The sequence below is a fragment of the Thermobia domestica genome, chromosome 6 (genome assembly GCF_964235325.1).
Source record: "Thermobia domestica chromosome 6, izTheDome1.hap1.1, whole genome shotgun sequence".
In the NCBI taxonomy this organism is placed as follows: Eukaryota; Metazoa; Arthropoda; class Insecta; order Zygentoma; family Lepismatidae; genus Thermobia; species Thermobia domestica.
This window is the reverse complement of record NC_137459.1, coordinates 16,153,558-16,424,725: the sequence shown is the minus strand read 5'-3', so window position 1 is coordinate 16,424,725 and position 271,168 is coordinate 16,153,558. Positions and strand designations below refer to the sequence as shown.

At 36.4% G+C, this 271,168-nt stretch overlaps 2 protein-coding genes across 11 annotated transcripts; one reads left to right on the top strand and one right to left on the bottom strand.

Moving 5' to 3' along the window:
- Window positions 1-51,196: 51,196 nt before the first annotated feature.
- On the bottom strand, window positions 51,197-54,296 carry LOC145687637 (uncharacterized protein F54H12.2-like). The gene is made up of 2 exons (XM_081761101.1): window positions 52,019-54,296; window positions 51,197-51,342 (listed from the first exon to the last, which is right to left on the bottom strand). Exon 1 carries the CDS (start codon window positions 53,329-53,331, stop codon window positions 52,021-52,023), a length of 1,311 nt encoding a protein of 436 aa, XP_081617227.1. The 5' UTR covers window positions 53,332-54,296; the 3' UTR covers window positions 51,197-51,342; window positions 52,019-52,020.
- A 26,341-nt stretch (window positions 54,297-80,637) lies between these two features.
- Window positions 80,638-208,366, top strand: LOC145687851 (mesoderm induction early response protein 1). 10 transcript variants are annotated; one of them, XM_081761324.1, is made up of 11 exons: window positions 80,638-80,775; window positions 104,698-104,767; window positions 146,376-146,481; window positions 156,813-156,946; window positions 173,641-173,890; window positions 181,532-181,614; window positions 185,614-185,838; window positions 186,357-186,533; window positions 188,850-188,977; window positions 189,439-189,519; window positions 197,883-208,366. In XM_081761324.1, the coding sequence occupies exons 4-11, from the start codon at window positions 156,848-156,850 to the stop codon at window positions 198,346-198,348; spliced, it is 1,509 nt and encodes a 502-aa protein (XP_081617450.1). In that variant the 5' UTR covers window positions 80,638-80,775; window positions 104,698-104,767; window positions 146,376-146,481; window positions 156,813-156,847; the 3' UTR covers window positions 198,349-208,366. The 10 variants fall into 10 exon arrangements, with proteins under 10 accessions (XP_081617450.1, XP_081617448.1, XP_081617451.1 ...); XM_081761322.1 differs by having other exon boundaries at window positions 146,376-146,485; XM_081761323.1 differs by lacking the exon at window positions 80,638-80,775 and adding an exon at window positions 80,980-81,128 and having other exon boundaries at window positions 146,376-146,485.
- Window positions 208,367-271,168: the final 62,802 nt, after the last annotated feature.

The window sequence follows — 271,168 nt, the reverse complement described above, 5'->3', positions numbered from 1 at the left end:
ACATTATGGTGACTATAACAATTCATTACTAAAATCTAAAGATATCGGTGCAAGCAAAAAAGCAAACCAGGGCAAAGCAAGAGGAGACGTTATAGAAGATTAAGGATCCGATGAAGAGAAAGAGAACAAGAAAAGACAATGAAGACACGAATGATGAATCACTGGTATGCAAAGTTCCAAGAAGTGCAAAAGATGGCTCTTCTGTGCGTTAGTATTACTCTATGAACTAAATTTCTACAGTCCGGTAACAATGCAACAGTTCAAAATGTCCATCATTGTATATGGCGTACAAATTTATTTTGATTCTTTCACACACCCGAGTATTTTGTCAAAGCACTTTCAACTATCAAGAATCTATTATTACGGTCTTCCCTTGACCAAGACTTGCTAGCGGATTTCGTTCTCTTTTATTTTGAAAGATAATTTAACCTTGAATTTGATAAAGGGCATTTCCAGGTGCTCCGGACTGACAGTTCGGAACACATTTTGCACTTCCAATGAATGTCTTCTCTGAAATAAAAGCTCCAGGATGCTGTAAGTTTGTTTAGCTATCAGGCATTTTAAGACCCTCATTTTGACTAGGATATAATTTCTAAAATGACAGTACTTAAATAGAAATTAATTATTGAAGTTACTGTTCCGGACTGACAGTTTTGCCTTAGTATCAATCTGAAACAACTTATTATTTTAATTCTCTGAAAGTACTGATAATCATACAATGTCCCATATCACAAATTATAGTAGACAAGTGTAGTATCACACTATATTTTTTGTATGAAGGTAGTTTATAATAACAGATATTAAATTTATAAGCCATGTTCCGTACTGACTCTTATGAAAATCAATTTCTATCCTCTGGACTGACTCTTATGAAATAAAATTAGCATACTGGGAACACGAGTGTAATGAGCAATAGTATTGTGCACAAACTTAGGGGAAAGTGGTCGAATTCTGCGCACTTAAGGGAAAATCGTTATTTCTCCGTTGTTTTTGTAAGTATAACGACATAAATTTGCACAGCCATTGTTTGCTATGTAGTAGACAAGATAAAGACGAAGTTTAATAAAAGCTCACACCAGTACTCGACAATAGGCAAAAATCCTGAACTATACATTTGCGCAGAATTACCCAACTAGGTGGGTAATACTGCGCGTAATATGGGATAATTCTGCGTGAAGCGAATATATATGTTTAAAGCAAGAAAACATTTTCATAACAAATAACATACTTAGATATATATCTAGATTGAGTCAGTATTTCCTCCAGGCATATTTTTGGGGTGCATTGCCCTCCCGGGTCTCTGAGAGTGCCCCCCCCCCCTGGAGGAGACCAATATAACACATCTATAATGTAATAATAAATAGAATAGTGCAAGCAGTGACCCCCAGAATACTAAGTGTCACCCCGGAACGTTGTTTCTGAAAGAAACACTGGAAGGAGTGAGTTCAGATAAAGAACGACAAGGGGGGCTACAAATTTTACTATGCGCTTTATTGTCTACTTGTTTTATAACAAAAAAAAATACATATTTTTGAGTGCATTGAAACAATAAGCGTATGACGATAAGGGATTTCAAAAACAGAGAGCATTGTTTTCAGTGGTGCGTAGAAAGGAATGTCGAACGGTTGAATCCTATGAGATGTATGGGGAGGTATTGATAATATTATGGTATTACTTTCTCAACAATAGATGTGAATTAGGAGTGAAATATGGCTAGCATGGTTGTCAAGTATTAGAAGTACTGGACCAGTCGTAGATGGGCGCAAAACATTTCTGAAGTTATTAATCCATTGCATCAACAATCTTCATTAATCCATCCATTGTTACTGCAGAAATAGATTGCACTTATTGGACATCTTTTTTTAATTGTGACACGCGACGCCGTGGCAATATAAACATGGGCGGACGAAGATTCCGCATGCACTACAGACACACACAACAGTGACTGTCTTTCCACGCTCGTACGAAATAGAAGTTCCTACCTGTTTCTGACCTTTAGGTGCTAAAATTCTCACATGTTTTTATATGTTCGAAATACCCGTTTCGTCCACATTGAAAATTCTACTTAGGGGAAAATTGTGCTTTTTCATTACTGTTTCCAAGTTATTGAAGAATAGTGTCACGGCTTCTTCATTGAATCTCTTTATTCTATTAAAACTTACTCCCTCCGGTTTCATTAGGCTTATTCGTGGATTTCTTTAAAGAAACAGTTTTAACTAGTCCATACTAGCAACTTCGGTATTTCCATCAAAATTATGGGCAATTCGATTTGCTTCAGAAATTCGTATGCCAAATGCCAATGGTCTGTAGGTGTGATACCAAAAAATAAATTTGCACGATAATCACATAGTCCACCAATTCGCGTTCTTGTTCTCGCGAGAACAGTGATTTCCTTCCTAGAATAGCACCGTATTTCCAGTATTCATGCGTAGACGAATAGCATATCCTACTGTTCCGTACAATCTTCCAACATCTCGAGTCCCACACCCACTTTTAACAGCACTGACAACTTCTCTTAGTTGTTCCTCTGCATAACTACCTCTCGTAGTTGATCTTTCTATTCTTTTCGGCATCTGTAATGAGTGACGATATTTTGAGGATCTATTACGTACGCTTGTCATTAACATAAACATTCTTGAGGTACAATTCTGCGCACTGCGCAGAATATCCCATCGATTTTGCGCAGAATTACCCCACTCCGCCATTTAACAAAAAACACGAAAATACGACATATTAAATATTGATTAGCACTACGAATTGCCATGATTATGATGTCCATTGTACAATATAAATGGAACATAAAAGTAACTACCAAGAAATATATAAGGGGCCGCGGTGGCTCAGTGGTAGAGCGTTCACCTCTGGTGCTTGGGGTCCTGGGTTCGGTCCCAGCCCACGCCAAGTAAGCTTTGTGGTGGACAAACACCGTGTGCGTGGGTTTTCTCGGGGTTCTCCCGTTTCCTCCCACTTTCTTCCTTCCACCATTTCCTTCATTACTCATCATCACCGTCTCCTTTAGCCTAACCGGCATAACCGTGGGACGTAAAACTCAAAATTTCATTTCATTTTTTTCAAGAAATATATAAAGTATAGAACGTACCTCTTAATTTGTTTCACGAAAATTTAACATCAACAAGAAAGAAATATTTCAATGGCCACTTATAGCCTAAACATTTGACATAATGGCTTCTCTCCTTTAATGTTAGTTGCTAGTAATGGTTCCTTCGTGGCAGCAGCAACCAACTTATCGCAAAGAATCTCCAAGTTCAAGAAACACGTGTGCGCAGAATTATCCGCCGCGCAGAATTCGACTACCTTCCCCTACATATATCAGCATTTAAAACATGTGTGCATAAGCTAATAAGCTTTTAAGCTTACAAAACTGTCCAGAAAATCCTTTTAAAAAAAGAAACAAAAGAGACTTACACTGAAGGACGATATTAACTACAAATGTGTAATATTGTAATTCTTTTTTCTTCTGGGGTACGTGGTGTCTCAGTGGTAGAGCGTTCACCTCCGGTGCTTTGGGTCCCTGGTTCGATCCCAGCTCGCGCCGTGTGGACTTTGTGGTGGACAAACACCGTGCTCGTGGGTTCCCTCGGGGTTCTCCCGTTTCCTCCCACTTTCTTCATTCCACAATTTCACTCATTTCTTATCAGTCTCCTTTAGCCTAACCGGCATAACCTTGGTACGTTAAACTTAAAGATTTCATTTTTTCTTTTATACTTCTGTACAGTTTCTGATTATTCCATTTTAAAAGGGTCAGGACCAGTTAATTGTAATACACCAAAAAACGCAAACTGCCGAGCTACAGTTTTAACTCTATCTTTTTTCGACCAACTCTGTCCTATCTACTCCAAGAATTTAATTATAACAACACTGTCATGTTTGCTGGAATGGAGAGTTTTGCCGATGTAGAACTTCTGATCGTAAAACACTGCGTAATTAAGATGTTCTTGAAGGGGTACTTACTGAAATGTTACTGAAGTGTATTGTGGCAGCATGTGGCGTAAAAACTTGTGCCTCATCCACTTTTCTGATGCATAATACCTGGCGTATTCACTCTGGCAATATCCTATTATCTTGAAGGAGTGGTTCTCACGCATTCTTGAAAAGTTCAAGATCCTCTTTCTCAGCTTCAACTTCATCCACTGGCACTTCAAGAACATTGATATGTTTCACCCTGTTTTCAACTTGTTTCACGAAATCATATGCACTTCTAATAGAGTTTTCACTTAACATGGCTTTCTGCAATCCCTTTACATTACCTCCTATACCATCTACAGTTCGTTTCTCGTGGGAGGTTGCAAAAAAGTTCCATTCCACGACATCAAATGTTTTAGCCATTCTCATTATATCTGCTAACACGAACTTCTGCTGAAACTGGCTAGATACGCTGCCAGAGAAGATTTTCAAAGTTGATGCCACTCTTTCACGGAATACAACCTGATTTTCAAGAGCAGAATTCTTTTCGTAAGGTAAACACGCACTGCATATTTTTTTGTATTCCAAAGAATCCGAAACAAAAGCAAAATTCATTTGCTGTCGCTGACCATCATTCAGGAACCACGACACAGCCGTAAAGATTGACACTTGTTCGTTAACCCAATGAGCTGACTGGATTTCATTCTGCTCTTTACAGGGGAAATTTTCAGCAAAATCCGTCTGTAAAACAATGGTTCCACGAGGAATGTCTGCTTTGTTGTTAGCAAAATATGTTGTTTTTTGACGTTTTATGAAAGTATGGCTAAAAAAATCGGTGTCAGTTCATCCAGCAGATCTTGAATTGTAAAATGTTTGTATAATTGAGGAGTTGAATGCAATAAGGGCATAAGTCTGAAACATGCAGTTGGAGAAAAAAGATGGTGAAAATTTAAGTAGTTTTTTTTTCTTACATAAAACAATGTAATATGAGGCATTATATTCTGATATTGAATTGGAATGTTACCAGGAGGCTAACAAGCATGGCAAAAACCACAAATTCGTTTGATGCAAAAAGGGCGTAAACTCGCTTCATGGATGAATTCAGGGGGTAACCCGGGCAGAATCTCCCTCCGGAGAAACTCAGTTTCAATCATAAAATGTAGACGTTACTTCACCCAAACCCCCCCCCCCCAGGGATTTCACATTCCCCCCGAGTGAATGTCTGAATTCAACACTGAGGAGGGAAAAGATGCATCCTGCTATCTGTAGAACATGAACTATGTTAAGAACAGCCAATCGCGTTCAACTTCTCATTAATAGGTCACTGAAACTTCAGCACTATAGCTGGGGACTTTCTCTTTCGCATTTCAAAGAAACGTTTCAACGACTCTGCAAACAAAGATTTTCACGTCTCGCAACTATGAAAACAAAAGTCTACATAAATCAAATGAAATAAAATGAAATATACACCAACTAAATAAATAAATAGTCATTCCTCCCTCAACCACTTCATCAACTAAATAAATGAATAACCCCTCATCCCATCCCTTTAAGCGGTTAGCATACTTACATTTCACACAAAAGGCCCAAGTTCAATTCCCACGTTAATCAATAGGTTCACGTCTCACATAGCCTCGCTTCTAAACTTAAAATTCAACTCAACTAATCTCCACGTCTTTTTTCACTCAATTACAAAACAATACGTCTTCTATTAAAAATACTACACAGTGGCACGGCGCGGGAGGGGCATATACTCAAAATATGTTGTTCTTTCACAATTTTTCAAATGTAATTCCTTCATATTTCTGCAACCGACTAATATTATTCTTATGTAATTACGTACTAATTAATTGTTCATTAATAGGTAAAAAAAGCTTCTAGGAGCTACAAATCATGTTTCAATCAATTTAAAATATATTTTAACGTATCACAATCATTTATATTAGGGAAAAAGCTTATGGGGACTAGAAATCATGTTTCATTCAATCTAAAACATATTTTTAGTTATAATTTCAATTAAACAAACGTGTAGGATCATGTTTTCAACAGAAGTAGGTCAATATTCACTTCTATATCCTTCTCAATCCGTTTTGTCATCCCAAAATAAATTTAACATGTCATAGTAACCTGTAGGGGCGGAGGGGTGACCCACAAACAAAATAATAATGTCATTTCCTTTCACATCCGTTGTATAACCTCAAAAATAAGTTTATAATCTGCTTACGTGGGACCACCTTCTACTCCAGTACTACTAAGCCATTCTTGGATATTGGTATTTGTAATTGTAATAATAGCAATAGGAATTCTACTACTAATTGGTCAAATGAAATGAATTTTGGTATATAGTTAGGCCTTAATTCAAACTTGGATGTTCTCATATTGTTTTCATTATAATAATATCCTAAGGTATAGTGGGGCTCCGAATTTTTGCGGGGAAAAAAACATTGAGTACCTTACAAGCCGTCCAACTTACGGAGTTGAAATTCAGTATATTATCTCTTTATTGAAAATGAACAGAACGGCTACTAGCATTTTTTAAACTTCTCCTTTATGGGGAAGGCGGCACTTTCTATATATGGTAAATTGATATTGGGTTAGTTTGTAAAAATATTCCACAACAAACGATGTTAGTTGAGACACAAACAATACAGCGCTTCGCATCATAAATCCATATATGCTTACCATTAGGGGCGGATCCAAGACGCACTTCTGTGGGGGTGGTGGGTTGTAGTACTGCTACTTAGAGCTACTTTTAAGAGCTCCGAACTCTGGGTTTTATTTATATACAAAATAAGATAGTTTCCTCTTCTGAGGGGCTATCGCCCCCTGGATCCGCCCCTGATTACCATGCGCTTTCTACTATAATAATTGCTGAAGTTTGTTTATTATATGGAGCGCTTAAAGCACAGGGCAACCAACCCATAAAGCTGTGAGAAAAATAGACACAAAATTTGTAATATAAGCTTCGGTATGTTGGTCTACTAACCTTGAATTGGGAGTTTAAAAAATTCATCCATTTTTCCACTGAAAAGTATCGATAATTCAACAAAGAAATAATTAGACCATGATAATTTAATTGAAATTCTTCGTAATTTTACCCATGACAAACACTTTACTATTTTATATCGTAAAGGTTAGATTATTCGTCATTGTAACAGCGGTGCTTGAACGATTGACGGTAGAAATGCAAACTCCATTTAGTTAGAGTTTCACAACCTGATTGTATTACAAGTGTAAACTCTTTAGTCGGTAAAGAGGCGATGACGATGTGCTTTGGTGGGTCAGTGGTTCATGGTGGATGGTTTGTTCATAGTGGGTGGTGGGCCATAGTGGGTCACGGTGGGTCAAGGGTCAGACTGGGTCACGGTGGGTGGTCGGTCGTGGGTCACGGTGGGTGTTTGGTCAGTGGGTTGTGGGTCAAGGTCAAATAGACACTATATTGCCACTTTCAGAAAATCCGTATATATTTTGGAAAAGTTCCAAACGATATGTAATGGTTTCCTTTTAAGTTAAGGTATTACGAGCATAGATGTTCATTTTACTTCGACCTCACTCACCCTCGCCCTCGCAGTAGCAGTTGGCCCTCACCCTCGTTCACCCTCGCCCTCGCGAATGGAATTGTCCATCGCCCTCGCGCGCCCTCACCCTCGCTGTCGAAACTTGTCCTCGCCCTCGCGCACCCTCGCCCTCGCCGTCGAAGCTTGTCCTCGCCCTCGCGCACCCTCTCCCTCGCCGTCGAAGCTTGTCCTCGCCCTCGCGCACCCTCTCCCTCGCTGCCGAAACTTGTCCATCGCCCTCGCGCGCCCTCACCCTCGCTGTCGAAACTTGTCCTCGCCCTCGCGCACCCTCGCCCTCGCTGTCGAAGCTTCTCCTCGCCCTCGCACACCCTCGCCCTTTTCGTCGAAGCTTTTCCTCGCCCTCGCGCACCCTCGCCCTCGCGATAGGAGTTGTCCATTATCCTCGCTCACCCTCACCTTCGTGCTCAAAACTTTTCCTCGCCCTCGCGCACCCTCGCCCTCATATCATTGAGGGCGAGGGTAATTGAGGGTGAGGAGACCTCGAGAGGGCCTCCTTCGTGAAGATCAGAGCATCAATTATTCAACCTATTTGTTGAATTATTTCCTTATCGTCAGTGGCGGATCCAGGGGGGGGGGCGATCGCTCCCCCCCAGAAGAGGAAACTTCTTTATTTTATATATACAAATAAAACGCATCCCAGAGTTTGGAGCTCTTAAAAGTAGCTCTAAGTAGCAGTATTACAACCCATCATCCCCACCAGAAATCCGTCCTGGATCCGCCTTTGCTTAACATACGTCCTAAAGAAAGGAAACTAAACATATCATCGTATAACTTACTGTGGAACACCTAAAATGGAACAACTGTTACAATGGAGATCTCGGTCGATAGTGACGTTTACATCATTTATCAACAGTATCCAATGCCTTTACTTCAAAATGTTCCTTGAACTACGATGCAAGCATAAGTATGCAGCCACACAAGGGCGGCTCTCATAAGGGTGAGGGTGAAATCAAGGTTTGATGAGTGGCGGTAGAGTGACTGCTGCGGACTATCTGTCAGAATTTGACAGTCAACACGTTGGCCATCCCTGATGTATGTAGCGTAACTGAGGAATTTGAACAAATTCAAAGGGAAAGATCTAAAGAGCTTAATTTTGAAACTTCGTCAGCAAACAAATAAAATACTTCAGAACACTATTGTTGAATTATCACTCGGAAATATATACCCACTCTAACCTATAACATGAATGACTTCATTGATTTGAATGTGAATCTAAGTTAATTGGTATTTTAAAATATAAACTAAAATGTGTCAACGTGCTTGTAAGGTTAATTTCGATGCTCAAATATTGTTAATATTCACCACTAATAGAGATACATTTGTCCTACCTTAACAATGTTAAAATTTTGATTTTTTTTTCAATAATTGCCATAAATATGAAACTTTGTCTTAAGAAACTACCCTAGGGGCCAATTTGTGCACTTTATCACTTTGGTCTTGGTTCATTTTTGGCAGCTATCATTGTTGGAAAGTTTATTTTCAGTAATTCCCACAATTATGAAATGATATCTTTCAAACGTTGTCTCAAGGATTCCTTACACTACAAATACGTAAAGGCAAATGAAAAATGAAATCTTTAGTTTAAGATCCCACGATTATGCAAGCTAAATGCTAAAGGAGACAGAAGTGAATGATGAAAGAAATAGTTGAATGAGAATGTGGTAGGAAACTGGAGAATCCCCAGAAAACCCACGAACACGATGTCCTCCACCACGAATTTACTTGGACGGGAATCGTACATGCGACCCTTCAAACAAAGGTAATTTCTCTATCGCTGAGCCACCGTTCCTCCCTAAATGGCACGCTCAGAGCTTAGCGCCTCCAGGGGCCTTGGAAAGATTATCGAGCCTAAAATGATTTAGCACTGACTTTTATAAATCCACCAATTCAACAATTAATAATGTCGTGCAAACTTTAATACGTGCAAACTTTAAGATTGTAGTAATGAAAGAGAAGATGAAATCTTTAGTTTACCGCCCCAGAGTTATGTAACTGCTAAAGGAGGTGGATGAAATTGCAAGTGAAAGATGATGAAAGAAATGGTGAAACGGGAAAGTAAGAGAACAAACCTTTATTTTCTTTAGCACAAATAATTAAATGTGTAGATTAATTGATTTCCAGAAATTTTGATTATAATTAGCAATTAAAAACTGAAAGGGTGATCACAAACTTTTCTTGCCCAGGACCTCGCAACAATTTGTTACACACTGCCATACATTATTAAAACAGGAGTAGAGTGACTGAATTATTTTGCTCTGTGGTTGAAAAGTAATAATGCAAAACAGACAATTATTGACTTGAAGAGATAGGATAGTTTAAAAATTCTGACTGGGGAATAAAATCTTCATTTTTACGTCCTACGATTATCGCAGTCCTGTAGCCAACCTGGAACGAAAGAGATTCAGCCCACTGAAGATTCTTTGCGAATATCATTTCAATGTGAATTTCGAACAAAGATCTAAGCTTATCTTCATGCTTACGTTACGTCAAACAACTAACATATAAGGTGGAAATTATTCAACTTTTTTCATAAGATGTAATCCAGCTGACTAATTAAAATTTTATAAGCTTTATGTGTTATATGTTGATTGATTAAATGTTGCACCTGATAATATGTAGTCGTTACTGCTTGTTACATAGTATTAGCGTGTGTAATGGTTGTATGGGGGAGAGGAGTATTTAAACGCTAATATTCTAAAGTGAAATATTTACATAAAAATTAGGATAATTAAACATTTTCAATAACTCCCTCTTAGACTTCGACTCTGGTTATAGGTCGATTACCGGTGATTACTGAAAGTTAATGATATTGAAATATACAAAGGAAGTTAGTATAGTGTCTAGCAAGCATGTCTGCTTTGCAGCAAAAGTCTCAGGTTCGATTCCCTTGAGTGAAGTTTGAACGCATTATGGTGGTTCGGATCCTACCATAAACTATAGATTCACGTACCATTTAGCATCGGCATCGGTGATGAATTATAAAGGGACATTAACTCTAATACGTCAAAATACAGACAGATCGACTGATTCCCAGATATTAATAAGTAAAACTTATATTTTCCAAAACAGCAAATTACGTTAGTAGAGTGCTATTTTTTTCTAAATATAGATCATGAACGGTTTGAAATTGTTTATTCTGTTGTGTGAGAACGTTTCTCTATAGTTAGAATTGAGGACATCCTCGAAAGTTCCCCTTCGGGAGAATGAACACTAAGAATCATGAAATTATAGGTGTAAACCTGAATGCAGTTTTACCCACTTATCCCAATAGTAATCTATGTAAATGTAAGGTCATTTGACAGGTCCAAATGTAAGGTCACTTGACCAAAGGCTTAGATAATGTCCCCACAACCTCCACGATGCGGGGCCACCAACTCCAGGGATGTAAAATATATAGAAAATGTTTAGAAAGTAGAGGCGAATAACTAGGGGCTGCAGCGGGCAGGGGCTGTGTTGCAATAATAGACTATCAAAAACTTCCTGCTCAAGTCCTAAAATTTCACACGGCGTACACCATAGTCTTAAAATTTTCACAGAGTATACGCTAGTCTTAAAAATTTCACAGGTTATATATGCTAGTTTTGAATATAGTACTACACGCCTTGAAGCAGAAAGTATGCGCAAATGACTAAGATTGAGCAATACACCTTCGTATACTCTCGACTACACCCCTGAATATATGCTTTTATTTTCTTAGTTTGCTTACATACGTGTGACGAAAATCTCGGAGGAATGCGACCACCCAAGCCCCTCGTTACGACGCCCATGATTAGATGAACCATAGCCGAATACTTCAGGTAGTTTTGCTTCTTTATTTCTAAGTTTTCCTATGCTTTGCTGACTAAATATCAGTTGTCAGGGAGCTTTAAAACTTGCGATATAGAACCAAATCATTCTATTTTAATATCCTATTTAGCAAATAATAATAATAATAATAATAATAATAATAATAATAATAATAATAATAATAATAATAATAATAATAATAATAATAAAAACGTCGATAATGAAGGGTAACAGATCACAGAAAGAAGCCTACTGGACGCCCAAAATAGTCTCCCTTTTCAAGACTGTGCGCTGCATATTCTTACACTATATTAAAAACGCTTTCAGAGATACCAATCTTAAAAAAAAATAAATAAAATAAAATAAAATAAAAATAAAATAAAATAAAATAAATCTTTAGTTTAACATCCAACGGTTATGCCTTCGATGGCTAAAGGAGACTGATGGAATTGCAAGTGAATGATGATGAAAGAATAGGTGGAATGGGAAAACGGTAGGAAACGGAAAAATCCCGAGAAAACCCAAGTATACGCTATCGTCCTCCAAGAACTCACTTGGCCTGGGATCGAACGAGTGACCCCTGAAACCAGAGATTGGCTGTAGCACTGAGCCAACGTGCTCCCGTCCAATAATACCAATCGTGTTAATCGTTTAATTGCAATAAATATTTTCGTTTTTAGTTTTCAGTATTGACTTAATAGTTTTGCAACTGGGTACTTGCAAGCGGATAGGATTTCAATTAAAAACAGTTTGTGGGCTGGTCTAGATAGTTGCGATCTACACTTAACGTAATTATCTTAGAATGAGATTTTATTTACAAAATTGACAATTCAATTAAACCATTAACAATAGTGATTTATAAGATAATCCTAATTTAACATCAATTAAAATTATTGATCAACTAATAACTGACTTCGATGAAGTGGATTACACTAAGTGTTATCAATTTACGGTGTCTACATTTAATTCATTTAAAAAGTTCGTTATTGAATTCTTCGCCCTCGCGCCTTCGCTTTTCCTCGCCCTCGCGCACCCTCACCCCCGCCATCGAAGCTTGTCCTCGCCCTCGCGGATCCTCACCCTCGCTGCCGAAACTGGTCCTCGCCCTCGCGCCCCCTCGCCCTCTTCGTCGAAGTTTTTCCTCGCCCTCGCGCACCCTCACCCTCGCCATCGAAGCTTGTCCTCGCCCTCGCGGATCCTCACCCTCACTGCCGAAACTTGTCCTCGCCCTCGCGCACCCTCGCCCTCTTCGTCGAAGCTTTTCCTCGCCCTCGCGCACCCTCACCCTCGCCATCGAAGCTTGTCCTCGCCCTCGCGCACCCTCGCCCTCTCGCACCCTCACCCTCTTCGTCGAAGCTTTTCCTCGCCCTCGCGCACCCTCACCTTCGCCATCGAAGCTTGTCCTCGCCCTCGCGGCCAAAACTTGTCCTCGCCCTCGCGGCCAAAACTTGTCCTCGCCCTCGCGCACACTCACCCTCGCCATCGAAGCTTGTCCTCGCCCTCGCGCACCCTCGCCCTCGCGGCCAAATCTTGTCCTCGCCCTCGCGCTCCCTCGCCCTCGCGTCACTGTGGGCGAGGGAACTTGAGGGTGAGGATGCCCTCGAGAGGGCCACCCTCGCGAGGGTGAACATCTCTGATTACGAGACTGCTGTTTCGCTTTTGAATGGAATTACGATCCCCATGTTATATATATATATATATATATATATATATATATATATATATATATATATATATATATATATATATATATATATTGTGAAAACACGTTAATGAGCAATAGAAAATAGAAATACTTTTCGGTTCGGACTGGTTTACAGAATGAAAATGAAATCTTTACGTTTAATGTCCAACGATTATGCCTGTTAGGTTGAGGAAGAATGATTAAAAAGTGAATTATGATGGACGAATTGGTGGAATAAGAAAGAGGGATTGTCCCGAGAAAACCCACGAACACTATGTTGTCCCTCTGAAGCTTACTTGCCTTGGGAACGAACCAGGCACCCCACCCATCAGATAGTTCAGTAGGCGGGGTCTCAGTTTCAATTTCCGGTGTGAGAGCCTTTGAAATATTACGTCCTCGATGTATCCGTGTTCGTGTCCCTGTCGTTGAAGGTTACTGGAAATACCTGTAAAACGAGAATAACCGAATATAATAGAGATAACTTACGGAGATACTTTCGGTCTTTTTTAAAATTTGAACTTGAATTCTCTGGACTATAGCATTTTATCATGACCGAAATCAGTGTTTCATCGTTAATAAAATATTGGAACCGCAAACGTACATAGACGAGTGTTTCTTGACTCTTACTTAGAAGAGCGGTCTTAGGGTATTGGCTTGAGCATTCATTTCGTGAGTTAGGGGTCTGCGGTTCGAATCCCTCCGAGAGTAGTCAGAAAAAAGTTATAATTTAGAATGTAGATATTTCTGATGTATAATAACATGAAAAATAGTAATTTATCTCGTTCTTAAAATTTAGAATTGAAACGACTTCCTACACAAGGGAAAGACTAATAACATGACGTCACAGTCTACAATCTAGATTTCTACTGTCTGAAAACTTCGCGTGTTTCGGAAACAATTCATGAATCCAAACGGGTGATCCTTCAGGCCTAGTATGTCATAAATTTGTCTTAAACGTCATTGTGGAATTGTTATTAAGTTCTTCCACTCTTACTAGAAATAATAATAATATTTTCGTTCGCCATTTCCTACACGTTCCGTATATTCGCTCAACAAAAATTGGTAAATAGGAACTATTCTTTTTTATATTTGCTTGTACATTTTGTTAAAATATCAATGTAACGCATACATAATCCAATGTCTTTTACCCAAAGAAAGGGTGTTACTATGTATCGTGATGAAGACAAATCCTACTTAGTTTCTCTTAAGGCATCCGAAGGTTCGATTTTCATATTGTCCATTAGCTGACACCTTCTTTTCCCCCCTCTTTTCTTTTCAAAGTATCTCTTGTAAGGTAATTCATCCTTATAGAGGATCCAAAAAAAAATATTTTTCTTAACTTCAATATTCTTATTTGCATTGGAATAGGACGTAATATTGTGGTCTCAAATATACAGTAATAATAATAATAATAATAATAATAATAATAATAATAATAATAATAATAATAATAATAATAATAATAATAATAATAATAATAATGATAATAAAAATAATATAGAAGACAAATTCTGTATGAGGACATATTATATTAAAATCTGTAAAATCGCCCGTAGCGTTAGGCTGAATTTACAAAATAGCCGGGATTGGAGAGAAGTGTCAGGAACATCAAGACATACCCTCTGCATACGTCCCTACAACTAGCTAAATGTTAAAACGGAAAGTTTCGAGGAAAATTTCATGTAGAAAGTAGGGATATAGAACTCACAAGGAGCCGTAAGAAAATTTGAATTTAAGTAATGATTATGCCGGCTAAGCTACAGGAGACGTCGAATGATGAGAATAAAAGAAATTTTAGAATAAAGAAAGTGGGAGGAAGAGGAATCCGGAGAAAACCTACAAACAGGGTGTTTGTTCAGCACAATGTCCACAGGCAGGAGCTGAGTGGAACAGGGCGAACCATTAAATTTATAACATTTCAGTAATAATAATAATAATAATAATAATAATAATAATAATAATAATAATAATAATAAGAAGAAGAAGAAGAAGAAGAAGAAGAAGAAGAAGAAGAAATAATGGTGTTAAAATTTTAAAGTTACCCTAATATTTGGCAAAACTTACTTAAACGTAGGGATTTCGGAGAAGGGGTTCCGTAGCTTCAAGACACACCTGTGCAACTACCCACATTTTAAACAAAGGCTTTCCACTAAAGTTTCATGTAGAAAGTATTCTACTGTATGTTTTAAGGAAAATAACTGTAATAAATATAAAAATATCATTCAACATTAAGCCATATAATAAACTAATTTTTAGGATATGCAGAGGTAATTATAAAAACTTTGCTACAAAAATACCTACACAGACCATAATTCAATGAGCTCTGAAATACAAAGTAACAAAATGCCTATAACATTCAGTCTACAGAGCAATTGTTATTTAAAGAATGGACATACACTATTTCGAGAATCGAGACAAGACGAGAAATGTTTACGATACTTTTCGTCTCGTCTCGATTCTCATCTCCAAAGCGAGACGATAATTCGAGTTATTCTTGTCCCGTCTCGAATGTAGTCTTAATTCTCATTTTTGTTTGTTTTAGAAAAGAGATGAAAAATTCCTCTTCGCGTGGGCAACATTAAACAATACCAAAATATTCTTGCCAAATGTCACGTTTCTGCTTGTAGTGGTATGACCTGAGCAATAATTAGCTCCTAGCGTTTAATCTTCTACGAGATAATTATAATTATTATTACTATTATTATTATTCATGAAGATTTGTTAGTTCAAGTATTGCAACATCCGAGTATACAAATATCTGAATATAATAAAACGCGTGTCATCATCGATCAAAAAAACTAAAGTAAAAAAATGCCCGACGCGGATTCGAACCACGAACCTCCAGATTACTGATCCACCGCCTTGACCACTGAACCACGTTCACTACACGGTAAATGATTCGTCTTTAGTCTCGTTACTTCAGGTTTCTTTGCCTCCGCTTGCAAAGTTGTATGTTATATTTCTTCGTTTTAGAACCTCTTTCGTGTTTCTTTGATATAAGTTTATAATGTTCGGCAAAGTTTATATTAATAACTTTGAGTTGTTCTTAAACCTTTGGTTCACAAGTTCGTTTCTTCTCCACACGAAACCACAGGTACGACTGATTTAATTCTCATACTTTGCATTTGTTTCAAAGCAGTCGCCATTACCTGATCAATTATTTATATCCGCCACGATACATTGTAACTAAGTTACAAGAGGTTTACGTCCTATCCGAACGGCGCATCCATCGAGTCAACTTTTGGAATATCCCATTAAGTTAGTTTTCAACGAAGCTAAAGGAAAACGTGAACGAGTACATAGAGTTCTCCGTAGCAGAATGGACAAAGTCATGGTTCGATAACTAAAAGGTTCGTGGTTTGAAACCCGTCTCGGTAGCTTCAGATTTTTTAAATTCTTAATTCCTGCCTTCGTAATCATCTGATGTTCTAAAAAGAATTCTCCACCTTAGTTCGACAACTGCCTAATGTGATCCTCCTTCTCTTCTTCTGTTTCACAAAATCACAATTTTCGTCATAATACGAGTGCTGTCCGATCATTGTTCCCCAATTCTAAATCTGTGTATATAAATCATTCCTCTCTGTCTCCATACTTGAATCTTGCTTTTTCAATCTTGTCTTGATAATCTCTTGTATCCGCGTTGTGCTTAACCAAAAGCTTAAAGAGTTTTGGGAGCTTTTCTTCAACTACCTGATTTTTGCAAGCATTTCTTCAGATAAATATCGACAACAATCAATAATCGCAGAAAGAACTTCTCTTAGGTGTTGAACATTTTCATTATGTATTTGACACATGGAGCTGTCCACATGGCGTCCCGATATCCACTGTACTCTTGCTATTTGAGAACTTAGGTGAAAACTAGATGACTTACGAAGCTCTATATCTCTCAAGGCGTTACCTAAGCTCCATCCTTGGTACCCTTTTCCCGAAGACCAGACAGTGTGTTGATTTGGTAACGCAAGCAAAACGCAATGCAAGCAATAGGCAGAATCGTTTGCTTGGTGTACACTAACCATGTCCTTTCTTTTTCTGTACCATCAGGAAGTTTATATCTTCTCCACTTTGTGCAGAATTTTCTATTGTTGGAAACTCATATGTTGGATCAAATGCAGAAGTTTCAAATCTGAGGCTGTATTCTATATCTTTGGATATTAACTTTATGAAACTCAAAGTAGAAGGATCACAAATACTATCTATAATGTTTTTTTTTTTTTTTGTTTTTTTTTACATAAATCTTCATTACCCATTGGAAGTTCAGTTACTGTTGGTGTAAGGCAGACTTCACTGTTTACACTTTGGGGCATGTTGGTAGGAAATAAAGTAGGTTCACTACCGGAAATATTTACATCTGAGGACCTAGTATCACATTCGCCTGTGTCCAACAAGACTGAAAGCACAGCGATATCAGAAGTTTGCTCAATAGACGATGAAGCACTGTAATTCCATGTAGCACATGAAGTTTCTCCAGAAGTTGATTGGCAAGATGTTTATGATGGCACAACAATTTCAGAATATTGATCAGTAGACGATGAAGCAGTGTCAACCAAGGTGAAAGACCTTGAAGTCCCGGCAAAAGTTGGCTCACAAGATGAGCAAGCTGTGGAATCTTCTTTATGACTGGCAGCCTCGTCAATCCTAAAAATAAAAAATTGAGAAGAAAGTCATCATTAAAGATTCTATTCAATATATATAATAAAAGTGTGGTATGTCCTTGCGTGCCACAAAGGCTCCGAAACCAACACCCGGAGCCCCATGGGAATTATTTGGTATTCTAGCCCTGTATCTCCCATCCATGAAGAAGGTTTCGGTTTGGACCACCAAGGGTCCTAGAGGGAGAAAACGCCCTAGCAACGGTGTTACTGTGCTAAAAAATGGGTTAAATTTTAACGACAATGCGTGCATTTCTTTATTTTCAATTTCAATGTTATTTTCTTTCTACACAAATCATTATTGATCGAATATTTCAGAATGTTCTGGAATTATCAACAATCTTGGAAAATGTTACAGACTGTTATAGAAGTTTGCCAAAGGTTTCAGAATGTTCTAGAATTTTCAGGATGCTCTAGAACCTTCTAGAATGATCCAGGGTGTTCTAGAATGTTCCAGAATGTTCGAAATTGTTGTAGAATGTACCAGCATGTTATATTATTTTCCATAAGGTCGAAAATGTTCTAGAATGTGCACCACTAGGAAGGTACACATTAAGAATACGGGGTTATTTTTATTAAAGTTTACAGGTATCATTATCATTATGCTCAGGTTCTTCTCAACCTATTTAATGTTTTGAAACGAAAATGGTGCGGTTATGCCTAGATGATGGGAGCCAGATAACAAAATCTACCTTAACCTAACTTAAAAGAATCCGAGCTACTATTAGTATTTGACTTACTACTAGCACTACTTACTACTACTACCAATTACCACTACTACTGTTTATACTACTACTAGTACTACTACTATTTGTTCTACTATTACTACTGCTACCACTATTACTACCAACTACTACTATTACTATTTGTACTATTACTACTACTACTATTTCTACTAACGGGTGCCTCCCATATCTAACACAATTATCTCTGTGGCGCTCCTGATGTTTACCTGTTCCATGTTGAGTATCGCAATGCGCCAACACAAGAAGAGTATATATAGAGTAGCGACACTACTTCCACAAAGAAACGTGTTTCAGAGTTACGGTAAGAATTACTTATTCAAAAGCATAATTAAATAAAATTATAGATACTGAGAAATAACTTTTCTGGGAAATAAGCACATTGACAGAAAGTTAAATACATGTCAGTTTCATCTTCAAATTACTTAATGCTCTTTGGCACCAGTGTGCTCAAATAGCATCAAAGAAAGTTAACAGGGAACAATGGGCCGAAGTCTGAACCATTACTTTTATTTATAAGTTTGTTTTGAAGAAGATATAATGTCTACAGACATCGTTGAAAATACAATGATGGTTTCAGAATTATCACAAAGTACCTAAAATGCCTGTTCTTCGCATAAGGAAAATACGTTTATAGGAAATGAAATTGGAAATTAAATATATGCCAGGGAAACTTTTAAAATATAAGATCGGATCAAGGAAAAGTGAAATTGCCAGGCAGTTAATTGTATGCCAGTAATATGTTTAAAACGTAAACAAGTGAAAGTAAATTGCGAAAGGAAAAAGGTAAATTCGTGGACCAACACGTTTCATAGATTTAAAAAAAAAATCCATGGATATGTATGTGAAACGTACAGAGAAGCATGCCAGCGTTTAGGATTACTAGAAAATGATAACCATTGGGAGTTGGCTCTTCGAGAAGCAGCATTAACAGCAACCGCAGAACAAGTAGGAGATCTATTTGCGATAATACTGACAACATGTAGTTCTTCGATTCCAAAAAGATTATGGGAAAAATTCAAAGAAAGTATGAGCATTGATGTACTGCACCAAATGCGACAAGCTCATCCTCATTTAAACAGCGAGTTCAATGAAGATATATATTTATTTGCTTTACCTTTACTTCATCCTTATTCTTACTTATTCTATCTATCTCCGCGTCACTATCGTCTTCCTCTACCTGTTCTCTAATCTTTTTGACTAAATCTTTAATTGTTAGTTTTCCCGTTTCTCTCTTGACTCGTTTATCTACTTTACATTTCTTTCTTTCTATCTTTTGTAAATCTTCCACAAATTTATCTAATGTCGAATATGCTACCGTCCCTACTTTATCCATATGGTAACGCTGTAGTCCACTTACTATTACTCCAACTTTCTTTTTGTCCGACATCTTGGGATCTAACCTCTCACACATTACTAACATATCGTAAACATAATTTATAATCGGTTCATCTTCCTGATGCAACCGTTCCCGAATTCTCTCTTCTATATCTAAGGTTACATTTGTTCGCGTAAACTCTTCAATTATACTTTCTTGTAATTCTTTGTACGTTATTTCATTTATATTCTTCCCTTTTAAAAACAACTTTATCCACTGTCTCCCTACACCTTTAAACACGCTCGGGAGTAATTCTTTCCGTTTGTTTTCCTCTACATCAGCCATTTGACACGTGTCGTCAAATTCATCGAAGAAGGACACTATATCACCATCGGTCTTTAAATCAAACTTCGGAAGCTTATTCACGTCAGCATAAAACGTTACATTTGACGCCATGTTTACCTTACTAGAATAAACTGTACTATTATTACTTAAAGGTTCTGAATTTCTTAACTTACTACTATATGCGTCTTTTTTATTTACTCGCGTTTCATCTAACTGAATAATCGACGGAAAATCCTCCGAAAATGACTTTACCACTGGACTAGTCGGAAAATTAAATACAAGTCCTTTCTGTACTTCAATCTTAGGGCTTGCTGGCTCTACTTCGGTATCCCGATTATTAACTCTTACTTGTTTTCGCCTTTCTGGTGTCCCCAAACTAAACAAATTGTCAAATTCAACTCGTACACCTTTACTTGCTTTCTGTGCTCTCGTTCGCGCTTCACTCATTTAGTTATTTATTTCCACGTTTACACAATTCATTAACCTAAGGTAAGGGCGGGCGGTGAGGGTTAAGCTATTATCATCAATTATTTTCATTTCCTTTAAAACTTAAATCTAACGTACTTGTCCTCATACTTTTACTTAAACTACTTTCCAATTGAACATTAATTACCACTTAATTCTAAATAAACCCATGATCAACATGCACGGCAGTGCATGGCAGCCAAGTTCCGCGGAGAAAATGAAAACTGGCCTGCACTGCCGTAAGCATATTATACACGAACAAGAGTTTTGGGTAAAATCGCCGATTTCGAGGCTTTGTAAAAACGATTCTATTAAGGGTAGAAACATGAAATTTAGAATTTAAGGAGATATCCGAGAGATGTACTCATATGCCAAATCTCACATTCCCACCTTCAACCATGTTCGAGTACTGGACCCCCAAAATATGCACTTTTCAGGCTCACTGACTCACTGACTCACTCATCAAATTGATTAGATACTTCCCAATGAGATAGAGACACGAAACTTTGCATAAAAGTACCCTAAAATATCTTGAATATGGAAAAAGTCTGAAATCTGAGGAATGTGCTATGGGAAATTTTTTATGGGCAAAAAACTATCCTTAGCCAGGTAAAAAATCGTTTCACTCACTCACTCATCAAATTGATTAGATACTTCCCAATGAGACAGAGACGTGAAACTGAGCACAAAGGTACCTTATAATGACTTAAGTATGCAAAAAGTCCGAAATTTGAGGAATGTCCTATGGGAAAGTTTTATATGCAAAAAACTGTCCTTAGCCAGGAAAATAATCGTTTCACTCACTCACTCATCAAATTGATTAGGTACTTCCCAATAAGATAGAAACTTGAAACTTTGCATAAAGGTACCCTATAACAACTTAAGTACGGAAAAAGTCCGAAATCTGAGGAACGTGCTATGGGAAATTTTTTATGGGCAAAAAACTGCCCTTAGTCAGGAAAAAAATCGTTTCACTCACTCACTCATCAAATTGATTAGGTACTTCCCAATAAGATAGAAACTTGAAACTTTGCATAAAGGTACCCTATAACAACTTAAGTACGGAAAAAGTCCGAAATCTGAGGAACGTGCTATGGGAAATTTTTTATGGGCAAAAAACTGCCCTTAGTCAGGAAAAAAATCGTTTCACTCACTCACTCATCAAATTGATTAGGTACTTCCCAATGAGATAGAAACTTGAAACTGAGCACAAAGGTACCTTATAATGACTTAAGTATGCAAAAAGTCCGAAATTTAAGGAATGTCCTATGGGAAAGTTTTTATAGGCAAAAAACTGTCCTTAGCCAGGAAAATAATCGTTTCACTCACTCACTCATCAAATTGATTAGGTACTTCCCAATAAGATAGAAACTTGAAACTTTGCATAAAGGTACCCTATAACAACTTGAGTACGGAAAAAGTCCGAAATCTGATGAACGTGCTATGGGTAATTTTTTATGGGCAAAAAACTGCCCTTAGTCAGGAAAAAAATCGTTTCACTCACTCACTCATCAAATTGATTAGGTACTTCCCAATGAGATAGAAACTTGAAACTTTGCACAAAGGCACACTAAAATAACTTGAGTATGGGAAAAGTCCGAAATTTGAGGAATGTGCTATGAGAAATTTTTTATGGGCAAAAAACTATCCTTAGCTAGGAAAAAAATCGATTTACTCACTCACTCATCAAATTGATTAGATACTTCCCAATGAGACAGAGACGTGAAACTGAGCACAAAGGTACCTTATAATGACTTGAGTATGGAAAAAGTTCGAAATTTGAGGAATGTCCTAAGGAAAAGTTTTTATAGGCAAAAAAATGTCCTTAGCCAAGCAAGAAATTGATTCACTCACTCACTCATTAAATTGATTAGGTACTTCCCAATGAGATAGAAAAGTGAAACTTTGCATAAAGGTACCCTATAACGACTTGAGTATGGAAAAAGTCCGAAATCTGAGTAATGTGCTATGGGAAATTTTTTATGGGCAAAAAACTGTCCTTAGCCAGGAAAAAAATCGTTTCAGTCACTCACTCATCAAATTGATTAGGTACTTCCCAATGAGACAGAGACGTGAAACTGAGCACAAAGGTACCTTATAACTTGAGTGTGGAAAAAGTCCGAAATTTGAGGAATGTTCTACGGAAAAGTTTTTATAGGCAAAAAAATGTCATTAGCCAAGCAAGAAATCGATTCAATCACTCACGCCTCAAAATGATTAGGTACTTCCCAATGGAATAGACACGTGAAGCTTTGCATAAAATTACCCTATTACGACTTGAGTATGGAAAAAGTCCGAAATTTGAGTAATGTGCTACGGGAAATTTTTTATGGGCAAAAAACTGTCCTTATCCAAGCAAGAAATTGATTCACTCACTTACTCATCAAATTGATTAGGTACTTCCCAATGAGACAGAGACGTGAAACTCTGCACAAAGGTACCTTATAATGACTTGAGTACGGAAAAGTCCGAAATTTGAAAAATGTTCTATGGGAAAGTTTTTATAGGCAAAAAACTGCCCTTAGCCATGCAAGAAATCGTTTCACTCACTCACTCATCAAATTGATTAGGTACTTCCCAATGAGATAAAAACGTGAAACTTTGCATAAATGTACCCTATAATAACTTGAGTATGCAAAAAGTCCGAAATCTGAGGAATGTGCTATGGGAAATTTTTATGGGTGATAACTGTCCTTAGTCAAGCAGAAATCGGTTTATTCACTCGCTCATTCCATTGATTTTGCACTTCCGAATGAGATAAGACGTGAAACTCTGCATAAAGATATCTTATAATGACCTGAGTATGGAAAAAGTCCGAAATGGGACCGATGTGCTATGGAAAATTTTTTATAGTCGAAAAATTGTCCGTAGTCATTAGGTACTTCCCAATGAGATGAAGATGTGAATGTCTACACGAAGGTAGCTTATAATGGCTTGAATATGAAAAATATCCGAAATTTAAGGAATGTGCTATGGAATTTTCTATGGGAGAAAAACTGTCCTTACTCAGAGATCGGTTCATTTACTCACTCATCATTGATTAGGTGCTTCCAAATGAGATAGAGAATTGAAACTCTGCATAATGGTACCCACCTTACGTAATGACTTGTGTAAGTAAAGGTTCCAAATTTAAGGACTGTACTACGGAATTTTTATGGGCGAGAAACTGTCCATAGCCATTAGGTACTTCTTAATGAGATAAAGATGCGAAACTCTCCATAAAGGTACACTGTAACGGCTTGAAAATGAAATTTGAGGAATTTGCTATGAAAAATTTTTCATTGGCAAAAAAACAGTCCTTACAATCAGAAATCTGGAACGATTCCGCTATTGAACACATCATGTGCATAGTAATAATGTTGACAATCATCTGAGTGGTCGAGTTGGTGCCCTCCTCGCTGGTCTATTGGGTACCACGTGCGCCTTTGGTGTATGGGGTCCTGAGTTCGATTCCCGGTGGAAGAGCCTTTGGAATCTTAACTCTCCTCGATGTTTCTGTGTTCGTGTCCCTGTCGTTCTAGGTTAATAGAAAAACGAGCTAAGGTCACTGAGAAAAATCCGTTATCCGGACAGCGGTATAGTGTACAAACATACGGGATCCTTATGTTTACTACATAAATCAATACTTAATATACGTTATTCATATGGTACATACGTACTGCCCTCTTTCCCGCTTAGATGTTAGACAATGTCGCTGCAGGATGTCTGACATCTAACAGTCTTCCGTACATTACGTACGTCAGCTATGTTACATACGGCCATCTGTATGTGAGATCCTGGCCGCTTACATACAGGCTTTTCGTTCGTGCGGAAAGTACGTTTATTCGGAACACTTATACGGAAAGTATGTTTAAAATACACTTTTTCAGTTACACGTTTAGTGTACGTTAAGTCCAAAAACTACAGGATTTACACATGTAACCAACGTTTTTACGTACGCTATATACAGTTTCTTCTCAGTGTGCGAGTAAAATAAGTGAAAGCTAGTAATAAGTAGTTAAGCAAGTTAATGAGTCACGTTCTGTGAATCAGTTAATTTTAAAAACGTGGGCTAAGACACGTATATACTGCCGTAAATTTCGTGGTTGGAAACCCAGAAAAGAAAAGCCAATATTTTGTCTTTTTTCGGTGAAGAATCATGTCAAATTTAATCATTGTAGCCCTACAGGAAGTGCCCTATAATTTTGGGGTGTAAAAGGTGTCCCATATAAATACGTACCATGGGAAAGATTTTTCAGTTCCCCATAAAACCACTCTAAAGTTGGAATTGTTAGTTTTACTGATTTACTTAGGTAATACTAATGAAAACGTACAAGCATACCGAATTTCAATTTTTTATTCCAATTCCAAGTTCCTAAAACATGAGATTATATGTCAAAAAAGACCCATTTAAATAACATGGGAAAATTCTTCATCCAGACCATTTAAATAACATGGGAAAATTCTTCATCATTTCAACTTTCCACGTCAACCGGAAGCACCCCTTTAATTTATGTCAGTTCATGTAGTTTTATATACAGTTAGGATATGTTGGTGGCAAATATTATTAAGTTTACAAGTTATTTGAAAGGTGTATATCATTGGAAGGAAAACCCGAGGCAGTATGAACTCCGTAATTTCGCAATGTGGAAGGGTAGAGAACAACTAAGTATATTGAAACACCAGCCATGTCTAGTGATGTAGCAGCGAGGATTCAGCATCAAGGGTTTTGGGCCCTGTTGATACTCTTCGTATTTAGGTAATGAAAAATGAGATATTAGCGATCGTGATTTTGTAGTTCGGGTAAATGATATAGAATCTCGTTTGGACATAACTCTCTGACAGATGTTTAATAGAATAAATCCTCCCTGCTGTTCTAGTGGCTAGCATGTGCGCCTTTCTTGTACAGGGTCTTGGGTTCGATTCCCGGTGGGAGAGCCCTTGGGAACTAATGTTGCATGTGACACATTATGACTCCTTTAAAAATGTACAATTTTAAATTTAAATCCAGCAATATGCCACAATTGAGAATCCCAATATATGATATTGACATAGTGAACTACAAAAAGAAGTGAAATATGAACAAAAACACCAGAGGTGCAAAAAGTGCAGCCAAGTTCGGCAGCCTCAAAAAGTGTTGAGATGAGGATGGATGAGCCAAGTTCCTTGGCCACTGCATCTGAAACAAACACTGGAACTTGGCGCGAGGTGTCAAGGAAAATTATTTTAAGGAACCTTAGGGATAGTGGTGGTGGGTTTAGGACCACCACCAACTTAGAAATATCAACTATGCTACGGCGCTAAGGCACATATACATTATACTGCAGTAAGATTTGATGGTTCGAAACCCAGACAAGGAAACCTTATATTCCTCCACGAAGTGTTAAGGTAAATGAAGTTAACGAGCCTTAAGGATGGTGTTTGCGAGCGTGGTGAATTTGGGTGAATCACTAGCCTTAGGGCTGAAATGTCCCGGCCGTAAAACTAGGAACAGACATCTTAATGTATTCGAATATGTTAGACACCTCGCGCCAAGTTCCAGTGTTTGTTTCAGATGCAGTGGCCAAGGAACTTGGCTCATCCATCCTCATCTCAACACTTTTTGAGGCTGCCGAACTTGGCTGCACTTTTTGCACCTCTGGTGTTTTTGTTCATATCGAACTTAAAATACCTCCATCATGCTAATGATGGTTAACATAAAATGGTTCTTGGGATCTTTATAAGGCGTAAGCCTCACAGCATGTCTCCACCATGATAACCTCCTTGCCTCGTGCCTTAAATCGGGGATGAGTGTGTTATGACGCAAGGAAGTCCCTTCCATTCATTATCCGTAATGAACGGGATTTTCTACCTTATTTTGATTATTACGTTGTGAGAGGATAATTAAACACTCCAACTATTCTATGAACTCTGTGTATTTTCATTATTTGAAAGATGTGTAATGTAATGTGTGTGTATAAGTGGATATGACATAAGCTTTCAGATCACAGTACCAACATGTCTGACAATCTAGTCACAGGCAACCAGTTGAGGAACACATACCTGTTGATGTCTTGGGTCGCTGGTTCTGTTGATCGAGCTGTCCACCCTCTGGAGTCTTCCCTGGAATTTATAATGGAATGTCCTCTCCACTACTGCCTTAGTTGTAAGCCGATAACCATCGGTTAGCGTTACTTCTCCTTGGTTTAATGATTTACACAAGGAGGATAATAGACCATGATAATTCAGCTTATTCAATCAACTACAGAACATCTAGCGTCGAAGCTAGAATACTACTTCTCTCGAACTACTCGCCGACTTTCTTCGATTGGTCTCCAACTGATCTTGATCCATCTTGGATTTGGGTTTTTATCATGATCTTCCAGACGATGGAATCTGCTGTCTCGTGTCTGGAACGTTGATTGTTGTCCCAACTGTTAGCCAAACCCTTCTTTCTCCATTGTCACGCTATGATTGAAATTCTCAGACAGTCAGTTTCTGCAAATCTGACTATTATGTCATATCCGAAATTGTGTCTCTGTTAACAATGTCATGATACAAATATCTTTCTTCATTTAAGAATTACATGTTCTTTTCTTACTCTATTATTTACATCATTCTGCCGACTCGCGTGTCGACAGTGTTACATCAATAACAATAACAAACCAACGTGCAACGAATTGTTTTTGTTTACATAATTTCTTTGTACTATCTACCGATGAAACGTAATTTTATTCTGTTTTCTTTTTAATCTGATTTTACATACAATAAACTTAAATAAATCTATTATAATTCTATGTTCCTTGACAATATATAATCAAGCACTTATTCTTTTGGAATATAAATGCCTAGCATTAAGCAATCTAACTTTAGTTGCACTTGGAATGGAAGCGCCAAATAGAGATGGATTCGATGCATTAAATTTCGAAATATTGAAAAAGAAAGGTTATAATGTTCACGAATTATTGCAATACATCGCTCAAAACAAATCATTGGTAAATGACATTCAAAACCAAGCTTATGAGTTTATTATGGATCATGTGAACAGGGGAATGGGGGAGTAATCTATTTGGATGCACCAGGAGGTACAGGAAAGGCATTTTTGATAAGTTTAATATTAGATAAAATACGCGCCAAAAAAGAAATTGCGCTTGCATTGGCATCATCTGGAATTGCAGCAAGATTAATTGAAGGAGGACGCGCTGCGTATTCAGCTTTGAAGCTGCTATTAACTGCTGCATAACAAGAATTTCCCATTTTTAATGCATCAAGAGAATCTGGACGAGGTAAACTTTTGAAACAGGCTAAAGTACTCATTTGGGATGAATGTACAACGGCACATAAAAAAATAATTCGTAGCATTACACAGAACACTACAAGATCTGCGAGGTAATTTAGAATTAATAGGAGGTGCATTAGTTATGGTTTCTGGAGATTTTCGGCAAATGCTTCCAGTGATTCCAAAATCAACTCCAGCAGAAAAATAAATGCATGTTTGAATCAATCATTTCTCTGGCCACCAGTAGTATTCATAAAACCAGTTTGGGGCCACTTCCTCAAACCAGGCTTTTTTATATATGAAATCCTCCAGCATAGAATCTAATTATACACATCGAAAATTACATCTTCCCCACATTGAATCCATACAGGATACATTTTCAATCTACTTTTATGATATATAACCATAAAAGAATTTTACACCTAAACTTACATCTAAAACTACAACTCTTCTAACTTATAATGACCGCATGGTAGGGTATTGATCCCATTAACGTGGGTCCCGTTTTCCAGAACCCGTATTTGTTTGTATGAGATTGAATATGCTTTTATGACATTTAAAATCATAAAAACTTACATCTAAAATATTACAATGGAATCCTACACAAAATATATTTATTGTATCTTAATCTCCAGTTTATAAGCTTTCATTTGACACTTGAACCGTGAAAATCCGTTAATAATTAGCTTTAAAAACTCAATGAGAAGGAATACATACAACTCCGGAACAGGTGATCTGTCACTGATTCATTTGAACGATTCCAGTACCAGCACAGGACCGTCCAATCCGATTCTCTTTTCTTCTCCTCACATCAACATACATATATACACATTAGCCTCTCTTCCTTCAACACAACTTTTAACTAGCAATGGTGAGATGGCGCTGTACAATGACGTAGTCTCCTCGAAGGAGAATACATCATACATGACGTCATTGAATCCGTGACGTAGTCTCCTTCGGGGAGAAAACGTAATACATGACGTCATTGAATCTCTTGGTTCTCTTACCAACATACAATCCTTTAGAGAGAGCATGAGTATAGAAGCGGTAAATTCAAAATATATAACAATAAGATTATCTATATCTTGATTCCTCTTGAATATTTTGGCAATCTGATTGCATTTTTGGATAGCCCATATATGTGTTGCGGGTTGCATACTTACAGGGGCAAATGCTGCGGGATTGCATAACATCTGAAATTTCAGGGGCAAAAACGAAAAATGCTTATACCATCCTTATTTATTAACCGATTTTCAAAACTCAAACGACAATCAATAGAGACGTAAAAGTACTATTTTATTCATGTATAATGGTTGCCTAACTGTAAGGATATGATTTTAATTTTTAATAACTTCACTAATTATTGTTAGTTTTGAAAAATAAAAAATACTATCATAATCACAATAAAATTCTAAGACTTTTTTAAAGAATAACATTTTCCCGAAAATTCAAAAATAAACCCGTAAAAAATTCCCGAATTTCGAATTTGCTATAACTTCATCAAATACTAACCGATTTTCAAAATTCAAACCACAATCAATAGGCAAATAAATTTAATATCTATCGAATGTTTTGTAGGTTGCATAACTCTAAGGATATAATTACAAAAAACTCAAATAAATCTCTTATTTATACATATATCTTTAAAACTTAAATGACATTATGTTCTGTATATCCAAAGGTCTTAGTTTTTATAGTCTTGATACTATAAAAACACTTATACACTTAAAACATACTTAAAATTACAAGTTCGGATATTGATAATGGAATCTTCTGCTAACCTCGTTCTCAATAGGAAACAATGACTTCTTAAACTCTGTCCACTGATCATAATTCAAGCTGAATAGACAGCCGTTAATATCAAAAACAACTTGAACTTCGTTCTGCACATTTTTCACAATTACATTGAAATTATTAGTAAGTATAAATTTCTTTTGAGGATCCATTCTATCCACTCCATTTTTTACTTCTGACGACATATTTTTGTTCATTTTTATTATTCTTTGGATTCGCAAAACCGATCATCATTTGAAATTCACATACAGAACTCAACAGTTGGATAATTATCTTTTAAACCAGTGTATTTGATTTTTATTCCATCTTTAACGATCTCATCAAGCATTTTATCTGTTAAGTGTTTTGTAAATCTAGGTGGAAGAAATACCTTAAACTCTTCACATTCAACTAAAATGCTCTTTCCAAACTTAGTTTTAATCTTTTCCATTTTCACAATCTTATATTCTGTATTTAATTCTAATTCTCTTAATCCAATAACCTGTTTTTGTTCAAGACTTCCAAGTTTATTTAAAAACTCAATATGACTCGACATCGTATTTATTATATAGAAAATCAATGAACACTTTTCAATTTTTATTTTCACCAAAAATATTTAATCATTTTTGTCAATTTCGTTTAATGGAAAAACTTCCATAAAACAATACACAAAAAATATTTAATCATTTGAAGACTGCAAACGCCATCCAAGATCATGTAGACGAAGAAGATAAGGAAAAATTTTCAGAAGTTAGGAGCGACAATTCACCGCCCCGCGTTAATCCACAACCACATACAATCTTCATTAACGAGTCTGGGCTGTACTCTTTGGTTCTACGTTCAAAACTACCCAAATCCAAAGAGTTAAGAAATGGATCAACCGAAGTACATCAATTGACAAACAACGTTCTCAAACTAGTAACCGGCTCTCAGTTCAGTCTAAAAACTATCGACATCCTAACGAGATTCTCCTTTCCAATCAATCGAACCAGCATAGTCCCTGGGAACCAAAGACGAGTTCAATTGTTTGCCTTCATTGAAAAGATGCTTCTACTTAGACTTCAATACTATTACCATCATACTCAACCATGTTCTGAAGCTTAAAACTCCTCTCCCCAAACTAATAAAGTAGAAGAGACCAGGCTCGAATCATAAAGAGGCAACTCTAACAGAATCAAACTTTTGTACCTCATTATAAGTTTACACAAGACTACCGACAATTTTGTCCTTTCATTTGCGCGCCCCCCAACGTGCTTAGGCTAGCCTCTCAGCGAACACACAAAAGTGAATCGCTTAAGCCTAAACAACCATAAGACAACCAGTTACCATGAGCATGTTTAAATTTCAAGACCAAGAGCTTCTAACTGTGACCGATGTTAGCGGAGCAATATGGTTCAAAGGTAAGGACGTTGGAAAAATTTTAGAGTATGAAAAGACAAGAGACGCAATTCAAAACAACGTCAAAGAAAAATATCAAAAACAATTTAAGGATCTAGAGGTGGGGGCCAGCGTGAGCGGCCCCCTTTCAAACATGCAACCTCATACAATTTTCATTAACGAGCCTGGTCTCTTTGGTCTTACGTTATCTTTAAGGACTTGACCGCAAACGCCATTCAAGATCATGTAGATGAAGAAGATAAAATTTTTTTTCTGAAGTTAGGGGGTATCGAATTAATACCCCGCGTTAATCCACAACCACATACAATCTTCATCATTTTTTATCAATTTCGTTTTATGGAAAAGCTTCCATAAAACAATAGAAACATGCATTTAACTATCTAAAACTCTTCTACTACTTTCTCATTCTTAGGGTCATATGTAAAGTTCTTTTGTCCAATTAAAATCGCATAACATATAGTATTAGCAGCCACAGCTTCTGCAAAGTCTACTACAATCTTTATGTTTGTTCTCTCATTTGCCGATACATTCTTCCTCTTACTACAATTAATCACATACATTGGTCTGTTATCTATAAACTCTTTAGGGTCATAGTACATTTTGGTATTGCCACATGTTATTCTCTTAAATGCAGTATAATCTTCATACATCTTAAAATAATCCCTGTTAGCAATATCTAAGTTTCTTGATTCTTTTGGAAATACCTCATTCCTTCCATTCTTAAGATAGATATTCTTTACCTTACAATGATCAAACTTACTTGCAACTGCTGTTTGTTTGCCGCTTCTATCAGTTTGGAACATTACAACTACGAAATCAGGCATATCAAATTGTCTAGAATTAAATTGAGTAGTAACATCAAACTCCAAGAAAGAACCTACAACAGTCTTCTGAACACATTGATAAGTATGGAATGAAAACATGATTTTAGGCTCCTTAAGAATATTCAACTTTAACTTGTTTTCATAATTAGATTCGTATTCAACAATAGCCATTCTTATCTCCATACTTTCTATTGTTATTTTTCCATCATGAGGAGCTGCTGCACCTGCTCCTGATCCAGTCCATTTGTACAAGACATCGTTATTGTTGTTAGCTTTTGTAAAAGTTATTCTCAATCCACCTTTCCACATAACCTCTTTATAATCACTTTAAAAGCCTGGAATTAATCTTAATGGGTACAAAACGCTAAAGTCCTTTCTTAGACCAAGTTTATCATCTGTTTCAAATCCTGCTTGTTTTAGATATTCAACTTCTGGTTTGGAAATCTTTAATGTTCCAATACCTGTAGATGTTATTCCTGGTAGTTCAATCTTATCTATAACAACTCCATGCTTTCTAACCTCAATTTGAGAAAAGAAGAATGGTAAGAAGTTATCTACAAGTTTTATAGTATCATTTGCACCAAATGTTCCTCCAACTGATGCACCAACAACTTCAAAAGTCATATGACAATCTGCTTTGTGTGGATGTATGAAGCCATCCCCCACATCGAAATCAAACTCAATATCTTTGTTAGCTTCATTCAAATTATTAAATGTTCTTGTGTTAGCTTTAAAACTCTGTAGCTCGTAACTCTCAACACTATCCATTTATTATAAAGAAAATCTTGAAACAACGCTTTTATGGGATATACCCATAAAAGAATCATACATAATAACATTTAAAAACTTATAACCCCCATCCTAACTTAACCTTAGCATTCATAGCAGTACCAACTCCAAAAGCAGCTAATCGTTCACCAATTGACGCATCACTACTAAATGCTCTTTTCCATGCTTTAGTTTCTAGTTCCTTATCTGCAATATGTCTTGACTCTGTATCTTTATTGTCTCTGTAGTATATATCGTGTTCTTTACAAGCCTCATCTAATGGGTGAATACCTTCATCACCTCTCTCTAATCTTTCTTGAAGCTTCGTAAAAGGCCCGCAAAATCTAAAGCCTGGTATATGTAACTCTGGCATCAGCTTCATGTTTAAAATCTTATTCATTAGTCCTTTTCCAAGCTTCTCATCATTCCAGAATCGTGGTGGTAATGTATTTAAGATCTTAATCAAATAACCTATACCTTTTGGATCATTAGGAATAAATTGTGAAAGCTTATTATTAATCATACTCATTATACCTACTTTCTCATTATAAAAGTTATTATTACCAGCCTTTTCTTCTCCATCTATAACTATTAACCGATCAATTAACTTTCTCACATCATCCATACATATATATTCTTTAGGTATCTCTGTATATTGTTTAATTCCTTCACCAGTCCTTTTAGGTGTCGTGTACTTTTTAAGAGTTGGAGGTAAAGATGGTTTAATATAATTATCCCAAATAGGCTTGATAATATTAATGTACTTAGAACCTCTACTAGATGCTACTTTTTTATCTCGATTATATTTTTGAAAGGCAGCATCTGATTCTATTATTATTTCCTTTTACTGTTCAAAATCGTCATCATCATAATCTTCAATGGTTTTATTAGTATTCATCGTTAACAATTCCCTAGATCTTCTGTTCCTTTATAAGTTTTACCATTAATTATCAAATCATCGTCATTCATTTTAACTTCAGAATTTCCTACCTTATTTATTATTTTTCCATCTTCTTCTACAGTTCTTATTCCAAACACACTATCATTTCTTTTACTATTATATTTCGTCGCAATCTTACCAAATGATTGGGTTGTTGTTAAAAGCTCTACTCCTTCCACTTTGTCTTTAATTTGTTTTCTCATTTGTTTTATTTCTCCCGTTATAGGTGTATCACTACTACTTGGAGAACTATCATAAGTTATCTTTTTAGGTTTCTAGTAGACTAGGATCTATTGAAGCCGTCTTATGTACAACTGGAACAAGTTCAGTTATTAGATTTTTATTTTATTCTGCTACTTCTTTGATCTCACTTCCCAAGTTTTGAATAGCATCAATTACAGGTTGTTCTTGTGTCTTAAATTTATCATATATACCTGCTCTTTCTTTCTTCCAAGATTTGAAGCCCTTTATCAAGAACTCCTTTAACTTGATATTCTTATTAATTTCTTTCTCATCCATTTATTATATACAAAACGAACAAACGTCAATAAACGTCAATAAACGTGAAAAACGTCAATAAACGTCAAACGTTATAACGAACAAACGTGAAAAAACATCAAACGTTTAAGAAGTGTTTTATCTTGTTCCTATACTTACCATTGTTTACCTTCCTTGTCATATCAATTACTATAAAACCATAATCTTCTTGCCAACATTTTGAACATATCTCTTTAAATTTATCATAAAACATATCTCCTCCAACAAACTCATTATACACATGTTTAAGATTAGTATCATCTTGTCTGAATATGCATAGGAAGTTAACGTTATCTCTTATAAGCTGTTTAGGTACTTTCGAATATGTTTGTGCAAGATAGAAACAGTCTAAATGTCTATGCCTACCTCTCGTAAAGTAATTTCTAACAGTATCTTGATTCTCTAAAATGTAATCGTCAAACACAACAACAGAGTATTCTTCACATTCATCAATAGGTACAATAGAATCATTACCGCTTAAGAACGTTGCTATTTGCTTCTTAAACTTTAGTTCTGCCTTTTCAAATCGATCTTTTAACTGCTCATACTTTGGCTGATTCATGCTTTTAGAATATATATAGAAGTAATTATTGTTTAACCAACCTGGCTGTAATAAAAAGTTAAATAGCAAAAACGTCTTACCACACCCAGATGGACCCACTATAAGGCATCGAATATCATCAGGTATAAGTTCTCCATTTCTTTTCTTAACTGTTGTTTCTTTTATCATCTCTTTTACATCCCAATTAATAGTTTTCTTACTCATTTATTATAGAGAAAATCGTCTCTTTTATGATTTTATATCTTTAAGTTGTTCTCTGATCTTAAGCAACGTATCTTTTATATATTCGTTATCCATTTCACCATTTAATGTTATTATCATCTCTAACTGTTCTTTAAATGAGTTAATACAAGTGATAATGGTTTTATATTCATCTTTTCTTTTGCTTATGTTTAACTTAGAAGACAAACCTGTTATTATAGCACTTCCAGTTGCAAGAGATGTTGTTAATATTGAGTAAATTGTTACAGGTATAAAAATATTAATAAATCCAGTTGTTGCAGAAAGTATAACCGACAACGTGATCAAAGTGTAGTATGCATATTTAACAATTCGTAGTTTTCTCTTTTTCTTCTTTAAACTGTATTCTAACTTTTGAATGACATCTTCTATTAACTTGATTACTTTCTCGCTTGGAATATCTCTAGGTAAATCAAACTCATTCATTTATTATATAATAAATGGCTAAGGTATTTAAGTTAACGACTGATACTTCTGTTTTAAAGAAGAAACTCCATTACGAATTAGACAACAGTAACAACTATTTAAGTATAGGACTAGTTGGGTTTTACAGTACGTATCTAACTCCAAACATAACAACAGGAAAAAACAGTTTCTCGTATGGTAATAAACAAGTCTTTATATCAGAAGGGCAATACAATTTGAAATCACTTAATTAGTATTTAAAATCTCAGTCAATCAACATAACATTATCAGAAGATCATTTAAAAAACAGAGTGAAAATAGAAACTGATAGTAATGATGTTACAATTGGGGGTATAGGTACTGTCCTTGGGTTTAATGTTCTTGAAGTTTTAGAAAAAAACAAAACACGTATTGGAAGTAAGTTGCCAAAGTGTCACCCATTCGATACTATAAATGTTCACTGTAATATAGCAGATGGTATGTTTGTTAAAGATACAGAATACACACATAGAGAAACAGGGATTATAGCATCATTCAAAACAGATGCTGAGTTTAAACATAGTATTATATATGAGCCTACTTATCCATTATTTTTCCCTATATCCAAAGACAAGGTTGACAATTTTGAGATAAGGATAACAGATGAGAATGATTCCTTAATTGATTTTGGTGGAGCTACAACAACTGTACTTTTACAAACTAAGATTTTCTCTTAAATAAATAGGAAGATGTGTTCTATTAAAGGTTGTATGTTTAGTGTTCCTTACAACGAACTAAAGGATTTAAATATTGATCATGTATTAACAAAGAAACAACTTAGTGATAAATCTAAGAAAATTAAAGAAGGTAAAGGAATGGATTTAACTTTATCTACTGCACAAATGAAAAAGATTAAGAAAGAGCATTTGGGTTGTTTTATTTTTACAATTCCAGCCATTCTAGCAGCTTTAGGAGCAGTTGGCTCATTAGCAGGTGGTGCGGCAGCGATTACTAAAACTGTACTGGATGCTAGAAGAATAAACAAGAACTTGAAGAATAAAAAAGACACAATATGGCTATGAAAGAAAAGCAGGGGGCAGGTAAACCAAAGAAGTCAAAAAACTAAAACCATTGACCAACTTCGATATGGAGAGGTTGGCTAAAGAATTAAAGATAAAACGATTTAGAGGTGTATTTATGAGTGATGAACTTCCACAAAAACCTTATGTAAATGACTGTGGTATAGTTAACCTTGATAATCAGAAAACATTGGTACTCATTGGATATGCTATTGGAAAGATAACAACATAAAGTACGTGTTCGATTCTTATGGTGGTGTTCCTCCTAAACAACTGGCACAATATCTTGGTACTGAAAATTTATTTTACAATGACGAACGAATACAAGATTTTAATTCAGTTATATGTGGTCACCTTTGTGTTAAGGTTTTAAATCTTCTAAATCAAGGGTATTCTTTTAGTGATGTTATGTATATGATTAAAAATGATTAAGTTTAAGTACTTTTATGGCTTATATCCATAAAAGTTTTGTTTTAAGATAAATATGGAAGCTATACACAGTAGATTTTTAGATTATTTTGAGAAGCATGAGGATGAAGTAGATGCACTAGTTAGATTTAATTTTTATCAATATTTTCAAAATATTAATAAAATAAACTTAAAAGATAGAAACAACGTATATGATGTTATTGATTTTTGGAGATTGTTAATACCTAAATTTTTGTACACGGAAGAAGAGTTGGAAAAGTTACGTCCAATAATTACCTTAAAGGAGTTGTTGTCAAATTATAGCTCTAGACCATTAAAATGCAGTAATTGTGGTGGTAAGTCATTAACAAAAGGTAGGAGTACACATATTTGCGATAATTGTTTTGTAGCGAATGGTTTTGTTTACAGTACTAATGAAGGAATGAGAGCTGCTTGCGTAAGAAAACCATGGTATGATACTATAAAAAGATTTAAGTTACTATGGGACCTAACGTAATCATATATCCTCAAATGTTATAATTATGAATTGATTGAGAAAATGTTTAACGTAATGATATTCCGTAAAAAAGAAGTGTGTGTTGCATAGACATTGTTTACACCACACACACCTTATTACGGCAATAACTGTGCACGAATTACAAAATGCTGCACAATCTTTGAAAGGAAATTTTCAAACACAGGTCGTTTTTTTTTTCAAATAACCGCTTTTATATCATGCATACCCAAATAGGATTAGCAAATCTAGGAGAAGAAAACTGATTATGAATCAGTGATGGGATCTTAATTATATTATTACGTAGATGTAAATTTATGCTATAGTTGTAGAGAAGGACTGTCAGAAAAATGTCTCAAGAAGTTTTTCCAGGCCTAAAGAAGAACACATCAAGAAGCTGAATCCTATCACTTGTTCCTGCAGGAATGGTTTCTATTATGAGTTACTGTTTTGTTCTTAAAATAGGTTCAAAGTTGATGAATTGTGACCATTCCACGAAGCTAATAACAAAGTGGGCTTTTCATTAGACGCTTGAAGAAAAATGTCTTGAAACCATGATCTCACAAGACTTGATGTTAATTTTTTCGAATTTGATGCTTTCGTAAGGATATTTACAAATTTAAAGAAGCTGATTTGGACTATAAGATCAAATGTTCCATTGTTTTCCTACAAAACAATTTACACCGATAATAACAAAACACTATTTGCAGAAATTAAAGGCTGTATGGTGTAGCTACGAGACATAGAATTTACTGACTGTGCGACACTTTCTACTGTTTGTGTCCCTATAAATACTAGACTACGTCCCGTCTGAATTTCCAAATTAAACCGTATTGATCAGAGTTATAAATAATTTCTTTTCCAAGAACATGTGTTGCTTCACGTTCGCGACAAATGCATTGGGTCTGGCTTCTAAATAATTTGACAATAGATTTACTTTAATCAAGCGTCCTGTTAAAATAAGTACAGAAAGGGGTTTCAAATCAGTCTGCACCTTCTCGCAATAGCCCCTACCAATTATAATTATCTTGGCTAACTGCAGAGCATTTCAAACCAGAGGACTATTTGTAATTGTAGTCATCGTATTGGATCCGCCAATTTGAATTTTGTAATTTTAACGTCTGGTTCTGATTCATCTGTCCTAAAACCCCCTTGGCAGTAAGCTGGTCGTATTATTTAATCTTCTAATTTAATGATTATTTTCTGTTTATGCTTGGAGGCCACCCCTAAGATTCAAAGGGTGGTTTTTACCCTTAAATCCGCACCATTGCCGAAATAAAAAATACCTGTCAATTATTTTTTAATATTCTACAAGTATGCAAAGTTCATACAAATCATTAAATTATATTTCCGTAAGTCTCCTTGTTAGTGCTGTTCAAATGGAACAAATAATTGGCTGACAAAGGCAGAACAAAAAAATATGCCGATGTTGCGGAGAGACTGAGCAACGTTTGTGAAAATTACAAACCTGATGTAATTTCATCCTTAAAAGGAATTGCGTACAATTTTAGATTCTGAGTTGAGTGATTCTATGTATCTTTATTTTTTCAACAAAATTGCTTTGAGGTATTATTCAGTTTGTATATATTATTACTGTATCTCAGGAACTTTGTGTAATATGTTTATTTCTATTCAAAAATTACGCTGAATACTTTGCAGTAAATTTGATTCTTGAATTAGATTTGATTATTATTCTATAAAACTTGCATATGGACACCTCTGAATCGAAATTATTGTTACGAATGGATTGGTGTTGTATTATCATCCTGTCTCAATAACAATGAGACTCAATAACAATGTTCATCAGCTTAAACTATTCCAGAGTAGCTACACTGTGACACTTCATGACTGTTCATTACAACCATATGATTAATGCAATCAAATATTAGTCTATACACTGAAACGTCCTTTACAGCTAAGCGTCCTTACACCGATACGCCCGAACACCGTAACGTCCGTACGCCGAAACATCCGTACACCGAAACATCCTAGACCCCATGAAGTTAGCAGGCCAATAGTAACTATTAAAATTGAGACGTTATTTTCGTAGCACTAACGATGGAGTTTGCGGCACTAACAATGTGTGAAGTCGAAGTTCTGGCCTGCCATAGGTGGTCTGCTAAATTCATGGACATTATGATCATCGGATTACAGAAATAAATTCGATTAAAATTTGTATTTTACGCAAGTTTATTTCTTCATACGTAACAGAATAAAGCAATTTGTGAGACACAAAACAACTCACACCAGAGATTGATTGAGACATTACTATTCATATTACACAATTTTATTTTACAGAAAAAATAAATGAAGTGTACGATGGTTTAACTTATAACTTATTTTCTTTCCACATACCTAATATTGCTGTACAATTGCTTGTAAATACAACGCTGCCATCTAGCAAGCTTTTGATGAAATTAAGAGAAAACAGTCTAGTTGGTTCGGTCTTAACTAGTGAATTTCTAGTAATTCTAGGGTGATAGAGAAAAAGACCAATGTCAGATTCTGTATGAGCGACCTCAAAAACATGCAATCCACCCGAAATTTTAAAAACAAGAATATCTATGCAAACCAGTGTTATTTGAACTGAGCACTTAAAGAAATACTGTAGTCAACATAAAATTACAGAAAGAGAGCAAAAAGTATGAATACTTTCTGAAAATCCACTAGGGGTCGCTGTAATACAGAAATAATTAGTGCTTGATTTACTACCTATTCAAATGTAGGGTATTTTATTACTAAATTTGAAACAACGGTTATCAAATGGACTGCTCATGTGTTAATACCTTTTTACACTGGAGAAACATCCATTTATTCACTTTCGTTGATATACTTGCAAAGTTTCACAGGGATATCATTACTGCTTTGGATACTAATTGCAAGTTCAATTACAAACGTCAGGTAAGTAAGTAGACCGTAGTCGTAGTTTTTTTTTATTTACTTTTCAGGCCGCCTCGTTTCAATGGTGGTTCTTTTTGGAAGGGAGCTTAAGCTTTCCCTCATAAAGCAATGTAAAAATGATAGAATAAAATATCACTAACTGATTTAGCACTCGTGCAAACAAGCAAAGAACGTATTCCAAATCAATACATATAATAAAAGTGTGGTATGTCCTTGCGTGCCACAAAGGCTCCGAAACCAACACCCGGAGCCCCATGGGAGTTATTTGGTATTGTAGCCCTGTATCTCCCATCCATGAAGAAGGTTTCGGTTTGGACCACCAAGGGTCCTAGAGGGAGAAAACGCCCTAGCAACGGTGTTACTGTGCTTTAAAAAATGGGTTAAATTTTAACGACAATGCGTGCATTTCTTTATTTTCAATTTCAATGTTATTTTCTTTCTACACAAATCATTATTGATCGAATATTTCAGAATGTTCTGGAATTATCAACAATCTTGGAAAATGTTACAGACTGTTATAGAAGTTTTCCGAAAGGTTCGAGAATGTTCTAGAATCTTCAGGATGCTCTAGAACCTTCTAGAATGATCCAGGGTGTTCTAGAAAGTTCCAGAATGTTCGAAATTGTTGTAGAATGTACCAGAATGTTATATTATTTTCCATAAGGTCGAAAATGTTCTAGAATGTGCACCACTAGGAAGGTACACATTAAGAATACGGGGTTATTTTTATTAAAGTTTACAGGTATCATTATCATTATGCTCAGGTTCTTCTCAACCTATTTAATGTTTTGAAACGAAAATGGTGCGGTTATGCCTAGATGATGGGAGCCAGATAACAAAATCTACCTTAACCTAACTTAAAAGAATCCGAGCTACTATTAGTATTTGACTTACTACTAGCACTACTTACTACTACTACCAATTACCACTACTACTTTTATACTACTACTAGTACTACTACTATTTGTTCTACTATTACTACTGCTACCACTATTACTACCAACTACTACTATTACTATTTGTACTATTACTACTACTACTATTTCTACTAACGGGTGCCTCCCATATCTAAACACAATTATCTCTGTGGCGCTCCTGATGTTTACCTGTTCCAGGTTGAGCATTGCCATGAGCCAACACAGAAGAATATATAGAGTAGCAACACTATTTCCACAAAGAAACGTGTTTCAGAGTTACGGTAAGAATTACTTATTCAGAAGCATAATTAAATAAAATTATAGATACTGAGAAATAACTTTTCTGGGAAATAAGCACATTGACAGAAAGTTAAATACATGTCAGTTTCATCTTCAAATTACTTAATGCTCTTTGGCACCAGTGTGCTCAAATAGCACCAAAGAAAGTTAACAGGCAACGATGGACCGGAGTCTGAGCCATTACTTTTATTTACAAGTTTGTGTAAAAGAAGAAGATATAATGTCTACAGACATCGTTGAAAATACAATGATGGTTTCAGAATTATCACAAAGTACTTAAAATGCCCTTTCTTCGCATAAGGAAAATACGTTTATAGGAAATGAATTACTCTCTAGAAATAGGAAATTAAATACATGCCAGGGAAACTTTTAAAATTTAAGATCGGATCAAGGAAAAGTGAAATTGCCATGCAGTTAATTGTATGCCAGTGATATGTTTAAAACGTAACAAGTGAAAGTAAATTGCGAAAGGAAAAAGGTAAATTCGTGGACCAACATGTTTCATAGATTTAAAATCCATGGATATGTATGTGAAACGTACAGAGAAGCATGCCAGCGTTTAGGATTACTAGAAAATGATAACCATTGGGAATTGGCTCTTCGAGAAGCAGCATTAACAGCAACCGCAGAACAAGTAGGAGATCTATTTGCAGTAATACTAACAACATGTAGTCCTTCGATTCCAAAAAGATTATGGGAAAAATTCAAAGAAAGTATGAGCGTTGATGTACTGCACCAAATGCGACAAGCTCATCCTCATTTAAACAGCGAGTTCAATGAAGATATATATATAATCAAGCACTTATTCTTTTGGAATATAACTGCTTAGCATTAAGCAATCTAACTTTTGTTGCACTTGGAATGGAAGCGCCAAATAGAGATGGATTCGATGCATTAAATTTCGAAATATTGAAAAAGAAAGGTTATAATGTTCACGAATTATTGCAATACATCGCTCAAAACAAATCATTGGTAAATGACATTCAAAACCAAGCTTATGAGTTTATTATGGATCATGTGAACAGGGGAATGGGGGAGTAATCTATTTGGATGCACCAGGAGGTACAGGAAAGGCATTTTTGATAAGTTTAATATTAGATAAAATACGCGCCAAAAAAGAAATTGCGCTTGCATTGGCATCATCTGGAATTGCAGCAAGATTAATTCAAGGAGGACGCGCTGCGTATTCAGCTTTGAAGCTGCTATTAACTGCTGCATAACAAGAATTTCCGATTTTTAATGTATCAAGAGAATCTGGACGAGGTAAACTTTTGAAACAGGCTAAAGTATGACCTAACTCGTTATACACAGGTCAACAGTCATAATTATACCTATATTAAGTTACTATTAGCTTTCCTTGTTTTTATTGTGGCATACACTTGTGGAAATAAATACACACTTTTCTAATTATGCGTATCACACTTTATATGATGGTTTCTAAATTATCGTTTATTTACAAAACGTTGCTATTTCAACGTAAAGCATAAACTCATCACAAATCATCAGATTAGAATCAATTTTTATTATCTTTCTCTTTTCGTATTTTTTTCTTTTTCTTCAAACTAGTTAGTGCATAGTTTAAAATCATACATTGCCCAGAAATATAAGAAAAGATATCGAAATACAAAATGTCGTTACATCATGTCGTCCGAACTTTGGGACTTTCTTTTATTGGGTTTACAATTAAAAGGAAACGATCCTGTACCATTAAGTAATACATATATTAATCACTCGAGTTTTCGAATACACCTCGTATATATGAAAATTGCAATTCATATACAGTCTGTTACAAAATAACTGCACCACCTGCTAAAATGTTAAGGTTTTAATTTCCCTTAGAAAATCGTTAATTAATTTCATCTCTAAAGGGGCTCAACATATCATACAATTGATCGCCATTGCATTTTGATACGTTTTTTTTATTGCTACTCATAGATTTTGTGTGATCTTTGCTCAACAGGTGGCAGTGCATTTACTGTGCAAATGGCTGCTTCATGTGTGCACAAGTGAATGGTGATCCGCTGAGCGTTGTTGATGAAAATTTGTTCCGTACGTAACCTTTTGTGCTTGTGTGTTATTGTTTATGATACTGTATGCATATGATATTTGTGATTGATCCTCTATAGTTAGTGTGATTACGTACTAGAAATGGGTAAAACACTGAACGACACATTCTCTCGTAAACAAGGGAAGATACTGGCGTTGTACTATCGTGGCATTTCGCAATGTCAAATTGCAAAACAACTTTAACTGTATCATACAACGGTTGGTAGAGTTACTAAAAATCAAACAATGTATAATAAGTCCTCTTTGAGAGACAAATGTGGCCGAAAGCGAAAAACAAGACCAGGGATAGACAGAAAAATTGAGGCCCTAGCTCTGAGAAGCACAGCATCATCTTCACGACAAATTGCTGAAACTGTGTCCGATGATACTGGTATTAGTGTAAGCAACGTAACAGTTGTTAGACGGCTAAACGAACAAGGAATTCGGAAGAAAACACCTAGAAAGAAGTCGATACTTAACGCAAATTACGTAAAAGAAAGGAAAAACTTTCTTACCATATACGAAGCGTAGGGTGTTGAAGAATGGGAACAGGTGATTTTCTTCGTTGAAAAAGTTTAGGGTGCATGGGAATGACAGTGGCGTCCGACTATGGATGAGAAGCGGGGAAGAACTTAATAGCGACTGTATATCGCTGACAGAGAAGTTTGGTGAGAGTGTAATGATGTGGGGCTGTTTCACGTCGAAAGATGTCGGAAGACTAGATATTTTGCAACAGATCTGTTAATGCGCAGTATTGCATGGACATTTTAAAACGCAAACTTCCAGTAACAGCAAGGAATCATTTCTGAGGCAAAAACTTATATTACTTCACATTTCAAGATGATAATGCGCCATGTTACACAACTGCTGTTGTTAAGAAGTGGTTTCCAGGCATGCATATCCAAAGGTTGTGGTGGCCACCTATCTCTCCAGACATGAATCCTGTTAAATATTTATGGCATATCATGTCTCGCAAGCTTTCAGGGAAGTGCTTCTAAACAAGGAAAGAGATTATTGAAGCTGTTGTGCAAGTTTGGTTCCATGAGTTAAACGAATCCTTGTGCCAGTCTCTCGCACACAGCATGCCAAGTAGGTTGGCAGCACTGAAAGCGTTACATGGGAAACATACAAAGTACTGAATGGGGTATATACACAGTGAAGGGTTTTATACACTTAACAATACTGTTCAAGAAAACTCGCATCCATTTCTTGTTCATTAATGAGATGTTAACATGTGTTCATACAAAGTGCATGAAAACAAATAACTTCATACTTTTTGTAATAATGGCTATTTGTAGCTTATTATTATATAATATGTTGTATTTGAATCTTTTGTCTCTACATATGTAGTAGATAAAACACCAAACGATGTATAGAAATAATTTGAAACAATTGCAATTAATATCTGCCATAATATATATAACAATTCGCAATACCGTATCGATTTTTCTTAGGTGGTGCAGTTATTTTGTAACAGACTGTATATATATATATATATATATATATATATATATATATATCCAATTCCCCTCCCCAAGTTCTCCCGTGAAAGTGAAATGATAAAAATAATCTCATTCCCGAACCTCATCTATGTTAAAAAATTGATCCAGATTGATGGTTTGGTTCAAGAGTTACCAAGTTTTATTTATTTGTTTGAACTCCTCCCTCCCCTCAGAACGAAGCTATATCGTCAAAGGAAATAGATAAATACCATCTTAGGCCCGAACATAATCTATGTTGAAAATTTGATCGAGATCGGTCGGGTTGTTCAAGAGTGATGCAGTCACAAAGACAGTCACTTTCATTATCATTTTTTAAAAACATATAACTCCCTCTCTCCGGCCCCTACGTTAAACCGTAAAATGGAAATGATATAAGTCGTTCCACATCCGAACCTTATCTATGTTGAAAGTTTGATAGAGATCGGTCTGGTGGTTCAAGAGTTATTATGTTTTATTCATTTTTATATATGAACCCTCCTCACCTTCTCTTTCCCCTAAGATTTAACGTTAAAATGAAATGATAAGAAGCTTCCCAGGCCCGAATCTTATCAATGTTTAAAATTTGATCGAGATCGGTCGAGAGATTAGGAGCCACAAACCTAGTTACTTTCAATTTTATAATATAGGTTATTATTATTATTATTATTATTATTATTATTATTATTATTATTATTATTATTATTATTATTATTATTATTATTAACGTACTTTTCAACTTGCGTGCTGAAATTACTGCATAATATGTTTTTACTTCTGTAATTTTTCCTGGATTGTATGTTATTTCCTTTATAAGTGGACACTAATTTCTCTCCAGGTCGTCGAATAAATTAATTTCGTTATACACTTTGGTGTAAATAACCTTACAGGTAGAAGCCGGTTCGTTCCAAAGATCAGGATGAAAGTATGTAATATTTGGCATATAATTTAAGGTGTCATGATAGGGCAAGGGTAACGTAGTGGTTTGCCTTATGAATAATACACCTATATAACATAGGTTCAAATCCTGTTCACGCCAAATTTGATTTTTATACAAAGTGATTGTGAAGAATCAAATTCTCATACTGGGTAACCAATACATAACAATGTGGAAGCAAACACCTCTATCATGATAGAGACGATTTACGAATGTTGGTTGGGCAAGGGCAAGGGAATTATCAGGACATTCCAGACACATCATTGATCTGCAGTGTACACTTTACGTGTTATCGTTCTCAGAAAGAAACGCTACACCATTTGTTAAATAAAGTTTAGGTAAAGCATTCGGTGGTGTAGTGTTAAAGTGCTAGACGTCCAAATGGAAAATCTAGGTTCGATTCCCCATCAGGTAGCATGATTTTTTAGCATAAAATAATGGCTGCAAACAGAGATTCATCTTCTGTTGGAGAACTTACAGGGCATCACTGATTATAATCCGAGTAAACAGTGTGTGCGTTCTATATCATACACTGTAATCATAAGTATGTTTCATATTTATATTCGTTCCCCCTCTCTTTCTTTCTTGGCGTTTCCCTATCGTGTCTTTTTATCTTTCACTTCTCCCCCTCTCTCTCTCACATACACACGTACTTCATGTGCATGTGCGTGTTCGAAAGTTAAAACGCAGCAAGAAGATCTTATTAACTGGGAACTTCGGCGTCGTGTTTTTCGTGTTCTGGGGGAAACATCTCCAGCCCTGGTCATCTCTAACAGAAATACTATTTCAACGCAAGAGAATAAGTAAAATCTCTTTTTCATCCTCTGGGTTACTGAGTCTCAGTCGAATTACCGGGTCACTATGGGTTTGGATCCTCGACCCAGTGGTGGTCTGTAACCCAACCAACATCATCCGACTGACACGATGATCCGTTTGAGCTCTAGCGTGATCATTCTGTCTGTGCATATTACGTTATATCCGCGAGAGGAAATCGATGCTGGACGTTCGGAACAGATAAATCGTCGGAAAATACTGGAAAATGGTAACCTCTTTTATTATTTGTAAACAAAATTTTATTTACACTAGTTCGACACAAAATTTGTTTCCATCCTATAATTTAATGTGTTTTATTCACGTTGAAATTTGAAACATGCTACATCTATGAGGAACATAAACTTTTCTTTCCGAACATTTTTAACTTTTCATGACGATACAGTTTCAACTTTTAATATAGGGTATTTCTGATAGAAATTTAGCAGTAAAAATGCACTCATTCAATTTTCTCTTTCTTTCTTTCTTTTTCTTTTCATTTTTTTTAGTTCAGTTTGCGTTAGAAGTGTGAAATATAGGATATGACGTACGCTACCTACTGGGTTTATTGGAATGTATTTTGGATTAGTACGTTCCAATGAACACTACCGAATTTGCAATTGAACCACGCGGAAACAAAGCATGTGTGTTAAACTTTTGACATTATCCTAGATATGTCTCGGAGGTCTACAGTTCTACTGGAAATTGAGTATGCTATGCTTTATGAAAGTGACTTAATGAATGTCTAAAGCATCCTCTATATATTCGAATAGTTCTGAAAGAAAATGTAAAAACGTTATTTCTATATTATTGTTGGATATCGGGAAACGGAACTTTATGATGTTAGGATCATTTTTTTTTTACTACGTTTGGATTCCAATTTGTAGTTTGAAATTAGAATTGTGCTCATGTTGTTAGCTAATTTTAGTATCGGAGAGGACAAAGGAGGAGAGAGAGAGGGGGTCACTTTACCTGACACGATTATGGGGTAAGAAGGTGTATATTGAGTGGCCTAACTACATGATGTTAGCTGTTGCAATTTTTTCATGCGGAGTGTACAAACATAATCATATGGTATGTAGGAGAGGATGTAAAAGAATATCTCACTTAACACGAAAGACACAAACCAAGAAAGTACTCTTCCAAATATTGATAAGATAACCTGGAGAACCAGTTTACACAATTAGAAAACATGTGTTTCTTTCCTCGCGAGTTGTCTGCTTATTCATCTGGGCTACAGACTTATATTGCAAAATCCTATTTTTTTCTATTTCATTCCTTTATTACTCTTTGTTCCCAAATATCAGACTTCTTCATTGCACATTTTCAGCACACGTAGCTTCAACAGTGTGCAACACTGTACCAAATTTCACAGAAGTAAATTCCCACGTTAAGCGGGTTTGCATATCCAGGCTCCTAGCTATGAAAACATTTACGATCACTCCAACCCTAATCATTTCACAGATTCAACCTGTTTTATATAAGTTATTAGGACGTAAAATTGAATGTAGTTTATACGAAAAATACTTTTATGCATTGCAAGACCTGTAACGCCCAAATATTCAGCACAAACTTATAGTGGTGTCGACATAAACAAAAAAAAAAGTGTGGAGCAGGAAACAAACCCCTTTACACAAAAGTCTAAAGAAGCTTAGAGAAGACGTACGAACTGGTCGAGCAGTTTGGGTCAATAATCTATCAATCATAACTTTATGTGATCATATGCCCATAAGAATTTTAATTTTTGAACAATTATTTCGAGTAGTGCGCCGGAAGTAAACCTTCACGCTTTTTTAAAACATGTTACATTTTTCGGTATGCAAATTGCACAATATACTTAAATCACCTATTTTTATTCTTTTAAAAGATGTAATTACATTTGCTCACACCTGTTGTGTTCGGGCGGACACTACTTACTTCACTGCATTCCTTCTCTAAGGTCTTTATTCTTGCAGTTTTTTGAAATAATATAAATCGTGCTTCATGTTATACAAAAAAATCATATTTTTCATATGATTCTATTAATATCATTATTGCTTCTCTTGTCCAGGCAGCATTGTTTTGAAATTACAGCAAGAAATAGTTGAATGTCGTCAGGTGCTATTCTTATCTGATTGGTAGTTATATGGAAGTCCAGAAGAAAATAGAAACTGCTTCTATAGTAGATATGAGGCACTATGGCTGAAATTTGATCCCTCCCGTTCTTAGAATTCGGTATCATTTCCTGGAATTGGTAGGCAAGTTTCGACAAGCCTTTAGTTGCTATGGTCATAGCCTTTTACGGCTACCACAGAAGCCCGTGGGAAAATTTTGGTTTATTTGACCCCCCGTCAACCCCTCCTCCTCTTTAGTTGCTATGTTCATAGCCTTTTACGGTTACCACAGAAGCCCGTGGGAAAATGTTGGTTTGCTGTTGCTATGCTCATAGTCTTGGACGCCTACCAGATGTAAAAACAAGATAAAACATGCCTTTTTCGTGTTCTTGTCGTTTATTGGCTAATAATTTGAATCCCCAAACCCCTCACCCCTCCTGCGAAGAGCGTAAGCGGAACGTATGTGCTTGTGTAGATCATTCTGTTAGCAGCTGTTGCAAAGGAAGAAACGTCAAAAATTTTAAAGATGTCATCGTCAATGAGTTTATTAGATAAACTTAATAAGCCATCAATGGTACCCTTTACAAAAATGCGAGATTTGGAGATTGGAGTACCATTTCGTATTGTAAACTGTGAGATAATTACAACGGTATATGGTAGGAAGGCCTGTGTGACATTTGAAGGAGGTGAAAAAGTGATTTTACCTGGACGTTGTACTGAAAAATTGGAAGCAGATAATGGTGCATTATTAACGTATTTACAAAGTGGAAATGTCTGTTTAATATATAAAGGAATGAAGATTAATGTATCTGGACGTAACATGCACGATCTTGAATTTACTGAACTGGTTTACTCATCGTAAGTGTATGGTGCCATGTACAAACAAGATGAAACATGAATTTTCCTCTTCGCCCCTCCTCTTCATGCATGCGCAGTCATCTGTATACATAGTGTCGTTATTCTGTACTGACCAGCGACTGGAGTAACATGTCTTTGAGTGCTTGTGCGTCAACTATGGATATCAAAAAAGAGTACTTGTTAAATGTTGAATATGGACTTAATTCAATGAAAACCAAATTAATTTGCATTGGACTGGATAGTGATACATTTGAACCAGTGATTCGTGTTGGCAAAGGACTTGTGTTTGGAGTGGAGTTAAATTTGGCAGAGTGGGAGAAACTTGTACATTTAACCCCATTTGTTACGGACTATTTAAATTCTCAAGTGGAAATTACATTTATAAAATCTCTTGGTCGAAAAAACGAACTGGTGGTACGAAAACTAATGGGTGAAAAATTAGTGATGTTAGAGAAGAAAGGAACACTTCATGCTCCTCGAAACACTGTGTACTTATCTTCAAGTGATTGGCTTTATTTCTTGGAAATATTACCGTGTATTGAACATGCTGTGAAAAACAGTAAAGTTTGTAGTGTTGTGCTACGTGAATATTTTGACTTGTGTACAGATACTATTCGTAATCATGTACAATTACAGTGTCTTACATGCAGAGGACTTGCCGGAATCCATACCTGTGTAGATGAACAGAGTATTATTAATGGTATGAACATCAGTTTTCCAAGTGTCTCTCTTGATAAGAACAGTGATGTGAACATTGATGGTGAACGATTAAAATTGGAAATGAAAGTATTTTGCAAACAAAAACTCATAGATTCAATAATGGCTGATTTATTTGATAGTGTATCGACACAGCCATGGTGGGGGGAAACCGAAACTCAACCTTCGGAGGGTATCAATGAAGTGAACGACTCTTCATAAAGAAGGAGAAATTGATTTGTTTTTTCATGTATACGAAACAACGTAATATCAAATGTAATAAAAATATATATATAGTGGAAAGTGAAATGTTTTATTTGTGTGTGTGTGTTTTGTGTTCGTTTCATACACCTCAATATGTTAGGATTTTAAAGTTTTTTATAAGAAAAAAATCCTAACATATTTTTTCCTCGTATATTATAAGTGATACGTATAATAATAATAATAATAATCATAATGAATTCAAATTCTTGAAATGAATGTTAAAATAAAAATTAGTATTTGAAATTATTATTATTATACAACTTTGTCTTAAGTATGATAGGACTTTTTTTTAATTTTTAAAAAAGGAACTCAAATAATTAATATTAAAATTTTAAAAACAAAAGTCCTATCATAATAATAATAATAATATTGAATTCACATACTTGATTTAATTTACGAAAGAATAACTGATTAAGTATTTGAATTCATTATTATTATTATGTAGTTATATGATTACATCATTGAATTAAAAAATCAGTTTTAGAATTTTTTTTTTAAATCACTATGAAATTCTTTAATTCAATGACTTAAAAATATGTTTTATGATATGTGTATTTAATTACATAACTGATCATAAAACATATTTATTTATTAGGAAACGGAGAAAATAAGAAATAAAACATTTGTTTTCAAAGAGAAAAAATAATACAAAGTGTTTATTGTTGATGAAACTATTTACACAATTAAAACGCCGGTAAGTATAGTACATTTTAAAAAAAAGAACGTTAGATTTTGTTTCCATTGTCCATGTGTTGATAACTTCACAACTGTCATATACTGTTCACTGATGATACTACTGCTGTTGATGTTGGTGATGAAACGTAGATACAAGTCAATCTGAACATTGAAGATGATGTCCATACACACGATGACGATCTTTTACTCTCTGAAATGAAAAAAATGAAAAAAACAAACTTAAAATTTATTTTATCTATAATCATGAACAAATAATAATACATACAAACACATTATAATAAAGAAGAAGAAGAAGAAGAAATGGCTACCTGCAATAATATGAAAAGAAAGTAATCAAAACAAACGAAGAAGAAGAATGAAGACATGATTACCTGTAAAAGTAAATACAGCAAACGACGATCATTTTTTTCTGGAGTTGATGAGAAAGTGTAATGAAATTCATTTAAGGACTTTCCTTTAGCTTTGAAGCATAGGAAAAGATATGAATAATGTCCACATAGGGATGATTTCACACTTTGAATTTGTTTATTATTAAATGTATAAGAAGTGGAATTTCTACGTAGAAATTGAATATGATGCATTACATATGGAGGAAATCCAAATGTATCGAAGTAGTGGGCACGGCCATCAGTATGAATATATACGGAAATCCAGTGTGTGCCAAGTTTGTTCGAGGGATCTGTATTTATGATGATAGCTGCAGGTAGTGGAACATGTGCTGGTAATTCATTGGCTGCATATACGCCAACGAAATGATTGTGAAATAAAGAATTTGTTTGCAAAGCATTTAATAAATCTAGTGTAGAGGACATCATGTATAAAAATGCAGACATGTACATATATGATATGATATTTAAATAACGTACCTTTAAAAATCCATGATGATGTTCCTCTGATGATCCACTTCTAAGAGAGATTGGAATTCTCCATACACAATGCAGGAGATAGGTGCTGGTAGAGGCTTCGTAAAATGAACTTCCAGACGAACACACCCATGACGTATAAGATTCCAATGCTGCACAGCGCTGGCTTCTCCATCTTGAGTAATGTCGAAAACAAAGATAGTGTATCCTTGAGGAAAGTCAAGGCGAGGAATATTGTTGCCATGATTTGAAAAGTGAATGCCTGATCCACAGAATAAGGTATGGTATGAGGAAACATAGAGGTTGTTTTCGAAAATTGGTTGTAATGGTTTTGAAGGTACAGGTTTTCCATCAATGTATAGAGAGAAGAAATTGATGTCAAAATGTTTGAAATGAAATGGATTTGAAGTTATTGTTCCTGTATAGGCATCATTTTGTGTAAACGCCACAATCACTCGAGTTGGTAATACTCCCATAAATAAATTATCTATTGTTTTTGATTGAAGATCCTTTGGAATGACGAACGACTTCATTTGCACTCTTGTGAGAGGATATTTGGCTGTTGTTGATTGTAGAAGCTTGTTATGTGCTAGTTTTATTGTAGGACTAACATTAATCTTTTTAATATGTAAAGCAGCGTCTAAAATGTTCACTTTAGCTTCAACAGACGCATCACTAGCGATGAGACAAAAGTTTGGCTTTGCAGGAATTAACTTGAGACGTAATTCTACTCCTTGGATTAAAAATTTATCTTGATTAAAAATATCACAATGAAGATGTCCAAGCATGTCGAATTTTGCACTTTTTTTTGTTAATTCATAACGTTGTTGAAATCCTTTATTACCACTAGATGTTGCATCCATATGTCCAGCAGTATCTTGAAACCAGAATGCACATTGAAGATGAGTATTTTTAGCAGAATCATCATAATTTAACAGTTTTTCAATGTATGATCGATATGGATGATTATGAGATGGAAATGAAATCAGTTTGTTATTTAAATACACTTCCACTTCACTGAACATAGAATTTAAAAAGTCATTAATAGGAGCCACAGCTTTATCACTTTCACCAAATGCTGATCCATCAGGCTTAACGATTTGAGCTTCGATGTAAAGAAGAGTATGTGGTAGATCTATGTATTCATCACTTGTTCCTGGGATGACAAACTCTATAGGAGCATTATCAGCTAGTGAACTGATTGGTTTGTATGTAACAACATGATTATCCAATATACTGGTTTGCGTTGGTTTTGTAGAAAAAATATCTAGTTCACTTTTTACACACTCGCAGGATTGATGATGTAAGAAAGCCATAATGGTGATGATTTAATCAAAGATATCGTGTGATAACTTCCTCTTCTTATAAGACTGATTTTTCTTTGTTTTCTGTGTACGTTTCCTCTTGCCCTTCTCCTTCTTCTTCTTGCGCTTGATGATGTGTAATGGTGAAGGGTTAAAGATGGAATGATGTGTAATTCTTCTTTTCCTTCGTTGATATCCAGATCCTAGCATAGATTTCAGTTTATTTTTTGCTTTGTCTTGCAAGACGGATCTCGCTTCACCCATTCGTTGATGAAAGGATTCGTTAATAGGTTGATTGTCGATGATGACATCAGTAATAACGTTTGCTCCAGATTTTAATAATTCCTTTCCTACTGTTTTAGCTCCTTGTTTTACTAGTGGCATGACAGAACGAAATAATCCTCCAAGGAAACTTCCAATACCATGTCCAACTTGATAAGGGGAGCCAACATAAACGTTTCCAGTTCCAGAAAGAGCTTGTTTTTGATAATATTGTAAATATGGATTATTCATATTTGTCGATGTTGACGCACTGGTCGAAAATGTAGTTTAACGCATACAGTTCCGAAAGTGAATGCCAATGGAGAGCCTGTACTATCTCTTATATCTATTTTGATGTGTTCAAAATGCATCTTCTCTATAGGCACATAATGTGGAGGATTAAAAATTTCTATAACACTACTTCCAAATGTATGATTCACAGGATTCATATTTATGATACGTAATAATGGTGCTACTGTATCTCCAACAAATACAGATTGAATTATATCACAATACACATACATTGTAGATGGAAGTCCTAAACGTAAATTTGGAATGCTTTGACCTTGTTGCATATCCTTTAAATCAACGCTTGGATCAAACCCCAACATCGCACTAACACTTGGTGATAATGCAACGTCTACATCTATGTCTTTATGAAGACGTCGTATAAAACAGGTATTACTCTCACGAGTATAAGAAATATGTAAATTTGTGAATCTGTTGTACGTATTTATTATCTTTATCAATTCTGATATGTCAGTGTAATAACGTACAGGAATAGTTATAAATTTCCATTCATCACTTTTTGCAGGTTTGTAAAAAATTTTATTATTTTCGTCATTAATATTTAATATTGAATGAGGATAATGAATTTCAACAATAGCCACTTCCCACTTTTCATGGAATTCCATTCTTTGATGAAGTTTCGTAGTGTATGATGTTAAGGTGTTGTCAGGAAAATATTCCATAGAACTATTACTGGGAAGCGTAACGTAAAAATCTCCATCAGGTTCCATTGTACTTCTCGATCTTCTTTACGGATGATGCAGGTATCCAGGAATCGAAAGAAGAAGGATATCCTTTCCAATGAACAAGATATTCTTTTCTGCTGCCTTTTCTTCTTGTACGTATGATTTTATCTATGTAAAATGTCTTTGATAACGTCACAGGTTGTAATTCCTCTCTGTAAAATAATCCATCCAGTGGTTCCTTGTTTAAATCTTCAATTTCATAAACAGATGGATCTCTTGGTATTATCTTCTTCACTTTAAATATTTCCCAAGTCCAATTTTGCATATATCCTTTATCAAATGTACGTTTAGTTTTACTAATTCGTACTGTATCACCAATCTTAAGATGTTTTGAGAAATTTGGATTCTTTTTCTTCGTCTTCTTTATTTTATTATCATATTGATTATGCCATACTTGTAATAGGTTATTTTGAGAAACATTTGCAGGTGACATCTTTATGCTTGAATGATAACCTTCATTGTATGATTTCACAAGAAGAGGTAATACATTTAAATAATTATACGTTTGATACTTTGTAAAATACTTCCACATTTTTTCTTTTAGAGTTCTGTTAAAACGTTCTACAATACTAGCTTTTATATCAGGATTTTTAGTTGTAATATGTTTTATTTTGTTGTCCACTAAGTACTTCTGTATTGTTTTATTAGTAAACTCACTTCCTTTATCTGTTCGAAATGTAATTGGTTTTCTGTCTTTGAACACAATTTGCAATGCTTTTAAGACATCATTTGTACTTTTAGATTTTAATGGCACAGCCCATGCATATCGACTGAACACATCTATCACTGTAAGAATATAACGATATCCATCATTAAATTTATGAAGAGATTGAAGATCATTAATATCACTTTCCCACTCATCATCAATGTTATTCACTACATAGAAATCTCTTTTAAAACGACGACGTACAGGTTTGTGTAACGTATATGTTGTTTGTTGCAGTAACCATCTTCTTATACAGTGTATAGGAATTTTCTTTTTTGTAGCTATCCACAATTTTTTAACAGTTGAAAACGAGGCAGGATGTGAAGGGTTGTAGTAAATCTTGCTTAACTGTTTGTTTACGGTTTCCACCTTGACCATACTGGACGTTTACAGGCACGTTTCCTTTTCCTTATAGGAGATATTACTTTTTCCTTTTCTTCTTCTTCTTCTGCTTCTTCTTCGTCGTCTTCTGCAAACGATTTCAGAGGTATTTTTTCCCTTGACGATGATGCTGTTGGTGATGCTTTAGTTCGTCGTAAAATATATGACAAACGTTTTGGATTTCCAATAAGTTCTTGAGGTGTGTTATTAGAAGATAAATAATTACAAAATTTCTCCCATCCCGGTGGATTTGTGTGTTTCCGGGGTCGCGACACATCAGAAATTAAATCTACAATGTGAGATCCTTCTAGTTTATCACCTCTGATGTAAACAGTTCCTTTATTATCCCACGTGATATTATCATCATGTTTCATTCTATGTAGTAGTAATTCAGCTCTTTTACGAAACATTTTGGGTATAGATAATAATATTTCTTCTTCTACTTCAGGCTTCTCTGATTTAGTTGACGTAATTGAAAGTGTTACAGGTTCTTCTTGTTTTCGTATTAAATGTAAATATTTTTGAAGAATATTATTATACTGATTCCACTTTTCTTCATCACTAAGCGATGATAACTGTAAAATCTCTTGCATTTCTTGATCCAAATTAGATTCACGTTTCTCCAGGGCTGATGATGATGATGATGTTGGTATTTGTATACGATTCAGAACTTCAGGTGGAACTAAAATCATCTTCTTTGCATGTTCCATTGTACTAACGGAATAGTAAACTTGATAATGCACCAGTTAAAATAGGAGCTAATAATGCCGGTAGGAATCCACCCTGCTGCTGTACTAATAAATGCTTCTTCTTCTTTTGGATGGAGTTTCCTTTCTTCACAAGATATCGAAGCGTCCTCTTGTATCGCTTTAATCTTGCTTTCTGTGTCTTTGTAAGAGGTACATTCCCTTTTAATACATTATAACAACATTCACAAATACTTCGAATCACTGAAGAGTCTGCATTGGCCAATATAGCTTTACGTAATTTAGGATTTGCTTTGCTCAGCGTACGAAGAAGATCTCCGTGTTTTACTCTTGGAGACATATTGTCAGAATGAAGAAACACAGTTTAAAACAAACATTATAAACACATCTTCTTCTTCTATTTCGATGGAACATAAACGTAATGATAAATATCATCAGGAAAGATATTTGTTTGAAAACGAAGTTCATCTGGCGTATCCTGTTTTAAATCAATAAAGAAATATCCATATGGTAACTTTGTTGCGTCGTTGAAACTTTCTTGAAGAAATTTTGGATTCTCAGGAGTTAATTGATAACTCAAATGTTTAATTTGTGATTTATCTCTTGGATTTTTAAATAATACGAGATAAGAACAATTTAAGCTCATATCTCTGCTTCCTTTTCCCTGATGAAATATGTTTTGTGTAATAAATAGTACACTAAGATTTCTATGATGAGAACCCTTTGTAAAGAAATCAACTATATTGCGGTTCACTTCACACATTTGATCATCAATAATAATAAGATGTGGTCCAGTTTCAGGTAAAAAGTCTTTTGTTCGAGGTAATCCTTCAATAAATTGTACTTTTGTCGAAATTTCTCTGTATGCATTTTGCCATTCTGCATAGTACCAATAAATATGACGAAACGATGTATTAACCATACGTGGTAAATTGGACAGGAAACGTATTACAAAGGAAGTTTTTCCACATCCACTTGGTCCGGCAACAATACATGAAAAGGGATGTTTCCACGTCGTGTCCATGTTAAAGAATATGATCATTCTTTCTTCATACGTATATTTATAAAGGGCCTTATTACATTTCTCTTCTTCTTTTGTTGGAAGTAGTGTAGCCATATGGAAGAGTATCATATGAATTTGGTATTCTACGTCGTTTAATATAATTTATCTTATAAATTTTTGTTTCGGGCATGCTGACGATAGTATGGTCTTTCCTGCGGCAAATTTTTTTCTCATTGGTAATTTTGACTTCCGTGGGACGAGATTCTTCCTCTTCTTCTGCATCCTCTTCATTATCTACTATCATTTTCTTCATTACATCAAAATTTAGGTGTTTTGAAGATTCATAGTTTAATGAAAAGCCTCGTATCTTGCATACTTGAAACTCCTTCTTCGTGCTGGGATCAAAAATACGTAAACTGTAATTCTTCGGGCCCGCCGATACATATTCTGAAATATAGGCTTCTTTACCATATTCGAGGACTTCATTTGTTAAATCGCCTAAAAAGTCACCAGTTGGAATTGTACTTTCACCAGGTTTTTGCGTATAAATGACGGAATCAGTATCAAAATATAATACTCTTTCTTGTAGTTGATCTAAATATTTGTACAATTCTAATCTTGCTTGTGCTGTTGTGTATGCGGCTATGACAACATTTACTGTTGGTAGTGAAACAGGAACGTCATCGGTATATTGCCAATATACATATAACATGTCATCATTTACTGGGAATATTTGATGAACATCTATATCATGAGATGATAATTTCTCATATAATTCCTTGGGTTCATTAATAATGCTGACATGACCCATGTTCTCACGTTGACCAAATTTTCCCCAAAATGAATTTAACATTAATTTAGCTAAACTTCTAAGTGCTGGATTATGTTTAATTTTGTTCTCATCGAGACGTATTCCTTCCTTTTCATAAAATCGCTGAATGTACTTCTTCTTTAATTCATCTGTTTCACACCATGCTGGCCATCCACTTGCTTCTGTTTTTGCTTTCAGGAAGGTGTTTATGTATTCTGCAAATAAGCCACCACTTTTTGTTTTTTCATCATATTGAACAACGTCATATGCCCATATTTCATGAATATCTATTATTTTGTATCCTTTTTCTAATGCCTTTCTTACTTCATCTGCTACCCATGTTCCATGTAGAACTCGATCTTCATCATTGTGATTACAAGGTGCTTGGTTTAATTCATCACAACATGTACGGCAGAGTGGAAACATCAATCTATCATTTGATTTATAAGGGAGGACAGGATGAAACAGTTGTTTTGGAGGCAAAATACTGAGCTTAACTAATCCTTCTACTTCTTCAATGGTGGGAATATTTGAATCTCCAGGCAGGTAGATAGTAGGATGACGAATTGGAAACTTCTTGGTCTTAGAGATAAAAGGATAAAGGGAAATAACATCTTTGTATTTTATGGTCTCTCCTTCAGATTCTTGTGCTTTATGATACAAACGTATGGCATTCACACGTCCTCCATAAAAAGCGTCACGAGGATTTAATGGTGATTTCTTTGTATACGGATGATTACTAACATACTTCTTCATCTCTTCATTTCCTGCCAATTGCTTTTTAAATTCACAACCCCATATTTCATGCACTTCACAGCCAAAATCTTTTAATTTTTGGATTTTCTTCTTTGTTGCTTCATATCGAAATTCCATGGTATCTGTAGCATTGTTATAGATGGGTTTATCTCTGTCGTTAGGGTAGCAGTAGATACAACCATGTGTGAAATCGCCTTCATACTCCCAGACGTGTATTTTTCCTGTGTTGGGATCTGTCCATACACCATCTACTTTCATTGATGCTATTCGTTTTTCCTTACTACGTGCAGCATTGGTAATTTGGATGTTTCTGGTTTTTTCTTCCCAAGCTATCCATTGTACTGCTTCAACTGATTGTACATCTCTCCATCGATATCCGTTCTTTGGTATGATACCAATTGTATTTTCCTTTAAGAAATTTCTACGATATACCAAATTACATGCACTGGCAATTGTAATACATTCAAGTAAGGGATTGACATTAGTTTCAGATTCAAATGTATTCATAAATGAAATACAGGCTTGACGTAATACCTCGACATCCTGTACACAATACTTGATGAGTTCTTCTTTCATTTTAAAGGTGTCGTTTTGATGTTCGGTATACCATTGGAGAAACTTGCGTCTTTCGTCTACTTTCATAGTATCTGCTCCATAATATTTAATGTCTGGAAGCGGCCCTTCATAGGTTTGGTTCTCACGTCGATTAAAGAAGTGTGGGAAATATCCTTTGCACGATTGAAGTCCAAATGCACCACTTAATTTACTTAAGGGCATAGGAAGAAAGCTTAGTGAATCGATGAAGGTTACGTTTTCTATTTTAAGAGAGAGAATTTTTGCTCCATTCATGATTACTTCTGGAGTCCAATTCATCTTCTCAACCATGGTCTTAATGATGAAATGTGCGTCATATCCCTTTGAGTTATGGGCAACACAGATTACTGATTTAATGTTTGGTCGACGTTGTTGAAGATGTTTTAGAAAATCTTCTATTACATTTTCTCCGTCAAAAATATTTTCTCGCTTTCCACAAATGACACAATCATTCTTGATGTTGTTATCTTCATAACATTGGTAACATACATGTTGACTAACCAAGACATTAGGTATGTGTTCATATATGTTTGCGTCCTCCTCTTCTATTTTCGTATCTTGTGTGCATTCAATATCATAAAACAGAATCATAGCTTTCTTCTCCATGATGATTTTTTCATTGGCTTTTTTCGATTTTCTTCTTTCATTCACTTTCATGTAACATTCATGATTGGGTGGTACTATATCATAGCAAATGTTGCAATAAGTTTCTCCACATACGTGAGAACCCTTCTCTTTCACTACATAAATTTTCAAACATTGGGCACAGCATTTCACAATGGAACATAAAGGCTTTCCATTTTGATACGGCGCTGACTTGTGATAGTCATAGCATGACTGACCATAAAATTCTCGATTACAATCATTGCAAGTAATATGGGTATCTTTAAAGTCACATGGAGGCTTCTGATGACAACGATAACATACAGCTGTACAATGTTTCAAATGATCATGTTTTTTTTCATATTTCTTATGACAGCTTTCACAATAATAACTACAGCTAAAACATGCTGTCAAGCTTTCAATGACGTTGTAGTGGTTATCTATAAACAGTAAATTTAAAGCAGTTCTCTCATTATCACTTGGTGGAGCTTCAAACATAACATCACTTCCTGAAAATCCCCTATACACTGTAATTTTATAATCCTTTAAATATTCCTGAAATTTACGAATTTCAGGAATTCCACCACCATGACTGAGATCTACATCGGCAGCTTCACACAGATCTTCTACTTCTTGCTGAATTAAATATTTATTTTGATTTTTTACATATCTATTATATTCAGTTTGATTTCTTCCCTTGTATTTTTTCAGTCCTATGGCAACGACGATTGCATGCGCTAAACATCTTGTACCTGTGTTCTTAATTGTGATAATACCACGTTTTGCCTTTACATAATCGTCGGTATTCATAATATGTTGTTTCAAACGACCTTGGCCTCTCGGCATGCGCACATGATGAAAATTCACGATGCAATCTTCATTTATAAGAAAAGCCGCATTACTTTGCAGTACTTTCTCATAACTTATCCATAGAACTTCTGCTGAGAGATTTCTTGCTTCTCTGAATGACAACCAAAAAGGGCGGTGTCCTTCTCTCTCATTTGTAATTGTTATTCCTACGTAATCATGCTGGTCCACATTACGTAGCAAATAATCTATTAGTGCCCGTAGACTTGCTTCAATTGCCGTAAAAGGGTTTTCATCTGCACGCACGGGGGCTAGACGGAATCGTAGCATTCTACCCTCCATATTGTATCTTCTGTATTGTCTTCTTCGTTCTTCTATTATATGAAATCTATTGTGTCCATCATTACGGTTGTTATTTCCGAATCCTACTTGTATATTTGAATTTCGTTGTGCTTCAAATACGGCTAGCAATTCGTCCATTCTTTTTTCTATGTCGTCTAAATCGACTTCCATTTCTTCGTGTTCTGCACTAGCCTCTGCTAATATTTCCATAATTGAGGGATATATTACTTCTTCTTCTTCTTTTCTGGAATCGGGAAACAAATTGTTAATCCAATTTTCTAGTTCATTCGTGTAAAACTTATCATCTTCTTCTTCTATCTTCATCTCTTCCTTATTGTAATCCTCTCCTATTATTTGGGAAAACGTGAAATTTAGCAGCTCTTCTTCTTCATTTCTCCTTTCTTCGACGTCTTCTTCTGTTCCTTCTTGTAACCACTTTATAATTTCTTTAATACGGCCTGATGCTTCTTCTGTTATCGTTCTATTGCTAGCACTGTTCAATATTTGTAATAGTTCTTCTTCATCATATTCTTCTTCTTTTTCTACTGGAATTTGAATTTCAATAGTTTCTCTTTCTTCTTCTTCTTCTGTTGCTGCTTCTTCTATTCTTTCTTCTATTTTCATTTGTTCTTCTCCGGCTTCTTCTTCTTGCATTTTTTCATGATGATCTATTTCCATTTCTTCTTTTGCGTCTTCTTCTTCTTCTTCTTGCATTTCTTCTTCTTCTTCTTCTTCTATCCCGATTATGGCATTTATTTCACTTAAAAGAACTTGCGTTTCGTTATTTACGCCCACTACCTCTTCTTCTTCTTCTTCTTCAATGTCATTAATGAAGACCGTAATCTCCTTCAGTAAATCTTGCGTACTCTCTTTTGCCATTTTTCTTCCTCAGATGTATATATACGTAATGCAATATATGTAAACGGTATATGAATATGATATATAATAGGATATATAAATCTTATTTAAATGGAATATATATATGTATGTAAATATTTTGAAAGGGTATATAAGCGTTAAAAGAATATACGAGTAAGTAAAATGTGATATATATAAGTAATTAAAAAGGAATAATAATAATAATATCAACGGGAATAGGGAAAAGGATTACACTTATCTTTATTTGTATGCAACCTAAAATAAAAAAGAAATGAATTTTGTTACTTATAAATCAATATATATTAGATATATAAATATATACTATATAAGACAGAACTTTATGATGGCAATGAAATAATCTCTCATCATACCTTTTAAATATTTTTAACTTTTCTTCCTATTCCACGGAATGAGGAGTGAAACAAATGTATGCTCACAATCTCTTTCAAATGTATTAACTAATGAAGATATGTAGATTACACGTCCTTTTATACTTATTCTGTTTTAGAATTTTATCGTTAATTTTAGTGAACGCGAAATCCATATTTCCTCCTCCTCCTCTCTACATGTCTTTCTTTTATACTGTCATTAATTTTAGCGACCACAAATTCAATGCTATCTTCTTTACAACTTAACGAAAAGATGCTATTGACTTTCCCCGGAAAACCGTTTCTACATGTGTCTTACTTGTCTTATTCATATGCTCCCCTTTTTACGTGTAAGAATACCACCCCCTGGGAGCCCACAACTTTTTACCCCTTAGATGTTATGTTACTGATTTCAAAGTGACTTTATTGAATACAACACCTTCGAAAACTATAGAATCGATACTAATGTTGTTTATTTTACGTGTATGAATATCACCCCCGGGAGCTCAACACTTTTTACCCCTTAGATGTCACGTTACTGATTTCAAAGTGTCTTTATTGAATACAACATCTTCGAAAACTATGGAATCGAAACTAATACTGTTTATTTTAAATTATTTTTACGTGTATGAATATCATCCCCCGTGAGCTCATCACTTTTTTACCCCTTAGATGTCATGTTACTATTTTCAAAGTGTCTTTATTGAATACAACACCTTCGAAAACTATGGAATCGGTACTAATATTGTTTATTTTAAAATATTTTACGTGTATGAATATTACCCCCTAGGGAGACCCCGTGAGCTCACCACTTTTTTTACCCCTTAGATGTCATGTTACTATTTTCAAAGTGTCTTTATTGAATACAGCACCTTCGAAAACTATGGAATCGGTACTAATATTGTTTATTTTAAAATATTTTACGTGTATGAATATTACCCCCAGGGAGCCCCTCGACAAGTAAACTTTATGTTACATAATATTATTACATGAGTACTGTACTTTGAACTAAGGGGACTCGGTGAATCAGTGGTAAAGCGTTCACTTGTGATGCGATAGGGGACCTTGGTGATTTAGTGTCAACGTCTCATATAGCCTCGATGCTGAAAGGGACGCTATGACAATATAGATGAAAGTATTTTACAAGTACTAGGGGGTCTCGGTGAATCATTGGTAAAGCGTTCACTTGTGATGCGATAGGGGTCCTTGGTGATTTAGTGTCCACGTCTCATATAGCCTCGCTGCTGAAAGGGACGCTATGACAATATAGATGAAAGTATTTTACAAGTACTTATTGTCTTTTCGAGTGCAAAATAATACGCGTTCGATACTACACAGAGGCTTGTAGTGTTTGAGCCCCGTCGCCCAAAGCTTGGACCTCTCCCAACAAAAAATTTCTTAATGCATGCCTGTGTACATAGCTAGTATACGAATTCTATGACGGGAATCTGAGCATTTTAGAAGAAATGATGTTAATAATAGGGAATATTTTAACTACTTTCGTCCTTTTAAAGTAATATCACATACAGCTTAGACTATAATATGGAGAAAACTGTATAAAGTTCAACTTCCTAGATCCACTTAAAGAAATGAAGAAATGTTCTCTTATTTGAGAATAGTCAATTGTTTTAACTTGAAGATTTGTGCCCCATGATGAAATCGTGGGGTTCTGTGGATCAGTGGTAAAGCGTTCACCTTCTGTGATTGGGGTCTCTGGTTCAATCCTAACTTTCGTCGTGTGAACTTTGTGATGCATATAGCCTCGCTGCTGAACGGAACGTTAAACTCAAAAATCAATCAACATCATGTGTACATGAGTAACGACATCCGAGATGTATAAGCAACACTAGTTTTGTCAAGTTTTAGATCTCAAATACTGTTTTAATATTACCTAAAACACACACATACATATCTTCGCTTCGTGTTGTCTGAAACCATGACCTACGATAATGTTGACGCGACAGCTGGAGAACAACATTGAAATACAAAACATGTTCTGTTATCTTATTTTTCTGCTCTTTGCAAGTAGACATTGCAGATATAGAAACTCTCTCTCAGTTCGTTGACTTGTGTATGTGTATTTAACGTTAGATTTCACTCTTATTAACATTAGAAAATTATGAAATTAACTTCAGTGCCTCAGTGGTAGAGTGTTCACCTCTGGTGCATGAGGTCCCGTGTTCAAATCACGTCTTTTTTTTTCTATATACTTGTCATTAATTTTAGCGACCACAAATTCCCTGCTTCCTTTACAACTTAACGAAAAGATGCTATTGACTGTCCCCGGAAAACCGTCCTTATCATTTCATTTTACGTTCCAGAGGGCACGGTGGCTCGGTGGTAGAGCGTTCACCTCAAGTGCTTGGGTCCCTGATTCGATCCCAGTTCGTGCCCTATGAACATTGTGGTGGACAAACATCGTATGCGTGGATTTCCCTTCGGAGTTCATCAGTTTCCTTCCACTTTCTTCATTACATCATTTCATTCATTTTTTCATTATCACCTCTCCTTCATTAGCCTAGTAGACGTAACCGTAGGACGTAAAAACTCGATGGACAAACACCGTGTACGTGAATTTAATGCAACATTTCATTCATTCAATTCTCATCACCACCGTCCCGGCGGGAGCTCATGTGATTCGGATTCCACGTTAATCAGTAGGTCCACGTCTCATATACCCTCGCTGCTGAAAGGGACGCTAAACTAAAATCAACTCAACTCATCAACTCATCATCACCGCCTGCATTAGCATAGCCGACATAACTGTAAGACGTAAAACTTAGTGGTTCAGATTCCACGATAATCAGTAGGTCCACGTCTCATATAGCCTTGCTGTTGAAAGGGACGCTGAACTAAAATCAACTCAACTCATCACCATCGCCTCCATTAGCATAGCCGACATAGAAAGACAGACAGACCTTGTTGGCTTTATTGTTGGACGTAAATCTCTTCATTGTTTAAAAGATTTCATTTACAGACAGAAAGACAGACGTATACATCATATTATCAAAATTAAAATACCAAGTCTACAGACACTTCTTGCGTCAATTGCAATGCGAACCAGAAAACATTCAAGAATTTCATCTTATCATTTTTCTTAGAAGCATCATAGAAGTTCGCTTATGTGTTTTTAACTAGGGCAGTCTTGTTATCTCGTTGTAGTACGTATCATCAAAACATTTGACAATGGCATCTTATCTGTTGCTTTTGAAACTAAACCATTTTAAGATGTAGTTCAATGTACTAGCAAAACAGAGGAAGAAAGAGACTAACAAAACAGACATTCACATATGTGTCTGTGTGTTTTTTTTTTTAAAATGTTAGAACATGAACGGAACTTTGAATAAATACACTTGTTCTTTCAACTGCCTTTATAACTAAATGAAGAAAGAACATATATATTTTACTTACCTATTTTAATAAGAACGAGCGGTATCACAAAACACACATACACTTCAGTTTTAGGTTGAAAACACAATCAATTGATAGGATTTAATCCTAAGAACTTAAAGCACAAAACACTCACTACAGTTTAAGCTGAAAACACAATCAATTGGTAGGTTTCAATCGTGGTAACTGAAAGGACTCTGATGAAGATCCGGTAGACGTTCAAGAGTCTTTGCGGGAGGGGGGCGGGGCTTGGGAATTCAAATTAGCTAACCAATACAAGGCGACTAGAAAAGGCGTGTTTTTTCATGAACCTATAGCTGATGGTAACCCTAAAAGGCATGTTTCATCTTGTTTCTAGCAACATGATGTTCTCAAAGGCTATGAACATAACAACTAAACAGGAAGTGATATCGATTTACTTAGCATAGCAGATATCATCATGTGAACATTCATATAACACACTTCACACCCTACGTTTTAAACAATATGATATGCTATGAGAAGTTTCCATTATTAGAATTTGCTCAATCAATGGAATCCATTCGCAGGAGGTGTGGGGGAAAGGAGTGTATAGGTATGTGTTTCGTTATGAGACTTATATCTGGTTTCATGTCTCACGTCTTTAAAAAAATTGTGAAATACAATATTTACCTTAGCAACTAAGCCAATTTCGTGAGAGGCTTTGATCATTTGACTATCACGGCTTCTACAGACACTTTGTGGGAATAGGGCCAAGGGGCTAATCAACACGATTTTGCATGAGTATGTGTTTCGTTCTGAGACTCATATAATGTGTCTCATCTCACGCTTTTAAAAAAATCATGACATATAATCTTTACCTTAGCAACTAAGACCAATTTCATACAATCTCCTGAGAAGCTTCGTTCATTTGAATATCATGCTTTCAGTTCATATTCTCCAGACATCTCGTGGGAATAGGACCAAGGGGCTTAATCGCTTATGCTCTTTGGCTTTCCGGGAGGAGGGGTTGACGGGGGGTCAAATAAACCAAAATTTTCCCACGGGCTTCTGTGGTAGCCGTAAAAGGCTATGACCATAGCAACTAAAGGCTTGTCGAAACTTGCCTACCAATTCCAGGAAATGATACCGAATTCTAAGAACGGGAGGGATCAAATTTCAGCCATAGTGCCTCATATCTACTTCTATTTCTTCCAAGTCAGGATCAAAATAAGGACAGCAGAAAATTTCAGCCTGAACTAAGGACAAGTTACTTCTCACACGATTGTTAAGTAAAGAACTAGTAGAGTCTTAAAAACCTTAGTGGGTGGTAATCGGAACTGTCCGAACAATCATATCCTCTTACTAGTGACATTGTAACTTAACTTATGTTCAACGACGTTGCCATAGCTTTGGTCCCCATTACACTGTGATTAATGGCTTACACATGTGGTTTCTTTCTTTCAATATAGAGAAAGGGGAAATAAACAAACACTGACCAACTTGCCTGCATATATAGATCATTCCTTCTCATTGGAAAAAGAAATATTCTGTTGAAAGCAGGTTGAAAGTGTCAAAGAACAAAGCAACATCAAGTACTCGCAGTTTCCAGACTACATTTTTGTTCGCCAAAACATTTAAGACATTCCATTCCTTATTCATGTGACGGAGAAGATCAGCTTTTGCTCACCCCCTATTTTCGCCGAGAGCTTCGGTCCAGTTCGAAGTTTGTTCCTCTCCAAAGGAAGAAGGAAGATTTTTCCACTCAATGTGTCAAACAACAAAACAACACAAACCATTCGGAGTTTCTACGCTACCTTTTTTTTTCGCCAAAAACCTTTCTCAAGTGACAGAGAGGAATACGGTACGCACTCCTCTGGTCGAGAATTGTCAGCTAGCTAGAATTTCTTGGCAACACCGGATTTCGGAGAAAGTATCTGTTTTGCTACCATGTAGTAGGAGGAGAAGGTTAATAGGTCAATTTTCCATACCTCAAGGTTTTTAAGATGTTTCTAAAAGTTTAAGGTTGTGAGTTTTAGATTGTGAATCGCAGCCTCACTTCAGTCCCGCTTAAATAAGAATAGTGCAGCAAACCCTTGACATCGTATTCACTCATTTGAACTCAACTATAGTCCTTGTAATGACTTGATACTATTAACATTAAACTTCTAAGCATAAAATACTAGTTTCCTACATTACACAAGCATTTTCCGACAGTGAAAATTGTTATCCCAAACAATCATCTTTCATACGCACTCACATTTTAACAGTAAAATTACTATTTGTTTGACAAGTTATTCTTAACCAGTACCAAATATGGCATAGGTTTGTAAAGAAAGTCTGATGCAGATATAGGTTGTAAGTCCAGTAGCTGAAAAAATATATTGTAGGCCTTTCGGCCTTTTTGTTTTCTTTTGTGACACACTGAAAAGGGGGAGGGAGAAGGCGGGGTCACTCCGACAATTTACAATTTTACATGTTCCGAGGGCTTTGTGGTAACCTTTTTTTCCCTCTCACATGGTGGTGTGTGTATAAGTGACGGCAATTTCAACAAAACTTTCTATAAACTAACATCAAAGAATGTCGAACTTAAAATGAAGTGTCTTCAAAGAAGTTCATCTAGTTTTACATTTTGACTGGTCCGCGTTTGCCCAGACTGTCCGCGTTTGCTCGGCCTACTGCCTCGTACCTCCTAAAACCAAAGTTCTTCGGAATTTCAAGTTTCCTTTTCTATTTCATCTAAAATGTAAGATTTTGTATCCCAAGGGAACGACCATTTAAATAACATGGGAATTTCTTCATACCCTCTTTAGACCCCTTAAAAACTAAAATATTCACTTTTGGCAATTTTTCTGTGGGTTAGTCCCGGAAGGCTACAATCATGCCAAATTTCATAATTCTAATCCTACCGGAAGTGCCTAAGCATTTTGGGGTGTAGAGGATGTCCCATATAAATAACACAGGAAAGATTTTTCAGTGCCCCATAAAACCACTCTACAGCTGGAAATTTTTGTTTTTGATGATTTGCTTGAGTAAATCTAACAAAAACATACAAGCATACCGAACTTTTTATTTCAATTCCAAGTACTTAAAATATGAGGTTATAGCTCCAAAAAGATCAATTTAAATAACATGGATAATTTGTTCATCCACCCGTTAGACCCCTAAAAATTAGAAAATATTCATACTTTGGCAATTTTTCTGTGGTTTAGTTCCGAAAAGCACAATCATATTTAATTTAATCTTTGTAGCCGTACAGGGAGTGGCCAATTATTTCAATAATTTTGGGATGTAGATGTCCTATTTAAATAACATGGGGAAGATTTATCAGTTCCCCATAAAACCGCTCTAAAGTTGGACATTTTTATTATTAGTGATTTACTTAGGTAATGATAACAAAAACGTACAAGTATATAGAATTTCAAGTTCTTATTCCAATTCCAAGTACCTAAAAATAAAATTGTAGGTCCAAAAAACGCCCATTTCTTCATACCCCATTTAGACTCTCTAAGACTTAAAAATTTTGCCAATTTTCGAGTTGGTTAGTCCCAAAAAGCTACGATCATACCAAATTTGAACTTTCCACTTGAACCGGAAGTACCCCTTTATTTTATGCCAGTTCATGTAGCTACTTTTATATATAGTTAGGGTGTGCCACATTAAATTGTTTCTTTCTTATGTGTGTGTGTGAGTGTGTCTGCTTGCCTTAATGCTTATAAATGTCCTGTTTTGAGCATGGGCGGATTTAGGGGTTGTTTGCTGTGGGGCGGATCTTTCGGGGGTTTTGAATACCCCTCAGTCAAGTGGAGGTTCGAAGTTTTCCCCACAGGAAATTATTAATATAAAAACTTGGTTCTTGAGCCTTTTCGTGTATAATTCTCTATAATATACCATAAGCAGATACTTGTTTTTCAGAAAGTTGTTGGCAGGGGATCACAGTCTTTTTATATCCAACCTGTAACCACAGAGAAGCTCTTCAATGGTTTTCTATCATTATATAAATAGAAATGCAATCTTTCAGGCAACATACCCTCACTGTATTTCAACATTTAGATAGCTGGTATGTCGAGTCAAAATAGTAATAAAACATACCACCTCTGACTTTTTTCCACTTCGAACACTGCCATATGTTAGCAAGAAAAAACGTGCTTTTAGATGTGAGTTTGTTAAGAGACATCTGAATGACAGTCAGGATTTTTGGGACAGTCAGATGAGACCAAAATAAACTTATTTGGCTCTGATGTCATCACCAAAGTGTGGAAAAAAGCGATCTCTACAGACGGGTCATTGACTTTATACAAAATGTTTCTTAAAACATTTCTTCGGAGACTTTTCAATATTTGGAGAAATCGAGGAAGGAAATCCCGTCCGGATTCTTTTGAAAACACACACACACGCACACAATTTTATTAGTATTTGTCATAGGTGTCTCTGCAATCGACGTCTGCGCTTGCCCTGCATAGATAGTGTAGACGTAATTGTATCTTTATACAATACTGCAGATATCGAGTATCAATAAAGTCAGTGAGGAAGAACTTTTTGAAAACTGATTCATCGCAATACCGACTAAACTGCGGGTGAGGTTAAATTTAAATTGAAGTTCCACTACTCGATCGTGACGAACTGTTATGTGCTGGCTGTGAAGGGATGGATTTTTTTCTGTGAGTTGTGTAAAACGAGCCCTGCGGGGCTTTTAACCCGTTCGCTCGCTCAGCTATGTTTCATAGCGTAAGTAAATCACCTTATATATATATATATATATATATATATATATATATATATATATCAATAAAGTTGTTTGTGCAAAGTGGACTTAAACTACGTGACATTACGTCACGATCGGGTGGTGCAACTTGAATGTAAATTTAACCTCACCCGAATCCCGCGGAGCTTAATTAAAAGGAGAAAATACGGAAAACACTAAACCAGGTGTATTGGATTCCTTATCCACACCAAGACACTTCTCATACTGAGAGACAATGAACTGAACTAAAAGACCCCAAAGTAAGCCCTCCACGCTGGTCTGGTGGAGCGAGTGGCACGGGGGTTCGAGTCCGTCTAAAGAGCATGGTCGGCTCGATATTTGTGTAAATGAAATGAAATCTTTCAGTTTAACGTCCCACGAATATGCTCTTTAGGCTAAGGGAGACGGGTGATTAAGGCAAGTGAATGATGATGGAAGAATTGGTGGAATGAGAATTATTTCTCTTCTCTTATAAAATGAAATCTTTTAGTTTAACGTCCAACGATTATGTCCTTTAGTCTAAGGGAGACGGATGATTAAGGCAAGTGAATGATGATGGAAGAATTGGTGGAATGAGAATTATTTCTCTTCTCTTATAAAATGAAATCTTTCAGTTTAACATGCAACGATTATGTCCTTTAGGCTAAGGGAGACGGATGATTAAGGCAAGTGAATGATGATGGAAGAATTGGTGGAATGAGAATTATTTCTCTTCTCTTATAAAATTAAATCTTTCAGTTTAACGTCCAACGATTATGTCCTTTAGTCTAAGGGAGACGGATGATTAAGGCAAGTGAATGATGATGGAAGAATTGGTGGAATGAGAATTATTTCTCTTCTCTTATAAAATGAAATCTTTTAGTTTAACGTCCAACGATTATGCCCTTTAGACTAAGGGAGACGGGTGATTAAGGCAAGTGAATGATGATGGAAGAATTGGTGGAATGAGAATTATTTCTCTTCTCTTATAAAATGAAATCTTTCAGTTTAACATCCTACGATTATGCCCTTTAGACTAAGGGAGACGGGTGATTAAGGCAAGTGAATGATGATGGAAGAATTGGTGGAATGAGAATTATTTCTCTTCTCTTATAAAATGAAATCTTTTAGTTTAACGTCCAACGATTATGTCCTTTAGTCTAAGGGAGACGGATGATTAAGGCAAGTGAATGATGATGGAAGAATTGGTGGAATGAGAATTATTTCTCTTCTCTTATAAAATGAAATCTTTCAGTTTAACATCCTACGATTATGTCCTTTAGTCTAAGGGAGACGGATGATTAAGGCAAGTGAATGATGATGGAAGAATTGGTGGAATGAGAATTATTTCTCTTCTCTTATAAAATGAAATCTTTCAGTTTAACATCCTACGATTATGTCCTTTAGTCTAAGGGAGACGGATGATTAAGGCAAGTGAATGATGATGGAAGAATTGGTGGAATGAGAATTATTTCTCTTCTCTTATAAAATGAAATCTTTCAGTTTAACATCCTACGATTATGTCCTTTAGTCTAAGGGAGACGGATGATTAAGGCAAGTGAATGATGATGGAAGAATTGGTGGAATGAGAATTATTTCTCTTCTCTTATAAAATGAAATCTTTCAGTTTAACATCCTACGATTATGTCCTTTAGTCTAAGGGAGACGGATGATTAAGGCAAGTGAATGATGATGGAAGAATTGGTGGAATGAGAATTATTTCTCTTCTCTTATAAAATGAAATCTTTCAGTTTAACATCCTACGATTATGCCCTTTAGACTAAGGGAGACGGGTGATTAAGGCAAGTGAATGATGATGGAAGAATTGGTGGAATGAGAATTATTTCTCTTCTCTTATAAAATGAAATCTTTTAGTTTAACGTCCAACGATTATGTCCTTTAGTCTAAGGGAGACGGATGATTAAGGCAAGTGAATGATGATGGAAGAATTGGTGGAATGAGAATTATTTCTCTTCTCTTATAAAATGAAATCTTTCAGTTTAACATCCTACGATTATGTCCTTTAGTCTAAGGGAGACTAATGATTAAGGCAAGTGAATGATGATGGAAGAATTGGTGGAATGAGAATTATTTCTCTTCTCTTATAAAATGAAATCTTTCAGTTTAACATCCTACGATTATGCCCTTTAGACTAAGGGAGACGGGTGATTAAGGCAAGTGAATGATGATGGAAGAATTGGTGGAATGAGAATTATTTCTCTTCTCTTATAAAATGAAATCTTTTAGTTTAACGTCCAACGATTATGTCCTTTAGTCTAAGGGAGACGGATGATTAAGGCAAGTGAATGATGATGGAAGAATTGGTGGAATGAGAATTATTTCTCTTCTCTTATAAAATGAAATCTTTCAGTTTAACATCCTACGATTATGTCCTTTAGTCTAAGGGAGACGGATGATTAAGGCAAGTGAATGATGATGGAAGAATTGGTGGAATGAGAATTATTTCTCTTCTCTTATAAAATGAAATCTTTCAGTTTAACATCCTACGATTATGCCCTTTAGACTAAGGGAGACGGGTGATTAAGGCAAGTGAATGATGATGGAAGAATTGGTGGAATGAGAATTATTTCTCTTCTCTTATAAAATGAAATCTTTTAGTTTAACGTCCAACGATTATGTCCTTTAGTCTAAGGGAGACGGATGATTAAGGCAAGTGAATGATGATGGAAGAATTGGTGGAATGAGAATTATTTCTCTTCTCTTATAAAATGAAATCTTTCAGTTTAACATCCTACGATTATGTCCTTTAGTCTAAGGGAGACGGATGATTAAGGCAAGTGAATGATGATGGAAGAATTGGTGGAATGAGAATTATTTCTCTTCTCTTATAAAATGAAATCTTTTAGTTTAACGTCCAACGATTATGCCCTTTAGACTAAGGGAGACGGGTGATTAAGGCAAGTGAATGATGATGGAAGAATTGGTGGAATGAGAATTATTTCTCTTCTCTTATAAAATGAAATTTTTCAGTTTAACATCCTACGATTATGCCCTTTAGGCTAAGGGAGACGGATGATTAAGGCAAGTGAATGATGATGGAAGAATTGGTGGAATGAGAATTATTTCTCTTCTCTTATAAAATGAAATCTTTCAGTTTAACATCCTACGATTATGTCCTTTAGTCTAAGGGAGACGGATGATTAAGGCAAGTGAATGATGATGGAAGAATTGGTGGAATGAGAATTATTTCTCTTCTCTTATAAAATGAAATCTTTCAGTTTAACATCCTACGATTATGTCCTTTAGTCTAAGGGAGACGGATGATTAAGGCAAGTGAATGATGATGGAAGAATTGGTGGAATGAGAATTATTTCTCTTCTCTTATAAAATGAAATCTTTCAGTTTAACATCCTACGATTATGTCCTTTAGTCTAAGGGAGACGGATGATTAAGGCAAGTGAATGATGATGGAAGAATTGGTGGAATGAGAATTATTTCTCTTCTCTTATAAAATGAAATCTTTCAGTTTAACATCCTACGATTATGTCCTTTAGTCTAAGGGAGACGGATGATTAAGGCAAGTGAATGATGATGGAAGAATTGGTGGAATGAGAATTATTTCTCTTCTCTTATAAAATGAAATCTTTCAGTTTAACATCCTACGATTATGTCCTTTAGTCTAAGGGAGACGGATGATTAAGGCAAGTGAATGATGATGGAAGAATTGGTGGAATGAGAATTATTTCTCTTCTCTTATAAAATGAAATCTTTCAGTTTAACATCCTACGATTATGCCCTTTAGTCTAAGGGAGACGGATGATTAAGGCAAGTGAATGATGATGGAAGAATTGGTGGAATGAGAATTATTTCTCTTCTCTTATAAAATGAAATCTTTCAGTTTAACATCCTACGATTATGTCCTTTAGTCTAAGGGAGACGGATGATTAAGGCAAGTGAATGATGATGGAAGAATTGGTGGAATGAGAATTATTTCTCTTCTCTTATAAAATGAAATCTTTCAGTTTAACATCCTACGATTATGCCCTTTAGGCTAAGGGAGACGGATGATTAAGGCAAGTGAATGATGATGGAAGAATTGGTGGAATGAGAATTATTTCTCTTCTCTTATAAAATGAAATCTTTCAGTTTAACATCCTACGATTATGTCCTTTAGTCTAAGGGAGACGGATGATTAAGGCAAGTGAATGATGATGGAAGAATTGGTGGAATGAGAATTATTTCTCTTCTCTTATAAAATGAAATCTTTCAGTTTAACATCCTACGATTATGTCCTTTAGTCTAAGGGAGACGGATGATTAAGGCAAGTGAATGATGATGGAAGAATTGGTGGAATGAGAATTATTTCTCTTCTCTTATAAAATGAAATCTTTCAGTTTTACATCCTACGATTATGTCCTTTAGTCTAAGGGAGACGGATGATTAAGGCAAGTGAATGATGATGGAAGAATTGGTGGAATGAGAATTATTTCTCATCTCTTATAAAATGAAATCTTTCAGTTTAACATCCTACGATTATGTCCTTTAGTCTAAGGGAGACGGATGATTAAGGCAAGTGAATGATGATGGAAGAATTGGTGGAATGAGAATTATTTCTCTTCTCTTATAAAATGAAATCTTTCAGTTTTACATCCTACGATTATGTCCTTTAGTCTAAGGGAGACGGATGATTAAGGCAAGTGAATGATGATGGAAGAATTGGTGGAATGAGAATTATTTCTCTTCTCTTATAAAATGAAATCTTTCAGTTTAACATCCTACGATTATGCCCTTTAGACTAAGGGAGACGGATGATTAAGGCAAGTGAATGATGATGGAAGAATTGGTGGAATGAGAATTATTTCTCTTCTCTTATAAAATGAAATCTTTCAGTTTTACATCCTACGATTATGTCCTTTAGTCTAAGGGAGACGGATGATTAAGGCAAGTGAATGATGATGGAAGAATTGGTGGAATGAGAATTATTTCTCTTCTCTTATAAAATGAAATCTTTCAGTTTAACATCCTACGATTATGCCCTTTAGACTAAGGGAGACGGATGATTAAGGCAAGTGAATGATGATGGAAGAATTGGTGGAATGAGAATTATTTCTCTTCTCTTATAAAATGAAATCTTTCAGTTTAACATCCTACGATTATGCTCTTTAGACTAAGGGAGACGGATGATTAAGGCAAGTGAATGATGATGGAAGAATTGGTGGAATGAGAATTATTTCTCTTCTCTTATAAAATGAAATCTTTCAGTTTAACATCCTACGATTATGCCCTTTAGACTAAGGGAGACGGATGATTAAGGCAAGTGAATGATGATGGAAGAATTGGTGGAATGAGAATTATTTCTCTTCTCTTATAAAATGAAATCTTTCAGTTTAACATCCTACGATTATGTCCTTTAGTCTAAGGGAGACGGATGATTAAGGCAAGTGAATGATGATGGAAGAATTGGTGGAATGAGAATTATTTCTCTTCTCTTATAAAATGAAATCTTTCAGTTTAACATCCTACGATTATGCCCTTTAGGCTAAGGGAGACGGATGATTAAGGCAAGTGAATGATGATGGAAGAATTGGTGGAATGAGAATTATTTCTCTTCTCTTATAAAATGAAATCTTTCAGTTTAACATCCTACGATTATGTCCTTTAGTCTAAGGGAGACGGATGATTAAGGCAAGTGAATGATGATGGAAGAATTGGTGGAATGAGAATTATTTCTCTTCTCTTATAAAATGAAATCTTTCAGTTTAACATCCTACGATTATGTCCTTTAGTCTAAGGGAGACGGATGATTAAGGCAAGTGAATGATGATGGAAGAATTGGTGGAATGAGAATTATTTCTCTTCTCTTATAAAATGAAATCTTTCAGTTTTACATCCTACGATTATGTCCTTTAGTCTAAGGGAGACGGATGATTAAGGCAAGTGAATGATGATGGAAGAATTGGTGGAATGAGAATTATTTCTCTTCTCTTATAAAATGAAATCTTTCAGTTTAACATCCTACGATTATGCCCTTTAGACTAAGGGAGACGGATGATTAAGGCAAGTGAATGATGATGGAAGAATTGGTGGAATGAGAATTATTTCTCTTCTCTTATAAAATGAAATCTTTCAGTTTTACATCCTACGATTATGTCCTTTAGTCTAAGGGAGACGGATGATTAAGGCAAGTGAATGATGATGGAAGAATTGGTGGAATGAGAATTATTTCTCTTCTCTTATAAAATGAAATCTTTCAGTTTAACATCCTACGATTATGCCCTTTAGGCTAAGGGAGACGGATGATTAAGGCAAGTGAATGATGATGGAAGAATTGGTGGAATGAGAATTATTTCTCTTCTCTTATAAAATGAAATCTTTCAGTTTAACATCCTACGATTATGTCCTTTAGTCTAAGGGAGACGGATGATTAAGGCAAGTGAATGATGATGGAAGAATTGGTGGAATGAGAATTATTTCTCTTCTCTTATAAAATGAAATCTTTCAGTTTAACATCCTACGATTATGTCCTTTAGTCTAAGGGAGACGGATGATTAAGGCAAGTGAATGATGATGGAAGAATTGGTGGAATGAGAATTATTTCTCTTCTCTTATAAAATGAAATCTTTCAGTTTTACATCCTACGATTATGTCCTTTAGTCTAAGGGAGACGGATGATTAAGGCAAGTGAATGATGATGGAAGAATTGGTGGAATGAGAATTATTTCTCTTCTCTTATAAAATGAAATCTTTCAGTTTAACATCCTACGATTATGCCCTTTAGACTAAGGGAGACGGATGATTAAGGCAAGTGAATGATGATGGAAGAATTGGTGGAATGAGAATTATTTCTCTTCTCTTATAAAATGAAATCTTTCAGTTTTACATCCTACGATTATGTCCTTTAGTCTAAGGGAGACGGATGATTAAGGCAAGTGAATGATGATGGAAGAATTGGTGGAATGAGAATTATTTCTCTTCTCTTATAAAATGAAATCTTTCAGTTTAACATCCTACGATTATGCCCTTTAGACTAAGGGAGACGGATGATTAAGGCAAGTGAATGATGATGGAAGAATTGGTGGAATGAGAATTATTTCTCTTCTCTTATAAAATGAAATCTTTCAGTTTAACATCCTACGATTATGCTCTTTAGACTAAGGGAGACGGATGATTAAGGCAAGTGAATGATGATGGAAGAATTGGTGGAATGAGAATTATTTCTCTTCTCTTATAAAATGAAATCTTTCAGTTTAACATCCTACGATTATGTCCTTTAGTCTAAGGGAGACGGATGATTAAGGCAAGTGAATGATGATGGAAGAATTGGTGGAATGAGAATTATTTCTCTTCTCTTATAAAATGAAATCTTTCAGTTTAACATCCTACGATTATGCCCTTTAGGCTAAGGGAGACGGATGATTAAGGCAAGTGAATGATGATGGAAGAATTGGTGGAATGAGAATTATTTCTCTTCTCTTATAAAATGAAATCTTTCAGTTTAACATCCTACGATTATGTCCTTTAGTCTAAGGGAGACGGATGATTAAGGCAAGTGAATGATGATGGAAGAATTGGTGGAATGAGAATTATTTCTCTTCTCTTATAAAATGAAATCTTTCAGTTTAACATCCTACGATTATGTCCTTTAGTCTAAGGGAGACGGATGATTAAGGCAAGTGAATGATGATGGAAGAATTGGTGGAATGAGAATTATTTCTCTTCTCTTATAAAATGAAATCTTTCAGTTTTACATCCTACGATTATGTCCTTTAGTCTAAGGGAGACGGATGATTAAGGCAAGTGAATGATGATGGAAGAATTGGTGGAATGAGAATTATTTCTCTTCTCTTATAAAATGAAATCTTTCAGTTTAACATCCTACGATTATGTCCTTTAGTCTAAGGGAGACGGATGATTAAGGCAAGTGAATGATGATGGAAGAATTGGTGGAATGAGAATTATTTCTCTTCTCTTATAAAATGAAATCTTTCAGTTTTACATCCTACGATTATGTCCTTTAGTCTAAGGGAGACGGATGATTAAGGCAAGTGAATGATGATGGAAGAATTGGTGGAATGAGAATTATTTCTCTTCTCTTATAAAATGAAATCTTTCAGTTTAACATCCTACGATTATGCCCTTTAGACTAAGGGAGACGGATGATTAAGGCAAGTGAATGATGATGGAAGAATTGGTGGAATGAGAATTATTTCTCTTCTCTTATAAAATGAAATCTTTCAGTTTTACATCCTACGATTATGTCCTTTAGTCTAAGGGAGACGGATGATTAAGGCAAGTGAATGATGATGGAAGAATTGGTGGAATGAGAATTATTTCTCTTCTCTTATAAAATGAAATCTTTCAGTTTAACATCCTACGATTATGCCCTTTAGACTAAGGGAGACGGATGATTAAGGCAAGTGAATGATGATGGAAGAATTGGTGGAATGAGAATTATTTCTCTTCTCTTATAAAATGAAATCTTTCAGTTTAACATCCTACGATTATGCTCTTTAGGCTAAAGGAGGCGGATATTTAAAACAAGTGAATGACGATGAAAGAATTGGTGGATTGAGAATTTAGGAGGAAACAGGAGTACCACGAAAAAACCCACGGTCACGATGTTGTGCACCACAAACTAAGTAGATAGGGATCGAGCCAGGCATCAGGGATAAGCGCTCACCACTGAGCCACTGTGCCCCTCTAGGTATTTTTGTGTTCGTGTCCCTTTCGTGTTTGGAATACGTAGAATTTACGACAGATGATCATAGAGACAAGTGCCCCGGTTGGGACAAACCAAAATAATAATAATAATAATTGTTTGAGAGTCTTCCTTTGGTGAACGTGGTCGTGGTTTCGATTCCCGGTGGGAGGGCACATTTAATTTCATTATCATTAATTTTCATTAATGAAAAAAATATTAATAAAATCTATTTTGCGAAAGGGTAAGTGAGCTAGCTACTTATGTGTAGAATTTATTCAATTAAACCTCAAATACTTGTTATTAGCTGATTATCAATCTGACTTATTTTGAATCACTGTAATGGGGCGTTTACACTTGGTCGATTTAGTCTCCCGACTAAATCGATTTTGTCGCACGACTAAATCGACTCGCTGCACTTGCCACTAAATCGAAGCAACTAGGCCGAATCAGATCGATGGATGTGTTCAATTATTTCAACCACAGAAAATAGAACGTCTTTCAATTCAGTTGCCAGTCGATTAGTCGCTTTCGATCAACAGGCGATTAAGTTGAATTCCCGTTTACACGGTCGATTAAGTTGAAAGTGACGTCAATTCAACTGAATCGAACGCAAATCGACTAAGTGTAAACGCCCCATAAGGGGCTCTGGTGGCTCAGCGATAGAACATTCATTTCCGGGGCGTGGAATATCTGGTTCGATCCCAGCTTGCACCAATGAGCTTTCTAGTGGCTAAACTCAGGTTTTTCTCGGTGTACGTCCGTTTTTTCCTACTATTCGTTACCCTTATCGATTTCTTTAGTTTTCACGGCATATGCGTGGTACGTTAAACTGAAAGACTTTATTAGTAATAGACACTGTAATATTTATTATAGTGTAATAATAATAATAATTAAAACCCCAAATTAGATCTTTTATTCACATAATAGATCTTCTACATTGTAGTATTACTGACAGAAGAACGAAGTAAAAATTAATCATTCAAAAGTGTTCTTTTCATAATTCTCAGTTTTCATTTTGCTCCTCTCTTCTTTTTAGGGATTAAGAGGCTTTATTTTCAAATTACCTTGTTGTGCTTCAAATTTTATTAGAAACAAAATCGAAATAAGTTTATTTCAAAACGAAGTACAGTAAATGAAGTTACGAAGCATAGTAAATGGAGTTTGTACGAGTATTGTCAACCTATTCTTGCATGGAGAATGGAATAGCCAATTAAGAACTATGAAATAGACGGTTAACCAATCAAGATTGCGGAAACATTTTCCAGATACCCCAAAAATAAATGCTGCAGTATTACTCATATCACTTTCATTTACTCTGCACGAACCTACGTCTCCTGCCATCTCGTGGAAGCTGAAGTTACTACCAATGCTAGAAGCTAAGAAAGGCTTACTTTTGCATTCCAGGTACCTACTTTCGCGGAAAACAGCGTCTTTTTTAGCCTATCCCATAATATTCACCAAAATGGAGGAGGTAGGTTTTGTTTCCTTAGTGCAATTAATATTAAATAAAATACCAATAAGGAAGTTAGGTGTAAAGTGATAAATGTAAAACGAAACTAATTTACGTACTATTTCTTTTTCAATCGAGTAGTATTTTGTGGGGTACTAATAAATGATGAAATTTTGTGTGTTTTAGCAATTGGATTGGCGTAAAAGCATTGTCGGCAACACTGGAAATTCTTTGTTTATTTAGTTTTGTGAGATATACAAATTGCACAGAAGATGGTGTTGATAACATAAAATTTATGAGATATTTTTTAAATAATCAGAAACAGCGTTTGGTTTCAACTAATTATGTATTTTTGTAGCAATTATTAATATACAGTAAGTAAACGAATCCAACTACGTAAGGTGCAAATTCTTACACAAATTTTTGTTAATGATTTAAGATTGTCGTAGTCGACTGATAGAAGATCAAAGGATTAAAGTTATTAAATAATTTCTTCCCTAATATAATATATGAAACAATGTGTTTAGATTTAATTCATTTTATCGTATATTAAATTTTAAGCTTGTAGCTTTTGTTTACTTCGCAATGAGCGGGTTCTCTGCTTGGTTTGAAAAACTTACGGAGTAAACAAACTTTAGAAAATGTAGTAAGAAGAGGGAAAGACAATCTTTGTATACTGATTAAAGGAAATCATTATGTTAATTTTGAATATAGCCGAAAACCTAAAAAATATATATATGTAAGAGAATATGCTGGTATACAAACTGCGTCGTTCATGTCCAAGATACGTTGTGCAAGGAAAGGAAAAAATAAATTAGTTTTTCTTTTTACCGTTTTTAGGAACGTAATATTCAGCATTTATTGCTGTTGGTATTCAGAGCAGGGAATATGTTCATTTTTCTTTAATGATAAATTTCTTTCTTTGTCTTTTGTTTGAACCTGTTCATGGCCTATAATGCATGATAGGTCTATAACTGACCGTGAACTCTGAACTACACGAGCTCACTAGGAATTGTCCCAGAAAAGAACGTACGTGAAGGATATAAGTACATGAGCACACTTTAAAAAAAAAAAAAAAAAAAAAAAAACAAGAATTTAAAGAATAATAAACTAAATGTGCCAAGTTTGTTGCAATGAATACGTTGAATATATTTTTGTGATCTGGAGTATTGAAAACTACTTCCAGTGGAGAGTAAGTATTCAATCAAGAAATTTGACTTTCTGAGCTGACGTCTATGTTCGAGAAACACTATTGTATAAGTAAACTATATGAAGTGTTCTCACAAAGAAACACACAAGCCAAAAGGGTGCTATTTTTTTTTCTTTTTGTGGATGGGGACACACAATTCTCACTATTCACATGAGGTACTTGAGTTAATATCTAGCTAACTGGATGTAAGAATCCTTTACTTACTTTGGTCTTGGGGTAATTTCATAAGGGCCGTCAACTGTACGCATGCATTTGAAAAAATGTCATACATTCACGTACAATTGTTGGAATTTCGTACTACTTCAAGGGTGATACGTCTGAACCGCTCTCGGAAAATACTCAGCAGAATAGCTGTGACCGAACGGCTATCTATTAAGAGATACTGAGCACCTATCCATAAACTTGGCAATAATGAAAATAGGAACTGTTGCGTTGATCGTGTGTCACATAACAAAGATTGTGGTTATCTATAATCCTTCGTGGACTGGAGCAATACGCAGTTTATTCTTTGGAACTTCTGGCGCTGTCCTGTAAAGGCGAGATACTATGGTAGGGAAGGACGTGGAGCTCTTGATTTCTTGTCTAGCTCGGAGCATTCTTGATAACCTTGGGGTTGCATAAGGAGAGAATACAGTGACACTAGATGACAGACAGTTCCTTGAATGGTATCTTTTCTTTCTTTAAACAGATTACGCTATCGAGAATAACTTGATTTGAGAAAATTGATTTTGAAATTTAGCTCAAAAGCTAATTGATGACCAATAGCTTATCTGGCCATATTTTATTTCTTTCTTTGTTATCATTTTCTGTTATTATTATTATTATAAAAAATGAAGTCTTTCAGTTTAACGTGCCACGACGGTGTCCTTTAGGCTAAGGAAGATGGATGAATAAAGCAAGTAAATGATAGAAGGAATGGTGGAATGATAATGTGGGAGGAAACGGGAGTACCCGAGAAAACCCACGGACACAATGTAGCCCACCACAAACTTGCTTAGGCGGGATCGAACCAGGGATCCCATGGACCAGAGGTAAGGATCCACCACCGAGCCGTCGTACGCCCCATTTATTGTTATTACGAGAAATGCTTATTAAAAGTGCTCTCAACGATAAATACAACAAAATAAGGCACAGGTCTTTAGATTATCAATTTTTTAAATTTTATTTTTGTAGTTTTCGATCCATATACGAAGTGTTGCGGATATTGTTACATGTAAAAAAAAAATGAACGGATATTGGACACAAGGGAGCCGGTTTCTCTCTAAATTTGGGGGGGGGCATTCAGATGCAGAAGATATATATATATATATATATATATATATGAGGATTTTAAGACATTGCATTCAAATTATGCCAAATATTGTATATTCATGAATACAATAGGGGGCGGCTCCCCCAGGATCGGCGTCCTTGATTGGACATTTCGTACCATACAATTTCGTCAACGAGAGACGTACGCAGCTGGTGGGTACTGGGGGTTCAGACCCCTTCCGAAATCCTGACTTGTCTGTAAATTTAGTGTAATTTTATGGGTGATTTTACAAATTTTAATATAATCTATGCTCATAGTGAATTTGAACCCTCCCGAAAAAATTCCTGCGTATGGGCTTATCTCATTACCACTAGAACACCGTATTCATTGCATTTTTTTTTAGGTATATAAAAGCTGCAGTGCCTCAGTGGTAGAGCGTTCACCTCTGGTGCGTGGTGTTCTTGGTTCGATCCGAGCTCGCGCCAAGTGAGATTTATGGTGGACAAAGCCGTGTGTGGGTTTTCTCAGGGTTCTCCCGTTTCCTCCCACTTTCTTTATTCCACCATTCCCTTCATTTCTCAACATCACCATCTCCTTTAGCCTACCCGGCATAACTGTGGAACGTAAACCTTAAAGATTTCATTTAGTTTTTTAAAGTTACACTTTACAATCAGCCGCGCTTCAATGAGTAGGACCGCTTTAAAAGGGTAGAGTAGAATACGGTAGGGTTAAGGAAATTTGGACCTATTTTTTTAAAATTAATCGAGTATATTTTCTCGTGCCTGCGTAAGGATACCAACTAGAGTAGATACTCTAAGTTCACTTTTTGGGGGGGAGGGGATTTTCTTTTCAGTAACTTTTGGGACACTTGATAGATTTTTACTCAACCATGTTTGAAATTTTGAACATGTAAATTGTACAACATTGCTGTTGAATGCGAATAAAATTATGAACTCAGTGAAGATGGGGTCCAGGTCTTTGGTTTATCATGCCCACCATCTCACCTCCTCGAATATAGCTGATTAGGCAATAAATATAATTTTCATTTAAAAAAAAATGTTAAAATGAAGCCTTTAACATATGAATGGTTTAACTATTTAAAGTATGTTAAAAAAATGCACAACACGCAATGTATATTTTGCGCGTGATACTGTGTACAAGGATATTTGAAACATTAGACCTTGTACAGATTTGTGCAAATTTGCATACATAGTGCTTTTTTCTCAATAATTTCTCAATTGGTTTGTTTGTACCTTTCTCCTCTTTCCTATCCTGAGCCAGGCTTTTCGAATCCCTACATCTGGTATATATTTCAGTGTTCACCTTCTGCCATTCTCCGTATATCTATTGGCGTAATTCTACCATGCTTTCTTTTTAAAGCCGATTTAGTTTTAAAATTTGCTATTTGCATGCATGCTGTGTATTTTTCGGAAATGTGCGTTCGTTTCTCCTTCCCTTAAACCGATTAGGAATGCATTTTTTTAATGCTTCACTTCTTTTTTGCCGTTACTCATTATTGTGGGTATTGGTTTCTCCCCCAAATCAATTAATAGTGACACTGGCTCACTTGGTCGTGATTACGGTTCGTTATTTGTAACTGTGATGTAGTTGTGACTATTAACACAGTGTGGACATAATGGCATAAAAACAACATTGCATAAAATATGAACTAACTTGCGCTAGAGGGCACTAAAAAGCACGAATGCTGTGTAACCGAGTCAGGGCAGGAGCTCAGTAGGGAGGCCCGAGCGGTAGCGAGAGGATGCGTTCGTAGGGACGCGTCAGCGACGGCGAGTGTATGCATGAAAAAGGTCATTCAGAACGTCTCATTATATGTCACAGAACAAGCTCCGGTCCCGTCGATGGATTTGGGGGCGATACTAAATGCCAGCACATCATTATTGATCAGGACTCGCTCTTACAATTAATATGTGGTGGTCTAACACATCCGGGACCCTCATAGTAGGTTCTCCTTGTGTCAGTTAATTACAAATCGAAAAATGTTCACTTAAAAAATAGAACTTTTTCAAGACTGTATTTGCATGATTACATACATACAAATGAAAAGGAGTTGCATTTAAAAGGGGGAAAAATCTGTTGTGATAATTACAGATGCGTAAAGCATTTTTTTTTTTTTTATCATAGTTTGAATCAGACACACTAAATGCTTCACTTTAAAAAGGAAATTACTGAAGATGTACTCAACACTGTACTTGAATAATTATATCAAAAGATCCAATGTATTTGTCATTTTTTTTTTGTAGGCCTTTTATGTGGAGAAATACGTGTAATGTAAGTAAACCCAAACTATCACTTAACTCAGTATAATGTGCTTATTCCGTAAATAAAAAAAATAATAATAATAATAAAAAAAAATTAGGAACCGTTTAAAAATGTTGGGGCCCCTGATACAAAAACTAATTATTGGCCAAGATCACGAACTTTTGATACAGTTTTATTTATTTATTATCATTCCTAAAATTATTTTGATCCATGTTTTTGGATCAGCCCTAAAATTATTGTTACGCATAGAAAAAAGGAAAAATAACTGCATTGAAATGGAGATCGGAAAACTCCTTAATTCTTCTTGCATATATGGTGGAATATGTAGCGTATAGTACGGTTATCAAATGTTACGAAGGTTTAATCGTAAAATCTAAATAAATAAAATTGAAAGTGACTATGTTTGTGTCTTGAACCATCCGACCGATCTCAATCAAATTTTCAACATAGATGAGTTCGAGTCTCGAATTGTTTTTATAATTTTACTTAGACGGTGCAACTTGAAACGGGGGTTAAGGGAGATATAAAAATGATCAAAAATACCGATATTAGAGTCAAATCCATAGTTTCCGTAGTCGCTGAGATGAACAGTGACACTTTCGATGCCGTTTAAATCCAAATTCAGCCTCACAATGGGGAGGGGGGATATATGATCGAAAATGACCGATATCAGAGAGCGCTTTAGTAATAGTAAAAAGTGACTGACTAATGGAATGTATTACTATTTTTTTTTTCTTATTTTAACCCAGCGAAGCGGATAATTAATACGAGTATATTATAAGAAAGCAAATTGGCAACTGAAAATTAGATTTTTTAAAAAACATCCAACATTTCAGTTTTTCCGGAAAGGCAAACTATTTTTTTAAAAAATTCAGTTAACCCTTTTAGATTCTTGCTTTTTTTGAGAAAAATGTTGACTTTCAGTTAAGTAGCACTGGTTCAGTATTAATCATTCGAATATCATGGTTCATACATCATACTCTTGGCCACTTTGTAACCAGGGTTTAACACTCGGGCTCAAACTTACTGTTTTCAATGTTGTTGGTGGTCACTAGTCTTTAATCCGCTTACGCTACCGAGTCCGGGATCGCTATTCTCAGTTATACTTGCGATATCTCGCTCATTAATCTTGTTGGGGCTGACACTGAACCCACTCTGTGGGAGACGCTATAGGGCTTATTGTTAAAACGAAAAATATAAAAATAAATGGAAAAAGGCAGAAACTTGTTACTCATTACTCTTCTGAAAGCTTCAGTATTTGCTGCCACATGTGAAACAGTCAGCTCTATTCTCACTTCAGCTTTTATTCTTTCTAAAGCACAGTGGATGGTTGGTGGATGCTTAAGCTCTCAAGGTGGGGTTGAGAACCCTTCTGTGTCTATTCTTTCTTCTATCATAATAGTCTTTTAGTTTTCTCTCGTATTAGTTAACGCTCCGCTCAACGTTGTGTGTGTGTGTTTGTGGTGTTCATCATGTTCGTCTTGTGTTACGCTTCTTGTATGCTCTTCTTAAGAGTAGGTGATGAATTTGAATATTTCATGGCTTTAAGAACTCTCAATGCTAAGTTAAATATAATGTCTGAGATGAAGAAATTTGGAAATGGGCCAGAACTGGTTCTACTTACTCAGAGGCTTTATACGTCTGCTAAGTCGGATTACCGTAACTACAAAGCATACTTAAAAAAACTGAAAAAGGAGGAAGCTCAAGAAGAAGAAGTAAAGAAGAAAAGATGAAAGAAAGAGAGGTGATGGAGAAATTGACAAAGGAAAAAAGGAGAATGATGAGATTTTGGTCAATTTTCGTGTGCTTTTGGTCACTTTTTCGTGTACTTTTTGTCACTTTTCAGCTATTTACAAGAGACCAGAACCCTATGAGCCTTGTACTATTCATTCGAGTATCATGGCTCGTACGTCATTCCCTTCAAAATGGAATAGGATTTCAAGTGGTACCATTCGCATGTGTACATAACGTACAAAGAAAGGGAAATTTGGAAAATAAGGGAATTTTCCTTCAAAAATTCCTTTTAAGAAATTTTGTGCCCTCTGGAGTGGTCCTACGTACAAGTACCCGAATGTAATCTATCTTGAAAAATACTATGACCTATACGTAATTTCTATGTCAGATTTCGTTGCAATATCTAAAATAGTTCTAATACCCTTGCACTTCTTACTTAATACTCAAATTGTATATCTATTAAAATGCTACAATAGCAATTAAAAACGCCTGAGCTCCAACCTATAACTTTGGCTTTCAAATCTTTCATTTACGCTTATGTGTGATTTCACGTTTAACAGAGACAAACATAACATTTTGAGTATGTGTACTTTAAATAAATTAGCTAAATATATCATTTTCAAAAAGTTTATGATATAAAATTATTTTTCAAAGCCTTTGTATTTTAATAAGCCTTCTCTAAAATCAATGTACGTGAATTATGCTTCCGTCTTCCGAATTCTTTTAAACTATATGTTGTGAACGTTTATATGTTTGTAGTCAATCCTTTCGACAATGAGATCTCGGAAACTACAGGCTGTAGAAAAATGACGTTTTCACTGATCGATTGCAAATTTTGCGTAGATTGTCCAGTTCTAATTGAATATTTAAAAAAACATGGACATTATTTCTTTATTACATTTTTTACGGTACACTGGAAGCGTTGAATTTTTTTTTTAAAAAAGTATCGTATCCTACGCGTTATACATTCCAACACCACACTGTTGTATACAGGGGTTGCATATGTCTCAGGCATTTGTTTCATGGCCAAATAATAATGAAAAAGGAACGATAACCATTTCTCCAGTCTAAGCAGTAAGATGAATCTTTATTTTTGTAGTGTTTTGCCCAATGAACACCATATATAACTGCCATTATAATTAATTGCATATGTAATGTATTTGCTTATTGAATACTGCATGGAAGAAAGAAAACACTGGTCATGCATGAATTAGAAACTCCAACCGGAAGTAGGCTCAAATCTTGCAAACGGCGCGAGATATTGAGAAAAAAAATAATCGATAAAATCTGCTCTTTATGATACGCCTTGCCGATTTTTCATTTTTCACGACTTCTTTCAGTTGTGTCTGTAAAGGGACATGTATAGATGTGAGAAATGAGAAGGATATTTATGCTCATATGCGAATGATGCGCTATGTAGAGAGCGCGGGTTCAGCAAGTAATGTGTAATAAATCGTGTAAATGGGCCACCGTTTTAGCATCTGTTACGTATATCCGTACAAATTCTAAATGAGCGATATTGTGCTTAAAAATGGATACTTATCATTCTTTGGCAGCAGCAATTTGACTTATCATAAACCTGTCAAAATTATCATTCAGAAGATATATTCCAGATTCGTCTTTGAACGCTTGAAAATTCTATTGCTATTGCTAATGAAAAAAAATGATCTTTTGTAATTGGAAGTACACCGAAGGATTCTTAGGAAATAACTTTCAAAATGAAAGGAGATATTGTGCAGTGCTTGGAAATACGGTCATTTTCGTCTGTAGAAGGAGGGACTAAAACAAAACTAGCCACTAGTTGCTTTTGCTGTTTTTTCAAAATTTCGACTTCTGCCTGCGGAAGTAATTTGAACTGTAATATTGAAACTGTCAACATAAGGATTTAGCTTATGGCAGTGCTCAAAATTTAATAATCAGCAAACATATTAATCAAGCACATTTACAGTTGAGATAGTTTCCAAATTGGTTTATTTAATAATTTTTCTTCAGCAAATTTAGTTCAATACTTCTCTCTAAGTTTTATCAATTATACTTCAGTTGTCAAGCATACCAGACTTCTGATAAAATTAGCAAGACTGCTAAATATAGACGGTTTCAGAGCAAGAGAACCTCGATTCTTGGAATTTGCATAGAACACCCACATGACTCTGTCCCTAGTCAACGCCATAAACCTAACATGTAAGAAAACAAAAGGCAACTCTCGGTTAGAAATAGGAAAACAAGTTGCCAAACGTACCCTTCCCTCCAGATTTCTTTTAATTTATCACAAAAAGTAATAACATTTAAGTTTTTATTTTCAACGAACTTAAAAAGTTTGTTATTGAATTCGCTATGTCTGTGTGTCTGTCCGTCCGTCTGTTGTTTGCGATTTTTTCAATTTTAAACCCTGCATTCGATACAGCATCAAAACCTATCAGAGAAAGTGATTAAAATTTTCGCGTCACTCTTACCGTTCCCGAGATATTGGCCAAAAAATGGCCGACTTTCAGAGATTTTAAGGAACCATATCTCGGGAACCGTAAGTCATACAGAGATAATATTGGTGTTCATCAATATCTAAAAGGATGGTAAATATTTTGGTACCAAATAGTAACCGGTAGCCACTGTCCAACTGGCCACTGGTTTGGCCAATGGCCAGTTGGCCAGTGGTCACCAATTAATATGGGTACCAAAAATTTTACCATTCTCTTAGGTATTGATTAACACCAATATCATCTCTCTATGATTTACCGGTCCCGTGATATTGGCCAAAAGATAGTTCCGATTTCGGGAGATTTAAGGAGCCAAATCTCGGGAACCATCAGTTATGGAGAGATGATATTGGTGTTGATCAGTACCTAAGAAGATGGTGAACATTTTGCTACCAAATAGTAACCGGTGGCCACTGGTTAACTGTCTACTGGCCAAGTGGCGACCGTTCCCCAGTTATTGACCAAAAAGGTTCAAATTTCTAGATATTTAAGCAGGCATATCTCGAGAACTGTAAGTCATAGAGAGATGATATTTTACTAATTTTTGCGAGAAAAAGAAGGTGAAAGAAATCTTTTGCAGATAAAAATATTTACTTTTACATCTAGGAACAATGACATTTATCCTTCCTGCTGCATTTCTCCATTCTTTTTAAGTTCGTGTTGGCAATGCTCATGGAGCATTCTCAACTGATTTGACTTCTTTTCCTGTGTTTTTTCCTTTCTTGTTTATTCTTCTACATCTGGCGACATCCAGCAACCACCGTCCTAACAAGTGTTGGGTGCCCTTTTGATAGCGGTGTGGGACAAGGCTCGTATGTTTTGAAACGGACAATATATTCCGAAATTCGCATTAAGCACGACTGTCTTCCGTTTGCAATTTTCCTCAATTAACTAATCTCAACCTTAGTCGTTCCTCAAATCAGGAGTTCACACGTCTGTTTCCATGGTAACGTTTACATTACAACATACGGAAATGTAAACATATATACTCTGTTCACTATCTTCTTATACAGTTTCAGAAACTCAAAGGCATGGTCCCTTTTCCCCCAAAACCGCAAAACAGCACTCAAATAACGTCAGCGGACAACTCTCCCGCTGGCAAAACCGATCCATCAATGCTTGTACGACGTTGTCTTATGTCTTTTCAAATTGTCAAGAAATGGTCAGTGACTATTTTTCCTTCTTCCTTTTTTTCCCTTTTTTTCGGTATTTTTTTAAAAATTCACAACACACTTTTCTTTTACTTTCCCGTAACTCAGATAAAGTAAACAATTACCTGGAGACTAGAGCAATGTAACACAATAAGCATAAACGTCTCCCTTGAATACTGATTAAATACTATAGCAATAGAATATAAGCGTTATATAAATAGTAACTATTGACTGTAGCAAAACCGAAGGAACGTACTGTAATGGACGCACTCTCCAATTTTGATAAACACTGAAGTCTATTGTGTAACACAGTTTGAATACTATTACCAATATAATAAGAAATACGTCTGATATAGTGGTGTTCACGAGTCGACACGAGAAATAGGGTTTCCTTACCTAAATTTTGTAAGTCACATCTCGTCTCTCTTCTCGAAGAATTTTTTTCCCTAGTTTCGATTATCGAAAAAGATGTCCTCGTCTCGTTTCATTTTGTAAATTCACATACAAAATTTATGACCTGATTTTTTAGATTTTCAAACTATGCTATGCATAAGTGTCGGAAGTCTTACAGAACGGGTTTATCCATCCGTTCGTCTGTCGTCAGTTATCACAGCCCCAAAAAATAGGAGATATCGAGATGGGATTTTGCAGTCGATTCAACATCCCACAAACAGGTTTTGTCTTCTCCATTAACCCTCTATTCAAACCAGAAGTAATTAAAAGTAATCATTTCGGGTTTCAATATTTATCGCCATATAAGAAAAATAGTAATAGACAGCGGGAACATTTTTCTGCAATCGATTCATGGTCTCAGAAGTATTATATATATATATATATATATATATATATATATATATATATATATATATATATATAATCACAACATGCAACACTCTATCGAAACCGGAAGTAGCTCAGTCTATAGTACTTCTGGTTTCAATACTGATTTGCATACAGGGGGCCGCGGTGGCTCACTGGTAGAGCGTTCACCTCTGGTGCTTGGGGTCCTGGGTTCAAATCCTGCTCCCGCCAAGTGAACTTTGTGGTGACAAACACCGTGTTCGTCGGTTTTCTCGGGGTTCTCCCGTTTCCTCCCACTGTCTTCATTCCACCATTTCATTCATTGATCATCATCACCGTCTCCTTTAGCCTAACCGGCATAACCGTGGGACGTAAAACTCAAAAAATTCATTTTTTTTTTTGATTTGCATACAGCAAGAACTGGAAAAGAGATTGAGAAGCACTTCTTTTGCGATCTATTCATCGTCCCAAGAATAGATTCTATACCCTCCCTTAATCCTCTATTCAAACTGGAAATGATCCAAATTAACGATTTTTGGTTTCAACATTTCGCCACAAAACAAAAACGGTAAGGAATATGGAGAAATGTTATATATATATATGGACTCAGGAACAGGTTCTTTCTTTGATATTATTCCTCTATTACATCCAGTAGTTGTAGATGTAGCCGAGTACTTCGAAGTTTTAAGTATTGTATTCGGATTGTTTGGAAGTATTACATAGTTTCAACTGTGAAACAACACTCACTTGTCTTAATTTCATCTAGAAGTTACCAGAATCCTTGAGCGTAACGAGAGGTTCATGAAGGGAATGAAACAACACTCAAACCATATTTATCATTGGAGTATATGGCGTAAGACTTGCGTATCTTTATAAAAATGATAAATGTTCTACACTGTGTTCGTACAATCATTCTATCAACTTATGATTTTATGTTATGATTGATGTATCAATAAAACAAAGTTTGAGAACTAAGACTGGGATAAACTAGAGTTGCCCGCCAGCTTCGTGAAATGTATCGTCTCGTCTCGATTCTAGTCTCGAAAATGAGACGAGAATTGTCATTTTTCTAATCTCATCTCGAATTTAAAAGATATTCTTCATGTCGGGAGCAACACTAGTCTAATACTATATATCCTAACAATAAATTACGCTTAATTAGCCTTGTAGGAAAGACGTAGAATTAAAGCAACACTAGGAAAAACTACGAACTAGTGAAAAAATAAAAAAAAAGTTCCAGTAGCATTTGGCTGAAATATAAATTAGAAATTAACATCTGCGTGAATTCATGTTATTGTGCTTTTGTTATAATTATGAAAGTTTATTTCCTGGTCTGCACAATTCCAATTGCTTGTTTGTTAAAGTCATTACGGATTTACTAGTTAATAAAAGAATCATATGTTCTCATTTAAAACTTACTTAGGGAATCTGTAGGACAAACGTAATACTTAAATATGGATAATAATTATCAATTGCTAACCACTTCTCTATTTATTAGCAGTTTTGCAACCGTTTCCTCGTATACATAATTCTTAGGTATTATGTTTTTTTCAAAGAAAAAGACCTCTAGAAATAACACAAAAGGGAAAATGAGGCAACAACAGATCTGTCACACTCACTGACTTTCCTTCGACCAGCCATAAATAAGCCCCCATACTGAGTTTGGTGACATCCTTCACCACCCGCGGTGTGTCGGCATCGGACAGCAACTGTATACCGGGATAGCGGATGTACTATACGAAACTGTGAATGCACCTATTTTTAACAATCATCTAATTTTCTCGGTGATTAATTTTAAAAATATTTATGCCATTTAAAGAAATCGAATATTTAGAATACGAAAATACTAAAGTGATATAAATTCACGTAATTCAGAATTTACTTAAACATGTGTATTCCAATGGGTAACAAACTGAATCATTAATGTCACTACGTCCACATACAAGCTAGTCAAACCAAAACATGACTAAGTGGAGTAAACGAAAACTTGGAAAGATTGAATAAATATTATTAATATACAAAATACTAATCCATAAAAATTAAAGTGACTATGTTTGTGACTTAATTCTTGAACCACCCGCCCGATCTCCATCTAATTTTCAACATAGATGAGATTCGGGCCTGAAATGGCATTTATCGTTTCACACTTTGACGGCGCAAATTAGAGGAGGAGGATATATATATTATAAATGACCGAAATTAGTGTCGAATCCATGAGTTTCGAGGTCGCTGAGATGAACCGTGACACTTCCGTTGCTGTTTAAATCCAAATTCAGCCCCACAACTTGTTCAGGGGGAGGGGAAGATATATAAAAATGATCGAAAATGACCGATATCAGAGAGCACTTCAGTAATAATAAAAAGTGACTGAGTAACGGAACATATTACTGTTTTTTCATAATTTAACCTAGTGAAGCAGGTAATTGACGCTTGTATTATATAAAAACACTGTAGAGAAAAATAAAAAATGGAATTCCTACATAGTTACGTGGTAAATATTTCTGTCCTGTTTCACAATACAAATGAGGTACTGTCGGAGAAGCAAACCCAGTAACAATACTCTTATTCTTCTGATATAGCAGATATTACACTTAAATTACACCACCAAACTACCATTCGCTAATAAAAATGCAACAAATCCACATAAATTGCAGCTAAAAGAGCATTCACTTCCCTTGTTTGCCTAAAACTGAATGATATGAAGTTTTCTGGATGTAGGGAGAGGAACAGGGAGAAAAGGAGAAAATTGCTAAAATGTTCATTTCTTAATATATACTCATGAACTGTGGACCTGAAGTACTGACATACAACACTGATAAACTTTCTTTTTCTTCCACATTTGCTAAGCGAAGACAAATATTTTTACGCTACCCCAAAACATGTGGCTTCATTTGAAGGCCAATCTTGAAGGGATGTCGTCACCTTATATCGTCGAACGCAAGGAACGTTTTCAGATAACGTAATATCCTGTGGACTTCACTCTGAAGCAAGCATATAGGTTTTAGGGCATAATTATGATATGTGTGCGTTACACAATGTTTGTGCCAAAAGGGTTAATAAAGCCGCTTGTTTTCATTTCTGGCTTCTGACTTGAGTTCTATCACTTTCGGCTGAAATTAGAACAGGGGGGTAAAGTCATTACCATCGTTAGAAACACCTTAACGATAGCTCCTAAAACTTGACGTATTTATGTGAAAGTATGTATGTCATCTCTTTGAAGCTTCCCCAAGAGGATCTTGCTTGGAGTTGAAACTCATTCTAATGAATTCACCCGGCTTTAAGAGAATGATTCAGTGTAATTTCTTTTTCTCTTTCTTTCGCGTTTTCTTTTTATAAATCGTCAATTATGTGTTCCCTTTGGAACTTAATTACTATTGGTTTGAGTTGAAATCGGTGAGGTATAAAGAAAAGATTTTGAGTGCAGTATTTTGTATACCGAAAAGGATAGTTTTATATTATTTGATCTACATTACAATGATACATGTATGGGAGAGACTTGGTCACCAGAGCTCCCCACTCTGGCATTGTCACTGGCTATAAAGAATGAACAGTGGCTTGCTTATTAGTCCAAAGATGATTAGTTCCTAATTCTGTACCGCAAAATTATTATTTCCATCCATTTTACAAGAACCTAGATTAAACTGATTTTCAGCTGCACGTTTGAAAGTGGAAACTACTGTAACAAATGATCCCATGCTAATCCCAAAGTAGATCTTCAAGAATACATTCATAACAGTGAATATTTTTTTCTAATTTTTTTGAAAGTTTTCAAAATATGTCTTAAAACTAACTAATTCTATTGCCTATGGAACCCGGAGGTTCAATGCCGCTTTTTGAAGTTTCTGCCATTCCCCATTCCCGTTTCTCTTGGGGTCCCAATATTCGTCTCCTTATCTTGTTCTCAAATACTTTCAGTCTATGTTCTTCCCTCACAGTAAGCGACCATGTTTCGCAACCATACAGAACTATAAGCATGATTTTAAACTTCAATTTCCTCGACAGAATTCGCGACGACAAGAGATTTTGAACTGAATAATAACACGAATTCCCTGCTCTTAGTCGACATTTAATTTCTTCGTGAATATGGTTTTTGTCTCTTAATATTGGTCCTAGATATTTGAAAGTATCCACTTTATCAAAGTATTATTTAATATTTTAATGCATTCATAATTTGCCGTATTACGGTCCTGACGCACTTCCATGTATTTAGTTTTCTCTGCATTTACTTCTAAACCCATGTCCCTGCAAACGTTTAATAAAATCTCTGCATTTCTTTCTATTGTTCTCCTATCGTCCCCTATTAAATTTACATCAGCATATGCCATAACCTGGTGAATACCGTTCAACTCCAGGCCCTGATTGCTATCTTTGATTTTCCCTATAGCGTATTCCAGAAAAAAAAAAAAAAAAAAATAGTTGGCGACAACGCATCTCCTTGTTTCGGGCCATTCTCGACGTGAAAGCGCGTAGACAAAAATTTTCCTGCCCGGACTTTACTTTGGGATTCATTTAAACATATCTTAATTAAACTAATTAGCTTTCTCAGTATTGCAAGTTCTGTAAGAACGTTGTATGTTTCTCTCCTAACCGAGTCGTAAGCCTTTCTAAAATCAATAAATAGTTAATGTACCGGGGTATTGTATTCCCACTTTTTTTCGAGTATTTGGCGAATGGTAAATATTTGGTCGATAGTTGATCGATTTCGTCTAAATCCCCACTGATAATCTCCAATAATTTCATCTGTGTATGGGGTCAATCTTCCTAATAGAATATTTGAAACGATTTTATAGGATGTTGATAGAAGAGAAATGCCTCGATAATTATTACAGTCAGTTTTGTCGCCTTTCTTGTGAATTGGAACAATGATTGATTCTTTCTACTATTGTGGCAATTCTTCCTTGTTCCAGATAAGGAGAATGAGTTTGTATATCTTCCACAATTTTTCGCCCCCAGCTAAAATTAACTCAACCGGAATTCCATCTACACCCAGAGAAATGTGTTTCTTTAATTTCTTTGTAGGTGTTTCTACTTCTATTCGGTTGGGTTCTGGAATATATGGTTCTGCGATGTGTATCTTTTCTCCACGCAGATTAGTTTTTGGTTGCGTGTTAAGCAAATCGTCAAAGAAATCTTTCCATCTATTTAAGATGCTATCTGTATCAGTGAGAACTGCACCATCAGATTTTTTTAATATATAAGCACGAGGTTGATAGCCTTTCTCAAATTCCTGATCTCGTTATACATGTCCCGGATGTTTTATTTTTACTATTGTATTCAAGTTCCTTAATTTTAGCTTTCAAAAAATTGTGTTTCTTTATTCTAAAGGTTTTGTAAGTTTCCCGCCTTGATACCTGCGAAATTTTGTGTAGTTATTTCATTCTGATTTTTTAGCAAACGTAATTTTGCCTGTTTTCTCTTCTCTGCTAGTATAATGCACTCCTGGTCGAGCCATGGTTTGTTCCTGCGTATTTCCGCCTGTCCCAATTTTTCTTTTGCTGAAATTTTAATGCTATCTTTAATTTAAATCCTAATATTCTCAACACTAGTGCACTCCGAATCTTCTAAAACCGAGAGTCTATTCGAAACTTCAATCTGGTATTCCTCTCTTACCTGGCTCTCTTCTAATTTCTTTAAATTGAATCTCTCCGTTTTCGGACAATTAATATTACCTTTATTCAACGATAATCTCTCTCTTATTATCGCTGCTACCAGGTAGTGATCAGTGTCACAATCAGCCCCTCTAAACGACCTGACATCAGTTATTCTAGATTGTCTTCTTTTGTCTACTAAAACGTGATCAATTTGATTATGTGTTTTTCCGTCTGGTGATGTCCAGGTGTATTTATGAATGTCGCGATGTGGGAATTTTGTACTCTTCACGATTATGTTTTTGGATGTTGCAAAGTTCACGAGTCTAACATCGTTGTCATTACTTTCCTTATGCAGACTTTCGTTTCCTAAAATTGGTTTGAAAATATCCTCTCGGCCTACCTTCGCATTGAAATCCCCGAATAGAATTTTGATATGGTATCGCGGGAGTTGGTCACATATCCGTTCCACTTCTTCGTAGAAATTGTCTTTTATATTGTCATCCTTATCTTCTGTTGAGGCATGCACATTTAAAACAATATCACACCACCGTCCCTTAAGAGTAATAAAAGAAAGTCTGTCAGTAACAAATTCAACCCGTTTAATTGCTGGTAATATTCGTTTGTGAACCAAAAACCCTGTTTCTAATTGGTGATTCTTATTTCCTTCCCCGTAAAAGAATGTAAAATTTCCGGAATTCACAGATCCACTTCCTTCCCACCTCACTTCCTGAACTCCTAGGTCCATCATCTATTTCTCTAACTCACTCGTTACGGATTTTAACGCGCTTGCCCTATAAAGACTTCTAATATTCCATGTTCCAGATCTCGTCTTTTTTGTGAGGTCGTGCCAAGTTATCAGTCCTTGTCCGAGGTTTTTGTGAATGAACAAGTGCCTTCTCTTAAAGGATGAGGTTGTTAGCCTCAGCCAAACTCCCAAGCTGGAGGACCACTCCTAGTTGTCTGTCCGCGACTGCTTATTCAGTATATTCGCAGCTAAGCTATATATCTAGAGGCCTTCTCCTCGATCCGCAACCTGAGGACGTACCATACCGTTACTTGGTTCAAAATATGTCTTACTAAGAAAAATTCAAAATTTTGAATATTTCTTAAAATAAATAAATAAATAAATAAATAAAGTAAAAAATAACAACTTTACAGTGTTATATACCATCTTAAACCTCTATTTATAAGCTTTAAAGTGACACATTAAGGTCATTCACAAATTCGAATCAAACAAATGTCAAGCAATTTTTGGTAAATTTTGACAACTTTGGAGCCTATAACTTTGAAATCAGTCCACATATCAACCGAAAATATTAAAGTTGGTAATTTTCCAGTCGTACCAGGAACTGTACCAAATGTAATCAAAATCTGGCAAGTTAAGGTAGAATTTGCTTGAAAATTGTGTTGATTTGACATGAAATTGCCTGCTGTGGAAGAAGATAATCAACGGGATATAGTTCCACAGAGAATGTTAGTTTTCTTAAAAGATATTTGCTGAGAAAGATAGTAATTTTTGCCGAAACGTATACAGTTAAATAGTTTTGGATGCTTTTGGTCTAAGTATTTTTTTAATGAATAATAATAATAAAACTTCTTCGCTCCTTTTTTCTTGTGAAAGGCATTAGTAACAATTATTATTCACATGAACAGACTAAACAATTAAGAATATATAATATAAGGAAATAAAAGGAATATAAGGAAACGGATTGAATGCGAGATGCGTTACTCCATGACTATTCAAAAAAATACAAACGCAAATCTCAACATTCTTCTGACTCAACATCGTTTAACACCAAAAGAATCGAAAACAAACTCAACAATGGAGACATAAGAGGCGCAGTCAGATTACTAATTTCTGAAGATATTCATCGCCACACCTAATGCATCTGTTTTAGAAGCACTTAAGGAGAAGCACTCTTCACATTCAGACACCTTTTCGTTACCAGACCCTCCTAAAGATCACCCTAATATACCAAGAGTTTCAGTTTCTGAATTACGATACGCTGTAAAATCCTTCCCATCTGGATAAGCTGGAGGTATTGATGGTCTCCGTCCCTCGATTCTTAAGGATCTACTTTTACATCATGAGTCAGATTCAAAAGAAAGATTAACTACGATTCTAGAATTACTTTATTTAATCCTTTCAGGTAATATACCTCAGGAAATAAGACCAATCTTTTTTGGAGCATCACTTATTCCGCTTAATATGAAGAGCGGTGGAATTCGACCAATTGCAGTGGGGAACATTTGGAGAAGAATATCAGCAAAAGTAATATGTTCCAGAATTAAAGAATCCGTCGTAAGTTTCCTTTATCCGAACTAATTGGGAGTATGCGTTCCCAATGGAGCCGAAGCCGCAGCACATGCAGCTCGCATTTACTTTTCTACTCACCATTCACAACAAAATTCTTTTCTGAAATTAGACTTTCGTAACGCTTTTAATGAACTGAACCGAGACGCTATTCTACTCACAATTAAAACTAATTTTCCATCGATATATCACTATGTATATCAATGTTATGCGCAACCAAGTAACCTATTTATAGGTGATAAGATTATACTCGCGCAACGTGGAGTACAACAAGGCGATCCTCTAGGTCCTGCTTTGTTTGCCATGACAATTCAGTCCATAGTGTCTAGGATTAACACTGAATTAAATATCTGGTACTTAGATGATGGCACCATAGCAGGAGACCCTGACACAGTTATAAGTGAACTACACAATATTCGAACTATGGCAGCAGACATCGGACTACACTTAAATTTTATGAAGTGTGAAGTAGGATTTTTAGGAATTTCGCAAGATCAAATAGAAGTGTTATATTCACAATTTAAAAATTCAGCACCGGGAGTACAACTTATCACAACCTCGTCAGCCTTTCTACTTGATGCAGCCCTTTCACCAGAGGCAACACGTAATTTGTTAGTCGAGAAAACTAAAAAGTTAGATTTTTTCTTGTCACGTCTGGCCCTAGTCTCCGCACATTCAGCCTTTTATCTCCTTCGTGCGTCGTTCTCCATACCAAGAATAATCTATTTTTTACGCTGTTCTACTTCTTGGGGTGAAGTTCATTTACTACAGAAGTTTGACACCGTTCTGAAATGTGGACTGGAATCGTTACTCAACTGTAACCTAAATAGCAACGCATGGATACAGGCCTCCCTTCCAGTTGATTCTGGAGGTCTTGGTATTCTCGGGTTGTAGATTTGGCGTATCCTTCATTTTTAGCGTCGTTCTATGGCTCCCGGCATACCATTGAGATACTCCTCAACCAACTGAATGAGCCTCGAATCCGATGTCCAAGACTGCATATCTGACTGGTCTAACCTAGTTGGCTTAAGCCCTCCTGAAATAACGGGCAGAAGTTCGCAATCAATTTGGGACAAGCCAATCATCAAATTATATCAATCAGTGTTATTACAAGAAGCAGACAGTCAAGAGGATAAGGCTAAACTTCTCGCCTCCTCATCATCAATTTCAGGTGCTTGGCTACAGGCATTACCTTCACACACCCTAGGACTGCACCTTCCAAACGAAAGTTTTCGTATTGCAGTTGCACTTCGCCTAGGAGTAGACATCTGTGAATCACACAACTGCTCTAAATGTAGTGCATCAGTCAATCAGAATGGTCTACACGGTCTGTCTTGTATAAATAGCTCCGGAAGACATGTGAGGCATTCGAACGTGAATGATATTATCTGGAGAGCACTCACATCGGCGGAAGTTCCATCTGTTCGTGAACATGTGGGGTGTAACAGATCTGATGGCAAAAGACCAGATGGCATGACGCTGGTACCATGGAAGAGGGGAAGGATTTTTCTCTGGGATTTCACCTGCTCTGATACTTTCGCGTCATCTAATCTCACTCTTTCTTCATCTCGAGAAGGAGCTATTGCAGCCCGCAGAGAATGCGAGAAAAGAAGAAAATACAAACATCTGCTCGATAAATACATGTTCATGCCCGTAACCATTGAATCGAGCGGCATTTGGGGCCTCGAAGGGCTCAATTTCATCAAAGAAGTAGGCTAACGTATTGCACACCTTACTGGTGACAAGCGGGCTACTACTTTTCTGTAAAAAAAAGAATGTCAAATATATTCCAATAATTATATATATATATAAAAAAATATAAGGAAATGATGTTGGTATTGAAGTACAAATTCTTACTCAAGAGACCTTATTTCACATTGAAAATGAAATGAAATCTTTGAGTTTTACGTCCCACGCTTATGCCAGTTAGGCTAAAGGAGACTGTGATGATGAAAATGAATGAAATGGTGGAATGAAGAAAGTGGGAGGAAACGGGAGAATCCCCAGAAAACACACGAGCACGGTGTTTGTCCATCACAAAGTCCACACGGCCCGAACTGGGATCGAACCAGGGACCCCAGGCTCCGGAGGTGAACGCTCTACCACTGAGCCACCGCATCCCCTTAATGTCACATTGTCTGCTTCCAAATTTCTACTTTGTAATTGACTGCTCTAACTGTGCGTTGGGATGTAGTTAAGAATAATGTGATAATCTTTTCTTTCCTGTAGAGGTTTCATTCTGGTAGATAAAAGTTCCACTTCTTGTAGGCTAAGTCTAAAGAAATCTCTTTAAGGGGGGGCATGGTGGCTCAGAAGTAGAGCGCTTACCTCATGTGCGTAGAGTCTCTGGTTCGATCACCAGCCAAGTAAGTTTGTGCCAGACAGCACCGTGTCCATGGATTTTCTCGAGGTACTTCCGTTTCCTCCCATATTCTCATTCCACCGATTCTTCCATCATCATTCACTTGTTCTAATCATCGTCTCCCTTAGCCTAAAGGTGACAATCGTGGGACGTTAAAGCAAAAGATTGTGTACATTAAGTTTTCCGGACACACATACCGATTAATAACAGTAAAATCGAATCTTCTTCTGTCTCATTCTTAACCCCTAAACTTTTCTCACCCAAATCGATTCAGTGGAGAACAAGTAATTGTGAGTTGGAAAGGAACCGAAATAAACCACTGCATAGTTTTCCATCAGTTTGGATAAGTTTGACATGTTCCTATAGTTCGAACTGCATGAAGAGCAATCTTATCAATAGCCTTAAAGGTATTTACTTTTGTTCCTGCTTAAATTCTATAGATTGTTCGAAAATAGTAATAATAATAATTCAACGTCGAATTTTCAGTGATCACTGACTTCATTTTCAAGACGTAGGTAAGGATCAGTGTTTTGGTAGGGATAAAGAGTTGAGTTGAGTTTAACGTCCCGTTCAGCAGCGAGGCTATATGAGACGTGGACCTACAGCTTAACGTGGGATCCGAACCACATGAACTCCCGCCGAGAATCGAACCGAAGTCTCCCACTTCAAAGGCGCGTGCACCAACCACTTTGCCACGAAGGAGCTCTGGTAGGGATAAACAATGTGTAAATTATATATTTACACTCATAAATAACAACAAATCGATCCTCCATAGAATAAAGATCTTTGATGTTTCTTCTTCGTTAGTTGTTGGCCATGGTGAAGTTGTTAATCATGTTATTCCAATTTTTGTCCAGCGTGCCCATGTTCGAATTTAACTGTACCACTGTTTTTTCTCAGCTCCAAGTTTCGTGCCTGTTCCTTTTCTGCGTGCACTTTAATAAGGAGAGTAGCAGCTGACTATGACGTCACAGCATTCCCTTGAATATGACTGGTCTAGACTATAATAAGTTTGAATTTCCCAAGGAAAACTTGTGCCTATGCTATAACTATTCTATCAGGCCTTGTTTTCATACTGTCAAACTAAACACAATAACGTACTATATGATAATATATATAAGAAACACACAATCACGTAACAGTTTCAACACAATAACTGTATCTTCATCAGACTTCCACTCGTTCTGGCTACTCGGAAGTTGGTTACGTCTTGCATACCTTCTGGTGATTAACTTTTAATTAGGCTCCGCCCCTTCATTGAAAAAGTAACAGTTGTGTTATTCTACTTTCACTTGTTCAGCTGCACACTTGTCCAATTAAAAATGAACACTTTCGTTAGATATATTGTTTCCTTTAATTATCCTTGCTTATGTTTACTTGTTTATTCTTCCTTTTCCTTTCTTCTTCAAATAAAATTCTTTCTCATTCTTTATTTATAGCAAATTCTACATTACAATTTATCACTTTGTCTTCTGCCTTCATGATTCCCCTAACGTCTTTCCATTTTCTCACTAATGTCCTGTTTTCTGCTTCTATGACCTCTGCTCCTTCCCACACTATCTTGTGGTTTGTCTTTTTCTGATGTTTACATATTGCGTTGTTGTCTCTTTTCAATCTTATGCCATGTTTCTGCTGCTTTATTCTTTATTCCATCTTTTTTCTTTTGTTTTTTCTCTCCTGTGTACATTTTGTTACAGTTCATGCATCTCACTTTATACATTATTCCCCGTTGACCTTTGTCCACTTTTGCTTTTCTATTGTTTTTTCTGACTATTTCAATTATTCTGCTTCCTCCTTTGCTCTATGTCCTAACTGTAGTTTTGCGAAGTATAGCACGGCTCTTTATCCTCCCTGTTTCTTTGCCTAGGCTCTCTATACCAAACCATTTTTTGTGACGAACACCCTAGTAGCCAGAAGGAGTGGAAGTCGGATAAAGACACAGTCATTGTGTTGAAACTCTTACATGTTTGGGTTTCGTATATTTTTACCACATAGCCTTGCTCAGTGTGTTGTTGTTTTTAGCTTGCCTATGCTAGTAGTCGGGAATTTTTTGCCCATTGATTTGAGAACACGTATAAAAGATGAAATACAAAGAGTGAAAAAGTGAATGATTGGGCCGGAATCTTTGCTGTACCATGCCAATGCGTTAACCAGTACACTACTCAGTCGGCTCGCTGAACAGCCATTCTCTCTCTTTCTTGAAGTCGGGGTGCTTCACTCAGACCACGTAACTTGTATCACAACTAGTCTTGTGTTTGGGCAATTCAGTATCCACATTCAGAACACCTCTAACGGTTGTATGATATTAATAAATTGAAAAAAACAACGGATTTTTAACACACGAATTCCTATATAAGTGCGAACTCAATGTTCACCCTTTGTGTAACATTGAATTCGTATCTTTAGAGGAGTTTGTGTGTTAAAAGTTTGTTGTTTCTTCAGTTCGTTAACGTGTGGAAAACTTATTTTTTCTTGTTTTGAAATAGCGCGATTTATTTTGTAGATGAACTGAATGTCACACGACTAGGTTGAGTTCGATTTTTTTCAAATTTTGTAAGGTAGAAATTCACTGAAAGGTAGCATGGTCGAAGAAAAATAAAAATAGCGCAGAATACCTGCTCTTTGTGAGTCTAATGAATCTTGTAGCAGAATTTAGTATGTGTGATTTAGGTTCTTCCTTCGTTTACTTTCTATGACTATTTTCTGTATTTTTTAAAAAAAAATATTAAACTCCATGAGTTTTGCTATTTAATCATTCTCTTTCTTTCTAGGATGGATTCATTCATTTGTATTTTTTCATCAAATGATGGACCGTGAGTCGAGATCCTAGAAGGGGTTTGGGTAAGTGAACTCTTAAATATATCTTTATAATATACACAGATGTTATGTAGCGTTTTTACTGTTGAGCTATATCGAGTTGTATTTAAAGAACTGTAGATACGACGGGGATGGCCGTGTTTATAGCGTGGACTATTGACATAAACATACCTAGGTGGTTAGAATTGAATTTTTCGTGGCGACGTGATTTTAGTGAGCCCTCTATGCTATCAGCCAGGTGAAGACATTGACATCCGACGTTTTGAATACACATATTGTATTCATCTTTAGGGATTCTTATTAAGAAGAGGCCGGAGATACGTGACAGTATATATGGTGACTATGAATGCGAGTTTGTGATTGGCTGAGGGGATTGCTGGCTCTTGATTAGCTGTTGTTGTTTCTACGAGAAATGGCTTTGTTGAACGCCTGGTTTTTGTTCCTGAAAAGGGCGGAGCATATAGGACTGAGTTGAAACGCATTGTCTCTATTGAGACTGTTCCTTTCCCATGAGATAGCTATGGCTTCCTTTATTATTCTGTCCCGAAAATTGCTGCACTTGGCACTATGGTGGTATTTGTAAAATCGAGTCTGTGGCTCAGCTCTAAGCTATGCTCAGTTAGTCCTGGCTTTCTGGATTGCTGAAGTCTTATGTGTCTTTTGTATTCTTTGCATCGTTGTTCTATGGTACGTCTAATTTGCTCTGTGTATGATCTGCCACATTCACATGCTATGCGATATACACCAGGAGTAAGCAGGTGAAGGTTGTCTTTCACTGGTTTGGGTAACGATCTGATGTTTTCTGGAGGTTTGCGAATAACTCGTATGCCATCTCTAGCAAGTATTCTGCTGAGTTTGTTAGAGATGTGGCTGGTGAGTAAAGATAATCCTCTCTCTTGACTTTTTTGATCACTGTTTGGTAAGTAACGGCCCCTTTTATGGCCATGTTGATATTTGTAAGACTGTAGCCCTTCTCTTCTATCGTCAAACGAATGTAATTGAGTTCCTCTTGTAAACTTTCGTAGTCACTTACGGAGACTGCTCTGTGGGCCAGGTTGTTTAGCACTGTACAGCTTGTACACTTACAGTACACTTAAAATAGCTTATACAGTTAAACAGCCATTAACAGACACCTCGATAAGACAGACCGGTAAGAATATATGTATTTTACGGAACAGAACATTCTATTTCACGGACATATTCAGATTATACGGGGAGCTCCTCCGTGGCTAAGCGGTTAGCGTACGCGCCTTTGGCGTGAGAGGCCCGGGTTCGATTCCCGGTGGGAGCGCATGTGGTTCGGATTCCACGTTAATCAGTAGGTCCACGTCTCATATAGCCTCGTTGCTGAAAAGGGACGTAAAACTCAAAAAATCAGTCAGTCAGATTATACGGAGTCCCTTCTTCCCCCTTTTCCCCTCAACATTCTACTAACATGCCATATTACCTCTTCATAACGGATAGAGACTACTATTATGAATTCTAATGTGTTTATCGCACTGAAAGCTTAAGAATTCTGTAGTTTAAAAATAAAAATAAAACAGTATAGTAGACAGAAAATTCATTTCAAATGGTTTAGCTGTTTTCAAATGATGATGACAAACCACATCGACTTAAATGTGGAGGAGAAAAAAAGAAAACTATAGACATTGCTCCCTTTCCTCTCCCTTAAAAGCTGAATTTTCGAAAACGCAAGGACACATTTCTATTTATTTTTCGTAAGAAGCTCAAATACAGAGTTTACCTTCTTAACTTAAATGATTCATGATATACTATACTTTTGGCATAACTTTGAACCCGTGGTGGGATTCGCAGTTCGCTCTCACCAAATAAATTTGATTAAATTAGATTCGATTGATAATATTTGTCCGAATTTGCGTTTATTTTACTATTATATATCAATTCATTTTTTAAGTGCAAGTTTTTTCTCTTCTAATGTCGAAATTATGCACTTTCGGATTCTTTTATTATTATTATTATTATTATTATTATTATTATTATTATTATTATTATTATTATTATTATTATTTATTATTATTATTATTATTATTATTATTTCTTCACAGTTTTATATATTTTATTATGACAAGGTTTTGTCTGTACGAGATTTTGAACTGCGAGTTTTGACCACGCGAAGTTTTAGGCAGCGAGGCTGCCGCTGCGATACCAGCTTCCAGCACGTGTATGGTAAAATGTGTGTTAGTATTCGCGCATGCTTAAAGGAACTAAGGATCATATAAGGCAAAAGTCACAACTTTTACACTTTCCAAAATGAATATAACAAATGACAGTGTTAAAACGTGAACGTTAGAAGTATTGGAAATAGAAAGAAATTAAAAGTTTTACCTGACATAACTTTTAACATCGTCTTATTCAAAATCTGTCAAAATGAACAGACAATACTCAATTGCAAGGGCAGTTCCAAAAGTTCCCGGCATGACGCTAAAATATCGCGCCACTTACAATAAGCCATTCATGGTATATAGTGCCATCTATGGAAGAAATAATGTATTAATTTCAACCGTCTAGCTGCGCCAGTTCGTTGGAGGTAGTCGTTTGAACCAGTCCTTGTGAGTCGGGGTCGCATACTGCATGAGGATGCACTATTCCATACTCCGTTGCTGCCAGTGCTGCAGGGCTGTATCGTAACTGTAGGGTGCATGCTGTATATCATCAAAATCACAATGTTTCAGTCAACGCACGATGACTAATCCTGTGTCGTCTTTATATTTTTGCCTTAAAAAGTTGATCGTATTCATTTTTTACATATTCCGTTCTGCCTAGCGGAATTTTTTTTTTTCGTTTCTTTTTTTTTCCGTCAACGTGAAGCTACGTGTTACCTTAAGGAAATAAAATTCTTGTCACAAAATTAATTTGTATGAAATATTCTTTTACCACACAAATTCCTTTCCGTCACCTATACATGATTAAGGTTAATTTTTCATTCTGAGACCTAAAATCACAGATCCACTAATATGGCTCGGTTGTCTTTTTAATTTTGAATATCTGGTGATCTGTCATGAACTCATAAGTAAGTGATTGTAATTTCAACGCGTTAGCTTTCGATGACTTAAACGAGCCTGTCGTCTCCTTATGTGAAGATTATTGCTTACCTGAGTCATTGGTAAATTATTAGCACTTACGAGTAATGATTTAATCGTGGCAATGTAATAATTCCACCAATCGAGGATAGGTGGATTTGGAATTTTAAGTTTCTTCACCAGGATTCTAAAGATCCAATTATTCATTAGCGTAAAATGATTTACTCTAATTAATATTTTGTACTTGGGGTCGTTACAAAGGCATAAGCCTCACAGCATTTTCCGCCATGCTGATATGCGTTAGTGGCATTGTTATAGGGATGAAGCTAGGGCTTAAAATACTACAATATATATATATATATATATATATATATATATATATATACAATATAATATAGCTGTGGCTTGGGTCTAAAAGGGCCAATGTCACTTTTTGGAGAAAAAAAAATGATGTTCCTCAAATTTTAACGCCTATAAATGGATATTTTCTTGTGCAAGAATGGCAAATGTTAATATGAATGGTGTATATATTCTAAACTATTTCGTGTTGACACATATACTGGAAATAACTATATTCCAGATGTCAGCCGGTTCAAAAATGAACCCCAGTCTGAGTTCTAATTCCACTGCGATGTCGCAGCATTAGACAGCAACTATATAAGAATACACTGTACGATGAACACAGCATCTTAAAAGTCAGTTTTCACCCTTTTATCTGGGAAACTTATATCCTAATAAGTTTACTTGCCAACATTTTAAAATTATCAAAATTTGACCATTTCGATATTAGACGAGTTCGCGTGGCAGCTTAAAATGATTAAATGGCAAAAAAAGTTTCTATATATGTATATTTGAAAAGTTTTTTTTGTAAGACAAAAATTTCGCACAACTACCACGTAACCACGATTTAACATGACAAGCAAGCAAATTTCAGAATTTTACGTAGCAACTACCATTTCGAATAGGGACCACATATAAATGTCATAGTTGAAGTAAAACGTTTGTCTAACACCTTTCAAACATATCCAATCCCCTTTGCAAGTTAAAATTTATCAGGGGCCGCGGTGGCTCAATGGTAGTGTTCACCTCTGGTGCATGGTGGCCCTGGTTCGAGCTCAGCTTGCACCAAGTGAGCTCTTCTCATCATCACAGTCTCCTTTAGCCTAGCCAGCATAATCGTGGGACGTTAAACTTGGAAGATTTTTTAAAACATTTTCAGTTGTCTTCCCTTTGGCATCGTCACTGGTCGAATTCTGTTACTTCAAAATGTCGGTCACTCAAATCCGTGGAACACAGATTTCGGTATTTTTCAGAAATATCCGTTTCTTTGAGCTAAAGGGGTAGACCCCGACTGTTGTGACATCTGTTGAGAATATTATCACAGTTCGTACATATTGGTTGTAGTTCGAACTCATAGTATGTGAATTTGTAGGGCTCATAGCGAGTCACTTAGCGTGTGATTTATGTTTTGCATTGGCAGTTTTCTAAGAAAAATATAAAAACAAATGGAAAAAGATAGAAACTTGTTACTCATTACTCTTCTGAAAGCTTCAGTACTTGCTGTCACATGTGAAACAGTCAGCTTTATTCTCACTTCAGCTTTTATTCTTTCTAATGCACAGTGGATGGTTGGTGGATGCTTAAGCTCTCAAGATGGGGTTGAGAACCCTTCTGTGTCTATTCTTTCTTCTATCATAATAGTCTTTTAGTTTTCTCTCGTATTAGTTAACGCTCCGCTCAACGTTATGTGTGCGTGTTTATGTGGTTCATCGTGTTCGTCTTGTGTTATGCTCCTTGTATGTTCTTCTTAAGAGTAGGTGATGAATTTGAATATTTCATGGCTTTGAGAACTCTCAATGCTAAGTTAAATGTAATGTCTGAGATGAAGAAATTCGGAAATAGGCCAGAACTGGTTCCACTTACTCAGAAGCTTCTTACATCTGGTAAGTCTGCTTACAGTAACTGCAAAACATACTGAGAAAAGCTAAGAAAGGAGGAAGCTCAAAAAGAAGAAGTAAAGAAGAAAAGATGAAACAAAACAACAAACAAAGAGAGAGGTGATGGAGAAATTGACAAAGGAAAAAGGGGGCATGATGAGATTGTGCTCACTTTTTGGTGTGCTTTTGGTCACTTTTCAACTGAGATCAAACCACTGTGAGCTCTGGAATTGGTAATAAACAGTATTGTGTCAGTGCGTTTTCTCGGGTTCCCTATTTCCTCCTACATTGTTATTCCTTGATTTTTCCTAGACATTCTTTCGGTAGTCATTAATCTCTTTAGCCTATAGGACATAAACGTGAGACATAAAACAAAATAAATAAATAGAATGAAATAAAACTTACTGACCAGAGCTCCAGCAAACAATGAGTAATTTCCCAACGATTTTATGTTCTCTTTATTTTGTAATAATCTAATATTTAGAGCTAAATATATGTATGTTTGTCCCGTATACAAATTTACACCCTTAAATCGTTTCAAGTGAAATTTGGAATCTTTCTCGGGCTAGCTATTTAACAAGTCTTTGTGCGTGCTCTCAGGTGGAAATAAGGGAGTTCACAGAGTAGAAGGTGGTTTAAAATTTATGCTATAAATAAAGTATCTCAGTAAACTCTCAACTTAGGGAGATGAAACTCAGTATGAACATATGAATTCCTCATGTACACGTATATTAATGAAACGAGGGAACAACCAATTTAAACTTATTTTTACACACCTGATCCTCTGTTGGTGCGAATTCAATAACACACAAGAGTGAAAAAGTGAATGGCTAGACCAAGACTCGAAATCCCGGGTTCGAGTCCCGTTCGTCAGTCAGTCCCTTTTTCACTCTCTGTGTGTTATATAAATTCTTAATTTAAAATAACTGGACACATATCCTAGCGTTCTCGAAAATTCCCCATCTAAAGTGATAGAAGGGCAGCTTCTATTAATTTTAATCATCTTAGGAACATCTCAATTTACGTAGATAGATCTTGGTATATAAGTTCATCATTAAAAATAATTGAAAAGTTTCCTAGCGGTTTCGAAAATTCTGCTTCTAAAAGGTGAGTGGAGGGTAGAGACCTGCACGGGCCGAATTTTTCGGCCCGAGCTCAGTCCAGCCCGAATGTACCTAGGCCCGGCCCATCCCGGGCCCGAAAATTCGGAGATTTTCGGCTCGAGCCCGGTCCAGCCCGATAAGTTTTTTAAAATTTCTGACCCAAGCTCGGCCCGGGCCCGATAAATTTTAAAAGTTTCATTTTGTAACATTTTTCATAGGCACACTTCTTCAACATTTGCCTTTATTCTAATTATCGTTTAACGAAAGTCAATAATTATTAAAGAATTGCAATTAATCGGCCCCAGCCCGGCCCGACCTGAAGAGAAATCAGTGTCGGCCCGCCCAAGCCCGGCCCGGCCCAAAGAAATAACAGAGTCAGCCCACCCGTCCCGTGCAAGTCTCTAGTGGAGGGGGGGGGGGACAAGGAAGTATTTCAGCTAATGTGTAAATAGCTACAACTTCTTATATTGTACCCGAGCTACACCGGGTACTTCATCAGCTAGTTGTTTATTATATAAGACGAGAAAGATTTCTACGATAAATGCCATAACCATACCTTTTTCTACATTTTTTCCCTCACTGATACTTACAGTCTGTAGTGTTGATATGTATAGGAATCAGGTTATATTATCAGATCTTCGGTAGCAGAAGGTAACTCAGCCGTGGTTGCCGTAGCGTTTCAGTGAGTTCCATAACGATCTCATTAAGAGGTTCACGCTACAAACAATGCATGGATTGTGAAAAATGGGAGAAAAAGTAGCAAATACAAGTTAGTGGTACATTAAATAAATAAATAAATAAATAAATAATAATATTTAAAAAAAAAAAAAAAAAACAGGTCGAATGGTTGAAATTGGCCAATATTCCTGATACTATAACTTAAAATTATAGTCTGATGTAGGAAGCTACTGTCCATGCTGTAATTACCTGAGGTCCATGGTTCGTATATCTTTATTTTTGGAATAAATCAGCCGTTCAAATAGCTTTATTTGTACATGTCTCGACCTGTAAATCCGGGAGAGATGCTAAGATTTTTTAAAAATAAATTTTCAAGAAAATGATTTTCCGGCAACCTATTTGTGTGCCCTCAATAGGATTATGGTACAGGTACCTAGATGAAATGTTTCCAAAGGTTATAACACGACCTGGACCATATTTTGCCAAGTTTCAGTGACATACGCTAAGTAGGTATGAAGATAGGAACATTTTCGAAATCTGTTAAACATTTTGAAATAAAAATACACTTGAGAAGTTCCTGCTGTAGTAGATTGATGGTTCGTACGTCATTGTCTTCAGAGTGATGCAGGGCTTTCGAATCAAACAATACGCATGTGTCACGATCAATAAATTCGGGAAAATTTTACGAAAATTTCCTTAGAAAAACAAAAGACATTTTTTTCCTAATTTGGACGCTCTTGACGAGCCCCAGGATCAGGTACCTGCACCAAAGGTACTCCCCCCGCCAAAAAAAAACCTACATATCCTAGGATCAAAAGTATCCGGACACTCCCAAAAAGTTTTTCATATTAGGTGCATTGTGCTGCCACCTACTGCCAGATACTCATTATAGTGACCTCAGTAGTCATTAGGCATCGTGAGAAAGCAGAATGGGGCGCTCCGCGGAACTCACGGACTTCGAACGTGGTCAGGTGGTTGGGTGTCACTTGTGTCAGAAGTTTGTACGCGAGATTTCCACACTTCTAAACATCCCTAGGTCCACTGTCTGATGTGATAGTGAAGTGGAAACGTGAAGGAACACGTACAGCACTAAAGCATATAGACCGACCTCGTCTGTTGACTGACAGAGACCGCCGACAGTTGAAGAGGGTCGTAAAGTGTAATAGGCAGACATCTATCCAGACCATCACACAGACATTCCAAACTGCATCAGGATCCACTCCAAGTACTATGACAGTTAGACGTGAGGTGAGAAAACTTAGATTTCATGGTCGAGCGGCTGCTCATAAGCCATACATCACGCAGGTAAATGCCAAACGACACTTCGCTTGGTGTAAGGAGCGTAAACATTGGGCGATTGAACAGTGGAAAAACGTTGTGTGGAGTGACGAATCATGGTACACAATGTGGCGATCCGATGGCAGGGTGTGGGTATGGCGAATGCCCGGTGAACGTCATCTGTCAGCGTGTGTAGTGCCAACAGTAAAATTCGGAGGTGGTGGTGTTATGGTGTGGTCGTGTTTTTCTTGGAGAGGGCTTGCACCCCTTGTTGTTTTGCGTGGCACTCTCAAAGCACAGGCCTACATTGATGTTTTAAAAGCACCTTCTTGCTTCCCACTGTTGAAGAGCAATTCGGGGATGGCGATTCCATCTTTCAACACGATCAAGCACCTGTTCATACTGCACGGCCTGTGGTAAAGAGGTTACACGACCATAACATCCCTGTAATGGAGTGGCCTGCACAGAGTACTGACTTGAATTCTATAGAACACCTTTGGGATGTTTTGGAACGCTGACTTCGTGCCAGGCCTCACCGACCTACATCGATACCTCTCCTCAGTTCAGCACTCCGTGAAGAATGGGCTGCCATTCCCCAAGAAACCTTTCAGTACCTGATTGAAAGTATGCCTGCGAGAGTGGAAGGTGTCATGAAGGCTAAGGGTGGGCCAACACCATATTGAATTCCAGCAGTACCAATGAAGGGCGCCACGAACTTATACGTCATTTTCAGCCAGGTGTCCGGACACTTTTGATCACATAGTGTATATGTAAAGTTTCATTGAAATTGATTAGTAGGTATGAAAATATATGAATAAAGTGGATCTATATTTTGCCATTTTCAGAAATCAGTAGGATATTAATATTAATAATAATAATAATAATAATAATAATAAAACTTAGGAAGCTCCTACTCCTAATTAACTTAGATTACTAGTACGTCATTGTCTTTAGAATGAACCATTTTTTTTTTTTTTTAATGATACCTGACATATGTACAGGGCGATTTTTTTAAAACTCACGGACTTCATTTGCGACTAGAATTTCTAACTGAAGTCCGATTTTCATGCGGTTTGTGGCAAATGATGGAGGAAGGATGGGAGATATATGAAACTGTGTATTAGTTTAAATACATCTGGGATAATATCGGCCCGGTTCAAGGAAAACAGCAACTATTCTCCAGTGTACCTTACAATTGGAATGAGGTGCAGTGCGGTATGGAGATTTGAGTTTTCTTCGTTAGATGGCAACCTCGCCAAGGTCAATAAGAAACAGGAATCTGGGCCGTTGTATTGGGAAATGTGCTCTACAGTTCTGTACTAGTATGTGAGTAAGATTAGGAGACTGAGAATAGAGAACTCTTTGGAGCAACATACCTTTATCGTTAAAAGTGTTTGGAGAGTGGAATCTGTTGTTGCTACACAAAGGACATTTAGAAACAAATTTTCCTCACTTTCTACCACAGACAGGAACATAATATGGTCGCTAGTAAATAAATTAGAAGAAACATTATCGCTTCTAAGTGAGACAGGAAGGCATCGGACCCCGCATGTATGTTATGGAAGATGCCAGTTATCGATACCTTAGGTCGCCCAAGAAATCTCTACGTCGTTTGTTGCAAGAAACCGGCTATAGCTATTCAACATGTGCTTTATGGTTGTTCCCACTAACACTTAATTTGTATTCTGCAATTTCGCTTCAAAAATCCAAAACCTCATTCCAGTTGTAAGGCACACTAGAGAATATTTGCTGTTTTTCTTGAGGTGTGGTCGATATTATCCCGGATGAATTTAAACCAGTAAACATAGTTCATAAATCTCCCATCCTTCCTTGATCATTTGCCACAAACCGCTTCAGTTAGAAATCCTAGACAAAATTGAAATCCGTGAGTTTTTTTTTTTTTTTTTTTAAATACCTTTATTACAATCCAAAAATTATATAAAATGTTAGAATATATATATATTTGATCACCTTTGTGGTCGCTCCAGGGGCAGGTACCTGCAAAAGAAGTACCCTAGAAAATTCTATAAGTCTAGGCCAGTGGATTCCAGCGGATGTGTTTTATAGAATGAGTCGGAAAATTTGAAAATTTAAAAACCATGAAGCATTTAATAATTAGCAAAAGTCAGTACCAGTCAACGTCTCCAGCGGCAGCAACAGTGCTTAGTACCACTTTATAAAAATGTATAGGATTACACTATTGTAATTAATATTGTTAATAATAAATAAAGAATTGTGTGTCGCAATGTCTTGGCGTTCAGTCAGGTGTGTCATCGGTCAGAAAAGGTTTGGAACCACTGTCGTATTTTATATAATGTACCAAGTTCCATTGTCGTACGATTAGTAAATATGAAGATATAGGTTTTCGAACCAAGGCCATCAAAACAGAAGCGGGAGAAAGGATGTTTTAATATGTATTATGATGGTGCTTAACCTTGGTGTAAGAAAGGTTGCATAACTCGCATATCTTGTAACTAAGTACAGTTTTTTTTTGTTTTTTTTTTTTAATAAGATAAAAATAAAAACTGGCCATCTCTACCTAATACCTACAGTTCGAGTTGAACAAATTTGTGTTTTATTTGACCAATGAAGATCTTCATTTAGAGCCAATTATTAGAATTCCGTAGGTATAGTTGCCATAATATGGCGTTCTAAAGAAAGGTGGGTGGACATTTTTTTTTCTTGAACAAGACTGTGCATGTAAATACTAGTCAAATGACAATATCTTTCAGTAAATCTTTTTAATTGAAATACGGCGCAAAAACAACCAGCCTCTGCCTTTAATTGTTTTCATGAATATACAGAAAAGCTATTTTGCATGTACGAGTATTTCGACGCACCTTTCTAAATGTGTTTTATGTAGAAATCCTGCTTCAAATCACTATGTATTTCTCAGCTGAAAATAAGTGTCCAAAACTCATAGCAATGTATTCAGAGTTGTTGCATTTTCTTTCACAAACTTTTTGGAAAGAGAAACATGAGGACGACTTTATTTTGAATGACTTAATGTGGCCAAGGCGAACTACAGGTCACTCCATGTTCTTTTTTTTTAATTATTATTATTATTATTATTATTATTATTATTATTATTATTATTATTATTATTATTATTATTATAACGTTAGTATAACAACTTTTCCAGCTCATGGATTCTATAATTTTCAGATAATTTCCACTTTGTTGTTTGTTCTTTTCTTTTAAGTTCAGCGTTCCACGATTATCACTGAGGCTAACGGAGACTGTGATGAATAAAATATTGGAATGAAGAAAGTAGGAGGAAGCGGGGAAATCCCAAGAAAACCCACGTCCACAGTGTTTGTCCACCACAAAGCCTATTTAGTGGCGCGAGGTGAAATCGAAGCAGTGACCCAACGTACTAGAGGTGAGCCTTATTATATTAATGTAGGAAGGAAAGGAGGGTACGAAATCACAACCGTAAAAAGGTGTCCTTAATATATGGACATTGGATTGTCCAAGCACAGCAGCTGGTCCGAGTAGAGAGCACCGACTGCAGGATTGAGAGGGTTTTTGGCAGTTCTGAGAAGCGGAATGCGTGGCGTAGTGGTTAACGCATCGCCATGGTGTGCTGTAGATCCCGGGTTCGAGTCTGGCCCATTCAATCACTTTTTCTCTCTGTATGTTATTTGTTAATTATGGTTTTCACACTGCTCCCGTTTACATGTTCATGATCTAGCTGGGAAGACTCTCAGTACATATTTAAATGTAAAGCATATTCTTAAATTATAAAGGTACACTTATGACGAAGTTATACGTAAACGTACAGAGAACATGTATATACGGGGTGTATAAAAAGTCCAGGGCCGTAGGCCAACTCTGTTAATGAGCAAAAGTACGAAAAATTGAAAGGGAGGAAAGCTGTTGGAAATAGTTTTCCATCTCCGGCGGTGACATTTTCCAGCCGCCCCACCCGTTTGGGCTCCACTCTTGTAAGGCACCCTCAGGTAAATGAAAAAGAAACGTTATCAGTTCAACAATCTGTTTCCTTGGACCCTCATCACACCAACAATACAGCATTGTTGTAAATAAATTTTAGGTGTTGTAGGTTTCCTCACACAACAGCATTGCACGTGCCCTGTGTCATTTTTACGTACCTTTTTGATTTCATTCAAACAACTTGATAAATTGGAAACTTGCTTTTTCATTTAACGTAGAGTGTCTCACCTGTGCTGAGCCTAAACGGGTGTTGCGATTGGAAAAAAATCACCATTTTAACCAGTATTGAGCCTAAACACCTGATCCGATAGGAATAATTCCGCCATTTTAGCCAGTATGGAGCCTAAGCGCCTGATCCGATAGGAACAGTTCCACCATTTTATTCCACCGCTCATGGCCCCGGACTTTTGATACACCTGACATTATACAAAGTTTGTCCGCAAAGTAGTAGGACTGAATTATTTTTTTCAAAAAGAAGTGTTCACAATTTTGACACAGCGAGTTAATACCTAGATAGTTTTCAACGACTCTGCCAATCACTGAATGCTCCCTGGAACGCAGAAACTGGAATGCTCTTGAGTTCCCTCTTTACGCCTTCTTTAACATTTTCAGGACGGGCAGGGATTTCAAGAAAATCGTAAACCTTTACTTTGGTGGTCCTAGCACCCCTCCTAATTCTTCCATGGGTATGAATTATACCTTGTTGGAAAGCTTATGAAACAAAGATTCTAGTAAAATAACCTTTGAGGCTACCGTACCCAACCCGTAGAAGAAGAAGAAAGAAAAAAAGAGAAAAAGTGAAAAATTTATTTTTTCCGAAATTTGTGAGTCTGGCAACACTGTTTCTAGTCGTACCCTAGAAAAAATATTCTGACCTGTAGGCCAGACATTGATAATAATTATACCAAAAAATGAAGGGCAAAGGTACAATAGCTAGGTAAAAAAAATCGGAAGATAGAATCTAGGTGAATCATCCTGCTCCTATTTTCCCGAGAACTTTTCGTCTACCCTTACGTTGGCAGGCTTGGCGACGCCCCTAGATGTCACACATAAACAAACCATACCTCGTTGGAAACCTTATAGAACAGACATTTCAGCAAAGTAACTTTCGTGTCTCTCGGACCAAACTAGTAAAAGAAGACGACAAAAGTCAAAATTTGTGCGAAAAAATTATTTTTTTCCAAATTTGTCCGACTATGGCAACACTGGTATTTGTCGTACGCAAGGAAAAAAATTCTCAGATTTACGCCAGACATTGGGAACAATGATATAAAAAATGACGGGTTTAGGTACAATAGGAATGGAGAAAAAAATTTGGAACATCCAACCTACGTGAATCATCCTGTATTTTGCTCGAGAGATTGTGGCATACGCTAACATTGGCAGGCTTGGCCACGCTCCTAATTGTCACAAACATATCAGCTATACCTCGTTGGAAAGCTTATGAAACAAACATTCCAACAAGGTAACTTTCGTGTCTGTCGGGCCAAACTAGTAAAAGGAAAAGAAGACGAAAATGAAAATTCTGGGGGGAAAATAAAGTTTTTCGAAATTTGTCGGACTATGGCAACCTGTTGTTTGTCGTATGCAAGAAAAATAATTCTCACATTTATCTCCGTTATTGTGAAAAATTCTGCAAAAAATAAACCGTGTAAGTGCAGTAGGAATACAGAAAAATTACTAACGGCAGAGAATAAACTCGCATTGGTTCACCTAACATTGTTCGTCGAAAGATCATTGGTTTTCTTTCCTTTTGCTTCGGCAGGAAGATTTTGGAGTTGAAAGAAATGTATTGCATATTTACGACCTTTAGGTTCAACTGATAACCATAGCTGACCTTGACCAGGCTAAAAATAGAACGGTGCGTTCTGAGGTGATAACTGTTTTCCTTTCTCTCTCTCTCTCTCTCTCTCTCTCTCTCTCTCTCTCTCTCTCTGTGTGTGTGTGTGTGTGTGTCCAATAAGTTACCTTGTTGGAATATCTGTTCTATAAGCTTTCCAACGAGGTATAGCTGATATGTTTTTGACAATTAGGAGCGTGTCCAAGTCTGCCAATGTTAGCTTATACCACAATCTCTCGAAAACATACAGGATGATTCACGTAGGGTCGGCGTTCCGAATTTTTTTCTTCACTCCTATTCCACCTAAACACTTCATTTTTCTACATAGTTGTTTCCAATGTCTGGCGCAAATGTGAAAATTATTTTCCTTGCGTACGACAAATAACAGCGTTGCCATAGTCCGACAAATTTCGAAAAATTTGAATTTCTCTCCAAAATTTTCATTTTCGTCTTCTTTTACTAGTTTGGCCCGACAGACACGAAAGTTACCTTGTTGGAATGTTTGTTCCATAAGCTTTCCAACGAGGTATAGCTGATATGCTTGTGACAATTAGGAGCGTGGCCAAACCTGCCGATATTAGCGTATACCACAATCTATCGAAAAAATACAGGATGATTCACGTAGGTTCAAGGTTCCGAATATTTTCTTCACCCCTATTGCACCTACATCATTCATTTTTTTATATCGTTGTTTCCAATGTTTGACGTAAATGTGAGATTTTTTTCCTTGCGTACGACAAATAACAGCGTTGCCATAGTCCGACAAATTTCGAAAAATTTGATTTTCCACCCAAAATTTTGACTTTCGTCTTTTTGTTTTACTGGTTTGGCCCGAGACACACAAAAGTTACATTGTTGGAATGGCTGGTCTATAAGGTTTTCAACGAGGTATTTTTTGTGAGTCTGTGATAATTAGGAATGTCGCTAGGGCTGTCAACGTTAGAGTACATTACAGTGGATATTGAATAATATACAGGATGTGTCACGTAGGTGTGGGATTCCGAATTTCTTTTTCCATTCGTATTGAACCGACGGGTTTGACTTTTGTGTATCATTGTCCCAAATACCTGTCGTAAATGTGAATTTTTTTTCTTGCGTACGATGAATAACAATGTTGCCAGAGTTCCCCAAATTTGAAATATTTTGTCTTTATAAGAAAATATACAATAAGAAAAAGGGTAAATTCAATACCCCTCCTATTCACCCCTCTCAAGCCCAAAAGTCATGGACTGGGTATGGCTAGTAAGTATGTTCATTTGACTCTATGGATGCCATTTTTTATCCTTGTAGCTCCATCAGGGGGCACCTCCCCCCAAATTCTGAAGGGAGAGAGGGAAAGCCCATTACATGAATGATATACACAGAATTAGAAAGTTCCATCCTTTCTGAAGAGATACATACCAAAATCATATCTCTAGGTTAATTAGGAGCTGAGCTAAGAGGTTTGAATTGCTGGTTCAAGGGTTGAGCCGTTCGTCCTGAAAAGGTTAATGGCATGGACCGATCCGTGGTTAGAGATGTGGGTCGGGTAAATACCCAGTGGGTAGGTAAATAAAAAGTGGGTATTTACCCTTTTTGTATATACCTACCCAAAAAATGGATATTTTACGAAAATTCAATTATTATGAAATTTTAAGAATAATTAACCATACGGCGACTTTTTTCTGTATTTTACTAATTACTGAAATTGTTACAAATATTACACTACGGATATTTTACAAAAAAAATGCATAATATCCCTTAGTTTTATAGAGATTTTGCAGTACTTTGTACTGTTGCACAAGTGCAAGACCTGGCAGCACCACAGAACTGGTTTGAATATCAAAAAGGAAAGATAATCGTTGCAGTTGGTTGCGCATTGGTCTCTGCCTTCACTTGTCGTCTAAAGATTGATCTGTTGCCATTTTACTATCTTATCCACCTATGCCCTTTCTTCACCAAGGTGTGAATTCCTTTTAAACTTAGATTCGTTTCACCAAGACCTAAAAATATGAAGAAATCATAGTATGACTTCAAGCCTTAGGTTAGGTGGTTAGGGTGTATACATAGAAATCGTATATAAACCCTATTTGTTGAACCTTTGGGTGACAGTCTCAGTTTTAAATGTTAAGTCTGCGATGATTCCGAATTGTGTGATGATTCATTCTTTAATTAATATCAGATTCTTTATTTAATTACTAGAAAAAATGATTAGTTAAGTGGTTATTTAGTATTCCTGTGGCAGGTGATACAAATGACCATTATATTTTTCATTGACAACGATAAAATCCATTTATGGAAAATTGAAACATAAAATACCCATTTTGGACAAATACCCGGGTATTTACCCAGGGTATTTACCCGATGAAGTAAATACCCAGGTATTTTACCTCCGTATCCGTGGTGCCGTGCTTTCATGACTCTTTTCAGCCGGGGAAGAGGAAAAAGTATGCAAGAGCGACATCTGGCCTGTAGGGTGGCTGAGGAAGCTGTGTAATCTCATGTTTGGTCGGGAAGGCCGTGACAGCAAGGGCGGTGTGGTTCGACGCATTGTCGTGATGAAGCTTCCATGATCCAGCGATTGCTGGACGGATGCGGGCCACTCGTTTTCTGTCTTTTTCAAATACTTCCACACAGAATGCAGCATTTTCACTAAGTTTTCATCTCTTTTCGCCGTTGAAGGGCATCCTGACCGTTGCTCATCTTCAGCCTGCTCTCTTCCCTCCCGAAACAATTTGTGTCATTCAAAAACACTTGATCGACCCATGGCATCTCTCCCACAAGGAGTCTTGATCATGTCATGGGCCTCACTCGCAGTTTTACCCAGTTTGACGCAAAACACCGCGTAACGCTGCTCTTAACAAACGATTCATTGTGAAGATGACAAGGCACCTTGAAAGGAATTTACCTTAAACCTGATCTATACTCCGTCAAGGCTTGGAGACGACTAGCGACTGGTGCGCTGGTAGCTAAGAACCCCCACCACCCAACCAGCTCAGTAACATCCTCCTCCACCACATTTTGGCGGGAAAAATCAGTCCTGGTACTTCCCGGACAAACCCTGTATACATGTACCGGGTGCACAATTAAAAAAAAAACAGCCACTGTGAACAAAATATTTAATCAGATAATACCAAATTCAAGGAAATTGCAAAGATATATAAAATCGTTTTCAAAATTGTGACGTTATATGTTCACCATACTAGTAATGGCCTACAAAATGTTCCAAATTATGGAAAGATTCGACTACATGTAGCGTGAAAAATTGTGCTTAGTAGGTTACAAATGCCCATCCCCGCTTAATACGTAGATTAGATAGGGGAAAGTGACGTCATGCTCAAAATTGCCCAGCATGCCAAAGTGGAATTAGTCTGAATCTGACCGAAGACATTCCCGTTCCATAATAAAGAGCAAAGAAAGAAGAATTTATACCACATGTTACGGCAGAGCGAAATTTTACCATTACTTTCTTCTGGACTATTTAATTGTGGGAACGCGTTATTTCTTCCGTAAAATATGATGATCAATTTCCCTTGTTTCACTGTTCCCTCCCCTCCTCATTCCCTTAACAAAGACAACCAGGCGGTCAGCATGTTGCATGAATATGTTTACACTACGATTTTAGTTCCCGTAATATATTGATTGGAATAGAGAACGAGAAACAATGGGACCGTGCGAGAAGCAAGTAGAGGATGGATTGTGAACCGAAAATTCTTTGCACAATCCCCGTGTCAGTCATCTTAAATATTTAATATAAAGTCAGGATGGTACATTGCAGTGCAAGCAGTAGATAATTTCTTGACTACTCTCGTGATTACCGTACGAGCGTTTGGATTGGCAGATCTGGGTTTAATTCCCGGTCGTAGTTCATGTTGTTGGAATTCCAAGTTAAGCTGTGGGTTCATGTCTCATATAGTCTGAGTGCTAAATGGAACTTCTGCGGTCCAGTCATAGGCGATCTTTATTTTCATTTCTTGTCAGTGGACTTGGTACGAACGGTCGTGGGTTCGTTTCCGTTTGAAGACACTCTGTCGAAGATGTGCAACAGCTTCTTCAGGCCAGCCATCCTGATTGAGATTTTTCCTGAATTTCCATTATTTACACCTGGCAAATACGGGACGATACCTAACATATAGGTTTTAGGCAGCTTCTTTCCTTCACTGGAAAGTTTGCTCGGCAAGGAACGTCATCCCTCATACGTGACGGGCTTAAGCATATATATACCGGTAACATCTACAAATATATATAAATAAATCTTGTCAGTGGAACAGTTTGAATACAAATTGATATGACACGAAGTATACCAAAGTAATAAGACATTTAAAAAGAACTAGGACAGGGATTCGAGGCTTTCTCGTAGTTGCATGATCAGTATACATGGCTTCGGCTTGGGAAACGTTTTCATTTCCTGATGAAAAATCATGTGTTTCGGATCCCCGTTCGCGTCTTACATCGCCTTGGTGAAGTAAAGGACACTGAACTTCGAAAGCAAAAGGAAACAATTGGAGCTAGTGGATCTTCGTTTACGGTCCCCGGCCTTTGAAAAGTTCGTTTGTCGAAGTTTTTGAACAAATCAATTTCAGAAGTTCTCTTCTGTCTCTTGAGCACAGCAGCACATTGAATCGGATTGGATTTGAGTTGAGCATCCCATTTAGTAGCGAGGTTATTTGAGAAATGGACCTACAGCTTAACGTGGGATCCGAACCACATGATTTCTTACCAGGAATCGAACCCAGGTCTCCCACGCCAGAGGCGCGTACACTATTCACAGAGCCACGAGGGAGCTCCACAGCAGCATATGTAGGGAACGATAGGCGTAGAATCGACTGGAATTGCAATTATCGAAATAGGGTGCAAACATTGACAGTATTACTTTACACAATACGAAACAAGGCGCGCACACAAGCACTTTCACTAAAGGCTTCATCAGTTAAGGAGATGAAAAAATGGGGACAAAAAATGAAAGAGCTGTCAATTATTATGTAACATATTAGAATCCATTATTTTCTGGATTTGTTTTGCATACCTGCATCGGGATTGTTTTCTTTCAACTAATATATAATGTAAATTGTTGAAGCAAATGAATCCCGAAGTATACATGTAAAACACACAGTGTTAAGGAAAAAAAAAAAAAAAAAACAGGAATTCGTTGCATAACACGGTTCATGGTCCCTAGAAACATCCGCGCTATGAACAACAGCGCTGTTCAAGGTCTATTTGCAATGGGATTAATTTGAATTTGTTCAGCAGAAAAGCTTAGGACAATAAAAAAGTTTTAAAACCGTAAATAAAAATAATACAGAAAATCCTTTTAAACATAAATTTGTAAAAAAAGAAAGAACAAAGGAGCATTTTCTTGAGTTGAAACGAAAAACGAAATATTTCAATTTTACATCCCAAACTTAGGTCCTTTAGTCTAAACAAGAGGGGTGTAATGAATTAAAGTGAAAGGAGTTAATAGAATGTAAGTGTAGGTGAAAACAGTAGAACCCGAGAAAAACCACGAGCATGATGTCTGCTGCAAAATCGTCTGACCCGGGAACGAACAAGGGATCCTTCACCTCAGAGCTGAGCGCTATATCACTGAGCCACTTTGTCCCTGTTCTTCAATTGTAGCTAATACCGTCATATCATAAGCCAGTGCTCAAGTCGACTTATACAGTATTATCATATGTACATGCACTTCTTACTGCTTGTATTTTGTTATTTCTGAAGATCTAACTTGGTAAATCTATTACCAATTTGTTTAGAATTTAGGAATTAGATTTCTGGACTTTCGGCATCTATTGCCATGTTAGTCCGTCACTAGGATTAGGATTAGGAATTAGATTTCTGGGCTTTCGGCATCTATTGCCATGTTAGTCCGTCACGTATGAGGAATGATCTGAGGAAAGGGGAGAAAAAAAGGATTGGAGAAGGAAGAAACCATCAGCGGCCTGGGACCAGTATATTAGGTACCATCCCGTTATTTTCCTGGTATGAATGAGAAAGACTCACTCAGAAGGGCTGGCCTCAAAAAGTTTTTATTTTTTCACTGAGTATCCGCACCAGGCATCTAACCCGGGACCGCGTTAGCGACTACGGTAAGTGGGGTCACGCTAATTCGTATACATGTGTAACAATAAAAAAAGAAAAACTTGTATTCCTGTACACTATAAGCTCTTACTTGTACCCTTCTGTAGCGAAGTGGCTAACAAGACATATCCCGGGTTTATTTTTTGTAGCCTCGGTAAGAATAAGAACGTTAACCTTCAATGAATCAATAAACGCTTCAACACATATGCAGGGAAACAAGTATAAAAAAAAAAGACAAATGACTTCTGTTTCATATTGCGAAACTAAGTAGCCTCCCCCGTACTATGCGAGTTCCATACCGGAACTGAAAGTAGATCAGTATAACTTCCGGTTGTGATAGACGGAACTTATTCTTGGAACGTAGAAAAGAACACTTCTCCCTATATCTTCCTGCTTATGCTGTATGAAGATTAATATTCAAATTTGAAGTGATGGGAGATTTCTACCAGAGTGGTGGGAGATGTTTTTGCAGTAGAGGAATACAATTAAATTTCTAGTGTTACGTCCCACGTTTATGCACCGAAGCTGAAGGAGATTGTAATGATAGTAATAAGTGAAAATGATGCAATGAAGGAAGTGGAAGGAATCAGGAGAAACCCGAGAAAACCCACACACTGTTTTTTTCCCCATCACAAAACCCACTTGGCGCGAGCTGGAATCCAACCAGTGACCCGACACACTGGAGGTGATTGCTTTACCACTGACCCACTGCGGTCCCAAGAGGAATAAAATAGGAGATGGAACATATTCTAGCGGTACTGAATTAACCCCTTGCACTGAAATGACGAGTCTAGCTTGTCATGGCTCCCTGGTGCCAGATCGCACAATGACGAGCTACACTCGTCATAGAATATAAACTATCGTAGCATCACGTAGGGTTACTATATTGATGTTTTGAAAGTTATATAATTTCCATTGAAAAACATTACAAAGACAAATAAATGGTAGATAGGGGCAGAAAATTCAGAAAATAAATCGTAGTGGAAGGGGTTAATATCAAGAAACTGCTTCTCGTTATCTGTTACTGGTTTTTCACTATGGCGATCAGTGTTCAAACGGGAATTGTCGGTTTTCGACACACATGGTTCGAATAAGGTGATAGAAAATTGAGATGAAATTTATTTTTAGGACGCTGATCCATATCAAAACTGTTTCTTGCTATCTCCATTCTTCCTTTAAGGTGATCAAATAAGAAATGAGTGATTTTTACCACTTCCGGTCTGAATAGAGGGTTAAAGGAGGGAAGAGGACCTTTTCTTGGTGCACTGAATTGATTCCATAAAGGTGCTTCTCTTATCTTGTTCTTTTTGCCATGTAGACTGACGGAAATAGCAGTTCTATAAGACTTCGCTAGTTCGGAAGCCGAGAAGAGTTAAAGAACAGAAAAATTGCTGTGAAACATCCTACATATATATGGACGCTTTACAGCGTTTTCTAGTCACTGTTCTATATATATATAATATAAAATATTTGTTTCCTACTCATTTTCTCTTCTATCTGATAAAGCATTTAGCGAAAATACCTGTGCTTTCTTGTGTTGGTTTATATAGAATTTTTATTCGTTTCCTTACAGCAGCCCCAGTTGATGTTATTTCCTACTTTCGTTTATTGCATTTTGCATTGATTCCTGGAATAGTTTGTGAAATACTTTAAGATCTGAAAACAAATTTAGGGTGGACTTTACCAATTAATGTAATTATTTATTTACACTATGCAGTATCATGTTGAAACTGGAATAACAATCTATTGAGAGATTTTTTTTTTCCAGCTGTGTGTGCTATACGCAATAATTATTCATATTTACAGACAAATATGATTTTCTAGAATTACTTCTTGAAATAACTTGGACTATAATGGCGTTATTTCCTTTTTGAACCATGTGAAAAGCATTCATATAAATGAGATTATATAAATTACAAGATAGTTAAGTAATTTTCAGTTTTCACTCAGATTATTTTTAAATGTTTGAGAGCTTTGATTATAATCATTATTACTGAAATATGGGGGTCGCGGTTGCTCAGTGGGAGAGCGTTCACTTGTGGTGCATGGTGTCCTGGTTCGAACCCAGCTCGCGCCAAATGGGATTTGTGGTGGACAAACGCCGTGTGCTTGGGTTTCCTCGGGGTTCTCCCGTTTTCTCCCTCTTTCCTCATTTTACCATTTCATTGATTTCTCATCATCACCGTTTCCTTTGGACTACACACCCTAAACGTGGGACGTAAAGCTCATAGATTTTATTTCATTTCATTATTGAAATACTTTTCTGTCTCTTTCGTTTTGCTAATATTGCTATACGTATTTGAAAAGGAGAAACAAAGCGTTAGTGTTCAGTTTTAGTTTTGTTGAAATCAGTTACATAATCGTCGTATATAACAGACGCCTTTGTAGTTTAGAAATAATTTCATAGGTTATTTTACTTCAGTAGCCTGTAGCCATTTGAGGACCTTTCAGGCCGGGTCCCATATTTCGACAACCATTGGTCTATTAAATCTGTTAAAATATTAAAATTCGAGACGTTATGCTTTGCTATACGAGTACCTATGACAGCACTGGAGCCTTCAATAATTGATATGGTGTAGGGATAAAGGAGAAATTTTGATATGCAAAGCATATGTAACCTCCTTTCCTACAACCACCCTTTGCTTACGGAAATGTCTGATTTCATAAATTAATAATAAATTTTTCAATTGCCAAACATAAAAATACAGAATTCTCAATTTTAATTCAGTAGAGCCAAAATATTTAAAACAATTACTTCCTTTAGATTCCTGTGTGGATGAGTTCCATATTTATAGCCGGGTTACTCCTCTGGGACTGGATAGAGATCTACCATCTCAATATGAAAGAGCTTGTGTGATTACCAGCAAAGTTCACGGATTCTAGCATTAATGGGTAAAGATCACTGCAATCCTGAAAGAAAGCAGATAAATAATTCTGGTACTCACCATCATCCAAGGAAGACTGCTGAGTGAGGATGATAAGTCCGTTGATTTTAGGTTGAAACACTTATTTTAATACACTAAACTTTAGCACATAACACTAAAATCAATCTTCACTATGAATATATACAGAGAAGAAAAATATATTATTTCCAAAACCTTCTGTTTAACAGTTAGCTTAAAAAAGTAACTTGATTATAGATTAATATCAATTGTTAAGGTATGTATATAGATTCTTCACTCTGATGTTTGTCCGTTGCTCCACTTAAATTCTCCACTCACTCAACGTGGTCTGGTATGTTATCGTAAGATTATACCAACAGAAATCGGAATGTTCTTCTTGTAGCTTCCATAATGGATGTGTAGTATTAAAGCTTTTATCTAGTCCTTCTTACCTTGTAGATGGATTTTATACCACTGCTATAAGTTTAGGTATGATTCCACGTCACAGTAGTTCTTTTATAGGCCGTAATTAATATTAGTATAGTTTGTGAGGTACTGTTGTTAGGAATAAATGCGAATACACTGCTAGTAAAGCATCTTCGAACTTCCACTAGTATGTTTAGTAAATTAATTATACACTTTTTGAAGAATTCTGCGGAAATAGTTGTTTTGTAAGGATATAATACGTATATATATATATATTTCAGGAAGATTCAAGTAATTTAGAGAATTTTACAAGTTTATTTCATCTTGGAATTCATTACAAGCGGATTATAACAGTTTAAATCGGAATCAACACTTACCGACTAATTCAAATCACTTGTGTAATAACTCAAAAACTGATACATGGTGATAGACATACTCACGAAATGTTCAAGAACTGTCTTACCACTATATTCTGTCTGAGGTTATATTCCTTTTTAAATATAACCTCAGCAACTATGTTTTTTATTGTGTGTGGCTTCTAGATATTATAACAGATACTGTGCACGGTACGCTATTATAGATATATGGACGACATACATTTCTTGTACAGCGGGGGACACTTCTAAATGGTACAGCCATATGGAGATTTACGGCTAAGGTGTACCATTTAGAAGTGTCCCCCGCTGTACAAGGATAATTCACAGCAAGATTTTTTACTGAAGAAATTGAATTCTATCCATAGTAATTTGAGATTCACTATTGAGAAAGGAAAGCAAGGTTAACTTAATTATTTGGAGCTCATATAAGAATATATAACAATAGGTTCATTACAAGTACCAAAAGTACCAAAACAGATATTTGGAAGAAATTCTTTTAACTTGCTATTCTACTTACCTCTCTGAAAACAGACTTACAGATACGGATTGACCATTTATTGAAGCTAGGTAGTATGAGTGGATATCCAGTCTCATTATTAGGGTTAGGATCTTGATTTTGCAGCTTTTTTCTGGATTAGTATAAACATTGCTCGTTGTGTTATAAATCCTGTTTTATTAAAAAGAAGTAATTTAAGACAAACTTGTTTGTGCATTTTTTTGCATTTTTTGCCCATTTCTGTGTATAAGTGCATTTTATTACTGTTTTTGGGCATTTTACGTGTATATTTAGTATTTAATCTTACTTTTAACTGCATAATTCTCATTTTTATTATAAAAACAATAAATTGAACCAGAATTCTTCAGCCTACACAAAATAAAATGCAAGGAAAATTGCTCTACATGATTCCAGTTCGAAGATTTGTTGGAGTAGGCGTGGCCAATGTCCGCAGACTGAAGCGAAGGAGCGAGAGTTCAGTGACCTTGGCATTCACTGTTTTGGTGAGCTGTTGGTAGACGCCTAATTCTGCAGTTTATCTGGTTAAAATGCCAAAGATAAAAGAGAGTACTGCTTCCAAGCTTAAACGAATTTGTGAGTGAATTTGGAGTTGAAAAAAATATTTAGAACAGATGGAAGTGTTCTCTACTGCAAGGTGTTTGATACGGCAGTTTCAGCCGAAAGAAAATTTACCGTTGAACAGCTTGTTTCAAGGGACAAGCACACACGGGGACTTAAGTTACGTGCGAAACGAGAGGCAAACCGCAACAACTTCTCCCGCATTGTGGTACATCCAAAAATCATTGTTTGTTTTTTTTCGAAGATTTGTGCGAAGCATTTATTTGTGCTGACATTCCGTTGAAAAAAGTGGACAACGTGACATTGCGTGCCTTTTTGGAAAAATACACTTGTAAAGCCCTCCCCGATTCTTCGACATTAAGGAAGAATTACGTGAACAAACTTTACGAGAAAACAATGCAGTGTATAAGACAACAAGTGGACGAAAAGAAAATATGGGTGTCCATGGATGAAACGTGTGATTCGGAGGGACGAAATGTAGTGAATGTTGTTGTTGGAGTGATGCAGGAGGGTGGGCCGGGTAAAACATTTCTTTTGGTTTGCGAAGTTCTGGAAAAGGTCAATTATTCCACGATCAGTAAGTTATTTGATAAATCAATGCATCTCTTATGGCCTAATGGCGTCCTTTACGAAAACGTGCTGCTCTTTGTAACCGATGCTGCACCGTATATGGTAAAAGCAGCGAACTCACTGCAGGCGCTATATTCGAAAATAATTCACATTACGTGCCTCGCGCATGGTTGCCACAGAGTGGCTGAAGAGATACGTGAGCAGTTTCCTGATGGTGATAAACTGATAGGAAGTGTAAAGAAAGTGTTCAGTAAAGCCCCATCACGTGTAGCTGCTTTTAAGTTTGAGCATCCTTAACTCCCTCTACCACCTAGCCCCGTTCTTACCAGGTGGGGAACGTGGCTAGAAGCCTGTAAATACTATTGTCAAAACTTCGAAGCTGCGAAGAAAACGATAGACTCTTTCGACCCCTCCGAAGCTTCAGCGATTCGAACTGCACAAGAGATACTAGCCAATCCTGAAATTCAAGGTAAGCTTGCGTACATTCAATCTAATTTTGGATTTCTACCAGGTGTGATTACTTCCTTGGAGAAATCTGGAGACAAGTTGACAACTTCAATTGACTCAATCAAAAATGCAGTAAGTGCATTAGAAAGTGTTCCTGGGGAAGTAGGACTGGTAGTATCAAGAAAAATGACAGATGTATTGAAAAAAAAACTCAGGTTACCATGTTTTGTGTGCGATAGTGGACATTCTTTCAGGCACAAAATTTGTGCTGCCCAAATTAGAAAGTGTTCTAGGATTAAGTGATATGGTCTATTTCGAATATGCTCCGGTGGTTTCTGTAGAAACTGAAAGAACCTTTTCGATGTACAAATCGTTATTTGCAGACAAGCGCCATGCATTCCAGTTCAGTGTTACGTGCCTCTTTTGAGAAAAACACAACAGAGTAGAACCACGCGTGTATATATATATATATATATATATATATATATATATATATATATATATATATATATATATATATAGGTAATACACTAATAAATAGTTACGGATGATTCTTTGTGAAAGCATTTTTTTCAAATTATAGTGCATTTTTTAAGATTTTTAGTGCATAATTGCATTTTTTATTTTGCATTTTCCCCGCATTTATAGTGCAATAAAATCCTAACCCTACTCATTATTAATTGGTATAACCAGGTTAAAAGGGATTTATGTCCTGTTACACCTGAAACCGACACGAAAACCATAAAATGGGTGCGATTGCTGTTTTTTCAGATTGACAACTGCATTGAATAAGATCTATACGCAATAGGGTTTCCGTACAGTTTTGAAACCCCCAAAGACCTTAGAAAAGAACATTACGCAATTTAAGAATTGTTACACGGATCCCAATGAAAAATCGGATATTTATGAAATACAGGGTGTTTCAAAAAGATGACCTGATTTTAAAAGTCTATATACGTATATTGATAAAAACACTACAAAAAAGAGAAAATGCAAAAGTTCTAGAAATCTTGCAATTGCAAATATTGCAGAATTGCAAAAGAAATCTTCAAGTTTTAGCTATGCTATTATAAATGCTCTGTGTCCACCAGAAGTAGCACCACCATTTCATTGGAAGTGCGAGGCCAACCTAAACTCTTACCTTTGCGCAAGCATCATGTGTCTTCACACTGCCGATACCAACAACGAATGTATTTGGGTGCTGGCGGATCAATGCCAAAACGCCGACGAAAAGCACGCTGGATCGAAATCACTGACTTAGTCTTTGCCAACTGCAGCACACAAAACGCCCTCTGTTGAGCGGACGCCATCTTACTTCTGACTGACTGCAAACTGAGAAGCATTGGCCGACATCTAACGGTGATTTTCTGAAACTCTAGGCCACGCCCATTTAAACAACACTCATTTTCTTGTTGGCATGTTCCATGTTCCGTAATTATTACCGTCCAAAATCAGGTAATTCTTTTTGAAACACGTTGTAAAATGCAGTTGTCATGAGTTACATAAGCAAAACCAAAGAAATCTAAAGGTCCGTGTCAAGGAATTCAAAAGCAGAAAGCCCGGTGTTAGGTCTGTCGAAACATCTAAAAGAAATACAAGGTAGAAGATTCAGAAATTTTATTGGAGACCAGAAATAAAGTAGAAAGTCTCTCTTTGAAAATTTGTTTATCCATTTAAAAAGAAAGAAAAAAAATGAACAACATATGGTTAAATAATGAATGGGAACCAGTAATTACAAAATTCGCATAGCATTGACAAAGCAATGAAAATAATAACATGAGCTGGCAATCTTTCTCTAAAGAATAAAAGAGCGCACAAACCGACTTCGCCATTTGATGTGTGATCGTTGAACTTGAGAAAGTATGTTCCACCATTGCCTTTCCCTTGGTAAGTCCGTTCGATTGTATTCCCTGATGTTTTTATTTTATTTTTTAAAATTTATTTTTTCCTGTTTTTATCTTTCGTGACGAAGACTCCAGGGGAGAGTCGAAAGCTCGGAAGTGCAAATAAATTCAGAAGTCACATACAGATTTGTAAGTACAATGATCCTAGATAATAATTTTTCCTTGACTATGAAAAATAATACTTAAACCTAATATTCTGGACGGATTTGAAACTAAGTAGTTACGAAGGACAGTAGTGTGCGTGTGACTTTTAGATGCTCAATAACATCGATTGTTTGATTAGTTCCTTCGTTGAGAGCTTTTTTCAGAGCAACCAATGAAGCCATCTCATGTTCACTGTTTCACATTTTCGTTTTGTTTTTCGATCAAAAGATCCAATATATTTCAATTAAAAATTTTCTTGTAGGCATTATATCTGGAGAACTAGATATAGTGTAGCCAAACCCAAACTATCACTTAAGTCAGTATGACGTGCTTATTCCGTAAAAAAAAAAAGAAGAAAAAAAACTATTTGGGGCGTCCAAAAATTTTGTGGCCCCTGATCCAAAAACATTATTGGGCAACAAAAATTTTCTTATAAGGCTTTTATCGGAAGAACTACATATAGTGTAGCCAAATCCAAATTATTACTTAACTCAGTATGATGTGCTTATTCTGTTAAAAAAAAAAAAAAAAAAAAAAAAAACGAAAACTTTATTTAGATGCCGTTCAAAAATTTTGTGGTCCCTGATTCAAGATCCAATACATTTCTATCAAAAACTTTTTGTAGGCCTTATATCTGAAGAACTACATATAGTGTAGCTAAACCCAAGTTATCATATAACTCAGTATGATGTACTTATTCCGAAAAAAAAAAAACGAAAATTCTATTTTGGGCCGTTCAAAAATTTTGTGGCCCCTGATCCAAAAATGCATCAACAGATGCAATATATTTCAATCAAAAGTTTTCTTGTACTCTTTATTTCTGGAGAACTGCATATAGTGTAGCCAAACCCAAGTTATCATATAACTCAGTATGATGTGCTTATTCCGTAAAAAAAACGAAAACTCGATTTAAAGGCCGCTCAAAAATTTTGAGGCTCCTGACCCAACATCTAATTATTGGCCAAGATCGCAATCTTTTGGTGCATTTTCTGGATCATTCCTAAAATTCTTGTTTAAATTTTGTTCTGGGAATGAGTGCTTAGTCATGGTTCAGTAACTAATGATACCAGTTAAATAAAAATGAACAGAAATAATATTAGAAATAAACTTACGCAGTTATGAAACATACGCAACGTATTCACTGATTCGTTAGCTTCGATAACATATGATTGGGAAGTACCTGGATTACATATAGTGGTAGTATGTAACTTGGAAACAGTGGTTCGCTGAATAGGCATTTTTGAAATATGTAAGATATGCTCGATTGTATTTTGATAATCTGTATTTTGTCCTTTATTGAACATCGTACGCAAAGAATTATCTGCTCATAAATCCCGTTAAATAATAATAATAATAAAATATCGTGAAACACTAAAATAAAAAAAAGACTGTATTATAATTAAAAGATTGTCTAATATGGCTGAAAAAGTACTGCAAAATGAAGTTCTAGTACGTTCGCTTGGTCTTATTTCTTATTTTCTATTCACAGTAGAAGGTATTCAGCTGTTCCCTTGCATAGGTTGGCCTCAATTGTGTTAAATTCCTATAAGATGTACAACGATATCAACTTTTCCTTCCTTCCCGGGTTTCCGCACCATATATAATGATATCACTGGTTCTTTTTATATAAATTGAGCCATTAAATAACACACACTCCGTTTTTGTACTTAATCCATTTTATTTATAGTGGAACCTCCCTTAACGGACACCTCTATAATACGGACACATCTTTTTGTCCCTGCAAAAATATATGTTCCTTTATGAAACAAAACTCTCCCTTTTACGGACACTCTCAGATACGGACAGTTCTTTTCTCCCCCAGACGTTTTAACAACCTCTTCATAACGGACAGGAATTATTCTTGGTTCTGCGATATATTATTCCTCACAAGCGTATCGAACATGAGTCTAGACCTGGTGAACCATCCAACAAAAAAGCTTCAAGCTGAACTTGAAATTCTTCTTATGCCCTCAATAAATTGCTTTCTGATAAAAATCCTAGAAAACCTTCAATACCTTCAGGCAGGGTCAGTCATATGGCCAAGAATTCTATGCGAACTATCTTCCCTTCCCTAACAAATTTAGTCCTTTTGCCTCTGGGCCTTGCATCTTTCCCGACAATTTCATATATAACAAAACAAACATTCTTTGTTTTACAATAACATTTTCAACGAGCAATGTTTCCTCTCTTATATTTTTGGAAAAGCAACATTTTTCTTTCACTTATGATACTGAAACAAGTCTGGATTAGAGTTTTCCGGGCTTCCTTTTCAACTTTCTTTAAGAGAATATTCTTTGTGATTGGGGCTGGGTCAATAAACATATGCACTCCCATATGCCTTTTCATCCATTCCGCCAACGAAGATACAGCACCAGTACACAAACGCACCCACACACACACACATGTTTCTTCCACAATCGTACTGAGGATTCTCAGAAGACACTTGCTAATGAGTTTTATTACCCTTGTAGAGGAAAAATATGCCTTTTTCGCTAAACAAAAGAGTTGAGCCGATTAGTTAGTTCCTAACGCATCTTTTGAGAAGGTTCTGAGAATTTGAAATAAATAGAAACGCTTACAGGGTGATGACATATACTTAAGAAAATTAACATACACGCATTATCTTTTGCATTACCGGTATACGAATATATTAACACTTCCGCCAGTAATAATATTATTTAACAGAAATGAATTTCTCATTCATCCTTCCCAGTAATTCAAATAGGGCTAAATACAGCATTTCCATCTTAATTTTACGTACTTACTTCCATACACAATGTATTTACTGTATATTACAGCACACAATTACCGTTGTGGGAAATTAAATTTCTATAACCTCTCTGTAACGGACACCTCTCAATAACGGACAAAAATTCATTCCCATTGGTGTCCGTTATTGAGAGGTTTCACTGTATATATCGTTGTCCTGACAACCTCCTATCGACAATCATATTATTTTAAAAAATATGAATATCTCTTTTTTTATATATATCGATGTTATATCTAACTTCCTTCTTCTTCTTCTTCGAATAATCTAACCAGTCTAGTAGATATATAAAATACTTTACGCCCAAAATTTACAAGTAATAAAAATATACAAATATACAACGTACCGTTGTATATTATGGCGCCCGACGGACTTTTCTTTTTATTCATTTACTCAATAAAAAGAAAAAGAATTCTGGACCGTTTACCTTTACATGTTGATCATTTAAGTTTTCGAATGCACCTCGTATACTTGAAAATTACAATTCATATAAATATACGTATATATCATATTTAATTTTATAACAATATTATTATCATATTTATTTTAAACTTTATCATCATCTTCATTTATTTATACATTTCAGCGACGATAAGGCACATTCGAAATTTGATTTGCAAGTTATTTAAGTCCTTTTCCGGGCCATTACATGCTTGTTACAATTTAATAATTATCCACTTGGGCATCATGAAGATGATTTTGAAAAAAGATGTATATGATATTCATATAGTTGTTCTTTGAACGTAAAATTATGGGATATATTTATATTATTAGCATATAATTCGAATGTAACAAGAACACAAAAGTAAGAATTGTTTAAAATACAAATTCCTTATAGAAAACATAAATTATTAACTTCAATATATATCCTAGCATTACAAAGATGCTTTTAAATATACTGCAATAACATGGAACGTGAATAATGTGATTGATAATACAAATATCAAAGAAAACACATAACATTAAGACATATGTGGCCATATTAAGAATCAATATGATATATCCTTTCGGACGTCCCTACATCAGGTTAAGTTACATGACCAATGAATTTGTTTAGGTTGCATCGAAAGTTATAAACCGGAATACAATCTTGCGCGTTATTTACATCTACAGTTCTTTGTTTCTTACTTTGAAAATTTTCATCATCTATGGGACTTCTACGAAATCTCCATCGAACGTGATTAGATTTAATGCTTACATGCTTCTTAGGTGAACGTAATCATACTACACTAGGATTAGGTCGAGTCACACAATCGCATTTACCGTCACTACTAAGGTTAGGTTCGGTTATCTTACCGGTAACACTAGGTTCAGTTCTTCTTCGTTTCACTGGAGGTGAAATATCGTGCCTCCTAATGGATCTGTATTTGTCCTTTACATGACATCCACGGTAGTGTGTCCTGCCATGATTTCTGTTTCTTCTGTAGTTAGGCTCGGTTACATTACCGGTACATATGGATTTAACATCACCTTTTACATTGGGATCACACTCTAGTCTCACATGGACACTTCGAACTTGGTTACGAAGGTTAGTTTGTTTCAAGCTAGCACCGCATTGTACTATTGATGGATTTTCAAAACTTTGCAATATCATGCTTAGATTATTAAAGTCAATGCACTGCATCACGTTCAGTGAAAACATCATCGGGTTGTTTACTAACATCATTTTGATCTTTTCGTTGAATGAACAATTTAACAGATTCAATTCAATCGACCAATCGACATAAGCACTAATAGGAAGACACGTTTTTCTTTCTGCATTTCACGAATATTGGAATCAACTTACCTCCTGCTACATGAACCACAGGATTAATATAATATTGAATATACGGGGAACACAGACGGTCAATAGCGTTCTCAAGATGATCATAACTTTTCGCACACTGATACAAACCAGGATCTTCATTACACACAGTATCAGCAAAGCAGTCAAAATCATTCGAATGAGGAAAAAAGTTAGGATAATCTGATCTAACCAATACGGCAGTATGCTTCTGTGAAAACTCCATACATTTCACTAATGTAATGTGCCCACCATTTCGCACTGCATTCTCGTTAATACACTTTTCTTTAATGGAGTTTACTTCATCCGGCAACTGTTTACTTCGGTTGGCATGCTCATTTACCGTAGTTCCTATTTGGTCTAGGAATTAATTCGTGCGGGTGGACAAGAGATGGCGCAACGAACGGAGCGTCCCACAGTTCCGTGTATCCACACATGTGTTGCAAACCCCTGTCATCGCGTATCGTTCGTAGTATAGGGCAGTGGATTAAAGCGTCAACAACACCAGTTTGTAGTTAAGTGAACATGGCGCAATTTGTGCCTGATAAAGTGTTTTTGCGGGGTGTCCTGCTGCATTACTTTAACATGCAGAAAAGTGCGACTGAAAGTCATCGTATTTTGGTGGAAGTGTATGGTGACCATGCTCTAGCTGAGCGAACGTGTCAGAAGTGGTTTGCACGGTTTAGAAGTGGTGATTTCGGCTTGGCAGACCAAGAGCGAGCTGAACAGCCAAAAAAAATTTCAAGACGAAGAATTGACAGCATTGCTCGAGCAGGATTCGTGTCAAACGCAGGAACAACTTGCAGCAGCATTAGGCGTTGATCAAACAACAGTCTCCAAACGCGTGAAAGCCATGGGAATGATTCAAAAGATGTCACATTGGGTTCCACATGAATTGAAAGACAGAGACGTTGAAAGACGAAAAACCATTTGCGAATTGCTGCTTCAACGACAGAGCAGAAAGGGGTTTCTGCATCGAATTATTACGGGTGATGAGAAGTGGATCCATTACGAGAACCCTAAACGAAAAAAGGCCTGGGTGAAACCAGGTGAACCAGGTCCATCACAACCAAAACGAGATATTCACTGTGCAAAGGTTATGCTGTGCATATGGTGGGATATGAAAGGTGTGGTGTACTATGAGCTGCTGCAACCGGGTGAACTATGAATGGAGAAAGTTATCGACGACAATTAATGCGTTTGAAGCAAGCTCTGGCCAGAACACGACCAGAATGGGAGAACAGACATGATAAACTTATTGTTCAACATGATAACGCTCGCCCACATGTCGCAAAACCGGTCAAAATCTATTTAGAAAATGTCGGATGGGAAGTGTTACCCCACCCGCCGTATTCACCAGACGTTGCTCCTTCGGACTACTACTTGTTCGATTGCATGAACAACGATTTGATTGGACAGCGGTTTACTTCTTCAGGAGATATCGAAACATGGGTCTCTGACTGGATCGCTTCCAAGGATGAGGACTTCTTTCGCCACGGAATCCGTACATTGCCTGACAGATGGGCGAAAGTGGTGGCTAGCGATGGACAATATTTTTCTTAAGGTATTTATGTATTTTGTGTTTGTACTACAGCTTCAATGTGTGCGTACCAACCGCACGAATTAATTCCTAGAGCAAATATAATAGCAACTGTGTCCTGAACTTCTGTGCATCTCTGTACTACCTTGCCGATTTCTTTATCATAATGTTCGAATTTGGCTACAATTTGCTGATTCAGCTGTTGTAATTGCTGTTGTATGCCATCATTATGTTGCTGCAACTGCTCTAATCTTTCGTCAAAATGCTGATCTTGTTGATTCACCTTCTGGTCCAGTTTTTCCAGTTGCTGATTTCCCTTTTCAAACTGTTCATGAACTTGGCCCTTAATCTTCTCAAACTGCTCTTCACTACGTCGAGCTTGGTCCTTGATTTGTCGTGATATTTCTTTTAAGGCTTCCAACATGTTGTCTGATGAATTTTTTACTTGATCGTCCATCGTTCCACTATCAATAACATTCATAATGTTCCTATATATAATCCGGCCACTTCTCAAAATAGTACAACTTATATATGGCTCAATATTGATCGCTTTTTACTATACTTCCAAAACAATACAATTACTCTCGGGGCTTCGGCACCATATACAACGATATCAACTTTTCCTTCCTTCCCGGGTTTCGGCACCATATATGATATCACTGGTTCTTTTTATATAAATTGAGCCATTAAATAACACACACTCCGTTTTTGTACTAATTCCATTTTATTTATATATCTCGTTGTCCTGACAACCTCCAATCGAGAATCATATTATTTTAAAAAATATGAATATCTGTTTTTTTATATATCGATATTATATCTAACTTCCTTCTTTTTCTTCTTCGAATAATCTAACCAGTCTAGTACATATATAAAATACTTTACGCCCAAAGTTTATAAGTAATAAAAAGTAGTAACAATAGTAACAAGGCACAACGTAGTAACAATATACAAGTATACAACGTACAAGTAGTAACAATACACAAATATACAACGTACCGTTGTAGATGTGCATTACACTGTAAGTTGGCTATCGGTCTGTCTTCAAAATTGGCCACATTGAAGGCATTATTACTATGCTTCTAATGCTAAATTCACCTCTGTGCTGGGGACTAAATTAATACGTGATTTTTTTTTCGTTTTTTTGGAAATTCTTTCATTTACAGTTGTTGTTTCAGACCAGTAAACCCAACGAATATTTTTTTTTAAAAAAAAGGTGTGTATGTGTGTGTGTGGGGGGGGGGAAGGGGGATGTGACTTACTCAAAATCAGAACCGGACGCTTTTATTCGTTTGTATATCTACTGTTGGGTACGTTTTGAGTAAGTCGGCGCCATTAAGTTTTTCTATTCTCTACAATTTTGATGCATTTGGTAGTTCAAGTCAGAAGGGTTTATTGACCTGATGTGTCCTTTGTTTCCATTTTTCTCAATGTATTTGAATCATTTTTCTTAAAACTAGCAATAATTTCTGACAAATGGCTATCAGATTCGTGTTGCAAAGAAAGAAGAAAAACTATGCGAATCCTTGTGCTGCTTATTGGACAACGTCAATTAATAGGTTGAATGTAGGATGTTTGTAAATCCACAGCTAAGGACCGCGTTTGATGATGTCCGCTACTCAGAGGATTAGGACAGTATGGATTTTCAGAGCTTTTATTGAAACGGAGGATCTTATCTATTTTAATATGAAAAGGATAAAAGAATTGACTATGTACCCAACGTTTGTAGGTAATTAGCGTATTGAAATCATAACATTTAAGTGGTAGTGTGTGAAAGTAAAACTAAGATAATTATTACTGTTGAGCAAATAATTTTTATATCCTAATTAAATATAAAACTACATGAACTGACATAAAATAAACAGGTATTTCTGGTTAACGTGGAAAGTTGGAATTTCGCATGATTGTAGCTTTTGGGACCACAGGAAAATTGCCAAAAGTGAATATTTTAAATTTTTAGTGGGTCTAAGGGGGGGCATGAAAAATTGCTCATGTTATTTAAATGGTCCTTTTATGGGACCTATATACTCTCATATTTTAGGTACTTGGAATTGGAATAAAAACTTGAAATTTAGTAGAATTGTGGGTTTTAAGAGGTGCAAAGCCGTAGGCTGAGCAAAACCCGAGGGTCTAGGGATGGAGCGCCCAGCTAGTATTATTTATAAAATTCAAACTATACGTAGATGATGATGCGTTAGAAATTTATATTTTATAATAGACTTTGCGTCGAACACATATTTTCTGTGATTCACTTTTCACTGCGAACACTTTTCAACTGACCAAATGGGTCCAACGTACAGATTTTTACTGTACTGAAAAAAGTAAAATAATGTATATATATATATATATATATATATATATATATATATATATATATATATATATATATATATATATATATATATATTTTTTGTAGGCTAAAGTATTTTTTCCTAACGTTTTCCATCCTTAGAAATAACGATTGATGATCAACTTGTCCATTCATTATGAGAACAATCTACGAAAGTCTTGAATAGTGGCCAGACGGATTTTTGATCCATTCCTTCGTAGACAGAATGATAATTTGTTGTTGATGTGATGCTGCTGGTAAGAAGCTCCAATCATTCTCTTTCTTCCAACATAACTCACAAGGGAACCTTCCGAAAATGATAGTTGCAGTGAAAGATGTGACCTATGCCAATTAAAAAAGCTGTAACAGAGATGTTCATTCCCAAAAAATTAGCTGCCCATAGCAATAGGCTCAAGAATAATAAGGGGTGGAAATTCGGGAAACAGCAAGGTTGGACAAGGGGTGAAAGTGCAAATTCCGCAAAAAAGGGGACACGGCAAAATACAATGCTCACAAGTGATGTATAGAAAGAGACTTGCCACAATAGGGAATAAATGAAGGCCACCAGTGGGGTTAACAGTGTTGCCAACTGCAATGAAAACTACATGTTTTGCAAAGAGCACTATATGAAGTGAGTGCAATACTCAGTGTCAATTTGTCATGTAGAACATAAGATATGACGTGTATAATGAGTGGTACAATCTAACAAAAGAAAATAGAAAAAACAGAAGTACGAAAAATACGGAAAAGACGAAGTTGGCCATAATGCGCCACATTTGATCACGAGCTGTGCATATTAGGCTGAACAAAACAAGAAAGCACCAACTATGCAGGAAACCGACGTACCTAGAGTCGAAAAGAAAAACGAGTTCCAAAGTTGGCAGCACTGGCCATGGTAATCCAGACAATTCTTATATAGTTAGGCCACTCGCTTCACAAAAAGAACATTTCGGGAACAGGCATTAGCCTTCGCATCATTTGTACATGCTCGTTCATATTGTACGTGCAATTGTTCGATGAAACAATGGTCCAAACAGAAGATACATTTGCAGTGATCACAGCGGAATACTGCCAATCCGTCACACATGGTACAATGATCGCCTGTGAATGCCTCGAAACAGTACTCTAGAGGTGTCGGAACCTTTGATGGTCTTTCTATCACAAGAAAGCAAACATAATCAAAGGCTTGATCTGCTGTGTGTTGCTGTCTGCAGTACTATCACCGCCTATATGACACATCCAGAGTATCCCACCTAACTCTGCGACTGAAATAGTTTCAAAGCGAAAAAAATATGACACATCCAGTTGTGCAGGAATGTACCCATGTCAGCGGGCGACAAACTTCTGTGAGACGCAAGTGTCCCCAAGTCCCCCATCATAGGGTCCCAGGGGCCAACTTCAAAATTTCAAATAGCACCATCGGTCGAGTTATATTTCTTTCGATAAATCTTGGAATATGCAACAACGCATATCATAAATATTTACTATATGGGATTTCAAAATGGCCGCCAAAAATATCTGTTCGGTGACAAGAATAACGTGCATTTTTGGCGGCCATTTTGAAACCCGTGCTTCATATAGCAAATGTTTCTTATAGGCGGTGTTGTATCTATCCAGAGAAATATCATTCGCCCCCTGTTCCCATTTGAAATGTTGCGGTTGACCCCTCGAGCCTTATGATAGGGCCCTGGGGGACTTGCTTCTTACACAGTTCTCTTGGCCCTCGACATCAGTACATTTCTGTGCAATTGGATTTGCAACATCTCTTTTCGCTTCGCAGTAATTTGAGATCACAATGTTCGATGCCATGTTAAGACACAACATATATTTGTGGCGGCCATTTTGAAAAACATGCTTCATATAGCAAATGTTTCCTATAGATGTTGTTGCACATTCCATGATCTATCGAGAGAAGTGCCTCTCGGTCCCTGTTGCCATTTGGAAATTTGAAGTTGGCTCCTGGGGCTCTATGATGGGGATCCTGGGGGCACTTGCTTCTCACAGACTTTTATCACTTCCGGACATGGTACATTCCTGCACAACTGGACCCGTCACAGTTTTGTTCGTTTCACAAATCTTTCAGGTCTCAAAGTTTGGTGTGACACCCTGCATATTTCAACATACGATCCAACCATGACATAATGTTCACTACTTCTATTATCGGTTGTTGGCTCAACCCTACCATTTCATGTTCCCCGACTTGACATTGCCTCAATCACTCTAGCATTGATGCATTCCGAGTGATGCCTGTTGCCGGAATTTTCTTTTTGTGAAGCGAGTAGCCTAACTATATAAGAATTGTCTGGATGTTCATGGCCAGTGTTGCCAACTTTGGAACTCGTTTTTCTTTTCGACTCTAGGTACGTCGGTTTCCTGTATATTCGGTGCTTCTTGTTTCGTTCATTCTAATGTGCACAGCCCGTGATCAAATGTGGCGCATTATGGCCAACTTCGTCTTTTCCGTATTTTTCGTACTTCTGTTTTTTCTATTTTCTTTTGTTAGATTGTACCACTCATTATACACGTCATATCTTATGTTCTACATGACAGATTGACACTGAGTATTGCACTCACTTCATATAATGCAAACATGTAGTTTTCATTGCAGTTGGCAACACTGTTAACCCCACTGGTGGCCTTCATTTATTCCCTATTGTGGCAAGTTTTCTTTCTATACATCACTTGTGAGTATTGTATTTTGCCGTGCCCCCCCTTTTTTTTCGGAATTTGCACTTTTCACCCCTCGTCCAACATTGCTGTTTCCCGAATTTCCACCCCTTGTATTTCCTGAGCCTATTGCTATGGGCAACTAATTTTTTGGGAATGAACATCTCTGTTACAGCTCTTTCAATTGGCATAGGTCACATCTTTCACTGCAACTATCTTTTTCGGAAGGTTCCCTTGTCAGACCAATAGCAAGTCAGGCAGGCTGCTCAGCAGCCAATCATGGTATCGTCCTGATTCACAATACCACAATTAACATGTTCATAGTTCACTGATGAAAAGGTGCATCTAACAGTTATTAAAGTAGGAGAAAACCTTCAGAGTTTGGGTTGGAGGGATTTGCACCTACATGGATTTCCTGGATCAGTTACTATATGGTCCTACTTCTTAGTCGCGTCGCTAATACGCTTGCCCTTGCTCTTCGGTTCAATTCCCGATGGTGATACTGGTGATTATGTTTAAGCAGTAGAATCTAGTAGCAGTAGTAGTAGCAGGGACGTTAAACCCAAGTAGTTGAATCAAAAAAAAGAAGAAGAAGAAGAGGGTATGCATTTTCCGTATATAGGTTGCAAATAACGTGCTAGTTGAAAACACTAGTATCAAGAAATGGTTAGGAATGATTTTGTACAGTGAAACCTGTCTATATTGGCCACCATCGGTTCCATTGAAAAGTGGCCAACTTACAAAAACTAAGTGTGACTGGTGTATTTTTAGAATAAGATTTCTAGTATTACTTGATTGTAAAATTTTAATAAGCAATGCCACGACAGCTACTTGTATATAAGAGTAATCATAATATAAGTAGTTAACTACCTCTTGTTAATGAGCTACAAGTGTTTCCCTTGGAGCAAAAGAGATTTTGAGAAAATCATAAGGGAATTCGTATCTCAAAACCTCCGCTATCTTTCGACAAGCTGTCAGATGCCAATAGTTGACAATTGAGGTGGTTAGCTATAACCTTGAGAATTTCCGGAATTACTAAACCTCCTACTGATATAGCTAATCGTTTTATCAAAACAGATAGGTTAAACAAATACGTACAACCATTTATTTCGTGAATTCCTGTACGTGGTTTTTCTTATTCACATCTTCCTTCACCATCCCTTTATCAGGATTGTGTTCTGGCCATTTACCTCCAAGAACAAATCTTGGGAATCCATGCTTCTTTATCTCCAGTCACAAATACAGAACATACAGTACTAGCAAAATCTTAAAAACCTTAGTGGGTAGTAATCGGAACTGTCCGAACAGTCATATCGTCATACTAGTGACATTGTAACTTCACTTATGTGCAACGACGTTGCCATAGCTTTGGTCCCCATTACACTGTGATTAATGGCTTATACATGTGGGTTCTTTCTTTCTATATAGAGAAGGGGGAAATAAACAAACACTGACCAACTTGCCTTGATATATAGAACATTCTTTCTCAATGGAAGAAGAAATATTCTGTTGAAAGCAGGTTGAAAGTATCAAATAACAAAGCAACATCAAGCACTCGTAGTTTCCAGACTACTTTTTCTTCGCCAAAACATTTGAGACCTTCTATTCCTTATTCATGTGACGGAGATGATCAGCTTTTGCTCACCCCCTATTCTCGCCGAGAGCTGTCGTTCAGTTCGAATTTTGTTGGCAACACCGAATTTCGGAGAAAATATCTGTTTCACTACCATGTAGTGGGAGGAGAAGGCTAATAGGTCAATTTTCTATACCACCCACTAAGGCTTTTAAGATCCTTCCTAAAGAGTATGCCTTTCATATGGGAATAAACGAACGAGACCTAGATGAGCAGGTGGCCAAGTTGACAATTTTACTGTATTTACCAAGTGAACGTAAGTGAAGAGTTAAGTTCTAGCTTCGCAGTCAGAGATTCCGATTCCGAAAGAAAAAAAAAAATGAAATTTTTGAGTTTTAGTTCCCACGGTTATGCCAGCTAGGCTAAAGGAAACGGTGATGATGAGAAATGAATGAAATGGTGGAATGAAGTGGGAGGAAACCCACGCACACGGTGTTTGTCCACCACAAAGTTCACTTGGCGGGAGCAGGGTTTGAACCCGGGACTCCATGCACCAGAGGTGAACGCTCTACCACTGAGTCACCGCGACCCGTCAGAGATTCCGAGTTGGAATCTCGCGATCGGCTGTCGTGAGTTTCCTCTTTAAGTTTTTTTTTTTTTAATTTTCTAGTCCCCTCAGGCGAATATTAGAATATTACTTTCATTTTTCTAATTCATGTCCTACTTCCTCGGAAAAAAAATCTCCATCATTCACAGCTAATTTTTCCGATTTAAAATGATCTCATAGGTGATGTGGGACTTCTTAAAGAAACAAAATGTATGAATACACATATTAGGCGTTTTATATCAATACTGCAGAAAGAAACTGTTGTTTTTTCTTGTGTAGGGTGTATTTGGAAACTATCCATCTTACTATGATATCACTACGGAAATCTTTGCATACCCTCTTTTACGTTAGCCACATTGAATTTGTGAATATTATTTTCTGAATTACCTGGAAACATTTCAATTGATCTCATTCGTAAAATGGTTTCACTATAGTGTCGCTCTTGTGTAATTCAGGACTTGAGCTAATATCACCTTTCGTATCCTTGGTGTTTGAGAAATAAATTTCCGTGTTAAGTAACTTTTTGATGTATTACAATTGTCTGTGAACCTGTGTAACATCTGTTAGTTATCGTTTCAAACGTTTTGCACTTAAATATGTTGCGTATGCTGGATGCTACTGAATTGCTTAATGGTATCACTGGTATTTTATTCCAGGGCATAATTTCAGTCACCTCTTCATGTAGGACATGCCTCGTTCAAGAGTTATGTCCTTTGCGCAGAGTAGCGGCCCTGGAAGAAAGCAGAAACAAGCTGTGAACAGGCATGTAAGTTTCGTATATTTAGTACTTAGTGAGTGGTTAGTCCACTTTTAAATGCGAATGCTTTTGTTCGAATGAACCGGATGAAATATTTGCTCAGCATCTAATGTTTTCATTTTTAGAAAATGGAGTTCCTAGAAACGTATATACTTATCACTTTGTTCTATTTTGTTTATAACTTCGGGAACCCTATCATAGCAAAATAGTTAACTCCCGTGTTTCCGGTGCAAAAGACTGAGGATTGATTCCAAGTAGAAGTTGATGTAGTTTGAACCTATGTTTAAATGTAACAAACTGTCTTATTTATTCTTAGTGCTTACAACACTAACTTTGGAAACTACTCTCTTCGCTGGCCTAATGGCTTTTTTGAGCGCACCGATGGAAGAACATTGAACGCATTACGTTGGTGTAGATCCACGTCTCGTATAGCCTTGGTGCAGAAAAGGGCACAGACTAACTAACTGTATCGGAAAAAATGATGTAGGTGTAATTTACTTTGATGTAGATCTTGGATCTATTCCCTAGAAATATATATGATTTGAATTCCACGTTAAGGAAGCTGTAAGTTCATGTGTCGTACGACAGAAAACTTTAAACTGCAAACCAGCAAAAGAACAACTTTGTCATAGAGAGAAAGTGATTCTACGTACACTCATGTCCAAAATTATTGTTGCATGTCTATAAATATGTTGTTGTAGGAATATAATTTGAAAACGAATTCGCCCGGTATTTCTTATAATGTTAGTATGTGTATAATCGGCAAAGACATGTATATGGCAAATTTCATGCCAAAAGAGCAGTAAATAAGAACAATAACTAACTAACTAAACTAACTCTATGGCTTATGGAACCCGGAGGTTCAGTGCCGCGTTCACAAAAGCTCTCCACTGACTTCTATCCTTAGCTAATTGCATCCAGTTTCTACTTTGTATTCCTATCTCTGCGAGATCCATCTTAATATTGTCCTCCCATCTGCGCCTAGGTCTTCCTAATGGTCGTTATCCTATGGGTCTACCAGTCAAGACTTTGAAAGCGTTTCTACTTTCTTCCATTCTAGAAATAAGAACAATAAAACGAAAATAAAACTTCGTTGTCCATTTAGCAACATTTGTTTTACTCATTCTAATTTTCGTATGTATAATTCTTTTCCTATGATATTTACCACAAATATACATTTCCCGATTATTCACATAGCACCAGTATTAAAAGTACCCTGCAAAATCATTATCAAATTATATTCTTACAAGAACACAGTTATAGATATGCGACAATCATTTTGGACATGAGTGTACATTCGTAAAGACAGTTTGACAGAAAGTACAGTTTGGGTACTGATTTTTGTTGGAAACGGTTTGTCAATAAATTGTTTGCACTAATGTTTGCAGTGCATGGTGGATGTATCTATGATAGTATTGTGTGTATCTGTATCTATGATGTGGCCCACGTGGCGTAGTCGCTAACGCTCTTGCGGTCCCGGGTTCGATTCCCAGTGGGAGCACTCGGTCGAAAAAGTACAACAGCTTTTTCAGGCCATCCATCTTGAGTGAGGTATTTCCTGGGTTTCCCTTATTCACACCAGGCAAATGCAGGGATGGTACTTAACACAATGGTCCCATGCCTCTTCCTTCCTTCCCTTCCCTTGGATAGTGTGCTCGCCGAGAGACGTCATCCCTCATACGTGACGGGCTAAATGGCCTTCGATGCCGACAGCCCAGAAATCGAATTCCTAATCCTAATCCTGAATCTATGATGGAAGAATTGAGTACATAGATCGCTATGATAAGTTCACCTCCGGACCGTTGTTTCGAAATTTGTTACTTTAGGAATGAGGGATGTGTGAAGTACTTGACATTTGCAATTTCAAGCAATCGACTGAATTTGAAACTAGCAATGTCGTTACATAACAATCAATATTCAGACCAGAGTATTGAAGGCTGAAACAATGTTTGAAGCGAATAAAAGGAGCAACTTAATTTTTTCATCATCTGGTAGGTACGGTACGTATTTTGAGTACATATCATGACCATCTGTATTCTGCCTTTATTGACAGATCACTTGCCACCACTGATCTTCCATGCTCCACATTCTTCAGCTAACCTCTTCGCCTTCATGTACGAATTTTCTGTTTTGATATCGTCCATCAACTGTAGCTTTCTTCTCCCCCTTCTTCTCTTTCCTGCCACCATACCCTCTAGCACGTCCCTCATGATACAGTTCCTTCTTAGCCAATGTCCCAAACAGTTTCTCTTCCTATTCTTCTCCCTTCCCCTATTCCTCTCCCTTCTCTCTTTTTAATTACATCTAATGTAAATAAAATAAAGAGTTTGTGTGTTTGTCTGCCTGTCTGTCTGTGTGTGGCCTGAGGACCAGACGAGTGGACGAAGAGTTACCAAATTTTGATCACGGGTAACTCGGTCGAGGCCCCAGATCAAGACGAAGCGCTTTTTTCAAAATTCGAACCAGGGGGTCTCAGGAGGAGGGGCGTTTACCAAGACATGTAAAAGTAGTAAAAAATGACCGATATTAGTGTCAAATTCATAGTTTTCGCGGTCGCTGAGATGAATGGTGATACTCCCATAGGCGTTGACTTCCAAATAACCCTCATCGGTTGGGGGCCAGAGGCGTTTCTTTTTTTATTTCGAATTAAAGGGTTCCAGGGGCCGTTTACCGGGATAGGTAAAAGTAGTAGAAAATGGCCGATATTTGTTTTTGTTGTTGTTCAGTTTGTTTACATAGATATTTTATCTGACCCATGCGAAGAATGGGTGTATTCAGCTAGTATATATATATATATATATATATATATATATATATATATATATATATATATATATATATATATATATATATATATATATATATTTGTCCTCCACCATTTCTAACAGCTTTTCATTCGTTTTCCGCTCGACCCAGCTTTATTCTCCATTCTTGTCCACGCTCACATTTCGAAAGCTTCCAGTCTTTTTTTCTTCGCTTTTGCGTAATGTTCATGTTTCTACCGCATACAATACACTACTCCAGACGAAGCATTTTATGAGTATTTTTCTTCAACTCTTTATTCAGGGAACCAGAAAATAGACTTTTTCTTCCTTCTAAATGCCTTTTTCGTCATTCCTATCCTTCCTTTTATTTCACGTTCGCGCTTCATATCGTCACCAATAGTAGCACCCAGATATCGAAAACTAATGATCTGTTCTATTTTCTCCCTTCCTACTTCTATATTTGACACCGACCGCTTTGTTCCAGTCACAATTCTCTTTTACCCTTCTACAATTTGTTAATCCTATGTTCTTGACAACTCTTCTTCAAGTTTTTTTTAAAGATCTTTTTGATTTTCTTTTCAAATTCCACAACAAACGCCATATCATCTGCAAAACATATACACTTAATCATTTTACCTCCTACCGAAATACCGTTTTCATTATATCGGTGTAAGAAAAAATAACCTTGGATTCGCTTCGCGTTAAAGCTTTTTGATATAATGCTTCCCAAAGTATGCTAGATTGTAAAATTTGCCTTCTATGTGAGATAATAATGCCTTCTATTTGAGATGAGAGACAGAATAATGAATTGCGACCCACATTATCTTGGAAAAAGTTAATAGCTTGCACAGAACAACGGCGTTGACAAATAAAAATCGGCATATCAAAATAATGGAATCACCAGTCTAGAACCATGTAACTCATCATTCGTGGCTATGTAGTTTGTGTACGCGCCTTTGGCGTGGGATACTCGTGTTCGATTCTCGGCTGGAGCTCATATTATTTCGGATCCCACGTTAAGCTGTAGGTCCACGTCTCATATAGCCTCGTTGCTTAATGGGACGCTAAACTCTAATCCAACCAATCTTCAGAATAGCAGTTACTACTCAAATGTGGGATGGAGTCGCTGGTGTACCCATCCCGGTGCCCTGTGGCTGGGGTCATAACTCAGTTGTGATTGTCAGGGGGTGACAAATTTCTGAAAAAAGAAAAATTGCTATGGCCATGATTAAACTAAAGAAATCAATGCATACTACAGGATGCTTTTCCGTGATTATTCTCGTTGACTTTCATCGATAGAAATTATTTGAGAGCTTTTCTCGTGTTTTTCACCGTAGTATTGAGAAACTAAACAAGCTGATTGGTGGCCAGTGTGCAAATAAAAAACCAGTCTGGGGAATATAGGCAAAACTTGCTAAATCCATTTTTCAATTTTGTCAGGAAACAAAACAAAAGTGACTCTTATGTTTCAGAATTGTTGAACAACTGTTTTTTTTTTTTTCTTTAGTGGTAGATTTCTCTCATCTGAATTAAGTAGTGCCCACGTAAAAAAAAAATGTTTAACAATTCTGAATTTGTTACGTCTCCTGACAAAATTCAGAAATGGATTTAGCAGGTTTTGCTTCTATATCCCTGAAATATAGAAGCTAGAGGGAAAGAAGATAATATGGAGGGAGAAAACGTCATTTGCAGTCATACTTTCGTTGCTTTCTTACATTAAACGGAATTCTCGCAGCAGGTGACTTATACCACCCACTTGGTACCTATTGTCTAAATCATACGCCAAAAGATAACGTTAGCAAACCAACAAAAGCACAACGCAACGTTACATATACAGGGTCGGATTTAAGGGGGTACACATGCACCCACTTTCGTTGTAAATATACACTATCTAAAATGATAAGCTAACAATGAGAATAGCAACACTCTCCGAAGCTTTATTGCGTCATGTTTCCATTTTTTCCATTTGAGGCTTTAAAGAAAGCGGAATTTTACAAAAGCAAGTCTATTTTCTAAAGGCTGAATGAAGAGGATTCTCCAAACCAAGCAATATAACATTTCTTAAATACGGAAGAAAAGAGAAGTCAGGTGGAAGTTGGAGGGAGTGGCATGTAAAATAATGCAAAATAACTGGTATTAGTATGGAATTCATAGTTTTTGGGGTAGCTGAAATGAGGAGTGACACTCCCAATACCGTTTAACTTCAAGTTCGTCCCCATCGGAAGAGAGAAAGAGAGAGAGAGACAGGGGGAGGGATGAGAAATAAAATGTTAAAAATGACTGAGATTTGTGTCGAATTCATAATTTTCGGGATCAGGAAAACCTCTGATCCGTTTGAAATTACTTTTGGAAGATAATACCCACTTCATATCAGTTTGATTAAAGATGTATTTTTTAAGGATAGTGTGTTTTTAAAAATTTATGATAAAAGTAGAGCTTCGTCTGTATTTTTATCATTACATTTTCATTAAAATAAATATTCTAAGGGGGAACGGGATTCAAATATTTCCCTTAAACCTATTTTCCCCGTGCGAAGAACGAGCATTTCGGCTAGTAAATAAATAAAAATAAGCAGTAGTGTATGCAGTAATAAATTACTTTGTTGTTCGCTCAAATGAGTGAAAATTAATGTACACTGGTGCTTCCATATTTACTTGATTTTCTTCAATACCGTCTCTGTTGCCTACTATACTGTTCCATTATTTTGTGTGTTCCTTACTCAAATTCATAGCAACTACTTTCGAGATAGTGTCTTCAGTTTTACAGTATTACGCTGGAAGACATTATGAAATGCAATTTTTATACTGCAGTTGATAAACACTAGCGCTAAATACATCCGTGGCTAAGCGGTTAGCGTACGCGCCTTTGGCGTGGGAGACCCGGGTTCGATTCCCGGCGGGAGCTCATGTGGTTTGGATTCCACGTTAATCAGTAGGTCCACGTCTCATATAGCCTCGCTGCTGAAAGGGACGCTAAACTAAAATCAACTCAACTCAGCTAGCGCTAAATTGAAATGTGATCGTAATGCAAACTGAAGCGTTTCAACACTTAGTTGTCGGTATAATGGGAGGCATATCGGATTTTAAAAAGAGGGCAGATCGTAGGGGCGCATCTAGCAGGTGCACTGTGTCCAAAACTGCAAACTTTGACGTCTCACGAGCTACAATATCCAGGGTGATTGTGTGCATATGAACAGGAAGGACGAACCAGATTCAGGAAAAGCAACTGCAGGAGAAAACAGAACCACCGCATCGGCAATCATCGCAGAACTGAATACACACCTCACGAACCTGTGTGCACGAAAACGTTCCGTCGATACCTGTAGAAGGGCAAAATACATGGCAGGGTTGCGATACCAAAGCTTTTCATCAGTAGACAAATGCCGCAAAGCGAGTTCAGTTGTATCAGAAGCATAAAACCTGGACATTGGATGACCTGAAACGTGTCATATTCTCGGATGAATCCAGCAACACTGTTTTCCAAACAGGAGGGAGAGTATTCGTCTAGAGAAACCCCGCTGATGCATATAACCCAGACTGCTTCGTATCCAGTCAAAGATGGAGGCGAATCCGGAATGATTTGGTGTGCAATGTTGTGGCAGACTTTGAGCCCCCTAATTGTTCTAGGGAGTCGTGTCACTGCCAAATACTATAGGACCATTCTGGAGAATCACTTACATCCTATGGTTCGAACACACTTCCGGGACTGTGGTGCAGTGTTCTAGGATGATAACTGGCCAATTCACACTGCTAAACTTGTCAGAGTGGTTCGATGAGCACGACAGTGAGGTGATACATCTGGCATGGCTTGCTCAATCGTCGGATCTCAACATTGAGCCTGTATGGGGTTTGGGGTTTGTTAGAGGATCGAGTAAGGAAACGTTTCCCTCTACAACGTGCACGTGCTGAACTTGTCACTGCACTTCAAGAGAAATGATTGAAAATCCCTCCGCAAATGGTGGAGGATCACTTAGATCAATCTCTAGATCAATCAGTTAGATCACCTCTATCAATCCTTCCCAAGTCATATTGCTGCTGTAACCCCAACATCTTGTTAAGTACAAATTATGGCTTTCTACAAGATGTTCCAGTTACATTGTCCACTAGCTGTATATAAAACATTGTTATTTCGTTCTTAATTCTGTAACTTCCGTTAAGCTTTTCACACATTCTCATATCTATGACAATTTTTCTTACCTATTTTATGTACCTAATTAATTGGAGCGTACCTTTATGGTATTTCAGCTAAATGCTGTGACGTACCTACTAAGATTTAAAGAAGCTTCTTGCTTGTAAAATGAATATGAAGTTTCAGTCTTAGTCATAAACGAGTCAAGTTTTGTACTAATTATTATTTATATTCAGTGTCAAAAGCTGTACTTTGGATTGTGAATGAAAATTATATATGCGATTTGGTATGCAAGAAAACGATACCAAAACACAAATTTTACCATCGACCATAAATTTTAAAACCATTGGGTGGTTTTCTCGGGAAAATAGGGTCAATTTAAGTTTGATAACAAAAATTCTATTATTCAAATGTGTTAAACACAAGTCTAGTCCGAGTCATTTGGAAGCGAAAAACCCAAGTTCACTTCCTTTGCGAGCTCATGTGCTTCGGATTCCATGTTGAGCTGAGGTCCACGTCTCATATAGCCTCCCTGCTAAGAGTGACGCTAATCTAATCTCAAACATTCCGAACCATTATGAAAAAAGAAAGAAAGAAAAAAATTGCTTTCGATAATGAAAAGGGGAAAATTGCTTTCGACATTTGTAAGCGTTACAGAAAGTGACCAGCTTGAAACATGCTTTATACTTCTCTTCGGATATAAATTAACTTTGGAAGTGGCGTTGAGGGGGGGGGGGGGGAAGCAAAAACCCACTTTTTCAATAAGTGTTTGAATTTATAAAGAACAGATTTGGTTGTTTAAAGAAACATCAATAACCTGAAAATAGCTAAAATCCTCTGTATAAGTCCCCGGCGGGAGCTCATGTGGTTCGGATTCCACGTTAATCAGTAGGTCCACGTCTCATATAGCCTCGCTGCTGAACGGGACGTAAAACTCAAAAATCAATCAATCAATCCTCTGTATAAGTCATAAAAGTTTTAAACGTGACTATGATTGTATATACATATACCTTAAAGTGCGTTTGAAATACCATAAAGTGTGTCAAAATACATATGCTGAATGGATATTAAAACAAGAAAATCAAATTTTACCTTACAGCAGGAACTAAATTTATGAGAAGTTTAAGAAATATTGATTCTTCGAATCGTCATATGATAGAGCAAAATATAATTTGGGAGGCAGTTTGACGTTGAAACCAAAAGAGTGAAATAAATAAACAGAAGAAACAAAATGAAGATGTTGAACACAAGTAAAATAAATGTTAATGAGGTATTTTATTTGAAAAGGATTTGTGTGATGAAGAGCAAGCAAAATTTGCTAGATTTAGTTAATACATTTAAATTGAGTGGAAGGAAGAGGAACGTTTATCTATTGGAATGACAAACGTGATTAATGTTATTGTGGCTATTAACAATTTAAAAGCAATTTTTCCTTCTGCTCTTTGTAGTCCGTAGAAATTCAAGAGTTCAACCAAATGTTTAAAGCAACAATGAGGTAGATATGGAAGATAAGTTACTTTCAACGAAGAAGGCAACAAACATTCTTATGTCTAACAGACAAAAGGATCTTCCGTTCTGTGAAAACTATTGTCATATTGAAGAGGAATGTTCCAAATACTCACGTTTAGGATTGCCGATAGATTTGGATCTTGCATAAACAAGTTGTTTGTATCTCGTATGCTTTTAATGACGAAAGTGCTTGGATTTGTTAGAACTTCGTATACTGTATAACCGTCAAAGGAGCTAACAGTTACGCTGCCCAAGTTGTTTTTGCATTCTGGACACTGGACAAATGAACAATAAAAGTCATTTTGGACCTGTAATGGTTCATCATACGAGATATTACAAGAATGGTGGAAAAAATATATATCTGTTAGGTCATTTACGTAATGACCAAGGAATTCTGCTGCACTGAAATTAAGATAAGAAAATAGTAACAACGACCTTGAGACGGTTTCTACGTATTTATGAGGAATTAGTTTGCACAAACAGAAGAAAGTATGCATGGAATTCAAATATTGAAAGGTGATAACCTTAAAAGAACGAAAAAAAAAGTATTACCGTGATTCTGCGAGTCCAACATTTTTATAAAAGTCTAAGTGGTATCAGATGTTACAGAAATTTCTGAAAGTTATAGTTTCGTGGACGCACAAGATTGTTTTTCGCAGATTTTATTCACACCTACAGTTTTTAGTCATTTAAATATTTATCAGAATAATACCTTGAAACTTAAAAAAACTAGAGAAAAGGGCTGCCCTTAAAATATATATAGAACAATTTAAAAGCAAAACAATATAAAAATGTGAAACAGCGTTGTAGTTTGAAGTTGACAGTTATTTGTGCATAGATCGTATAGTATTGATGGAAATAACTGCACTTTATATATATATATATATATATATATATATATATATATATATATATATATATATAATATAACAAATGTATTAGTGAAAATGTAGAAATTCGAAAGAAACTTTGATTGACTCCAGTCCATCACATACAGACGATTGGGACATTTGAATTATTTTTAAAATTAAGAGGATGATTATAGGAATTAATTCATTGATACAGAAATACGAATTAGAATCAATGGTGTAAAATGATGAAAGAAAGAAATGATTATTTTTAGGTGGATCTTCATAAATATTTGAATATAATGGTTATGTAGTAACTGCTATGGATTAAAGGTTGTTAGTCGAGTGAGGCACGAATATGAAATAACTATGGCAGCGCTTTGGGTAGTGAGAAGAGAATGAACTTGAAAGAAAGTATTAAGACAGTCACAATAATAAGAAAGTGCTTTATAAAAAACGATAAGTAGCAAGGAATTAATTTGTTAACAGGTGGAGTCATACGCTATATAAAGTACTTAATTGACAAAGTAAAGGAAGTGTTATAGTTAACAAATTGAAAAAGAATATCACACAACTCACGAATAAATGAAGTGACGAAGAAATCTCATTGTTAAAAGCAAAATTTAACAGAAAATTTTAATGAGTGGTACACAGTAAGTGGAATATCAACTTTTCTTCGTTGAATGTGACAAATGGGAACACGGTAAGCGGGTGTTAATCTCAGACCAAAGGTAATATATTCATTTGTCGACAGAAATTCAGCTGAAATTAATTTTATTGTATATTTTCGACTAACGAGTTGACCAGAATTAAGTTCAAGTATTTCTTAATATCTGTCTTTTAGTTTGACTTAAATAAATAGTTTGAGCAATGTATAAGCAAGGCATTGACCACTGCGTAATAATAATGGTTTAATATATATTTATCATATGTTTCCTTCTGAAAAAACTAATGTCCATAATTATGAAGTGATTTTTGTTTTATTTTTTAAAAGAGAAATTGAGGTTGGTAGGAGAGAAAAAGTGCCACCTGCTGAGAAAGCACACAATCAGATTAATTGTTTCCCTTGCTTTTTCTGTGTTTCAGAATTCACATTTAATAAATTTTGGTTTGTTCTTGAAATGATGGTAAATGACCTCGACGATGAACGAACTCTCGATGAAGAGGAAGCTATGGAAAGCTATGAGGATCCCCAAATTGAGTTGTCTAATTTGCAAAAGGTAAGACCCATTACAGCTGCCTTTTCATTAGTTTTGATGTGGTCAGAAGGATTGTGACTGACGAATGACCTTATCTTCAGGTTACATTAATAGACAACGTATTTACGAATGACGGAAACATTGCAGTGACTCCAGGATTCAAAAAAGACATATAACATCCTTTGTAAGGATTGACAATACTTGGCATCTTAATTTACTGGAACAAAAATGACATGTCAACGCTTCAACTTGATGTGATAATTGTATTTTCTGTTTTATATGGTACTGTGTGTTTCATTCTACGCTGTGATGAGAGGAACCCAAAGAATTGGCAATTTAGTAGTCCTAATTAAAAAAAAAAAAAAAAAAAAAAAAAAAAAAAAAAAGTGTAACAAATAGAATCAACTGGCTTCAAAGCACGAAATAAGTATCTTACAAAACTCCAGTGAGTTCACTCGTAGTTAAATGAGTTTTGGGGGAAACTCTGGCTGGGAATACATGCGATTGGGATAGAACGTTAACTGTAGGTCCACGACTCATATATCTACAATGAAAGAAAGGTTTCTCTAAAAATTCATAGTAGTATCTCAGTACTTCTTCCATCAACTATTCCATTCACTTATTTTAAGTATCGTATGTATACTATAAAGTCATTTAAATGTCTTCAGGACTACAGACTTTCAGGAAAATAACTCCTTCGTATCTAGTATGCATTACTGAGAGAAATCGAAATGTTCATAAGGAACGTTCTGGTGGAATTTATGAAAGTAATTGACTGTTGCTTGAAATGACTGTTGCACAGTTAGTAAGTTCTTCAAAATATCAAAGGAAAATTCTTTACAGTGAGAATCAAATGAACGCTAGTGTAAGACCAAAAAGAAAAATAAATTGTAATCAAAGTCCATCTCATGAAATTAACCCCGATTTCTCGTTATTGAGAAAGAAAATGAAATATAACATTTTTCTAATTAAATGGACACTTGTATGATGTTAATTTTTATCCGTGATAATAATGCAGGGAGGCCTAGGTGAGTTAAAACAAATGAATATGTTGGTTGATACAGCATCAAATAAGTTGTGTTTAAGAAAACAGTAGCTCAGTTGTAGAGGTACTCTGGTCCTAAAAGTTGCAGGAGCTCCCTTAAGCTATGTGAGCTTGTGTTGAATGTCATCGTGTGAGTGTTTCACTGTTTTCTCCTTTCTCCCACACTTACCATTCTTTCGTTATTCACTCCCGCCTTTGTTAGTCCAAAGCATTTTCAACAGAACGCTCTTGTGACGTCATACCGTGCTTCTACTATTCTCAGTAAACCAGCAAGCAGAATATGGAGCAAAGTGAGTTGTCGAAACTGTGTTGGGAAGTAGACGGAAACTTTGATGACAGAGCCAGTGGTATTTCATGTGCTCTGCTGGTGAATTTGAGTAGTTATACACTGCCAATGCGCCTCATCATTGACCGACTGGACCTCCCTCTGCTGTCACTGCCGCTTACTGAGCGGAGGTCTCTGGACTGAGCGGAATGTTGCCTTCTGACGGTCATGCATCAACCAGCTGGTGATGATAGAATATGACTGCTGGACATCAAACAAAATACTTCTATCTAAAAATAAAAAAATAAATAAATAAATAAAAAATTATGGCTTTTATAAAATCTCACTTGCTGTTTCATTTAAATAAATACATATTTCATAATTGTCTCTGTACCAATTTGGCTACTATCAACGCATTGTTTCCAAGGAAGGAGTATACTGATTTTTTTTTTTTTTTTTTTGTTTTCTTTCCCAAAATAGTACTGGAATATATAGCAGCTAATATTTTACTCAGTTTTCCAATTTCCAGGAGTGCCACATTACCAAAGGACACCAAAAGTCAACAAAATTAAGATTTTCAATACAACGATAATAAAATTTAAGTTCCAATGACGTACTTACATGGTACTGCACGGTATAGCAGAAATGTCGCTTCTATATTAACAGTTGAGTAGACTATATACATGGATAATAATAGGAAAAGATTATCAATTGTAACCGAAAAATTAGTTCATCACTTTACTTCCATTATATCCTACACTTAACAGTCACTTACCCAATTTGAAGTGTTTTGAAGAAAGAAGGATCTATGTATGATGATGTATGCCTTTTACAATTGCAAAAGGGTAAAATGACCGTATATCCTATGATTATGCCGTTCCGTATCAAATATCGTGTGTTTATCGGGTCTTAGAAAACACATCAATGATTAAAGTATTTCAATGTTATAAGTTGGAAGGAGAAATCGTGACTGTTTGTTTGAATATGTCGATGCTATCATAATAGGATTAGTGTAACTACAAAATACATTAAGTTTTACCTGCAATTTCAAAACGAAGAATCCGTATTATAAAAGTAAGAACCCTCAGTCTGTAAGTAACACTAATATGCAAACCTCAAAACATGTAAGAGTTAATGGGTTGTATTTAGATATTCTTTATTCCATAGACAAGTAGTCTACCTCAGTCTGTGTCATCTGTCTCCTAATAGTTCACAGTCAAGCCTAACAGTTGTCATAGCTGCTATGCCTCCTATCTGACGCCAATAGATGTCGCTAGCGTACAGGGAATTTGCTGACGAGCTGAAGGCATGGAGAGAACTACTAGCAACTAATAAATAAAAAGGATATATAAAGACTAATTTGAAGGCTTAAGTGTCATTTACGAAAACTGCAGGAATTCGTTAGCCATGGAAATCTCCTTAAATCTGTTCTTGAATTCCATATTGTGCATTTTGCTGACCATGATAGTCCTTTCTTAATAAATTCTATCTCGACGCTTAATAGTAACATAAGTAAACTGCCAGTCTGTTCTTAAATTTTCCATCACGTAAGGAAATATTGTACTTATTATTTATGCATTAAAATGACGTCGTAGTGCAGAGTTATATGCTGTTTCAGAATTAAATAAATGTACGGGTGTATGTGATATTTCATTGTGTAACATAAGAAGCCTGTAGAACAGAGAACGTTGAACTATTTAAAGTCTAGGTCGTACTATATGAAAAACATGTATGTTACGTGTTTGCCTGAATGGAATTCGGAAGTACAATTCTGAGAGTAACGTTTCGGATCTGAAATGGCGATGTGCGAGTTTGTAGAGATATTTGAAGGGATCTTAGCTCCAGAAGCTAAAGATGGGCATAGAGCTGAGTTATCCTAGATTACACAAAAATGAAGTAGTTTCATTAACATAAAAGGCTTTTTTTTTTTTTTTTTTTTTTTTTTTTTTGCGCAATGAGTGGTATATAGTGGAAGATAGTTTCTTTCTAATATGGGATTTTATGGTGTAAAATAGCTGTATGTAGGACACAAGACATGGTATATGATGAGAAAGTGAATTGATTGTGAAACTCTATTTGTTTCAAGTTTATTTTCTATTAACTACGATTACCTTTTTATATTTAGCTGCTTAAAATAGCATGCCTTAAGCTGGAGACTTGAATTTAAAATAACATAAAATTGCATAAAGGAAAGAGATTCGTTACTTCCAAGCAGAATACAATGACTGATATCGGGAGACAAATTGTAGAGGAAAGAAAAAGTATCAGTCTTAAACACTGAGGTAGGAAAGGCCTAAGTAAGAAAAAGAAGCAACAAATGTGTAATATACATTACAATGTAACGATGTGAGTGAGGGAATTGGGACAAAAGGAGTATGCCTTAAAATTGCAGATAATCTGAGTTGGATCTAATAGCAACAGCGGTATGTATATGTGTACAAGTTTGTTATAAGACATCACCTTCATAAGTTTGTTTATGCAGTACTGGAACGATCATTGTAATAATTAAATGCAACTACATTTTTTTTCTTTTCACAATGTCTTTTGACGCATTTACTTGTACTGTTTGAACACAACTCCTTTAATAGCTTGAACCACAAATTGGAACGTCTTTCCATATATTTTATTTATAAACAGAAGGAAAAGTTGAATAAACGAATGTTGTCTAAAAAGAAATGAATCCTTGCAACTAAGGAAATTTTCACCAAAAATGGAGGAGTGGTCTGCGATTTTGTGTGTAACAAGAGCAGAAATTACTAACCAAATGGAAACTTATATTTTTGTTCTGCATTTCAATAAGATGCTGCTACGCGTTCATGATTCGTCACTCATCTTCATTTTTTTTTTCGTAACTTTGAGATTAAATGGTTTAGCAAACACCAGCCATGTTGGAAAAGTATTTTCGTTACATTGATAAAGACAACTTGTAACGTTCCTTTCTAGAAAGGAGGTCGTTACTCGACACTGCCCACCCACTAGTGGAGACCCACTACATTTAAGAATAATTTTATAGAAGTTAAATAGTGCGTAGTTGGTAATAATATTTCTAATGGGCACAATTTAATTTCTGTATAGTATATAAAGACAACGTAGAATTCCTGGAAACGATAGCAGTACAGCATTTATAAATACCACTAAAAACAGATCGAATGCAGTTATCCTACTTTAGTTCAATAATAAGTTATTTAATTAAAGTTATTATATCTTTATAACAAATCATTCTGCATCTACAGAGATTTACAAACGAATACATTAAGCTCACAGCTACCAAATGTCCTAATTTGAATCAGAACCTTATGTGAATTTAATTTAGTATCAATAAGAATCAGCTTAACCATGAAATATACAATGATTTGTAATAATTAGAACAACACCTATCGCGTTGCTATTATATACAAATTGGTAAGAAGTTACTAGTATGACAAATGCAAATGTAGCTTATATCTCATTCAAATATATATTTAATGACTCCATTAGAACATGTAGAGACTTATTAAAGTGATGAAAAAAATTATATAACTCACCAATAAAATGAGTATACAACGCATCCACACCGTATAATTCCAGTTTAAACTCTCAAGTTATTATTAAAATATAGAACAATTCTATAATTTAATCCAATTATTATTTCGTAGGTTATATAGAAAAACACTTTACTATAGAAAAAGTTCGTCGAGTACGATTTCCAGCACACATCTAACTAGAATATTTTAATTATTATTACTATACGATGGAACTGCACAGTTAATCTTGAAACATACTAAATAGTATTTGCTTATAAGCTGTGATGTAATGCTAGAATTTTTGGTAAGTATACGCTCGATCGGTTTCAAAAGTATAGCGTATACGCAAGATTAGTTGGTATATACGCACCCCAATATACCCTCATTTTGTAAATTTAAGGTTAGTATACGCTGGACTACAAAAATTTTAGGTGGGTATACGCCGTATTCTCCCGTATATGCCCCATTACATCTCTGCTTATAAGTTCTTCAGCTTATTGTATGATTATCATATACCTCAAAAATGGAATACAAAAAATTACGAACCATAAAGAGTTCTGAATCTGATTATATATACTGGATGCACTGAAACGTAATCACTAAATTTTTGGGCTACAATATCTTGCTCGTCAGAGAAGAGTAGATTATAAAGTCTAGAAAGAACGAAAGCATTGCCGTGCGATTTAGTGTGAGTGACAAGTAATCCACGACCAGATGCTTTATACTTCCTTGTAGATTTTTCAGCTCTCGAACATTGTGGCTTGAAAGCTGTGTATAGTGCTATAAGTGTATTTGTAGATTTTTGTTAAGTACCTATTATTTTGATTTTTCATATGTCTGCGCTGCACTTCCATTGCTCTGACAATATATAATATTATAATATTGACAAAGGTTAATCTGTTGATCCATATTATTTGAAAATTCCGAAAAGGAAAGTTTTCACATAAAGCAAAAATATGAGAAAAATGTGTTACCGTATTTGCGCGAATATAGGCCGCATTTGAATTTTTGATACAAGATTATAGAAAAAATAAATCTCGAATATAGGTCGCGGTATTAAATTTACGAGAAAGTTCAATTAGACAATTAGTTCAATTAGTACTTTGAAATGTATATCTCTGTCCGTCTCCTCTAACTCTCGTGTAATTAAGGGTGATTCATGAAGACGACCTTGTTTGTGATGGTGACTCTGAGCAGCATTCTGGATAAGACGCTGGTGATGCTGAAATCGTGGGAAGTGATGGTACGTTATTTTGGGTGCGTACAAACAAGCTGACACAGTTTTGTGAAACAAAGTTGCTTTTCTTTTTTTTTCAAGAACAGCTACTGCATATAATTATACCGTGCGGTGGCTCAGTGGTAGAGCGTTCACTTCCGGTGCTTGGGGTCCTTGGTTCGATCCCAGCTCGCGCCGTGTGGACTTTGTGATGGACAAACACCATGCCCGTGGTGGGTTTTCTCGGGGTTCTCCCGTTTCCTCCCACTTTCTTCATTCCACTATTTCATTCATTTCTCATTATCACCGTCTCCTTTAGCCTAACCGTCATAACCATGAGACGTAAAACTTTAAAATTTCATTTCATTTCATTTCAAATATACCGTATATATTGTGTGTACTGTATAACAAGTCTGATGGTTCACAAAAGTAACTACAATAACTTATAATGGTATTAATTTCAACCCACAATATACGTGTACATGTCATTTTGAAATTGACGGTTTATGACCTGAGGGGGAAAATCTCGATGATAGGCTGCACCGTGATTTTTTTTTTTTTTTTCAAGCTAAAATTTAAGAAAAGAAAGGTGCGGCCTATATTCGCGCAGATACGGTATTTTATTCCTCGTTTATAACAGCGAAAGAAAAGGGAGTATTAAATCCTTCAATGAACAGTGCAGCCATAATTGTCAGTATGTTTACATTTTTGTACAGGAAGAAAGAAGTGTTTAGACAGAAAAACAAGTTGTGAACAATAGATTCAGATTTATTTTGTGCCATTACTTTTTAATGTTCAGTATTCACTAATTTCGTGACACATTTATTATAGTTTTACTGTTTTTGAGTCAGTTTATTTCATCATAGGTATTACTTTAGGGTGACCAGATTCTGACAAGCGAAAAGTAAGACACAAGTATAATAGTATATGATAGCCTGTGTCGGCAGTTCGCCTGTTGGTATGCAATTTATTTAACATTAACCTTAAGTTAATCACTCATTTTTGTTAAAAAAAAAAGAAAAGAAAAGAAAGAAAGAAAAAATGTACTGAACAAAAATACTGAAGAAATTCATCACAACTACAAATACTTTCATGAATGACATATACAAGATTGATGAAACAATTTAAAACAAATTGATGGAGTAACATAAAGGAGTCACCTTAATGAAAAACGGTATGTTAAAGCATAGCATTTGCGGTTCATCTTGATGGTTTTTATCCATTAATGTGCAAACTATTTCCAAAAATGTGAACAAATTATTTTCAACATAGTTGTTCTCAGGCAATGAGCCAGGTGAATTCTACGTCGTCCAGCATTCTGAGAACTGGCAACATTGTTCTTGTCTTCAGGGTAAAGTATGAGAGACCAAAACCAGAAGCCTTTATTATATAGGTGCTAGCAGAAAAGGGGGTGGAGTTTGACTAGTCAATGGCGACGTGCAATCAGCATGGGTTTACTTATGATTCGAAAGTTGCGAATGAGAATAAAACATTAAAGTATAGCGAATAAGTTATATCAGGACATTTTAGAAAAGGACATTTCTCGATTTTCTAGGCGCCTTCGCAACACGCAAGACAGCTCTTTGAAAAACACTACTGAACTGCGAAAATCAGTACGTCTGGTCACCCTATATTATTCTTACTATTGTTCTGAATGCTCTGTTTTCTCAATAACAGCATTTGTCTAATCTTTAAAATGACCAGCTACTGTTCAGCTAATGCGTAATTTAACTCAAATTAGTATGGTATTGAACTTTTACTACAACACACAGAAATGCATTGCTCACGGTAATTGTGCAGGTTATTTTGAGTCCTATTTTGTAACACTTATTTGATTTCTTTATCTATTCTTTGAAGTAAATCACAAATTGAGATAAGCACATTGTCTTGTACCGAATGCAGACATGCAGCGAGAACTTTCTTCTCTCACTACTGAGGGTTCAAATGTTCTTCTGTAGAAGGAAATCTAATGAAAGTTTACTATTATTATTATTATTATTATTATTATTATTATTATTATTATTATTATTATTATTATTATTATTATTATTCCGTGAACAATTTAAGAGTAGGTCGAAATTATCAGTTAAAAAGTGAATACACTGCAGTGGAATGGAGTCTTCTGTCTCACTGTTGGGAGACAAGAAGGATCTTTGAAACAAATATAAAATTCCATCCAGAATACTTTTATTTATGACACATCAAATATTAATTTGTATGACAAACTGTCATTTTGATTTTAATTTCGTTTTATATCGTTTCTTTGTAACATTTCTAGTTGAAATGAAACCAACTTGAATGTAATCGATTGTTTTCTGCATATAATTCTTATTTATTTCTGTTCTTAATTTGGATTTACTTCAATAGACTTAGGTGTTGGTAATACTTCTTTTATTTAGCCTGTTTAAATTCGTTTGACGTTCTATATATTTATATCGGTATAATTCATTGAACAGTAATAGTGCCAGTGATTGTGGATGATAAAATCTCACTGAACTCTGTATATAATGAAAAGTTCTTAACAACACAGCACACTGATATTAAATCAGCTAGGATAATGCTGTCACAGAGTGGATGTGCGTAACATATCACCTGATACTGCTTCTAAATGAACTTTACAGTCCCTCCTTTTAGGACTTTGATTAATTATTACACATTCAGATGAATTGTCTCTTAGCTATTCATATTCAGTAAAATTAGATTTGCTTAGGGAAGAAGCAATTTAACTAAAATAATTATTCTGGTCGTTATGTATTCAAATGTTCTTCAGTGACGGCCAGTTTTGAAATTAAAATGTAAAAACTATTAAGTGGAAGCTTCTAAATATATCTTATTACGATTCTCTTAGGTTTCTGAATAAAGAAAACAAGAATTCTACTTGAATTCAGGTACTTTATGACATTTTCGCATTGCTGGTGGTGAGTTAAAGAGCATTCTACATGCTCTCTGAAGCGTAAGATTACTTGAAAACTGAAAGAATCTGTGTTGGTATCATATGTTGCTTAGTTTGTATAAAGGATTGTTTGAGGAATACTTTGTATTCTTGGTGGTAATTGATACTTAGTGATGTAGAGTTGCCTCATAAATTGTGCCATTGAGAGTTTTCTCTCTTTGAAATGTGACAAAAGCACCAGCTTATTTCTGCTCATAAGTGTACCTTCTGTAGTTTCCAGGTGTACTTGTCTTAGCCTGATGTCTGCTTATGTGATTTAGATGAAAACACCCCTTCTTACATAGGATGTGTGTCGCACGTTGCTTCTTTTAAGTCCATTTGAGGAGGTGAGTAACGTCTCTCTTTAATTGTAGGATCCCTCAGTCCTCAGCGCCTTTTGTGTCAATAACATGTTTCAAAATATAACAAATCCAAATTATTATTTCTCAGGTTGGTAAGTTAACACATCCACTCAAAAGGTACAGTGTGTCTGTTACATTAAGGAGTCGTTTGTAAAATATGTGTGTATTTAGTTTTATATAACTTAGTTGAAACACGTGTCATGTTGTCGTGGGCTTTTATGCACAACTGAGGAAGATTCGTGTTCTGAGTCGTCTCGATCTTGTAGCGTAGTGTTGTAGAGATCGATTTTTTTTTTAAATAGATAGAGTAGCTTTTGTGTTCTTAAGAAAAATGACGCTCGCTAACTCAAAATTTTCACATGAAGTAAATAGTTTTCGAATATAAAGACTTTTTTTTTGTCGCTCAAAGCATGGTCTTCGCTGCTACTGAAATTAATGAACATACTTGGTGTTGTTTGTCATAACTTGAAATGTAACAGCCATTCTGAATTATCTTGCTCATAGGTGATTGATTGTGCATGCTTGCATGAGTTTTTAAATAGAGTTAACATTCAGATGGGAGAGCGTCTTGTGTGCGTTAAATTAATCATTGTACTGAAAGTAAATGAACAAGGGTATTCTGGCATATATTATCATCAAAATTCATCCAAGAAAAATCCTAGTGGAATCGACAGTATTGAACGAGACATACACAACATTAGTTGCTCAATCGCCACTAACTGTGAGCAAAATATTCATAGATGTGAAATCTATGGATGACTGTCTACTCTTGCAACAAGATCTGACCAATATATTAAAATAGTGCACTAGCAATAGACTTACAGTAAATATTAATAAGTGTAAAACCGTGACATACAGTAGACGTGAGAGAACGTATGAATATACTTACTCGATCAATGGAATAAGATTAGGAAAATTAGATACAATTAAATATCTAGGTGTGATATTTGACAAAAAAAATTAACCTTTTCCCATCATGTGGCAAATATTACCAAGGATGCATGTATAAATCTTGGGTTTCTTGTCAGAACAACCAAAGGACTTACCAGTATTAACTCTTTGAAAATGCTTTACTTTTCTTACGTGAGATCCAAACTTGAATATGCCTCACTTATTTGGAACACTTGTGTGAAAACACGTAGTCAAAGAATTGAGCAGATACAATTACTACGTTTTCTCATATGCAAAAGGACAGGATTTTATTCAAATATGAACTATATGATAATTTACTTGATAACTGAAACTTGAGAGACTTGAACAAAGACGTACGTTGAACGACCTCATTTTCTTACACAGACTTTTACACAACAAAATAGACTGTACAGACATAATTGCAAAGATAATGATCCAGGTTCCATCGCTCAAAACACCCAAGGGAAATAGTGGCCTGTTCTACTACAGAAAGGCACATACAAATGCACTGCGTATGTCACCTACATGGAAAATTTGTGCTACATACAATAAAATCAGTAGGGATTATAAAGATGTAGATATATTTAATAGTTCTGAAAAGTCGTTCAGAAGAGTAATACTGAGTATTTTGTTAAAGAAAAGTCTTATTTTAATTCAAGTCTTAGTATCATTATAGTTTAAAATTATGTATTATATATAGACACTGAAATTGGGCAGTAATGACTGTTGTATCGATAAATAAATAAATAAATAAATAATAAAATAGAGAGAAACACACATTTACTGTTGTGATTTATCAGTGTTTGTCATGAAATGAGAAATCGTGTGGAGAGTAGTGTAGGAGGTAGCTGTATTTCATTTTAAGCCTAAAGTACAATTGCCGATAAATGGAGCTGGATAGTGTCACCATTTGAAACAAGAGGTCATGCTGTTTGGTGCACGGTGGCTCAGTGGTAGTGTTTACATCTGGTGCGTGGTGTCCCTGGTTCGATCCCCGGCCAGTGCTCGTGAGTTTTCTCGGGGTACTCCCATTTTCTCATTCCATCAACTCTTCCATCCTCATTTACTTGCTTTAATCATCGTGTCCCTTAATCTAACAGGGATAATTGTGGGACATTAAACTTAAAGATTTCATTTCATTTCATGAGGTCATGGTGGCCTAGTAATAGAGCGATCAGCTTTTACTCTGAGAGTTCCTGATTGGATCACAGACCATGTGAGCTTGTGAATGACATCATCATGCCTTGGTTTTCTCTGAATTCTTTCTTTTCCTCCCACAGTCATTCACTTTCATTATTTGTCCTTTTCTTTGAGTTTCTAAGACATAATCGTGGTACTTTTCAGTTCAGGTAAGGTTTTTTTTTTTTTTTTTTTTTTTTTCAACCATCAATAGGTAATGAAAGGAATCTTGATTAATTTATACGTCTTCATCGAAAGTCGCAGATTTATCTTCTGTGCTCAACGAGAAAACAAAGTTCTTCTTGTTGATTTGATTCCACTCAAATAACGGCCATGTAGGAGACACTGTCCATTGAAATAGTGATCTGCAGTCTTATCAAGATGAAACAGTTACCTTGTAGGGTGTTCATGACATTAAAATGTATTCATTTCATACCCTATGACAAATGACAAGACTTTTACATCAGTTCTTCCAGAGGTGGTATATCTACTACTATATTTTGTTGTGGATATCTCAATGAGTATTGTCAATTTGACACTTTTTTTCCTGGATGAATTTTTGCACTGAATATATACACTGTATTTCTTTAACTTTTAATGTACTATATAAATTGTCACTGAAACGTGAGATTAACTTATGAGACATTGTAGGTCCGACAGTATTATTTTGGATATACCTGCAGAAAATGATTATATGAAGGTACAGAAATTATCCACAGTGTTGCTATAACGTTTTCTACATTGTCCATACTGACCTCTGTCATCGTTCATTTTATTGTTATGTTGTTGTGGTCATGCTATTGAAGTTTGATCCTACTTTCTTCATTTGTTTTTCTGTTGCTGGAGATCGATCATGTTCGCACCATTTCTGTTGCTGCAGATAGATCATGGCCGCTGTATCAGGCCATGGAAGGTGTATCAGGGGTTGCAGTCCATCAGATTTTCGGCACAATACGGGAACAGTGTCTTGCCGCAACGGAATGTCTACGAATGGATTGAAAAATTCAGAGAATTGTTACGGACGAGGAAAGAGTCGGACTACCGTCTATGGCCACAAATGATGACAACATTGAGCGTGCAGTGACATGGTTCTGTTAGACAGACGAGTGACTATTGATAAAGTGGCACATTGTCTGGAAATTAGTCATGGTTCCTGATACATCTTCCGACCACATAAACCGGATCACTGCTTTTTGTTCCTCTTTGGTGCAAACTTGTAATGAAGCAGCCATGATGTATCTGCAACAAAAGGAAGACAAATGGAAGGATTAGGATCCCACTTTCATAGCATGACCACAACAGCATAGCAATAAAATAAACGAGGACAGAGGGCAGCATGAACAATGTAAGAAAAATTATAGTTACATTGCGAATAATTTTTGACTTACCCTCGTAAATACACTTCTTGGTACAGTTTGGTAGACTATTCTTGTGTTTGATTTGAGTACTTATGAGAAATTATCTCTGGGAAGCTAGTTATAATATAAGAGATTGTTATTGTTCGATTTTTTGTTCAGCTTTGTCTTTACATGCAAATATAACTATTCTATAACATATTAATACAAAGAGTGACAAAATAATTGACTGGACCGGGACTTCCGGCATACCGTGCGATGACTAAGCCACCTAGTCCGCTTCTCACAACAGTCACTCACTCTTCTCACTCTCGAGGTCGGTGCTTTCATCTCGAACCACGTGGGTTGTACCACAAACTCCTGCTGTGATGGGACATTCCTGTGACCATATACCGAGCACTTTGTGACGGTTATGATTTGATATATACGAATGAAAAAAGGAAACAACCGATGTTTTTACACACCAGATCCTCTATAAGTGTGAATTGCATAACACACAATCAATTGTTTCCTTCTTTCATTAGGATATATGAAATGACAACCGTCATAAAGTGCTCGGCATATGGACACAGGATTGTCCCATCACAGCAGGAGTTTGTGGTACAACCCACGTGGTTCGAGATGAAAGCACCGACCTCTAGAGTGAGAGAGTGAGTGACTGTTCTGTGAAGGAGACTGGGTGGCGTAGTGGTTAACGCATCAGCACGGTTTGCCGGAGATGTCCTGGGCTCGAGTCGCGGTCCAGTCGTTTTTTCACTCTTTGTGCGTTACACAATTCGCACCTATAGAGGATGTAGTATGTAAAACAATCGGTTATTTCCTTCTTTCATTAGTATATAACTATTCAACTTTCGTGTGGATCTTCACTTGATTGTTCTTCACATGTTGTTTAAACATAGATGAAGTGGAGCAAGTACGAAACCACTTATTTTGGTAGTTGAATTTGACCATGTTGTCAGTGTGTCATTTTTGAACTCTTGAAACTTTTCTACCATTAATCGTTGGAATATTGTGCATCATTTATATACTTAAAACTCTTTTCAAAACTCTGGTCCATAGTCTGCATTTTCCTTGCTCCCAGAAATCAAAGTAGGTGCATTAAATGGCCCTTAACTTTCATGTAATAGGACTGTTCAATATAAGGGGCACATGCAAGAAAAAGGTACTTCTTTGAAGCGAAGAAGAAAAAAATATGAGATTAATGTTAGCACTGATGTGTAGTTAAGTGTACAGGATGTGTACAGTCATGTTCAGAAATACACAACCACCAACCTCTCTTCGATGAGGTGTGTGCTAGTGTTTTGATATGGTTGTGTGGTGTCTTTATTTGTAACCAAAATATTAGAATAATATAGTTTTATTCCAAGATTACGGCCTTTTAAAGAGAACTGGATGACCAAGTTTTATTGACAGTAACTGTACGTTGTAGGGCTGCCACCTGTCCAGCATTGGTCGTCATTTCAGATCGAAGGTGATAATGTTTAAGAAGTTTTCTGTAGAGTTATTAGTGGTGCGATAGACTTCAAACACATGGAGAGCAGATTTAAAAAATCAGCCTACCACAGGCGGAAGTTGCTAAACATTAAGACGAAGATTATCTCAAAGGTTGTTGAGTTATTTATTCAATGGCCGTCAAGGAAGAAATGTCTTGCCACCAATGATTTATTATTTGTTTATTGTTCATGTGTCCTGTAATCATTTGAGTAAAAGTTGGTAATTCTAGTGGACCAAAGGAAAAACTTAATACATGGTTGATTCTAGAAAAGTGCGTTAAGCATACGCACTTGCACCACTTCATCATATATTTTATATACTGTTTCATATTTGTGAACCATCGTATTAATTTTCGTTACTTTTTCAGATATATTATTATATCTAATTCTGTATATTGTTTTATCTATGTGGTATAGTGTGCGAAGTGCATGTGAAATCTGAAGCCAGTGATAGAATGGTGAATAGAAGATTACCATAATTTAAAGTAATCATTTTATGTTCCAGCACTTTTATTTTCTTTTCAACGTACGAGAATCCAAAGTAATCCAGATCAGACATTTTCACATCTCGCCCATTGCAGAATCTGTTTAGTTTAGATTTGTTATCAGTTGTGGCCATTTTATAGCCGCCTTCCCAGTCCTGCGTCTTGAGGTGCATCGCACCCCAACCAGTGGCATAAAATTTATTTATGAATAATGACACCTATTGCTTTCGGACTTTATAAACAGATTCCCATAGTCATGATTACAGTACTTAGACATTTCACTTCGAAACACACGGATTACTTTTATAGTAACCACGTCAAATTAATCAACTATCTGACTATACTTCGCGTCACCCAAATTGGCAAATGGCATCAGCCAATAAGCTTGCAGTGCGCTGTTATTAATCCTTCAGGCAGGAATCTAATCATTCATAATTGATTTTGTTCGTATTTGTGGACAATTATGAGTGATTAGATTCGTCACTGAAGGTTTGGTAACAGCGTACTGTGGGCTTATTGGCTGACTCCATACTCTAATTCGAGTGACGTAGAGTATAGCTCATTTAGACTTTGATAAATACATGCAACTAATCCAGGCACCAAAATAACGAAGAAGTTCAATTCAGAGTCAGGGTGTCTATCGGTCACGAAAGTCACGAAATCAGAAAACGGTCATGAAAGTCACGAAATTTAGATTTTGGGTCACAATTTTTTTTATCTCTACAAATATAAGTATAGACTGGAAAATTTTGTTCTATAAAACGTCAAAATTTACCACCAAAAATGTCTATAGTCTGCTTTAGGTGGTACCAAATCATAAGCAAAGCACGCTTCTATCGCATGCATGAAAATTTGGCCCAATTTGCACCCAAATTGCTCTTGAGAATGTTACTAAATTTTGTGTTTTGAGGAAGAAAAGGACAAGCATAGTGTGTGTAAATTTTCTCGGGGTTCTTCCGTTTCCTCCCACTTTTTTCATTCCACCAATTCATTCATTTCTCATCATCACCGCCTCCTTTAGCGTAGCCGGTATAACCGTGGGAAGTAAAAACTTAAAGATTTTATTTTCTTTCCACTTCAGCGCCCAGTCACCCTCCACATAACATTTTCAAAGTATGTTCAGGTAATATAACCCGTGAACCATTTTTTAAATTCTCTTTAAAAAACTTTTTGATTCCACATATCTCGGAAACTTGTTTGCAAACATATTTGCATAATGCAAATTTCGAGAGAAACAAGATCGATTTCTCAACAGTATTGCATCAAACGTAAAGATAAGAATATTTTTGCAAAGATAACGAAGACATCTTTCCCTTTCAAATGAATCTGTCACATGAACAATATTTCAGTTTAAAATTCGTAAGTTGTTTTAGCTCCCACTTATGTGATTGAAGGTGGCATGCGAAATTTCCTGGTAAATTCTCCTTGACAGCAAAATTGATGAATTTTACAATTTTATGCAATACTAATTAAGGTTGGTGTAAACGGACAAGTTTTGCCGATAGATGTCACTACAGCTTTCGTATTTCTCATGATTTTTTTTACCTTTCACGAAAATTCACGATTTCTCTTACAAATTTCAATCTAGAGACTTCAAATTTTTAGAGAAGGAACTTCATAACCTGTCGAAGGCAATAATCTGTCCCGATTTTTTATTTAGAATTTTCTTCATTGTTGAAACAGTTCCGTTGTTAAAGAATTGGATATATATTTCAACAATGAAGAAAATTCTAAACAAAAAATCGGCACGGATTCTTGCCTTCCATAGGTTATGAAGTCCTTTTAAAAAAATTGAAATTTGTAAGAGAATTGTGAATTTTCGTGAAATGTAAATACATGAGAGAAATACGAAGACTGTAGTGACATCTATCGGCAAAACTTGTCCCTTTAAACCAACCTTAAGTTGGAAATAAACTAGGTGACAGGAAGACTGTGATTCATTGCTAACTGAAATGTTTGATGTTATAGGAGGGTGACATGCCTCTAGAGGAATTATTAGCGATGTACGGTTACGGGGATCCAGGCGCAGAGAACTCGCAGTCAAGCAGTTCAGAAGAAGTCTTATCAAACCAGGACTTGACACTGGAGAAAGAAGAGATCGGACAAGAATTATTGGAAGAAGAGCGCGATCAAAAATCCGAACTTCAGCAACTGTACTCTGATCTTCATCCAGTTGCTAGCAGCGAGGGAAATGCTGGTACATCAAGGCTTCTGAGATGTAAGTTTAAATTGGGCTACTCCCTATTTTTCTTTTTTTTTAATTTTTTATGAAGGTTAGATGTTAGGTCGTTGAGAGTTGGATGTGGTATGACAAATATTTATGGATATTTACTTCTACAGGGTGAGCCATTTATCTTGTCAAACTTGTCACTTTTAAATTAATACATTAAATTTGATTATTCTATTTTTTTTTTTTTTTTTTATTAATTTATCAACACAACAGGCAGATACTCAGTCAGTGTTAAAATATTACAATTCATTTTTACAAGTTTTTTTTTAAAGTACCTTACAGGATATTGTACATATCGTCGCATGGAAACCAGAGGAGCGTGACTCCATTTTCGTAGGTTTACATGCAAGAGGACAAAAATATTATTTTCTTAGAAACTTGTGTTTTTAATAAGATAGTAATTGAGCTACATTACAACAGATGATTGACAAGGAGAACAGATAGCGTTACGTTCCATTTACACCAAATGGGGCTTTCAAAATTATGTTGAAACATGAACGTTCTTCTGGTTCTCATGCGACTATATATCAATTTTGTATATCTTTTTCATCTATATATAAGTAACGGAACTGAGTGCTCACGTATTTATCCTGTTTACATACATCCATTAAAAAAAAGTTGGTGTTTTTTACACTCATTTCTCACTGCCTCAAAATAGTCCTGGTACAGTTATATCCTAGTACTACGGAATTTAGATTATTTATTTATTTTTTTCATTAACAAGGGAAGTTCGGGAGAAAGCATTCGCCTGCAGAGTAACTAAGCATGCCATTTGAAAGCCTAATTCATGCTGATTACAAGCTAATAAAATTCCTGTACGGTGAGAACTTCTCGAGAGGTTCAACGTTATGTGTACGATTGCGATTCACCGTTATTATGCATTTTTGATGGTTTGAACTTGCTACTGCTTGATCACTGTGCTCCATTCACAAATTGTCCATTGCAAGTTGGATGACGAGTGACAAAGACGTAATTGTTGAGAATATACCAAAGAACTGCACACGATTTGTACAACCATTTAATGTGTTTGGATTCCGACCAATCAAAGAATATGGCAGGAGATTTGTACATTAGTATGAAACTTCTTCATCCCGATGTTGTGATTACCAACGAAACAATCAAATAAAGCTCATTTCCATGCTAATGAATCAGTTCCGATCACCGCGATACATTGGATTGTTTCAGTTTGCGTTCCACAAGGCAAGTTACCGAACAAATTAAATACCTTTTGAATCACCTGTAGAATTTGCTTTTCGCTTTGGTTATGTGAACTGTTCCCTTGACGGATGCAACGCAATTGCACATACAAAATGTTCATGGTACAAGAAAGCCTTTTGCCTGCGTCATTTCTTCATAGAACAGAACAACAACAGTGATCAATTTTCATCTCTAACCTATCATTATTGTGAACAGTACAATGACTAATTTTAACTAACAAACTCGTTAGTTATTGCAATACAGTTTTTTTTACCTTCGATAGATTTCAATTCGTATGTCTATATTCGTTGCAAATAATGTTGTACTTAACGCGTTTAAATGCGTATATACTCATTTCTTCATATTAACTTCCAAGTTCAATCTCTCGAATAGTTCTCAACCGTACAGGAATTTTATTAGCTTGTTCTAATCAGCATGAATTGGTCTTTCAAATGGCATGTTTGGTTTCTCCCGAACTTCCTTTGTAAGGAGTTTACATACGATGGGTCTAGTTCTGTTAGGGCATTTTCTTCATACACACGCTGCAATACCTCATTGTCAACTTGTAATTGAAATCTATCTCTTAATACATCACACACTTTCTTCTCTGTACTGTCCCAGTTCGCGTTCTTGAATTCTATAAAACAGAAGATTTTGTCTCCGGGACTTGTTTTCAAGGTCATCTGCTTTCGGCTCGAGGACTATTAAATATTGCTGTAAATCACGCACTTCACTTGATACTTTCACGAGTTCACTCGAACCACTAACTTTGTCACAGTATCATGCAATAGTCGAACTTCAGTCACTAATGTATCATTTGACCCGCGAAGAGATGTCAGGGTCTCTTTAATTTCTGCAGTGTCGCTTCGTTGGAAATTCACAGGACCAGGATGCTGTTCCACACTACCAATTATTAACATTACGCAAATCACCAGACCGTATGTAATAAAAACACTTTAGTGCCATCAGTATGGCGAATTGGCGCTGAACACAAAGATTTTGTTATAGCAACTCCAAATAACCCCACTTTGGCCGTATAGATTTCAAGGTTGACACCCATTGCGGTTGAGTGCACCACGGAGCGAAGAATACATCTACTTAGCAGCGCACTCTTGACGATGTTTTGTGCAAGTTCCGACAGAGGAACATTGTTTGATATACTTTGCCGTATAGCCGATTAACAGCCCAACCCAACATAGTTGTCTTTTAGACGTTTGATAAAATGCTTTGATCATGTAAGTTTGTTTCCAATGTACCAACAACCAGTTTCTACTATGTTTCATTCTTAGTAATTTTTGGGCCGATAAACTCTATCATATTATACATAGGGAATGCAATACGAAAGCCATCATTCTTTCCTCAGTTGGATTATTTCAAAAGATTACGATTATCACTTCTTCTTGTTTAAGAACAACTTGCATTCTCCTAACCCCCGCGTCTATTGCCATAACTTAGACAACATAATTTTAAAAATAATGAATTTAAGACATAAAACCTCTGTATTTTTCGTCTGTTTATAAAGATATTTAAGTTGGAGCACTACAAGACTCTCAAGTGGGTTTCATTTTCGCCTGAGTCTTGCGGACTTGGTCTTGGTCTTCGTCTTGCATATAAATACTCGATCTTGGTCTTCGAATCAGGGAGACCCAAGTTAGCACTCTATCAGTTCCAACACACTCATACATGGGACTCACGCTCATGTGACCTCAACCTTCAGACTGGAAGTAGAGGTCGATTGGTAAGTTGTAGTTCGGAGGTTGAGGTCGATGGAAATCGATTCATTGTTGGAGTTTGAATGTTGAAGTCGAGTGGAGGTTAAGTGGTAGTTGCAGTTCGGAGGTTGAAATCGAACCAACTGAAGGTCAAGGAGCAATCGGAATTTGAAGGTTGAGATCGTAATTTCCTGGAACTAGTGTTGTCAACGGCTTGAGCGGCTCGGCTCACGCCTCAGTCACCACCGAGCAGGCTCGAGCTCTCGGCTCAGTTGGGGCGAACCGAGCCGAGTCGATGGCTCACCTGAGCTTACCCGAAAGGAGCCGATGGCTCATCGGAACTGAGCCGGCTCGAGTCGATGGCTCACCTGAGCCGAACCGAACCGAGCTGAGCCGATGGCTCGAGCCGAGCCGGTTGACATCACTAGTCCCTGGTTCGATCCCCTGCCAAGTAAGTTTGTGGTGGAGAGTAATGTCCGTGGATTTTCTCGGGATACTCCCGTTTCCTCCCACTTTCTCATTCCACCAACTCTTCCATCATCACTCACTCACTTTAATCATCGTCTCTCTCAGCCTAAATGGCATAATCTTGGGATGTTAAGATGAAATATTTCATTCCATTTCAATTTTATTCCAAAAAGTAAGGACATTTCCTTCCATTCCTCCAGAATGTTGCACCTTGATTGCTGTTGCTTTAGGAAACACGAGGAATTGTTACAAATTGAAGGAAGAATGGCGAAGTCGTCTTCACTAGTATGTAAAATTGGTGGTCTTCATGTGTTCCCAAAATGGCACTTAGAGGAACTTGCTAGTTATTATTTTAAGTTATTAGCGTCATGACTTAGTAAACACGAAGATTCATCTTCCCAGAGACAAGAGCTCACCACTTGATCCATCTAGTAATCATCGTAAGTCCATCTAGTGAGGATTGTTGTTACGTCTCAGGGAGCAGATTCTGCGAATAATTTACCACCAGAATATCGTAACAATCTATATGACGGTTTTTGAAAACTTCTTCTGCATAATACAGTAAAACCTGTCTTCAGCGGAATCGAACAGGACTCGCAAAAATTTACGTTAAAGATAGGTTTCCGGTGAACGAAGGTAACCTATGCAATAAAAATATATTTATATAATGAATATACCAAGATAAAATAATATGCTGTACGTACCTTAGTCAATTTACAATATTTGTTTCTACAACGCGTTAATACTTACAATGAACAGGAAAAAATAATGTACGTACGTTAACTTTATTTTTCCCATATTCAAGGAGAGTTTGCTGTACTCATTACTGCATGGCTGCTCGACTTTCCACAAATAAATCAACCTGAGAAACCTCACTAAATATATCAGTGTCGTTTTCACGTAAGGTAAACTGTTGTAGTCTCTTCTACCACCATCTTAATAAGTCTTTGTCCTACACCCTTCTTCCAGCTGAATGCCAAATTTCTCTTCTTCCTCTACCTCCTCTTCTTCTTTCAGATTTTCCGTACAATTCTCAATTAAGACATCTAATATCCATTGTGTCTGTTTCGGTTTGCACATTACTATCTGTTTCTCTGACAACATGTATCTTACCTGTAAATGGATGTCTAAAAACATTCTAAACGCTGCAATCTGGAACTTTAATATTTCCGTTAAAAGGCGTATTTTTTGATTTCTGTTCTCCGCGTAACACAGTTTCCATTTAAGAAGAGTTTCCGTTTAATAAAGGGCCCATTGAAGGCTGGTTTTACTGTGTTTGTCTTTCTAAAGTAATGTTGTTAATTCACCCTAACCTACAATTCAAATGGAGGAAATTCATGAATCCTCTGTATGGTTGGCCCTATGTTGATCAGCGGACCACTGGATCTAGTCTGAGCAATTGTCCAACCTTACACATCCATCACTTGTAGAACAGCATATGCTTATTCTTCCTTTTGTTAACATTAGATTTTTATTTTTTTTTAATTTGGGGAAATCGCTGAGTGTAACCAACATTTTATCAAAATGTATTGTGTCGTATAGAAATTGCCACATGCAGGTTTATTTTAAGCACACCGCAAGAAAACTGCTACAAATGGACTTTCTTGGAATAAATATAATCCTTAAGTAGTTGTGTTAATTGGGTGACCTATTTTTTCCATAGGTTTCTTTAGGGGCAGGCACAGAAGAAAATAACATATTTTTCTTAGCTAAATCTTATAAGTTTACCTCGCATTACAAATATTAGGTTATTTCATTTAAATGTAGTTAACAGGTAGGGAAATTTAGTTTTTTTAAGCTTAGTTTTAGAGAATAGAGAGTAGGATAGATTAGTTTTGGTTAGTTCAGGACAGCCTAACTAAGCCTACTCGTGGCCAACCTAAGTTTTCACTGACGTAATTTCAGTAGCTCCAAATCACTAACCGTAAGTAATTCCAAGTAATATTGGAACTGCACTATTATGAAAGAGTTTCCTGCCACAGAACCTCGTTTTTTAGATTTACCTGTACATAGTTTAAATTATTAGTACTTTGAAGTAACAAATAGTTAATATATACATAATGCATGTCGCAGATACGCAATGATCTTACCTTATAGAAACGAACACAGGGCTGCAACATTTTCTGTAACAAGCAATGTGGGTTGTCGATGCGCGCAAACAAATAATTTCACATTTTCAAGAAGATTACCCTTTATGTAGAACAAATTGTGCAGTTCTGATTTGATAAAAGACCTACAATATATTTGTGAAGTACAATATTTAATACATATGCATAAAATAGCTTGTTTTCTGCTGTATAGGTGAAATATAGCGTCATGTGCAAGAGAAATTTAGTCTGTTCACCTGCGTGTTATTTTCGATTACATAGAGGTGGCAGGCCATTAAATAGCCAAGCAAGGCAAATTGTTTTAAACGTGTATTTATATTTACGACGTGCTGATCAGTGTAAGAGTGTGAGTGATGTTATTGGTCTAAGCGGTGATATGACAGGTGATTTCTTCGTTGAAGAAGGAATTCTTGGAAGAAGAAGTGTCAACACCCGTAAAGGCAAGAGACGGGGTGGAAAGTAAAGGTAAACGATTGGAAAAATGGACAATTTTACATAGCGTATCATGTCAGAAAGTGCCTAAAGTTTGGTGCAATGGAAGCAGCAATTCTTCCACGGTGAAGGAAATTTCAGCTGAAATTCATAGTGATTCTGATTTACAAAAGAAAATGTTTTTAAGCTGTAGAATACAATTTGTATCACCCCCTTCTACAAACTCCAATGTGAATGACAGAAATAATATAAAACCTACGCAAGCCCTTGGGCTTCCTTGGTTATATGGTTAGCGTAATCGCTTTCAGTGTGGGAGACCCAGCTTCGATTCCCTCTGGGAACCTATGTTAAGCTGTAGGTCTACGCATCATTTACCCTCAGTGTTGAAAGGAACTCAGATCCAACCAAACAACTACGCATTTTTAAATAAATACACAGCAAAAGCACAAGGAATAGCACAATGTACTTTATTGAGATCGAATTTTCTATTATAATTCATCTTTAAAATTTCCCTATTTACCATGAGATTTCTCATAATGTATTGAAGACAGAGGCTTTCATCGTACAATTTGCTGATCGCAACGCAACATAGAAAGCAATGAGCAATTAGAACTGCTTTGCTTATTATCGCAAATTAAGATATAATTGTTGCGTTGCGTTGGCGAAAACTCTACTGAATAAGGCCCAAAGAGACAACGAAGTATTTTTTTCTTTTTTAAGATCTGAGATTTGTAAGCACTTTCATTCTCTTCCATTCTATATGTGGGCACGGTGGCTCAGTGGTAGAGCACTTATTTCTGATTGGGGTCAGAAAGTGTATAAATTTTGATGCAATGGAAGGAACAAGGATCCCACGGATAAAGAAATTTCGGATGTTTCTTTTGTACTGTTTGTTAACTGATCCTCGAAGGTGACTGACTCCTATGTGATTGTCAATCGGAAGCTCTGTCTCTATTCCTACGCATCGTTTCACACACTGGCTGTTAATTGTAGAAAACTCTCCTAAACGCGCGCATGAATACAATATTTTTCTTTTGATTGTGAGGGTCCCGTGCTTACGTCACTGCAAACTTAGATTGGCCACGACTTTAGTTAAGTCAGATTAACTTCGGTAAATAGCTTAGATTAGCTTCAAATAGTGAAATATAGTTTTTTAAAGCTTAATTTTAGAGAATAAAAAGTAGGATAGATTAATTTCGGTTAGTTCAGAACAGCCTAACTTTGGTATATTAGCATGGAGTAAGTTAGCTTGCGCTGTCCTAGCAGTTTTCTTAAACTGCTTTTGTAGTGATTTTTCTATTTGTATGCCTGCCCTGCAGTTAGTATTGCACCTGAACTAAGCTAAGAAATGGCAGGTCGCTACCAGAATGCAAATAACAATGGATTTTTATCAAAGAAGTCTTTATTAATTTGGATGTATAAAGTGATTATATGTATACAAATTTGAAGCAAATTGTAAGCAGAATTTTACTGCTTGTTTTCTTTTATTTACAGTAACAAATATTAACTGTCAAATTATCGGTTTTAGTACACTTAAAATAAACCTGCACCGGAATAGCAAAATATGTTACTGAAAAGCGTTTTTTTTTTTTTTTTTTTTAAACAGAATCAGATTGTGTATATGTGTAAGGAACAAGTAACCTACCGAAAAAAAAAATCCCCTTCTGAAGGTGCTATTTTTAATTATTAATGATCGATTGATCTACTTCCAGCTGGGTCAAGGCAACAGAGCGAAGATGAAGAAGAGGAAGATGATTATGACTACAGCCCGGAGGAGGATGATGAATGGAAGAAGGTAAGTGAATAGGTTAGCTACTCTCTTTTTGTGGGGCTTTTCCTCTTCCTGGTTCTTCCCCTTCCCTTTCTTCTCTGTACAATATAGAGAAGGTTGTTCCTTTTTTACCTTCTTTGTAGACCTCGATCAACTTTCCTTTACATAGACAAGATAAAGATAGGACAGAAGAGTGGTAGTCCTCTTTGTCTTTCCTTTCTTTCTGATTATTTTCTCCCACTTTCTACCTTTTTGTCACATTTCACCACGAAAAAAGGGGACCCAGATCCATCTATCTCTTCCCTTCCCTTCTTTTTATTCAGAGAGACACACTGAGTTTACTTGGAGGTTAATGTTCCTTCTTCAGTAAGAATATGGAGAAGGCTGCGTAAGATGGAGAGAACAGCATGAGAAATCCTAGGACAATTCCTCCACTTAATATGTTTGCAATAAAATCCACCCTCCTACACTAATATGTTAATTGTAGTAGTTAGCGGTATGTCTAATTCCACATTATTTAGTAATTAAGGATGTTCAAATATGTGACTTCTCTCGATCGATGCATTCCAGTGCAAAGGTATTTTCCCTCCTGTCTTCCTCGCTGCTTCGACTGTTATGATTTCGCAGAGGGGTCAGAGGAGAGGTGAGTCAGCAACAGAGATTATGCGCACAGATGTCGATAATGGAGGGGAAAACACTATCTAACGTATATATTAGAGTATTTGTCATGGTTTGATACTTGTAAACATAAAATACACATTCCCTGCATTGTGGTGGTGGAAATGTTACCCAGTTGCCTTTTAAATACACTCACTCATTTTAACTAGTATAGCACTTGTCGTAGTTCGACACTAGTAAACATAAGATACTGGTTTCCTATATTGTGCAGAAATGCTGCGCCAACGGAAGTTACCATCTTAGACAGTCCTCTTTCATATTCACTCACTCATTTTAACCGTGGAATTTCCGTTTTTGTGACGAACTATTCTCAACCTGCAACAGGTTGGGGTTTGTTAGTAGGTTAAGTTAGATTAGTACTTGTATGTTGCATTTAGAAATACTTTAATGTGTGTTGGCAGTGATACGAGTTTGTTAAGAAATTCTAATGGTTTCATACAGGTAACGCTATACTTGTAAACATAACACAACTTTTTATACTATGCAAAAGTACCCCGCTAGCGGAAATTAATACGTAATACAGTACTCTTTTCATATTCACTCACTTATCGTAACCGTCGTATGGCACTTGTAATGGTTTAAGACCAGCAACCTTACACTTGTAAAAATAAAATACATGCTTAATATATGAGATATATATTGGCCACCAACATAAATATGTTCGCTAAATATCATTCTTCCTTTGTGAAGTAATAGATCGTACCTATAAGTTTTCTAAAAATTAGCATCCATATTCTTAATCTGTAGCGAAAATTTCTCTTCCCCTTCAGTTGTCCTAAAAAGTTTTCAACATGTTTCGCTCTACTTTCTTTCCTCCCGAATGACTGCATATACTTTAAAGCAGTATATTTGCTACTCTGATCTATCGTGCTATATTCTTTGCAGGGTTGGAAAAAAACATGTTTTTTTATTGAAAAACCAAAAAACCCGTCTTTTTGGTTTAAACCATTTTTTTTAAAATAGTGTATGTATTAATATTTGCTCTATGTATTTATATCACATATGGATATAAATAAGTTCGTTTCGTCTTGGTGTTAAACGGCTTCTCGGCTTACATCCGAGAGAAATTGTCCTCCATTTGAACTCGAAACTGGGACTAATTGGCCACAAATGCGATACGTCTGCCGACTCACTCACGAAGGAGGACTGATAAAAATACATTGACTGATCTTTACATACTTCTTAATATAATTGTCAAGAGTCATTTCAGGAGGGCAAAAAGATAAACAATTGCACAAGTGAAACCATTACACGGAATTACATATGGACAATTTCAAATACTGCAGAGTACAGAAGAACTAATTTAGTCCAAGTTATTTCACTACGACTTTTATTAGTCCAAGTTAAAGAAATACGACGACTTAATTTGCATATCAGTAAGAAAAGTGAATAAAGATACGAATTATTTGAGTCCACTTTGGCTCTGACCCATTTATACATAAATACGTAGATACCAAAGATACTTCAGATTTCAATAAATGCCTCTCGTGGGGTATGTGTGATCCCCCCCCCTCCAAAAAAGGTACGACATTTCGATGTATTTTATCAATAGTAAACATTATTAAAACGAAACAATATTTAGTTTTTCTTTGATTGTAATTGCATAACAATAATTAAACTATAAAAAATCACAAAAGAAACATTCATAAACTTTTTTGCTTTTGTAGCATAATCTCTCTGAGTAATGAATGGGGAATTTAGGTCTGAATATAATACGAATAATATACGGGAGTGAAACGTGATAAGCAACAAATGTGTGTTCATCAAGATTTAACGAACATTTTCCGTTTTTGTTTTGTTTTGCGCCTTGACATAGTTCCAGATGAAATCATGTTTTTATTACTTCTTCACCCTATGGTGAATATTCGAATTAGTTGTTCAGTTCTCATATGCACATCTCAATAAATTCTCCATCTGTAGAATTTAACTTCTAACACTCTCACAACCAGCCTAATGTGGTAGCTCTGCGTAAACGCAATTTGGAAAACCTTATATTCTAGATTTATTATAATAGCAAATAATGTTAAAAGCACAAACGTGGTTGAACCTTTTGATTAAATAACTAGGATTTTAAAAAGAAAAGTTTCGATGGTATTTACATTCATTAATGGTTTCGAATTTTTTGGTCTTTCATAGCACTATTCGTGGTGCAGGTTTACAATAATCCGTAATAAAAATGATAATTTTACGGTTGAAATGAGTGAGTGCATGCAAAAGAGGAGTGTCTAAGATACCAACTTCCACCAGTGCTGTATTTCTGCACAATATAAGAAAGGTGTATTTTATGTTTACAAGAGTAGGATTACTAGTGTAAAACCATTATCAGTTGATAAATCTGAGTGTTTAAGAATAATAATTACAGAAAACAGTTAATTTCTTTTACGAGGGTGATTTCTACATGTTTCACAGGTTGAAATACTGTGAAACCAACATTTAAATACTCACTCGGTATACGAACCAGATTGAACTGCTACTTGTAGTTTAGTGTAGTGTAGTGAGCACAGGTTATAAATATGCAAAGAAAATTTTAGTTTGTGCACGAATAGTGTCGACACCCCCAGAATACTCAAACTTTTTATTAACATATATCATTAAACCGCTAGAAATGCTTAACGAAAAAGTGTTCAATATAGTTTAATATTTGTTAAAAGTCCATAACTTTCTATTGTAGCGCAACGATGCTTTGACAGACATACGTTCATTTTAAGATTTCTGTTTCCTATTATCTCAAAAATCACCTCTCTCAGTTTGCGCACTACAAAAACCTGTATATTTGAAGTGAGCGCAGCAAGTTTGCACGATTCGACTCAACCATTATTTGTTTCTCTTGTCTGTTCTTCTATAGTTTTCGTATTATTAATACAATTTGAACGAATCTTGGTATGTATTTTGTTCTTACCTTTGAAAATAACCCTATTGTTTTAAGTTGAAATTCATTGACAATCAGGGAGTAATGGAGGGCAACCATTTTGTATTGCTTTCTTTCGATGTTCCCACCACAGTTACTTGAGGCTTACGTAATTAGCAACGAATTCAATCATACTGTTTTATTTCCGTATGAGGGTATGTTACATTTCTTTCAGTGATTCGTCTCAAGAGGATGACTCATTCTGTGACCTGTTTCAATTAAGTTGTGTAGTTCTCGGTGTTTGGCATGAATTAGGCCCAAATGTTTAATTTTGTCTATTGATAATACCATACGTCATGGACATGGACTTCATAATAAGTATCTTGGAGTTGTTCTTAGTATTTCATACAGACGTTTTCCTAAATATTATTCCATGTTAATTGGCCAATAATAATAATAGTTCGATTTGCAAGTTCTAAGATTCTTTTTCTTTTCAGACAATTATGGTGGGAACCGACTTTCAGGCGGTAATCCCAGAAGGTCTTTGCAAGTATGGTGATGCCTTGCCGTATGAGAATGAAGACAAATTACTGTGGAATCCTTATCGTCTGTCCGAAAAGGAAACCGAAGAGTTCTTAGTGAAAGCGCAAGAGTCGTTGGTGAATAATCTTCAGGGAGTTCACGCAATTCCTACTGGGGCCCACATCAGGGATGATGAAGAGGTGAGTCTGTGTTTGATATACTATTACCAACGATAGTTGCATTCCGTTCCGTCAGATTATGTTCGTAATTATTAACGTTTTTTGTAATGTTTAGTTTTAAGTAACTTCATTTTACATGACAGGGAAGTGTTGCATCCTGGAGTTATTTTGAAGATATTAAGACGTACGGTAGTAGCGATTATACTCCAATCAAAAGTGTCGACCTTCGAATTCGTACATATTCCATCTTAGTGGTAGAAAATAATTTTGACTTTGAGTATTAAATTGTTCACAAAAGTTCACTTCAACATGTCTGATTTGTTAATATACAGGGTGTTTCGAAAAGAATGGCCTTATTTTAAAAGTCCATATGTATTTACAAAAATCGAATAAATGGCAAAATACTCACAAAATCTTCAAGTTTTAGCTATGCGGGGGAAAGTCCTACTATTTTTTTTTAGAAGGTATAACATATTGTTTTGTATTATATTGCTGATAATAGTATTATAAATAAATAAAACTGCATATATCCTTTGTAGGCCTTATTTCTGCTACTTCAATGCGGATACAATACTGATGAGGCCTTACGACGACGTAGAATGAACGTTGTACCGTCAACAGACACGATGAGTTTGTGGTCTGAAGAAGAATGTAGAAATTTCGAAAATGGCCTTCGAACATACGGCAAGGACTTTCATTTAATACAGCAGAATAAGGTACGTTTAATGGCAGAATATAATCCATATTGAATATTTTCATAGTACAGTAGTCTCTCTAAAACTAGGCACTCAATAACCCGGCAGTCCGAATAACTGGCAGGGCGAAAAACCTTGAGTGCAGATCCTTCATGGTCACTGCCGGATATTTCTCTGAGCACTGTCTTATCAGGTAAGTAACGGTACAGTGTATATTCATTAATTTTCATTTTTATGTATAGTAAAGGCTCTATGCCTTCATAAAGTACGTACTTTTTCTTTGTTTAAGGGTAATTGGGGCAGTTTATCCTCTGTTGTATTCTGAAGAAACCAATAGATACAAGTACAGTACTGTATTTTTTTGAGGAAACACTCGTACTTATTCATTTTTAACCCTATTCCCGATAACCCGGCGTTTTCACAAAGTCGGCCACTCTTCGGTCCACATTAGGCCGAGATTTCGGGACTCCACTGTACTTTAAACAAAATGAGGAAAAATGTTTTGGTTCTGATTTCGTGACATGCTTAAAACTAATTAGTTCAGTGGTGGACGGCAATATGTGTTGTCTGATGGAGAAGATGTTACTTACGTATAGTTGACATTTGGGGTGTATTCGGTCACATTAAACTTGTTCATCGTACAAAGTATTCCCTTTATGCTTATATAGGCTGTACGTTTATCGTGTACAGTTGCTGTCCAGTATCGCAACATCACAGTTGGGATAGAACGTCACTAAGCTCAGTGTATTGCTTACTTTACTGCTTGTGACAGGGTAGTCGATAAAAGTGACAGTTTTCTTTATCTTGTTCTTGGGAATATCACAATATCTGCTGTTTGTGTACGCAAGTCATGGATTTTCATTCATCGTTAAAACGAAACAGAGAAGAGGAAGGGAAAGAATGTTCTTAACCTTACAAACGGTCCATCATTCAATTTGTGCTATATCAAAATGAGTTTTGAAAACTTTTTATTACTTATTTATTTTTGTAAAAGAGTGAAAAAATAGGTTATTGAATTCGCACCTTCAGAGGATTTGGTGTGTAAAAAAATTCTATTGTTTCCTCCTTTCATTAATATATGATACTACAACCGTCAAAAAGATGTTCTCAATATATGAACACTGGATTCTCCAAGCACAGCGGCTAGGCTATGGTACAAGCCATGTTCCTTCGGGATTCGTTTAAAATTGATTCAAGTGCAGTTATTCGCGGCCCATTGTGCTAATTTTAGCGGCCCATACTGGTAATTTACATATTTATGGGCCTTCAAATATCCGGAATTCAATCATACGCTACTATAACGCTCGGACACAAATTGCTTTTAGTTTCTGTATATAGATATAACTGGACATGAATGTAGGCATATGCGAAACAAATTGGATCAAGTACTGCTTCTCTGACACATGTTACCCACCGTTGCCGTCATCTTTGATCCGCCATATTTGATTCAACTTTCGGTTTTTCAAATGGGAATAGGTGCAAGTGATACATCAAATTCATGTACAATTTTATCGGAAATTCACTGGTGTATTGTGAATTTTACCGTAGCTTGTACCGTTCGGAAGGTATTGCATGGTAAATCCCTCCAGTCTCTTCGCGAGTAGACATTGCAGAGTAATATCAGTTACGCTTACGTTTTTGATGTTGATAAATCAAAACAATTTCTAGCTGGAAAAATATTGTAGGTATAAACAAACTCTTTACAACATTGGTGTCATAATCTTATTACATTTCTGTGAATGATCGTTATTACTTCCATGTTATACTATAGCAAGGAAATATTGTTTTACGGTCAAAATTACTAATGTAAATCCAGATACGACCAGATTTGGGTAATGACCTGTATTGACGTCTGTGTATCTGTATGTATGTACCTTCAGATAATATTTCGTCAACGATAGATCACTTAGGTCTTATCACGGTAAAGATTACGTGATATACACACGGGACCCTGCACAACTTTTTATTTGATTCAATATTCGTGAAGTGCCTGACGTTTAACGTGCAATACCTTGCAAATGGTACAAGCTACGGTAAAACTCACTACACCAATGAATTTCCGAGAAAGTTGTACATGAATTTGATGCATCACTTGTACCTATTCCCATTTCAAAAATACTGATTGTAACATTTAAATTACCATACTGAATAACCGATTTCCCTTCATTAGTGTTCCACACAAGGATGTAGAGCTAATGTTCATTTGGAGGTACCTCCAAACGTGCATAATAAAGAAACATTGACGGATTTAAAAATGTGCACTGATTCCATACTTTGTTTTCCTAAAACTTCTATATTAGAAAATTTTTGCTGATTTTTTTCTTTCTTTCTTTCTAGGTGAGAACCCGGTCTGTAGGAGAGCTGGTCCAGTTCTATTACCTATGGAAGAAGACGGAGAGGCATGATATCTTTGCGAATAAAGCAAGGCTGGAGAAGAAGAAATACACACTTCATCCGGGGATAACGTAAGTATGCCTCACAACACTTGCTTTCAGCGTCCTGTATGGGAATAAAACTGCTTAATCTTAAGAAAAAAAGAGCGGACTGGATAAATGCTTACGAGTTGGCTCGTGATCCAGAAGTGCTCGGTTCAAATTGTGGATTAGATCATCCAGACTTGAGATTACTCAGTGGTCAAATTCTGGATAATTAAACTTAATAATAATTGCCTGTATTTTTTATTACCGTTAAACGAAGTTGTGAAGTTGACAAATTCAGAACGTATAGCATGCTATTAAAAGAATGAGAAACATAATCTCTTTCTAATGCTAACAATGAAAACAAACTCTGAAATAAAATACTTGTCACAGTTCTTTTGTGACTTCTTTACATACTTCCTCATCCTTAAACTGTATCTTTTGCAACTTCATACTTCCACTAAACCTACTGAAAAATTCAATAGATACAACAATGTATCTGGTTTCAGGTGTTTGTGTTCAAATGAAATCGGATTAAACGAATTCTGTGGCTCATGCAACTTGAGATGTTTATTATGTGCGACAGAGCGGTAAGTTTGAAGTTCATATTTTATTTTGGAGGTTTAATTATACAAGTGATTCTTAGAGATTCTATATTTTAAAGTGGGGACCAAAAGATGTAAACTTTTATACTCTGCACTAGGAAAAAAGTGATAAGACCTAAGTGCACTTTGCATACAGGGTTGGAAATCTAATGTTCCTTTTCCGAAGTTCGAACGATATTAATGCAGGTTTCTTATTTCCAACCCAGTGAATATTAATAATAATTCGTGATTTATTTGGTTCAAAGTTGAAGATTCTTGACTTCTAATGGAGTTCTGTAACGGAGAGATGGAAGGAGTTCTGTGTGTTTGCCTTTCCATTACTCTTTAACACTTTCATTTGACCGCTCATAAATTCAATTTGAATAAACTGACGTATTGGTTCATACACCACTCATAGATAGAGTATTTGAGCCTTTTTTCAAACTAAGTCGCGGCTTCCAGACAGGTGACCAAGTACATTAGGTTGTTGCGATAAGCTGCATGCTGTTGACAGGTTACATCGTTCCTGATATTTGCTATTATTATTATTAATGTATAATGTTAGCTAATGAACTACAAGTTCCGTTCATTTAGTTCTATTAATCTTCATATGCGTTAATACGGAAATAATATTCATATTCGATTATCCGTGCCAAATTTAATGACTCAATATATGTATGGCAGCTTTGAATCTTTATACAAAGACACCAGACATTCCATCATTGGTAAACATGAAGACGAAATGCTTATGAGAGAAAAAAAAAGTTAATCTTAATTCTAAGGAAGCGAGTTCTTTTGTCTATTGACTTAGCTACAAAAATAATAGTTGCGAAATTGTAAGATAAGAAGTCGTGTTATGCAAAATATATTACGAAAACCAATAATAATAATAATATTTTTTTAAATATGGAAATTATATATAACAGTTCTGTTACAATTTCCTCAGTACATAAAATACATATAATAAATAAAAATACATGGCTATTAAACTATTACAGGGGAATGAGTATTACAACACCAAACTAAAACAATATACAAATAACATGCTTTAGAAATACTAAAGACATGCTAAATCATATAACAACATACAGAGATATCCGATCTATACTGATAAATAATATAAAAGATACTGTTTCTTAATATAATGAAAATCCATTGTTAAAGATATTTATTGTACGGAACTATTTATTGACCGTTTTGTCTTTTATAAATAGGTCAATTTAGGTGCATAGCTAAAAATTCGAAAATTTCTTGTTACTTCTTAAAACATGAAAATTTAAAATATGAGACAAATGTAATTTGGTTACTAAGATGTTATGTAACATTTACAATTTAAATAATTCCCTTCTGTGTGCTAAGCTTAATAAACCTAATGCCAATCTAGTTCCCTGAGTCGATTTCCACTCATGTTCCTTAAATTTCCATCTTAACCAAGCAAGAAATAAATTTTGAATCGAGTCTAGATTATTGGAAGAATATTGAGTATATCTGTTCCACACATTGGAACAATATTCTAGGCTAGCCTTTGGCTAGCTGGGGGCCCCGCCCCCCAGTCCCCCGCGTTTGCTTGGCCTACGGACTCTCATCTCTTAGATATCAGCCGTTGCGTCAAGACAGTGAATTTTGTGCATTTGTTCTTTAATTACATTTCCTGAATTTGGCCCAGCTAGGGGCTTCGCCCCCTGACCCTCACTTTTTACTCGGCCTACCGCCTCGCACCTCTTAAATCCACAATTCTAGCAGACTTCAAGTTTTTTCCTATTTCATCTATGTAAAAGATAAGATTTTGTATTCCAAGAAAACGCCCATTTAAATAACATGGGAATTTCTTCATCCCCCTCCCTTTAGACACCTTAAAAACTAAAAATATCACTTTTGGCAATTTTACTGTAGGTTAGTCCCGGAAGGCTACAATCATGCGAAATTTCATCATTCTAATCCTGTCGGACGTGCCTAAACATTTTGGGGTGTAGAAGATGTCCCATATCATCATGGGAAAGATTTTTCAGTTCCCCATAAAACCACTAAAATGTTGGACATTTTTACTTTTACTTATTTAGTTAACGCTAACAAAAACGTACAAGCATACCGAATTTCAAGTTTTTATTCTAATTCCAAGTACCTAAAATATGAGATTATAGGTCCAAAAAGACACTCTTTTTAATAACATCGGGAAATTCTTCATCCCTCCTTTAGACCTCCTAAAAATTAAAAATTTTCACTTTTGGCAATTTTCCTGTCGGTTAGTCTTGGAAAGCTACAATCATGCCAAATTTCAATTTTCCGCGTCAATCGGAAGTACCCCTTTAATTTATGTCAGTTAATGTAGTGTTATATATAGTAAGATGACTTCCTTCATTTGCAAAATATGACAGTAGGCAAGTTTTCAAACTTGTAAAATCCCTAGAAATCCATTTGATTAAGTCTAGGTTTCTACTTGCATTAGAAGTAATACTTTCAATGTGCTTATTGGTTATTAACTTATCATCAAAGACAACACCTAAATCTTTGATGAAGGCAACATTATTAATTGCTGCATCATTACTCTTATAGTTGGAATAAACAAAATTAGTTTTATTGGTAAACATAATGTAAGACATTTTATTAAAATTTAATGATAAACAATTATTACACTATCATTCAACAGCTGAATTTATGTTTTCTTGGACGATAAAGCAATCTTAGTGCTATAAATTTTGAGGTCATCAGCGTTCATAACGAATTTAGATCATTACCAAGTATCAAGAACTAAAGGGACCCAAATGTGAGCCTTGAGGTACACCATAGTATATATTATGTATTATTATCTAACAACGAATTTCCTATTAAAGCAGCAGTTCGAGTTAAAAACAAGTTTGGTGCAATAGAAAGAGAAACAAAAAGTAAGAGACCCGTATTTTTTTTTTATATCTTGATAGGCCGTCTCGTTCAGCTTCCACAGGCATTTGTTTTTGATGAATCGTAAATGGTGACGTCATGGGTGGGATACGCGAGAAACTCAATGTGAGTCAGCAACCACTCCCTTGTACGCAGCTGATAAACCTTCAATAGTGCATTGGATTTAATAGATTGTGTTTTGGATTTGTTAGCAGTCTTGCTCTGTGTTGAATTCTTGAGGGGAGTTTTTGTTTGTTGTTTTTCCTATAGCATTAGTATAAAAAAGAGTAGAGAGAGAGCAGTAATTACGTTTGTTGTGCGAAACAGTATTTCTTCCAGACATGTTTTTAGGGTGGTACTGTCTCCCGGAGCTCTGAGAGATTCCCCCGGAGGAGACCAAAATAATACGTCTATAATGTAATAAATATAATAGTACTGTGTAAAAATAATGTGCCTCTCCGAATACTAAGTGTCCCTCCCTCCCCCCGGATTTTTTTTCTGAAAGAAACACTAGTGTGAAGTAGAAAACACGTGTTAGTACAGCGCGTGCTATGTCTGTGAAGTGAAGTAGAAATGCCTAACACCTGGTGTGTTTTCGATTGTAATTCTTGTGCAATTGAAGCTGAGGACGTAAAGTATCTTTTCTTACGTTTCTAAGTCGTGAGAAATCACCAGATCGATATAAATTATTGCCCAAGAAAATCAATGGGGAAAAAATGTACCAAATAAAATCACTCTTGTTCCAAACATCTTGAAGAGCCTGCCTTCGAGATGACAAGTTTACTGAAAGAAAAGTTAATGCCAGTGGCGGATCTAGGCTGGGGCCGGGGGCCTAGGCCCCCCAGTTTTTGAGTGACAAAATTGATTTAAGCTATTATTTAGATATTTTTGAAAGTTATGATCTATGTCCAGTTACCAACGTACAAATATCGTACAAGACGCATTTGATGGTTGTAGTCAAGACGAGGCATTAGAGGGTAATAGAGACGATGTCACTCATGATTCTGAAGATACTGCTTTAGAAATAAGCTATACAATGTGAATTAGGGAGTGAAATATACCGGCTTATAGAAGGAATCAATGACGATGACTGTTCCTCAAGACATTGATCCATCGTTTAATTTCTCTGTATCATGTTACAATTATGATGAAACGGGTGATGAGAGTTGTTCCGCGGACAGCTATGAGAATAAAAGAAATTTAACCGGTGAAGTGTTTTTCGTATTCTGGCAAACTTTACAGATGTTATTTCATTTTTGCCTCATATGTTACGCTCCTGTACATACCTTGAAGCAGAAAATTATAGGGTCAGCGTTAAAAATTGCAACAAAACGTGAAAATGGACATACTTATGTTTGGGAATCGGAAGAATGATTAAAGAAAAGGTACTTAGGTGTTGCAGCAATCTCGTCCGCCATTTATTTACATATTGGTTTCGATTTTTTTTTTTTTTTTTTTTTTTTTTTTTTTTTTTTTTTTGAGAAACGCTGAACTCATGCTTTATAGGATACGTTTTACAATATTATAAAAACATTTGTACAGCCCACCATCAGATATTTTCTACATGCAGATGATATTTGTAAGTCTTTGCAATCAGTTCTGGAGAAGGAAACCGCACTTAGAACGTGCCACCACACCTCTCACAAACGAAATGCTTGGCACTGTGTAGTATGTAAGCCTGCTCTCGCTCCTCCCACCTATGACGTCATCACAATATCTTTGTTCCTCTGTTACTCGCTAACGACTGAACGTATCGCGATCAATCAAACACCATTTCTTTTAGAATTTTCAACTCTACAAATGGAAATAAATTGTAAAAAATGCATTTCTAAGTCGAACTGCTCCTTTAAGTAAATAAGACTTGAACCATTCAATAAAAACTAACGAAAAATTGCAAGATTTTAATTTATTAACCAGCAAAAAATGCGGTAGTATTAAATGCCTTGGAAAAGTCGATGTAAGTAACATCAAGCTGACCATTATTCCTAACAACAGGCAGAACATCACCCATAAAATCAGGTAAACCACTGGCCGTAGATATATGCTTAATAAACCCATGTTGCTGTTCTCAAATATGCATGTAGACATGACTATACAAATATTTGTGTATAAGTTTGTCAAAATTTTAGATAATATATTCAAAATATATATTTGTCTATTGTTGGTAATATCTGTACTGTCATTTTTAGGAGTACGAGTAATAGCAACCATTAGGATATGTTGATGTGAGAATACTCGAATTAAAAACTGAACTCATATTGGTGCAGTAATATGAGAAATACTTTTCATGATAACAATAATAATAATAATAAAAGAGTATACTATCCAGTCCATAAGAAGATTTTATCTGTAAACTTTTCTTAACTTCAACCACATGATCAACAGTAAGAACAGGATGATAATTATCATTATATACAGAATTAGAAGATTCCTTATAAGACATAGAATCATTTCTCTGATAAAGAGATTCAAATATAGTAGCCAGTAATTTAATAGTATTAGAAAATCAGTTTCATATTTACATTGATATCAAAAGCATTAGTATTTAGTTTGTTATTGGGTCAAAAGATCCAATATATTTCAGGCAAACATTTTCTTATAGGCCTTATATCTGGAGAACTACATATAGTGTAGCTAAACCCAAATTATACGTAACTCAATATAATGTGCTTATTTCGTTTATTAAAAAACAAAAAAAAAAAAAAAAAAAAAAAAAGGAGGGGGGCGTTCAAAAATTTTGTGGTTCATGATCCAAAAACTAATTATTCGCCAAGATCACAATCTTTTGATGCATTTTGTTGGATCATTCGTAAAATTCTTGTTCTTTTTATTATACAGCCGTGGGGAATCAAAAATTGTCGGCTATAGAGAGGTGTCCGCCTTAGGGAGGTTTCAGTATTTTCTTATGTAAATTAATAAACAAGGTAATATGCAATTAGAAAAAAATATTTTTGCATGAATCACGTATTTATGAATATCACCAAAATGTTACTGTACGTGCATTATCTTGCGTCATCCAATTCCCTATGTTCGAGACACAACATGGGAATAAGATGTTACAGTTCTCTGCACTTTACAGTTATCGCTACTTACTACGTTTTCGGTGTGTTGCTTTAATTCGTGAGTTAATTGCAGTTCAGTAATGACTTTTTTTTCAAAGACAATATGCGTACCCGTGGTCAAAAATACCAAACTTGTCTTCTGCTTGGTTAGAGATTCCACCCAGCGGGACAGTAGAATGATGTGTCATCCCAAACAATGGGCAACTGTCAATCACTTTTGTTTCTGAAACAGGTTAGGTGGAAGTAGAATGCAAACAAAGGACATAAGGATGTTGTGGAACAGAGACCCTTCCTCACGGTTGCTGAACAGACAGTTGAGGCAAAATGTTGTCATACCCTCATGTTCTGTGTATTTTTACTGTACTTTTCAACTTGTTTCTAGATAAAGTGTCCGTTAAAAAAAGGTAAATAATACTTATAACAGACAAGAAAGACTGTCCGTGTCCACACTAGAGAGTGTCCGCTTTAGAGAGGTTTGCCAGTATGTTATTTCCTATTACAGTGTTTGGGGATTACAAAATATGTCCGTTATGGGAGGTGTCCGCTTTATAGATGTGTCCGTTAGTAGAGGTTTCACTGTAGTTTTAAAATTTCCAGAACTTACGTGATTTAGCGTGGGAGACCCGGGTTCGATTCCCAGCGGGAGCTCATGTGGTTCGGATTCTACGTTAATCAGAAGGTCCCGTTACATATAGCCCTGCTTCTCTACTCAACTCAGAACTTATGTGAATTAACACTTGAAGATTTTTCAATATTTTTGACATATTCAAGTCTATCACATCTCAATCTAGATTTGAATCGTCTTTTATGATCAGAGAGCAATTTAAAATCATCTCTAAGTTTGGTTCTCTAGTATTTCTTATGAGCTCTCTCTTTAAGATTAATTAATGAAATGAGATCGAAAAAAAAAAAAAAAATGCTGGATAGCTTTTTCGTTTTAGACATGCTGCCCTTCATAATATTTTTAACAGCTACAACAGCTGAGTTTATATCAACTGTTAACAAGATATTAGTCCAATCTGCATGTGTCAATTCTTGATACAATGCAAAAGAATTACCTTTGTGAAAATGAAATGAAATCTTGAAGTTTTACGTCTCACGGATATGCCGGCTAGGCTAAAAGGAGACGGTGATGATGAGAAATGAATGAAATGGTGGAATGAAGAAAGTGGGAGGAAACGGGAGAACCCCGAGGAAACCCACGCACACGGTGTTTGTCTACCACAAAGCTCACTTTGCGCGAGCTGGGATCGAACCAAGAACCCCATGCACCAGAGGTGAACGTTATCCAGTAAGCCATCGCGGGCCCAGTTACCTTTGTGATAAGCATAAGAAATTGAATTCACTCCTTTTTAAAAATAACAGTTTCAGTTGGATTGTCCCACATATCCGATGGAACAATAGGTTCAACATCCTTGTATGCTAATTTATAAAATTTAGTTAAAAAAAAAAAAAAAAAAAGATACATGAGGAATAACAATTGTCATAAGAGAAAAAAAAAAAGCTTTAACTTTCGAATAGTAGTGAATATCATACAGTGATATAATATCATTCAGACAGCCTTCGAATAGTAATAATGACAGTGATATAATAAAATCAATAGTTATTAGACTTTTATAAAAACAAATTTGAAAAATATTGATATGTAGTTTATATAAAGTTCCCATGGACAGCAGAGCTCTATTCTTCAGGTCAAGATAAATCGAAAATGCTATATAATGATACCCTCCAGGATCTCGTTCAGATGCTATAAGGAATCAAAATTTCACTATGTGGCAACGTCGCAGATTAAATTGGTACTTGGCATTGCTCTACGAATCCGTCAAGCAATTACACCGATTGTAACTGCCATCTGGAAAGAATCAATGTAACTATTTGATTGATTGGTAGATCTCTGTGGTTCTTTATCTGCGACGTTGCCACATAGTGCAATTCGCGTCTCCAGAAGAGGACCCGAAAGGTATATATATTTTTCGCTTTGACTTGTAGAATAATGCTCTACAGTTCGTGGGCGCCATTGTTAGAACACGCGATATATATAAGTATCATTTTCGTGTCTATAACATATTATCTGGTTTTAGTCAGGAAAAGCAGATTAAAAATCATACATAACGCACGAAGTCATATATAACTCACAGAATTGTTTTTTGCAAAGTTGTTGCTACGTAGATCAAGAAGAATACTGTTTTACTTATACAGTGAGTCACCTGTTGTTGTATGCATAACACGAAATAGTTTGGGGTGATTCCTGACGAATGTCGTAAGAGTAATTTGTATTCTCGTCTGTTGATATTTACGTACTTTGGCTCTGAAAATGCTCATGACTGTATATAGCGGTCGAAAAGAAATATTCGGCACACATATATTATTATTATTTTGAGAAGAGTCTTTTCTTTTTCTTTTAACATGCGATTGTGTTTTATTTTATAGGGATTATATGGACAGATTTCTGGATGAGCAAGAAAATGTGAGTGCCCACAGAGATCGCAGTTCATCTCCCAATATCCATTCTTTAATCTACGGCGACCCGAAAAGACAACAGCGAGCCCAAGAAGGGTCAAGTGAATCCCACCACGGTGTATCGGGAGAAGGTTTGGCGACATCTCATTTGGAGGAATTCACCAATAACTTGGATAAAGAGAGTTTGGAGTCGCTGGTGAAGTTTGCTACCTCAGCGGCTGGTGATATGGGAGAGATAGCAAAAGTGGAAAATAGTGCCGTTCATGTTCGAAATGACCGTGGTGACGGTGTTCGTAACGTTAACAATTTACCCTCAGGAAATGAGACTGTAAGTAGTGTGGAAATGGCATTCTCGGCAACGTCGGTGTCGTCTCATGTGTTAGGAGGATCAAAGGAGACCATGATCACACATACCGCGGAGTCAATAGCTCAGTGACGCAATGAGTCTTTCCTCAAAATTAAATTATACACTTGGATATCCTTAGAACAGTATTTTACTTAGAACTGCAAGTTGTATTGCAGGATTTTTTTGTGTTCACAAATTATAAAATTTATCGATTTCTTCATCAGAAGTATCGAAATCGTTATGCAAGCAACTCGTGATAAATTGTTTTTAATATATTTTCTCACTTAGGAGAAACTGAAAGCATAATTTTGATAATAAAAACATTCTAAGTGTGAAGTGCAATATGAGAGCAAAGATACCGGTGAGTGGATTTTTAACTTTGTAACAAATATCCAAGTGAAATAAAAAAGAAAAAAACAAATGTTGCGGTCTAGAGAATCATCAGTCAATTTTGCTCTTAGAAAGAAAGAGAGAATTCGATGTAAGTGCAAAGGCAATTGAACAGCTCTATAGGTGTGAAAACTAGGTGCAATATATGCTAACACGTGAGACCTTACCAAATAATCGTGTAGGTAGGTTTCTCACTTGCTCTCTTCACATTTATACGTAGGAAAATTGTGACTTCTTTTATTATTATTATTATTCATTTTGGAGTCCTGTTAGAAGATCCATATATATATATATATCTTCAAACGGTTGTTACAGGAAATAATAATGTACATTATAGCTCATTTCCCCTTCTCCCCCTACCCCATATGTAATGGGGATTTTGAATATGAGTAGTGTAGCACCTCTTGAAAATTATTTATTTTGCAGAATTTTTTGTGAAGTTAATTTCTATGGACACGTATTTGAAGTTGCGTTGGTTGTGTTATATCATGGTTAATCATATAAGTATATGGAAGCTCTTCTACGTTAATAGCATAAAAACTATAAAAAAAAAAGTTGTAAAAAAATTGAACTAATAAGTTGCTGATTTTTATTTTAAGTGGGAGAAAGAACCCCTCAGGTTCTAGACTTACTTATTTGTTGTTTATTTGAATCACAACAAATTTGATATATTGTTATTTGAATAATTTTGTGTTAAGGATCCATTTTTATTTCTTTCTCTGATATGTTAAAACTTGTATATTTAAATTGAAGTAACTGTTTCTTTTAAAAGTACAAAAAGAAAAGCTATTTGTCCAAATTACTTTAGTATGATAATGCTATTTATCTCAAGTAGAGGCGAGCACTTTTAAGAAATCCACAGTTAAGTGATGAATACTTCGTAACTTTCCCAATGATGACTGTAGAGTAGAAGATACTAAAATGAAGCATTTTTCTGAAACAGTCTGTCCTAAAAATTAATCTTCGTAGCATCTCAAAGGACCCGGTGTGCTGTTGGAAGGTATTGATTCCTTTAAAGAAAAAGCCAGGAATCTATTCTTGCTATCTGTAATGTTTATAGGTCTTATTTAGTTCCATGGCTGCTCTTGCTGAATGATTCAATGAAGTTGTTTCGCTATTGAATGTAACAACTGACGTAAGGAATTTTTTTTACAAGTAGGTTCAGTGCATTTTCATAGCAGAATGTTTCGGAGAAACGTTTCTTCCCTGTATCGTTTATGGTAGATGGTTTCGAGAGTCAGTGAAAATGAGTGTTTAAATCACGTTGCCTTAAATGTGTACATACGTTTCATTTACATTGTTTAAAAAAAATTCTTTCTCGTGCTTTTCCCCACAAACTGTTGTTCCTAATGTCGAGCAATCAAATGAGTCATGGCAATTTCTCCTGCATTGAGTGATATATACTTGGTACAATCATTTATTAAATCTAGTGTACTTTTTCCTTATTTTATAGGTAACGAAAAATTGTTCTTTATACATGTATATAATTTTAGTGGTGATATATTGAGTGTACTCTGCTAACAATAGTACATAACGTGAAACGCATATCTCTTATTGTAAATTAATGTTCATATAGGCCTAGGTCGCTGGACAGAGAAGTGCTGAGCATAATATTCTCGTATCTCTTGAATGTTTTGTTCTGTGATAGCGTTTCAAGAACATTCGAAATTCATCCATTGTAAAACAACATGGTGGTTAAACAAATCTGCTAGTTTATATTGATAGGAAAAAATCTTTAATTTTTCTCAATGTTACACCAAACAGCTATCGAAAGGTATGATGAATAACTGTTATATTACGGGCTTTTAAAATTCAAGATTGTAAACTTCTGTGAGAATTAAAATGTGCTGTTATCCTACGCTTTTGCAGGTACTTTTACCTAGACCGATGTTATTTTTAATTTGTGCCATTTTTGTGTGTTCTTTCGTATTATACGATAGTCAGTCAAAAAGTTAGTTCCACGGCTTAAGAAAATAAAACAGGATAGAAATTTTACAATAACTTTATTTGTATCGTAAAGTTCCATTCATAATCTACTTTTCAACGTAATTACCTCCATTATTTAAGTATTTGTCGAGACGTGGCACAAGTTTGTCTATGCCTTCTGCAAAGAAATTCCGTTCAATGCCCGTTAACCATTCTTGGGCTTCAGCTTTCACCTCGTCATCCCAATGGTATCGTCGCCTTGAAAGTTCGTCCTTCATGGGACGAAACATGAAGTCACACGGTGAAAGGTCTGGGTTATAAGGAGGGTGATCCCACACTTCCCACCTAAACTTTGCCCAAATTTCGCACGTTTTTTGTGCTGCATACGGTCTTGCATTATCATGTAGAAGCACAATGCCTTTAGACAGTTTACCTGGCCTCGTCTACCGATAAACTTCATTGCAGTTACACCTTTTTGCCCACAAAAAACGAATCACTGCACGCATTTCCAATTTGGATGCCACTTGAAGCTGTCGAGACATGTTTATGAGTGATCATCGGAACACCTCCACTTGCCTCGTGAAAGCCGCTTCGTCGCACGATACAACTACATGTCTGCAGTGTTGCCACATAGTTTCATCAAAATAACCTTTGACCGAAAATATTTACGACAAGTGCAACTAACTTTCTGACTGACCCACGTAAGTGTCAATTAAAAAATTCAACTCTTAAATATTTTTTTCCGAGAAATGTCAAAGCTAGCAAAGAAAGAAAATAATAAAATTATATTATATGCAGCAAGGAATTTAAAAGTAGCTCTTTCTCAATTATTTCTTCTGATATCACATTAAAGGAAAGCTAATTTATGCTGGTAGAATACGCAATATTATTTTTAGTCTTTAGTTTGTAAGTGCTTAGAGTTCCTCAGTAGATACGTTATTAATTATTGCGTTATCAGTATACATATTAATTATTGCGTTATCATAGTTTGCTCAAAAATGTTTTATGTATCGTTGCTTCTCTCGTCCAATGACGATGATGACCATGCTTTGTCTTGAAACGTCATCGCGAACAGATATTCAAAAACAAGAGGCAGTTAATTTGTAACGTTGTGTGTGTGCTGTGAATTAAGTTTTATTTAAGTCTTATCAAATTCTTCTTTCAATAAAATTATTGTAATTTGGGTTGCGGGGTCGTTTGATCATCTCACGAGTCAAGAAATCTAAAAGTACAAACACTATGAAATGAAATATATATATCTTTTTCGCAGTCAGGGATGTTTGTCAGTTTTTAACGTCCGTCAAAACTATTTTTGTTGTAACGTGTGCGGTTCTTTTTTTTTCGTAATAGAATAGTTTAATTTAAAAAAATAAAGATGGAAAAATAGTAGCTAATATTTTTAAGGAAATGTCTTATATTATGGTATAGGAAACGACATAATGTCATAAATATCTGTATATAAAATAATATACAAAAAGAATTTAATGTGAAAGAACACCACGGGTATAGCGTCTTGTCATTTTCTTTTTCCCCACACATGTTGTAGGTTGGATGTGTGTGTGTGTATGTGTAGCATTCTCTTCTAACTTGTTATTATTTATAGCTTCGAGTGAAGTAATATCAATTGAACAGATACCTTTTTCAGTAGGGTTTAACGCTATATTTGTGTTTCAGAAAAATGCATAAATGAAATAAAATTCTTACTGCGCAGTAAGTAGTAAGTAATAACGTGTGTCAGCGACAACACACAAATACTTCTTTATCATGTTTATAATACTGATATATATATTTTTGTACTTGTTGAATATAGATGTGGTGTGATAAGCAGTAGAAAACTAGCTGTTTGTCTTGCTACTTGTAAATGAAGTATTTCATGTGCTTTACATTATATATATATATAAATTGCCACCGTCTGTATCATGTTGTTTAGTTTTCATGCATTCCGTAGGTTTATTATTGTTAGAAATCTGATTAACATCAACTCAGAATAACTACATACTTTTTATCGTAGTAAGATTGAAAGTTTTGTTTGCAATTAATTTCATAACCTTTAAATGTTTCACTCAAAACTGTGCTAGAGCTATCAAAGAAAGAAAATGGAATAACTCAGAAACTATTCTTGTGGCCTTACCCTAAATCAAATAGCTACAGGTTTTTTTCGTTGTATTTTTTAACTGTGTTTTTTATTGATCTCTCTTAGTTGCTGAGAAAGATAGTTATCGATGAAAATATCGAAATTTAATGAACAATTATTTGTAAACTTCCAGTGAACTACAAATATCCTAAGTGCATCATATCCACTACGTATGTGCTTTAAATGCAAATTAGCCTTTTTACAGCTTGGTATCTGCATCTAAATAGAAATGAGGAGTAAGATCTTCAGCAGAAATACATAAGCATAAATCAACAAATACATTATTTGAAAGGAATAATTGTTTTATTAATATTGTTCATTGAACTGTGTAGCTTTTACTTTTAGCAGCACCAAACATGAACGAGTGACTTACGTCTCGTATCTTATTTGAAATTAAGCATAATAATTGTTACTATTGCTAGGAGCTGTTCGTCACCTTCGAGTTGTGTAGAAACTAAACTAATTTTGCATAATAAATGCCTTTTTTTTAACCTTTGTTTTTAGAGAAAAATGCTGAACTTAGTGATTTATATTCATAGACATTTTTTTTCTGTAGTTTTAATGACTATATTTATAACAGCTAATTACTTTAGGAAAAATTATAAGTTTTTGCCCTTTTCTTCCGTATTGACACAGGCCACAAATTATGCCATAAAAATGGTGATTGTTTACCTCGATGTAAAATGTGTTGTTCGAAAGGCCTACTTTGGTCCATCCCCGTTGCCAGATTAGATCTCAGCAGATAAAATCACTACAGGGTAGATATATTATACTTTATTCTTTTAATAATAGTAATTAAAAATACAGATTCAGCAGAATATGTGAGCGAATTATTTTAAATATATATTCTTTTTTTTTTTTTCAATATGAAAAATAGGTTAGTTCTTTGTCTCTGAAAAAGTACAGCTGTTAGTGGTAGATGCTTTTTTTGTATTATTTTGAAACTCCTTGTAATTTTCATAATTGATGTGTGACTAATTTGTTTCTTTGTTTTTACAACATGATTTTGTACATAGAACCTTGTAATAATATTGAGCATAATATCTATGTAATGAAAGTGAAGCAAATATCTTTACCAATCTATTTTTTGACAAATGACTATGAAAATATTGTAAATAATCAGTTAGTAGATAATTAGGATAAAAATTAGAGATGAAATGATTATCTTGACATTTCTGGTGTACATCATTCCACTGTAATAAAAAAAAAATACATATTGAGCGTAATTAATAATTTCTTTGTTTCAAAAAAAAAAAAGTGTTCAGTTATTGTCTGAGCAGTGATTTTCAAATTTTTGCTCTTAGCATAGGTAAATGTTGCTTTTATTTGACAATTAATATATGCGTAATAGAATGTAGAGTTTTTATGCACTACACTATTCATCCATATATGCATACATCTGGTGTTGACGTGCAGCGTATTCAGCAATCGTGTGATCATTATTCGTTTCTAAATTTGCAAATTTTCGAAAGACCTAGCCAACAAAATGTGTCGAAAACCTACTTGATATTCTTAGTTGTATGGCTTTAAAAATATAATACAATAGGTGAAAAGTTCATGCGTGCATTTAATGTGCGTGGTTCGCCAATCAATTCCTAATGGCTGCTCAATATCTTTGGATTGTTGGGTATAATGGGACGTGAAACAAAAGCGTGCTTTCTATGAGAAAATTTAATATATCATAGCACCAGAGGTTGATCACGCAGGGAACATGCAGAAAAGTATATCCTTTCCAAGTGTCAGTAACAGATAAGAGTTGAACAGGGTAACTCGAAAGAAAAGAAAAAGAATGAAAGATTTGCGGATTAGATGCTGACATGAAGAAAAGTAATTTGAAGCACAGATACATTGTTTCAATCATGCAGAGTAGGGAGGGATTGAACTAGGAGAAACAATATCTCAGTTGGTAAAACGAAAGGTAAAATTTGTAGTGGTTGTAGCACTTAACAGAATGTACACAAAATGGAAGAAATTCTGAACTTGTTGTAAGAAGACATCATATTGTCTAGATTCCCTAGAAATCACTTAAGAAATAAATCGTTAATTTCTCGGTATTTCTTATCAAACTAATAAGCAAAATGGGACAGAATATTTTCTCATTTATGTTCTACATAGTAGTTGGAGTCTCTTAATTTACTATTGCTAAATACAGTAGATTCCCGAGTATCTGACCTAATGTGGCGGGAGGGCAAGCCGGAGTTCTGTGAACTCATTTCTCCATTTCAACATTTTTTTTTATCACCCATTTTTCAAATCTTCACTGTAGTACACTTAAAAAAAATTACGAATACAGTATTATACTTAATATACAGTTATAATCAGGAACAGCGGCAAGCGTACTATATTGAGGTCCGTTACACACTGACGAAACAATAAACAAGGAGCAGAACGCTGCTCTTTTCCTGTCACAACTTTTATTTTGCACACGGCACGTAGGAGGATCGTAGCAGACGCCCACTTCCAATGCCTTATCATTGTTGTCAATGTAAAATCTTGCCTTCCTAAGTTAATTCGATAAAAGAAAACTCGGCCGGATACTCGAGAGTCTACTGTAAGTAAATACAATAACTATTTGATATGTTGCTTTGAAATGGGAATCGTCGTTTATATTGCTGAAATATTTTTAAGGCACCCTTACAACTGAGATGAGTTTTCACTGTTTGAGCACCTGCGTTTTAATGAACATGGTAGTGCTGGATACGTCGCACTTATTACAATACATGTAGAAAAAGAAAGGAATACAAAATAAAGGTACATTGATTAGAAAATGGATACATGTTTAAAGCAGTGTTCAGTTCACCAGAATGTAAGTTGAATAGTAGTTAAGTTGATTTGTCGTTGACGTACATAAATTGACTTAATACATTTAGTTTTCATTTGACGAAGAAAATAATGCTATTTTAAGTGTTGTTAATTGTAGAAAACATTTTATTAAAGTATTGTGCTTCAGAAAAACAAAGTATAGTAAAAGTTTGATGAAAAAGAAAATAAAGCGCCATTTATTTCTAGAAATCTTTACACGTGTTGTTATTGAGTAGAATAAGCTATTGAAAGACGTTGTTCTTTGCCTTGTTAAGCCTTAAATGCACATGTGGGTACCAAAATACAGGACTTCCGGCCAATATATATATAGGGTACCACCATTAGCTGTATCTATTCCAATTTCTTTTGGATATTATGCCACTGCTGTCCACGATGAGTTAAGTGATGTTTGATCGCTGCTACTTTTTTGTAATATTCTTAAAGCATTAAAATTCTTGCATATAATTTTGTACCATGTATAAAGTAGTCGGATGTAATATAATAATTTCACGTAGAGTATTCAGGTTGGAGAAATAATTGAATACTGAGCTCCTTCGTGGCTAAGCAGTTAGCGTACTTGCGTTTGGCGTGGGAGATCCGGGTTCGGTTCCTCGGGGAGCTCATGTATTTCGGATTCCACGTTAATCAGTAGGTCCCGTCTCATATAGTCTCGCTGCTGAAAGGGACGTTGAACTCAAAATCAACCAACTCAATTAATTGAAACTGTGTCTAAATATCATACAGTGCTTTATGTGGCATATTGTAGACTTTCTCTCCACAATATTTTGTGAAATTATAGGAAGCTCATGAAACCAATTACGGTAATAATGAACATTTTAGTGAGAATCTCAAGTGATAGGTATCAGCATGTCTTAAGATACTGTTTCCATACAAGGAGATACGCTATTTCAGTGGTAAAATGCTAAAGGAAATGCAATTCACAAAAATCATAACTCCTCCTGATAATAACCGAAACTTAACAGTCTGGAAATTTGGTTGCATCGTGAGGTCTTCAGGATGAACACACGCCATGCGTGATGGTAATGTTAGTTTTCTTGGCAATATTATGATTTGGTATTCCTATACCATTCAACTTAATAAGTTGAATTTGTCATTTCCATTAAATCTAATCTAGTGCGGTCCAACTGGCCCCTCTGTTTATGTATTCATGTAAAGTTTGTTACAGTGTTAACCATAATGTAGAGACTTCAGGAAGTGACAAAAGGTCGGGTTCAACGGCCGCTATGGCTGTGATAGAGCGCTCACTTGTGGTGTGTTGCTTCCCTGGTTCGATTCCAGCTCTCGCTAGGTGGAATTTTTAATGGACAAAATACCGTATGCTTGGATTTTTTCGGGGTTCTCACCTTTTCTTCCGTCCACCATTTCGTTTATCATCATCACCACCTTTCTTAAGCTCGGAGCACAATTGTGGAATATTCAACTCAAGACAAAGGTCGGCTTCCGCTAAGTCTCTCTTCTCTTTTGTGGTGGTTTGTCTCTCTTGAAGAGAGCCGGCAGGATAGAATATGGCCAAGTGTCGACACCATTGATAGTACCGGTATTGATATATATGAAATAGTGTTAATAACTTCATTATCCTAAACACCATAAAACCTTATTGTAATGTTGATTCACGAAGAACAAAGAAGAAAAGGTGGATCCACTGACATAAATGGTAAAAGTGTGGAGCGTTTGTTGCATAATGTTTTTTTTTATTAAATTAATGAATAAATTAAAATATTACTTCCTTATCATAGATTGTACGAGGGGAGAGTCCGAAAATAAGTTTCTCCAGGCGACTGTGGACAGAAGTGGGGATGCAAGACCAAAAATAGCATGTGATATTCAAGATTAGACATACCTTTATTTTTCCACATAAGTACCACATGCATTGAGACATTTGTCATATCGGTCTATAAGCTTCAAGAAACCTTCAAGGAAATATTCAGAGCTCTGCTTCTGTGACTTCAGCATTACTTCCAAAGCGCCTGCCGCCGAGAGTCTCCTTCAAAGCCGAAAACAGATGGAAGTCACTTGGTGCGAGGTCAGGACTGTATGGCGGATGGGCAAGGCGCTTACACCCGAGAGTTGCAATATGGTTTTGCGTTGCCGTCTCTCCATAGCTACCTGGCTCAGACGGAGACACTGGCCTCCGCTTTGCGCAGGCGCTGCTACTGCGCCGTCTGCAGGATCACGGGTGAACTTGTGTCTATGTGTATTACTCGTGCAACCGCTGTCTTGTTTCCCCAATCACTTTTCACTTTCCCGGGGAAAATGAGAGAAGAAACTTATTTTCGGACTTCCCTCGTATGTTCGCAATCAGAGAATATTCAGACGTTGGTCATTTTTGATAATAACATCTAGCTTTATATTACATGATTTTTTACCCCTTTCAGCGAATAGAAAATTTAGTATCGGAAGAACTTGGGAAAGATACAAATATAACGGGTAAAAAGCACCTAATAGAGTTTTCTGTGCAATATTTCCTCTGAAAAATTTGTATCCTCTGTGCATTTTGGCTTAATTTTGCAATAATTTGCCAATTATATGTCTTAATTTTCATTCTTAACACAACAAAAGATAAGTTTGAAAGTATATAGCAAGTTTTGTTTTCGTTTTTATTTTCGTTATATTTGTTTTTCTTTTACAAGAATTCGTATTTTCAAATATTTTTGCTAGCATATTTGTATGGTTGTTTTATTCTTCAAAGGTATAACGAGAGACATTCTGTCAGGATTGTAAATTGAATATTGGTGTTGAATCATTGTCACAAAAACACATTTTTATCAATTTTTATCATTCAAAGTCACACAGATCAAGTCATTGTAACAGTTTCTACAATGTACAAATTTAAAATATTATTCAGAAAGAAAAATTACATATAATTATAAATCTGTGTTTCCTTATTTGAGAGAAACTTTTGATTTAACCCAATAACTCACTTATCATCATCATAGGTATTCTATCATTATTGGCAGGCACTTGCAGCAACTGAGAAGCTTCCATGCTCCACGGTCTTCCGCTAACCTCTCGATTTTTCTGATTTGATACCGTCCATCAATTGTAGCCTCCTCCGTCCTCTCCCTCTCTTTCCTGCCACCATGCCCTTTAGCACATCCCTCGGGATACAGTTCCTTCTTAGCCAATGTCGCAATTAATTGATCTTGCTTTTTTCGATTTCATATAAAATCGTTCTTTTCTCACTCATCATTTCTAACTCCCTCTCATTCATTCTCCTCTTGATGCAGCTCCATTCTTCTCCACACCCACATTTCGAAAGCTTCCAGTCAGTTTTCATCAGTTTTGCGTAATATCCATGTTTCTGCCCCATACAGTACACGGCAATACTCCACACGAAGCATTTTATGAGTCTTTTTCTCAACCCTTTATTCAAGGTCCCAGAAAATAGCATTTTCTTCCTCCTCAAGGCTTTTTTTCGCTATTCCTATCCTTGCTTTTATTTCACGTTCGCACTTCATATCATCTCTGATAATACTACCCAGGTATCGAAAACTAGTCATCTGTTCTATTTTCTCCCCTACTTCTCTGTTTGACACCGACCGCTTCCTTCCACTCGCCATGGCTTTTGTGTTTCTAACATTTATTTTCATATATTTTTCACAACTTTTCCCCAAGTATTCTAATGTCGTCTTGATTTTCTTGTCTGATTCCGCAACAAGCGCCAGATCATCTGCAAACTTTCTCACGAGTCCTCTATCTTTCCATTCCAACACAACCTTCTTTAGAACTTCCAACAACTATTCCCAAATCATGCGGTTAAAAGACGTTTCTAGATTAGTACATACGACATACACTTCTTTCCGTTTTTCCACGAACCTGAACTTCTTGTGCCCTTACCTCTCCTGAAGCCGACCTGTTGCTTCTCAGCTTTTTCATTTATTTTTCCCTACAACCTTCTGTTCAGTATTCGAAGTAAAATATTTGCTGCATGCGATGTAAGACTAATAGTTCTATAATCCTCACATATCTCCGGTTTCCATTTCATAGTCATCGGTATTTTTATGAAGGCTTCTGGCCACTCTCCTGTTCAGTCGTATATTTCATTGCACAGTCGGAACAGTTCTTTGCTGCTATTTTCTCCCATATTCTTAATGAATTCGATTGGTATATTATCTATTCCAGTTGCCTCCCCATTCCTAATCTCGGATATAGCTTTTTTTAAAATTCACCTTGAAGAATACTAAACCCTTTATCATCGTCGTGTACTTCATTTTTTACTTAAGCATCTAGGCCACACTGTCTATCCTTACTCTCATATAAATCCCCAACATTTTCTTTCCATCTTTCTAGAATTTTACTTCTCTCGCTATCTTCCCATTCTTATTTTCTACTGCCATTGTAAAATTCCTTAGTTTTCTCCAAAGTTCCATAGATTTCACTTCCGTGTACATTTCCTCATATTTCCCAACTGTTAATTCTACTATGGCCTCGTTAAAAAAAAAAAAAAAAAAAAAGAAAGAAAAAACTCTTCCCCTTCGTAACTCATTTAACTTCCTATACATTCTTGTTCTCTTCTGTGTCAGCCTGTTCCCACGCCCTCCTTTCCCTAATTTTTTTAACATCTGTTCTGTAGCTCATGGTTTCTTAGCCGTTTTGATTTTATGATTTTTTTTAAAAAAAAATAGGAGTTTAAAATTTTGTAGATTTTCTTAACCTCCAGGCTGTGAAAGACGAGAGTTTTTCAAAATTTGGCGCATAATGGAGGGTTATTAGTTTTTTTTTAAACCTTTGAATAGTGTTATTATATCCTCTTTTGAACCGTTAAATGTATCACTCTTAGTTTTGTGCATAAATTTTGAAAATTTCACGTGGAAGCTGTGCGAGAAATAATAATTTAAATATTTTATATATTTTTTTTCTAAATCGTCAAACATAAAGTTACAAAATGGGCTTTTAAATACAAAGAATATGTTTATTTCCACCTTCCTTGGATGTAGTACTTTTTATGATAATACAGGGTGTTTCAGAATGAATATCAGTATTTTAAGACTATAGTATTTATTACAATTATCTATATATATAAAAGTGAAAATCACTGTGTTTGTTACTCTAAATCTCCTGAACCGCCCGACCGATCTCGATCAAATTTTCAACATACATGAGTTTAGGGGCAAGGATTACTTTAAGCTATTCACTTTGACGATGCAACGTAAGAGAGGGGGAGAGAAATTTAAAAGAAATCGCCGATATTAATGTTGAATCAATAGTTCTCGGGGTTAATGAGAGAAACAGTGACACTTCTTATGCTGTTTCAATCCAAGTTCAGTCCTGATAGTTGGGGAGGGGAGGGTACAACGTGAGAGAGGGGGATAAACATCTAAAAATAACCGAAAATGACTAATATTAGTGTTGAATCCATAGTTTCAGGAGTAGCTGAAATTAACAGTGACAATTCTGATGCCATGTGTCGCAGCACGTTGGAGGGGGAGAAGATGTATATAATGATCGAAAACGACCAATATTAGTGTATAATCCATAGTTTTCGGGATCATTCAGATGAACAGTGACATTTCCGATCCGGTTTAAATCCAAAATCAGCCCCGCCACTTGGGAGAGGGGGAGAAAGATATATATAAAAATGATCGAAAATGGCAAGTATCAGTGTCGAATTTAGTTTTCTGGGTCCCTTAGGTGAACAGTGATCTTTCGATTCTGTTTAAACCCAAATTCAAACCCGCAACTTTGAGGGAGGAAGAGAGATTTAAAAATAATCGAAAGTGACCGATATTATTGCTGAATCCACATTTTTGGGGGTCGCTGAGATGAACGGTGACACAGAGATGCACATTTAAATTATTTATTTCAACCCAGTAAAGCGGGTACTATAAGCTAGTAAATAATAAATCAAATGAAAGAGCAACTCATAAAGTTTTGTACATGCTCATGTACTGTTTCCTCTGTCTGCCGTTAGAAAGCGTTAGTAGCAAAGATTGCTACTAGTGATCAGAAAGCTTTTTTCTGTTTTACATCCTGCAGAGACTGAATCTGTAGTTACAGTGTAGTAGTCTGTGTGGAGAATTTTCAGAATAATTTAATTTTAATGTTCGCATCTGGGGGTCAGCAAATCCCCACGAGATGATACAGTTGCAACGAGACCCCTAAATTGAATGGGTTTTGTGCCATATCCCTGCGGAAAGTTTGTGGACATTTCTCGCGTATCAACTCGATGTGTGCTGTGGTGCTCACATTGAACACTTGTAGCAAAAACTGAGTTGCACTTTCATTTGTTTTAATATTTATAATTGTCAGCTAAATGTAATAAATCTTACAAAGCTTTAAAACCGCGATATTCATTTTGAAACACACTGTAACATGTGTCTGTCATCACATTTTCGCATAGAAATGAACCATCTTGCACCATGAAATTTTATAAACAGATAAATCTTAAAACAAATCTAATTGCACACGAAGAAATTTCAATTTTCTGTTTGGGGATCGGCTGAGGGCCAAAATATATTTATAAAGGATAGGATGTTAGTGTCAAATACATCAGTAGCGTCATTTCAGATTTGGCGGGGGGAGGGGGGCAAGACCCCTTGATATAGGTAAAGTTTCGCGTTTTTCACTGACTTACTACTATTCTATTGTTAAAATCTATTTAAATCTCAAACTCGAGGTGGGGGCAAATGCCCCTCCGTGCCCCCTAAATGACGCCCCTGAAATACACCAATTTTCAGAGTCCCGGAGATAACTAGTGATACTACCGACCAGGGTGGGAAAAAATCATGATTTTTTTTTTAAATCATTTTTGTTGATTTTTTGATTTAAATCAAATCTTTCTCCTCGTATAATACAAGTGACGAACTGAAGAAAAAGCATTAGGAATTAGTATTAAATGCTAATTATGTCATTTAAGTGAAAGTATTGGGGTTGAATTTTGAATTATCCCCAATCGTTAACCTATATCAATTCCAAACAATGTTTCTTAACCCTTTTAAATTATGGCTTTTTTAAAGTTAAATTATAGACTTTCAGTCAAGCAGCTACAGCACCATCCCTATTTATCCTAGGATCATGGTACATACATCACTCTCTTTAGAATAGAACAGCTTTTGAAACTGTAACATTCACATTTCCTTATCATGTCCCTGAAGCGGGAAATTTTGAGAGTAATCGGCATATTTTTTACTCTTTTCTTTTTAAATTTTGATTCCCTCTGGATTCCCATGTGTTACCGCACAGATCTCATAATCAACTGGGAAATACTAAGGGGTGTACTAAATGTGTGCACAAAATTTCAAGCTTCTATCTTGAGTAGTAAGGGTGAGGAAACTATTTAACAATGAGCTAAGAACATTTCCACAATGACCCGGATGTAATATAAAAATTTCCTCAGACATCCCTATTTATCCTAGGATCATGATTTGTACATTATTCTCTTCAGAATAAAACAAATTTTCAAACGGTACCCTTCAAATGTCTCCATCATGTATCTGGGGCGGGTAAATCACGAAAAAAGGAATTTTGTTAAAAAATATCTTTTTTTAAAAAAAAAAAATACCTCTGTGGACCCCTCCCCCTGTTTTAAGGCAGTGATTGAAAGTGCACTGAGTAAATGTGCAAAATTTCAATCTTGTAGGTGCAGAAGTAAGCCCGCGAAAAATAATATTCTCCAAATACCCCAGAATCCCGTATAAAACAGGATCTCGGGTAACAGTTTCCTGAGACACCCCTATTTATCCTAGGAGCATAGTATGTACGTCATTTTCTTCAGAATAGAACAGCCTTTCAAACGGTACCATTCATATGTCTCCATCTGAGGCGGGAAAATCACGAAAAAAACTTTTTTGTTGAAAATATCCATTTAAAAAAAAAAAACATTTTTGCCCCTCTGGACCCCGCTGTTTCCACGCAGAGATCTAAAAACATCTGAAAATTATAAAGGGGTGTACTAAACGAGTGTGCAAAATTTCAGTCTTCTGAATGCAAAATGTAACCCGCCAAAAAATAATAATAATACCGATGACAAAAAATATCTTTTTTAATTTATGACATCACACACTATGCCTCAACGCAGAAAGGTGTGAAAGCATATGTAACGTGTTCTAAAATGCCTCCAGTCTTGAAGAAAACGAAGTAAAAAGCCTTCTTGGTACTTTTTTAATTGAATAATGGAGATTCTACCCTATCACCTAAAAATAGGTGATATAATTTAAAAGGTAAGCATTAAGGAAAAAGTACAGCAACGTTTATCAAAAAGACACTTTTTTTCACAAAAGTTACTGATATTTGGCAGGGGCCTATTTTTAAAAACTCAGAACAAGCTTGCGGCATGAAATACATAAATTTCGCCTAAAGTTATATAATTAACAAAAAAAAAAAAAAAAAAAAAAAAATGGAGAGGTGATAGGACCCCTCTAAATATGCCTTATTATCTGGGAGCAAACAAAGATACACGCACAAAAAAGACTTTTCGTCTTAAATGTTAATGGTGATTTCTTCGTTGGAATAGTTAACGATTTTAAAACCCAAACCAAATGTTACGAAAAGAAGAAAGCAGGATTGCTCCGTTACCTGTTCAAAATGGGATTTTCCCTAATCATCCTCTGCATGACAATTGTTTTCATACTATACTGTACATTTGAGTCTCATTGTATTATGATTATTAACTTCCATAATCGAAATAACAGAACAGAAACGGGATTTTTATTTATTTTCACTTTAAAATTTATTTTGGAATTCGATTAAATCAACGATTTTTATTAAAAGTATCAAGTGATTTCAATCTTGATTTAAATCGTGATTTAAATCAATCCACCCTGCTACCGACTCCTTTCAAATTCAAGTTTAGCCCCTGTAATCATGGGGGGGGGGGGGAGGATGTGACAAATGAAAGGTTCAAAATGACTGTATATTATGTTGAATCCGTAGTTTTCGGGATCGGTAAGATGATTGGTGAGAAAATGACTTTTAAGTCGAAATTTAGGCAAGAAGGAACATGTCAACTGGCCGTGGAGTTGACTGCGAACGCAAGCGTTGCTCCTCGTTATCAATATATTCCACTTATTAACAGGGAGGGGCCGCGGTGGTTCAGTGGTAGAGCGATCACCTCTGGAGTGTGGGGTCCCTGGTTCGGTTCCAGGTCGCGCCTAGTGAATTTTGTACTGCGTGGGATTTCTCGTGATTCTCCCGTTTCCTCCCATTTTCTTCATTCCATCATTTCATTCATTTCTGATCATTACCGTCTCCTTTATCCTAGCTGGCATAATCGTGGGACGTAAAACTCCATTTCATTTCATATTAACAGGGGTAACACCAAAGGCGTTCACTTTCCTATTTATTTGTTTATTGCACTCATTTGTTTCCTTTCAAATATGACATTTTGCATGAACCTTATCTTTCGTGTGCGAAAAACGATTATTTCAGCTAGTACTGTATTTTAATTCTGAAAAATCACAATTACCGCCAGTGTTTGGCTTGCAAATCAGCCAAGAGCTAGTAAGTCAAGACCTTTCTTACCTTAGGTTTTAGCAATAAAATTGAAAATTTTACTCAGGTGATTTCCGTCAAGAGCCACCACTGGTTACACGGCAAGTGTCGTCAAAATTATTTGATTTTGATATACCATGGTGTATTTGAAATCTTTCCCATAGTTCTTAGAGCTTGAGGTTGATATAAATCAAGAGTGAAAGTAGAAATAACCTTCCCATAAAAAAATCAGAATGATGTTCGTTTAAAAAGGCAAAGAAAGGAAAAAGAAAACCGATTCTTGTGGAATATAGTGTACGTTTTTTTTTTTCAGTTTCCAAAACCATCTACACTGCTTCAGTTGAAATGAATTTACCCCTTCCTCCGATTTAGAAACAATGTTTGGACATGTTTTGGGACAGTAATCAGAATTTTACAGACAATAGTATGTTCTGTTTGAAGTTACATACTTAACTGCAATTGTTTGCGGTTGAAAGTATTACTACTACTACTACTACTACTACTACTACTACTACTACTACTACTACTACTACTACTACTACTACTAATAATAATAATAATAATAATAATAATAATGAGCATTGTAATTAATTATGTAATACAACCAATGGATGGACTGAGGTAAAACATACTATGTTATAAACTCTTTATATGCTCAGAAAATAGGCTTGGATTCTCAGTCAAACGGGAGAAACCGTATTGTTGATAAAGGTCATGTAAAAGTTCATCATGGAGATACACAATTCCGTGTGATTTTTCTTTACGAGTTGAAACTCTGTCATTTCCCTATGTAGTCGCGACAAAACTAAAGAATGGATTTGAATCAGGAGTAGTGAATGAATGCAACATACGCCGTTGGTGTATAAAATTTCGTGCCAGTGATACGACATTGAAAATTGAAACCCAGCAAGATGGAGCTCCTCCTCATTTTGCCACTTCGGTTCGTGAACATCTCAATGAGGCGTTTCAAGGGCACTGAATTGTCCGCGATCCGCCTTCATTGCCTGCTCCACTTGACGGGCCACCTCGAAGCCCAGACTTAACGACCTGTGACAATTCACTCTGGGGATTCATCAAGCATATTGATGCAGCACAACATTATGCTATAATTGCTGAATTGAAAAAGGCTGCGAAACTTGCTTTCAGACAAGCTACTCCAGCAATGTTGTAAAGAAGGTCCCACAGAACTTGGCGACGTGTTATTTTATGTTCGGAGCAGAATTGGGCCCCTACTGATGTGTCAGATATTTAGACATTAGAGCAACAGGTGTCCATTTATATATAGAAGTCAATGTTCTTTACTAATGAGTACACAAACTTAAAAAAAAATGAAACAAATAATTTTCAAACAAACTTTTGAAACGAAAATAATTTTGAAACAAAATATTTTCAATCAAAAATTTTGAAACAAAAAAAAAAAAATCAAATTGCAATGGGTCCTAGAAAACGTTTACCGAATTTTGTTATTTGATAATTTCTAAATTTAAAAGGGAACATAAACATATAAAGGTAATAAACCTCTGTACATACCCATACAACGTGCTAATCCTTATCAAAGAAGGGGGGGGGGTCAATAACCTCCGAAATTTGCTTTTTGGTAGTTCTTTACCCATGAAGGGGAACGAGGTGGACCATCCAAATTTATAGTGGCACATATTGAAGTCCTGTACTATGATACCAAATGCTTATATTAAACAATTTCTAAAATTGAGTGGATAAGCCAAGGTACCCCTCCCAAATTTTTAAATGGGGTGTATCAATGTACCCATGTCTTATGATAGGAAATTAATCCCCTATACCTGACTATATAACTATATAAGGTAATAGAACCTCATCAAAGGGGATAAATTGGACCAAAAACCAAAAACGTGGTACAACATGTTGCTTATGTTTATATTTTGGCTATTTTTTACCCATGAAAGGGAACGAGGTGGACCACCCAAATTTACCATGATACATGTTGAGGTCCTGTACTATGATACCGAATGTTAAATTGGAAAATTTCCAAAATTTAAGGGGTGGGCCAAGGTACCCCTCCCCAAAATTTAAAAAGGTGCATCAATGTACCTATGTTTTATAATAGAGAATGGACACCTATACATGACCATATAAGATAATAGGACCTCATCAATGGGGATAAATTGGGCCAAAAACCTCCGACATTTGAATTTTTGGCAATTTTGTACCCCTAAAAGGGAACAAGATGGACCACCCAAATTTATAGTGATCTATATTAGGGTCCTATACTATGATACCAAATGATTAATTGGACAATTTCCAAAATTAAAGGGGTGGGCCAAGGTACCCCTCCCAAATTTTTAAAGGGGTGCACCAATGTACCTATGTCTTATGATAGGGAATGGACACCTATACATGACCATATAACCATATAAGGTAATAGGACCACATCAAAGGGGATAAATTGGGCAAAAAAACAAACACGTAGTACAACGTATTGCTTATGTTTATATTTTGGCAATGTTTACCCCTAAAAGGGAACGAGGAGGACCACCCAAATTTATAGTGGTCTATATTAGGGTTCTATACTATTATACCAAATGTTTAAATTGGGCAATTTCCAAAATTTAAGGGGTGGGCCAAGGTACCCCTCCCAAAATTTTAAAGGGGTGCATCAATATATCCATGTCTTATGAAAGGGAATGGACCCCTGTATACGCCCATATAACCATATAAGGTAATAACATCTCATCAAAGGGGATAAATTAGGTCAAAACCCCCCGAAATTTAACTTTTTGGTAATTTTTTACCCATGAAAGGGAACGAGATAGACCCCCAATACTGATAGAGGTACACTCATGTCCAAAGTTATTGTCGCATGTCTATAAATATGTTGTTGTAGAAATATAATTTGATAGCGAATTCGCCCGGTATTTCTTATAATGCTCGTATGTGTATAATAGGCAAAGACATGTATGTGGCAAATTTCATGTCAAAAGAGCAGTAAATAAGAACAATAAAACGAAAATAAAACTTTCTTGTCCATTTAGCAACATTTTGTTTTACTTATTCTAATTTTCGTATTTATAATTCTTTTCCTGTGAAATTTACCACAAATATACATTTCCCGATTATACGCATAGTATCAATATTAAAAGTATCCTGCAAAATCATTATCAAATTATATTCTTACAAGAAGTCAGTTATAGATATGCGACAATCATTTTGGACATGAGTGTACATAGCCTGGTCCTAGGCTACCATACCCAATTTTTGGATTTGGCAATTTCCAAAATTTACGTGGGGTGGTCCTATGTACCCCTGCCAAAATTTAGGGGGTGGGCCAAGGTACCCCTGCCAAAATCTAGAGGGGGTGGTCCTAAGTACCCCTAGGTCATTGACCCCGGGCCAAGGTCATAGACCTTTGACCTATGACGTCACAAAAAAAATTGCTGACTCGACTAGCCATACAGGGACCCCTACTACTGGCGCAATGTGATGAGATCATACTGGTCGTTTTCAGGACACTCCATCTACAAGCACCCTCACTGTTGCTTATGGACCCAAATGTACCCTTATGGCGTGGAATATTGTAAAATCGGGAAAGTAACATCCTTTTCGATTAATTACAGTACAAACACTTAGTGAAATTGTTATCGTCGTGCTCTTCAATTCGTGCAATTGTTTCTACACAGATATGTAGAGGAATCCGAATTCAACCGGTAGAACATTATTTACCGATTAAGATGTTCCACAAGGAATGGGATTTATGATAGCAAGCATAATCACAGATGGGTCACAGAGAACCTGGATTCTTCATTTTTAGACTTTCGCAGCGCTTTACAGTTAATGTACGGGCAGGCATTGTGAACAATCACCTTCTTCGACCTATTTGTTCTTTCTGAATGCAGACAATTCTTATGTGTTCCTTACGTAAATCTTGTCAGAGTAATTAGAAGTCCCTCTGGCAGTCCGAAGAAATATGTGGTTTCAGCACGATGGAGCCCCAATGCATTGATCGGCGTGTATCCACGAACACCTTACTTCCTAGTTTGGCGGACGCTATTTAGGACAAAGCATACCTATTTTGTGGCCTCCAAGATCGCCTGACCCAACACCAATACGTGTTTTTTTATTTTGTGTATGTGTGTGTGTGGGGGGGGGGGAGCATATGAAGAGGATTGTGTAACAAACGCTTGTAGAAAATGAAATGGATGTTGTGGCTCGAATTTCCGAGGCCTCTATTAACCATTCAAAAGAGCAGCTGGAATTTTGAGAGAACCTGGCAATGCACTTTACGAAGATGTCAGTTATGTAACGAGGTTGGTGATTGTAATTTGAAACATCTTCTCTAAATCAATGTTACACGCGCACTAAATTGCATATTCAAAGAACTTAAAAAATTCGTTACTGAATTCTGTATGTCTGTGCGTCTGTTATTTGCGAATTTTTCAATTTTAAGCCCTCCTTTCGGTAGAGCATCAAAAATTATCTGACAAGTAACACTTCCCAAGTGTAACACTATAATTTTGATAAAATTTGGCAGATAGATACTACACATGAAATAAACGAATACGTATTTTATATTTTCTGCGGAAAAAGCGGTTTTAGAAGGCAAAAGTCCCAAACCAAAATTTTAAAATTGACGCCAGAAAGGCAAAAACAAGTGAACCGAAGTCAATGAAATCGTACACACATATTGTAGACGTAAAATGAGGGAATACGGGTTTCGTATTTTCCTAGAAAGAACTGTTAGGTGGGGCACGGACCCTTCCAACTTTGATCACGAAATACCAAAAGTGCTAATAACAGTATGTCAGATGTGAGTAAAGGACATGAAGAATTGCAACGAAACTTTGTGTATGGACAATACGCAAAAAATAAACGAAATGTTTTTTTTTTTTAATTCTGAGGAAAAACGGTTTTAGGGGACAAAAGCCTCCATCCAAAATTTTGAAAGTTGAGTCCCGAAAGGCCAGAAGAAGTGAACCGAATTGAATGAAATTGTGCACAGATATTGTAGACGTAAAATGAGGTAATTGGGTTTCGTATTTTCCTGGAAAAAAGCGGTTGAATGGGGCACGGACCTTCTAAACCGTGTAAATAGACATTTTCATTCCACTTACTTCATATATGATAATTGTATAAAGATATCTGAATTAAATATATACATATATAATCAAATAAGTCAAGGTTCATTAATTCCAGGCCTGGATTATTATTTAAATGCATATATATATATATATATATATATATATATATATATATATATATATATATATATATATATATATATATATATAATATAGTTTATAGGGAGTTCTAATATTTATTTAATTTGTATATTTTATTTGTATAATAATTTTCATTTTTTTTCTTTTTTGCAAATAACCATAGAGAAATTGCTTCTAAAGTTTTATTTCTTAGCTAGATACACTGTTCCATTTGTTTCTATAGTTTAAGAATCGGATACGTGCTAATGAACTGAGAGAACTTCAAGGGGGTGGTTGGTAGCGTCGTTTTTTTTTTAATTAGCAACGAACTTTATTTTAGCTGGGGATCTTTTTGTTCTTGGATGCTGCCACTTGTGAGCAGAATCGTATTTAAACCCTGTTTCGCTTGGTAGGGGTTCTTCTAACACTCTGGACCACATGGTTACGTTCGACCGAAGGTCGTAATTTCTGTTGGATCAACCATTTTTTTAAGCTATGCTATTTAAGGCTGGCAGAGTAGGATGGTCATTCGGAATGACCATGGATAGAGAATAGGAACTTTGATAGATAACTAAAGTAATCCTTTTCTGGGAAGAATCCTTTTTTGTTTTTTGCTTTTTCTCCCGCCGAGGACGTGGGGATATGCATTAAGTAGGTTTTAAATTTTGAGATATGTTTTAATCTATTGGATAGGTTTATTAAGGATTTCTACTTCCAACTCCGAAGATTTCGGGTTCAAGGTCCCTCTTGTCCGAGAACTTCGTTTCTCGGGTCATAAGTTGATTGTTTTTTGTTTCCCTGATCCCAATCCTATATTAGTGAATATCTCTTGGAAAAGAGAGACGTTTCTGGTCTCTTTTACAGCAAGACCATTATTAGGGCAAGGCCTAATTGTTGGTGGCCAGTTTATTGTCTCCCAGAGAGAGACTTGGTTAGGGCAAGGTCCACTTTACGGGCCAGTTTATAGTCTCATGAAAGAGGCTTGTTTTTTTTTTCCCCTGAACATAAGCTATCACCTTGTAGTGATTTTTAGTCAGGTATCCTTTTCACAGGTTCCCTAGAGTTCTGGGGTCCTGTGTAGATAGGTCAAGCATTTTCTTTGAGTGAAGGAACTGCTTTTAAAGTGATAGCTAAGTGGAGCTGTGCCGCTAGCGACGGCAGAGAAACTTATGCCACAGGACCCCTAAACTTAGAATATATTTTAGCATATAATTGTATCTAGTTAGGAAGTGACGGGTTCTGAGTTCGGTCTTTCACGAGTAAAGTTTTCTGAGTTTTAAATGAGAACTCTTGCTGCATTTCATAGAGAGTTTTTTCGTCTTGCCTCATATCTAGTTTTTGAATAAAATAATATAAAAGATCAAGATAATGTTTCGTTCTTTAAAATAAAAATTTCCCTGTACCCGGATGAGTAAGAATATTTAGAATCATACCTCTAGCATTTAAGTTCTCAAGAGAAGCCAGTAAAGAAGAATTAATTGGACATAATCTCGTATTCTATTTTTTATTTATGTAGTATGTTGTCTTTTTGATTTAGTTAGAAGAAGACTGGGTGTGAGAGAGAAATTAAAGGCTTTATAGTAGTGCGGTAATAGACAGCGAGTCTCACATTCTCTCGCCCATAATATTTTGGCCATTATATTATTATTAATACTACTTATTTGTGGTAATTATTTTTCATACTACAACCGTTGATTATGAAATATGAAAAGTGCAAATAAGTATACGTCAGAAGTTCCTAAAGAATATAGAGAATTGCAACGAAACTTCGTATAGGGACAACTTGCAAAACAATAAATCAAACGTGTTTTAATTTGTGCGGAAAAACAGTGTTGGACACTAGGCCTTCTCCGAAAGAAAGTAAATATTACCGTAATAGCGCAGAAAGGCGTGGACCGAAGCAAATGCAATTGTGTGTAAATATTGTACAGACCCTATGTAAAATAAGGCCTTTCGTGTTTCTCAAGTGAACTATACGTTTTGCTTCAAATTTGGCACATCAACAGCAAACAGGAATTTAATGGACACGTGTTTTTGTTTATGCGCAAAAACATTTTAAGGGTTAAAGGTGCCTCCTAAAATACTATAAAATACACTATACTGTTTGTGCTTGTTGTTGATCTGCCAAATTTGTAGAAATCGAATGGAGGCACTTGTGAAACACGAAAGGCCTTATTTTACATATTCAATATCTACAGACAATTTCATTCGCTTCGGTCCACTCCTTCCGCCACTCGATGCCTCGGTCCACTCAACAGTTTTTTTTCTTTTCAGGAGAATACGGAACACGTATTCCCTTATCATACCTCTACAATATCTGTGCACAATTTCATTCACTTCGGTTCACTTCTTCTTGCCATTCGGGTGTCAAATTTCAAAATTCTGGGTGGGGTCTTTTGCCTCCTAAAACCGTTTTTCCGCAGAAGAAACACCGTATTCGTTTATTTATTTATTTATTTTTTGCTTATTGTCCATACACAAAGTTTCGTTGCAATTCTTTATGTCGTTTACGCACATCTGACATACTGTTACTAGCACTTTTGATATTTCGTAATAAACTATTTAGAATGTCCGTGCCCCTTCCAGCAGTTTTTTCTAGGAAAATACGAAACCCGTATTCCCTTATTTTACATCTACAATATCTGTGCACAATTTCGTTGACTTCAGTTCACTTCTTCTTGTCTTTTGTGCGTGAACTTTCAAAATTTTGGGTGGGGACTTTTGCCCCCTAAAACCGTTTTTCCGCACAAAATAAAAAAACCGTATTCGTTTATTTTTTGCGTATCGTTCATACACAAACTTTCGTTGCAATTCTTCATGTCCTTTACACACACATCTGACATACTGTTACTAGCACTTTTGTTATTTCGTAATCAAAGGTTTGGGGGGAAGTCCGTGCCCCACCTAACAGTTTTTTTTTTTTTTTTTTTTAAGGAAAATACGAGACATATATTCCCTCATTTTACCTCTGCAATATCTATGCACAATTGTCATAATCAAAACAACAAACGACCATAATGCAGAAAAATACATAAAATAGCCAAATAATGACATTTTTGTGAAATTGTTTTGCGTGTTGCATAACCTAAGCAGTATAAAAAATTTAAGGTTGATGCACGCCACCTAAACGACCTTCAAAAAATCAGAAAAAAGAATTAGACATATTTTTGGTCACAAACGGCCACTTTTCCGAACTACCCACCTTAACATTTCGGAAAAAAATGTTTTCTCTTTATACACCCTAATGTGTATATATATAATGTGTAAGACCTCCCTAGTACCATCTTATGTGGTGAAAAGAGAATGTTATGGTTATTTAAACACAATGGGCCTTATGCAGAGTCATTCTGACGCGTGATTAGTACCATACTAAAGAGTTCGACTACCATGTGTTTCCTGCAGTAGTCAGGCCTTTAGTATGACGCTAATCACACGTCAAAACGACTCTGCATAAGGTCCAATATTTCTTTGTATTTTTGAACACTACAAAATGAAATACTAAGATGAAACTAAACAATCGCTTGAACTGAACGATCAACATAAAGAAGCATAAAACTTACCTAGAAACTCACTGTGCGTCTCTGTAAAACAGAAATACTTAGCATTTGTTTTCCTCCTTATTCTAACGCCAGTAGTTAGTTATTACATAAGAAATAACGGTTAACGAATGTGTTGTTCGTGTCTTAATACTTTTTATTCTTGCAAACCGTTCAATATCTTACATTGATTAATGTATTTGAAACATTTCACAGGGATATGATTACTTCTTTGGATACTAGTTCCCAGTTGAGGTACAAGCGCTAGGTAAGTAATAACAAAGGGTGTGATCGCCTATTCTTTTTGGAAGGGAACTGAAGCTTTCCCTGATAATATAATACAATAATAGTAATGAAGTAACCATATCCCTGATCGAGCACTCGGAGAAATAAGTAAAAAAAAAAAAAAAAAAAAAAAAACTATGGAAAATGCAAAGAAAACGCATAAACCACTGAACTAATCTTTCTCATTCCAATTTCTGAAGACAAAATGGCGTCCACGAAGACAATCTTTGAAGCTTAGGAACAACCAAAAGTCATTCGGGACTAAATCTGGTGACAGTTGTTCAATACCATGGTCAACCAAAAATAAGTTCACAACATTAGCACGGACTGGCGGTGCATTATCTATGTGGAGGATGAAATTGCCATTTGCCATTTTTGATCGTTTCTCAATCAATTTTGGCATAAATTCTGTATACAAATATGTACGAAAGTACTTGCCCGTAATTGTATGACCTTTCAGAATAGGGTGAGATATATCACTCCCTGAGAATCCCGTAAGTTAGAGTACAGCCACCTTCTCATTGGATGCCACTTGAGGAAAGTTTTTTGGGGAGGAGTGAATCTATGTGTGTTCCCACTGCATTTTTGTTTCTTGGTTGAATAATGAAATCTGTGATTCATCCATTGTCGCAACACTTTCCAAAAAATTGCGGTATCTTTTTTGAAGCTTGTCAAATTTTCAACACGTGGTCGAATTCTTACAAATTTTTACCGCCATTAAGCATTTGTGGAATCCAACAAGAAACTTTCCATCAGCCCAGTTCATTTGTAATTATTCGTTAGTCCCAGTGTATCACAAGTCTCCTGCATGGTAATACGTCTATCTTCTATGATGAAATTTTCATCACGGCTAATGTTAGCATCAGTTGATGCTGTTTTTGGACATCCAGACCTCTGCTCATCTTTCACACTTTCACCATGCTTTGAATTCAAGCACCCATTTCTAACAGTGTTTCCTGCAAGAACACTATCTCCACACACGCTTTCAAATTGGTTGTACAACTTCCAGCTGCGGTAAGGAATTTCACTATTATCCGCTGCTCTTCAACTCAAAATTCCATGTCCCCGAGCAGTATCAGAAACACGTCTTTCTCGTTCAGGCACTGTGACTCAACTGCTCAACTGCTATCACCTAGTAAACTAAACTTGTACTGCTTAGAGACGAAAAATGGGTCTTCGATGCAGCTATTGCTTTCTTGAAACAACAAAAAGTGTGAACTTTAGAAGAAAACGACATGTACTTTTAGTGCGCAACTCGTAAAAGGGGGAGTTCGGACGGATATGACGTCAAGGCTGGTTGGTTCGTCTCGAGCTCCAGTTTTGTGCTATGTGTTTGTTTTCTAGGTAGGACGAGAGGATATTTTCAAACCGATTATAGGGAAGGAAAGTCTGCATAAGGAAAGTAATGACAACGGTGTTAGGCTCGTGAACTTTGCAACATCCAAAAACATAATCGTGAAGAGTACAAAATTCCCACATCGCGACATTCATAAATACACTTGGACATCACCAGACGGGAAAACACATAATCAAATTGATCACGTTTTAGTAGATAGAAGAAGGCAATCTAGCATAATTGATGTCCGGTCGTTTAGAGGGGCTGATTGTGACACTGATCACTACCTGGTAGCAGCGATAATACGAAAGAGGTTATCGTTGAATAAAGGTAATATTCATTGTCCGAAAACGGAGAGATTCAATTTAAAGAAATTAGAAGAGAGCCAGGTAAGAGCGGAATACCAGATTGAAGTATCGAATAGATTCTCGACTTTAGAAGATTCGGAGTGCACTAGTGTTGAGGATACCTGGATTGAAATTAGAGATAGCATTAAAATTTCAGCAAAAGAAAAATTGGGACACGCGGAAATACGTAGGAACAATCCATGGTTCGACCAGGAATGCATAAAACTAGCAGAGAAGAGAAAACAGGCAAAATTACGCTGGCTACAAAATCCGAATGAAATAACTACACAAAATTTCGCAGATATCAGGCGGGAAACTTCCAAAACTTTTAGAACAAAGAAACGCGATTTTCTGAAAGCTAAAATTAAGGAACTTGAAGATAATAGTAAAAATAAAAACATCCGGGACATGTATAAGGGAATCAACGAATTTAAGAAAGGCTATCAACCTCGTGCTTATATATTAAAGAAATCTGACGGTACAGTTCTCACTGACACGGATAGCATCTTAAATAGATGGAAAGATTTCTTTGCTTAACACGCAACCAAAAACTTGTGTGTGTGGACAAAAAGAGATACACACCGCAGAACCGTATATTCCAGAACCCAACCGAATAGAAGTAGAAACCGCTATAAAGAAATTAAAAAAACACAAATCTCCGGTTGTAGATGAAATTCCGGCTGAGTTAATTTTAGCTGGAGGCGAAAAATTGTGGAACAAGATACATAAACTCATTCTCCTTATCTGGAACAAGGAAGAATTGCTACAAGAGTAGAAAGAATCAATCATTGTTCCAATTTACAAGAAACGCGACAAAACTGACTGTAATAATTATCGAGGCATTTCTCTTCTGTCAACATCCTATAAAATCCTTTCAAATATTCTATTAGCAAGATTGACCCCATACGCAGATGAAATTATTGGAGATTATCAGTGCGGATTTAGATGAAATCGATCAACTATCGACCAAATATTTACCATACGCCAAATACTCGAAAAAAAGTGGGAATACCATATCCCGGTACATCAACTATTTATTGATTTTAGAAAGGCATACGACTCGGTTAGGAGAGAAACATTACACAGCGTTCTTACGGAACTTGGAATACCGAGAAAGCTAATTAGATTAATTAAGATATGTTTAAATGAATCCCAAAGTAAAGTCCGGGTAGGAAAATTTTTGTCCACGTGCTTTCACGTCGAAAATGGCATGAAACAAGGAGATGCGTTGTCGCCATTATTACTTAACTTTGTTCTGGAATACGCTATAAGGAAAATCAAAGATAGCAACCAGGGCCTAGAGTTGAACGGTATTCACCAGGTTATGGCATATGCTAATGATGTAAATTTAATAAGGAATGATAGGAGAACAGTAGAAAGAAATGCAGAGATCTTATTAAACGCTTGCAGGACATGGGTTTAGAAGTAAATGAAGAAAAAACTAAATACATGGAAGTGCGTCGGGACCGTAATACGGCAATTTATGGATGCGTTAAAATATTAAATAATACTTTTGATAAAGTGGATAGTTTCAAATATCTAGGATCAGTATTAACAGAGGAAAATCATATTCACGAAGAAGTTAAATGTCGACTAAAAGCAGGGAATTCGTGTTACTATTCGGTTAAAAATCTCTTGTCGTCGCGAATTCTATCGAGGAATTTGAAGTTTAAAATATACAAAACGATAATCATGCCTGTTGTTCTGTATGGTTGCGAAACATGGTAGCTTACTATGAGGGAAGAACATAGACTGAAAGTATTTGATTATAAAATCCTGAGACGAATATTCGGACCTAAGAGGAACGGGAGTGGGGAATGGCGGAAACTTCATAACGAGGAACTACATAATTTATACGGTTTACCCAACATTGTTAGGGTCGTCAAGTCTAGGAGGCTTAGGTGGGCGGGTCATGTAGCTAGAATGGAAGAAAGTAGAAACGCTTTCAAAGTTTTGACTGGAAGACCAATCGGAAAACGACCATGAGGAAGACCTAGGCGCAGATGGGAGGACAATATTAAGATGGATTTCGCAGAGATAGGAATACAAAGTAGAAACTGGATCCAGTTAGCTAAGGTTAGAAGTCAGTGGAGAGCTTTTGTGAACGCGGCATTGAACCTCGGGGTTCCATAGGCCATAGAGTTAGTTAGTTAGTTGTTTTTGTGGATTTCCCCCTTTAATTCAATTTTCTAGTGCATGGCCCTACCCGGCGTTGTACTTTTTCTAGAATTTTCTTACTTTATTACCATTTTGCCTAACACGAGGCGATTTAGGGTTTCTGACCCGCGGCTGCTGCGGCATGGCCACGTTTTTATTTCAGTGTAAACCATTTTCTGCTTAATACAATTTTACAGTGTTTAACAATTTTCAGTGTAATAGAGGACATGGCTAACACAGCCGTCTCGTACTTTCTCTAAAAGCCTACTGGTTCCAAGTACCAGACAAGACAACTCATAAAACAAGAGACAAACACAAGGCGGGGATACAGCTTCACACTGATCGCTCAACATAAAAAAAGTTAAAAACTACCAATAATTAGGTCACATTTTGTTCTAATTTGATCACGCTGGACTATATTTTGTTCGCCATTTTTTAAGGAGAAAGACGAAAACAAGAGAGTGGGGCCAACGTCATACACGCATCGGTCTACTTAATGTAAAAGAATCAACACAAACCAATAATTAAGTGAAAATTTGTTCTAATTTATTCATAATTTGATTAAGTTTATTTATGGAGAGAGAAACCGAAACAGATGAGAGAGAGGCAACTTCACACTTTCGTACTCCATTGCACAGACTCGATCCAAACAATAGCCAATAATTAGGTCACAAACTTTTCCAATTTTTTAGTATGTTTCATAATTTGCTCAAGCTTATTTAAGAAAAGAAAGACGAAAATATGGTTGCGATGAAATTATTAAGCCTTACATTGGGATACAGCAAAAAATATGAGAGGACAGAATTCTGATTGATTGTGTGACATTGAGTATGTGTGTGTGAAGTTGCATCCCCCATCCCGAACCATATATTCGTCTCTCTCACCTTAAATAAACGTGAACAAGCTATGAGACATAGTGAATAAATCAGAACAAATTGTGACCTAGTTATCTATAGTATTTATTTTTAAAATTTTGACCGCGAGCTGGGACCTCTTCACATACCCTTGCTTTCAGTATGTTTGTTATATCTTCGAAGGGAGATGGGGACTCAGAGTGAATTAGGCCCTGGCAGCCATATGTGTAGATACGCAACTGTATGCAACGGGAAAAAGATAATGTATAGCATAGAGACCTACACGGGCCGGGCTTGGGCGGGCCGACACTGTTATTTCTTTGGGCCGGGCCGGGCTTGGGCGGGCCGACACTGTTATTTCTTTGGGCCGGGCCGGGCTTGGGCTGGCCGACACTGATTTCTCTTCAGGTCGGGCCATGCTGGGGCCGATCAATTGCAATTCTTTAATAATTATTGACTTTCGTTAAACGATAATTGAAATAAAGCCAAACGTTGAAGAAGTGTGTCCGTGAAAAATGTTACAAAGAACGCACTAGCTATTTACAGTTTGTGTTGCTTAGCGGCTCCACTTTCACTATAGAGGATTGCAGGCATTATGCGGTAAACTGAGCTCTGACCTTGACCTTCACTGAACTCAAAATATAAAAAGAAGGGGTGGGAATGTTTTGCCTGTCGCTAAACAATATTGCCATCTTCACTTTATGCTAAAAATCAATTATGTTAGATTTTTGTTACAAGGAATGGAGTTTTTGGTCTCTCGATGGCAGGCAAAGTTCTAGGAGTTTTTGGTACCATTCGAAAGGCAAGCGTCAGGTTGTGAACCAAAGTTTAGAAAATGTTTCTGAGGGTTAGGTCAAATTTAGTACTAAATTTTGACAAAGGTTCGGGCTCGAGCTAATTTTTTAAAAAAAATTATCGGACCGGGGTCGGGCCAAAAACTTTTAAAATTTATCGGGCCCGGGCTGGGCTTGGGCCAAGAATTTTGAAAAACTTATCGGGCCGGGCCGGGCTCGGGCCGAAAATCTCCAAAACTTTCCGGGCCCGGGCTGGGCCGGGCCTAGGTACGTTCGGGCTGGATTGGGCTCGGGCCGAAAAATTCGGCCCGTGCAGGTCTCTAGATAGCACTTGCTACTCAAATTTAATTTCATAAGAACTAACAAAAAATTGCTAAAACTTTTTCCTAATATTTCCGGATTTATTGCGACTCTCTCCAACATATTTCTGTAATATATTTCTTTTTTTTATTTAAATTGGAAACAGAGTAATTTATCTAGAAACAAATATTGTGGAATAAGAAAATCCTAACACTTTCTGTTTTAACAGATGGCAGTGCTACTCACTCGGCTTTGGATAAAATTACTAGAGATTCAGGAGATGACAGGGATTATTTCTGACTATACAGTTATTCTTCATAATTGTAGTGAAATAGAATTAGCATATTTCTGTCTCATTGTATAAACTTTATAATACAGAATAAGAAATCACTTCTGGGAGCTAAACTGAACTGAACTGAAACTGAAGGTAAAGCCATTTAACTAGATACAAATATTGAAGACTAAGAAAATCCTAAGAATTCTTGCCTTTTTCGGCGTTTTTCTTGAGTCTCAGATAAGCAGCGACAGTGTCATCCCTATTTATCCTAAAATCTTGGTTTATACCTCGTTTTTCTCGGAATGGAACAGCCTTTCAAACGGTACCAATTATATGTCCCTATAATATGCCAGAAGGGAATTATTTGAGGAAAAATCGGGATTTTTTTCTAAAAAAAAAACTTCTTCAAAGTTTGGGACCCCCTGAGGCCCTACCGGGTCTGCGCACAAACCTCCAAAAATTTGAAAAAATACTACGTAGTGTACTAATTACTTGTGACAAATTCGAATTTCCTGTCTTCAATAGTAAGGGCGGGAAAATTTTTTATCCATTTTGAGAGAGCATCAAAAAACGCCCCAAATTTCCCAAACATGCACACTACAAATTTTAAAAAAATTCTGACACGCCCCTAATGATCGTAAAATTATGGTTCATACGTCGTTTTCTTCAGAATGGAGTAGCCTTTCAGATGGTATCACCCGCATGTCCCTCAAACATCCCTAAGGAGGGAAACATTGATGAAAATAGGGATTTTTGCTGAAAAAATCCCTTTTTCCCCGGTTTGGAGGCCTCTGGCGCGACCTTGGGTAAACATAGAGATCCAGAAATCACTTTCAAAATACTATGTGGTATATTAATTGCTTGTGCCAAATACCAATTTCCTATCTTCAATACTAAGGACGGGAAAAATACTTTCCTCTTCTGAGAATATTCCCAGAATACCCTATATAAATTTCAAAAATTTCTTCACACGTCCCTAATTATCGTAGGATCACGATTTATACACCATTCTCTTCAGAATAGAGCAAGCTTCCAGATTGTATTTACCTCATGTCCCTCGGACGTCCCGAAGGAGGGACAAATTGAGTAAATAGGGATTTTTGCCGAAAAATCCCTTTTTCCCGTTTTCGGGCCCTCTGGTGCGGCTCTGGGTAAACATAGATCTGAAAATCACTTTCAAAAATACTACGTAGTGTACTAATTACTTGTGCCAAACACCAATTTCCTATCTTTAATAGTAAGGACGGGGTGGGAAAAATATTTTCCTCTTCTGTGAATAAATCCGAAATTTCCCAAGGATACTATACAAACTTTAAAAATTTCCTGACACGTCCCTAATTACCGTAAGATGATGATACATACGTCGTTCTCTTTAGAATAGAGTAGGCTTATAGATGGTATCACCCGCATGGCCCTAGAACGTTCCTAAGGAGGTTACAAGTGACGAAAATAGGGATTTTTGCAGAAAAATCCCTTTTCCCCGTTTTGAGGCCCTCTGGCGCGGCCCAGGGTTAACATAAAGATCTGAAAATCACTCTAAAAATATTACTTATGGCACTAATTACTTGTGCCAAATACCAATATCCTATCTTCAATACTAAGGGCGGGAAAAATATTTTCCTCTTCTGCGAATATTTCCGAAATTTCCCAAGGATACTATACAAACTTTAAAAATTTCCTGACACGTCCCTAATTATCGTACGATGATGATTCATACGTCGTTCTCTTCAGAATCGAGTAGGCTTTCAGAAAGTACCACTCAAATGTCCCTATTATGTAGCCGAGCGGAGCAAGAATCGCGAAAGTAGGATTTTTGGTCAAAAAATATCCCTTTTATCCTTTTGAACCCCCCTTCTGTGTTGACGAAGAGATCTGAAAAAATTCTCATAAAAACTAATTGGTCCACTGATTGTTTAGGGAAAATGTTAGGATTCTAGGATTAAAGAGAAGCTCACCAAAAATGTTGAAGTTAGACCTCAGTAAAAAAAGGGAATTTGTAAAGTGATGACGTCATACTCCCCTATGTTCTGACGCTCGGAAGCGTATAGACCCTTCCAAGGCTTTCTTGAATGCCTCCTCTCTTGGAAAATAGAAAAAAAAAAAAAAAAACCGGAACTAAATAGCATTCTTAGTTCTCTTTTAATCGAATCTTTAAGACACTACAATATCGGTCGAAAACGACCGAAAAAACTTAAAAGGGTTAAGAGATGGCAGTGCTACTCACTTGGCTTTGGATAAAATTATTAGAGATTCAGGAGATGACAGGGATTATTTCTGACTATACAGTTATTCTTCATAATTGTAGTGAAATAGAATTAGCATATTTCTGTCTCATTGTATAAACTTTATAATACAGAATAGTAAATCACTTCTGGGAGCTAATTCTCCCAACTGAGAGTTAAGTCATTTACTAGAAACAAATATTGTGGAATAAGAAAATCCTAACAATTTCTGGTTTAACAGATGGCAGTGCTACTCACTCGGCTTTGGATAAAATTATTAGAGATTCAGGGGATGACAGGGAAGATTTCTGAGAACATTTATTAGTCATAATTGTAGAATAATACTTTAATATATTTCTGATCCATTATATAAACTTTAGAATACATAATAAGAAATTACTTCTGGGAGCTAATTCTCCCAATTGAAAGTTAAGAGTCATTTAAGTAGAAACAAATATGGATAAATTAAGAAATCCTAACAATCTCCTGACTCTCCCTTTTCTCTCCATTTCTTCATTCAACCACTATCAGCTATCTCATTATAAGCGTCTCTCTTAGCATCAGAAAATATACTTTACATGTTAAACTAAAAGAAAAGTATTTACTTGTTACTACAAAAAATTCAAACTTGCTATATGGGTATGACCTTCAGTACCCCCTATCCTGTAGTGCAGCATAGTTTTGCAATCTTTTTTTTTTCAGTTTTTTTGTAAAACTAACAAAATAATTTTAGATCCTTCAACACGTTTATAAAAACTAAGCTTTTTATTTATTTATTTATTTATTTATTGCATACCTAATGGCAAGTAACTGCTTAGTTTCGATCTCACATAAACATTACGTACAAAATTGGGACTGTCTATCAAATAACGCGAAATAGTTATCACTAGCTGTTAGTGGGGGCACTTTAACTAAGATCCTAGATAGAAAGAGAGGAAGAAAAATATTCTTAAAAGGTTGTTTCCGTTACTCGGGTAGTTATCGTTTCTGTTATGTAATTCCGCAAAACACAAAATTAGATCAGATGAATATCTATTAGGGATGCGCACGAGAGAAAATTTGAGGCTGTCTCGACTCAAAAATGTGCTGTAAAAGTGATGTCTCGACTCGAAAGATGCATTCTTCTCTATTGGAAGAGCTGTGTCTCGACTCGAATTTTGTCAGGAAAATTCTGTCTCGACTCGTCTCGTGCGCATCCCTAATATCTATTTATGTCAAAATATGGTGGCGCTAGGTGACTCTTATCGATGAGAAAATCTGAGAACACACACGCTATATTATACTAGCTGAAATACCCGTTCCGGCTATCTTGTTCCGATTCAGTGATATGCAGTGTTGCCAACGGCAGCGGTTTCCCGCTAAATCTGGTGGTTTTACGATCGTGTCTAGCGGTGAAAATTGGCTGGCAGCGGGGCAGTGGGAAATCTAGCTTTTTTTAAAAAAAAAAATATTTGCAACGTATTTCAAAACACGTTACTTTTTGATAAAATGTGTTACTGTTGTATTTTTTTTCTTATCTAGGTATTGGACGAGTGTATTACAGATGCTTGCGAATTACCTGTGTACTATACAAGTGGTATGTGGCAATGTTCTCTTTTTTCGAAATCAACGGGACAATCCCGTTTAATCGAGACGTATGCTCGTTCTTTCATTCCTTCACTAGATATGATCGTTCCGAATTAAGCATCCGAGACGGCCTAATTTTGTTCGAATGAGGACTCAGTTCCCGCTATCACCTCCCATCAATTAATAGTTGTTAGTTGACAGTTCTGTAGTCGGTCGTTTCTTTTTCCGGTTTATGCTGACTTGTGCTATTTTTAGTGTTTATTGACTGCAATTCATTGTGTGGTGTAGCAATGGGACGAACAAGAGCAAGTTATTCTCAAAAATTTAGAAAAGATTGACTAAATGATCCAAATTTGAAAGATTGGGTATTGGAAGTTGGGAAGATCGTACGGTAGCTCGGTGCAAATACTGCAAGTGCAATTTGAAAGCAAATTTTGTGATCTTATAGCACATAGCAAAACTAAAAAACACGTAAGTGCAGCTGAACCTTTTAGTTCAAAATCCCGGTGACAAACGTTTCTTTTGACACTGTTCGAGTCGAGGCAGGTTTGGCTTTATTTACCGCGTGTCATTGTTCTATTAGAAGCAGTGACCATCTTAGTGAATTGTGCAAACGCTATTTCCAAGTGAAAGAGGTACACTTACATCGTAGTAAGTGTAGTGCTATGATCAAGAATATTTTATCTCCATACTTTAAGGAGAGCCTTCGGAAAGACATTGGTGACAGTGACTATAGCATTCTTCTTGATGAATCAACAGATATTGGTGTAGTCAAACAGCTAGGTTTATGTATCATTTACTATTTTGATGCACGTTCGACTGTCGTGTCTAATTACTTGTACGAGTTACAATCGGCTGATGCTAATTCAATTATGAAGGTACTAAAAGTAGCTTTGAAAGATTTCGGGCTTGATTTGACGAAACTACGCGGTTTAGGGACTGATAGCGCTAATGTCATGGTGGGAGTTAATAATCGTGTATCAAATTTTAGAAAATAAATCAATCATTTCGTGTTAGTTCGTTGTGTTTCTCATTCTGTGCAAATGGGAAGAGAGATGGTTGACGCTATTCTTACTACTCGTGCAGGGTTGAGACGACTCGGGAAATGCTGCCATGATTTCGATTTACCATTTCCATATTACAAAACATTCATACTATGACAAGAGCAACGTACTCCAATGTACAAGTTGAAGACGACGAATCGGAGGATGAATTAGCTCCATTAATGAATTAATGGTAAGTACTTCTGTGTTTTAATTTTTTTAGTGCATAGATTGGAATTAATTAAAATATGCAGTTTTTTTTACATGTAGCGGGATTTTTAGCTATATTTGTAGATCGCGATATTTTTTGGTGGAATTCTGGCGGTTTTGGTTTTCAATTTAGCGGGATTTTGTGCAAACTCGTTGGCAACACTGGCGATATGGTCACTTGCACTCACGTGATAAATGTCATAACCACTTTCATCAGAACACACTTCCGACTCCTCCTCTTCCTCCTCAATCCACTGCAGAAGAACATTCTTATCTTTTGTCATCTCTGTCTTCTGGCGTTTTGACATTTTACTTGCTACTATATGAGTTGAAAATTGTCACCAACACATGCTGCTGCAGAGAGAATTTATTTCTTACAAACTGTAGACGGGAAACAGAAGTGATCTACGGCCACCAGAACAAATATCAACAATTAATGTTCAGCTACTGTAAGGTGCGACTGAGAATACCAACAAACAAGTTTCAGACAAAAATCAGTCGGGGACTCCTGTCACCCACGAGCCTAATCTAGGATTAAGATACATTTGTAAAGTATATACACATGTGTAGGTAGGCCCTTCCCCATCTCTCCACATAATCCCCATCAGTGGCGTATTTACGATTTTGTTTCGGGGGGCTAGGCACAACACATAAATAAGCACTTATATTTTTCCTTTTGCGTGCCGACAAATTTTAATGAAATTCTGATATAACAAATTTGTTTCGGGAGGGGCTTGAGCCCGATAGCCACCTCCTAAATACGCCACTGATCCCCATTGAGATTCAGGCATTTGTGTCGCCGTTGCATCAATTTGTCTAAACCTTTTGCAAAATATCAGGGTTCTGGCTGTATTCTAACACTCTCCTCACATTTCGCTTCACTTCTTCGCCTGTCTCCAAACATTCAACTTGCAATGCGGACTTTAACACCGAAAATAGATGGAACCAACTAGGAGCTATATTGAGGTTGTATGGAGAGGGGGCAGCCTTTCCCATTCTAATTCTTCAATCTTGTGTCTTGCCTGCGTGCTGAGTGGGGTTCGGAGATATCCTCAAGAAGAAGAGACCAGGTCGCTTACGTCGGATTGCATTTCCATGAAGAAAGAGTTCAGATTTGACATAAGCTACCTGGTCTCCAGTTAACTGGTGATGCAGAAATGTGATGACGTTGCTAAATAGCCAGAGCCATGTTTTTTTTTTTTTTTTTTTTTAACAAAGGGTTTGCCCTATTTAGTACAACACTAAGATAAATTGTCTCTGAATCTCAATGAGGATCATGTAGAGAGGTGAGGAAGGATCACCTGCATGTGTATGTATAGTTTACAAATGTGTATTAAAAAATACTTTTTTTTTTTACAGGTTAGAGAAACATATATTGAACGACCCACGTAATTACACTGACAAAAGTTGGTAACTCCCACTCAACATGCATATTTTAATATTTTTCTTTTATAAATAAGGCAAATACGCTCAAAGAATGTGTCCAATAACAGGACAAATCTTCCTCCGAGAGTTTCTTCTGTGTTGAGACAAAGTAGAGCAATCAAACAAGAGTATCTCTTCTTCTTTCGAATTTAACGATATTCTTCTAATTTGAATGATGTTCTATGATCTTTATTTATTGAAATATTCTATTTGATTGTTATTTATTTTCGTTATTCAACTTTGGTAAAAAGAATACCCCGGTAAGTCTCAAGTGTCTTTGAGGGTCATTGCTTACGCCGACTCTGCACCGCTTAAAATTGTGCATTAATGGAATCTACGACTAAAATTAATGGACATTCTCTTTTACCCGACTTCGATCCGACATTTTGTTCTCGAGTTATGACTTTTTTTTTTTTTTTTGGTATTTATCCGACAAATTTCCGACTGGTCATATAGCCGAAAAAGGCATTTCTACACTCAGGGTGGTCTATACTTTTTGCCGTATCTCAGTGTCAGAAATCACCTCTTAAACGTTGTCGGTGTTATTATGAAACATCTTGTATTGGGGTTCTACAGAACATTTACTAATTATCGTTTTTTGACAAGTTCTAAATTTAAAGGGTAGTCCTATGTACCCTCCTAAAAATTTGAGAGGGATACGCAAATGCACCAATGTCTTATGAAAGGAAATTCACCCCTATACTCGGTCATATAACTATACTATCATATATTACCCTCTTCACTGGGTTGAAATGAAAATTTAAATGTACAACTTCGTATCTCATGTGTTTAGTACCCGTGAAATATGCTGTTTTCTCTTTAATGGCATCGACTTAAACGGCATCGGAAAGATCATTGATCATCTCGGTGACAGATATCAAATACAGATTTGATCATTTACATACATATATATATATATATATATATATATATATATATATATATATATATATATATATATATATATATATATATATATATATCCTCTTCTTCCATGTTGCGCGGCACGGCATTGGAAGTCTCACCGGTCATCTCAACGACTCCGGAAACTATGGATTCGACACTAATATGGGTTATTTTTGATCAGTTTTATGTATTTCCCTTCCCCCTCCCCGAAGATGCCGGGCTGAATTCGGATCTAAACAGCATCAGAGGTGTCACTGTTCATCTCGGCGACCCCAAAGAATTATAGATTCAACACTAATATCGGCCATTTTCGACCATTTATATATATATATATATATATATATATATATATATATATATATATATATATATATATATATATATAATCTTCCTCCCCCCATTTACTTGTTTGAATTTGAATTTAAACGAGATCGAAAGTATCACTGTTCATCTAAGCGACCCAGAAAACTATAAATTCGATACTGATAGTGGTCATTTTCGATCATTTTTATATATCTCTTTCTCCCCCTTCCCCAAGTGAAACGATAGAAAACACCCAAGGCCTCATATATGTTGAAAATTTGATCGAGATTGGTTGGGTGGTTCAAGAGTTGTTAGGTTTTATTAGTTTATATTTATACGTTTATATTTATATTTGATATTGTATTATTAAGAATGTAAAAAGTAATTTTTTTTTTCAGAAAGATAAACAGTAAATTCTGAACAGTCAGTTATAGAAGGAAAACATCTAATATTTTTTCAGGAGGTAATGTACCTAAAATGGAAGCCACATTTCCTCGCTGAACTGCTATGCTGATACGTTGTATCAGAAAAGTAGTAGCCCGCTTGTCACCAGTAAGGTGTGCTATACGTTGGCCTACTTCTTTGATGAAATTGAACCCTTCCAGGCCCCAAATACCGCTCGATTCAATGGCTACGGGCACGAACATGTATCTATCGAGCAGATCTTTATATCTTCTTCTTTTCTCGCATCCTCTGCGGGCTGCAATAGCTCCTTCTCGAGATGAAGAAAGAGTGAGATTAGATGACGCGAAAGTGTCAGAGCAGGTGAAATCCCAGAGAAGAATCCTTCCCTTCTTCCATGGTACCAGCGTCATGCCATCTGGTCTTTTGCCATCATATCTGTTACACCCCACAGGTTCACGAACAGATGGAACTTCCGCCGATGTGAGTGCTCTCCAGATAATGTCATTCACGTTCGAATGCCTCACATGTCTTCCGGAGCTATTTATACAAGACAGACCGTGTAGACCATTCTGATTGACTGATGCACCACATTTAGAGCAGTTGTGTGATTCACAGATGTCTACTCCTAGGCGAAGTGCAACTGCAATACGAAAACTTTCGTTTGAAAGGTGCAGTCCTAGGGTGTGTGAAGGTAATGCCTGTAGCCAAGCACCTGAAATTGATGATGAGGAGGCGAGAAGTCTAGCCTTATCCTCTTAACTGTCTGCTTCTTGTAATAACACTGATTGATATAATTTGATGATTGGCTTGTCCCAAATTGATTGCGAACTTCTGCCTGTTATTTCAGGAGGGTTTAAACCAACTAGGTTAGACCAGTCAGATATGCAGTCTTGGACATCGGATTCTATGTGAGGCTCATTCAGTTGGTTGAGGAGTATCTCAATGGTATGCCGGGAGCCATAGAACGACGCTAAAAATGAAGGATACGTCAAATCTACAACTCGACGAATACCAAGACCTCCAGAATCAACTGTAAGGGAGGCCTGTATCGATGCGTTGCTATTTAGGTTACAGTTGAGTAACGATTCCAGTCCACATTTCAGAACAGTGTCAGACTTTTCTAGTAAATCGACTTCACGCCAAGAAGTAGAACAGCGTAAAAAATAGATTATTCTTGGTATGGAGAACGACGCACGAAGGAGATAAAAAGCTGAATGTGCGGAGACTATGGCCAGACGTGACAAGAAAAAATCTAACTTTTTAGTTTTCCCGACTAACAAATTACGTGTTGCCTCAGGTGAAAGGGCTGCACCAAGTAGAAAGGCTGACGAGGTTGTGATAAGTTGTATTCCCGGTGCTGAATTTTTAAATTGTGAATATAACACTTCTATTTGATCTTGCGAAATTCCTAAAAATCCTACTTCACACTTTATAAAATTTAAATGTAGTCCGATGTCTGCTGCCATAGTTCGAGTATTGTGTAGTTCACTTATAACTGTGTTAGGATCTCCTGCTATGGTGCCATCATCTAAGTACCAGATATTTAATTCAGTGTTAATCCTAGACACTATGGACTGAATTGTCATGGCGAACAAAGCGGGACCTACAGGATCGCCTTGTTGTACTCCACGTTGCGAGAGTATAATCTTATCACCTATAAATAGGTTACTTGGTTGCGCATAACATTGATATACATAGTGATAAATCGATGGAAAATTAGTTTTAATTGTGAGTAGCATAGCGTCTCGGTTCAGTTCATTAAAAGCGTTACGAAAGTCTAATTTCAGAAAAGCCTTTTGTTGTGAATGGGGAGTAGAAAAGTAAATGCGAGCTGCATGTGCTGCGGCTTCGGCTCCATTGGGAACGCATACTCCCAATTGGTTCGGGTAAAGGAAACTTACGACGGATTCTTTAATTCTGGAACATATTACTTTTGCTGATATTCTTCTCCAAATGTTCCCCACTGCAATTGGTCGAATTCCACCGCTCTTCTTATTAAGCGCAATAAGTGATGCTCCAAAAAAGATTGGTCTTATTTCCTGAGGTATATTACCTGAAAGGATTAAATAAAGTAATTATAGAATCGTAGTTAATCTTTCTTTTGAATCTGACTCATGATGTAAAAGTAGATCCTTAAGAATCGAGGAACGGAGACCATCAATACCTCCAGCTGATCCAGATGGGAAGGATTTTACAGCGTATCGTAATTCAGAAACTGAAACTCTTGGTATATTAGGGTGATCTTTAGGAGGGTCTGGTAACGAAAAAGTGCCTGAATGTGAAGGGTGCTTCTCCTTAAGTGCTTCTAAAACAGATGCATTAGGTGTGGCGATGATATCTTCAGAAATTAGTAATCTGACTGCGCCTCTTATGTCTCCATCGTTGAGTTTGTTTTCGACTCTTTTGGTGTTCAAGGATGTTGAGTTAGAAGAATGTTGAGATTTGCGTTTTTTTTTTTTTTTTTTTTGTGAATAATCATGGAGTAACTCATCTCGGTGAGAATCATCCCATTTTCAAACACGTTGCTTGACCCAAGTCGTTAAGTTTTTAACTTGATCTGATTGTGACAGAACATTGAATACTGCATACGGGAATAATAACAGATCCATCCATGCGTCTAGGTCGTTTCTGTTTACAATACGACGGATGACATCATAGAGAGAGGTAGCTACAGATGACCGAGGGCCTCTTGGGACTCTTCTTAGTAAAGGAACGGAGGATTTTAGTTCGGCTATTAGGTTGCAAAAGTCGGAGATCAGATGTTTTTCGTTGTGATTATCGCATTCAATTCCATTTGATGAAGAAGGATTATAATTTAGAGATGACTTCCATTTTGATATGGAAGGCTCATTTTTTTACGGAGAGTTTGATGACTTTTGCTAAAGTGAATAGCAAGTCCTCTTTGATTGGCCAGATGTTTTTCACAATGAGGGCAGGATACATATTTTTCATCGTATGAAAAATTATCTAATTCATCATTGTTTGTAACTGACGCGCTTCCAATGTCAGAAACTTCCTCTATATTGTGACTCTCCTGGCAGCAATCATTGGAGATTAGATGATTTACGTCATCATAACTTTGATCAAGCATCTGCTGGTCAGCCGCTACGCTGCGCAAACACAACATTTTTTGTTTATTTATATTTATATTTATATTTATACGAAATTTAGAGAAAGTAGTCCTAGGTCATACTCCCGGAACACACTCCTTGATCATTTACACTGGCCTATCCAAAAATGTGTAGTTTCGGTGATGAAAATGGCGCTAAACTTCCAGAAATAGCAAAATAAATAAATAAATAAATAAAAATGGATTGCTGAGATTAATAAACTTGCAACAGAGGCCGGGGGTCATAGAGTAGTATTTGCGTCACCTGAGGACACTTTTTGGCCCCTGGGTCCCTGCCTCAGGACCCATGGTCCCTGGCCGGGGTCAATGACCTAGGGGTACATATGACCACCCCCTCTAAATTTTGGCAGGGGTACCATGGCCCACCCCCTAAAATAAATTTGTTTATATTTTCTATTATTTTCCTTTATTTTATAATGAATTACTTTTAAAAAAAAAATACATTTAAAGACACCAAGTCTTAAGATATATCGATATTTTTTCCATAAACATAATACGTTCTTATACAATGATAATGAAACAGAAATGCATTAAGTTTAGTTCTGAATATTTGTATTTATAGAGAACGACCCCCTCAAACCAACTCCCCTTATGTTAAGCAGTTTATTATTTCTCAGTAAATGTTTCACAGCAGATATAAACTTCAATTCAGTTTTTCCTGTCATTTCGCCATAATTTCTTTCAAAAGTTTCTTTTAACTTTTTCAAAGTTATTGGCACTCTTTCTTGTAAATCATTTCGAATCGCTTCAACAGTGTTCAGAACTTTTGCGCTCCAGTCTTTCTGCTTTGTTTTTAATCTATTACTTCTTCGACGACATCCTTCTTATTCTCTTTTTTCCTTTTTTACTTTGTATGTCCGCCCCTAGGAAGATGAAAAAATTTGATAGCTGGGTCCTCATCTGCCTCAAACGCATGAGCGATGTCTTTATCTAAAAGATCCTGATGTACCTGATCACAGGGACGATCTGTTCCGTCTACGTCTGGAGAAACTATTGTATTCACTCTTGTATTTGAATCGTCCTCCTCTGCACGAAGTAGGATATCGATATCCATATTTAAAAATCCGTGGACACCACTGACTCATCTAAAATACTATGATCAAAAAGATCCATCTTTTATTTTTTAGAGGAACGCAATAGGTTCAAGCACTCCAAACAGTTGCTTCTTACATGCACTACAGAAGTTGCTATATGTAGCCTAACCGGCATAACCGTTGGACGTAAAACTTAAAGAAGTTGCTATATACCTTATGGAAAATATCAAAAGATTTAGATCACGTGTTTGTAAATATTCACTCAGCAGTTATCTATATTTCTGTAACAGCGATTGTTGTCATATCGAAACCAACACTAGGAGGAATATTTTCCGTATATCTTTTTTCATATTTACTGTTGTACTGCATTTGAAGGTATATCTTTCAAAATGTACATAGCTACATGTTTCTTTCTCAAAGAAATAAAATATTTTTATTAAACTATGAGTAGTATTTGCGTCACCTGAGGACACTTTTTGGCCCCTGGGTCCCTGGCCGGGGTCAATGACCTAGGGGTACATAGGACCACCCCCTCTAAATTTTGGCAGGAGTGCCATGGCCCACCCCCTAAATTTTGGCAGGGGTACCTAGGACCACCCCCCTTTAATTTTGGAAATTGCCAAATCTAAAAATTTGGTATGGTAGCCTAGGACCATAGTATGTACCTCTATTAGTATTGGGTGTCTATGTCGTTCCCTTTTATGGGTAAAAAGTTGCCAAAAAGTCAAATTTCGGGGGTTTTTGACCTAATTTATCCCCTTTGATGAGGTGTTATTACCCTATATGGTTATATGGGCGTATACAGGGGTCCATTACCTTTCATAAGACATGGGTATATTAATGCACCCCTTGAAAAATTTGGGAGGGGTACCTTGGCCCACCCCTTAAATTTTGGAAATTGCCCAATTTAAACATTTGGTATTATAGTATAGGACCCTAATATGTATTATGATAAATTTGGATGGTCCACCTTGTTCCCTTTTAGGGGTATCAAATTGCCAAAATATAAACGTAAGCAATACGTAGTACCACGTGTTTGGTTTTGACCTAAGTTATCCTTTTGGATGAGGTCCTATTACCTTATATGTTTATATGAGCGTATACCGGAGTCTATTACCTTTCATAAGACATGGGTATATTGGTGCACCCCTTTAAAAATTTGGGAGGGGTACCTTGGCCCACCCCTTCATTTTTAGAAATTGCCCAATTTAAACATTTGGTATAATAGTATAGAACCCTAGTATGTATCACTATAAATTTGGGTGGTCCACCTTGTTCCCTTTCATGGGTACAAAATTACCAAATTTTAGTACAACCAAGTGTTTGGTCTTTTCACCTAATTCATCGCGTTTGATGAGGTGTTATTATCCTATATGGTTATATGGGCGTATACAGGGGTTCATTACCTTTCATAAAACATGGGTATATTGGTGCACCCCTTGAAAAATTTGGGAGGGGTACCTTGGCCCACCCTTTAAATTTTGGAAATTGCCCAATTTAAACATTTGGTATAATAGTATATGACCCTAATATATATTACTATAACCTCGTTCCCTTTTAGGGGTACAAAATTGCCAAATTTTAGTACAACCACGTGTTTGGTCTTTTGGACCAATTTATCCTCTTGGATGAGGTCCTACTACCTTATATGGTTATATGGTTATGTATGGGTGTCTATTCCCTATCATAAGAAATAGGTACATTTGTGCACCCCTTTAAAATTTGGGAGGGGTACCTTGGCCCACCCCTTAAATTTTAGAAATTGCCCAATTTAAACATTTGGTATTATAGTACTGGATCCTAACATGTATTATGATAAATTTGGGTGGTCCACCTCGTTCCCTTCTAGGGGTACAAAATTGCCAAAGTTTAGTACAACCACGTGTTTGGTCTTTTGGCCCAATTTATCCTCTTGGATGAGGTCCTATTACCTTATATGGTTATATGGTTATGTATAGGGGTCCATTACCTATCATAAGACATACTGTAGGTACATTTGTGCACCCCTTTAAAAATTTGGGAGGGGTACCTTGGCCCACCCCTTCAATTTTAGAAATTGCCCAATTTAAACATTTGGTATAATTGTATAAGACCCTAATATATATTACTATAAATTTGGGTGGTCCATCTTGTTCCCTTTTATGGGTACGAAATTGCCAAATTTTAGTACAACCACGTGTTTCGTTTCTGACCTAATTTATTTCCTTGGATGAGGTCCTATTACCTTATATGATTATATGGTCATGTATAGGGGTCCATTTCCTATCATAAGACATAGGTAGATTGATGCACACCGGAAGGGGTACCATAGCCAATCCCTTAAATTTTGGAATTTTTCCAATTTAAGCATTCGCTATCATAGTACATGACCTCAATATGTATCATGATTAGACTTCGGATTTTAAGGCAAATGCCTATTTTGTTCCCTTTATAGGAAGTAAAAAATACTTCGGATCTTTACGAATCATGAGGAATTAAGCCTATTAAAACACTTTATAAGTGCCCTAAAAATGCCTAAAATGGAGTTTAGCGCCTATTTTGGCCGTTTTGGCCTAAAAATGCCTAAAACTGCAAAAAATACAAAATTCCTGTATTTTTTAAATAAACTTTTTTTTTAGTGTTGAGTGAAATTTAATTGACAAATCTGAAGGCAGAGTGAGTGTGTTTGTCGAGGCTAATTTTAGTCTAACTCGTATGAAGAAGTGAAACGCAGAGGGTGGTTGTATGTAAAAAATTGTTTCTAAAAGTTGAGCTATTTCTGCTCAAGGTCAAGCCCATTTGTGAAAGACAAAGACAAACCATCCCTTTGCATCCTGCAGACACTGTACTGAAAGATCTCTATCTCTTTCTGTCTGTCTCTCTTTCCCCAGGGGCAAAACCAAAGCTATTGCTAAGTGCATATCGCAGTAACCAATATTCCCCTCCCTGCCGTTCTGCATTCTTGGAACTATTCCACCTTTTCTCTTCTGTAGCGGCTCACTTCAGCTCTTCTGTGATCCGTTCAGCTCTCTGGAATTTGGACAATAGTTTACACACACACATTCACAAATCAACACACAGCTCTATTGAAGCAAGAATCTCTTCGGGTCTTCGCTTTCAATATTTGGGAAAAACCAAAGTCCACGAACAGAAACGATTCATGAAGTGACGCGGTTCAGTTGACTGGAGTATCCATCCATGTATCATTTTCGGGTCAGTGCAGTGATTTATCTTAAACACGTAGTTCAAGAACGATACATCGTCTCTACAACGCATGAACAATTGGACTCAACGGCTTACAGCCCAGTCACAGATCTTGAGGATTCTTAAAAAGAAGTTTTGTATCATACGCAACAATGCCAAAGGAGAAGTCTTCAAAAAGTACCTTGATTCGCCAGTGGTTGCAAGAATTTCCAGATCTAACATACGATGGAAGAATAATCTTTTGTCCATTGTGCAGCAAGCAGGTAAGAAAAGCTATTTTTATTTACAGAATTTATAAATTTAATTAAATCAATTGTACACCCCCCCCCTCCTTGTTTCTGTATAGCTAGCTAAAGTAAAACCTTTATCAATGGGAGGTTAACTATTTTAAGAGACAACGTTACTGAGCTGCTGAACTCGTGAAAATCTAATTTACATGGAATTTAGATCAGTTAAGAAAAAACATAAAAATAATCCTGTAACACAGGAAAATCTTTAAAATGTAAAGACTTCTAGCAGCCTGCTTAAATGAAATATATGAACGATGGTTTTGAAAGTGCTAATGGAAGAAAGTGTCTAGACTTACACATTCAACAGTTTTAGGGATTCTCGGGGATCTTGAGAAAAGCGGACATGGCATTCTCGGTTCTTTCCGAAGGACTCCCCCCCCCCCCCGAAAAAAAGCGGTAAAGGTTAAAAACAATGTAAGTTAAAGTTGACATATTGTGTCAGTAACTCCAAAAGGGGTCCTCTTTTCGGAGAAAAATGTTTAATGCCAGCAATTACTCGACAGTTTCAGGAGCTTAAGAAAACATATTTTTGCTATCTCGTTTTTCAAAAGAAAAAAAAAATACGAAAGAAGTTAAGAAAGGCGGGATTCAATTTTTTTTAAATGCCAACAGTTCCAAAAGTTTGAAAGAAGAAATGTGCAATGCCAATATTGATTATCTTTAAAAAGTTAAGGAAACTGGATATATCCTTTCATCCCGAAAATATCTAAAAACGAGGATTTCAGTTTGAAAGAAAAACTAGAAATGTCAATATCTTGAAAAGTATAAAAGATAGGAAAAATGTTTAAAGGCCATTTTTTTTTTGTTATTTTTCTCGAAAAAGAAAGAAAAGATCTGTTAATAGTTAAATAACGGCGTTTGAGGTTCATAGATTGTCTCAGAACTTGTTTTACGAAGCAGAAACTTGTTTGTCTCTTTGTTTTTTTATTTATCAATTTTGCTCGAGGTGCTACTGTCTATTGTCTTAAGATGCTATTGATTTCCATCCATAGTTACAGACAAATAAATTCCACACAGGGGCAAGAAAAGAACAGTCTGACACTCGTCTAACAAGAATTACAATTGCGGATAATTTTATTTTAGGACAGATCTTAAGAAAGGAAGAATTTGTCTCTGATGTTCTCTCCCCAAAGCCAAAAAAAAAAAAAAAAAAGGAATTCTAATCGATTGCTCTCTCTCTCTCTCTCTCCTGATGAAGAATATCCATACACCTTTTGTCGCAGGGCCGCAAGAGACAACTAATTTCCAAAAAAAAAAAAAATTAAAAAACGCCAATTTTATTTATTGTATCATGCTGATGTTCACGCTCAACTAAGGCATTGCTAATACTTTATTTTCGTTCTAACTTTGGTTTCTGTCAGTTGATAGTTGCAAAAATTTTGAATTTTTGAAATTTTAAAACGGCCCTTATTTTAAATTTTTGACAGGTCACTGATTTTCACACTGAAACATTTTAATCATATTTTGGGGAAAATTTGGTTCAAATCAGTTAAAAATTTTGTAAATTACAGTTTTAAAGAAAATTTTAAAGGGACGATATTTTGAAATTTTTCATGCAATTATTTTGGCATCCAAATCTCAAACAAAATATTGCCAAATTATGTTTTAATTTTTGCCAAGTTGGAGTGTGTCAGCATTCGAAATTAAATAAAATATAGTGCTTAAAATTAAATTAGTTACAGTGCTTAAAATTAAATATTATTTCTCAGATATTGATATACAATTTTATTGCTTCTGTCTGTAAATTGGGGATTATTCTGAAGTAAAATGCTCATCGATTAGTCTTTTATTTGATCTGTTCTGATTCGAAATGGGACTGGGGTATATTGGTCTTTAACGAGGTAGACCAACAAGTTTGCCTTTTTGTCAACTTTAAATCAATAATGTAACGTTCACCGATTAAAAAAAAAAAAAAAGCACATTACGACCAGAAAGGCAAGCAAACAGTGATGGTAGTTGTCGCAATTAGTGCTCTCAATCGGGTCAGTTCGGGTCGACTTTTGGTTGGACACCCTCGAGTAACGGGTCGGGTCAGGTCAGCCTAACTCGGGTCACGGGTCGGGTAGCGTTAGACCAACTCAGTTCACCGGTCGAGTCGGGTCACCCGAGATAGTTTGACCCGACCCGACTGGTGAACTGAGTTGGTCTAACGATACCAGACTCGTGACCCGAGTTAGGCTGACCTGACCCGACCCGTTACTGAGGGTGTCCAACAATAAGCTGACCCGAACTGACCCGTTTGAAAATACTAGTCGCAATGTACACGAAGAAAATTAGAGAATTTGAAACCGAAATTAAAGTTAAAACGCCACCATCTTCACTAGTTTTGTAAGAAGCATTTGAAAATATATTTCTAAGCGTTTTTTTTTTTAAGGTTTCTCAGGAAAAGAAGTGCCACTTAAAGCAACACATTGATGGTGCTGGACATCTTGCCAAATCTAAAGCGAAGAAACAACAGAAACAGACACAGTTAACTCAGCCTTCTGGATCTGGATCTGAATCTGGAACTGCGAACACATTTAATGCGGATCTTGCTAGAGCCCTTGTCGCTGCCAACATCCCATGGAACACACTTCAAAATGAAACATTCCGACAGTTTTTACAGAAGTGGTGCCAGCAATCGATACCGTGTGAGTCAACACTCAGGAAAACGTGTTTGGATTCTGAATACAACAATACACTTGATACAATCAGAAAGGATATTGGCGATTCCAGCATTTGGGTAGGCGTCGATGAGACTACTGATGCATGCAATAGATACATAGTGAATGTTGTTGTAGGAAAACTTGATGAAGATGGACCTTCAACTCCTCACTTGTTAAGTAGCAAGGAAATTAAGAAAGTGAGTGCCCAGACAATTGCTTACACCGTGAACAAAAGTTTGCAACTTCTGTATCCTAGTGGTGTGGATGATTCTAAAATTCTTCTTCTTTGCACAGATGCAGCTTCTTACATGATTGCTGCGTTTAAGAACCTAAAACCTTTCTACCCCAACCTCATCCATGTTACCTGTGTAGCACATGCTTTTCATAGAATTTCTGAAACAATCAGGAACGAATTTCCTCAAGTCAATGCCCTCATTTCTAACATGAAAAAAACTTTTTGCAAAGCCCCATCGAGAATCGCTGTCTTTAAAGAAAAACTGCCTGGCATTTCTCTTCCTCCACAACCTGTCCTAACGCGCTGGGGAACATGGCTTGAAGCAGCTTTGTATTACGCAGAGAACTTGGACGCTATTGCTGGTGTTGTTGGCGAACTTCCTGGTGTGGAAAACATTGCAAGTGTTTCAGTTTTGAAGGAACTTTTCAAAGATCCCATTCTCAAAAGAGATCTTGTATATATCAAGTCAAATTTTTCATTCTTACCTACGACGATCACTAAGTTGGAAGCTACGGGAAAGCCACTTAGTGAACAGGTGTCAGTAGTTAACGAAGCCGAAAAGAAAATCCAAAGTGCTACGGGGAAAGTTGGGGAAAAAGTGCAGTGTAAGTGGGAAAGTGTAGTGAAGAAGAATGAGGGATTTCTTGTGTTGGCTCGTATAGGGAAAGTTTTGATGGGAGAGGATGAAACCATCCCCGACGAAGTGGAAATGAAAAATGTATCGAAATTTAAGTATGCTCCTGTAACATCTGTCTCAGTGGAAAGATCGTTTTCGGCAGCAAAGATGATCCTTACAGACAAAAGAGAGAGATTGACAGTCGAAAACTTTGAGAAACTGTTGGTAATTTACTGTTTCCAAAATTACGAATGAGCAAGTTGTGTACTGAATGAATCACCTGATTCACTGAAAACAAAAGATGTTAATAAAAAGGGGTATGTAATAATTTATACTATTATTTTTAGAGCCTATTTTTAATTTTTAGCGCCTATTTTCCTATTTTTAGTACCTATTTTAGGCGCCTAAAATTAAACTTTTTGGTGCCTAAAATTCCGAAGTCTAATCATGATACATTTGGGTGGTCCACATCGATCCCTTTCATGGGTAAAAAAAATTGCCAAAATATAAACATAAGCAATATGTTGTACCACGTGTTTGGATTTTGGCCCAATTTATCCCGTTTGATGTGGTCTTATTACCGTATATGGTTATATGGTCATGTATATAGGCTCATTTCCTATCATAAGACATGGGTACATTGATGCACCATTTAAAATTTGAGAGGGGTATCTTGGCTCATTCACTCAGTTTAGAAATTGTTTAATATAAGATAGTGATCAACCAATCAAATTGCATCAACAATAACTTTGCCAGTGTTGTAGCATGTATTCCCTTAAGACTATGAGTCATAAGATTCAATAAGGTTAGCTATGTATCCCTGTACACTACCTCATCAAGGTCAATCACGTGGTACATCGTATTGCTTACGTTTATATTTGGTCCATAGGTTGTAAATAATAATCGAAACCAATGACGCAATTTCATTTGACAATTCTCAAATTGTCCTACAAAGTTTAAATGTACCACTGTCCTGGACTCCTAACCCCATCATAGGTCAATAACTGATCACGTGATCATACTCATATTTGACAATGGTTTACCCAATGAATGAGATACTATCCAATTTTAAGAACAATTACCAATTATTAATATGACAATAAGAAATGTACCCCTCCCAAACTTTAAGATTGGTACACAAATACACCTGTGTCTTATGAAAAAGTAATAAATCCTGTAGTTATTCAACAATAAAGCCGTATCAAAAGATAGGTCAATAACATTTAAATTTTGAATATTTGGCCGTAAGAGGAACACGAACATTTACAATGGGTCCTAGAAAAACGTTTACCGAATTTTGTTATTTGATAATTCCCAAATTTAAAAGGGCACATACACATATAAAGGTAATAAACCATATAACGTGCTAAATACTTATCAAAGGGGTCAATAACCTCCGAAAATTTGATTTTTGGTAGTTCTTTACCCATGAAAGGGAACGATGTGGACCATCCAAATTTATAGTGGTACATATTGAAGACCTGTACGAAGATACCAAATGCTTATATTAAACAATTTCTAAACTGAGTGAATGAGCCAAGATACCCCTCTCAAATTTTAAATGGTGCATCAATGTACCCATGTCTTATGATAGGAAATGAGCCTATATACATGACCATATAACCATATACGGTAATAAGACCACATCAAACGGGATAAATTGGGCCAAAATCCAAACACGTGGTACAACATATTCCTTATGTTTATATTTTGGCAATTTTTTTTACCCATGAAAGGGAACGATGTGGACCACCCAAATGTATCATGATACATATTGAGGTCATGTACTATGATAGCGAATGCTTAAATTGGAAAAATTCCAAAATTTAAGGGATTGGCTATGGTACCCCTTCCGGTGTGCATCAATCTACCTATGTCTTATGATAGGAAATGCACCCCTATACATGACCATATAATCATATAAGGTAATAGGACCTCATCCAAGGAAATAAATTAGGTCAGAAACGAAACACGTGGTTGTACTAAAATTTGGCAATTTCGTACCCATAAAAGGGAACAAGATGGACCACCCAAATTTATAGTAATATATATTAGGGTCTTATACAATTATACCAAATGTTTAAATTGGGCAATTTCTAAAATTGAAGGGGTGGGCCAAAGTACCCCTCCCAAATTTTTAAAGGGGTGCACAAATGTACCTACAGTATGTCTTATGATAGGTAATGGACCCCTATACATAACCATATAACCATATAAGGTAATAGGACCTCATCCAAGAGGATAAATTGGGCCAAAAGACCAAACACGTGGTTGTACTAAACTTTGGCAATTTTGTACCCCTAGAAGGGAACGAGGTGGACCACCCAAATTTATCATAATACATGTTAGGATCCAGTACTATAATACCAAATGTTTAAATTGGGCAATTTCTAAAATTTAAGGGGTGGGCCAAGGTACCCCTCCCAAATTTTAAAGGGGTGCACAAATGTACCTATTTCTTATGATAGGGAATAGACACCCATACATAACCATATAACCATATAAGGTAGTAGGACCTCATCCAAGAGGATAAATTGGTCCAAAAGACCAAACACGTGGTTGTACTAAAATTTGGCAATTTTGTACCCCTAAAAGGGAACGAGGTTATAGTAATATATATTAGGGTCATATACTATTATACCAAATGTTTAAATTGGGCAATTTCCAAAATTTAAAGGGTGGGCCAAGGTACCCCTCCCAAATTTTTCAAGGGGTGCACCAATATACCCATGTTTTATGAAAGGTAATGAACCCCTGTATACGCCCATATAACCATATAGGATAATAACACCTCATCAAACGCGATGAATTAGGTGAAAAGACCAAACACTTGGTTGTACTAAAATTTGGTAATTTTGTACCCATGAAAGGGAACAAGGTGGACCACCCAAATTTATAGTGATACATACTAGGGTTCTATACTATTATACCAAATGTTTAAATTGGGCAATTTCTAAAAATGAAGGGGTGGGCCAAGGTACCCCTCCCAAATTTTTAAAGGGGTGCACCAATATACCCATGTCTTATGAAAGGTAATAGACTCCTGTATACGCTCATATAAACATATAAGGTAATAGGACCTCATCCAAAAGGATAACTTAGGTCAAAACCAAACACGTGGTAGTACGTATTGCTTACGTTTATATTTTGGCAATTTGATACCCCTAAAAGGGAACAAGGTGGACCATCCAAATTTATCATAATACATATTAGGGTCCTATACTATAATACCAAATGTTTAAATTGGGCAATTTCCAAAATTTAAGGGGTGGGCCAAGGTACCCCTCCCAAATTTTTCAAGGGGTGCATTAATATACCCATGTCTTATGAAAGGTAATGGACCCCTGTATACGCCCATATAACCATATAGGGTAATAACTAGACTTCGGATTTTAAGGCAAATGCCTATTTTGTTCCCTTTATAGGAAGTAAAAAATACTTCGGATCTTTACGAATCATGAGGAATTAAGCCTATTAAAACACTTTATAAGTGCCCTAAAAATGCCTAAAATGGAGTTTAGCGCCTATTTTGGCCGTTTTGGCCTAAAAATGCCTAAAACTGCAAAAAATACAAAATTCCTGTATTTTTTAAATAAACTTTTTTTTTTAGTGTTGAGTGAAATTTAATTGACAAATCTGAAGGCAGAGTGAGTGTGTTTGTCGAGGCTAATTTTAGTCTAACTCGTATGAAGAAGTGAAACGCAGAGGGTGGTTGTATGTAAAAAATTGTTTCTAAAAGTTGAGCTATTTCTGCTCAAGGTCAAGCCCATTTGTGAAAGACAAAGACAAACCATCCCTTTGCATCCTGCAGACACTGTACTGAAAGATCTCTATCTCTTTCTGTCTGTCTCTCTTTCCCCAGGGGCAAAACCAAAGCTATTGCTAAGTGCATATCGCAGTAACCAATATTCCCCTCCCTGCCGTTCTGCATTCTTGGAACTATTCCACCTTTTCTCTTCTGTAGCGGCTCACTTCAGCTCTTCTGTGATCCGTTCAGCTCTCTGGAATTTGGACAATAGTTTACACACACACATTCACAAATCAACACACAGCTCTATTGAAGCAAGAATCTCTTCGGGTCTTCGCTTTCAATATTTGGGAAAAACCAAAGTCCACGAACAGAAACGATTCATGAAGTGACGCGGTTCAGTTGACTGGAGTATCCATCCATGTATCATTTTCGGGTCAGTGCAGTGATTTATCTTAAACACGTAGTTCAAGAACGATACATCGTCTCTACAACGCATGAACAATTGGACTCAACGGCTTACAGCCCAGTCACAGATCTTGAGGATTCTTAAAAAGAAGTTTTGTATCATACGCAACAATGCCAAAGGAGAAGTCTTCAAAAAGTACCTTGATTCGCCAGTGGTTGCAAGAATTTCCAGATCTAACATACGATGGAAGAATAATCTTTTGTCCATTGTGCAGCAAGCAGGTAAGAAAAGCTATTTTTATTTACAGAATTTATAAATTTAATTAAATCAATTGTACACCCCCCCCCTCCTTGTTTCTGTATAGCTAGCTAAAGTAAAACCTTTATCAATGGGAGGTTAACTATTTTAAGAGACAACGTTACTGAGCTGCTGAACTCGTGAAAATCTAATTTACATGGAATTTAGATCAGTTAAGAAAAAACATAAAAATAATCCTGTAACACAGGAAAATCTTTAAAATGTAAAGACTTCTAGCAGCCTGCTTAAATGAAATATATGAACGATGGTTTTGAAAGTGCTAATGGAAGAAAGTGTCTAGACTTACACATTCAACAGTTTTAGGGATTCTCGGGGATCTTGAGAAAAGCGGACATGGCATTCTCGGTTCTTTCCGAAGGACTCCCCCCCCCCCGAAAAAAAGCGGTAAAGGTTAAAAACAATGTAAGTTAAAGTTGACATATTGTGTCAGTAACTCCAAAAGGGGTCCTCTTTTCGGAGAAAAATGTTTAATGCCAGCAATTACTCGACAGTTTCAGGAGCTTAAGAAAACATATTTTTGCTATCTCGTTTTTCAAAAGAAAAAAAAAATACGAAAGAAGTTAAGAAAGGCGGGATTCAATTTTTTTTAAATGCCAACAGTTCCAAAAGTTTGAAAGAAGAAATGTGCAATGCCAATATTGATTATCTTTAAAAAGTTAAGGAAACTGGATATATCCTTTCATCCCGAAAATATCTAAAAACGAGGATTTCAGTTTGAAAGAAAAACTAGAAATGTCAATATCTTGAAAAGCATAAAAGATAGGAAAAATGTTTAAAGGCCATTTTTTTTTTTTTTGTTATTTTTCTCGAAAAAGAAAGAAAAGATCTGTTAATAGTTAAATAACGGCGTTTGAGGTTCATAGATTGTCTCAGAACTTGTTTTACGAAGCAGAAACTTGTTTGTCTCTTTGTTTTTTTATTTATCAATTTTGCTCGAGGTGCTACTGTCTATTGTCTTAAGATGCTATTGATTTCCATCCATAGTTACAGACAAATAAATTCCACACAGGGGCAAGAAAAGAACAGTCTGACACTCGTCTAACAAGAATTACAATTGCGGATAATTTTATTTTAGGACAGATCTTAAGAAAGCAAGAATTTGTCTCTGATGTTCTCTCCCCAAAGCCAAAAAAAAAAAAAAAAAAAAAAAGGAATTCTAATCGATTGCTCTCTCTCTCTCTCTCTCCTGATGAAGAATATCCATACACCTTTTGTCGCAGGGCCGCAAGAGACAACTAATTTCCAAAAAAAAAAATAAAAAACGCCAATTTTATTTATTGTATCATGCTGATGTTCACGCTCAACTAAGGCATTGCTAATACTTTATTTTCGTTCTAACTTTGGTTTCTGTCAGTTGATAGTTGCAAAAATTTTGAATTTTTGAAATTTTAAAACGGCCCTTATTTTAAATTTTTGACAGGTCACTGATTTTCACACTGAAACATTTTAATCATATTTTGGGGAAAATTTGGTTCAAATCAGTTAAAAATTTTGTAAATTACAGTTTTAAAGAAAATTTTAAAGGGACGATATTTTGAAATTTTTCATGCAATTATTTTGGCATCCAAATCTCAAACAAAATATTGCCAAATTATGTTTTAATTTTTGCCAAGTTGGAGTGTGTCAGCATTCGAAATTAAATAAAATATAGTGCTTAAAATTAAATTAGTTACAGTGCTTAAAATTAAATATTATTTCTCAGATATTGATATACAATTTTATTGCTTCTGTCTGTAAATTGGGGATTATTCTGAAGTAAAATGCTCATCGATTAGTCTTTTATTTGATCTGTTCTGATTCGAAATGGGACTGGGGTATATTGGTCTTTAACGAGGTAGACCAACAAGTTTGCCTTTTTGTCAACTTTAAATCAATAATGTAACGTTCACCGATTAAAAAAAAAAAAAAAAGCACATTACGACCAGAAAGGCAAGCAAACAGTGATGGTAGTTGTCGCAATTAGTGCTCTCAATCGGGTCAGTTCGGGTCGACTTTTGGTTGGACACCCTCGAGTAACGGGTCGGGTCAGGTCAGCCTAACTCGGGTCACGGGTCGGGTAGCGTTAGACCAACTCAGTTCACCGGTCGAGTCGGGTCACCCGAGATAGTTTGACCCGACCCGACTGGTGAACTGAGTTGGTCTAACGATACCAGACTCGTGACCCGAGTTAGGCTGACCTGACCCGACCCGTTACTGAGGGTGTCCAACAATAAGCTGACCCGAACTGACCCGTTTGAAAATACTAGTCGCAATGTACACGAAGAAAATTAGAGAATTTGAAACCGAAATTAAAGTTAAAACGCCACCATCTTCACTAGTTTTGTAAGAAGCATTTGAAAATATATTTCTAAGCGTTTTTTTTTTTTTTTTAAGGTTTCTCAGGAAAAGAAGTGCCACTTAAAGCAACACATTGATGGTGCTGGACATCTTGCCAAATCTAAAGCGAAGAAACAACAGAAACAGACACAGTTAACTCAGCCTTCTGGATCTGGATCTGAATCTGGAACTGCGAACACATTTAATGCGGATCTTGCTAGAGCCCTTGTCGCTGCCAACATCCCATGGAACACACTTCAAAATGAAACATTCCGACAGTTTTTACAGAAGTGGTGCCAGCAATCGATACCGTGTGAGTCAACACTCAGGAAAACGTGTTTGGATTCTGAATACAACAATACACTTGATACAATCAGAAAGGATATTGGCGATTCCAGCATTTGGGTAGGCGTCGATGAGACTACTGATGCATGCAATAGATACATAGTGAATGTTGTTGTAGGAAAACTTGATGAAGATGGACCTTCAACTCCTCACTTGTTAAGTAGCAAGGAAATTAAGAAAGTGAGTGCCCAGACAATTGCTTACACCGTGAACAAAAGTTTGCAACTTCTGTATCCTAGTGGTGTGGATGATTCTAAAATTCTTCTTCTTTGCACAGATGCAGCTTCTTACATGATTGCTGCGTTTAAGAACCTAAAACCTTTCTACCCCAACCTCATCCATGTTACCTGTGTAGCACATGCTTTTCATAGAATTTCTGAAACAATCAGGAACGAATTTCCTCAAGTCAATGCCCTCATTTCTAACATGAAAAAAACTTTTTGCAAAGCCCCATCGAGAATCGCTGTCTTTAAAGAAAAACTGCCTGGCATTTCTCTTCCTCCACAACCTGTCCTAACGCGCTGGGGAACATGGCTTGAAGCAGCTTTGTATTACGCAGAGAACTTGGACGCTATTGCTGGTGTTGTTGGCGAACTTCCTGGTGTGGAAAACATTGCAAGTGTTTCAGTTTTGAAGGAACTTTTCAAAGATCCCATTCTCAAAAGAGATCTTGTATATATCAAGTCAAATTTTTCATTCTTACCTACGACGATCACTAAGTTGGAAGCTACGGGAAAGCCACTTAGTGAACAGGTGTCAGTAGTTAACGAAGCCGAAAAGAAAATCCAAAGTGCTACGGGGAAAGTTGGGGAAAAAGTGCAGTGTAAGTGGGAAAGTGTAGTGAAGAAGAATGAGGGATTTCTTGTGTTGGCTCGTATAGGGAAAGTTTTGATGGGAGAGGATGAAACCATCCCCGACGAAGTGGAAATGAAAAATGTATCGAAATTTAAGTATGCTCCTGTAACATCTGTCTCAGTGGAAAGATCGTTTTCGGCAGCAAAGATGATCCTTACAGACAAAAGAGAGAGATTGACAGTCGAAAACTTTGAGAAACTGTTGGTAATTTACTGTTTCCAAAATTACGAATGAGCAAGTTGTGTACTGAATGAATCACCTGATTCACTGAAAACAAAAGATGTTAATAAAAAGGGGTATGTAATAATTTATACTATTATTTTTAGAGCCTATTTTTAATTTTTAGCGCCTATTTTCCTATTTTTAGTACCTATTTTAGGCGCCTAAAATTAAACTTTTTGGTGCCTAAAATTCCGAAGTCTAGTAATAACACCTCATCAAAGGGGATAAATTAGGTCAAAAACCCCCGAAATTTGACTTTTTGGCAACTTTTTACCCATAAAAGGGAACGACATAGACACCCAATACTAATAGAGGTACATACTATGGTCCTAGGCTACCATACCAAATTTTTAGATTTGGCAATTTCCAAAATTAAAGGGGGGTGGTCCTAGGTACCCCTGCCAAAATTTAGGGGGTGGGCCATGGCACTCCTGCCAAAATTTAGAGGGGGTGGTCCTATGTACCCCTAGGTCATTGACCCCGGCCAGGGACCCAGGGGCCAAAAAGTGTCCTCAGGTGACGCAAATACTACTCATAGTTTAATAAAAATATTTTATTTCTTTGAGAAAGAAACATGTAGCTATGTACATTTTGAAAGATATACCTTCAAATGCAGTACAACAGTAAATATGAAAAAAGATATACGGAAAATATTCCTCCTAGTGTTGGTTTCGATATGACAACAATCGCTGTTACAGAAATATAGATAACTGCTGAGTGAATATTTACAAACACGTGATCTAAATCTTTTGATATTTTCCATAAGGTATATAGCAACTTCTTTAAGTTTTACGTCCAACGGTTATGCCGGTTAGGCTACATATAGCAACTTCTGTAGTGCATGTAAGAAGCAACTGTTTGGAGTGCTTGAACCTATTGCGTTCCTCTAAAGAATAAAAGATGGATCTTTTTGATCATAGTATTTTAGATGAGTCAGTGGTGTCCACGGATTTTTAAATATGGATATCGATATCCTACTTCGTGCAGAGGAGGACGATTCAAATACAAGAGTGAATACAATAGTTTCTCCAGACGTAGACGGAACAGATCGTCCCTGTGATCAGGTACTTCAGGATCTTTTAGATAAAGACATCGCTCATGCGTTTGAGGCAGATGAGGACCCAGCTATCAAATTTTTTCATCTTCCTAGGGGCGGACATACAAAGTAAAAAAGGAAAAAAGAGAATAAGAAGGATGTCGTCGAAGAAGTAATAGATTAAAAACAAAGCAGAAAGACTGGAGCGCAAAAGTTCTGAACACTGTTGAAGCGATTCGAAATGATTTACAAGAAAGAGTGCCAATAACTTTGAAAAAGTTAAAAGAAACTTTTGAAAGAAATTATGGCGAAATGACAGGAAAAACTGAATTGAAGTTTATATCTGCTGTGAAACATTTACTGAGAAATAATAAACTGCTAAACATAAGAGGAGTTGGTTTGAGGTGGTCGTTCTCTATAAATACAAATATTCAGAACTAAACTTAATGCATTTTTGTTTCATTATCATTGTATAGGAACGTATTATGTTTATGGAAAAATATATCGATATATCTTAAGACTGGTGTCTTTAAATGTTGTATTTTTTTTAAAAAAAAGTAATTAATTATAAAATAAAGGAAAATAATAGAAAATATAAACGCATTAAATAACCTAATACAAAAAAACTAACCTAAATAAAAACAAAAATAAGAACTGACCAAACCAAATAATTAATACTATTTATCTTGATACAGCTTTGGCTATATATTGGGTTGGCCACAGGTTCGATTCCACACTTTTTCAGCCATACATTCTGAGTGAGGTTTTCCTTGAGTTTTCCACATTCACACCATGAAAAGAAAATCTTTCAGTTTCACGTCACATGTTATCTTTTTTAGGGTAAGGGAGACGATGATTAGGCAAATGAATGATGATGGAAGAATTGGTGGAATGAGAAATTGGGAGGAAACAGGAGTACCCGACAAAACCCACGGAAACGATGTTGTCCACCACAAACTTACTTAGGCGGAGATCGAACCAAGAACCCCACGCACCAGAGGTAAGCGCTCTACCACTGAGCCACCGTGCCTCCCCTCATTCACACCAGGCAAATGTCGTGATGGCACCTAACATACTAGTTCAAGGCCGTTATTTTTCTTTCCTATTACTTTCATTATTCCACCCTTCCTTGCATTGTGTACACGCCGAGGGGAGTCATCCCTTATTCTTGATGGGTTTAAGGTCACCGCCACTGAGTTGAGTTGAGTTGAGTTGATTTTGAGTTTAACGTCCCTTTCAGCAGCGAGGCTATATGAGATGGGACCTACTGATTAACGGGGAATCCGAATCACATGAGTTCCTGCCAGGAATCGAACCCGGGTCTCCCACGCTAAAGGAGCGTACGCTAACCGCTTAGCCACGAAGGAGCTTCACAGACACTGACAATAAGCAGAAATATGTATAAATAAATAAGTGTGAATAATAAATCTACATACTACTAGCATCAATTATCCGTTTCGCTGGGTTAAAATAAAAAAGATTAATAACTTGTTCCGTTAGCCAGCCACTTTTTACTATTACTGAAATCGGTCAATTTCGATCACTATATATACAGGGTATCTCATAAGTCCCCTGACATATGGTAACTGTTATTGTCAGATATACAAGAGAATGCAACAGAGGAAACCATTTCCAAATATGATGTTTTCAATCTAAAGTGAAGGAATTTTTCAAATCGGATGAGCCGTCTGGGCTGTACACTCTGTATTCGTCCAATGTTAAATGAAAATGAAATTTTGCCATTTAACGGGATCAACAACATAACTGAATAGAGTTACTGTCTGTTATGCTAAAGTGTCGATGGCCAGCCTCTATTTCAAGTTTTAATTTTAAGTTTTAAGTTTAAGTTTAAGTTCAATTTTAAGTTTAAAATTTGGTTGAGGTACGTTGAACGGTATGGCCTCTAGGAGAGTGTACCTCCAGATACGTTGAGCGGTATGGCCTCTAGGTGATTGTTCATCCAGATACGTTGAGCGGTATGACCTTTAGGTGAGTCGGTGAGTGTACCTCCAGATACATTGATTTGTATGGCCTCTAGGTGAGTGTACCTCCAGATACGTTGAACGGTATGGCCTCTTGTTGATGTACCTCCAGATACGTTGAGCGGCATGGCCTGTAGCTGAGTGTACTTCCAGATACGTTGGACGGTATGGCCTCTAGGCGAGTGTACTTCCAGATACGTTGAGTGGTATGGCCTCTAGGTGACTGTGCCTCCGGATGCATTGAGCGGTATGGCCTGTAGGTGAGTGTACCTCCAGATTTATGCTCCAGAACAAAGCTAACTCAAATTATCTTCTCGTTTTGGAGATGAGAATCAAGACGAGACGATAAGTATCGTAAACATTTCTCGTCTTGTCTCGATTCTCGAAATAGTGTATGTCCATTCTTTAAGTAACAATTGCTCTGTAGACTGAATCTTCTGATGTCCAGGAGTATTTCGCTGGAGACTAAGAGTTTAGTTAGCAGATGGGAGATGATTTCGAAACTTTCAAGAAAAAAAAAACTCGTTGCATTTGCGAATCTATCTAATATCTTCCCAACGAAACTGATATGTTCGGCGCTTATAATATGAATAATGCTGACATTAATACTCTAATTTACAGGAATAACATTCTTAATTGACGTAATATTAATAATATTAAGTTATAAATGATATATACAAGATGTACAACTTTGCTTCCGCCGTTTTTTCCCCAAAATATGACGCTTTAATGAAACAAATTGCTTAGCCAGGCATTATTCAAAGTATTGTCCATCGCTGGCCACTACTTTCTCCTATCTTTCGGGCAGCGTATGAATGCCGCGTCGACAAAATGTTTCATCTTTGGAGGCGATCCACGAATCGATCCACTTTTTGAGTTCTTCATAAGATCGGAAGTGTTGGTCAGTCACGTCATGCGCCATTGATCGAAACAGGTGATAATCAGAGGGAACGATGTCTGGAGAGTACGGCGGATGGGGTAGGACTTCCCATCTTAACGTTTCCAAGTACGTTTTGACCACCTTTGCAACGTGGGGTCGAGCGTTGTCGTGCTTCACAATCACTTTGTCGTGCCTCTAGCTGTATTGCGGCCGTTTGTCCTTTAATGCTCGTCTCAAACGCATTAATTGCGTTCGATAACGATCACCTGTGATAGTTTCACTTGGTTTTAATAGCTCATAGTACACGACGCCGAGCTGGTCCCACCAAATGCAGAGCATGATCTTGGAGCCATGAATATTTGGTTTGGCCGTCGACGTGGAAGCATGGCCGGGATATCCCATAATTTTTTGCGTTTAGGGTTATCGTAATAAACCCATTTTTCGTCCCCGATCACAATGCGATGCAGAAATCCCTTCCGTTTTTGCCTCTGAAGCAACTGTTCACAAACACACAAACGCCGTTCAACGTTTCTTGGTTTCAACTCATACGGGACCCAAGTTCCTTCTTTCCGAATCACACCCATGGCTTTGAGCCGTTTTGAAATGGCTTGCTGTGTCACGCCCAATGATCGTGCCAATTCTTCTTGAGTTTGACGCGAGTCTTCACTCAGCAATGTCTCCAATTCTGCATCTTCCAAAACTTTCTGTCTTCCACCACTATGCCGGTCTTCGACGTTAAAGTCACCGTTCTCTCACTAATAGCGTCCTCACCATAAGTACATGAGAGCATTCGATGAGACTCAGTCGCAGTTTTCTTCATATTAAAACAAAAAAGTAGAACTTGCTGCAAAAGGCGAGAATTTGGCTCTTAAACTGACATTTTCAATCGAGAACAACTTTACGATACACACACAAATCGACTAAGGCTTGAATAGGGTTATGTTGACAGAGGTCCAAGCTAACTGCCTGACGTCTGCGATCTGTCTATTTCGACCGCTACTTACCGTTGTAGCCACCTATCGGAAAACGGCGGAAGCAAAGTTGTACACCTTGTAATTTCCATTTTAATATGCAAAATTTTTGATAGCTAATTTGTATCAAAATTCAAATTAAGTACGCATTTTCCACGCGTAAGTATATACAATGCGTCATGCTAGGATCTTACTCTCTCACGTCAGAGGAGTCGCTGTGCCCCACATACGCTTTCCTAGCTGTGTAACGCGTGGAAAATTACTCTCTGGATGGACCTCGTACAAATATTTTATATGGGTGTTCTCATATACATTACCATGCCTTAGGGAGGGCAAGCAGGGCGACGGCCCAGGGCGCTGACGGAAGGGGAACAAAATTCGGGAGGAAAAACGGAAAGATATATATATGTATAAAATGGAAGGAAAAAATAAAACGTACTCAAAATCAAAGAAAAGCAGAGTTTATTTTTGAAAATTTTCTTGTGCTTCACGCGTACCATTGCTGCGCTTCCCGACTGTTCTGTCGATTTCACTCATATGTACGGGGGTGGAGGGCGTCGTATACTCTGCTCCATCGCGCTGATTTTCCACGGCACGGCGCTGCTCATGTACACACCTGTTTTGTTTTTTGTTCTTTTAAATTTTAAAATCAGGATCTAAATCTAAATAATCAATTTCACCTTCCGAACGGGATTTAAACTGTACTCTTCTAAAATCTTTGATATTTCTTCAATATTCATTTCACTTGCTTCAAACAAGACAGCTTCTGTAAAATTAACTAGTTTTCGAAACAAAATATTCCACTATATTATGGAAGGTGCTGCAGTCAAACGCAAAAAGATGACCACAACAATCAACCTGCAAAAGTTCGTTTACTCTTCGCTGAATATCAGGTGAATAGTATTTCTTCAGTAATTGAGACTCAGTAAGTATTTAATACGGCCGACAACCGACCGAAACCCATAAGAAGTTACATAGGGGCTATTAAAAAAAAAAAAAAAAAAAAAAAAAACGAGCTGGACTCGGGCTCCGGCGTTTTGAAATAAACAGGGAACCCGAGTTTGATTCGGGAGGATCGAAAGTGTTAAATATCCTACCACATCATGAAGAACGAAGGGGAATGAAAAAAGACTCGCACTTAGAAAGGCCTAAAAAGATAAAGTAAACACACCTACAGAGGAAAGATGGTAATCCTTTCTATAGAATTCAATATCGAGTTTCAATCTCAATATATCATTTTGAAATTTCATTGTAACTGGCTCTTTTATCTTTATTTCTTGATTTTTCTTCAACATCTGTTAAACAAGTAAAAATAAACTTGTTTCCACCTTCAATGATACGGAATTTGTTTGCGACCAGAGCAACACTAGTTTTCATATCAAAACTGTGATAACTAACTAAATGGAACAGGTGTTCGCTACTGTTCGAGAATTGAGTTCTTGTATTTCACAACAATCAAGCAATTCAAACCGGGATTTGTTTGATCATTTGCTTTAGCACTGTCCATATTACCTTAAACTAATGCGACCTAAACATGATTTATGAATGTAGTATTAAAATAGAAGGTCAGCTTAGTAAATGTAACTATCATCATCATGAAGTTTGTTTCCAACAATAAATATTTATTTTAAATAAGATTGTTATGATAGATTTTTCCCCTGTCGAAACTTGCCGCTCCGTCCAATTATCCATCTTACACATATCAGGGGCGGATCCAGGACCGACTTCTGGGGGGGCGGTGGGTTGTCATACTGCTACTTTTAAGGGTTCCAAACTTTGGGGAGGGTTTTATTTATATATATAAAATAAGAAAGTTTCCTCTTCTGGGTGGGGGGCGATTGCCCCGATCGCCTCCCCCTGGATCCGCCCCTGACACATATGGTAGAGCTAGCCCTGTATCTTCATGCGGTTCAAACTGAAAATAATTTGTCATTAGTTTCAGTTGTTCGCCGATAGGAGAAAAGTATTTGTGATAACTCCTAGAGCTTTTTAAAATTGTCGCTAGATGTAATAAATATTGTCTTGTTAGATTTTAAAAAACTACTAACAAAAATTAACATATATTTATTGCATAGTCTCTGAGGCAAATAACAAAATTATTATTCTGTTAACATAAGCTTTGACTGGAGTAACGTTAAGCCATACTAGACCAAATTAATATATACAACATCAGTTCTCAATTAAAATATGTTGTAATCAACTTAGAAATAAGTTAAGAGTGAATTCAATGTTCAACAATATACTCCAGATCGATTCTTATTTCGATCTATCAGCTGTGACGTACCATACGTCAGAACGGCTGTTTTTTTGCTACCTTCCTGCTCCTCATCCCGGGTTTTTTCTCTTGCCTTACTTTCGAGCACTCTACGTCAGACTAATCAAGCCAAGGGCGTCGAGTGCTACGGGTTCGGCACCTGAAACTACTCAACCTTGACGGCTATCCAAACGGGTCGTCTCACCTTACATTTTTCATCTCATAGCATCACATCATCGCATTACTAGCTAGCACGGCTTTGTGCCCCTTAATCGGCTTTTCTGATGGCGGACCCTGGCTTAGTTTCTGGACAATCCTTAGAATGTCGTCACGATTTTTTACCGCCAGTGGTCCCTGGTCCAGCTGGTCACTCTGCGAAGGTAGAGAAGCGGAAAGACCGCAAAGAGAGACAGCGCCAAAACTCTGAATGCTCTACTGATTCCGCAGCTTCTGGCACTTCAACTCGGACGAGGTCTCGATCACCTCAGAGTCGTACGAGTTTCGCTGCCAAGGTCAAACACTCACCACCAGCTAAGAAACAACACTTTATTTCCGCCTCTGAATCCTCAGATATGGAAGCCGAAGGCACTTCAGCAGTACGCAAATCATCTGACGAAATCATTTCATCAAACGCTACTCCATCTCTGCACTCTTTCCTACTCCAACACTATGATTCTAAGTTTTCCAACGAAAAACTCATCATCTTGCAATTACGAAAATATCTACCTAGCCTCCCACTTCACGAAGTAGTAAAAACACGCAATGGCTATATCTTCAAGTCTCCCGATCCAAATTTCGCAACTACTGTTCGCAACAAAGCATCCTTTGAAATATTCGGTAAACAATCAATCCTCACCAACCTCACATCTTCCCGTCGTAAAAAACCTCCTCCTCCGAAGCGACCCCCCATGTTATCTGTTGTTATTCGAGGAGTCGATCCTAGCTATTCAGATGAGGAAATTACGGATGAATTACAATCCGAAGGGCACACGATTCACAAAATCATCCGCATTCGTAACAACAGCGGGGCCACCTACATGGTGCGTGTCCTTACACCATCACAGGAAACTATTGACCGCCTTCTTACCCAAGGTGCATACATCTATAAACGCAGACACCGCGTGGAACCTTCCCGGTCACCTGCACCTATGCCACTCAGGTGTGAGAAATGTCAGGCGTACAACAGCCATTCAACGGCCCAATGTACAAACGCTGCTGTCTGTGGCTATTGCTCCGGTCCACACCAAACACGTCTCTGTCCGAATATGCAGCTCCCTCCTCAGTGTTCTACCTGCAAAGATCAGCATCCTTCTTATAGCTACAAATGTAAAAGTAAACCTCTTCCTGACCAGGCACATCCTGAATTAGTGGTTCCCTTACGCACACAGTCAACCTCAACAAACACAGATCAGCATGTTGATGATCCCGTGACAGTAGGCAAATTGTTGGAATTCCTCACACTTGCTCTTCAAAACATTCACCCCTTTCATAGACAGCATGTTCTCCAACAACTCACCTTAGCAGCAAAACAAACCTTTAACGTTTCTCTGTATGCTACGTATTCAAATAATTACGTTCATTTTCATACCATTCGATACGAAACTACAGTCTAACTTCATACGCATCATGGATTTAAACTTTTTATTTCTCAACATCCGCTCACTCCCTAAAACCAAAGACCTTTTCCAGGCAGTACTATTAGAGGAGCAAGTCACTGTATTTCTTCTAAACGAAACTTTTCTCAAAAAGTCCATCTCGTGCAGAATCCCTCGCTATGACTTGATTCGACATGACAATACCCTACCAACCCTTCGCGCTAACGGTGGAGCTGCTATTGGATTTCGCAATAATTTGCCATACAGACAGCACTCTTGTCCTCACCTGCAATTACCTGAATATGTCATCACCACCATTTATTTCAAGTCCATAGCAATTACCTTCGCTACAATCTATGTTCGACCTGGCAATCCCATTCCAACCGCCTTCTTTTCATATATATCCGATACGTACAAACATTTCATTATCCTTGCAGATATAAACCTTCACAGTCGATCAGCCCAGGAACGCACTCAGTTTTGTGACTTCATCACCACTCATACAACTGGCATACTACTTGCACTTCCTTCTCCTACTCGACCAATCTCAAACACCACGCCAGACATCGCACTTACTTCCAATACATTAGCTACTCATTGCACTGTCACAGTCTTAGATTTGCTCGGTAGCGATCATGCTCCTATCAAACTGACCTACCATACGGGTCTTGCATTTCCATCACATTTGCCTACTTCTCGAGTCACACCTCGATATGACAAGGCCGACTGGCTTAATTATCGTACTTATATATCTTCTACCATAGAACCCTACCAAGGCCCAGTCACTTCTGATGATCTTGCGGAACACATCGGCACTCTCACTACAGCAATCCAGCGCGCATCTACACTCTATATCCCGCAATCTTCATCCGTTCCATATCGCCCCAAACTTCCACCCCATTATCTTGCTCTGGTTCGACGCTCTCGCCAATGCTATCGCGAGTACCTCCGCACACGTAATCCTGATGCCCTTATACTTCATCATCAATTGCAGCGTACTGTCCGCAATTATCTCTCCGCCTATAAACAACGCCAATGGATTAAAACATGCAATAATCTAGCAGACACTTCACATCCAACAATCTATTGGAAACGTTTCAACGCTTTATGTGGCAAAACCACTAAGACAACATATCCTCTCCTTGTTCATGATAAGCCGCTCCAATCAGATCTAGACATATCAAATGCCTTCGCTGATCACCTTCAAAGCATTTTTACCCCATCAGTTTCCGATCATACCTACCGCCCTCATCCTACTGCTCAAGTCAACACTGATTCACCTCAATTACAGCCCAACATCAGTCACACTCTTCCGCAGCATGTTCTCACTGTTCCTATTACACCTAATGAAATCACTGCTGTATTACGCCGTAAGAGAAACACTGCTCCAGGATTCGATGGCATCACTTATAGACATATTAAAGAATGTCCCTTTGCTCTTCTCTCACTACTTGCTCTTATATACACCTTCATTCTCCGCACAGGTCTCTTTCCCACTGACTGGAAGGTTTCGAAAACACTCATGTTTCTCAAACCTAAAAAACCACCATCCGATGTTTCATCCTATAGGCTAATACAACTCACCTCCTCTTTTAGTAAAATTTTTGAACGGATCCTGGTTAAAAGATTACACCCATACTTAAACGATCATCATATCATTCCACCACATCAAGCTGGCTTTCGGCCCTCATATTCAATTAACGACCAACTCCTTCGTCTTACGTCACTTGTCACCAATCATTACAACTCTATTCAGCCATCTTGTCTTGTTCTATTCGACCTTGAAAAGGCGTTTGATAAAGTTTGGCACCTAGGACTCATCTATAAACTTATCAAATTACGACTTCCTGTTGCATATATCCGGCTTATCTTTCATTTCCTTACCTGCCGTCTTGCCTATATTGCCATTAACGATCAGCTGTCACACCCGATCTTCTTGTTATCAGGCGTTCCACAGGGTTCAGCATTATCACCACTCCGCTATCTGCTTTTCGTTGCCGACTTTCCTGAACTACCTCCGGACGTCTCTTTATTCCAATACGCCGATGATACTGCATTTCTTGCCCTCTGTCGCACAATAGCACAGATCAATCTTACTCTTCAGGAAGCAATTAATCGTTTCACGCACTGGTGCCACACTTGGCAACTGACCATCAATGCCGCCAAGACACAAGCCATCGTTTTCATTCCACCCCGAAAACGTACGAAGGTCCATCGGAATCCTTCCAAGCTATCCTTACAAGTCAATGACGTACCGTTACATCCTAGCAAAACAGTTACCTATCTAGGCATCACATTCGACCACCACCTCACCTGGACACCACATCTCAATTCAGTCAAGGCAAAAGCATATAACAGACTTAATCTCCTGAAGCGTTTAACAGGTACCACATGGGGCCTCTCTTCGAATCTTGTTCTTACCACTTACAAAGTCTTTCTTAGGCCAGTACTGACATATGGTTTTCCCGCCTGGATCTCTGCACCAACCTCATATTACGAAAAACTTGCCATTCTCGAACGTCATGCATTTAGAATTGCCTTTCGCATCTCATTGCCTAGTCCTACACAAGACCTCTATTCTCGTATTTCTTTTCCTATTCTCAAATATCACCTAGAAGCCGTACGCTGCAAGTTCATTACCGCCCGCTTCACTCATCACCAGCCACTTCTTTTTGATACCATTCATTATCTTACACTCCATCCCTACCGAGCACGCTATACTTATACACCTCTACATTTACTCTTCACGCTATATTATTACACATTACCTCCCAATCATCCAGCTCATGCGCTCATAGAGGACTTCTTCATTCCTGCTCATCTACCTCATATATTTCCATCTTATATCGCACAGTGATTTCCTCTGTTACTAACAGGGCTTCCCCATGTCTACATCAGCCTAGAGTCGCCCCTAGGCAGAAGTTAACTGCATTCGTTTACTTAACATCTTCCTAGTGTTGTGACGTGTCTGCACCTCATCCCATCTATCATGCTCATATTTTCCTTAGAATCTTAACGCCTTTTGTTCTCTTTTCACTTTGATTCACTCTTTTTTTTTCTCCATCACCATGTATCTTTTCAAATTTGTTTCGTAAATATTTTTCTACCCTGCTTACATTGTAGTATACTCTTTGCACCGTAATATAATATTTGTAATGTATTTGTAATATGTCTGTGTTCCCAAGTTCCTTTCAATACCGATATCATAATGATTATGATCGCAAAGATCATAATGTCCATGTTTTTTGATTTAATAAATAAATAAATGTATATAATGAAAACTATCACCCAGTACTCTAGCCTCCCTTAGACCATCCACAAAATCATCCCTGCAACCAATATTTCCTACAACTTCCCATCCCTGAAAGAGGGCGTACCCCTCTTAGAGGTAGCTAGCTTTCAAGCTAGCATTAATCAAAAAAAAAATTCAATGTTGACTTGTTCACTATCTTAACGTTTTCTTATTTTTGAAGAGACTTATGGGTAATTTAAGCCCGCGTCTCTAATTATTCTTAATTATCTTCTATGATACAACTTTTCTAAATCCGAATACAACCTTGAATAACATTTTATACAAATAATCAGTATCGGATTTAGAAAAGTATTTTAGGAGGTGTTTCTCTGATTAATGTTTGTTTCTTCTGAAAATCCTTAACTTTTAGTTGGGAGGAGCTTGAAATTTATGAGTACAGTCATAACTAATATTTCGTTTCGTTTGCATATTCCGCAATAATCTTAAGGATACGGTCTTGAAAACCATTTTATACTCCTAATCAGTGATTTAGAAAAGTATCTTCGGAGGGGATTTCCTTATTAGTGTTTAGTTATTCTAAAAATTCCTAATGGTTATTTGAGGGTAGCATGAAGTTTATCAGTAAAAGCACAACTAATATTTCGTTTGTTTTAGAAATTCCGTAATTTTGGGGAACAGGCTTCAGTCCGAAAGACGCCCCCTACCGTAACTCCCTTCGTAAATCCGACACTGCTGGTAATTAGTAATAACAACGATTTAAAAACAATAAGAGTGTAAGTCGGCCAGGGCTCACAGTACGTGCACTATTTCTACATTCATAGATGGAACTAAGAAAAACTTCCGTCAGAATGGTCGAAAGTGGTATTGAATCCCGGACTTCGCGATAAAAGCGGAATAGCTAACTTCTCGCTCATGTTTGTTGTGCAGTTGTTCTTGATTTAAATGTATTCCGTTTGTTCTCTTTTTTAAAGAGGGAATTTCGTAATGATATGTTGAATTCCTCTTGTTAAAAATTCAGAAATCTTTAGGAGAGCTAGCGTTTTACTGTAAGTATCGGTCCGTTTAGTTGGTTTGTTAAGGGCTTTAGCATCCCTTCTCATCACTGAGGCCTCTATAGAGACGGGACCTATGACTTAAAGTTGCATTCGAACCGCTAATCGGTTTTGAATCTGAGGCATTGGGCTCTTAGCACGGATTGAACCTGCGACCACGCGCGTCGGAGGCGATCACTCTAGCCATGAGGCTATAAACTCGCCCTTTCGAAGATGACCTAAATCAGTGATATTTTCAAAATTTCTATATAAATTTGTAGAAATGTGCATTGCGAATCGTCTCCTGTCCAACTTTCAATTTGAAAGAATATTTCTGGAGGAATGGAGTTCTATGCTTAATGCTACCTTTGCCTCCATTTTTCAAGAGGGCGAAGTGAGCGGCGGTACCCGAAGATCACAAACTTGATAAGTTTACAATTCTGCCAAATTCCAAAACTACTCAGCCTTTGGCACCAAAACTGAAGGGGAGACTGTTGTACCTAGACCATAACGTACCTAGGAGCATTTGTAATTTTTGGTAACTGTTGCAGCCTGTCGTCGTTCTGCGATACGAGGTAGAGAGGAAGATACCAGATGTGACTGCAGTGCGTTTTTCTGTGCCATTGAACAAGACTTGAGGTCGTGAGAGGTGATACAATTTTAAGGTGTGCTTTGTAAATATTTTCGTAATGACATTATTGTAATCTAGTATAAACCATTGAT

Bases quoted from the DNA above. Each gene is read 5' to 3' on its own strand.
- LOC145687851 (XM_081761325.1), top strand. From the start codon at position 156,848: ATGATGGTAAATGACCTCGACGATGAACGAACTCTCGATGAAGAGGAA. The intron at 173,891-181,531 runs GTAAGTTTAAAT...ATCTACTTCCAG, and splicing joins TACATCAAGGCTTCTGAGAT to CTGGGTCAAGGCAACAGAGC. The intron at 189,520-197,882 runs GTAAGTTTGAAG...TTTATTTTATAG, and splicing joins TTATTATGTGCGACAGAGCG to GGATTATATGGACAGATTTC.
- LOC145687637 (XM_081761101.1), bottom strand. From the start codon at position 53,331: ATGGCTTTCTTACATCATCAATCCTGCGAGTGTGTAAAAAGTGAACTA.